The sequence below is a fragment of the Hyperoodon ampullatus genome, assembly GCF_949752795.1.
Source record: "Hyperoodon ampullatus genome assembly, chromosome: 7".
NCBI classification, from domain to species: Eukaryota; Metazoa; Chordata; class Mammalia; order Artiodactyla; family Ziphiidae; genus Hyperoodon; species Hyperoodon ampullatus.
In genome coordinates, this window is record NC_136920.1 from 111,059,474 (window position 1) to 111,347,831 (window position 288,358).

The 288,358-nt window shown below is 37.3% G+C and overlaps 3 protein-coding genes across 5 annotated transcripts; 1 reads left to right on the forward strand and 2 right to left on the reverse strand.

Annotated features, from left to right (window-relative positions):
* Positions 1-646: 646 nt before the first annotated feature.
* CFAP300 (cilia and flagella associated protein 300) lies at positions 647-27,132 on the reverse strand (the record flags this gene model as incomplete). Of its 3 annotated transcripts, XM_079709091.1 has the most annotated exons (7): positions 647-775; positions 1,677-1,743; positions 7,907-8,079; positions 10,865-11,031; positions 16,753-16,828; positions 26,732-26,813; positions 27,023-27,132. In XM_079709091.1, 7 exons carry the CDS (start codon positions 27,130-27,132, stop codon positions 647-649), a joined length of 804 nt encoding a protein of 267 aa, XP_079565217.1. The 3 variants fall into 3 exon arrangements, with proteins under 3 accessions (XP_079565217.1, XP_079565218.1, XP_079565219.1); XM_079709092.1 differs by lacking the exon at positions 1,677-1,743 and having other exon boundaries at positions 7,912-8,079; XM_079709093.1 differs by lacking the exons at positions 647-775; positions 1,677-1,743; positions 10,865-11,031 and having other exon boundaries at positions 8,048-8,079.
* A 62,542-nt stretch (positions 27,133-89,674) lies between these two features.
* Positions 89,675-190,901, reverse strand: CEP126 (centrosomal protein 126; the record flags this gene model as incomplete). The annotated part of the gene is given in 11 exon segments (XM_079707861.1): positions 89,675-89,760; positions 103,463-103,719; positions 103,721-103,777; positions 103,779-103,790; positions 103,792-103,832; positions 103,836-105,608; positions 109,236-109,434; positions 124,466-124,577; positions 131,902-132,047; positions 184,269-184,388; positions 190,774-190,901. Coding segments are annotated over 11 exon segments (2,931 nt in total).
* A 4,959-nt stretch (positions 190,902-195,860) lies between these two features.
* ANGPTL5 (angiopoietin like 5) lies at positions 195,861-210,997 on the forward strand (the record flags this gene model as incomplete). Its single annotated transcript, XM_079708235.1, has 8 exons — positions 195,861-195,956; positions 198,161-198,305; positions 199,940-200,043; positions 200,934-201,027; positions 203,242-203,342; positions 204,937-205,057; positions 207,234-207,419; positions 210,678-210,997. 8 exons carry the CDS (start codon positions 195,861-195,863, stop codon positions 210,995-210,997), a joined length of 1,167 nt encoding a protein of 388 aa, XP_079564361.1.
* Positions 210,998-288,358: the final 77,361 nt, after the last annotated feature.

The window sequence follows — 288,358 nt, forward strand, 5'->3', positions numbered from 1 at the left end:
GACAACCCTCTTTGTTTACATGCAGTTCTTGTATTAGCTGTGGGGGCAGCTCAGTTTTAATTTATTATGTGATAAAAGAGTTTACAATCATGTTCAGAACATTATTTTTTTATTGAGGATTTTAAGTGGGACAAATGAATTAAAGGAATTGTTATGTTTTCCACAGCTCCAGAGATGCAAATCTTTATGCAGTGAAGAAACGTAATGAAATGAAACTCGAATTTTAAAAGCTAACGATTCATATTAATGGTCAGTGGTTAGAGATGTTTAGTTTTCTGTCACAATTTCAATCCAGAATTAATTTGGTTCTAAAATAAAATAAATGGAAAATTGAGGACTCACTCGAATCTTAATGCAACAAATATGAACTAGATTTTTAGTTCTTTGTAACTTTCTGTAAAAATTCCATAACTGTATTGGTGTAGATTATTCTAGGGATGAAATTTGGTTCCCGTGTTAGTATTCCAGATAAATTTAAAGAAAGGCATCTTGGTAGTTGTTTTTTTTTTGCTCTAAGCAGGTTCTTTACATTTTACTTGAATTAACTTGCAAAGTAAATGTTTATCCATAAATCAGTATTAAAATTAAAAACTGGTAAATAAAAAATTGGTAATAAAAAATTATCTAAATATAACTTGAAAAAACATTAAGACATTTCCCCCACGCCATAACAGTGGTATAAAACATGAACATGACGCAGGATAGGATCCACAATAAAGTAAGAAAATGTTTGTTCGTGACTCTTTGTTGAAGGGTAGCACATACCAACAGAATCCTGAAAAAGAGAAACCTGAATTATTTAGTATACAACTACATTTAAATAATAATCAACATATTTAGCTATTATATATTTTGTGGTAAAATGTCATGAAACATATATCAAATCTTTGACCATAAGTTGGCAGTTAACTACTATTTTAAAATATTTGTGGGCAGCACAGTCTACTTACTATGCTAACAGTACATATGTACTATGCAAACATGCATAATTCTTGACCTTAAGGAATTCATAGTCCAAAGTAAATTCTATCTTTGAAAAAAGTCCTAATATTGCAAAAATTTATTTTGCATTTTTCCTCTATCTTTGCTTTTTTCAGAACATGGTCTATACATACCCTGCGGGCTGGGACTATGTTTCTTTTGTTTATCACTGGGCTCTAGTCCAGCACAGTAGCTGATACACAGTAGGTATTCAAAAAATAATTGTTAAATGATTGAATACAGATACTTAGAAACTGCTTCATATGTATTAACAATCTTTTGTGTGATACTAAAATTCAAGTATCAGATTCTGTGATATAAAGACATTTATGTCATTCTTACTTATTTGCCCAAAAATTATTGTTTGACAGTCTAAAGAACTGTGTTCTACCTCATCTGAGCCACAGATTTAGCTCTAAAATAAGAAAGAACTATTATTAGACATGGATAACAGAAAAGAAGCCAGGGAAAAAAGTTCATACTTTCTCCAAATAAAAGCATACCTTATCAACTTTTAATTTTAACAGAAAACGATTTAGTTTATGTTAACTATGTTCTGTATATACAGGTATATGTTCTGTTAGCTATTCCTCTCTGAGGCATAACATCGTCCTAGTTGTTATCTCCAGCTATTACAATCCTCTTAATAACAAATAATTAGATTGGTTGGTTGCACATTTCCCCTCAACACTTACATATGCTGTAACTTTAAAGATAGAAGAGGTAATTTGTATTTTCTTGGTTTGAGGATTCTTTCGAACACTAAAATAGGGAGGAAAAGGGAACATTTTAAAATATAACAAGCACTGGCATAATACATTTAAGATGTTGATCCCTTTTAGTATTCAGGTGTTCTTATCCATATATAACATGGAAATATAGAATATCCAATTAAGTAGTTTGAAAAGAATGGCATCTGTGGTTTCTTCAAAGGATGGGGCAACGTTAACTGAATTGAAATTGCAGAAAATTGAATTTTACAGTTAGAGGGTTTGAGGTCAGTTTGAGACTCAGATGATGAAAAGACTCCTAGGCCAGAGACAATTACTGGAAAAACAAGAATTGGTTAAAGTCAGCCTGAAGTGTAAACAGCCATAGGGGTAGATAAAAACATACTAAACTTAAAGAATTAAACAGGCTGAACATAAATGACAGCTCTGCCACTGATTTGTTATTTCACTTTAGGCAAGATTAACCTTTCTGAACCTCAACTTTCTCATATGCAGACTGGGTAGGATATGGTTCCCTTTAGGATTATATGAGAATTAGGTGGAGTAATGTATATGAAAACTATTTATTAAATTATTTATTACTAAATTATATTCTATTAAAATCACTTTCTCTCATAGCTCTCTTTCAGTTACTCTCCCCACAAAAGATAATCTGTAGCAATATATAGTGAGGAAGCAAACTGAGGATTGAGGAAATAAGCTACAGATATATATTTATATATTAATTCATATAGAAATATATACACATATTTATAATGCTTTACAATTTGCAAAATACCTTTATATACTTTACTTCATGTAAAGATCACACAACTCAGTGAGGTAGGCATGATTTTGCCAATTTTACAGACAATAGAAGTAGAGCAGTTAAATGATACATTTCAGACATTCCAACTAAAAGTGGTATTTGTGGGAATAGAATTTAGGTGATATAGAGTCCAGTTTTCTTTCCCTACACCTCAACTGTTTATCTTATACCTACTCTAAATTCATATACATCAAAGGTGTTGTCCACGTGTTACACGTGTAGGTTACATTTAAAGGAAGATATCCCTCTTCTTCACTTTATCAGGTGAAAGTACTTCTTTCCCTTCACTACATAGGTAAAGAAATGGGGAGAAAGAGAGAGGAGGAGGAAAAGGGGGACTCTGTGGGAGGGTGTGCATGTATGTGTGTTTGAGCTTGTGCACCTGTTAGAGATGACCAGACGCAAGCCATTTCAGGGTTCAGGGTTCAAGACTCTTAGGCAGTTTTCATCTTTAACACATTTCATTCAAATTTAAACCCAGGAATCATGCAATTAAATTGATTTCCATATATGTCTATAACATAAGTTGAGGTCATTTTCTTTTATTTCTCTAATGCGTAAGATACACTGCTTGAAACTTGGAGACTACATTTAAAATTTCATGCTTATCTAAGAGAAGACTATCACCACTACATATAAAACATTTGCATACACCTGTATGACCACCCAGGTCAAAATACAAAACATATCTATGGTTATATCTAATTTTAAATACTGATCTGGAGGTGGTCATATGGGTGTAAACATATATAAAAATTCACTGAACTTATGTACACTATGATTTGCTCAGTTTACTGTATGTAAATTACTCCTCAGTTTTTTAAAAAAAGAGCCCCTGTAAAAGTTTGTGCTTATCAAATAAACTTAGAGGAAATTTAGTATTTGATACTTCACATAGTAATCACTTAACACATACAAACACATACCATGGGTGTATTATTTTTAAAAAGAAACTACATTTGTACATTATTAGGAGTTGGTTCCTAATGGAAATAAATCATATTATTCCATTTTATTACTGTTGATCCTGTATTACTGTTACTTTAAAATATCTCTAAGAGGGCTTCCCAGGTGGCGCAGTGGTTGAGAGTCCGCCTGCCGATGCAGGGGACACAGGTTCGTGCCCCGGTCCGGGAAGATCCCACATGCCGCAGAGCGGCTGGGCCCATGAGCCATGGCCACTGAGCCTGCGCGTCCGAAGCCTGTGCTCTGCAACAGGAGAGGCCACAACAGCGAGAGGCCCACGTACCGCAAAAAAAACAACAACAACAACAACAACAACAAAAAAATATATATATATATCTAAGACAATTCGTCTAGTTTTTTATAGGTCAAGCAAAGTATATTATCACCTGTCCTATATCTCATAAGAAAAAAAGGAAATGTGAAGTGATATTCATTTGTGTCCTAGGGTGTTCTACTAATAATTGCATTATATCGGAATTTTGGCAGTCACTAATTCACTCTCCAGGTAACCATAGTTTTAAAGGATGCTGCAACATAATTTCCATGTAGTGCTTTTAAAAAGTATGCTTGTATTAATAGTTTAGAAATAGTGTAATGATTGGTTTCTTATCAATATCATTTGTGCTAACTTCTGAGGATCAGTGCCATATTGACTCCAAACGTTATGGTGTACAGACCATTCTAGCTAACTCTGCTCATTTTAAGACACAAGGACCCCACTGCTTATTTAGCATCTGAAGGTCATAATCTAAGCCTCTCAGTTCAAATCATAAAATCTGGGGCAGATATGTATTTTGGAGGACATCTCCTAAAACTTTGACAAGAGCACGTGTTTAGTGTCTAAAGTAGGAAAGACACAGGCACCATTAGTAACTATAGAATTATTTTTGAGATGCAATGAAACAATTGATCATTTGCTCTCCAAGAAAATGATTCTGAAGTATTGCTTATGCGATTTAAAGGGACCATAATCCTTGAAAATAAGGCATTTTCCAAAACATTTAAAAGATGTCTTTTATAGGACTTGTAATAATGGATGAGGGGGAAAATAACTTAAGAATGTTTTTACCTTTTTGTTTTGAGTCAGAGACCCCTAAAATCAGGCTCTGTAATGTGCCCTCAATATCTACAAACATAAGGGATGGACGTCTTTGCTAGAATGAATCAGGGACAATGTTTACCTGCAAGTGCAGGTTAGATAATGTAAGGCAGCTACTGCATGTTTAATTAGAAAGATAGCAAACGTTTTTCTAAAGCATGTAAAAACACCCAAAACTCAAGTAAAGGAACAGGAAAAAACATCCGTCTTGGTTAAGTTAGCTTGTACAAATGACTTGATTAGATACATGGCTCAGAATTCTGAGAAATTACTGATGATACTTCAAGTTCCACTTGTGCTTCCTCTACTTATACACCCTTTGATAAATGCTATGTTGAACCAACCTGTATCTTTACCTTAACCAACTGATACAGCATCTGACCCAAATCAGCACAACTAATATTAGAAAAGCCCCATGTAGTGCATATGATAAGCAAACCAACATAGCTCCTAAGGGATTTTGAGGTCATTTAACGCATTCAGTTGCTTTGTGTTGGCACCTAAGCCATCTCAAGCAAATATTTATTCTAATCATAATTTTCTATTGAAGTTGCTTTGGGAAGACAATTTCATATCCTCCCCTCATTCAGCAAAGAAATTCATAAGCATGCTTAACTTGGATCATTGAGAGAAATATTTAATGGGTCTCAGAGAAAAGTAATGCTGTAACTGGGCTGGTCTCCTTCCCAGTCTCCCCTAGAATGACAGACTTGTGATGCATCGCCCCTGAATTGGGAACAGACTGCCCCCCTCTTTGCTGGCCCTTGTGGACTTGGCTCCATCAAGACGTCCCTGATTGCTCACACCCACACTGACAATTTCTTCTTTTGAACTTCCGGGGGATTTATTACAGTATAAAGAGCTGTAAACATTTGCCTATAAATAACTGAACATTTGATTATATAAAAAACGTTTACTTATAAAAGATTTTAAACAATTACTTTACTATTATTTACTATGTTAACTTGTAATTTCCTTAAGGTCAGAGACTGCCTGATGCCTCCTCTTGCACTCTTTAGTGCTTGGTCGAGTTCAGTGCCCAATGTTAACACTTGCTGGTTGCCTGATTAAGTTATTCCATGGACACAATTCTTATCCTTTCTGTAAGATGTCATGAATTTTGGATACTCATTTTATGAGTGGTCATTACTCTTTGAGTCATACTTTTTCTTAGCACCCAAAAAGTACAGAAGAGTATTACAAGTGAGAATTCAGGGAAGGGAATGTTGGAAAAAATAGCAGTTTCTTCAATGTTTAGGTTCTAAAGTTATTTCTATTTCAAATATCACTAATAGAATCTCTTCCTCCACAGCACATGGTAGTGAGGAATTCCACAGGTTCATGTGGTTGATGAGGTACAACACACTGTGGTGGCTGTGGTGTGTGTGTTTGTGTGTATGTGTGTGTGTGTTTAGGGTACATCGAGGAGTATCTAGTGTGAGTGCTAGAAGCAGTCTTGTAAGTTTTCATGAGCTGCAAATGATAAGAACAGAATATGTTTGATGTAGGTATGTGCATGTTATTTCTGAAATTCTGTTTGGATAATTTCTCTTCCAACAATCTTTATGTATTGACACAATAACTTTTTCATAAAAATCAGAGACAGATTATAGAAATATTTTTCTGTTTTTTTTTTTTTTTTTTTTTTTTTTGCGGTATGTGGGCCTCTCACTGTTGTGGCCTCTCCCGTTGCGGAGCACAGGCTCCGGACGCGCAGGCTCAACGGCCATGGCTCACGGGCCCAGCCGCTCCGCGGCATGTGGGATCTTCCCAGACCGGGGCACGAACCCGTGTCCCCTGCATCGGCAGGCGGACTCTCAACCACTGCGCCACCAGGGAAGCCCTATTTTTCTGTTTTTAAAACTATATCAAAAATAAACTCAGTAGAATAACTGAATCATGCAGTTTGTTGTATAGCTGTATGACACATGTAATGGATATGAGAATTGAGGTGTTGAGGATAAGTAAAGTAACAATCAAGAGTTTGATGGGAATCTAATTCTGTTGTTTTCCTATTAAATTAAAATTGTGGGGCTTCCCTGATGGCACAGCAGTTAAGAATCCACCTGCCAATGCAGGGGACACAGGTTTAAGCCCTGGTCCAGGAAGATCCTACATGCCACAGAGCAACTAAGCCCGTGCGCCACAACTACTGAGCCTGCGCTCCAGAGCCCACGAGCCACGACTACTGAGCCTGCATGCCGCAACTACTGAAGCCCGCGCACCTAGAGCCCGTGCTCCGCAACAAGAGAAGCCATCACAATGAGAAGCCCGTGCACTGCAACAAAGAGTAGCCCCCACTTGCTGCAACTAGAGAAAGCCTGCACGCAGCAACGAAGACTCAACGCAGCCAAGAATAAAATAAATAAATAAATTTAGGGCTTCCCTGGTGGTGCAGTGGTTGGGAGTCCGCCTGCCAATGCAGGGGACGCGGGTTCGTGCCCCGGTCAGGGGGGATCCCACATGCCGTGGAGCGGCTGGGCCCGTGAGCCATGGCCGCTGAGCCTGCGCATCCGGAGCCTGTGCTCCGCAACAGGAGAGGCCACAGCAGTGAGAGGCCCGTGTACAGCAAAAAAATAAAAAATAAAAAATAAAAAAAAAAGTAAAAAAATTAAAAAAAAAGAGTAAAATTGCGTAATTAAACTCTGGGAACCTTTGCTTTTACTTGTTCCTATCCCCTTTGCCTATAAAGATGATCCAATATCTTCATCACTGAAAAACCCAACTAAAGAATGTTCACTCCAGTTAAAATAAAAGCATAAATAAAAGATTTGTAAAGTCTTTATCCTCAGTTGTCTTCAAAAAAAAAAAAAAAAAGCCCTAGTGGAATACCTAAAACAGATTTAGGATTAATTTTGAAAAGATAAAGATTAACACTTAGGTGAAAATTCTTCTACCTCTTTAGAACAAAGGTAATAATTTTTTTTTACTATTATATTCATCAGTATTAGTCAAGCAAGTTCAAACACCCTGAGGGAGCTCATGTCCCCTTGAGATTTAAAAGAAGGCCTAGGGACAAAAGGGAGACCTGGAAGAAGGCAGTTGCTAGTACGGGATGGAGTGGTGACAGGTCTGGATGAGAAAACAAGGACAAGAGGCAGCTGAGAGGACTGAGGATGAAAATAGGGTCAGGGAAATCTAGATATTTTGTAGCCTGGAAGAGAATAAGGAGGCTCTGACAAGGGGGTCAGGGTGGTGCTATTTTTACTCATTTTGGTTGTTAATAGATCCAAAAATAGTTGCTGGGTAATCCTACCAGAGTTAAACAAATAATTTGCTCTATTAACCAGAGATTTACATATTGTAATCTAGCAACATTACCTCACTAGATTCTTATAGATAAGCTTTGTTGTTTCCAGATATGGATTAAGCACATCTTCGTATTGACAAAGGGCTCCACCAAGGCAAAGATGTTTGAAAAGACAAAACAGGAACTCTTCTCTATCTGCTTGGCTGAATACTTCATATTTTTCTGAGTCTTCCACTAGCAAAACCTATGTAAGATGATAAAATTCATCTCAATGTAACATAATTTGAGGTTCTAATTTTTATGTTTTCAAACAGTTCCAGTTTATATGTTTAAAAGTAATTTTAGACCTATTTTAAGAACCAATCCTGAAGCAGTGGAGAAAATGATCTGTGAGACCTGTGCTTATTGTCCCTCCATTCTATCATTTTTTCAGGTACAGACAGTGAAAGGAATAAATCTAAACCTAAGCCTTCTCTTCTTCTGCTTTCTTTGTTCTAGTTTATATCTTTAGTAATCGTTTCAGTGCTACTGAAATTTTAGAGTTGAGTCACTGTGAATCTCATTTGGAAACAATGGGAGTATAAATAAATGGAGAAACTTCTCCATCCCATAAGGTCCATAGTCTTTGCTTCCATCAAGAGGCTAAACACAAATGGTCATTTTCTAAGCCCTTTCATAGTGTTTGGATTACTATTTTCCTTATGCCCACAGTTACACCATTTTGAACTATTCCGGTAGCTGGAGCCTCATAATCACCTCTTCTTCTGTTCTTCTCTAATAATATCACCTTACACATCACCAAGCTACATGGATGCTTGCTCTCTTGAGACCTTGCTACCTCTTTCAGAAAATAGTTTGACTAGGTCTGATGTGGGGGATTTTCTTACACCATTGGGCATTACAGACAATTGCTTAATTTGTTGACTGTAGTGGACATGAACAGGTGATGAATGTATACTACAAAATATATTCCTTTTATTGAATTGCTTATAGCTCATTTACTTGAAAAAAGAATGTGAAATAGCTAATAATAAAATATGGATACAGTAAGATAAAAATAATAAAAGACAAAAGAATGTAACCAAGATATAAAGTGGGAAGAGAAAATAAAAACACATAAGGAACTCTACATGGAGAAAAGCTTTAAAAATTGTGCATAACATTTAACACTACCATACACTTAACACAAACATAAATACACATAAGAAACTCTAGATGCAAAAAAGCTATAAAAATTGTGTATAACACTTAATGCTATCACATAGGTAAAGGAGGGATATATGAGTCATATAACAATCACTGTCTAGCAGTAAGAAGTACACTTTTTATTAGGAAAATTGATTAAACTTAACATTTTATTTACCTCAATCTCAAATGAAAATCATTACAAGGTCATTATATAAGAGGCATTAAAAAGCAATAAACTCTATGGTGTTGTCTATATGTAGTTTACTTATAATGACTTGATGAAAGCTGAAGTTATATGTAGTAAAAGGTAAGAGGAAGTGGTCCACAGTTTATTGCTCTCTGTGTGGCACATATAAGACCTGTAACATCTCCTCTCCCTTCCTCCCTCTCTCTCTATAAGGAAATAATGTGATATTAAAACCCAAGTTTGCAGCCACCTAAAGATCTGGCTTAATACAAGGGTGACAAAAGCCCTTAGGGATGAATAGTTTACACATTCCTTACACAAGGACTCATATATTTAATTGATTAGGCTGTGCAATTAAAAAATTATAATTAAAAACATTTTTGGAGTGAATGTTAAAACAATAACATTTTATGTCTGATCTCCCTTTCTATTCACATACAGATCTGTTTAGTTGTGTAGCCCTCAGAGAGGAGATAGGCAATGGTTAATGAGTCCAACTTCTGAGCCGCAGTCAGGAAGGAGGCTATTATCAGAACTTAATTACACAGTGTGCCAACAGAATCTGTGTTGCTACACAATGGGAGGGCCCTTTCTAGTTCAGGCTAAAGCTAAAAGTTATTTATATTTTTTTCAGCCAGAAAGCTGCCAAGTTAAAGCCCGCTCTGTTGCCACAGAGTGGCAAAGAACACAAGAGCAAAACATACAGGCAATCGGCAAAAAACACTGAGCCCCAGCACTTCCTGAATAGAGGTGCTACTCATGGCAATAAATAAGGAGGAGGCAGTTTTGCAGGGTATTCTGTTGAAGAGCAAACCATATATGAAGAAACTGAAGCTTAGAGAGGTTAAGTATGACAGTTATTAAAGTGACAGAGACTAGATTTGAACCTACGTCTATTTGATAGCCCTAATTTTTGACCTCTATGTAAATACTCTTTCTCATCAATTAAAATAATAATAATGATGATATTTCATTTTAACAGCATTTCATAAAATGCTTTCTCAACAATTTTAGGAAGAAGGTAGAATGGGCATTTTAATTTCCATATTGTACAGATAAGATCTTGAGGCTCAAGATATTGAATGACTTGCCTCAGGTTATTATCTTGTAAATAATAAATCAGGAATTAGGAAAATAATCCATGTCTTCTGATGCCAAGTTCAGTATCCCTCTCATTGAAACAAAAGTTAACTTAGTTAATCAAATGCCTTTTTGATCTCAGCAATGAGATTAAAATATTATTTCCCTCCAGGGATGTTTTTAAATATTCTTTTGATATGTTAAGAGAAAACATTGAAGAAAAATAATCATCAATTAAATAGGCCAGAGTTTCTTGACCTCAGCACTACTGACATTTTGGGCCAGATAACTTTGTTGTAGGGACTGTCCTGTGCATTGCATGATGCTTAGCAGCATCCCTGGCCTCTACCCATTAGATGTCAGTAGAAGCCCACTGAGAACTAATGAAATACACACATAATCAAGTTGATAAGAAAAGTGTCATCCAAGAAGAAGCCTACCCGGGTAATGATTATTACTGATCATTATTCATTGATAAGAGGTATTTTATGGGTTTTAGGCAGGCAAAAGTTTTTGACATTAAGCATTTCCTGAAATGAAATTCTATTGTGAAAATTTTAAATTCTGTACTTACTTTTCGTAATTCATCAGAAATAAGGAAGGGATCACAAAAAGAATCTAAACATTTAACAATATGTCCATTCTCTCGTACAATATCTTCATCATATAACGGATTAAAAAATGACATTGAAAGCTGTGTGCAAGGAACGTTTACAGCTTCAATTTTTTTCACTTCAGTTCCTGAATAAAGAGATATAAAAATTAATTTAGTACTCTCAATTATTGCCAAAACAAATATCACTCTGCAGAGATTCTAAGTAACCAAATACAACATATGGTTTGTTTGTTTGTTTGTTTTTTGTGATATGCGGGCCTCTCACTGTTGTGGCCTCTCCTGTTGCGGAGCACAGGCTCCGGACGCTCAGGCTCAGCGGCCATGGCTCACTGGCCTAGCCGCTCCGTGGCGTGTGGGATCTTTCCAGACCGGGGCACAAACCCGTGTCCCCTGCTTCGGCAGGCCGACTCTCAACCACTGCGCCACCAGGCCCACAACATATGTTTTGATATATTTAAAAGACACATTAGTTTAGGGATTTTATTAAATTCTTATTTTGCAGGTTATTTTTATTAATTATTAAAAGTTTATAACAAAATTTCACCATTTCAGGCCTAGATGAAGGATATGTAAATTAGAAAATACTTGAAAATGAAATATTTATTGTGTAGTAGGAGGTTCTTAGATCAGTTTTAATGTATATATCAGAATTGCCTATAAAACATAGAAACTGCTTCATATGATTTTGGATTTGTATTATGCTTAATGCTGTATAATTCATATCACAAAATTTTAATTAACATAAGTAAGGATGTTTCTAAAGTCACTGAGGGTATTTTGAAAATGTTTCTCTCCATTTAAAAATTTCTCCCTTGTGATCTCACTTATAGTGCTTATTACAAAAAAAAAGGTTTTCCAAATCAAGGTAAATTTCAAACGCGGCCCTAATCAAGTTATTGTGAGTGTTAGAGAAATTGGAAATCCTGGGGTTCTGTCTATTGTTCTCTTGTAGCTCTAGTTCTTGCCATTTCCACACCAACACTACCCCCCCCCCCATTTATTTCCTCAATGTGTCTTTCAGGAATGGATTTTCTGTTACTAGAGGTTCTATTAAATTGCAAAAAGACATAAAGATTAAGGTGAATACTTTTATTATTGCCTCAGCGAGTCACTCAATCGGTTTCTCTCTTTTATGCACCTACATACGCACACGCACTCACTCAGATATAAAGGGGTGGAGTTCTCCTTGTTCAAAGTTCTAGGATGATTGCAGACTTAGATATGGTGTGTCCTCTCCCCAATATATTTGCTGGATCTCTGACCTGAGAAGCAATTTGAGCTTGAGAAAGTAATGTTGGTGATTATTTGCACTTCCTCCCTCTGGCTGTCCACCCAGAGTCTTGCTAGGACCTGTTGCTCTCATTCTGATCCTGAGCTGGGCTAGTGTGGAGGCAAGAAGAATGCCTGGAGCCAAGAACTGTGCATGCCTCAGTTATTTCAAAAGATATGCTGCTAAGAAAAGCTCCTTTTGTTCTAGAAGCAAAATCCTTCGGGGGATTAAAGTAAAATGAAGACCCTAGAAAATGACAGAGTAGGTCTGAGTAATATTGGAAGACCAAAGAACAAGAGCAGTATAAAGCCAGACAATTTTCAAAGACGGGCTGGTGGCCATAGGATGAGGGACCGACATTGGGCAACATGCCATTTTAATAAATCTACCCTAGGTCTGATTTGGGGAGTGGCAGGAGGGTGTGGACGGTGAGAGAAGTTAATTGAATTTAAGCCACTTAATCTGAAACATAGAAACAGAACTTGCTATGGACTGAATTGTGTCCCTCCAAAATTCATATGTTAAAGCCCTAACCCCCAAAGTGATGGTATTTTGAGATGGAGCCTTTGGGGAAGTAATTAGGGTTAGATGAGGTCATGGGTGGGGTTAGGAGGACTTCAACATATGAATTTTGAAGGGACACAATCTAGTCCACAGCCTTCTGCCCCTGGACCCCCAAATTCATGTCCTTCTCACATGAAAAATACATTGATTCTATCCCAACAGCCCCAAAAGTCTTAACTCATTCCAGCATCAACCCTAAAGTCTAAAGTCCAAAGTCTCATCTAAATATCATCTAAATCAGATATGGGTGAGACTTGAGGTACAATTCATCCTGAGGCAAAATTCCTCTCCAGCTAAGAACCTGCAAAACAAGACAAGTTACATGCTTCCAAAATACAGTGGTGAGATAGGCATAGGATAGATGTTTAAATTCCAAAAGGGAGAAATAGGAAAGAAGATGGGGTGATGGTCCCAAGCAAGCCTAGAACTTGGCAAGGCGAATTCCATTAGACTTTAAGCCTCAAGAATAATCCTCTTTGGTTCAATGTTCTGCTTTCCATACCTACTGGGGCGGCTTTTCCTCCAAGGAAGTGTGCTGTTGAAACTGAGGGGGTGACCCTGACGATCTCTGAATTGCCTTCTCAGTCCTTCTTCTCTTTTCTTGAAGAATAGCACATGCTTACAGCTGAGTGGCTCCATGGTCTGGCCCTGTAGGATCTAAAAAGTCTGATAGCCTTCATTTTGTCTCATTTTTTTCTGTCCCCTTTAGTTCAAGCTGGCGGTATCTTTGCTGGTACAATCCCATCTCTATTTCTGGCTTTTGCTGAAATGGCTGATTAAGCCCATGAGTTGCACCCATGATCTCTTTATCAAATGGTTGCTCAAGGATACACTTAGTGTTCTCTTCAGAACAAGCTTTCTCATTTTCTGCAATATGGATATGCTGAGAATTTTCCAAATGTTCAAGTTCTGGTTCCGTTCTGCTTAACAATTCCTTCTTCAATTCATCTCTCTCCTTCCATATTTTACTATAACCATTCAGGAGGAAACAAGCCACTCTATCAATACTTTGCTTAGAAATCTCCTCAGCAAATATTAATTTTATCACTTACAAATTCTATTTTCCACAAAAACACTAGAACACAGTTCAGCCAGGTTCTCTGCCATTTTATAACAAGGATTGCTTTCCTTCCAGTTTTGAATGCCATGTTCCTCATTTCCATCTGAGACCTCACCAGAATCAACCTTAACATCCATATTCTAGCATGCACCTCAAGACTCTTACAGACTATAACCATTACACAATTTCAATGCTACTTCCACATTTTTAGGTATTTTTACAGAAGCACTCTGCTTGGTACCAAAATCTGTATTAGTCTGCTTGGGCTGCTATCACAAAATACTGTAGACTGGGTAGTTTAAACAACAGACATTTATTTTTCCACAGTTCTATAGGGTGGGAAGTCTAAAATCAAGATGTCAGCTGATTTAGTTCCTGGTGAGGACTCTCTTCCTGGCTTGCAAACGGCTGCCTTCTAGCTGCGTCCACATGTGACAGACTCTTATAAGAACACTAATCCCATCATGAGGGCCTCTCAAGACCTTATCTAGGGCTTCCCTGGTGGCGCAGTGGTTGGAAGTCCGCCTGCCGATGCAGGGGACACGGGTTCGTGCCCTGGTCCGGGAAGATCCCACATGCCGCGGAGTGGCTGGGCCCGTGAGCCATGGCCGCTGAGCCTGCACATCCAGAGCCTGTGCTCCGCAACGGGAGAGGCCACAGCAGTGAGAGGCCCGCGTACCACACATACACAAAAAAACCTTATCTAAACCTGAAATCTCCCAAAGACCTCATCTCCAAATACTGTCACATCAGGAGTTAAGGCAATATAAGACTTTGGGAGGGGACACAATCCAGTGCATAGCACACACTCTCTGTTATGTAGAAATTTGGTTAAATTATGTCTCCAGCATTTATAAGTTTTACAATGCATCACTAAGATCACACAGAAAGTTAAGAATGTATTGTTTTTTCCCCCTCAATACTACTATTACAATACACTGGATAGCTCCTTTTTATTTAGTGTCCAAGTCGGTGCTTTTCTGGAAACCCCATTCATGTGGAAGTGACAGAGGCAAGATGAGGTCTAGAGCCTGGATTTGAATCTCAACTCCACCTGGCCAGCTATGTAAAACTGCACAGGTTACTTAGCTCATGCCTCTGACCCCTCATTTTTGAAATAGGGATATACAATAATACCTCTCTCAGAGTTGTTTTGAGAATTAAGGGAGGTAAATGTGCATAATGCCCTTAGCTGAGCACATAGGAAGCACCCATTACACGTCAGCCAAAGAAGGGCAAAGTATGTCTAAAAGAAGGGGGCCGTGGCAGCTGGCTGAGAGGATAAATCAGCACCAACAATTGGCAATGTAGGTAGTGTAGCCAGTAGTGAAGGAGATTCCATCATCACTCTCTTTAAACCTGGTTCACTTGCTTGAAAAATGTCTTTTCTCTCATTAAACAAAAGCTATTTCTTATGCTTATAAAGGCCCCCAGAGTAAAATTAGAGAGAAGATGGCCAATATATGAGAAAAAGAAGAAGAAAAGCAAATAGGAGGAGATAAAAACAAGTTAATGTAAGAGTACAAGCAATCCACTAGAAACTTGTTTCTGAAATGGAGTGCTACCTCGTCTTCTATTTTTCAGAGTACTTCTAATTGATTCTGTCAAGTACATGTGGAATTTTAGAACCTTTCTTTTTGCAGTGCCTTTTACAATAATTAGAAAAAAGTCAGTGCTGTTTTGTGAAGTATGTACCAAAATGGGGGAAGGTAGAATGCCTATTTCAATGAACGTTATCTTTTGTAATTGAGTTTACTGAAGTTACTGTAAACATGGTTTGTAAACACTATGATACGTGACTCTGATTATTTCCTTTTGAAGATTTGGAAATGGTAAATATATTTGTTTAGGTACTCAGTTTAACTTTGTAAGTAGTCTGAAGATCACACTGTACTAACTTTTTGTTCTATAAATTTTGCAGTGGTCTTTAGCCAAAAGCAATAAAATTTGACCTACTAAGTCCAACTTCATGAACTGTTTGTAAACTTGTGCTTGACTAACACTTTATGAAAAGTTATTTTTGTGTAAGGCCACTAGAGTTCCATGAAAATACGTTGCAAGAATTTACCAAAACAACCCCATCTAATTTAAAATCAACTTACATTTTCTTCAGCACATATTCACATTACCAACCAGATTCTCCTTCTAATTGGAATGATAATTTATTCTATTGTTAAGAGAGCTCAACCTAAATTTTCAAATACAGTGTTCACGTTTCTGTTTTCAAAATGGTCTTCTGTTAACTCTCTAATTTATTCCTTGACCTGAGAGATATTTAAGAGATTTGAGTGTTCTTAAGTGTTTAAATGTTTGGGTAATTTTCTTTAAAGATTTCTAGCTGTGTTTCAACGTACTATGAAAATATTATCTATATGAAGTTCTCCTTTTGAGAATTTAAGACTCTCTCCTCCATGATTTAATATATTATTTTTAAAGACTGTTCCATGGTGGCTGCCAGAAATCCATTCCCCTGACCCAACTGAGATTTTGCCCACGCATCCGCACATCCGTGGAACCTTACCTGACCCTTTCCCACTGGGTAGAATTGACCACTCCCTTCCCTTTTCTCCCATTGTTATGTTAGCGCCTGTGATACATTATTGCACATATTTTAAAATATATCAGTGAGTTCCTTGAGTACACGTTTTCTCTTACTCACCTTTATGTTTCCTGCATCTGTCAGAGTCCAAGAAAGGTGCACAATAAATACTTTCCAAACAAATGTAAAGAGTGAAAAGTTGCTCTTAGGTGTTAAGCCAGGATAGCAGCAGTGGACTACCAGGAGAAAGATGCAGGGCAGGCCTGGCACAGTTGATAACATATGACTTTGATGTTGTCAAGCAAATGAGTCATTATTCACAATTTATATTTTAATAATGAAAATTCCTGAGGTAAAATTTTGTTATAATAGTAAAATAGTAATCTGAAGAGGTGAAAATAAATTTTGTTTACCTAATGTAATCCACTGTCCAGAAGAATCTGAAAGTAACTTCAAATTGGGAATAACATTTGGATCTTTAAAAAAAGCCTAAAATACAAATTTGAGGGGAACAAGTTAGATATATTATTGTAAACAGTAATAAGAATTAACTTCTTAAATAACTATAGTAAAATCTCATTTAATTTAAATTGGGGAAGGATAATTTTAAATTGCTAAAATGTCTTAAGCAATAAATGTTTCATAAAGAAATGAAGTTCTGTTACCTTCAAGTTGGAACAGTATGAACAATACTGTTATGTCCAAGTAGATACCTTTGGGACTAATTTAATAAATAGAAAGTAATAATTTACAGTGAAAAGTGAGAGGTTATATGTTTGAAAATTTTGTTTTCTTTCAACCTTGTTCTCCCAATTAACTGATGTAAGTAATCACTGCTTCCACTCTCCCCAACTAAATCTAAATCTAAATGTAATTGTCAATTTAATTCTATCCAAGGGGCACATAGAAAAGTGATAAATTTCACTTATTAAAAAATGAAAACTTTCTGTATGGCAGAAGAAAGAAAAGTAGCCAAGAGTTTTATTTCTAGGCACCAGCAGTCAGTTGACTCTGGCTGAAAAGATCTGAAGAGAAACTTATTAAAAGTATCTTAGGCAGTCTACATAATTATCAGGAGATGTAGAGAATCAGGCTAAGTGCTGGGCCCCCAGAATAACACAAAATCATATGTAGAACTGCCCTGATGAGGAAATAGTCATCCTTGCTATAGTCCCATCAAGCACTAAAAAGAGCTACCAAGATCCTTTCCTCACCAAGGCTACTGTTCCAGGACTGCCCTAACTGAAAGCTGGATGCCTTTGCCACCACCTTTGCCATAAAAATTCAGGATTCTGTGTGTACCTCTTTCCTTAAGGTTGCTCACTTTTCAAAAACTGGTTTTGCACTGATAAATCTGGTTGGTAGCCCTAGATCCCAGGTTTGTGCTCTGAGTGCAAAAGAGGCAAGTATCACACAGTGAAGGAAACGATCAACAAAATGAAAAGGCAACCTACTGAACAGGGAAAATATTTGCAAATCATATATCTGATAAGGGGTTAATATCCAAAGTACATAAGGAACTCATACAGCTCAATAACAACAACAACAAAACTCCTAAAAATCTGTTTAAAAAATGGGCAGAGAATCTGAATAGACATTTTTCCAAAGAAGACAAACAGATGGTGAACAGGCACATGAAAAGCTGCTCAACACTAATATCAGGGAAATGCAAATCAAAACCACAATGAGGTATCACTTCACACCTGTTAGAATAGCTATCAACAAAAAGACAAGAAATAACAAGTGTTGGCAAGGATGTGAAGAAAAGGGAACCCTCGTGCACTGTTGGTGGAAATGTGAATTTGTGCAGCTACTATGGAAAACAGTATGGAGGTTCCTCAAAAAATAAAAAAAATAGAACTACCATATTATCTAGCAACTCCACTTCTGAGTATTTATCCAAAGAAAACAAAAACTCTAATTCAAAAAGCTATATGGACTTCCCTGGCGGTCTAGTGGTTAAGACTTCACCTTCCAATGCAGGGGGTGTGGGTTCGATCCCTGGTCGGGGAACTAAGATACCACATGCTTCGGGGTCAAAAAACCACAACATAAAACAGAAGCAATATGGTAACAAATTCAATAAAGACTTTAAAAATGGTCCACATCAAAAAAGCTATATGCATCCCTATTTCATTGCAGCATTATTTACAATAGCCAAGATATGGAAACAACCTAAATGACCTAAATGTCCATAGATGAATGAATGGATAAAGAAGTTGTGGTGTACACACACACACACGCGCGCACACACACACACACACACACACACACACACTGGAATACTACTCAGTCATAAAAACGAATGAAATCTTGTCATTTGCAACAACATAGATGGACCTTGAGGGTATTATGTTAAATGAAATGTCAGACAGAGAAAGACAAATACTCCATCGTTTCACTTATATGTGGAAGCTAAAAAAACAGAACAAACCAAACCAAACAAATAGATACAGAAAGCACACTGGTTGTTGCCAGAGAGAAGGGCTGGGAGGTGAATGAAACGGGTAAAGGGGTTGAAGAGGTACAAACTTCCAGTTACAAAATAAATAAGTTATAGGTATGTAATGGACAGCATGGTGACTATAATTAATAATACTGTACTGCATATTTGAAAGTTGCTAAGAGAATAAAATTTAAAAGTTCTCATCACAAGAAATTTTGTAACTCTGTATGGTGACAGATGATAACTAGACTTACTGTGGTGATCATTTCGCAGTACATACTAATATCAAATCATTATGTTGTATAACTGAAACTAATATAATATCATGTCAATTATATCTAAAAACAGGCAAGTGTTTCGGATTCCACTTCAGACTTCCTAAAAAATGAAAGGTGGAAATCACTCCAAATCACATGTATGTTCAAGAAGTGTTGGGAAGTCAGAAAACATAATGATGTCCATGATGAGTAGTAAAGAAAAAAACCACAATAGACTGGGAGGAAATATTTGCAACAAATATGATTTAAAAGGTGGGGGAGGGGGCTTCCCTGGTGGCACAGTGGTTAAGAATCCGCCTGCCAATGCAGGGGACACGGGTTCAAACCCTGGTCTGGGAAGATCCCACATGCCGTGAAGCAACTCAGCCCGTGCGCCACAACTACTGAGCCTGTGCTCTAGAGCCCATGTGCCACAACTACTGAAGCCCGCGTGCCTAGAGCCCGTGCTCTGCAACAAGAGAAACCACCACAATGAGAAGCCAGCGCACCACAACAAAGAGTAGCCCCCGCTTGCCACAACTAGAGAAAGCCCCCGCAGCAACGAAGACCCAACACAGCCAAAAATAAATAAATTAATTTAAAAAAAAAGGTGGGGGAGGATGACATCAATGGCTTAAAAGAAGCCCAATATTTATAAGAAAAACTGACAGCCTGACTTAAACATAGCCAAAGGATACAAACAGTCATGTAAAAATTACAAATAGCCAATAAACTTATGAAAAGATGCTCAACTTCAAGAGCAGTGAGAGAAATGAAAATAAAAACCAGAAGATACCATTTTTACTCATTATATTGGTAAGATTTTAAAAGGCTAGTAACAGACTTCCCTGGTGGTCAAGTGGTTAAGACTCTGTGCTTCCACTGCAGGGGACACGGGTTTGATCCCTGGTTGGGGAACTAAGATCCCACATGCTGCACAGTTCGGCCAAAAAGATAAAAAAAATAAAAAGACTTTTGGTCAGAGTACCAGAAGATATGCACTCTTACATACTGCTGGTGGAAGTGTGAATTTTTACCACCTTTGGGGAAGTATTGGATACTACCTTGAACTTTAAAAACATGTATAGCTTATGAGCCAAGAAATTCCACTTTTAGGTATGTGTCATATAAAAATGAAACCACCAATAGATAAGATTTATGTGCGAGGAATTTTTTTTAGTAGTATTGTTTGTGGTGTCAAAACCTGGAAACTTCAGTGCCTATCAGTAGAATGATTGAATAAAATGGCTGAATAATAATAAAATAAAAGTGGTTGAACACAGTATATCTATACTAGATGGTATGCAGTTATTGAAAAGAAAGTATTAGAAGAGAATGTAAGCTCCATATACTTTTTTTCTTATTCACTGCTATATCCCCAGGGCCTGGCATTTAGCAGTTACTCAATAAACATTTACTGTATTGAATTTGAAGGAAAGCCATAAGTATTTTGAGTAAAAACAGTGGTTTAAAAGTAATATGTTTGAAAAAACACAACAAAATAAAACCTCTATTTATATGAACATAAACAAAAGTATGGAAGAATATATACCAAACATTAACAAGTCACCTAAGAAGTGGTGGTTGTGTAGGCTTGTGGGAAGAGAGGGGTTGAGAGGGCTGGATTTGATACAGAAAGATTGTTGACTCTTTGTTCTTTGTTGTTTAGATTGTTGCAGTAAATATTTATCTTATTCTGACACTCCCTTTAAGCTGTCACTCTCTTTTCCTAAATAGCTTCTTGAAAGAGGAGTCTATCTTGTTTCACTTCTCTGTCTACCAGTTACTCTTCTGTATCTGGCTCTTGCTCCCATCACTCAATTGAAAGTACACTTGACATCACAATTCCAAAAATCAAATGGACGCAGTCCCTGCTCTCATAGAGTTTACAGACTAAAAGGGAAGATATTAAGTAACACGCTATGAGTGTTATGAAGAAATGCAGGGTGCTATCATGCAAGTACGTAATAGGCAGATCTACTCTAATGGTTTTGGGAAGAAAGGTTAATGCAGAAAGAACATTTAGGTTTAGATCTAAAAGGTGGGTAGGGGTCAGCTGGGCAAAAGGTATACTGGTAAATTCTTAACAACTGATACCCCTGCCTCCCTGCCAAAAGCCCTGATTTGTAGCACGTGCTGATTTCCAGGGTGGATTTCAAGCTGCCAAAAGCTTAACAACCAGCAAAGCTTCCTGAAGATTTAGCAGTTAGGCTGTCCTGAGCTGGTTCCAGCATGACACTGGCAAGACTATTTTTCAAGATGGAGAAAATGTCAAGTCTGTAAGGGGAGAATGGAGAGGGGACTTCCCACTGAAGACAAGTAATGAGGTTCAGTGTGACCAGAGTTGATGGGCCGATGGTCTGATGAGGTTGGGGAGTTAAATAGGACCTTGTAGGTCAAGTCAAAAATTTTTATCTTAATCTAATATCGATCTAGATTGATCAGTATTTTGAGCTTAAGGGCAGTTGGAAGACCCTGAAGAGATGTAAACAGAGGAAAGATGCGATTAGAGTCATATTTTTAAAAGCTCATTCCTGCTGCAGTGTGGAGATGAACTGAGGGGCTGTAAAGAGACTGATTAGGAGGGATGGTACTACTGTAATCCAGAAAGGTCTGATGTTCACATGAGAACGCTACCATGTCAAAATGATAGAGAGTGGGAGGGAGAGAAGTGGATGGATTCAATGAATATTTAGAAGAAGGGACACAGGGAGAAGGAGGAATCAATGACTCTTAGAATTTTTGCATGAATAATAAGGCAGAATGAACGTCGTTTAATGAGAGGCAAAAGTGGAGAGGACCAGGTATGTGGGTGAAAATTCATTCAACAAGTATTTGTGAATGTCTACATTATGCCAAGCAAGACAAAGTCTCTGTTCTCATGTCTCCACATTCTAATGGTGGAGGTTAAAGGTAAACAATTTACAGGTATCATATATGCCCAATAACAAAAGTCTTCCCCAAAATTATTCTTCAGAAAGAAGGGAAGTTGCCTTATAACTTTAAAAAGTCAAATAAAGAGTGTTTGTGCAATTATTTTAATTTATATAATACACATCTTGAAAAGATACACATATGCTGGAATTAACCCCAATTAATACTCATTTTGAATGCTTTTTAGAGGGCTTCTGAAGAATCAGCAAAAGGGAGAATTTAATTCAGGTTTAGTAATTATCCCTGGGGGGTATCCACTTACAATTACATTTTAAATGTCATAATGAAAGGAAGTAGGTTAAGTGGCCTGCAGTGAATTGGCCTGGAGCCAATGGAAATAAGTCTTCATAAAGGATCCTCAAAGCAACAGTTGTTGTTATTGAAATAAAAATTATATACCTGAAGAATGAACTTTTTTAAAGAAAACAAAAAACCCTGCCCTAATGTGTACAAATGGTATTTTGGGTTATAGAATTTCTAGTGAGACATTAGAAGGGATTCTCTGAATCTCAGATAGCTTTAGGAAAGCTGATATCCTTTGGAAAAATATTTGATTCACAAACTAGTTCCAGTGATAACAAAGATACTGATGTCAAATGCATGTGAAGATTTGCATAAACTTGTTTCATAAAATGTGAGAGTAGAAACATATTTCTAAACTAATATTTTATATAATACAGTTTAAATGTATGTTTATTATATGTCACACATATGAAATATAAGTAGATGTTTGACTTTATCATCTATCTGGCAGACTGCTGATTTCTGATCCAATATCAAATCTCTCCTTCTTCCTTAAGGAATCCCAATTTTATTTGGGAAAGCAATGTGCTCAGCTAAACATTTGCAGTTCCTAGCAGTCTGTGGTATGCGGTGCTGAGATGTAAGCAGAGTCTGGTCATGAGATATAATGTGTTGTGCGGATCTTCAGAAAACTCTGTAAATTAAGGAGCTCCCTTGCAGGACATATGGAAGATTCCTGTCATTATCCCTAGTCCATGGTGAGGATGCCAACACTACATACTAAGCCCAGAGCTCTCTCTTGAGACTCAAAGTGAGATAATATATTGAACTATCTAGGATATTGCCACTTGTATGCACCTCAAATTTAGCATGCCTGAAACTGAATTTATTTTCATTATATATTCTTTTCCACTTTCTGTGTATTTAAATCTGCCACTCTAATCAACCAAATCAAAAACTTGGTCATCCTACATGTTGCCCTTTGCCTAACTCTCAATTATCTTATCAGTCCTTGAGTGCTATGTTTCTCATAAACGTCTCTCCAGGCCATCCCAGTGCCCCTGTCTTAATTCAGGGTATCACCATACACTGTCTGGAGGATAAGTTTCCAGTTTGTTCTCACTGCTTCCAGACTCAGTCCTAACAATCTACCTTCCATACTTCTGCCAGGTGATCTCAGTACTTTAAATTTTACTGTCTTACTGAAAACCTTTCAGCAACTCCTCAGCAGCTAGATAAAGCCTAAACTCCTTTGTATGGCACATAAAGTCTTATACAATATCGTCCCACACATCTGTCTAAAATAATCCCACTTTGTCTACCTGACAAACTCCTACTCATCTTTCAGGCCCTAGCTCAAGTGCCCTGTCTTTTGGAAACCCTCCTTTAACCACCTCAGTCAAAAATGACCACTTTCTTTTTTGTGCCACTACAGTACCTTGTGCATGTTATGTTTTATATCACTTCTCATTCTGCAATGCAATTTTTGGTCTGTTTCCTTCTCTTTAACTGTGTATTGTTCATCTGTACAGACTTAGGAACTAAAGAAATATTTGCTGGATGAATATTTCCTTCCTTCCTTCTATCCACTTACTACCTCACACATAAACTTTTGGAACATAATTTGTTTTTAAATTGAAAGGGAAAATTCATAATCTGGAATCCTAGTTTAAGCAGTACCCTTTGTTCAGTTATAGTTTTGGTAGTAGAAATGACATGGAAGTTGGAGTCAAAGGCCTGGGTTTTGCCATTTGCTGGGCAAGCTTGCACAAATTATTTAACCATTCTGAGCTTCAGTTTCCTCAGCTGTAAAACGGGGGTCAAAACACCAAATTTACCAGATTGTTGTAAAGATTAGTGATAAATGGATAAAAAGTGCTGAAAGCTAAATCTGGCACACAGGAGTCACTACTGCTTTGGGAAAACACTTTGTAAAGTAGTATACAAATGTTAATAACAATAACAGCACTTATTATGAGCCAGGCATTTTGCTAAATATTTTATATAATTCATTTAATCTTCATAATAATCCCATCAGATATTCAGCATTATTTTCATTTTCAAAAAGACACGCACTGTGACCATTTTGCAGAAAAGTAAACAGAGGCTGAAGAAGGTTAAGTAACTTGCCCAATGTCATAGAGCCAGTAAGTGGCAAGAGTTGGAATTTGAAAAGAGACAGCTAACTTGAGGCCAAATGAGCAGGGGATCCAGGTTTTGTAGGGCTCTAAGCATAAACGATTTTAGGGACTTTAAGAATACAAAACATCTACTTTTGAAAAACTCCAAAAACATGTGAACATACTGCTGGAGTATCTCTGAGTTCCTTGGAAGGGGATTCTCTAAGTGAGGGGCCCTGAAGATTCATTAGCTTCAAGGTAAATCTCCTTCTGGGCCATGCTCTTAGCCATAGTGCTTTATTTCCTTCAAATTAGTTACATGAGTAAAAATAATGATTGTATGAATACAGTTCTTTAAATTGAAATATGGGAATAATACTGTCTACCTCACAGGAAAAAATTAGGATAAATAAACATGAAGATATTGAAAATTAGTTTGAAAACAATTGCCTGCTATTATGGAAATTTGTTGTGCTTTATGGATGAATTTTGATTTTGTTGAAGAACTTTGTGTCTATTGAACAACCCAAATTAATTCTACACCCTTCTCTATGAAATTTTTCTGACACCAATGACCCTCCAATTGAGTGATCTTTTTTTTTCCTTGTGCCTAGGGCACCTTATATATCCTCCAGTATAGCAATTATTTTGTCTTGTAGAGAATTCTTTACATTTCTAGCTTCCAAAACTGTACACATCACTTACAAGCTGGGATCAGGTCTCTTCATCTTTTTAATACCTCCCAGCAGGGATACAGTAAGTAACCAACAAATATTTATTGAGTAAATGGCTTATATTAAAAATTGTACAGCACTCTAAAATTCAGCAAATTAAAATCCTGATCACCTCCTTCTAAAAAAATATTAATTTGGGAGCCAGTACTGGCATAAATGAAAAATATTAAAAACTATACAAATTTTACCATGAATATTTGAGAAATGTCATTAATGCCACCATCAGTGGCATATTATATTAACATTATAACACTAACTTAGGTAAAGGGAAATAGACATTTAACCAATTTACCCTCTGTTCAGGGTTGAAGAGTATTCCACCCTCAACCCTCTACCCAAAATTCATGTCCTTCTTGGAACCTCAGAAAGCGATCTTAGTTGGAAACAGGGTTGTTGCAGATAAAATTAGTTAAAATCAGGTTATACTGGAGTAGGGTGGGCTCTTAATTCGATATGACTGGTGTTGTTATAAAAAGACAAGAGACACAGTCATGGACACATGATGAGAGAGAGCTACGTGACTTTGACAGAGGTAGAGATTCAAGTTCTGCAGCTGCAAGCCAGAGTGCCAAGGACTGCTGGCAACCATGAGAAGCTAGGAAGAGGTTAAGAAGGATTTGTCCCTATAGATTTCAGAGAGAGCATAACCCTGCTGACACCCTGATTTTGGACTTCTAGCCTCCAAAACTGTAAGACAATACATTTCTGTTGTTTTAAGCCACCCAGTTTGTGGTACTTTGCTATAGCAGCCCTGGGAAACTAATTTCCCTCACAGTAAATATTTTGGTTTCTTAACTACGCTAATATTTTCTTCACTGCACTATCATTCTGTATGAGATGATCTGATTTTTTTATTTGTTGGCAGTCTTGCCACGAGTCTGTAAGATCCTTGAAAGCCAGGCTCCTGTCTGTCTTGTTCCTTCTAGCAACCCCACCACTTGACAGAATTCCTAGCACATGGTAGCTCTCGGGAAGTGTTTGTGAATGAGTAAATAAACTATGCCAACTATGCTACAGTCAATGCCTGAAGGGCATGAATGGCAAAAATAATATCACAAACCATAACAGTATTTTCCATTTAATTGAGGATTAAAAAACTTCAGGATTTTAAATAACGTGAATGAAATTTAACAAACACACCAGAAATTGCACCTTCAAATGAGTTTTTCCCTTTTCAAAGCAGCTACCTCTACAAGCTAACGACTTATTCCAATAACTCTGTCACTGTTTAAGACTTTTTCTGGAATTCTCCATTGGAACTGCTAATAGCGCCTGTACTCACAGGGTAGACTTGATTTCGAGAAACAACCAAAAGTAATTTGAAGCTAACAACCCTAGTAAATAAAGCTGCTGATAAGGCTGGATAATATTTAAAAATGAGGTGTACCTACTAAAAGAGAGACCCAATTTTCTAGCGAGAGACTGACTTTTCAAAATGGAAAAGTTCTATATGGCAGGATACTGAAGATGAGCTAATTTATGGTGATACGAAATGCAAAAGTTCCTCTTAAAACTGATCATTTGAACCTTTTTATTATTCTCAAACTCCAAGGAAACGACGTCACTAAGTAATGGCGTCTTCACAAGAATTTATGCCGAAGTGGGAAAAAACGTAAAATCAGCAGTGGTCCAACGAACTCTCCAACCCCCATACCAACCATAATGAAATCATCCTTCCGATAAACCTGAAACGTCTGGTCAAACCCGAACGCCTGCGCCTTGATTCTACCCAGCATGGACCTGGGGCAGAGAAGAGAAAGACAGTCAACTTGGGGTAGCATCCTCTGGGGAAGCACATTCAGCCCGTCCCACCCACGGAGTCCGCCCCTCGCCCCTGTTACTGCTGCCTCCCGGTTTCACTCAGGAAGGGGCCGCCTCGCCGCCCGACCCGCGTCTCCGCAGGCGCGAAGACCGAGGGGCTCTTCTCTTCCTGCCCCTCGTCCTCTCACCACTGGCGGAGCCGGCTGGTGGTCTCCGGCGTGCTCAGAGACTGGAAGGTTTTCTGAGGCAGGAATCTGAAGTAGTAGCCGCCAAAAGACCCCAGCTCCCCAGTCGCCATCTCTGTTTTGGTTGCGCGGAGCGAGGCCCGTTTCCATAGCAACGCGGCGGCCGTCGGGTGGGCCCGACTCTGCGGGGGCGGGGCCAGAGTGGGGCGGGGCCACGGGTCTACCTAGGCAGAGGAGATCCGCCTCCCCGCCCGGTGGCAGCCAGCGGAGGAAGAATCCCCCTTGGGCTTTCGGGGCGCAACTACCGCAGCTCCTCCCGCGCGTACCGTCACTTTCGCTCCTTCACGCCGTCTTAGCGGTACTGGAAACTAGGGGTCGGGGGCGGAGAAAAATTGCCAGTACAAACTTGTTGAAATTAACTCGATAATAATTACGCCGCGTGGGTTAATTTCTTAGTCTCAAACGCTGTAATCTTAGATTTATAGCTATCTAAGTTTAGTGACTCAAACATTTCTGAATAAAAAGTTATTCTGAATTAATTAGGTTAATTAATTAGGTTTATCTATTATGACTACTTGGGAAACTATTCTTTTACCATCTGGCTTTTTTTTTTTTTTTCTTCAAAAGTTACATCTGAAGGCTAAAAAAGTTTTCCATATACACTACAGTACAACGTGCTGTTTAATAGAAACACGTATTTCTTATTTCCTATTGAAAATGACCTTTCGTATCTATAGTTTTGTTGTCGTTTTGTTTTGTCTAATAGCTGTGTATCTGAGCTTCAGAAGGAGGAGACAGAGATGTCGTTCTTTTCCACCTCCTTGCTAACTCCCTTTCCTTTTCCCCTAGTCCTCCAAAAACTGATCTTGATTATTCCATATTCAGCCAACAGCAGTAGGAGAAAGAGGGAGGGAAACGCACACACACACAAAATATTCGTTTTCGTTGTTGATTTTATTTTTTCATCAAGCCTTTGTCTTCTAAGTAGATTAGTCCTTTTAGGTTATGGACATGGTTGGGTTTAAGCTTACCATCTTGTTTGTTGTTTTCTAATTCTGTTCTTTTTTCCTTTAATCCAAAAGTAGGCAAGAAAGAAGGAATAATAGAGTATTTTTATTATTCCACTTTTCTCCTTTTTAGCTTTTTAGTTATACATTTTAGTATAATTTTTAATGGTTACTCAAGGTAAAATATGACTCCTTGATTTATTACATAGCACCTTAACCCATCACCTACACTATGTTTCAAACAAGAACCTTACAACAGGTAAAATCTATTTATTCACTTTTCACCTTTTGGGTTTTTTTGGTCAATATTTTACTTTTACATAGGTCCAAAATATATTATTTTGTTGCTGTTATTTTAAACAGCCAGTAACATTTCATATTTGCTAGTATATTTACCCTTTACATTTTTCTTATTCCTTCCAGCAGTTCTGAATTTATAATCTGGGATTATTTTCATTGAGTTTGAAAATCGTCTGTTGGTATTTCCTATAATTCAGGTCTTCTGATGAGTAAGTTTCTCAGAGTTTGTTGTCTGAAAATGTCCTTATCATCATTTTTAAATGATATCTTACAACAGACTGTACAGAATTGTAAGTTGACAACTTTTTTCCAGCACTTTAAAAATGTATTCTGTTGTCTTCTGGATTCCAAATTTTTGTTGAAAGGTCAAACATTAGTTTTAGTCTTGCTCTGTTCAAAGTCATATGTCTTTTTTTTCTCTTCCTGCTTAAAATTCTTTTCTTTGCCTTTGGTTTCAGTAGTTTGGCTATCCTCCTCCATCTGTCATGTGTGTGTGTATGTGTGTGTATGTGTGCTTTTGTGTGTGTCTTCTGTTTTCATCCTGTTTGGGATTTGCTGAGTTTCTTGAATTCTTTCACTGATGCCTTTTAATCAGTTTTTAAAAACTCAGCTATTATCTCTTCAAATATTTCTTCCACTTTGTTCTTACTCTTCTCTTTTTCTTGGACTCAATTACATGTATATGAGAACTTTTAACTATTTCCCATATTTCTCTGTTATATCTTTTTCAATTCTTTGTTTCTTCTTGTGCTTCATCTTTTCCATTCTTTATTTTTTTTTTTTGCGGTACGCGGGCCTCTCACTGTTGCGGCCTCTCCCGTTGCGGAGCACAGGCTCCGGATGCGCAGGCTCAGCGGCCATGGCTCACGGGCCCAGCCGCTCCGCGGCATATGGGATCCTCCCAGACCGGGGCACGAACCCGTATCCCCTGCATCGGCAGGTGGACTCTCAACCACTGCGCCACCAGGGAGGCCCTCCATTCTTTATTGACCTGACTTTGAATTCACTAATCTTTTCTGCTTAACTCTTAATTTCAGATATTTTATTTTTTAGTTCTTGAATGTCCATCTTAATCTTGTTTAATATATTCTATTTAAATCTCCATTTTTTCATTCATTTAGTATACATTTTTCTTTATTTAACAGGTTAAAGTTATTTTTAAATCTTTGAGTGCTTCAATAGAATTATTTTTGGATCTGCTTCTTTTCCCTGTTTATTTCTTGATTATAAATCATGTTTCTCTGCCCTCTCACACATTTAACAACTTTTTGTTTTAGGTACAACATTGTGTGTTTGAAAGTGTAAGAGATTCAGAAGACATTATCTTCCACTGGAAAGTATTCACTATTTGAAGGTGAATAGCCGATAACTTTAATATAATCAGGGATTCAATGGGTCAAGGCTGAGTTTTAGTTTTAGTAGGACTGAACCACAGTCCATCTCTTTTCTCCTATACCTTGAGCAGGCCTGACTGAAAATCTAACAGCTCTCTATCTTCTTGGCCCCCAAAGATGAGAAAATTGAGGTTTTCCTTTCAGAGGTGTTGAGCTTGCTCTTTACCTTCCCACATCCTACAGCATTGAAATCTAGCAAATGTCTTAATTGGGAGACTGAATGTGTGTTTGAGGCAGGCCCCATCCTTCCAGTAGGACTTTGTTTTCTAAGCACCATGACATTATGGAAGATCTCACTCTGTGCTTTAGAAGCCTTTGCAGAACAACTCAGCATCCTACACATAGTACCCAAACTCAGCAAATTTTCTTTGGAAGTGTAGCCATGTTTGACCCTTCAGATTTCCTCGCATGACCACCAAAAGTCATTCAATCTTTACTTTGCGTATCAGCCAGTAAATGAGACTATTGAAAGAAAGGTCTTGTAAACATCAGCTCATCTTGGAAGGATTTTCTGAGGGAAGTATTAGAATGTAGATTCCTTGATTTCAGAGATTGAGATTGAGAGATTTCAGAGACCAGAGATTGTGATTCCACAGGTCTTGGATGGTGCCTAGGAACTTGTATTTTTAATATGCTCTTTGGATGAATTCGATGCAGGTTTTCTACACTATTCATTGAGAAAAACTTTCCCACACTTTCTTTACAATTTATCTTAAATCCCATCTCATGAAGAAATTTATTCCAATACTTCTGTCTGACTTCATATACATTTAGTTTTTGCTAGACAATCAAATATTTGGTCATATACTGTACTGTACTTTTATTTTTCTGATTTTTTGTGAACATCTTGCCAAATAGATTACATACTGTTCAACGTGGGGGAATTTGCTTGACATTTTATAAAAACATTTTCCACATGACCTAAGCACATAGTATTTGTTTAGTTAATTTTTTTCTAGGTTTTTCTGGTTTTATTGTGGCATAACCAACATACAATAAACCGCACATATTTAAAGTGTACAATGTCATGAGATATGCTATATGTGATCTTTGTGGTTTTTTTGGTTTTTTTCTTATTAGTCATAAATTTTATACACATCAGTGTATACATGTCAATCCCAGTTGCCCAATTCATCACACCACCAACCCCACCCCACGCCGCTTTCCCCCCTTGGTGTCCATACGTTTGTTCTCTACATCTGTGTCTCAATTCCTGCCTTGCAAACTGGTTCATCTGTACCATTTTTCTAGGTTCCACATATATGCGTTAATATACGATATTTGTTTTTCTCTTTCTGGCTTACTTCACTCTGTATGACAGACTCTAGGTCCATCCACATCTCTACAAATGACCCAATTTCATTCCTTTTTATGGCTGAGTAATATTCCATTGTATATATATATATATGTATATATATATATGTATATATATATATATATATATATATATACAACATCTTCTTTATCCATTCATCTGTCGATGGGCATTTAGGTTGCTTCCATGACCTGGCTATTGTAAATAGTGCTACAATGAACATTGGGTGCATGTGTCATTTTGAATTATGGTTTTCTCTGGGTATATGCCCAGTAGTGGGATTGCTGGGTCATATGGTAATTCTATTTTCAGTTTTTTAAGGAACCTCCATAATGTTCCTTAAATTAAAAAAAAATCCCCCATTAAAAATAAAGATATAATTATACTTATTTTGGACTTAGGATGCTAATTTAAATTAGGAATTTTTTGCTTATGCTTTGCATTACTCAAAAGTAATCATTTTTATTGTGTTGTTGATGAAATTCATCCTCTTTTTTCCGACCCTATAATCAGTGGTTATACTTTGACTATATAGTCTTAAGTTTAATATTTACTTGGAAATTGATCGTTTTCTAGTTGTTGTTTGTCACTTAAATATGCATGATTGGTATATGTTCTATACAACCTTTATTAATTCGGTCCTGACAATAGTTTTTTATTTTTATCTCCCAATTACCTTTAAGTTTTTCTTTTTTTAAAAAAATTGCATAAGTAACACGTTTAACACAGGAAAGAAACAAGTAAGCAAAAAGAATAAAAATACCCATAATCCCAAAACTATGATTTTTCAACTTCTTGGAGCAATGAAGAACATTTTCCATAGGGAGATTTTCCAGAAAAAAGATGTTTTCAGTCTAACTTTCATTGACTCACACTTTAAGGAGTCTTGGCCGGATAAGTATATGTGGAAAAAAACCCTCCCACATTTACAAAACAGTTCTCATATTGTTCAATTTTATGTAGTTTATGTTTTTTTTTTTTTTTTTTTTTTTTTTTTTGTGGTACGCGGGCCTCTCACTGCTGTGGCCTCTCCCATTGCGGAGCACAGGCTCCGGATGCGCAGGCTCAGCGGCTATGGCTCACGGGCCCAGCCGCTCCACGGCATGTGGGATCTTCCCAGACCGGGGCACGAACCCATGTCCCCTGCATCGGCAGGCGGATTCTCAACCACTAGCACCACCAGGGAAGCCCTATGTTTTTTTTAATCTTTAATTTTATGGTCAGTTTCAGTATTTTTACAGTACAGTATTGTTATTGATCAGGGTCCTTGGACTCTTTTATTAAATAATTAATTAATTAATTAATTTGTTTTTGGCTGTGTTGGGTCTTTGTTGCTGCCCGCGGACTTCCTCTAGTTGCAGCGAGCGGGAGCTACTCTTCCTTGCGGTGCGTGGGCTCCTCATTGCGGTGGCTTCTCTTGTTGCAGAGCACAGGCTCTAGGGCACGTGTGGGCTTCAGTAGTTGTGGTGCATGGGCTCTAGAGCGCAGGCTCAGTAGTTGTGGTGCACGGGCTTAGTTGCTCCGCGGCATGTGGGATCTTCCCGGAGTAGGGCTTGAACCCGTGCCCCCTGCATTGGCAGGCAGATTCTTAAACACTGCGCCACCAGGGAAGCCCCCTTGGACTCTTTAATCAAAAGAAATTGGTAAGAGGCCAGATGAGGAGTTCAGACAAGGCTTTACTGGGATTAGTGCTGCAGCAACGAGGGAGCAAAAACAAGTAACAGGTTCCCTTGCTCACCCCCTGAGGGGCTGCTAGCTGGTCCCTTAAAAAGGGTGAGGGTGGGGGTGGATTGGGCTGGAAGGGTGGCTTAGGTGGTCTGCATACCCTCTTGGTGGTGCTGTGTGCAGGATCACGTGCAGTAATCTGCTATTGCTCCCTGCACCTCAGAAGTGGCATGTGGTTTTTGGCCTCTTTGTATCTTGCTGTTCATAATTTGTCACAACAGCAAATGGGTGCAGTTACAGTTTCTTTGTATTCTATCGCTCTAGGAGATGCATGTCCACATGGAAGCACTGCAGCAAAGGGTCCCAGGCCCCAGGTCCCAGCCTGTCTCAGTACAGCTATGTTTAAGAGCATGGACAGTGAAGTCAGATCAGAAATCCAACTCTAGCTCTAGTGTCTAGGTTTCCTCATCTGTAAATAGAACATAAATTTTTTTTTTTACTTTATAGGGTTATCATAAAGATTAAATTAGTTAAGTTGTGTGAAGTGCTCATCACAGTGATTGACACTTAAAATTCTAATGTATGGTAGTTCTTAATATTAATGGCTATTTTCATGTGGGCTTCTAGGAACAGAATCTCAAAATATAGTTTGTGTATACAGGAAATAAGGTTTGATTTGACATATTTTAATTTATGGCTCTCTCCTAGAGACTTGCTGGGTTAGAAATTATTGTTTTCTCTCCTTTAGCTTCTTCTAGTTTTTCATCACCTAATTGCTATGAATCTCAATTTTACATCCTTCAAATATGGGCTTTGCCTCATTGGATTGTAAGTTGTTGCTACAAGATGAAGGTGTTAATTATTACTACTGGCTCCCATTCGCTTCATTTAACTGTAAAAGTTTACCAAGTGAAACATTACCGTTGTTCTAATATTTGGTCATTAACTGTTATTATTCTTTCAGGTTTTACATTCCTTTCATTTGGCTAGTTAGCACCCTGCATGTCGCTAGGCACTATGGGAATTCCAAAATGTATAAAATATCTATCCTTCCTTCAAAGCCCTTACAAATTATTTGGAAATTATTGAACAATACTTGTCATCTTGCTATTTCATGTATTTAAACTCTACTTGCTTCCTCTCATCCTTCTAAAATTCAATCTAATCTTATTGACCATTTACTTGCCCTCTAGTCACTGTTTAAAGTCACCAAACTACCAGTTTTTTATCTGATAATTTACAATACACATATATTTTACCTAAAGTAAGTCTGACTAAAAACATTCAATAAAGTGAGGAGGGAGCTAATTCTAATATTGACTTATATCAATGTGTCAAAATAGCACTTATTTTCTTTCTGTGGTTCTACTTGATGTAAATTTTCTATGATTCTAATGATTTGAAAAAGATCTACTGAACACAGTTAGAAGCCAAGAACAATATTAAGCTGATTCCAGTGGTTGTGTGTTCCTGATAGATAAGGATAGAATTTTTACTTTATGGAGGAATGAAATAGTAGCTGTGATCACAAGTAGTTGAAATTTGAAAAATGTTGTTCATCAATAAGTTATTTTGTTTAGATCAGTGGCTATTCAAAGTCAGTTCATAATAAAAATTTCATTTCATCTGTGGCCAAATGGACAAACTAAGGGTGGTGTACTTTTTCATAAAATTAAATCACTTCATATTAAAGAACTTTATTTTTAAATTATGCTCTCTTTTTTGTAATTAAAATCTCCTTTCCTTAGGAAATCATCATAATTAAATAAAAATTTTATAACCCTATGTTGGGTTGGTAGAGTAGAGCCTTGCTACTTGAAGTGTGGTCGATGGACAAACAGCATTGACATCATTTGAGAGCTTGTAGAAATGCAGTATCTCTGACCCCACCCCAGACCTACTGAATCAGATTCTGCAGGTGATTCATATACACATTAAATTAGAGATGCTGGTCTAGATGATACTCATCTACCAGCCCTACCCCCTTTTACTCTTATTTTCAAGTTATTCTATACCTCCATCTACCCAAGTGCTCAATTCAGAAACCTGGGACTTATCTTTGACCCCACCTTATCTCACCCCTCCCTTATCCTCTCCCATATAAAACTCATCATTAAATCTTATAATCTTCTAAATGTATATACTACAATCTGTTTACATCTCTTCAGGTTCCAGTGTTGACACTTTAGTCCAAGCCACCACCAATCTTTTTGCTTGGATGACTGTAAGCAAGACTTCCTACCTCATCTCCCTCTTTCACTTTTGCCCTCCTGACATCGATTTTGTACACAGCAGCCAGATTTGAGCTTTTAAAAATAATAAATCAGATTCTAAAACTATCCTGTTGAGAATCCTTTAATGGGTTTCTGTTGCACTTAGGGTAAAATCCAAATCCTGATGGTCTATATTCTTCATTTTCAGCCTCATTTCCTACCTCCTTCCTGGGATCCCTACTCAGGGAGCACTAGTCTGGAAAGAGCCAAGCTCTTTTCTTGCTCAGGGCCTTGGTAAAAGTATATCTTTTGCCTGGAACACCTTCCTTCCTTTTACTTTCAGCCTAACTACTTCCTATGCATCCTTCACATTTCAAATTATTAATTACTTCCCCAGAGGGACCTTTCTGACAGCCCAGTTAATACTGGTTTTCCTTGTTATTCTCTCATAACACGTAACTTGTCCCTCACAACGCTTATAACAATGTACAGTTATTTAAATATTTGTGTGCTTCCATAGTTAATGTTTGTCTCCCTCACTAGCCAGTAAAATTCAAGAGGTCAGAGACTGTTCAACACGTGTTCTTGGTCACTGGCGCACAGAAGGAAATTCCAAAAAATCTGTTGAGTAAATGAATCAATGATTCTGATTTTTCTGAGCTATATCATATTATATATGAAAAAGGCAAATAATTTGACTAAGTTGTATTTTTGTCCTAAGCATTAAATTTAGCCACAGGCAGACTTGCTGCCCGGCTATATTTATTTAATTTAAAACAATTTTGAGTACTTAAGGGTTAAGAAGTCTATTTGAAAATAATATTTTATAAATTTAATTTATATGTAGTGTAGTACTGCGGATAAAGCATAGATTTTTTAGATCAAGCAATCTGCTCTTTATTCTGCCAAGTACTAATCTCTAAGCCTCAGTTTCCTCATCTGGATTGCTGCAATAATATACACGCTTAACACTGTGCCTGTATGTGCTAACAGGACGTTACCGTTATTTGCGTATTGATTTTGACTACGTTTAGCACAGCTGCAGCCTGTAGTTCATCTAGTCATATGTCTCCGGGCAGTTAAAAGGCCCTGTGGTAAAGGAAAGGGTCAAACCTGACGCCTTCTGTTTCTGGAAGACCGCTGGGAGCGGGGAGGGCTGGAGTGGAGTTAGGGCCTCAGGAAGATATAAACAAGTAGGGGATAGAACTTGTCTCTCCGTTCTGTGACAGGGCTCCTGCCTTTGACATTAAAGCTTTTCAGGGCTGTCAGAAAAAGCAGTTCCTCTGCCTTTCTAATGGCTGTCAGTCTTGTTTGGTTTCTATAAAAATACTTTTTATTGCAAAATCCTGGTTTTGGTTTGCACTTGTTTAAACAAAATTTATGAAATGTTATAAAGTTAAGGTGTCTTGATTTCCTACTCAGATCAGTCCGCCACGCCTCCAGCACTGCGAGAGGGACAAGGGTCAGCGAGGGGCTGAAACTCTTGCCTGCAATGGAGGAAAACGCTAAAGAAATCAAGCAGGAGATCCAGTCTTCGGGAAATTGGCACACAGAAATAAAGCTCCAATCGGGGAGGGTGTGGCTCTTGATTATTATTTATACGTTCTTCTTTATGGGTAAATCTACAGATAAACCTACATAGATAAACCTACACTTAACCCAAGAACTCGGGATTGCTTGAAGGAAAGGACCGCTGAACTGTTTCACATTTGTTTTGTATGTGAATGGAATTCTGGTCAAAAATCCTCCTGTAAACCTATTAAACGTGACCACCCTTCACCACACAACTGTATCCTCCCACCTTAACTGCCTTTCCTCATCTTCTGAGATATCCTGGCTCGTTGTGTTGTTTCCTATTTGGAAATAGGAACATACTTGTGAGGCTCTGTTCCTGGGTACCTCTTCGTAAGGGTAATATTTATCTAGCTTTTCAGGCAGGCAGGTGCGGCCTCTTTTCCAAGGCTACAGGAGACGCTTTCATTCTGTGTGTCGCAATGTCAGGGAACTCCAGGGATGGAGGTGGGTGTGTAGGGGTCTCCCCATCAGGGTGGGTCTCTTTGCAGACCCCAGGAGACAATTTCTTGAGATTCAAAAAAAAAAATTTAAACTTTTTTACAAGAGGGATGGGCTACTGTTGATGCTTTAAGAGATTGTTATGATTTGTAAAACACGGCTCCTCAGAAAGCACAATAATTTTGTTAAACTAGTTTATCATGTTCTTTAGACACACATTTAAACAGTTATTAATACAGAGGATACGATGAGGGTCCTAGAGATGTGCCAGTGTGTACACCAGTCTTTCTTGGCCATAGGATCATGCTGTTTTCTTGTCCACGTATTCTTATCTTCGTAGTTCACTGTGAATGTTTTAAAATGATTTGGTTTGAATAAGATGCTAAGGCGTATGGAGCCATGCATGTGGCATTTTGACTTTTTTTTTTCCTCTGCCACTGCCTTCTCCCCTTACCTTGCACATATCTGTAGATTTTCAGGTGCATCCAGGTTCCAGTGTTGCAAAGGAATAAGCATACCTCCTCTCATTCATCCAGTCAACGGAGGTGGTGGATTGTGAGGATTAATGATTTAACACATGGTATGTGCTTAGACCAGTCTCGTGCACACAGAAAGCACTCAAGTGTTAGTTATGGTTATTGTTTGTTGGGTGCCCATTATTTACAAAGGGGCTTTATGTGCTTCTTAGAGAGCAGTCTTCTAAAAGCTTACAGTATAGTAGGAGAGAGAGAACATGTACATAGCAGCTAGAGTTATTGTTTTTTAAAAAATCTGACCATATCCTATAGTATAAAAATTTTCAAATTCTTATCAGGCTTCTAGTAGTCTGCCTCTACTTACCCATACAGTCACATCTTGCACCTCTTGTACCACTTTCTCCTTTGTTCTCTAAACTCTAGCTATATTGGATTATTTCATTTCCTAGAATGCAAAGTCCATGAGAGGAAGGAATTTTCTTCTGTCTTGTTTAGTGATGGAACTCCAGCACCTAAAATGATGTCTGGCACACAGGAAGATATATATATATATATATATATATATATATATATATATATATATATATTTGTTGAATAAATGTCAGTGTTAGCATTTGCGACTCTCTCTTACTTGAATACAACCCACTTCTTATCCCCATCACCTTCTTTCACTAAGCTACTCTTTACTTATGCTTTTGCCCTGTGTTTAATATCACTTCTTTAGAGAGTCGTTCCCTGACACCTTTGTTTGAATTAAGTTTTGTGCTACATGCTCTTTTACTACTGTGAACTTTAAAACTTCCAATTATTTGTTTAAAGTATGGAGAGAATCATATCTGTTTTATTCACGCTATATCCCCAGGTCCTAGTTTATGGCCTAGATCATTGACAGTTCTTAATTAATTGAAGTAAAAATTTGCTCTAATGGAAAGTAGACCAAGATAAATGCTATAGTGCCAGAAGAAGAATATAGATAAAGTACTTGAAATTTAGAGGAGAAAAATATTATTAACAATGACAAGAATCAGGGAATGTTCAATGGAGGCTATAGTATTAGAGCTAGGCTTAATGGACAGGTAGGATTTGGAGGTGGTGAGAAATGTCACCCTTGACAAAATAGCCTGAGCCAGTGCATGGAAATTGTGTAGATGTGTGTGCTGCCCAGAAACCCTTCCAGAACTGAGGCACTCATTCCCCCAACTGATGGAATTGTGGTCTGTGGGTGGCTAATATCTGAGTCTTTCTCCAGGAAAGGCCCACAACCCAAGAGAGCTCTTCACCCAAGTTTACTTCCTCAGGGCAGCCACAGTCCAACAGCTGGACAACACTGCCCCTTACCTCAATTTGGGACATCTCATTCAAGCTTCAGAGGTCCTTCTAGCTTTGTCTGGAATCTCTGTTGTAGCTGTTTCAGAGTTCTAACATCTCTTTCTATTTCATCCTACTTCCTTCACTCCTTTACAGGAGATCATTCCTTAATAAATCTCTTGTGCACAGATCTCTGCCTCAGAGTCTGTTTCCTGGGGATTTTGATCTATAAGAAGCAGATATTGTGAGGATCACACAGGAGGATCAGTTGGTCTAGAGAGTGGGTTTTTTTTTTTCCTTTGAACGCAGTTAAATATCTTCAATAAAATTCTTGTCTGGAAGCATCATCATGTAAATCTGGTGAAAGGGGAGTTTCTGTACTTGAAGTGGGAGTGAGCGATACTGTCTTTGCCTGTTTTGCCTCCCTTATTCTATGCCAAGATGGTTCTCAGAGGGCTTTACACACCCACTGGGTCTCATCTCTGTACAGTTCAAAAAGCAGTAGGAAAATCACAGAATCCATGAAACAGGGTAGGAAAGAAAACCGGGCCAGGCCATTGAGTGCTTTGGATGTCAGGACAGGAAATCTGAACATTATTCTGGAGGTGAGGGTAGGAGGGTATGGAGAGTATTGACAGTATCTAATTAAGGGGCTAACATGATCAGAAGTGCATTGAGGCAAATGGCTAAACATAAGGGGAAAAAAAGAAATCTCTACCTCACATTATATAACAATTCCCAGGTGGAATAAATACATATATGTAATGAAGTCATAAAATTCCTATAAAATGTATAAATATTTACACAATCTTGGGGTTTTCCTTAAAAACATGATACCACAGGAGTTACCTGGGGGCAGTCTTTTCTTTTTTTTTTTAACATTTAATCTTATTTATTTACTTTTTTGATACAGCAGGTTCTTATTAGTTATCTATTTTATACATATTAATGTATATATGTCAATCCCAATCTGCCAATTCATCCCACCCCCCTTTACCTCCCGTGGTGTCCATACCTTTGTTCTCTACATCTGTGTCTCAATTTCTGCCCTGCCAACCAGTTCATCTGTACCATTTTCTAGGTTCCACATATATGCGTTAATATACTATATTTGTTTTTATCCTTCTGACTTACTTCCCTCCGTATGACAGTCTTTAGGTCCATCCACATCTCTACAAATGACCCAATTTCATTCCTTTTTATGGCTGAGTAATATTCCACTGTATATATGTACCATATCTTCTTTATCCATTCATCTGTTGATGGGCATTTAGGTTGCTTCCGTGACCTGGCTATTGTAAATAGTGCTGCAATGAACATTGGGGTGCATGTGTCTTTTTGAATTATAGTTTTCTCTGGGTATATGCCCAGTAATGGGATTGCTGAGTCATATGGTAATTCTATTTTTAGTTTTTTAAGGAACCTCCATAATGTTCTCCATAGTGGCTGTATCAATTTACACTCCTACCAACAGTGCAAGAGGGTTCCCTTTTCTCCACACCCTCCCCAGCATTTGTTGTTTGTAGATTTTCTGATGATGTCCATTCTAACTGGTGTGACGTGATACCTCATTGTAGTTTTGATTTTCATTTCTCTAATAAATAGTGATGTTGAGCAGCTTTTCATGTGCTTCTTGGCCAGCTGTATGTCTTCTTTGGAGAAATGTGTATTTAGGTCTTCTGCCCATTTTTGGATTGGATTCTTTGTTTTTGTAATATTGAGCTGCATGCCCTGTTTATATATTTTGGAGATTAATCCTTTGTCCGTTGATTCATTTGCAAATATTTTCTCCTGTTCTGAGGGTTGTCCTTTCATCTTGTTTACAGTTTCCTTTGCTGTGCAAAATCTTTTAAGTTTCATTAGGTCCCATTTGTTTATTTTTGTTTTTATTTCCATTACTCTGGGAGGTGGGTTGAAAAAGATCTTGCTGTGATTTATGTCAAAGTGTGTTCTTCCTATGTTTTCCTCTAAGAGTTTTATAGTGTCTGGTCTTACGTTTAGGTCTCTAATCCATTTTGAGTTTATTTTTGTGTATGGTGTTAGGAAGTGTTCTAATTTCATTCTTTTACATGTAGCTGTCCAGTTGTCCCAGCAGCACTTATTGAAGAGAATGTCTTTTCTCCATTGTATATCCTTGTCTCCTTTGTCAAAGATTAGTTGACCAAAGGTGCCTGGGTTTATCTCTGAGCTTTCTGTCCTGTTCCATAGATCTATATTTCTGTTTTTGCAGCAGTACCATATTGTCTTGATTACTGTAGCTTTGTAGTATAGTCTGAAGTCAGGGAGTCTGATTCGTCCAGCCCTGTTTTTTTTTTTCCTCTCAAGGTTGCTTTGGTTATTCGGGATCTTTTGTGTCTCCATACAAATTTTAAGATTTTTTGTTCTAGTTCTGTAAAAAATACCACTGGTAATTTGATAGGGATTGCATTGAATCTGTAGATTGCTTTGGGTAGAAAAGACATTTTCTCAATATTGAATCTTCCAGTCCAAGAACATGATCTATCTCTCCATCTGTTTGTGTCATTTTTGATTTCTTTCATCAGTGTCTTATAGTTTTCTGAGTACAGGTCTTTTACGTCCTTAGGTAGGTTTATTCCCAGGTATTTTATTCTTTTTGTTGCAATGGTGAATGGGATTGTTTCCTTAATTTCTCTTTCTGATCTTTCATTGTTGGTGTATAGGACTTCAAGAGATTTCTATGCATTAATTTTGTATCCTGCAACTTTACCAAATTCATTGATTAGCCCTAGTACATTTCTGGTGGCATCTTTAGGATTTTCTATGTATAGTATCATGTCATCTGTGAACACTGAAATTTCACTTCTTCTTTTCAAACTTGTATACTTTTATTTCTTTTTCTTCTCTGATTGCCATGGCTAGGACTTCCAAAACTATGTTGAATAATAGTGGCGAGAGTGGACATCGTTGCCTTCTTCCTGATCTCAGGTGAAATGCTTGCAGTTTTTTCACCATTGAGAATGATGTTTGCTGTGGGTGTGTCATATATGGCCTTTATTATGTTGAGGTAGGATCCCTGTATGCTAACTTTCTGGAGAGGTTTTATCATAAGTGGGTGTTGAATTTTGTCAAAAGCTTTTTCTGCATCTATGGAGATGATCATATAGTTTTATCCTTCAGTTTGTTAATATGGAGTATCACATTGATTGATTTGTGTATATTGAAGAATCCTTGCATCCCTGGGATAAGTCCCATGTGATCACGGTGTATGATCCTTTTAATGTTTTGTTGGATTCTGTTTGCTAGTGTTTAGTTGAGGATTTTTGCATCTATATTCATCAGTGATTTTGGTCTGTAATTTTATTGTTTTTGTAGTATCTTTGTCTGGTTTTGGTATCAGAGTGATGGTGTCCTCATGGAATGAGTTTGGGAGTGTTCCTTCTGCAATTTTTTGGAAGAGTTTGAGAAGAATAGGTGTTAGCTCTTCACTAACTGTTTGATAGAATTCACCTGTGAAGCCATCTGGTCCTGGACTTTCGTTTGTTGGAAGATTTTTAATCACAGTTTCAATTTCATTACTTGTGATTGGTCTGTTCATATTTTCTATTTCTTCCTGGTTCAGTCTTGGAAGGTTATACCTTTCTAAGAATTTGTCCATTTGTTCCAGGTTGTCCATTTTATTGGCATAGAGTTGCTTGTAGTAGTCTCTTAGGATGCTTTGTATTTCTGTGGTGTCCATTGTAACTTCTTTTTAATTTCTAATTTTATTAATTTGAGTCTTCTCCCTCTTTTTCTTGATGAGTCTGGCTAAAGGTTTATCAAGCTTGTTTATCTTCTCAGAGAACCAGCTTTTAGTTTTATTGATCTTTGCTATTGTTTTTGTTGTTTCTATTTCATTTATTTCTGCTCTGATCTTTATGATTTCTTTCCTTCTACAAACTTTGGGTTTTGTTTGTTCTTCTTTCTCTATTTCCTTTAGGTGTAAGGTTAGATTGTTTATTTGAGATTTTTCTTGTTTCTTGAGGTAGGTTTGTATTGCTATAAACTTCCCTCTTAGAACTGCTTTTGCTGCCTCCCACAGGTTTTGGATTGTTGTGTTTTCATTGTCATTGTCTCTAGGTATATTTTGATATCCTCTTCGATTTCTTCAGTGATCTCTTGGTTATTTAGTAATGTATTGTTTAGCCTCCATGTGTTTGTGTTTTTTACATTTTTTTCCCTGTAATTTATTTTTAATCTCATAGTGTTCTAGTTGGAAAAGATGCTTGACATGATTTCAATTTTCTTAAATTTACCAAAGCTTGACTTGTGACCCAAGATGTGATCTATCCTGGAGAATGTTCCATGTGTACTTGAGAAGAAAGTGTAATCTGCTGTTTTTGGATAGAATGTCTTATAGATATCAATTAATTTCATCTGGTTTAATGTGTCATTTAAAGCTTGTGTTTCCTTATTAATTTTCTGTCTGGATGATCCGTCCTTTGGTGTAAGTGAGGTTTTAATGTCCCCCACTATTACTGTGTTAACATCAATTTCCTCTCTTATAGCTGTTAGCATTTGCCTTATGTATTGAGGTGCTCCTATGTTGGCTGCATATATATTTATAATTGTTCTGTCTTCTTCTTGGATTGATCCCTTCATCATTATGTAGTGTCCTTCCTTGTCTCTGGCAACAGTCTTTATTTTAAAGTTCATTTTATCTGATATGAGTATTGCTCCTCCAGCTTTCTTTTGATTTCCATTTGCACGGAATATCTTTTTCTGTCCCCTCACTTTCAGTCTGTATGTGTCCCTAGGTCTGAAGTGGGTCTCTTGTAGACAGTGTATATACGCGTCTTGTTTTTGTATCCTTTCAGAGAGCCTGTGACTTTTGGTTGGAGCATTTAATCCATTTACATTTAAGGTAATTATCGATATGTATGTTCCTATTACCATTTTCTTAATTGTTTTGTGTTTGTTTTTGTAGGTCCTTTTCTTCTCTTGTGTTTCCCACTTAGAGAAGTTCCTTTAGCACTTGTTGTAGAGCTGGTTTGGTGGTGCTGAATTCTCTTAGCTTTTGCTTGTCTGTAAAGCTTTTGATTTCTCCATCAAATCTGAATGAGACCTTTGCCTGGTAGAGTAATCTTGGTTGTCGGTTTTTCCCTTTCATCACTGTAAATATGTCATGCCACTCCCTTCTGGCTTGTAGAGTTTCTGCTGAGAAATCAGCTGTTAACCTTATGGGAGTTCCCTTGTATGTTATTTATCATTTTTCCCTTCTTGTGTTTAATAATTTTTCTTTGTCAATTTATTTACTACGTGTCTTGGTGTGTTTCTCCTTGGGTTCATCCTGCCTGGGACTCTCTGCACTTCCTGGACTTGGGTGGCTATTTCCTTTCCCATGTTAGGGAAATTTTTGACTACAATCTCTTCAAATATTTTCTCGGGTCCTTTCTCTCCCTGTTCTCTTTCTGCGACCCCTACAATGTGAATGTTGGTGCATTTAATGTTGTCCCAGAGGTCTCTTAGGCTGTCTTCATTTCTTTTCATTCTTTTTTCTTTATTCTGTTCCACAGCAGTGAATTCCACCATTCTGTCTTCCAGGTCACTTATCCATTCTTCTGCCTCAGTTATTCTGCTGTTGATTCCTTCTAGTGTATTTTTCATTTCAGTTATTTTATTGTTCATCTCTGTTTGTTCTTTAAATCTTCTAGGTGTTTGTTCTTTAATTCTTCTAGGTCTTTGTTAAACATTTCTTGCATCTTCTCCATCTTTGCCTCCATTCTTTTTCCAAGGTTCTGTATCATCTTCATTATCATTATTCTGAAATCTTTTTCTGGATGGTTGCCTATCTCCACTTCATTGAGTTGTTTTTCTTGGGTTTTATCTTGTTCCTTCATGTGGTACATGGTCCTCTGCCTTTTCATCTTGTCTATGTTTCTGTGAATGTGGTTTTCATTCCACAGGATACAGGATTGTAGTTTTTCTTGCTTCTGTTTTCTGCCTTCTGGTGCGTGAGGCTATCTAAGAGGCTTGTGCAAGCTTCCTGATGGGAGGGGCTGGTGGTGGGTAGAGCTGGGTGTTGATCTGGTGGGCAGAGCTCAGTAAAACTTTAATCCACTTGTCTGCTGATGGGTGGGGCTGACTTCCCTCCCTGTTGGTTGTTTGGCCTGAGGCAACGCAGCACTGGAGCCTACAGGCCCTTTGGTGAGGCTAATGGCTGACTCTGTGGGGGGCCCCACCAAGGAGTACTTCCTGGAACTTCTGCTGCCTGTGTCCTTGGCCCTGCAGTGGGCCACAGCTGCCCCCCACCTCTTTAGGAAACCCTCCAACACTAGCACGTAGGTCTGGTTCACTCTCCTATGGGGTCACTGCTCCTTCCCCTGGGTCCTGATGTGCACACTACTTTGTGTGTGCCCTTCAAGAGTGGAGTCTCTGTTTCCCCCTGACCTGTTAAAGTCGTGCAGTCAAATCCCAGTAGCCCTCAATGTCTGATTCTCTGGAAATTCCTCCTCCCCTTGCCAGACCCCCAGGTTGGGAAGCCTGATGTGGGGCTCAGAACCTTCACTCCAGTTGTTGGACTTCTGTGATATAATTGTTCTCTAGTTTGTGAGTCACCCACCCAGTGGCTATGGGATTTGATTTTATTGTGGAAGCTCCTCCCATCTCACTGTGGTTTCTCCTTTGTCTTTGGATATGGGGTATCTTTTTTGGTGATTTCCAGTGTCTTCCTGTCGATGATTGTTCAGCAGTTAGTTGTGATTCCGATCCTCACACAAGAGGGAGTGATCACACGTCCTTCTACTCTGCCATGTTGAACCAATGTGGGGGCATTCTGTTTAAGTATAATACTCAAGAAAGAAAGAAAAAGATTGACAGATTTATATGAAAAATTAGAAACATCTGTACATGTAAGAAAGAAAGCCAAATGATAATTGGAAAACATACTTTGAAATAAATAAAATAGATTATGGATTACTATCCTGAATACATAAAAGGCTCATGGGACTTCCCTGGTGGTCCAGTGGTTAAGACTTCACCTTCCAATGCAAGGGGTGCAGGTTCGATTCCTGGTCTGGGAGTTAAGATCCCATATGCCTTGTGGCCAAAAAACTGAAGCATAAAACAGAAGCAATATCATAAAAAATTTAATAAAGACTTTAAAAAAAATGGCCCACATAAAAAAAGTTTTAAAAAATACATAAAATGCTCATAAATATCAACTTAAATATAGAAAAATTGGGTAAATTATATTAACAACTAATTCACAAAAGAAAAAATATTAAATGACCAACTAAAAAAATTTCTAATAATCAAAAAATAAGTATAAATTAAAACAATGATGTCCTTTTTTTCACTTATCAACCTGGCAATGTATGGCAGATACTGTTGGTTGCTTACCCCAAAGTCACCACCCTGCCTTCTTACTTGCTAACAGAATCATAGCTATGTTTTCAAATTGGGTAGAGGTTTAACGTTTTCAATTAAGGCACTTCCAGTCCCTAGTTTAAGGGTAAATCTGAGGTCTATTTTGGCTGTTGAAATAGAAGGGTAAGTCAGCTAGAAGACTTCCAGGAAAAACTCCTCCCTGGACTTTCAACATTGCTGAGCATTCCTATGAAATTTCTCCAGTATGTTCACTTTCCCACTTTCTAAGACAATTATACCACACCTTCCCCGATAGCCCCTAAATTCTACATTTGCATTCCCACATGAGCTGGTGGCCTTGCGTTGTATCTGAATGAGAAAAAAAGAAGCAATCAGAGAGAATCTCTTCATTTTCACACCATCAACTCTGTCAACCGAATAGAGCACCATTGCCTTGTTTCCCATCAAACTTCAAACACTTCACTTGGGTTCTACCCCTTCAACTTCCTCAAGGACTTACCTCCTGCATTTGTTTCCTTCTCTCCTGCATTAGCTCTTTTAATCTACTTGATTCTCTACTTGATCATCCACACAAATGTACACCATTATCTCCCATCCTAAAAACAACACAAAAACAAACCCATACAAACTTCTTTGGACTCCATATGACCTTCTGGCTACCACCCCATTTCTTAGCTCCCCTTCACAGCAAAACATCTTGAAAACTTGTCTTAGTCACTGTTTTACTTCACATTTTCTCCTCCAGCTGCTCTAGTTAATCTTGGGTCTGCACTAATCCATTAAGACTGTCTTGTCAAGGTTATTAGTGACTGCCAGTGTTTCTAAATCTTACTGTTTCTTTTCTCTTCTTTACTTGATCTTTTAGTAGCTGTGTATTCCTGGTGTCTCTTCCTTTCCTTATAAGTACACCAGTCCTGTGGGTTAGAGTTCCACACTTATGACCTCATTTAACCTTAATTACTTCCTTAAAGGCTCTATCTCCAATTACAATCTCATTGTGGGTTAGGGCTTCAACCTATGAAATTTGGAGTGGGACACACAATTTTGTACATAAGAGTTATTTTAGTTTTAAATACCATCTAGAGCCCATTAAAAAAAAATTCCCTGACTCTGATCTCTCTCTGAAATTCCAGACTTTTATCTCCAAATGCCTCCTTAACATCTTGCATGGATATCGAAAAGCACCTACATTTAACGTAGCCAAAACAGGCCCCCTCCCTCTCCTGCTTCTTCCACCACTTTCTAGTTTTTTCCATCCTAGTCAAAAGCCTCTCCATCTTCTTTGTAGTTCAAGCCCCAAATATAAGAATTCCTCTCTTTCCCCCATCTTCCACAGCCAATGTACCAGCAGTTTCTATCAATTCTACTTCTAAAACTTTCCAAATCTGTCCATTTCTCTTCTTGTCTCCTATTCCCAGGTCAGTACAAGTCTCCATTTTTTCTCCCTTGGACAATAGCTTCCTAATTGATCTTTCTGATTCTACTTTTGCTTCATTATAATCCATTCTCATAGTAGCTAAATGATCTTGTAAAAAGATCTTGTCACCCCTCTGTTTTAAAATCCTCCAATGTTGTGACTAAGAAGTCTGCATGCCACAGCTAAAAGATCCCACATTCTGCAACGAAGATCCCGCATGCCACAACTAAGATCCAGCAAGCCAAATAAATAAATAAATAAATACTAAAAATAAATAAATAAATAAATAAATAAATAAATAAATAAAATCCTCCAATGGATCATAGAACTAAATGTAAAAGCAAAATAGACAAAAGGTTTGAATGGGCATTTCAACAAAGATGTTAAATGGATGGCAAAGAAATGCTCGACATCATTAGATATTAGGGAAATGCCAACTAAAACTACAATGAGATCTTGTCACTCCTCTGCTTAAAACCCTGTAGTGAGTATTGGACCTAAATGTAAAACAACAACAAAAACAAAATGGTAAATGGTTTAAATGGACACTCACTGAAGATGGTTAATAAATGGCAAATAAGCCCATGAAAAATGCTCAGTATCATTAGCCATTAGGGAAATGACAACCAAAACCAGAGTGAGATCTTGTCATTCCACTGCTCAAAACCAGTCCCAGCTTCCATCATTTCTCACTTGTACTATAAATAGTCTTCCAGCTGATCTCTCTGCTTCCACTTTTGCTTCCATTATACCTTGTTTTATTTTGCTTCATTTTATTGCACTTCACGGATAGTGCATTTTTTACAAATTGAAGGTTTGTGGTGGCTCTGCATCAAGTAAGTCTATCGGTGCCATTTTCCAACAGCATTTGCTCACTTCATGACTCTGTGTCTCATTTTGGTAATTCTTACAATATTTCAACCTTTTTCATTATTCTTGTATTTGTTGTGGTGATCTGTTATCAGTGATCTTTGATGTTACTATTGTAATTATTTTGGAGAACCATAAACCACACCCACATAAGACTTCAAACTTAACTGATAAATGTTGTGTGTGTTCTGACTGCTCCAGGGACCAGCCATTCCCCCATCTCTCTCCCTCTCCTTGGGCCTCCTTATTTCCTGAGACACAACAATATTGAAATTAGGCCAATTAATAACCCCACAACGACGTCCAAGAGTTCAAGTGATAGGAACTCTTACTTTAAATAAAAAGCTAGAAATGATTAAGCTTAGTGAGGAAGGCATGTCAAAAGCTGAGATAGGCCCAAAGCTAGGCCTCTAGCCAAGTTGTGAATACAAAGGAAAAGTTCCTGAAGGAAATTAAAAGTGTTACTCCAGTGAACACAGGAATGATAAGAAAGCCAAATAGCCTCATTGCTGATATGGAAAAAGTTTTAGTGGTCAAGATAAAAGATCAAACCAAACACAACATTCCTTTAAGGCGAAGCCTAATCCACACTAAGGTCCTAACTCTCTTCAATTCTCTGAAGGCTGAGAGAGGTGAAGACGCTACAGAAGAAAAGTTTGAAGCTAGCAGAGGTTGGTTCATGAGCTTTAAGGAAAGAAGCCATCTCTATAACCTAAAAGTGCGAGGTGAAGCAGCAAGTGCTGATAGAGAAGCTGCAGCAAGTTATCAAGAAGATCTAGCTAAGATAATTAATGAAGGTGGTTCCACTAAACAACAGATTTTCAATGTAGACATAATAGCCTTCTATTGGAAGAAGATGTCATCTTGGGCTTTCATAGCTAGAGAGGAGAAGGCAATGCCTGGCTTTAAAAGCTTTGAAGGACAGGCTGACTCTCTTGTTAGGGTCTAGTGAAGCTGGTGACTTAAAGTTGAAGCCAATCCCCATTTACCATTCTGAAAATCCTAGGGTCCTTAAGAATTATTCTAAATCTACTTTGCCTGTGCTCTAGAAATGGAACAACAAAGCCTGGGTGTCAGAACATCTGTTTACAACATGGTTTAATGGATATTTTAAGCCCACTGTTGAGATCTACAGCTCAAAAAAAAAAAAAAATCACTGCTCATTGACAATGTACTTGGCCACCCAAGAGCTTTGATGGATTTGTGGACTTGTACAATGAGATTAATGTTGTTTTCTTGCCTGCTAACAAAACATCCATTCTGCAGCTCATAGATCAAGAAGTAATTTTGAATTTCAAGTCTTGTTATTTAAGAAATGCATTTCATAAGGCTACAGCCACCACAGACAGTGATTTCTCTGATGGATCTGGGCAAGATAAACTGAAAACCTTCTGGAAAGGATTCACCATTCTAGATACCATTGAGAACACTCATGATTCATGGGAAGAGGTAAAAATGACAATATTAACAGGAGTTTGGAAGAAGTTGAGTCCAACCCTCATGGATTACTTTGAGGGACTTTGAGGACTTCAGTGGAGGAAGTAACTGCAGACGTGGTGGAAATAGCAAAAGAACTAGAATTAGAGGTGGAGACTGAAGATATAACTGAATTGCTGCAATCTCATGATAAAACTTAAGTGGGCGAGTAGTTGCTTCTTATGGATGAGCAAAGAAAGTGGTTTCTTAAGATGGAATCTACTCCTAGGGAAGATGCTATGACAATTGTTGAAATGACAACAAAGCACTGAGAATACTACATTCACCTAGTTGCTAAAGCAGTGACAGGGTTTGAGAGGATTGAATCCAATTTTGAAAGAAGTTTTACTGTGGGTAAAATGCTATCTAACAATATTGCATTTCATAGAGAAATTATTTTTGAAAGAAAGAATCAGTCTATGTGGCAAACTTTATTGTTGTCTTATTGTAAGAAATTGCTACAGCCACCTCAACCTTCAGCAAAATATATAGATAACTTACACAACTCAATATCAAAAAGCAAACAATCCTATTAAAAAATGGGCAATAGATCTGAATGGAGATTTTTCCAAAGAAGACATGCAGATATCTAACAGGTACATGAAAAGATGCAAATCAGAAAATCATCATCAAGAAAATGCAAATCAAAACAGCAATGAGATATCACCTTATACCTGTTAAAATGGTGAGTATAAAAAAGATACAAAAGAAGAAGTGTTGGCAAGGATGTGGAGAAAAGGAAATATTTGTGCACTGTTGGTGGGGGTGTAAACTGTTGCAGTCACTATGGAAAACAGTATAGATGTTTCTCAAAAAATGAAAAATGAAAATGCAAGGGCATTATGCTAAGTGAAATAAGTTAGACAGAGAAAGACAAATACTGTATGATCTCATATATGTGGAATCTTGAAAAACAACAACAACAACAAAAAAAACCCAAGCTCATAGGTGCAGAGAACAGTTGACAAGAGGTGGGGGATGAAGGGGGTGGGAGAAATGGGTGAACTGTTTTTGTTTTGTTTTGGTTTAAATAAATTGAAAGAAAAAAGCAAAAAAGGGAAAAAACAGCTAACCGAATTTAGGACTCCAAGGATATTTGCAAATTGTTAGTTCCTTTCTCATAGCTAGCCAATAAATCAATTAAATTTAAAAAAAAAGGATTTTCGGGCTTCCTTGGTGGCGCAGTGGTTGAGAGTCTGCCTGCCAATGCAGGGGACACGGGTTCGAGCCCTGGTCTGGGAGAATCCCACATGCCACGGAGCAACTAGGCCTGTGAGCCACAACTACTGAGCCTGCGCATCTGGAGCCTGTGCTCCGCAACAAGAGAGGCCGCGATAGTGAGAGGCCCGTGCACCGCAATGAAGAGTGGCTCCTGCTTGCCACAACTAGAGAAAGCCCTCACACAGAAATGAAGATGCAACACAGCAAAAATTAATTAATGAATTAAGAGTTAGGACTTCAACATATTCAAAAAAAAAAAAAAAGGATTTTGAATCATACTTTGCACCACCCACAAAATTAACTCAAAATGGAGCATAGACCTAAATTTAAAATCTAAAATTGTGAAACTTCTGAAAGAAGTTGGGTGAATATCTTTGTTATCTTGGGTTAGGTAAATATTTCTTAGACTGGTGATAGAAAGTATGAATCATAAAAGAAAAAGTTTCATAATTTGGACTTCATTAAAATTAAAAAATTCTCTTCAAAAGACTTCACATAAATACTTGTATTTAAATGTTTATAGCAGTTTAAACTGGAAACAGTACAAATGTTCTTTCATTGGTAGATAAATAAATTGTGGCATGCTCAAGCAATGGAATACTACTCAGCAACAGAAAGGGAAAAACCACAGGTCCATGCAACAACATGAATTAATCTCAGTGCTAAGTGAAAGGAGACAGACACCAAAAAATTACACAGTGAATGTAGGGCTGGCTTCAGGGGTGTTTTACCTATGTAGGCACATGGGCTCCATGCTCAGAAGGGCCCTGTGCTTGGTTTAATGCTCTGTTTTTGCTGCCTTGAAATTCTTAATAATTTTTTTATGAGGGCCCTGCAAATTATGTAATTGTCTTCACTGCATGATTCCTTTGATATGAGATTCTAGGGAAGTTAAAATTCTGGTGACAGCAGATCAGTGGTTGTTAGGAGAGAGGGGATTGACTGCAAAGAGACAGAAGAAACCTTTTGGAGTGATGAAAAGGTTTTATATCACATTGGGTTGACGAAAAATTTTTTTTTTGCGGTAGGCGGGCCTCTCACTGTTGTGGCCTCTCCCCTTGCGGAGCACAGGCTCCGGAGCACAGGCTCAGTGGCCATGGCTCACGGGCCCAGCCGCTCTGCGGCATGTGGGATCTTCCCAGACCGGGGCACGAACCCGTGTCCCCTGCATCGGCAGGCGGACTCTCAACCACTGCGCCACCAGGGAAGCCCTTGACGAAAAATTTAATTCGGGTTTTTCAGTAATATGTTACGGGAAAATCTGAACGAAATTTTGGCCAACCCAGTAGATTGTGGTATTGATTATACAACTGTATATGTTTATGAAAAGTAGTCAAGTTGTAGATTTAAAATTGGGAAATTCTACTGTACATAAATTATACCTCAGAAAAGCTGATACACACACACACATTTTGTATAAAATAATCTCCAATGGCTTCTCTTCACATTTGGAATAGAACTCCAAACCCCTCTCACTTCTGTCGGGAGATCTAGGCCTTCCTAACTGCTGTGACCTCGCCTCTCTTCCCACTACACTCAGTCACTGGCCTTGCTGTTATTGCTAGCCTCCCTGGTTTTTGTATTCTTGGCTTCTTACACTGGTTTAAGAATCTGTTTCTGGATCAGTTAATTTATACATCACTCTGTCTCCTTGAAGTTTAGTTTTCTGTTCTTTGATTTTGGCATTGCCTGTGTTCTTGTGATCAATCCATTCCTGTAGCCTGGGGAGGAAGGCAGGAATTCATACAACTGGAAAGTTAGCTGTGCAAGGAGTGAGTTCACCTTGGGGTTTAGGTTTAAGATGGAGTCTTGAATGCTTTGACTCCTTCAAGGTTCTGCTCCTACACTAGATCTCTCGTAAAAAGAATTTTGTGTAAAATATTCAGCGTTTTAAAATGTGTATTCCTGAACTGCTTGCAGCTTACACTCTCTTTGATTATGTTTGGTGACAATTTACAACTGTTTTCTACTTTGTTTCATAGGCATACCTTTTGTGACTTCAACCAAGTTATTGACGAAAAATGTTGAACAGAAATAGGACCAGATACAAAATCCTCTGGTATGACACTAAAGAAAGACCTTCCATTAGATGAGCAGATCTACTGTTAATACAACCATAGCTATCTTACAACTTACATTTATTTGTTTTGTCTATGAGAATATCATGATACTTTCTCCAGTGATTTCTGGAAAATAAAATCCATTGAGTCTGTGGCAATCTCATCTCCTTCACTGGTTTTTCAGAGCTGTATTCCTTGGAGCCCTGAAATTTTGGGAAAGTGCTTGGAGTTTATTTTGGGGGGTGGAGGAAGGAGAGTATGGTTTTTCCTTTCCTGCTTCAGTTAGAGCAGCCCTCCTTTTATCTGTTTTAGAAACTGAAGTGCTGGGTAAGATCTCATTTGCAAAGAGGATTCTTTGGCTTTAAAATGTTCAAAATCCTTTTTTTTTTCCCCAAGGTAATGACTATTGCTAAAAGTAGAGCTAAAACACCCCTTTTGCTATCAATTCGTTCTCCATCTGAATTGGTTCATCAGTCAGAGCAGTCCAGTTATGTATGTATAGTCTGTTGTCTAGATATGTTTCTAGGCTTTTATAGCCTAGCTTGTGAAGCTAATTACAGTTACAATATAGTTCCAAAGGAAAATTCCTTCTGAATTTCAAGAGATAGTATAGTAGCTAAGAGTGTAAGTTCTGGGGTCAGATTACGTGGTTTAGAATTCCAGCTTGTCTCACATCCTGTGTGGCTTTGGAAAAGTTTCTTAACTTCTCTGTGCTTCACTGTTCCATCTGTTAAAAGGGGTAAAAGTGTCCCAGCTACATTATAAGGTTTTGAGAGTATTAAATGAAATTATCATGTACTTTGTCTAGCAAAATGCCTGGCACATTGTAAGTGCGTGATAAATTGTCCTTAAATTATCATTGGCAATATCAATTGACATCAGTTGTAAATGTCAATAAATTATCATTACAGTAACTCATCCAAAAGCTGCCCATGACTGCACACCACTGTTTACGCCTGAAAAATTGTCTAGAGTACCTTAGTTTTATGAGGGCTTGACATAAAGTGGGTCCTCAATAAAAGCTGACTGAAAATTTAGTTGGAGCTTTCTTGCCTTTCCATTTATGGGGTATACGAATCTATTGTCGGGTCATATATGGTAAATCAACTGGCACTTGAATTATTTTTATTTGATTCCTTTAATCTTAAAAGAAGGCATATCAAAATATTTTAATAATAGAAAGTTTGAATTTTACCTTAAAATTAAATATATCCTGGAAATTGTGGGACATGAAAACAATCAGTATTTTTGAAAATGAGAAAGTCTCAAAATAGCATACCTGAATATAAATATTTTAAATTATTTTAAGATTTTAATAGTAGTGTGGTCATAATATATAGATTTTAATATTGCTATAGCATTTCTAATTCATAGGAATAAAAAACAGACTCATGATCTTGACAGATATATTAGCTAGGCTTATTCAGAAGGCTTACATACACTCCCGCCTTCCAAAGGCAGGAAATGCTGTGCTTGAATACCCTATTCCTTAAAATGATTCTTTTTTTGTTATATTTTCTTAAAAAAAATCCAAAGTGTTTGTGTTTTATTTGATGTTTATTTAGGTATCAAGATGAAAGATGAAGTTACATGAATTATTTAAGAATTGATTTGACTGGTAGAGAAGCTCTATGTGTCACTGAAGCTCCGTGTATGAGAAATACTCTAGCAGATGTTTCTGGGAGGAGATTACCTTTTGTTTATATCAAACTTATAAATATGCCTCAAACGATTAAAAAACTAACCTTGCCAATTAAATCCCATGTATTTCTACCTTGTTTGTCATGAAAATAAACTGGGAAGTGAGGAGATGGTTTTATGGAAGAAGCTTTCCCATTGAAAATGATGTTTTTGGTTTATGATTCATTTGGATGAATGAATTCTTGGCTTCCTGGTCAGGCACTCCTTCCAGGTCTTTTCTTGTAATGCTCTGATAGCATCTCTGGGTCTTTGATGATATTTTTGCCTTCCCAATTCATTTGGCAAAAAGCCATTTGAAAACCTTACCCACTTCAGGCAATATGCACACTTGGAAAGCAACCTAAGTAAACACAATGGAATATTTTGCATTGGGGTAGTTCAACTAGATTCTCCGAGAAATGCGGTATCTCCTTGCTAAACCTGTGGCTTTAACAGTTTATTTTAAAAATCCATTTATTCTTTGTTTTTCTTCTCAGGCCAAGAAGAAAACAGTCTTACTTCTCTTTGTTGATGAAATAGATTCTGTCATAGGTTTTTATTCTAATCCTTAGCCTGTCAAGATGTTTAAAAAAGTATCTTGAGCTATTTGAACATTTATTTGTGGTAATCAGTATGTAAAATAAAATATTTTGTATACAGAAATGGCACATCTGAAAGAATATTATTTATTGTGTCCAAATTTGAGACATAAATTTCCATGTGTGATTCCATGAGTGAGGATCTCTATAATTTATCACTCACTCATTTAACCATGAAACGTATTTGCTTGAACTGTGGCTTTCAGCTTTTCTTCTGTTTCTTTCTCTTTCAGTCTTACTATTTTCTGCCATACATTTCTCTTTGTTTTTTGGGGGGGAGGGGATTTTGTGATTTTAATTTTACAACAGCTTTATTGAGATATATTCTCATACCATAACATTTTCCCTTATAAAGTATACAATTCAATGGTTTTTAACAAAGTTGTGCAATCATGACCACTATCTAATTTTAGAATATTTTCGCAATCCCATAAAAACACTCCATACCCATTAGCAGAAAATCCTTATTTCCCCCTCCACCAGTCTCTGGCAACCACTAAACTATTTTCTGCTTCTGTGGATTTGCCTATTCTGGACATTTCATATAAATGGAATCATATGATATGTGACCTTTTTTGACTGGCTTCTTTCACTTAGCATAACCCGTGTTGTAGCTTGCATCAGTACTTCATTCTTTTTTTAATTGCAGAATAATAGTCTGTTATATGGATATATCACATTTGATTTATCCATCAGCTGATGGACATTTGGGTCCATCAACTTTTTTTTTTTTAGCTATTATGAATAAGGCTGATACAAATATTTGTGTACATGTTTTTATGTGGACATATGCTTTACATTCTCTTGCATATAAATCTAGAAGTCATTTCATAACCTTTGTTAAACTTTAATTAATTAAATTAATTCTGAAATAAAATGTTTTTACATTTAATTCACGTTTTCAGTTTTTTTATGAATCACTTGTTTATTCATATTGTGGTGCTTGCCTTTTGTTGATTTCTAATAACTCTTTATATATTCCACATATAATTGTCAAATTGTTGATTTTTAATAATTATTTTTAATTTAAACTTTACCAAAGCTACACATAGCTTAAAAATCTACAAGTGTTATTATGAAATAATTACCAGCACCCATCTCCATTCTTTCTTCCCGGTAATAATCACTTTTAATTCTTTTAGCTCTTTCTTTCAGAATTTACCTCAATATTTCTAAGCAACATGCCTATACTGTCATTCTTGATAGTTCAGTTTTATATGTGATATATTCACTTCCTATGGTAGTTCTTATAGCATTCTCTACCCTTCTCCCCATACCCCCTTTCCTTTCGGCCTATAAAGTACTCACCAATATATTATAATTTGTTATATTAATATTTAATAAATTACTATGTAAATATAATATTTTGCTGCTGTTATGTAGCATACTATGAACATATTTATTTCTTATTCAACTTTTTGTTTTGGTTGTTATTAAAATATCATGACATTCTGTTCAGTTTTTTATGTAATTTATTGATAATTCTAACTCTGCCAGAGTGAAGAGTAATAAATAACATCAAACATAGTAGATTTTCAGTTCTTTTTATGTTTTTGTAGCCATCTCTTAATGGTTGCTTTCTATGCTTGGTGCACAGCTGGAATCTTCCTTTACCATCATCCTAGGGTTTTCTTTTTTTTTAGACTTTTCCTGTATTAGCAATGGGTCTTCCAAGAACTAAATGCCAAGATGGGGTTAAATAAGCAATAATTTATTAATGAAATGCCTGTGAGCAAAAACAGAGAGGGAACTGGGAGAGGCTGAGGGAATCCATCAAAACAGAAGACAAGTCTGACTCTCAGGGAAGGATGGTTAGATGGCAGGAAGGTTAAACCAGCCTTCAAGTGGCCCATCAGAAGAGTCCTGTGTCTCCCAGGAATAAGCCTGCCTTAGTAATGGAGTCATTCACTGGGACCACCGCATGGAATGTGTGGGCTGAGCTGGATTTCCAAGCACAGCACCTAGGGCCCTTGGTCAATATCCTCCTATAGTTGGAGGGCTGTCAGGTGCATTCTCATGGCCACCATAGCCACCTGTTTCTTAGATTTAACACTTTTTTTTCTTTAGTTTACTCCTTTGTTTTAGTAGATCAGATAGTCTAGTAGCTTAAGATCATGGTACACTCATATTCTGTGCAATATTCCTTAATATTTGGTTTATTCCCCTTTTCTCAGTATATATTCACTGAAATGGTCCCTTTAGGCAAAGATCAAGGGAATCTTTACAGTATATTTGTTGGACGTATTGCAGGGTCCTTCTTCCTGGGGACCTGGCCATCTTTTCACTCAGTGGTTCCAGATCTGAAAATTGGGTCAGGTCTGGGAACTGAGCAAGACATTGTGACTTTTTATTGGGACCACTGTCCTCAGCCTCCTGCTCCTGCATTCTTACCTCTAATTGAAGATGTTAAGTTGTACCCTTGAAGGGTGCCTGTGTATTTTGTCCTTAGGAACTCCAAATTTCTATTAATTCTCTCTCTGCCAGTTAAGTTCTCTCAGCTGCCTCTTTAACCTTGATGGTTTTATGGTAACTGTGGTCCCCTGACTTCTGACAGTTAAGTGCTGCTACCTGGTTTCTCTTACTTTGGGGGCTCACCATGTCCATCACTATTAATGAGCCCTGCTCTGTGACATCCTCTTCTACATTTAGGCCTGGACTACAGAGGAGAACTGGTGCTGAAGTTCTTAGTGATAGCACCTGCCTCTGTAAGAGCTAGCACTTACCCCTTGTAAGACCCTACTGAGGCCTCTCCACCACAAAGCAATGAGTATGCCTCAGAGTTGTCCCCACTTCCTCTTCTGGCTGCCAGGCAGATAACTATTATGAAATCCCAGCACAATGTTGCTAGGGAAGTGCTGGGCCTGAAGGATCTGCCAGAAGAACCTGTCTGGTGAGAGAGGGACCAGCATCACTAAGGACTTCAGTGCTGGTTCCCCTCTGTAGTCTGGGGCTGATGGTAAGAGAATGGGCACAGAGCTGGGGGTCTGTTGAGCCTCAATATTGGGGGACATCCACCCAGATGTCCCCCATCCCACGTTTCACTAAATGCTCTGATACCTTAGGGTAACATAGCATTTAATCACCTCTGCAGCTCCCCATCCTACATATTAAGTCCTGTGATGGCTCCTTAGCTGTGTTCTCTTCCACTGCAGGAAGAGAAGGACCTCTCTGAAAGAAGTACCACAACAAGCACACGTTGGTTCTCACACTTAGCTTTTAACTGTTTGCCAGCTACCCTCAGTTCCTCATTAACCCTCTGAAGGGCTTCCATTCACTTAGTAAAAACTAGTTACTGTCCTTGCATGTATGGTCCCTCCTGTGTCTTATAAAGCCTGAATTATTGCACTGGTAAGCCTGTTTTTCTTCACTGAGTATGTTTCCCCAGGCCATTATCTGTGAACTATTCAGCAGTTAAGCCACCATCTTGTGCCAGGGAGGATCTGCAGCCAACATTCCACTCAAGTTGGGGTTTTCCTTGCCAGCCAGTGAGTGATCTGGCCTTCCCTCTATAGGCTCCTTTCTTGGACCATTTCCCAGTACCAACTATTCAGTTCAATTCCTCTGAGAAGCAGATACCATGATGGAATTGGAGACATACGAGACTTATTAGGAGGAAACACCTGTGAAGGTTAATGTGGGATAAGAGCAGGGGTTAGCTAGGAAAGTTTTGATATTATGATGTGGAAAGAAGGAAGGAAGAAGCAGCTTTACGAAAGTCTTGCCCAGGCTAATGAGTCACTTGTCAGCAAAGGCTGCCCACTGGACGAGTCCCCATTGGGCCAGAACAGTCCTCTTCTAGTCCACTCACTACTCAGTCACAGGGAAGAGCCTGGGGGAGTGAGGCATTAGTTTGAACACTGTGGGGATGCTGAAGGTACCCCAGGTAGAGGCTTCAGCCAATATCCTCCCTGGGTCAACTTAAAGAAAAATGAAGTTGTGAGCTAAATTTTATTCAGGGATCTTACTGAGAACTATAGCTCGGGAAACAGCCTCTCAGTAGGTCTGAGGGGACTGCTCCAAAGAGGTAGGGGAGGAGCCAGTTAGTATACGCAAGAATTTTTTGGCTGGAAAATACACATAGTCATGCATACATCTTGATAAAACATTACTGCTATTCACAAATACAGACATCTCAAGTTAATGATTTTAGTGCTTTTCTACTGTAGGAAGATGCAAGAATCTGGGGTCATTAAAATTCTCCCTTAGATATGCACCTTAACTATCTAGGGGTCCAAATATCCAAAGCACAGAACTTTCATCTTGATTTTCCCATCCTGAATTCCCCTCAGGGTGCACTGTTGCTGTGTTGCATCTTAACCCTTTGTATGGTCATGAGCGACAGTCTTTGTTCTTTTTACTTACAAAGGGAAATCTAAACAGTGCACACCCATGACTGTCACTTCTATCCTTCCCCCACTGATCTGTAATGCCTGCTTTGTCATAAATCAGGTCTCTTTGTTTGCATGGGTTTATTTTGGGGCTCTCTACCCTGTTACACTGATTTTATATGTATCCCTGTGCCAATATCATATTGTCTTAATTATAAGAACTTTCTATTAAGTCTTGTTATTTGTAAAGCAAGTATCTCCATGTTTTTCTACTTATACAGGTGTATCTGAGCTATTCTTTTTCCTTTCCTCATTCACATAAATTTTCCGATCAGCTTGTCAAGTTCCATAAACAGTCCTTTAGTGTTTTGACTGGAATTGCATTGAATATTTAAGATCATTGGGAAGTACTGACATCTGTATGGTAGTGTGTTTTCAAATCCAATGACATGGTATATCCTTCTTTTTATTTCTTTTTAAATGTCTTTCAATATTATATATATATATATTTTTTTCCAGAGAAGGCTTGCATATCTTTTAAAAGATTCATCATTGGTACTTTAAATTTTTGTCATTGTTGTAAATGGCATCTTTTCTTCAAAAAAGTTATATTTTCTGTTTCTTGCTGGAGTATAGTCATGCCTTTCAGAATTGTCCTTCTTTGAGGCAAAGAGGTCTGGCCTTTATATCCCACATCTACCAGTTACTGGCTAAGGGCTGCCCTCAGGGACTGGGTGTGACCCTATGTGAGGAGTCTCTTGGCCTGAGGCCACTGTCTGGAGAATGACTCAAATGAGAGCTGCCAGCTGTCGACATTCCCACCAGCTGGGAAATACTACTTAGGCCTGAAGGGGGAGTCTCAGCCTATCAGAGCAACTATTAAGTGTCCTTTAACAGATTGAAGAGTTCTCTTTTATTCTTAGTTTTGTTAAATGCTCCTGCTTTGGCAAAAGGAGAGGAGGTGCCTGCCTGTACGGTGTGGGGAATTGGATGTGGGGTCTGACTGCTTCTTAAACAGACTTTCAACTCATCCTGCATCGGCCTCACCTTTACCCCGGGTAACCCGAGCTTTTTCTGTGGTTCTGCAGGACAGACTGGCTTGCTCTTAGGCTTCTTCCACTGCAGCATAGGTTTTAGCTTTCTTTGGTCATCCAAGTCAGTTACCACTTGACTACCTGCTTTCTGACCTTCAAAGGTCTGATGCTGTCTTCTCCCCTGGTCTCTCTCTTTTTTATCCCTTAATTGTCATTTTAAGTTGGGTTCAGGAAGGAGCAAAGGTAAATTGTGTGTTCAATTGTTCTTGCCTGGAAGCTCTCTCAGTATCTGGATTTGGAGATTTATGAAACAAAGGTAAAGTGGGCGGAATTTGACCTAGGCTGTTTCTCATGGCCCGAATTACCCCTTCTTTCTTCTTCATCTTTGCTTGCCTAACCCAACCTTCCAGTCTCAAAGTAGTAGTCACATTCTCCAGGACGCCTGCCTTCACAGCCCAAGTCTGGGTTAGATACTTCTTCTATGTGATTGCAGTATAAACTTTGTTCCTCTTATTGTAACATTTATCACACTTTGTGCTAAATCCTTGTTTACCAGCCTTTAACATCTCATAGGCTACACAGTTATTGATGGGGATTGTATTTGATCTCTATTGGAGTCCCCAGTCCCAAGCACAGAGGTGATTTAAGAGGTATTCAACAGAGTTGTACTGAGTGAATATATATTGATACATAAATAAATGACACAGCTTTGAGTTGATTTCCAATAAATGCAGTAACTTACAAAGCTCTCACTTTTCTGTAGATAAATATTTTTTCTTTTCTTTATTTGCTGGACTCTAGAAACCAAAAAGTCAATACTAGTTTTATTTCGATGGTCATTAGACTCATAGATATTAATGTCTTAACCAATGCCATTTTAAAAGTACTTGAGTTTATCACTAATATGGGTTAGGAGTAGATGATGTGTAAAGTTCTCTTTCTCTCTCTTAAGTTCTTTAAATGTTTACTACTCAAACTTCTAATTTTAGTATCTAGGCATTACAAAAATCTCTAGAAGAAAGGCATTATGACAACTACTACATAAGCAATAAAGTACGAGGGTAAAATATTAAAAGTGGAGAAGAGATTTAAAAAATATTTTAAGTGTTTAATAAGTATTTTTTGGCTCATAACCCAACTTTTAGGAAATATAAGCCATAACAATCATTAAGGCAACCCTTCAATATTATATTTTTGCTTACATAGTTTACCACTCTGTAGTACAATACTAATAGTGCTTTACTTTGTTTTCAAAAGTGCCAACCACAGAACAAAAGTCATTCTAATGTAACCTTTTCAAGGAAGTCCTTGGAGAGTTTATTTCATTGATGTTCATATACAGGAAGAAATAAAGCAAGGCTATGATTAGTTACTCCTCGTCTGATTCTGAAGCTACAGGAGCCCCTTTAAGGAATATTTGTTTAAAGAATGCTCTGGAAGTTGCTTTTGTGACAAGCAAACTCAGTCTCCAATGTGGAAAAACTGTTGTAGGATCTATAATTCAGCTTCATTGGAACTCTGGAAAGGCAGACTTTAAGGGGCATTCTTTAGCCTTTCATGTGTACACTTTTATCAAAGAAGACATTCTCATTTGCTCTTAATTTTTTGGCTTATCTGATAAAAAAATAAATGTACAAAGTAGATAGTGTGAAAAATATAGTGTGAAAAATATACTACTGAGAAACCACCACTGCTAATATTCTGTTGCATAGATTTCCTCATTTTTCTTTCTCTATATAAAACAATATTAACATAAAACAAGTGTTGTCAGAAATCACTGATCTTCAAACTAGGTTGCAAGTTATCAGTGAGTGAAGATATTTTATTGGTTGTAACCAGCATTGATTTGTTTTTTTAATTTAGATATAATTGACATATAACATTGTATTAGTTTTAGGTGTACAAAATAATGTATATATTGCAAAATGATTACCACAATAAATTTAGTTAACTTCCCAGCAACTGTTAAATTCCTCAAGAAATAAAAAGTAGAACTACCAAACAATCCGGCAATTCTACTTCTTGGTATTTATGTGAAGGAAATGAAATCACTATCTCAAAAAAATATCTGCACTCGCATGTTCACTGCAGCATTATTTACAATAGCCAAGACGTGAAAACAACCAGCACCCGATTTTAAAGGGTAAAAGTTACTGGCATTCACTGTGATAGAAAGCCCATTGTCTCCTAACCACTAGAGGGCAGTATATTACATTAGTTTAACAAAAAAATCTCAGACAATACAACTTAATACAACTCGACCTAGTTTTACAACTGATTATGATAAACATAAAATTACAATTAATTTTATGTTGGATTGTTAGTTTAATGGTATGTGAGGACCTACCACATGGCATACACTGAGTTAGGGATATACTGATGAATAAGACATGTTCTATAATTTAGTAAGAAGACAAGGATGATAACTCAAGGCAGTTAGTTATTCACTTCGGTTTGGCTTGTGTCTGCCTTTCCAGCCTCATATCCTGCCACTCCCCAGCTTGCAAGCTGAGCTGCGGTCATGCTACTACTCCTAATTGTCTTGCACATGCTGGAATATTGTTTGTGCTTCTCTCTGCCTGGTGAACCCCAATTTACACCTCAAACTCCAAAATCCTGACTCTCCCAGGCAAAGTTAAGTGCAAGCATGTGCTTTCTCCATTCCACTCCTTTAGAACCAAGTTTAGTCCTCTTAGAGTTGATGACTTATGTCTCTTTTCCCTAGGAAACTGAGCTGCTGGAAGGCAAGGGATGTGTTGTTCATTTTTGTTTCTCTGGCTGTGGTTGTGCCTATCACATAGACAGTGCTTAAAATGCATATTTAGTATATGAGCAAATAAAACTGCTATGAATAGATGCTGTAATGAGATAATTTCCTCTATAGTCTCTCCATTGATCCTTCTACGCTCTCCTCTGTACATGCCACTAAAAAGCATCTATTCAGTCTCCATAGCAAACGAAAGACAGGCTGCTTTGACTTGCTGATGGTGCGGGAGAGTTAGGCTTTGCCAAATAAGAAAAGGAAAGGGAGATGAATTTTGGAGGATAATTTAGTTTTCCCTGATATTTCCGCGATGACACCTTGGGGAATGATCTTCACTTTAGCAACACACAGCTGAGACTAAATAATCTTTGTTCTTCTATCCCTATCTTACAGTAGCCAAGTAGGCAAAGTGGTTATGTTTGTCATCTGGCTAGCAGTTAACAACCCTGACACCTTTAGCATTAAGAAGACAGGGTGCCTAGTACATTCCATTGTGATCTACAAAAGCTAAAGGAATCAGTCAAGTTTCAACATGCCCCAAGTACTCATGTGGCAAATTAAACAATTCTCCATCCATGTGGTATATGTAGTTTTTTATAAAAGTTTTTCTTATATGTTCACTTTAGATATGCTTGCAAAAAGATTAAAAAATATTTTTAGCTTGTTTTAAATCTTATAGAAATGCCGATACTCATAATCATCTAGGAAATTCTGCTCTGTAAAGAGATGTGGTTGTACATTACAAGGGTTAAGTGAGGTCTAAAATCAAATAGACTTTGGTTTGAGTCCTGGGTATGTCTTTTTCTAGCTTTGTGACCTTGGGCACATTACTCAACCTCACTTCACTTCAGTTCCCTCATTTGAAATATGGACACAGGAACAGTACTTCCCTCACTGGGTTGCTAGGAGGATTCAATGAGGTCCTGCATGTAAAGAGCTTTGCACAAGATTTGGCATATTGTGAGCTTTCAAAAAATGTTAGCTACTATTACAAGATAAAGATCTTTACTGCAAGATAAAAGCATTTTTTTCTTGGCGTGTAGACTTTTCTTTTTCTTTCAAATAACCAGCACTTAATGGATTTTTTCCCCCCACTATGGCTGTAAGAAGTTTATTCTTGCCGTTTTGATAAGACATATGACATAAGCAAATGGGGGCTTGAGAGAATGAGGACTTTGGTGAAGGTAAAGTGAAGCCCCTGCTGTGGGATGCGATAGCCTGGGCTGGTGGGGATCAGACTCCACGGGCCTCAAAAAGTCTCTCACAGTATTTCCCATCCAAAGAGTTCTTACCTTTGCTGCCCCTGCAGATGCAGTGGGGAATACAGCCTTGTTATTAAGCACCTTGAGGGTCTTCTACTACTTTGGTAAGAGTGAGATTTTTCTTCTACAGCGTCACTGATGTTGGGCTTGTAATACGGCTTTAAAACAGATTATCTAAATGATCAGTTCCTATGGGTAGGAATGTTACTCTGTATAATCCATATCAAAATGGCATACAGGGGCTTCCCTGGCGCAGTGGTTGGGAGTCCGCCTGCCGATGCAGGGGACACGGGTTCATGCCCCGGTCTGGGAAGATCCCACATGCAGTGGAGCGGCTGGGCCTGTGAGCCATGACTGCTGAGCCTGCGCGTCCAGAGCCTGTGCTCCGCATCGGGAGAGGCCACAACAGTGAGAGGCCCGCATACCGCAAAAAAAAAAAAAAAAAAAAAGGCATACATACGTAAGTGATTAATATATTTTTAAGCAAACTATTAAACATATGTTTTAATGTTTTATATAATTATAGTGACATTTGTTCTGAACCAAAAATTGGGATGTATGGTACAACAAAAAATTTTAAATGTTTTAAGAGTTTAAAACATTTTAACTTTTAATTCTGAGATCATTTTAGACTTACAGAAAAGTGGTCACGACAGTACAGAGAGTTCCTACATACCCATTACTCAGCTTTCCCTAATGTTAACAACTCATATCACCATGGTAGAGTAGTTAAAACTTAGAAACAAACATTTGTACAATACTGTTAACTAAACCACAGATTTTATTAAGATTTCAACAGTTTTTCCCGTTAATGTCCTTATTCTGTTTCAGGGTCCAACCCAAGATAATAATGTTACATTTTATCTGTCCTTTAGTCTCTTCTAATCTGTCACAGTTCCTTTGTTTTTCCTTTCCTTTCACGACCTTGATAATTTTGTAAAGTACTGGTCAGGCATTTTGCAGAATGTCCTCAATTTGTCTGAGTTTGTGTGATGTGTTTCTCCAGATTATTGAGTTTATAGATTTTGGGGAAGGGTGCCACAGAAGTAATGTATCCTTCTCAGTGTGATATATTAGGGGGTACAGCATAATGACATATTCTCTTACTAGTAAGTTTAATCTTCATCACTTGGTTCAAGTGATAGCAGCCAGGGTCTCCTTTCCTATAAGATTACTTTTTTCCCTTTGAGATGAATAAATACTTTGGGTGAGATACTTTGAGGCTATGTAAATATTCTGCTTCTCCTTAAACTTTCCAGCTGATTTTAGCATTCATTTGTGGATCTTGCTTGTGACAATTTTCTAATGGTGATTTTTCTATTTTCCTCATTTCTTCTACATTTATTAATTGGAATTCTTTTGTAAAGAAGAGTTGTTTCTTCCCTCTCATTTATTTATTTAATCATTTGTTTCAGTATGGACTTATGGATATTTGTCTTATTCTTTGGGTTATAATACAATATTATCATTATTTTTTTGGTCAAATTGTTCCAGTTTTGGCTATTGGAAGCACTTTTAGGTTAGTTCCTGTGTCCTTTTATTATTTATTTATTTATTTATTTATTTATTTATTTACTTATTGTGGTAGGCGGGCCTCTCACTGTTGTGGTCTCTCCTGTTGTGGAGCACAGGCTCCTGATGCACAGGCTCAGTGGCCATGGCTCACTGGCCTAGCCGCTCCGCAGCATGTGGGATCTTCCCAGACCGGGGCAGGAACCTGTGTCCCCTGCATCGGCAGGCAGACTCTCAACCACTGCGCCACCAGGGAAGCCCCCCTGTGTCCTTTTAAAATATTTCCATTTTTATTTACTCCAGGCCTATCTTGTATTTTCCCTATACCAGTTCTAGAATCAATAACTTCCCCCAAAGCCCTGGTTCCACTATTAGAGAATAGTTTTTAGAAACGAAGATCTGAGTGTCAGGTTCTCTCAGCAGACAGAGCAAGGAAATATGCATATGTGTGCTGACCGATGTACGCATACATGTCTATACTTTTGTATCCATCTATCTGAATATATATTTTAAAACAACATGAATCCATGCTGACTCTGACTCCAATCCAGCACCAGAGGTTTTATTCTAGATTTAACCTTTTCTGGAAAAGGCAAAACCATAAGAACAAAAAATTGGTCAGTGGTTGCTCAAGGCTGCACAAGGGAAATTTTGGCTTGACAAATCTTCATGGTTCAGTGGTGGTAGATGCACAACTCTCTGCATTTGTCGACATTCATAGAATTGTATACCACAAAAAGTGAATTTTACTGCGTGCAAATTAGAAAAAACTTTAGCCAGAACATTGGAAGAACTCAACATGGAATGCAGATCGTGATGAATAAATCAAACTATTAAAATTAACGATATAACCACACTGAAGGGGATGGGGAAGAAAGGAGCTGACCTACAAAACTTTGGAAAACAGTATATTGAGTGAATCAGTAAGACTAAAGGCAAAAGGAATGGTATAAACACTGTACTTTAGTTGGTAAGTTTGTTTCTCATAGGTATATGAGCTAGCAGTTATGAAACTATTTTTCATTGTGTACCAGGGTTAAAAAAATTAATGCACTCATTGTGGATAATGAGAGCCAGGTTTCTTAATGCCAAAGAAAGAAGAAAGAAATAAACATTTTTGAATAAATAAAAGAATAAACATTTTTGGAATTTTTTATATAAAACATCTATAGAGATATAAAAACTGTCATATTTAGTTACACATTTAAAGAATTCTATTAATTGAGAAGGATAAAATTACATGAAATTGAGAAAATCTGGTACATGTTACAAGCTATTAAAATATATGCAAGTGTGTGTGTATTTATATATGTATACAATGTAGTTTTCTCTAAAAGCATCAACATTTGTAGGAACACAGGCATTGCCATTCTGACTCAAACTAATGAGGTTTTGTTATTAGAAACAAAAATTTACCTCAGTGTTTCTTGTTTTGAGTGGTGTTGGTGCATTTTATTGCCAATGTGATCTATTTATTTTCAAAATTTTTACTGGAGTATAGTTGATTTATAATGTTGTGATAGTTTCTGCTGTACAGCAAAGCGAATCAGTTATACATATACATATATCATTCTTTTTATTTTATTTTTATTTTTTATTTTTTGCTTATAACAAATTTAATCAGTTATACATATACATATGTTTCCATATCCCCTCCCTTTTGCGTCTCCCTCCCACCCTCCCTATCCCGCCCCTCCAGGCGGTCACAAAGCAACGAGCTGATCTCCCTGTGCTATGCGGCTGCTTCCCACTAGCTATCTACCTTACGTTTGGTAGTGTATACATGTCCATGCGGCTCTTTCACTTTGTCACAGCTTACCCTTACCCCTCCACATATCCTCAAGTCCATTCTCTAGTAGGTCTGTGTCTTTATTCCTGTCTTACCCCTAGGTTCTTCATGACATTTTTTTTTCTTAAATTCCATATATATGTGTCAGCATACAGTATTTGTCTTTCTCTTTCTGACTTACTTCACTCTGTATGACAGACTCTAGGTCCATCCACCTCATTACAAATAGCTCAATTTCATTTCTTTTTATGGCTGAGTAATATTCCATTGTATATATGTGCCACATCTTCTTTACCCATTCATCCGATGATGGACAATTAGGTTGTTTCCATCTCTGGGCTATTGTAAATAGGGCTGCTATGAACATTTTGGTACGTCTCTTTTTGAATTATGGTTTTCTCAGGGTATATGCCCAGTAGTGGGATTGCTGGGTCATATGGTAGTTCTATTTGTAGTTTTTTAAGGAACCTCCATACCGTTCTCCATAGTGGCTGTACCAATTCACATTCCCACCAGCAGTGCAAGAGTGTTCCCTTTTTTCCACACCCTCTCCAGCATTTATTGTTTCTAGATTTTTCGATGATGGCCATTCTGACTGGTGTGAGATGATATTTCATTGTAGTTTTGATTTGCATTTCTCTAATGAGTAAAGATGTTGAGCATCCTTTCATGTGTTTGTTGGCAGTCTGTATATCTTCCGTGGAGAAATGTCTATTTAGGTCTTCTGTCCATTTTTGGATTGGGTTGTTTGTTTTTTTGTTATTGAGCTGCATGAGCTGCTTATAAATTTTGGAGATTAATCCTTTGTCAGTTGCTGCATTTGCAAATATTTTCTCCCATTCTGAGGGTTGTCTTTTGGTCTTGTTTATGGTTTCCTTTGCTGTGCAAAAGCTTTTAAGTTTCATTAGGTCCCATGTGTTTATTTTTGTCTTTATTTCCATTTCTCTAGGAGGTGGGTCCAAAAGGATCTTGCTGTGATTTATGTCATAGAGTGTTCTGCCTATGTTTTCCTCTAAGAGTTTGATAGTGTCTGGCCTTATATTTAGGTTTTTAATCCATCTTGAGCTTATTTTTGTGTATGGCATTAGGGAGTGATCTAATCTCATACTTTTACATGTCCCTATCCGGTTTTCCCAGCACCACTTATTGAAGAGACTGTCCTTTCTCCACTGTACATTCCTGCCTCCTTTATCAAAGATAAGTTGACCATATGTGTGTGGGTTTATCTCTGGGCTTTCTATCCTGTTCCATTGATCTATCTTTCTGTTTTTGTGCCAGTACCATACTGTCTTGATTACTGTAGCTTTGTAGTGTAGTCTGAAGTCAGGGAGCCTGATTCCTCCAGCTCCATTTTTCGTTCTCAAGATTGCTTTGGCTATTCAGGGTCTTTTGTGTTTCCATACAAATTGTGAAATTTTTTGTTCTAGTTCTGTGAAAAATGCCAGTGGTAGTTTGATAGGGATTGCACTGAATCTGTAGATTGCTTTGGGTAGTAGAGTCATTTTCACAATGTTGATTCTTCCAATCCAAGAACATGGTACATCTCTCCATCTATTTGTATCATCTTTAATTTCTTTCATCAGTGTCTTATAATTTTCTGCATACAGGTCTTTTGTCTCCTTAGGTAGGTTTATTCCTAGATATTTTATTCTTTTTGTTGCAATGGTAAATGGGAGTGTTTCCTTGATTTCACTTTCAGATTTTTCATCATTAGTATATAGGAATGCCAGAGATTTCTGTGCATTAATTTTGTATCCTGCAACTTTACCAAATTCATTGATTAGCTCTAGTAGTTTTCTGGTAGCATCTTTAGGATTCTCTATGTATAGTATCATGTCATCTGCAAACAGTGACAGCTTTACTTCTTCTTTTCCTATTTGGATTCCTTTTATTTCCTGTTCTTCTCTGATTGCTGTGGATAAAACTTCCAAAACTATGTTGAATAAGAGTGGTGAGAGTGGGAAACCTTGTCTTGTTCCTGATCTTAGTGGAAATGGTTTCAGTTTTTCACCATTGAGGACGATGTTGGCTGTGGGTTTGTCATATATGGCCTTTATTATGTTGAGGAAAGTTCCCTCTATGCCTACTTTCTGCAGGGTTTTTATCATAAATGGGTGTTGAATTTTGTCGAAAGCTTTCTCTGCATCTATTGAGATGATCATATGGTTTTTCTCCTTCAATTTGTTAATATGGTGTATCACGTTGATTGATTTGCGTATATTGAAGAATCCTTGCATTCCTGGAATAAACCCCACTTGATCATGGTGTATGATCCTTTTAATGTGCTGTTGGATTCTGTTTGCTATTATTTTGTTGAGGATTTTTGCATCTATGTTCATCAGTGATATTGGACTGTAGTTTTCTTTCTTTGTGACATCCTTGTCTGGTTTTGGTATCAAGGTGATGGTGGCCTCGTAGAATGAGTTTGGGAGTGTTCCTCCCTCTGCTATATTTTGGAAGAGTTTGAGGATGATAGGTGTTAGGTCTTCTCTAAATGCTTGATAGAATTCGCATGTGAAGCCATCTTGTCCTGGGCTTTTGTTTGTTGGAAGATTTTTAATCACAGTTTCAATTTCAGTGCTTGTGATTGGTCAGTTCATATTTTCTATTTCTTCCTGATTCAGTCTTGGCAGGTTGTGCATTTCTAAGAATTTGTCCATTTCTTCCAGGTTGTCCATTTTATTGGCATAGAGTTGCTTATAGTAATCTCTCATGATCTTTTGTATTTCTGCAGTGTCAGTTGTTACTTCTCCTTTTTCATTTCTAATTCTATTGATTTGAGTCTTCTCTCTTTTTTTCTTGATGGGTCTGGCTAATGGTTTATCAATTTTGTTTACCTTGTCAAAGAACCAGATTTTAGTTTTATTGATCTTTGCTATCGTTTCATTTCTTTTTCATTTACTTCTGATCTGATTTTTATGATTTCTTTCCTTCTGCTAACTTTGGGATGTTTTTGTTCTTCTTTCTCTAATTGCTTTAGGTGTAAGGTTAGGTTGTTTAGTCGAGATGTTTCCTGTTTCTTAAGGTGGGATTGTATTGCTATAAACTTCCCTCTTACAACTGCTTTTGCTGCATCCCATAGGTTTTGGGTTGTCGTGTCTCCATTGTCATTTGTTTCTAGGTATTTTTTAATTTCCTCTTTGATTTCTTCAGTGATCACTTCGTTATTAAGTAGTGTATTGTTTAGCCTCCATGTGTTTGTATTTTTTACAGCTCTTTTCCTGTAATTGATATCTAGTCTCATAGCATTGTGTTCGGAAAAGATACTTGATACAATTTCAATTTTCTTAAATTTACCAAGGCTTGATTTGTGACCCAAGATATGATCTATCCTGGAGAATGTTCCATGAGCACTTGAGAAAAATGTGTATTCTGTTGTTTTTGGATGGAATGTCCTATAAATATCAATTAAGTCCATCTTGTTTAATGTATCATTTAAAGCTTGTGTTTCCCTATTTATTTTCATTTTGGATTATCTGCCCATTGGTGAAAGTGGGGTGTTAAAGTCCCCTACTATGAGTGTGTTACTGTCGATTTCTTCTTTTATGGCTGTTAGTATTTGCCTTATGTATTGAGGTGCTCCTATGTTTGGTGCTTAAATATTTACAATTGTTATATCTTCTTCTTGGATCGATCCCTTGATCATTATGTAGTGCCCTTCTTTGTCTCTTCTAGTAGTCTTTATTTTAAAGTCTATTTTGTCTGATATGAGAATTGCTACTCCAGCTTTCTTTTGGTTTCTATTTGCATGGAATATCTTTTTCCATCCCCTTACTTTCAGTCTGTATGTGTCTCTAGGTCTGAAGTGGGTCTCTTGTAGACAGCATATATATGGGTCTTGTTTTTGTATCCAGTCAGCCACTCTGTGTCTTTTGGTGGGAGCATTTAGTCCATTTACATTTAAGGTAATTATCGATTTGTATGTCCCTAGTCCCATTTTCTTAATTGTTTTGGGTTCGTTATTGTAGGTCTTTTCCTTCTGTTGTGTTTCTTGCCTAGAGAAGTTCCTTTAGCATTTGTTGTAAAGCTGGCTTGGTGGTGCTGAACTCTCTCATCTTTTGCTTGTCTGTAAACGTTTTAATTTCTCCATCAAATCTGAATGAGATCCTTGTTGGGTAGAGTAATCTTGGTTGCAGGTTTTTCTCCTTCATCACTTTAATTTTGTCCTGCCACTCCCTTCTGGCTTGTAGAGTTTCTACTGAGAGATCAGCTGTTAACCTGATGGGGATTACCTTGTGTGTTATTTGTTGTTTTTCCCTTGCTGCTTTTAATATGATTTCTTTGTGTTTAATTTTTGACAGTTTGATTAATATGTGTCTTGGCATATTTCTCCTTGGATTTATTCTGTATGGGACTCTCTGTGCCTCCTGGACTTGATTACCTATTTCCTTTCCCATATTTTCAACTATAATCTCTTCAAATATTTTCTCAGTCCCTTTCTTTTTCTCTCCTTCTTCTGGAACCCCTATAATTCGAATGTTGGTGCATTTAATCTTGTCCCAGAGGTCTCTGAGACTGTCCTCTGTTCTTTTCATTCTTTTTTCTTTATTTTGCTCTGCAGCAGTTATTTCCACTATTTTATCTTCCACCTCACTTATCCGTTCTTCTGCCTCAGTTATTCTGCTATTGATCCCATCTAGAGTATTTTTCATTCCATTTATTGTGTTTTTAATCGATGCTTTATTCATCTTTAGTTCTTCTAGGTCCTTGTTAACTGTTTCTTGCAGTTTGTCTATTCTATTTCCAAGATTTTGGATCTTGGAAATAGAATCTTGGATCATCTTTACCATCATTATTCAGAATACTTTTTCAGGTAGACTGCCTATTACCTCTTCATTTGTTAGGTCTGGTGGTTTTTATCTTGCTCCTTCTCCTGCTGTGTGTTTTTCTGTCTTCTCATTTTGCTTATGTTACTGTGTTTGGGGTCTCCTTTTTGCAGGCTGCAGGTGCGTAGTTCCCGTTGTTTTTGGTGTCTGTCCCCAGTGGCTAAGGTTGGTTTAGTGGGTTGTGTAGGATTCCTGGTGGAGGGGACTAGTGCCTGTGTTCTGGTGGATGAGGCTGGATCTTGTCTTTCTGGTGGGCAGGTCCATGTCTGCTGGTGTGTTTTGGGGTGTCTGCGGACTTTTTATGATTTTAGGCAGCCTCTCTGCTAATGGGTGGCGTTGTTTTCCTGTCTTGCTAGTTGTTTGGCATAGGGTGTCCAGCACTGTAGCTTGCTGGTCGTTGAGTGAAGCTGGGTGCTGGTGTTGAGATGGAGATCTCTGGAAGATTTTCGCCGTTTGATATTATGTGGAGCTGGGAGGTCTCTTGTGGACCAGTGTCCTGAAGTTGGCTCTCCCACCTCAGAGGCACAGCACTGACTCCTGGCTCCTCAATTTGGGATGATTTGTTGTCTATTCATGTATTCCACAGATGCAGGGTACATCAAGTTGATTGTGGAGCTTTAATCCGCTGCTTCTGAGGCTGCTGGGAGAGGTTTCCCTTTCTCTTCTTTGTTCTCACAGCTCCTGGGTCTCAGCTTTGGATTTGGCCCCGCCTCTGCGTGTAGGTCGGCGGAGGGCGTCTGTTCTTCGCTCAGACAGGACAGGGTTAAAGAGCAGCCTCTTCGGGGACTCTGGCTCACTCAGGCCGGGCGGGAGGGAGGGGCACGGAGTGCAGGGCGACCCTGCAGCGGCAGAGGTCGGCGTGACGTTGCACCAGCCCGAGGCGCGCCGTGCGTTCTCCCAGGGAAGCCGCCCCTGGATCCCGGGACCCCGGCAGTGGCGGGCTGCACAGGCTCCCGGAAGGGCGGTGTGGACAGTGACCTGCGCCCGCACACAGGCTTCTTGGCGGCGGCAGCAGCAGCCCCAGCGTCCCACGCCCGTCTCTGGGCTCCGCGCTTTCAGTCGCGACTCGCGCCCGTCTGTGGAGCCCCTTTAAACAGCACTCTTAATCCCCTCTCCTCGCGCACCAGGAAACCAAGAGGGAAGAAAAAGTCTCTTGCCTCTTCGGCAGCTCCAGAGTTCTCCCGGACTCCCTCCCGGCCAGCTGTGGCACATTAGCCCCCTTCAGGCTGAGTTCTCGCCGCCAGCCCCAGTCCTCTCCCTGCGCTCTGACCGAAGCCCGAGCCTCAGCTTCCAGCGCCGCCCGCCCCGGCGGGCGAGCAGACAAGCCTCTCGGGCCGGCGAGTGCCGCTCGGCACCGATCCTCTGTGCGGGAATCTCTCCGCTTTGCCCTACCCAGGTATGTGGGGAGTTTCTTGCCTTTTGGGAGGTCTGGGGTCTTCTGCCAGCGTTCAGTAGGTGTTCTGTAGGAGTTGTTCCACGTGTAGCTGTATTTCTGGTGTATCCGTGGGGAGGAAGGTGATCTCCGCGTCTTACTCTTCCGCCATCTTACCCGGAAGTCTATCATTCTTTTTTAGATTCTTTTCCCATATAGGTCATCACAGAGTATTGAGTAGAGTTCCCTGTGCTATACAGTAGGTCCTCATTAGTTATCTGTTTTATATATAGTAGTGTGTATATGTCTAACCCAATCTCCCAATTTATCCTCCCCCCTTTCTCCTCTGGTAACCACAAGATTGTTTCTACATCTGTGACTCTATTTCTGTTTTGTAAATAAGTTCATTTGTACCATTTTTTTTAGATTCCACGTATAAGTGATATCATATATTTGTCTTTCTCTGTCTGACTTAACTTTGCTCAGTATGACAATCTCTAGGTCCATCCATGTTGCTGTAAATAGCATTTTCATTCTTTTCTATGGCTGAGTAATATTCCATTGTGTGTGTGTGTGTGTGTGTGTGTGTGTGTGTATACCACATCTTCTTTATCTATTCTTCTGTTGATGGACATTTAGGTTGCTTTTATGTCCTGGCTATTGTAAGTAGTGTTGAAATGAACTTTGGGGTGCATGTATCTTTTTTTTTTTTAAACATCTTTATTGGAGTATAATTGCTTTACAATGGTGTGTTAGTTTCTGCTTTAAAACAAAGTGAATCAGCTATACATATACGTGTATCCTCATATCTCCTCCCTCTTGTATCTCTCTCCCACCTTCCCTACCCCACCCCTCTAGGTGGTCAAGCATGTATCTTTTGAATTATGATTTTCTCCAGGAATGGGATTGCTGGATCATTTGGTAGTTCTATTTTTAGTTTTTTAAGGAACCTCCATACTGTTCTCCATAATGGCTGTACCAATTTACATTCTCACCAATAGTGTAGGAGGTTTCCCTTTTCTCCAAACCCTCTCCAGCATTTATTGTTTGTAGAGTTTTTAATAATGGCCATTCTGACCAGTGTGAGGTGATACCTTATTGTAATTTTGATTTGCATTTCTCTAATAATTAGTGATGTTGAGCATCTCTTCATGTGCTTTGCCAACATGGACTTAAAATGAGGTTATGGTAATCCTCTTTGATGCCAATTTTATTTTAATATTACATATATATACTTCAGTATGATTTTATTTATATAAATGCTCAAAATGGCCTAATTAAACCTCTGGTGACAGAAGTCAGAATAGCAATTATTTTTTCGGGGTAATGTGTAATACTTCTGGGGTGCTAGTAATGTTCCATATCTTAATCTAGGTAGTGGTTACTTCATAAAATTTTATCAAGATATATATGATATATACATGATTTGTTCCCCCTTTATATATATGTTATATTTTAACTAAAACATTTGCTTAAAAAATTTCCAGACTCATGCTTGGACAGTTCAAATATCCAAATGTGTTTCCATGCTATTGTAAGCGAGTGATCCTCTCTGAAGGTGATTTTAAAGATAAACCTGTCTAAATTTCTCTTATCAGTTATTAGAAGCTCTGCCTCCTACAAGTGTGCCTAAATTTTCTTTTGGTTATTTTTTTCAAATCCCTTTATTTATTTAAATTTATTTATTTATTTGGTTGCATTGGGTCTTCTTTGCTGCATGCAGGCTTTCTCTAGTTGTGGCAAGTGGGGGCTACTCTTCGTTGTGGTGTGTAGGCTTCTCATTGCGGTGGTTTCTCTTGTTGTGGAGCATGGGCTGTAGGAGCGTGGGCTTCAGTAGTTGCAGAATGCAGGCTCAGTAGTTGTGGCGCACGGGCTTAGTTGCTCCATGGCATGTGGGATCTTCCTGGACCAGGGCTCGAACCCGTGTCCTCTGCATTGGCAGGCGGATTCTTAACCACTGAGCCACCAGGGAAACCCGGAAGTCCCTATTCTGATTTTTTTGATATCCTCTGCCTAAGAGATTACTATATCTTGTAGTGAGTTTTATAAATTTATTCATTGAGGAAAGTGATGCTTTCTTTGATTCTTCTAAATTTACTTTCTCAATTCGAAAGAGAATTCTTTTTCCCTAAAACTTAAAACTCAGTGTGATAAGGCATTTTTCTTTCTTACATTATTTAAAAATATATATACTATCATATTCTCACTTAGTCTTCACTTTTGTAGCATGCAAAATGCTATTCTCTTTCAGTTTAATTCAAAAGGAACCTCTACTCTTTGTCTCTACTTTCCTCAGTTTTAATGAACCCACTCTGGATCTAAAGTTCTAACATTTATTTTTGGGGGAGTTATGGCCAGTATTGCACAGTGATTCTAGTAGTGGACAATGTCATAATGTATTAGTAAAGTACAAATCTTATCTTGCTTTACCAGCTTACTATTGAGGCTGTTTTGGCCTAGCCTGACTTTGGATTTTAACTATTTTTAACTATCCTTGTTTGTAGAGGCATTCTTTGATGCACAAATGAAAGGAATTAAAGTTAGGGATTATTAACTGTGGAGCTGGTTTGGCACGTAGGATGCTGTTGAATACATCTGCAGTAGCATATAAATATAAATATAAACCTTTTTCTTTAAAAAACCCCACAAATTTTCATTTGAGATGTTTGGAATACTTCACAAACATCATGGCACATCCATTTGGCCTGCTTACCCCATTGGAATATCATTTATTTATTTATTTATTTGTTTGTTTGTTTGTTTGTTTGTTTATTTACTGTAGAATAGCCTTTATTGTTTGCAATGCAATGTGGAAGAGGAGGGGATACCACAACTCTGGCTCCTAGGGCAGCTCCACAGACCTGAAATCAAAGAAGGAGTGAGTACCCCAGGAAGGAGCCTGTTGAACCCTGGTTTTTTCCTGCTCCTTGGAGCCTGGTGTCTGGGCACTTGAGGTTAGAACCCACGGAATGGAAGCCTTCCATGCCGAAGATGTGACACTGGGAAGGCCAGAGCCCTTTCCCTCGACCTCCATACATTACCGGGACCGAGAGGAATGTCATTTAATAAATTACATCAAAATTCACAAAATGTTATTGATGGCATAAAAAAAGTCCCAAAATATTTACTAGTAGAGGCATACAACTTTCTATTTTTTAAAATCTAAGCTCTAAATTTACTCTTGCCTTCCTAAATTCTGCTCTTATACACCCCAAATAAGATGCTACAAAATGCTTCTTCTTTCAGTTGGTCATGACCTTGGGTGGGTTTAACTGTCTCTGGATTATGGTAACAGAATAATGGTTCACCAAAAATAGTCACATTCTAATCCCCATAACCCATGACTATGTTATGTAAAATGGTGTATTAGTTTCCTATTGTGATGTAGCAAAATACCACAAACTTAGTGTCTTAAGACAATATAAATTTGTTACTTAGTTATAAAGATCAGAAATCTAAAATGGGTTTCTGTGGGCTAGAATCAACGTGTTGATAGGACTGTTACTTCTGTAGGCTCTAGGGCAGAATTTGTTTCCTTACCTTTTCTTGCTTTTAGAGGCCACCTGTATTCCTAAGGGTGTGGTCCCCTCCTCCATCTTCAAAACCTGCAGTTTAGCATAATATGCATCTCTCTCTCTGACTTTAACACTGACCCTCCTGCCTTCCTGTTTTACTTATCTGGACCCTTATGATTACACTGAATCCACCCAGATAACCCAGGATAACATCCCCATCTTAATATCCTTAACTTAGTCATAACTGCAAAGTTCCTTTTACCATCTAAGGTCATATCTTCACATGTCCTGAAGAGGAGGATGTGGACATCTTGGGGGACCATAATTCTGCTAACCAATTCCATTTTGTCTAACTTTTAAGTTTATTCCTATAAAATTTCTGGTTAATACCTTATTATTACCTTTTTTTTTTTAAAACTCCCTCTTGAACCCATTCCCATTAGATTTTTGTTCCAAAACTCTGCTGAACCATTTTTGTCAAAACCACAAGTAACCTCCAGTTAGGCAAATCCAGCGGGAGTTTTTCAGTCTTAATTTAACCCAAACTTATTACCAGCTTTGACACAGTTGATTTTTCCCTCCTTCTTGAGACAATTTCTTTCTTCGCTGCTCAGATCTCTTCTCTAGCTACATTCTCTCTCCAGGTGATTTCAACTAATTTCATGGCTGTAAATATCATCTGCACACTGGCAATTCCCAAATTACATGTTCACTCAGGGCCACACACCCAAATTCCAGACTTGTGTATTTAACTGCGTATTTAGTATCACCACTTGGATAGAAGCATTTTAAACCTAAACATTGATTTTCAGCCAAACCCTGCTTCTCCTTCTGTATTCTTCATCTCAGGAAATGGTTCCATCATTCACACAGGTACTCAGGCCCGAAAACATTGCAATCATCCTTGATTGCTCTTTTTTTTCTTTATTTCACATCCATTTCATCATAAAATATTTCAAAATATATTCTTTATCTGACCATTTATTACTGCCACCATTATTAACCTGATCCAAGCCATAAACTTCTCTCACTTAGGCTATTGCAAAAGTTCTTTAATTGGTCCCCTCCTTAAATACTTGCTACCTTCTTCCCTCTCCTAAATATATGTTCCAGACACCGGGGTGATCCTTTAAAAGGATCATGTTCCTCCCTTACCCTAAACCCTTCAAAGGATTCATTCACATAAATCTAGACTGAAACCCCATGGCCTACAAGCCCTAGATGGTCCTGCCTGTGGCTACCTCTCTTACATTATCTCCCAGTAATTCTGCCTTGCTCACTGCTCAGTAGCCATGTTAGCCTTTCTATTCCTTAAACATGTTAAGCACACTCCCGTGGAAGGTCCCCTCTATGTAGAATTCTATTCTACTACCACCAAGGTTAGCTCTCCTACTCACTCATATATTTGCTCAAATGTCACCTTCTCTGAGCCCTTCTCTGAGCACTCTACCTCTGTCTCTAAAATAGTACTCCCATCATTCTCTGTCCCTTACCATGCTCTGCTTTTCATTTGATATACTGTATAACTACCTGATGTTATAGTTTTATGTTTTAAAATCTGTAATCCTCACTAAAATTTAAGTTCCATAATGGCAAATAATAAGTTTTGTCTTTTATTGTATCCCTAACACACAGAGCAGTACCTAGCACATAGTAGGGGCTCGATAAGTTGAACAATTGAATGCTTTTTCCTTTATTTGCTATTTTGATCTGCCACTATGTACCCTATTTTAATTCCTAAGGGCACAAACGAATGACAATCTTTAATTTCCAGGAGCTCTTGATTTAGAAGAAGAGACATTTATACACACAAATAATTACAGTTCAGGGTACAAAGTACATAATTTATATACAGGAGGCAGTAGAGATGATTATTAGGAAAAATTGGAGAAAATTCAACCTAAGCAGAATTTAAAAGAATGAATTAAATTTTATTAGGCAGATGTAAGTAGAGTGAAAAGGAAGGCATTCTAAGATAGTAGTATATGTACAAGCAGAGAGGCATGAAATAGCAGGTTGTATTTGGGAGTCTATAAAGAGTTCAGTATATTGGAATAAGTGATGTGGTGACAAAGGTGTTAAAGATGATGTGGGTAAGGAGGGAGGACTCATAATATGAAGAGCCTTGCATGCCACACTCAGGAGTGTAAATTTTCTCTAGTAGCCAGAGAGGAAGCTCTAAAAACATTTAAGATGGGATTGATATAATTTTCATTCTGGTCATTTCACTCACACTTTAGAAATGCCATTCTAGCAGCCTTATTGGTGCCAGAGGTAAGAAATTCAACTTGAGATAGTCCAGATCAGAGGTGATGACAGCATGAGGTAGAAATAGTTGATGGAAAATAAAAGGATGTATGAGACTGTCATAATTCTATGAAAAAATTTTTTATGATCATACAACTTTTGGCTTTGTTTCTATACTGAAAAAAGCAAACTTCTAATATATATCTGGTTTCTCCAGCAGACATTCTTATGGGGAAAAGAACATACTGATCAGGCAATTCAAGTAATCCAGTTGGGATTGCAGTTTATTTATTTATTTATTTATTTGCTCATTATTTATTTATTTATTTATTTATTTTTAAAGTTATTTTTTATTAGTCTCTGCTTTACAACAAAGTGAATCAGTCATACATATACATCTGTTCCCCCATCCCCTCCCTCCTGCATGTCCCTCCTTGCCACCCTCCCCATCCCACCCCTCCAGGCGGCCACAAAGCACCGAGCTGATCCCCCCGTGCTACGCGGCCACCCCCCACAATCCATCCACCCCACGCCCGGCAGTGTATACACGTCCATGCCTCTCTCTGGCCCCGTCACAGCCCCCCCCCCATATCCCCAAGCCCACCACCAGTAGGTCTGGGTCTCTATTCCTGTTTTACCCCTAAGTTCTTCATGACATTTTTTTTCTTAAATTCCATGTATATGTGTTAGCATACGGTATTTGTCTTTCTCTTTCTGACTTCACTCTGTATGACAGACTCTAGGTCTATCCACCTCATTACAAATAGCTCAGTTTCGTTTCTTTTTATGGCTGAGTAATATTCCATTGTATATATGTGCCACATCTTCTTTATCCATTCATCCGATGATGGACACTTAGGTTGTTTCCAGCTCTGGGCTATTGTGAATAGAGCTGCAATGGACATTTTGGTACATGTCTCTTTTTGAATTATGGTTTTCTCAGGGTATATGCCTAGTAGTGGGATTGCTGGGTCATATGGTAGTTCTATTTTTAGTTTTTTAAGGAACCTCCATACTGTTCTCCATAGCGGCTGTACCAATTCACATTTCCACCAGCAGTGCAAGAGTGTTCCCTTTTCTCCACACCCTCTCCAGCATTTATTGTTTCTAGATTTCTTTTTCTTAATTTAATTTAATTTTATTTTTTTATTAGTTTCTGCTTTATAACAAAGTGAATCAGTCATACATATACATCTGTTCCCACATCCCTTCCCTCATGCATCTCCCTCCCTCCCACCCTCCCCATCCCACCCCTCCAGGTGGTCACAAAGCACCGAGCTGATCTCCCCATGCTCTGCGGCTGCTTCCAACTATCTATCTACCTTACGTTTGGTAGTGTATATATGTCCATGCCTCTCTTTCGCTTTGTCACAGCTTACCCTTCCCCCTCCCCATATCCTCAAGTCCATTCTCAAGTAGGTCTGTGTCTTTATTCCCGTTTTACCCCTAGGTTCTTCATGAAATTTTTTTTTAATTCCATATATATGTGTTAGCATACGGTATTTGTCTTTCTCTTTCTGACTTACTTCACTCTGTATGACAGATTCTAGGACTATCCACCTCATTACAAATAGCTCAGTTTCGTTTCTTTTTATGGCTGAGTAATATTCCATTGTATATATGTGCCACATCTTCTTTATCCATTCATCCGATGAGGGACACTTAGGTTGTTTCCAGCTCCGGGCTATTGTGAATAGAGCTGCAATGAACATTTTGGTACCTGTCTCTTTTTGAATTATGGTTTTCTCAGGGTATATGCCTAGTAGTGGGATTGCTGGGTCATATGGTAGTTCTATTTTTAGTTTTTTAAGGAACCTCCATACTGTTCTCCATTGTGGCTGTACCAATTCACATTCCCACCAGCAGTGCAAGAGTGTTCCCTTTTCTCCACACCCTCTCCAGCATTTATTGTTTCTAGATTTCTTGATGATGGCCATTCTGACTGGTGTGAGATGATATCTCATTGTAGTTTTGATTTGCATTTCTCTAATGATTAATGATGTTGAGCATTCTTTCATGTGTTTGTTGGCAGTCTGTATATCTTCTGTGGAGAAATGCCTATTTAAGTCTTCTGCCCATTTTTGGATTGGGTTGTTTGTTTTTTTGCTATTGAGCTGCATGAGCTGTTTATAAATTTTGGAGATTAATCCTTTGTCAGTTGCTTCATTTGCAAATATTTTCTCCCATTCTGAGGGTTGTCTTTTGGTCTTGTTTATGGTTTCCTTTGCTGTGCAAAAGCTTTGAAGTTTCATTAGGTCCCATTTGTTTATCTTTGTTTTTATTTCCATTTCTCTAGGAGGTGGGTCCAAAAGGATCTTGCTGTGATTTATGTCATAGAGTGTTCTGCCTATGTTTTCCTCTAAGAGTTTGATAGTTTCTGGCCTTACATTTAGGGCTTTAATCCATTTTGAGCTTATTTTTGTGTATGGTGTTAGGGAATGATCTAATCTCATACTTTTACATGTCCCTATCCAGTTTTCCCAGCACCACTTATTGAAGAGGCTGTCCTTTCTCCACTGTACATTCCTGCCTCCTTTATCAAAGATAAGTTGACCATATGTGTGTGGGTTTATCTCTGGGCTTTCTATCCTGTTCCATTGATCTATCTTTCTGTTTTTGTGCCAGTACCACACTGTCTTGATTACTGTAGCTTTGTAGTATAGTCTGAAGTCAGGGAGCCTGATTCCTCCAGCTCCGTTTTTCGTTCTCAAGATTGCTTTGGCTATTTGGGGTCTTTTGTTTTTCCAAACAAATTTTGAAATTTTTTGTTCTAGTTCTGTGAAAAATGCCAGTGGTAATTTGATAGGGATTGCATTGAATCTGTAGATTGCTTTTGGTAGTACAGTCATTTTCACAATATTGATTCTTCCAATCCAGGAGCATGGTATATCTCTCCATCTATTTGTATCATCTTTAATTTCTTTCATCAGTGTCTTATAATTTTCTGCATACAGGTCTTTTGTCTCCTTAGGTAGGTTTATTCCTAGATCTTTTATTCTTTTTGTTGCAATGGTAAATGGGAGTGTTTTCTTGATTTCACTTTCAGATTTTTCATCATTAGTGTACAGGAATGCCAGAGATTTCTGTGCATTAATTTTGTATCCTGCTACTTTACCAAATTCATTGATTAGCTCTAGTAGTCTTCTGGTAGCATCTTTAAGATTCTCTATGTATAGTATCATGTCATCTGCAAACAGTGACATCTTTACTTCTTTTTTTCCAATTTGGATTCCTTTTATTTCCTTTTCTCCTCAGATTGCTGTGGATAAAACTTCCAAAACTAAGTTGAATAAGAGTGTTGAGAGTGGGTAGCCTTGTCTTGTTCCTGATCTTAGTGGAAAAGATTTCAGTTTTTCACCTTTGAGGACTATGTTGGCTGTGCGTTTGTCATATATGGCCTTTATTATGTTGAGGGAAGTTCCCTCTATGCCTACTTTCTGCAGGGTTTTTATCATAAATCCGTGTTGAATTTTGTCGAAAGCTTTCTCTGCATCTATTGAGATGATCATATGGTTTTTCTCCTTCAATTTGTTAATATGGTGTATCACATTGAATGATTTGCGTATATTGAAGAATCCTTGCATTCCTGGAATAAACCCCACTTGATCATGGTGTATGATCCTTTTAATGTGCTGTTGGATTCTGTTTGCTAGTATTTTGTTGAGGATTTTTGCATCTATGTTCATCAGTGATATTGGCCTGTAGTTTTCTTTCTTTGTGACATCCTTGTCTGGTTTTGGTATCAAGGTAATGGTGGCCTCGTAGAATGAGTTTGGGAGTGCTCCTTCCTCTGCTATATTTTGGAAGAGTTTGAGAAGGATAGGTGTTAGCTCTTCTCTAAATGTTTGATAGAATTCACCTGTGAAGCCATCTGGTCCTGAGCTTTTGTTTGTTGGAAGATTTTTTATCACAGTTTCAATTTCAGTGCTTGTGATTGGTCTCTTCATATTTTCTATTTCTTCCTGATTCAGTCTTGGCAGGTTTTGCATTTCTTAGAATTTGTCCATTTCTTCCAGGTTGTCCATTTTATTGGCATAGAGTTGCTTGTAGTAATCTCTCATGATCTTTTGTATTTCTGCAGTCTCAGTTGTTACTTCTCCTTTTTCATTTCTAATTCTATTGATTTGAGTCTTCTCCCTTTTTTTCTTGATGAGTCTGGCTAATGGTTTATCAATTTTGTTTACCTTGTCAAAGAACCAGCTTTTAGTTTTATTGATCTTTGCTATCATTTCCTTCATTTCTTTTTCATTTATTTCTGATCTGATCTTTATGATTTCTTTCCTTCTGCTAACTTTGGGGTTTTTTGTTCTTCTTTCTCTAATTGCTTTAGGTGCAGGGTCAGGTTGTTTACTCGAGATGTTTCCTGTTTCTTAAGGTGGGATTGTATTGCTATAAACTTCCCCCTTAGAATTGCCTTTGCTGCATCCCATAAGTTTTGGGTCGTCATGTCTCCATTGTCATTTGTTTCTAGGTATTTTTTAATTTCCTCTTTGATTTCTTCAGTGATCACTTTGTTATTGAGTAGTGTATTGTTTAGCCTCCATGTGTTTGTATTTTTTACAGATCTTTTCCTGTAATTGATGTCTAGTCTCATAGCATTGTGGTCGGAAAAGTTACTTGATACAATTTCAATTTTCTTAAATTTACCAAGGCTTGATTTGTGACCCAAGATATGATCTATCCTGGAGAATGTTCCATGAGCACTTGAGAAAAATGTGTATTCTGTTGCTTTTGGATGGAATGTCCTATAAATATCAATTAAGTCCATCTTGTTTAATGTATCATTTAAAGCTTGTGTTTCCTTATTTATTTTCATTTTGGATGATCTGTCCATTGGTGAAAGTGGGGTGTTAAAGTCCCATACTATGAGTGTGTTACTGTCGATTTCTCCTTTTATGGCTGTTAGTATTTGCCTTATGTATTGAGGTGCTCCTATGTTTGGTGCATAAATATTTACAATTGTTATATCTTCTTCTTGGATCGATCCCTTGATCATTATGTAGTGTCCTTCTTTGTCTCTTCTAATAGTCTTTATTTTAAAGTCTATTTTGTCTGATATGAGAATTGCTACTCCAGCATTCTTTTGATTTCCATTTGCATGGAATATCTTTTTCCATCCCCTTGCTTTCAATCTGTATGTGTCTATAGGTCTGAAGTGGGTCTCTTGTAGACAGCATATATATGGGTCTTGTTTTTGTATCCAGTCAGCCACTCTGTGTCTTTTGGTGGGAGCATTTAGTCCATTTACATTTAAGGTAATTATTGATATGTATGTTCCTATTCCCATTCCCTTAATTGTTTTGGGTTCGTTATTGTAGGTCTTTCCCTTCTGTTGTGTTTCTTGCCTAGAGAAGTTCCGTTAGCATTTGTTGTAAAGCTGGCTTGGTGGTGCTGAACTCTCTCATCTTTTGCTTGTCTGTAAACGTTTTAATTTCTCCATCAAATCTGAATGAGATCCTTGCTGGGTAGAGTAATCTTGGTTGCAAGTTTTTCTCCTTCATAACTTTAATTATGTCCTGCCACTCCCTTCTGGCTTGTAGAGCTTCTGCTGAGAGGTCAGCTGTTAACCTGATGGGGATTACCTTGTGTGTTATTTGTTGTTTTTGCCTTGCTGCTTTTAATATGATTTCTTTGTGTTTATTTTTTGACAGTTTGATTAATATGTGTCTTGGCGTATTTCTCTTTGGATTTATTCTGTATGGGACTCTCTGTGCCTCCTGGACTTGATTAACTATTTCCTTTCCTATATTAGGGAAGTTTTCAACTATAATCTCTTCAAATATTTTCTCAGTCCCTTTCTTTTTCTCTTCTTCTTCTGGAACCCCTATAATTCGAATGTTGGTGCGTTTAATCTTGTCCCAGAGGTCTCTGAGACTGTCCTCTGTTCTTTTCATTCTTTTTTCTTTATTTTGCTCTGCAGCAGTTATTTCCACTATTTTATCTTCCACCTCACTTATCCGTTCTTCTGCCTCAGTTATTCTGCTATTGATCCCATCTAGAGTATTTTTCATTCCATTTATTGTGTTTTTAATTGATGCTTGATTCATCTTTAGTTCCTCTAGGTCCTTGTTAACTGTTTCTTGCATTTTGTCTATTCTATTTCCAAGATTTTGGATCATGGATATAGAATCTTGGATCATCTTTACTATCATTATTCAGAATTCTTTTTCAGGTAGACTGCCTATTACCTCTTCATTTGTTAGGTCTGGTGGGTTTTTATCTTGCTCCTTCACCTGCTGTGTGTTTTTCTGTCTTCTCATTTTGCTTATCTTCCTGTGTTTGGGGTCTCCTTTTTGCAGGCTGCAGATTCGTAGTTCCCATTGTTTTTGGTGTCTGTCCCCAGTGGCTATGGTTGTTTCAGTAGGTTGTTTAGGCTTCCTGGTGGGGTGACTAGTGCCTGTGTTCTGGTGGATGAGGCTCGATCTTGTCTTTCTGGTGGGCAGGCCCACCTCTGGTGGTGTGTTTTGGGGTGCCTGTGGCCTTATTCTGTTTTTAGGCAGCCTCTCTGCTAATGGGTGGGGCTGTGTTCCTGTCTTGCTAGTTGCTTGCCATAGGGTGACCAGCACTGTAGCTTGCTGGTCGTTGAGTGAAGCTGGGTGCTGGTGTTGAGATGGAGATCTCTGGGAGATTTTCCTGCTTGATATTATGTGGAGCTGGGAGGTCTCTTGTGGACCCGTGTCCTGAAGTTGGCTCTCCCACTTCAGAGGCACAGCACTGACTGCTGGCTGCAGCACCAAGAGCCTTTCTTCTACCCTCTTCGGTAGCTCCAGACTTTTTCCCTGGACTCCCTCCGGGCTAGCCACGGTGCACCAACCCCTTCAGGCTCTCTTCCTGCCGCCAGCCCCAGTCCTCTTCCTGCGCTCCGACCCAAACCCGATCTGCGGTTTATTTTTTTATACGTACCATTTACCTTGTGAGTTTTGCTAGTAAAGTCAGTATTTTAGAGACCCATCAGCCCTGGATAAAGTGATAACTTTAATTTCTGAACCTGCAGAATTGAGAACAAGACCCGTTGGTAACATCTCCAAAGTACAGAGGTCCTTCAGAGTCTTAAATAAATAGCATTACTATTTATGAGAGGAATTATTAATCAAACTTTTTACACCGCTGTACAAAAATTTTGTAGAATTTATTAGGAATTTCAGAAAAACAAGCTTCAGTACTATAGCTATTACATAATTTGAATAATAAAATACCTTATTTTATTTTTAAATACAATGACTTTATTTCCAGTAGCATTCTCATTAAAAACAATGAAGTATTTTCATTTATTAAAAATGTATTTATCAATAAAAACATAATAAAGTATAATTTGTAACATTAATGTAAACTAGTCAATTTATCTCCATTACCCATGTTATGATTTACCTTTATTTTATGGTTATAGTGTTTTAATAATTAACAAATGTATAAATATATGATACATTTACAGGAGATTCTCAAAAATAATGATGTTACTATTATATTTCATCGGTGTTTTCTCTGTGATCTGGATCAAACATCAGGATGGATTGGTCCTTGGCTGGCTGTTCTGTAACATAATTTCAGAATATTCTTTACCTGTAGTATTCATAGACTTTAAGGTAAAATCTGTAAGATGGATCTCCTTACAGATTACAGACTTTAATAAAACTAAACTCACAATTCAATTTCTCAAATGCTACATATACATCAGTCTCAATATGGTGACTACCATTTTATATAAGGCATCATACTAATCATAATAGTCCATAATCTTTACTCTTTGGTAAGATGTGCTTAAGAGGTGCTTTTAAAAATCATAATCTGCTATGTAAATGGTCAAAATTTAATAATTTCATTTTCTACAGGAGACACTTGGAGCCCATATAATACCCTAGGAATAGTTTAACAACCTATTGGGCTGAGGAAGTTGCTTGGGAAGGTAACTGTTAAAAATTCATTAATTTATTTCATTTAAAAAAGTAAATACAATATTCCAAACTAAAAATTCTGCTTCTAAGATTCCTAGTTTTTACATTGAAAAATCATGGTAGGTGTCTAGAGGATGCCCTGCAGTAACTCTATTATCCTATACTGTTTGCATTTTGTCTCTATTATAATGCACACTACTTCAGGAAAGGAAAGTGTTTTCCTCTTTCTAGTCCTAGCCTGGCACATGGAGAACTCAGGTAATATCTGTTCAACAAATAAAAAGAGACAAATACAATAGTTTTTACACAAAAAAAAAAAAACCAGGCTGCTATGGTTTGCCAAAAAGAAGAAATTCTAAATTTTGGCTAAGACAAAGTTTGGGCTGAATAAGCCCATCTAAAGGGGCTGACACTGAAGTCAAGTCTTAAAGAATAGTAGGAGAGAGACATTTATGAGCAAGTCCTGTGAGGCAGTGGGAGCAGTGTGGGCCGTGGAAGCTGCAAGAAGTTCCAGGGAGACCTGCCTGTTATTCAAGAGTGTGTAAATTATGAGCTGTGGAGCAACTGGAGATGAGGGTGAAAAGGTCTTGAATGTAGTTCTTTGGAGATTTAATCTTTTAGGTGATGTGTAACTAATGAGGTTGGGTTTTAAGAGAGAGAGTGATATGTCCACATTTGTGCTTTAAAAAGATTACTCTGGTAGTGGTGGTGTGAAAGATGCAGTGGAGCAAGCAAACAAGGAGGCTGTTGAAATGGTCTAGATGAGACACGATGAATTCTTAAACTAAGATACTATCAATAGAAATGGAGAGGAGTGCATGGATTTGAGATGCACTTTATTATTAACAGGATTTATTGACTAGGGGTAAGGGAGAATGAGAAGCCTGGATGAGATACAAATTTCTCTCTGGGAAATTTCTATATGATGGTGTCATTAATTGAAATAAGAATTGTAAAAGGTAGAACAGATTTTGGGGGGAAAATGGGAAACTGTAAGCCCTAGTTCACCACTGAACAGTTCTGACACTTGAGAAAATTACTTGATGTCTTTAGCTGAGAAGATTAAACAGAAGAATATGTGTGACACAATTTGGCACAGTGCTTGTCAAGGATATGAACCCAGTAAGTGTGAGTTTCCTTCCTTCTAATTATATCTCAACAATGTTCAGTTGCCACAAATAGTATTAATTGATTAAATATTAACACTCAGTAAAGGGCTTTGGAAGAACTCTAGAAACAGTTGTGCTTTTATGGAGTATAAAAAGGTCAGAATATTAAAAAAAAGTTTCAGTTTCAAATAAATCTCTGCATTTTATTGCAGTCTGAAAAATGTGGATAATTTATATATTCAAAGCCCATGTATAAAAAATCATAAAATCTCAACCAATATTTTCAAGTATTTAGTATGTGCAAGTTTCTATGAAGTAGGCAGATAAGTGAAAAATAACCTCTCAGATTATAGTTCTAAAGAAGATTATTCACATATAAACACAACTAACAAAACTGCATACGGAGAGGGCAGAGTCAAGATGGCATACCAGGAGGATGCAGAATTTGCATCTGCTCAGAACTAGGGCACCTACCAGGCACAGATGGGGGACCATGGACACTTAAGGGGATGGGAGGAACCCCCAGTGACTGGTTGTTTCAATTATAGTTTTATTTCTCCTAATATATTTTTTATCTTTCTAATTTTATTTTGTTTTTTATTCTTTGATATTGTACTGTTCCTTTTTTTCTTTCTTTCTTTCTTTCTTTTTTTTTTTTTTACTGCTCAGTGAAGCTTGAGGGATCTTGGTTCCCAGGCCGGAGGTCGAGCTCGAACTCCTGTGGTGGGAACTCCAAGTCCAAACTGCTGGACTAACAGAGAACCTCAGACCCCAGGGAATATCAATCGGAGTGAGGCCTCCTGGAGGTCCTCAACTCAGCACCAAGACCTGGCTCTATCCAACTGCCTGCAAACTCCAGCACTAGATGTCACAGGCCAAACAACCAGTAAGACAGGAATACAGCTCCACCCATCAAAACAAAACAAAAGAAACAACAAAAAATATGTTACAGATGAAGGAGCAAGGTAAAAATCAACAATACCAAATAAATGAAGATGAAAGAAGCAACTTTCCTGAAAAAGAATTCGGAGTAATGATAGTAAAGATGATCCAAAATCTCAGAAAGAGAATGGCGAAAATAAAAGAAACATTTAACAAGGATCCAGGAGAACTAAAGAACAAACAAACAAACAGTGATGGACAACAAAATTACTGAAATTAAAAATACTCTAGAAGAAATCAATAGCAGAATAACAGAGGTAGAAGAACGGATAAGTGACCTGGAAGAAAAAATGGTAGAAATAACTGTCAGGGAGCAGAATAAAGAAAAAAGAATGAAAAGAATTGGGACACTCTCAGAGACTTCTGGGACAACATTAAACACACCAACATTCGAATTACAGGGGTCCCAGGAGAAGAGGAGAAAAAGAAAGGGTCTGAGAAAATATTTGAAGAGATTATAGTCAAAAACTTCCCTAACATGGGAAAGGAAATAATCAGTCAAGTCCAGGAAGTGCAGAGAGTCCTATACAGGATAAACCAAAAGAGAAACACGCCAAGACACATAGTAATCAAACTATCAAAAATTAAATACAAAGAAAAAATATTAAAAGCAGCAAGGGAAAAGCAACAAATGACATACAAGGGCATCCCCATAAGGTTAACAGGTGATTTTTCAGCAGAAACTCTGCAAGCCAGAAGGGAGTGGCAGGACATATTTAAAGTGATGAAGGGGGAAAACCTACAAGCAAGATTACTCTACCCAGCAAGGATCACATTCAGATTCAATGGAGAAATTGAAACCTTTACAGATAAACAAAAGTTAAGAGAATTAGGCACCACCAAACCAGCTTTACAACAAATGCTAAAGGAACTTCTCTAGGTAGGAAACACAAGAGAAGGAAAAGACCCACAACAACAACCCCAAACAACTAAGAAAATGGTAATAGGAACCTACACATCAATCATCACCTTAAATGTAAACGGATTACATGCTCCAACCAAAAGATATAGACTGGCTGAATGGATACAAAAACAAGACCGATACATATGCTGTCTACAAGAGACCCACTTCAGACCTAGGGACACATACAGACTGAAAGTGAGGGGATGGAAAAAGATATTCCATGCAAATGGAAATCAAAAGAAAACTGGAGTAGCAATTCTCATATCAGACAAAATAGACTTTAAAATAAAGACTATTAGAAGAGACAAAGAAGGACACTACATAATGATCAAGGGATCAATCCAAGAAGAAGATAAAACAATTGTAAATATTTATGCACCCAACATAGGAGCACCTCTATACATAAGGCAAATGCTAACAGCCATAAAAGGGGAAATCGACAGTAACACAATCATAGTAGGGGACTTTAACACCCCCTTTCACCAATGGAGAGATCAACCAACATGAAAATAAATAAGGAAACACAAACTTTAAATGACACATTAAACCAGATGGACTTAATTGATATTTATAGGACATTCCATCCAAAAAAACAGAATACACTTTCTTTTCAAGTGCTCATGGACATTCTCTGGGATAGACCATAACATGGGTCACAAATGAAGCCATGGTAAATTTAAGAAAATTGAAATCATATCAAGTAACTCTTCTTACCACATGTTATAAGACTAGATACCAATTAAAGGTAAAAATGTGTAAAAAATACAAACACATGGAGGCTAAACAATACACTACTTAATAACCAAGAGATCATTGAAGAAATCAAAGAGGAAATCAAAAAATACCTAGAAACAAATAACAGTGAAAACACGACAACCCAAAACCTATGGGATGCAGCAAAAGCAGTACTAAGAGGGAAATTTATAGCAATACAATCCTACCTCAAGAAACAAGAAACATCTCAAATAAACAACATAACCTTACACCTAAAGCAATTAGGGAAAGAAGAACAATAAAGAACCCAAAATTAGCAGAATGAAAGAAATCATAAATATCAGATCAGAAATAAATGAAAAAGAAATGAAGGAAAAAATTGCAAAGATGAATAAAACGAAAAGCTGGTTCTTTGAGGAGGTAAACAATATTGATAAACCATTAGCCAGACTCATCAAGAAAAAAACGGAAAGATTCAAATCAATAGAATTAGAAATGAAAAAGGAGAAGTTACAACTGACACTGGAGGAATGCAAAGGATCATGAGAGATTACTACAAACAACTCTATGCCAATAAAATGGACAACCTGGAAGAAATGTACAAATTCTTAGAAAAGCACAACCTTCTGAGACTGAACCAGGAAGAAAGAGAAAATGTAAACAGACCAACCACAAGCACTGAAATTGAGACTGTGATTAAAAATCTTCCAAGGGCTTCCCTGGTGGCGCAGTGGTTGAGAATCTGCCTGCTAATGCAGGGGACACGGGTTCAAGCCCTGGTCTGGGAAGATCCCACATGCCGCAGAGCAACTAGGCCCATGAGCCACAACTACTGAGCCTGCGCGTCTGGAGCCTGTGCTCCAAAATAAGAGGGGCCGCGATAGTGAGAGGCTCGCGCACCGTGATGAAGAGTGGCCCCCGCTTGCCACAACTAGAGAAAGCCCTAGTACAGAAACGAAGACCCAACACAGCAAAAATAAATAAATTAATTAAAAAGAAAAGGTATAAAAACAGTAAAATATAAATATTAAAAAAAAAATCTTCCAAAAAACAAAAGCCCAGGACCAGATGGCTTCCCAGGTGAATTCTATCAAACATTTAGAAAAGAGCTAACACCTATCCTTCTCAAATTCTTCCAAAATATAACGGAGGGAGGAACACTCTCAGACTCATTCTACGAGGCCACAATCACCCTGATACCAAAACCAGACAAAGATGTCACAAAGAAAGAAAACTACAGGCCAATATCACTGATGAACATAGATGCAAAAATCCTCAACAAAATACTAGCAAACAGAATCCAACGACACATTAAAAGGATCATACACCATGATCAAGTGGGGCTTAGCCCAGGAATGAAAGGATTCTTCAATATATGCAAATCAATCAATGTGATAAACCATATTATCAAAATGAAGGATGATATGATCATCTCAATAGATGCAGAAAAAGCTTTTGACAAAATTCAACACCCATGTATGATAAAAACCCTCCTGGAAGTAGGCATAGAGGGAACTTATGTCAACATAATAAAGGCCATATATGAGAGACACACAGCCAACATCATTCTCAATGGTGAAAAACTGAAACCATTTCCACTAAGATCAGGAACAAGACCACTATTATTCAACATAGTTTTTGGAAGTTTTAGCCACAGCAATCAGAGAAAAAAAAAGCAATACAAAGAATCCAAATCAGAAAAGAGGAAGTAAAGCTGTCACTGTTTGCAGATGACATGATATTATACATAGAGAATCCTAAAGATGTTAGCAGAAAACTACTAGAGCTAATCACTCAATTTGTTAAAGTAGCAGGATACAAAATTAATGCACAGAAATCTCTGGCATTTCTATGCACTAAGGATGAAAAATCTGGAAGAGAAATTAAGGAAACAATCTCATTTACCACTGCAACAAAAAGAATAAAATACCTAGGAATACCTAGGAATAAACCTACCTAAGGAGATAAAAGACCTGTATGCAGAAAACTATAAGGCACTGATGAAAGAAATTAAAGATGATACAAACAGATGGAGAGATATACCATGTTCTTGGATTGGAAGAATCAACATTGTGAAAATGACTGTACTACCCAAAGTAATCTAAAGATTCAATGCAATTCCTATCAAACTACAAATGGCATTTTTCACAGAACTAGAACAAAGATTTCTCAATTTGTATGGAAACACAAAAGACCCCGAATAGCCAAAGCAATCTTGAGAAAGAAAAACGGAGCCCGAGGAATCAGGCTCCCTGACTTCAGAATATACTACAAAGCTACAGTAATCACACTGTATGGTACTGGCACAAAAACAGAAATATAGATCAATGAAAGAGCATAGAAAGTCCAGAGATAAACCCACACACATATGGTCACCTCATCTTTGATAAAGGAGTCAAGAATATACAGTGGAGAAAAGACAGCCTCTTCAATAAGTGGTTCTGGGAAAACTGGACAGGTACATGTAAAAGAATGTAGTTAGAACACTCCCTAACACCATACACAAAAATAAGCTCAAAATGGATTAAAGACCTAAATGTAAGGGCAGACACTCTAAAACTCTTAGCAGAAAACGTAGGCAGAACACTCTATGACATTAATCACAGCAAGATCCTTTTTGACCCACCTCCTAGAGTAATGGAAATAAAAACAAAAATAAACAAATGGGACCTAATGAAACTTTAAAGCTTTTGCACAGCAAAGGAAACTATAAACAAGACCAAAAGCCAACCCTCCGAATGGGAGAAAATATTTGCAAATGAAGCAACTGACAGAGGATTAACCTCCAAAATTTACAAGCAGCTCATGCAACTCAGTATCAAAAAAACAAACAACCCAATCCAGAAATGGGCAGAAGACCTAAATAGACATTTCTCCAAAGAAGATATACAGATGGCCAACAAGCACATGAAGGAATGCTCAACATCATTAATCATTAGAGTAATGCAAATCAAAACTACAATGTAGTATCACCTCACACCCATCAGAATGGCTACCATCAAAAAATCTACAAACGATAAATTGTGGAGAGGGTGTGGAGAAAAGGGAAACCCCTTGCACTGTTGGTGGGAATGTAAATTGATACAGCACTATGGAGAACAGTATGGAAGTTCCTTAAGTAAGTAAAAATAGAAATACCATACGACCCAGCAATCTCACTACTGGGCATATACCCTGAGAAAACCATAATTCAAAAGGAGTCATGTACCACAATGTTCATTGCAGCTCTGTTTATGATAGCCAGGACAGGGAAGCAACCTAAGTGTCCATTGACAGATGAATGGATAAAGCTGTTGTACATATATACAATGGAATATTACTCAGCCATAAAAAGAAATGAAATTGAGTTTTTTATAGTGAGATTGATGGACCTAGAGTCTGTCATACAGAGTGACGTGAGTCAGAAAGAGAAAAACAAATACCATATGCTAACACATATATAATGGAATCTAAAAAAAAAAAAAAAAGGTTGTGATGAACCTAGGAGCCAGGACAGGAATAAAGACACAGATATAGAGAATGGACTTGAGGACACAGGGAGGGGGAAAGGTAAGTTGGGACAAAGTTAGAGAGTAACATTGACACATATACACTGTCACGTGTAAAATAGATAGCTAGTGGGAAGTAGCTGCATAGCACAGGGAGATCAGCTCTGTGCTTTGTGACCGAGTTTGTAAACTTATCCCACCTAGAGGGGTGGGATAGGGAAGGTGAGAGGGAGATGCTAGTGGGGGGAGATATGGGGATATATGTATACATATAGCTGATTCACTTTGTTATACAGCAGAAACTAACACAACATTGTAAAGCAATTATACTCCAATAAAGATGTTAAAAAAAGTGCATACGGAGTATATGCATAAAAACAGAAATACTACAGTAATAAGTTCAGAGGAGGGTGAGAGTATCAGCTGGATCAGTCACAGGAGACTTCATGGGAGAACTAACATTAAGTTGGAGGTTTGATGGTTGTACCTGAATAGCAGAGCAAATATATAGTGTAGATAGGAATTGGGCATGAACATAAGTGAAGTATGAGAAAAGCATGAAGGCAGAACAGAGTATTGCAAACTGCTTCCAGCTAAACACTCTAAATGTGTTTGGCTGGAATGGAAGATTGATACTGTAAGAGGAAAGGCAGGTGGGACTACAAATTGTTAGAATAATTCTTACTTTTTAGAAGGGAAAGTTACACTTTGCATGTAAATTTCATGTAAGTACTTTCTGGAATGTTACTTCTTTTTGAGACAATTTAAACTTATTAAGATAATCATTATGGTGGCAATAATAGTAATAATTCAGCTTAACATGTATTTAGCATATATTATGTTACAGGCTCTGTTTTAAGTGTTTTACATGGGTGATTATCTCACATAATCCTCACAGGTACCCCATGGGGATAGATACTATAATTATTAAGTTGATTATGAGTGTTCAGTGAAGGGATACAGGAAAGAGTGGGTTGAATACTTTTCTTCTGAAAATCTCAGAACTGCACTTGCTCTAAGAAATAGCAGCAGATTGCCTGTGCTATGAAAGATACTGAGAAGGCTTCCTGTTCAAAATTATTCCTCTCACTCAAGTGTTAAAGTGCCTGAAATCCCACTATTAGAAATTCATTATTGTTCTTTCCAGATAATGGTTTTAAATGATTGAAATGGTTTTAGATCTTTTAAAATGATTTTTTGAAATGGTAAAGTGTCTTTTAAAATTCATGCTAAACACCTTAACAAGAATGAATACATCAGTTTACTTCTATGCCTGAGATAAACCCAAATCAACACCATCAATCACTCGTGTGGGGGAGCAAACCCCAAAGGGCAATAGAAGAGGTAAATACACAAACAGCAACAACAACAAAACCACGCATGTGTGGGGTGGGGAGTAGTGGATTAATATATAAACTTCACCCAAGTTGTGAATTTTCAAGAGATAGTTACAATTTCTGGGAATTAAGCATCAATTCTCAAATCTTTTTTTTCTTTTAGTTTATTTACTTATTAATTTATTTTTATTTTTGGCTGCATTGGGTCTTCGTTGCTGCGTGCGGGTTTTCTCTAGTTGTGGTGAGCGGGGGCTACTCTTTGTTGTGGTGTGCAGTCTTCTCATTGAGGTGGCTTCTCTTGTTGCGAAGCATGGGCTCTAAGTGTACGGGCTTCAGTAGTTGTGGCAGGCGGGCTCAGTAGTTGTGGCTCACGGGCTCTAGAGCACAGGCTCAGTAGTTGTGGTGCACGGGCTGAGTTGCTTTGCGGCATGTGGGATCTTCTCGGAACAGGGCTCATACCCGTGTCCCCTGCATTGGCAGGCGGATTCTTAACCACTGTGCCACCAGGGAAGCCCAATTCTCAAATCTTAAACCAAGGACATTTGGGTTTTCAATATTGGGGCACCTGATATTATATAATTAATGTTGCTAGGTTGAGATATTCGGTTTCTGAATTAACTACATAATACTTGTACATTGTAAAGTTGTTATATAAGACAGTATAATTTAAAAACAAAATTCTTGTTAAATTCATATGGGTATGAAAACATTGGAACTGAAATGTAAAATAAAAAACATTGATAAAAAGCTTACCTGCAACATCTCCAAAATAACAAATACTCCTCAATAGATATTTTTGCCATTGTTTGAAGAGATGGAAATCTTTTTTAGAAAAATCTCTATTGACTAGAAATAGGCTACACCACAGCTGTCCTGGTAAATACAATACAGTTTTAATGGTCTCTTGTGTCATACATACAGAAAGTGTAAGAATATGGTTATATATTGCCTTTCTAGAACTTGCATATTAAATAATTTTATGTATATAAAATACAATGGAGATCCAGGAACAAATTTTGAAATCTTTTAAAAGACCAAAGTATATCTAAAGCCCATGCACTTTATTCCCAGGGGAGGCACTAAGTACCTATTTATTTGCTTTAATGTAACTCTAAAAGCTTGAATATCTGTTTCCTGGACTCTAAATAACAAGCAGTTAAATAGAAGACTTGAAGGCAATATATAGGTAGGAGTAAGTCCAGGTGATTAAAAGAAAACAAACAGGCTATAAAAACATAAACTTTGAAACTCTGCATTCACCATAAATATTAACCTGAATCTAATAATGAGAAAACAATCAGACAAATTCAGATTACAGGATATTCAACAGGATAGCTGGTCTGGATTCTTTGAAAGTGTCAATGTGCATGAAAGATTGAAAAACAGCAAAGAGAATTTTCTAGGTTAAAAGACATGACAACTAACTGCAATGTATAATCCTGGGTTTGATCCTGGATCAGAGAAATAAAATAGCCACAGAAGACTTTTTTATAGACAACTGAAGAACTCTGAATATGGAATGGGTATCAGATAATATCATATCTGATATTAAATTTCTTGGGTGTAAAGATAATATTATGGTTATGTAGGGGAATATCTGTTCTTAGGACAAGATGTATGCTGAAGTATTTAGAGGGGAAGTATCATCATGTCTGTTATTTAGTTTTAAGCAGTTCATTAAAATGTATGTTTGTGTGTGTGTAAGTATGTCTTATCCTATCCTAACCTATTCTATGTATTTTATTCTACTCTTTCATCCATCCATCCATCCCTCTATCAGATAAATCAAGTGTGGCAAAATGTCAACAATTGGTGAATCTAAGTAAAGAGTAAAGTAACATAAAATAAAAATAGCAGACAAAAGGGCAAACAAGAATAAAATATTCAAATTCCTGTGCAGAATATGGCAAATGAAGCAGTATTGATGGAGGAGGGGTATGAAGTAATTTTGATGCCAGTTACTTAAACAGGGAGTTAATAATTCTGTGAATTTATACCATTTTCCCTGAAAAAAAAGAAGGTTCCTGACCTATGTTAGTGATGTTAAAATACAGAAGAGTAACATGTTGGAGATAAAGAGACTAAGCTAAATGGTTACCACCTGACAAAAAGGATGAAAAAGATATGAGATAAAAATGATTTCAATCATACCTGACCCTAATCCACACCATTAACTTTTCAGTTAGTAGATACTCTAGCAACATGACACAGTGCACCAATGTGCACAAGACAGTAATTTGCTAAGTAGGTAACTTTCTCTTCCTGTTGAGTAGTATTTACAATTCATGCTCAGTCATTTGTGTTTAGTAAACTGTTTTCAAGTTAAGTTGAAGTGTATACAAGAGTGATCTCAGTCACTATAGGTATTATCTCACTTAAGTGAAGTAAGAATCATAAATATCATAAATGACAAAAAATTGTCACAATCAAAAATCAGACCCAGAAAAATTAACACTGCAAAAATAACTTAAATTGCTGAATTGGTGGAGATGAAAAATTGAGCAAAAAACACAACTAGGATGTAAAAAGTAACCATGAAAAAATACATCAGGAATCGAAGTGACCTTTGCCAAAAGTTCCATCTAAAAATCATAGCATTAAAAATGCCACACCGAGGGGCTTCCCTGGTGGCGCAGTGGTTGAGAGTCCGCCTGCCGATGCAGGGGATGCGGGTTCGTGCCCCGGTCTGGGAAGATCCCACATGCCGCGGAGTGGCTGGTCCCGTGAACCATGGCCACTGAGCCTGGGCGTCCGGAGCCTGTGCTCTGCAACGGGAGAGGCCGCAACAGTGAGAGGCCCGTGTACCGCAAAAAAAAAAAGACAAATATTTTCTCCCTGCTATGGGGTACCACCTTTGTCAAAAATCAAGCATTCAAATATGTGGGTCTGTTTTAGACTCCATTCTATTCCATTGGTGTAAATATCCTGGTACAGAAAGCATATTGTAGTCAGAGAGAAGGATGTAAATTAAATTACTGATTTTAGAAATAAGTTATTGATGTTGACCTGGTCCAGAGTATGACAAAGGGAATGGGTACTTGAGGCAGAATGGTAGAAAATTCGTTAGAGGTGAGAAAGGATTGAGAGAGATCAGGGTGTTGGATTGTTCATTCACATCAATGCTGAATCACCAGTATATTGGCAAAGACTTTTCCAATAAAGAAAGACTGTGAACCAGATGCCAAAGTCCTCTTTCAGGGGAAAAATTACTTGAGAGATCAGGAGTTGGCATAGTTGAATGACTTGGGTCTCTTGGTCTCATGGGAATAGAGTTTTACTGACAGTTTTGCTGGAGAGTTCTGGTTATGCTAATGGAGAGCAAGATGCCCTCCACAACTGTCAACTGTGGGTACACTGAGTGTGAGAATAAAAGTGACCTGTCAAATAGGAGAGTAGAAAAAAAAATGAACAAATGCTCACTGAACTATAATCCAGTATTAGCAAAGGGTTCATTTGAAATGTTTAATATTTAAATAATTTTGAAAAAAAAGCTTGAATGACTGAACATACAAAGATGTTCACTAATGTAATACTGAACAGATGTAATCCTGTTAGTATTAGATTTTCCAAGTATAATTACAGTATTAAGAAGTACAAACATATACAACAAAACAGAGTGGTACTGGCACAAAAACAGACACATAGAACAATGGAACAGAATAGAGAGCCCAAAAATAAACCCATGCACTTATGGTCTATTAACCTACTTCAAAGGAGGCAAGAATGTACAATGGAGAAAAGACAGTCTCTTCCATAAGTGGCGCTGGGAAAACTGGACTGCTACATGTGGAAGAATGAAATTAGAACATTCTCTAACACCGTATACAAAAATAAAATCAAAATGGATTAAAGACCTAAATGTAAGATTGAAAACCAAAATGGATTAAAGACCTAAATGTAAGACTGGAAACTCCTGGAAGAAAACATAGGCATAACACTCTTTGACAGAAATCATTGCAATATTTTTTTGGCTTTGTCTCCTAAAGCAAAGGAAATAAGAGCAAAAATAAACAAATGGAATCTAATTAAACTTAAAAGCTTTTGCACAGCAAAGGAAACCATCAACAAAATGAAAAGACAACCTCATGAATGGGAGAAAATACTTGTAAATGATATGACCAATAAGGGGTTAATATCTAAAATATATAAATAGCTCATACAACTAAACAGCAAAAAAACAAAAAACCCAATCAAAAAAATACAAATAAAAACAAGCAGAAGACCTGCACAAATATTTTTCCAAAGAAGACATATGGATAGCCAACAGGCATATGAAAAAATGCTCAACATCACTTTAGAATTAGTAGAGAAATGTACATCAAAACCACAATGAGGGCTTCCCTGGTGGCGTAGTGGTTGAGAGTCCACCTGCCGATGCAGAGGACAGGGGGTCGTGCCCCGGTCTGGGAAGATCCCACATGTTGTGGAGTGGCTGGGCCTGTGAGCCATGGCCGCTGAGCCTGCGCGTCCGGAGCCTGTGCTCCGCAACGAGAGAGGCCACAACAGTGAGAGGCCCGCATACCGCAAAAACAAAACAAAACAAAACAAAAACAAACAAACAAACAAAAAACCACAATGAAGTATCACCTCACACCTGTCAGAATGGCTATCACCAAAAAGTCTACAAATAACAAATGTTGGAGAGGATGTGGAGAAAAGGGAACCCTCATACACTGTTGATGGGAATGTAAATTGGTGCAGTCACTATGGAAAACAGCATGAAGGTTCCTCAAAAAACTAAAAATAGAACTACTTTCACTCCTCGATATATATCTGATGAAAACAAAGACATTAATTTGAAAGGCTACTTGCACCCCAATGTTCACAGCAGCATTATTTACAATAGCCAGGATATGGAAGCAATGCATAATGGAATATTACTCAGCCACAAAAAAGAATGAGATTCTGTCATTTGTAATAACATGGTTGGACCTAGAGAGTATTATACTTAGTGAAATAAGCCAGAGAGAGAAAGTCAAATACTCTATGTTATCATTTATATGCAGAATCTAAAAAATAAAACAAATGAATCTATATAACAAAACAGACTCACAGATGTAGAGAACAAACTAGTGGTTTGAGGGAAGAGGGAATGGGGGAGAGGCAAGACAGGGGTATGGAATTAAGAGATACAAACTACTATGTATAAAATAGATAAGCAACAAGGATATATTGTACAGCACAGGAAAATATAGCCATCATTTTCAATAACTTTAAATAAAGTATAATCTATAAAAATATTGAATCACTATGATGTACACCTGAAACTAATATATTGTAAATCAACTATACTTCAATAAAAGCAAAACAATGAACAAAAAAATAAGTATAGACATATATAACAATTTCAATATTTCTATCTCTTTAAAAACATGGCAAAAAATGTTAAAATTCATTACATTTTCCAGTGTTCCTCATACAAAGACCCCTAAGAACTACTACCTACTTTGGTTAAATGTTAGAAAAATATTGGTGTTTTAGATTTTATATATATATATATATATATATATATATATATATATTTTTTTTTCTTTTATCAGAGAAGGAGATCATAATTTTCATATGTTGCCCTTTTATGCTTGAGCTATTGGGAAACTATATTTCCTAATATTTTTCCTGATCAGCTCAGACTCTGATATATGTTTACTTAATAATTATATTTATTACATAGCTTTAGTAGAAAAACTATGGGACTTGGAGCCATAGATATTTGAATGAAAGTACCATTTTTGCTATTTCCTACCTCTTGACCTTGGGCAATTCTATTTCCTTCTTTGCAAAATAGGGTTTTAAAAAATACTTATTTGTCAGGGTTGCTGAGGGGTTTAAATGAGACAATAATTGTAAAGCACTTAGCACTATAACTGGCACAGAGTAGGAATTCAAAAAAGGCAACCATCATAATTTATTTACCATAATTTCCTTTAAAATATCAAATTTACATGATGCTTTCATTTTCTGGAAGGAGTGTGAAAATTGAAGTTACATTGTGAAGTGGCTGGATAAAAAGAAAATGAAACCTTTAGTGAGAGAAATAATAGTTAAAAATCTAGGTTTAGATTAAGGTCTTTGCATTTAGCTTCCCATCTGCTAATCGGGCTTGTGTCCATTCAATTCAAGAAAAGACTGGGTGCCTACTAAGTGCCAGGTACTGTTAAAACCTGGGGATAAGGTGAAGAATTACAAAAATACTCCCTTGTCCTTAAAATCTCATGGTCTAATTGAAGAAGGCTTTAAATAGTTTAAATTTAAACTAACTCCCTCATTATATCCTCTTTATATTTATTCATACCTTTGGGAGAAGAAAAGAGTTGCTTTTCTGATGTTTCCCAAGTCTTATCTATTTCTGAATAGGCAATTGATTTCTACTGGTAGGAAAATTTATGGGCCTATACTCCATTCCCTTAGAGGAAAGTAGCTTCATGAGGCGTCAACCAGCTACTAAGGGCAAAGGCATAATATAGAGAATTTATTTTAAAAAATGTTTAAAGGAATGCTATCATTTTTTCTCCATATGAAGCCCTATATAAATAACAGATAAAAGTAAAGTTGCCACTCTTTTGGAAAGAGAATGAGAGGGGTAGGCACACCTATTATTAGCTTATAACAATTAAATTTAACAAACATTTTAAAGAAGAATAAAGAAAAGTATTATAATCACATTTATTCACCTATTTAGAATAATTTAAACAACATTTTTTCACTGTGCTTTCTTTGACAGAAATTTTGACTGTAATATTGGGGTAATAACAGAATGATATGGGACAAGAATAAAACAGCATTCTTTGTCTTCCCTCTTAAACTAACAAGAAAAGTCATGGAAAAAATGGAGGTTGGCAAAAGTTTCTAGTTTTAGTTGAGCAAAGGTTGGGTCATTCGCTTAAAAGCAATAGCTACTAGATAGACAAGGGTACAATATTAAGGGTGATAAGTTATTTCTATAAAGCTGTTATTATTTAATATTAATATCTTATAAGGTGCATATTGCCATATCTCAATAAGAGAAAGTTCACATGAATTTAAAAAGTTGTACTTTTTACCTATAAAAATATATAAATTTATTCTTACCAGCGGCCTTTTCATTTTGACCCAGAATACTATGCTGTATTTTCCACAAGGGAACAAATTCTTCTTTAGTAGTTTTAAGAGTCACAGAAGAATGACTTTCTTCATATGTTGGACATCTTTGGGTGTAATATAATGTCCCATCTTGCTGGGCAACCATTTGATTGCCATTTGAATGATTTATTTTTGCTAAAGTTTGGCACTCAGAAGAACAATATGGTAGAGACGGCATCACAGTGACTAAGTCAGGACAAACATGAGAGTGGAAGACTACTTTCTTGATTCCACTGATTTAACTTGTGTTCTGTTGGAAGCACGTTTTGAATTAACAGTCACTTGTACTGATGTTTTGAGAATTTTCAGGCATTACAGATTAATACTGAGATACTTGTATATTTTTACCAATTCTAATATTTAATTGAGATTTAGGAGGAGGATGAGGTACAATTAATTTACCCTGAGCTTGTAAAAATGTGTTGGCTTTGCTCGCAGACTGTGGTCGAATAACAGCGCCTTTTCTGTTCGTATATATAAAGTCTGATTGGACTTTAGCAGATCTTGTTCTTCTAATTACTTTTGCTCCACTCTTTTGTGGATTAGTTTTCTGAATTTTAGAACCACCACTATTTACAGGGGATTTACTTTCCTTTTCTTTTGAGTCTGGCCAGGCTTGTTTAGCAATGTTATAACCTGAAGGTATAAAACAGTTCAAAGGCACATGGTCTATTCCAGATCCTCCTAAAGCAGTAACATTTTCAGAGATAAAATCATCCTTGGGCTTTTTCTTATCAGCAGAATTCACAGAAGAAGCAGGAATAATACTAGTTATGTTGCTGGCAGAAACACTTTTAGTTTGAATGTGGAATGGTTGAGACCACTGTTGAGTTATTCCTATTCTATTTTTCAGTGAATGATTATCTTCAACATTTTTTTCTGTATCTTCAGTTTCATCAAACCATTTCAGTTTTTTAATAGTCTTTGGAATTTCTGCACTTTTCCCTTTTTCTTTTGTTAATTCAATACTGTCTCTGATATCTGCTGCTTTTTGATTTCCTAACTTAAAGCCTTGGTTTGTAACTAGTGCCTTAAAATAATCATGTTTGTATTTAGATTCTTTCTTTAAAATACTTTTAAGAAATGTCACACCATTTGTCTCATGAAAATCGCATTTCATTTTCTTGTGCTGACCAACTAAGTCACAATTAGAAATTATACTATATAATGATGTTGTTGCTTCAGCTATAAAAACTTTTGAGTCAGAGTTGTAAGGTATACAGCCAGCTTGAAAATTATCTGAAAATAAAGACAACTCTTCCTCATTACAGTTAAAATATCTTATCTTTTCATCTTTAATGTCTTTCATTTCCCCTAACTTATCAGAACACTGCACTGGGTCGATTTCTTTTATATGTATACTGTTTTTTGGTAAAGGCCTAGCTGATTGTGTATTTGATGGCAAAACTAAAGGTGTTGCCACAGGTACAAATGAAGTGGGAACTGAAGTAGTTCTATTTTCTTGAGTCAATTCAGAATATTTCTCTTGGTCTGAAATTGTTGCCATTTCCTGGGTTGGAGAATCTGGAGTGGCCTGGGCTTTGCTGAATTTAAATGTTGGGCTCTCAGTAACTAATGGTCTCTCCCTTTTGAATGCTCCAGAAGTGGTGTCAGTTGTCCTCATAGAACTAGTTTCAGAGGTCTCTTTGCTTTTTTTATCTTTTACAAATATGGGTGGGCTATATACAAAGGCTACTAAATTGTTAGCAGTATTTGTGGCTCTTTCCACAGTTCTACTCAGAGCAGATGAATTTTGTTCTTCACCATTAAGACATTTAAGTGAAGGTAGAACATTAGATTTACTTAAAATATCTGAGAAATGTGTGACAGTCTGAGTGTTTGGATCATCTAAATTTATAAGCCAATTATTTATATATTGAGTTTTAGAGAATGACAGCTTATCTTCATCAAAGCAACTTAGATTAGTTGATTGCAGATTTGTGGATTTGAGGGAAATAGAATTCTGCTGCTGGATTGATGTGGAAGGCTCCTTATTAAGTGTTAAATATATTTCTTCACGTTCCCCAGCCTCAAGACTGTCTATACTTGAGACGGTTTCAGAATTTGTTATCTGATTAACTTCATCACAAAATTTCTGAAAGAAAAAAAAGAACATTGGTCTATAGCTTAGAAAATTTTAAGTGCCAAAATTAATGATTCAACACACCATTGTTACTGAGCCCAATTCTATTTGGCATATAAAATAGAGTAGTATGACTATAAACCCTATAGGTATATAAATAATCTATATCCCTGGAGCAGTCCTCAGAGTGAAAGAGAGGGAGCCAACAAAGACTTACAATAAAGTGTGTTTGCCTTAATTTCTTCACCTTAAAGTATTGATAATTACTTAATTATCCTAGCCATAGTTAAAGCTTAAAAAATAATTTTGCTATTGCTATTCCATTCAGAGAATAGAGTTTCTTGAAGATTTCATAACGGCATGCGAAATTCTGAAAAATACTTATTTACAAATGGTATTTTTTTCCTGAAACCTTCACTGGACTTGAACGAGGCTCCTAAAAGCCCTATGACTCTAATATGAGCTTCCTATTGTTAAGGCTACATCTTTTTATAAAAGTTAATCTCATGGTGTGTATAATAGAGTTCTCAACTCTGACTGCATATTAGAACCACATAAGAAGTTTTGTAAAAACATGCCAGGGCCTACTGATTGAATACTTGGATGGGGTCCAGGTACTGGTTGTATTATTATTATTTTTAAATTCCCCAGGTAACTAATGTGGATTTAGGATTGATTTTAATGACTCGCTTTTGGAGATTTAGCACAGTAATAATTTCTATGAATTCCTTACATGTTCTCATCACTACTTCAATGAAATTTCAGGGAAATTATCCGTTTTTAATAAAATTTCATGATCACTTCAAAGTATAGTCAATGTTTAAAACTATTTCTAATTTCTCACATTTATAACATATGTTTAGAATGCATTAATCTGTATCACATATGTAGAAATAAATTCAAGAAGATTTTAAATTGTTAATCTAGTCAAGAAGTTAAGTGGACTAAAAGAAAATCAGTTCCCTTAAAATTTTACACAAATTTTAGAAAATTTAAATATTTTGGTATTAAACAAAAATTTATTATTTTTCTAGCCTCCCAAATAAACTGAGAAACCAATGAAATCAGTTACAGATAAAATATTTTAGTTTGTATAGTTCATGCTTATTGATATACTATTGTGAAATGTTTTGAAAATGATTCATAAGAGTTTGTTATTACTAGCATTTACTTCCTGCCTGTCACATCATTCAGTACTGTGATATCTTTTTAAAGAGACGGTCACTCAACCTAACTAGAACAAATCAAAGCACAGCTTCTTCAGTGCCTGTTTTTGGAATTGAGTTATATTAATTGATAATGAGGTTCCTAAAAGCTCTATGACTCTAATATGAATACCTTTGAGATTGCATCTAATGAGATATAGAAATCTGGGTTAGAAGGTCCTTCTAGCTGTAACTGTGATGTTCACAGCTTTAAGATTTCTCTTCGCATAGGTCTGTGATGGCTTCATTTCCCAAAGCACCTCAGAAGAAGTTCAGCAACTACTGATTTCACTAAATTATACTATTTTTTTCCCTCAGAATTTTTCATACACTAAACAATGAAACATGATCAGCTTCAAGTTTTGCTTGTGTTACTGATATAAACTGTACTAGACTTAACATGCCTTGTGTTTTAGTTTTTAAATCAACTTTATTGAGATATACTTATCTACAATAAAATGCACTCATTTAAAATGTATAGTTCGATAGGTTTTGAAAAATTATTTACCCATAGCCATCATACTGAAATATTTTAGAACCTTCCCATCTGTTGCAATTTCCCTCATGCTTCTTTGTAGTCAATACTTACCCATTAACAACTACTAATCTGTTTTCTGTCACTATAGATCTGAGTTTTCATCTGTTATCATTTTCATTCTGCCTGAAAAATTTCTGGGAGTATTTCTTATAGTGCAGATACTGGTGTAATATAGTGGTGTGCAGCTGATGTTTGTTTGAAAATGCCTATTTTTGCCTTCATTTTAGAAGGACATTTTAGTTAGATATAGATTATAAGTTGGTCGTATTTTTTCTTTCTCAGAACTTTAAAAATATTGTTTCACTGTCTTCTGGCTTGAAATTAGTATGGTCCATCTTATCTTTGTTCACCTGCATGTAATACATCTTTCCCCCCCTCTAACTTAATCTAATTTTCATGTGCTTTTGTGAGGGGGTGTGTGCACATGTACATGGGTGCACACTTATCCTTCTTGAAGTTTGTTGAGCTTCTTTGATTTGTGGATTTATAGTTTCATCAAGTTTGAAACATTTTCAGCCACTGTTTTCTTTAAAGATTCCCTCACCCCTTTGTGAGATTTAAATTAAATGTATGCTAGATTTAGATATTGTCCCTCAGGTCACTAACATTTTGTTATATATTTTTTTCTGTCTTTTTTCTCCCAATGCTTCAGTTTGGATGATTTCAGTCCACTGATCTTTTTGTCTGTAATGCCTGCTCTGTTAAGTCCATCCAGTGTAATTTTAATCTCAGATAATATGTTTTCAGATCTAGAAGTTCTATTTGGTTCTTCCAAAAATTTCATTTTCATTATGTTCATTTGTCTTTAATTCCTTGAAAATATTTAAAAAGTTATTTTAAATTCTTGCCTGATAATTCTGTTATCTCTGTCATTTATGTGTCTGATTATATGGGCTAATATTTCTCCTGGTTATAGGCCATAAAGGTTTCTGCTTTTTCACATGTCTAGTAAGCTCTGATTGAGTGTTGGACGTTGTGAACATTATGCTATATGTTTAGATTTCAATCTTCTTTAAGAAAGGGTTGGGTTTTTTTTTTTTGAAAGGTAGTTGGAATACCAGTGGAATTTTTTTAGACTTGTCCAGAGGACATGTACAGGTAAAAAGCTTATGTGATGATAGGGCTTACCTCATTTGTTTCCCTTTCTTTTCGTGATCATATCTTATACTACCTGTTCTATACTGTCTAAAAATAATTGTTTCATATTAGTTATTCAGAATTATAGTTGTTTATGGCAGGAAAGCACTTCATCATAGCCAGAAGAAGTCTCCTGCTTCACTTTTCTAGTCTTGCCACAATTGCTTAGTTATTGGATAAATTAGGCCAAGGTTATGAATTTAATCTTGATATCAGCCTACTAAGAATCTCATAACTATGTAATTACTCATAAAAAATAAAGTGCATGAACATTTCAGGAAATTTAGTATGAACTCCATACTCATTTGTGGGAAAAACCAAAGTAAATATCATATTAGAGTCAGAATAGAGACACCATTTCTAGCTAATTGTGCCATATTTTCATTAAGGACCTAATGTCCATATGTATTATAATTTTCAAGTTGCTTTTTATAATCCAGTCTTTAATAATGTTACTTATATTACATTATACTTTCAAATAGCTTTCATGTTTTTCAGAAAATAGCATCCATAAAGCATATTTTTCTAAATATAAATGAGAGATGGAAAAATAAGAATAAAAGCAGAGAGAAAAATGGAGTAAAAGGTTAAAAAAATATTAAAAACTTATTTCACTAGTATCTGTGATGAATTTGTGCTGATTCATCCAAACATACCCTTGGCTAGTGGTATACATTTCTTTAGTGGAGAACACCGCAAAAATGGGAGAGAATTATTGCTAGATATTAAAATATTAATAATGTATTTAGAGTTCCATACTTGCAAACTGCTTAGATGCTGATCTTCTAGGAGTTTCTGAGTTTCCTCCAGTTTAAGCTGGAATGCATCTTTATTAGTAGTCAAGTTTGCCTTGCTGTTTTCCTTCATTTCTTTATCACAATTGATTTTGGATAGGAGATGTTTCTGATGCTTGTGATCATTTTTCGACAATGATGAAGGCAAGGAATTATCTATAACTCTGTGAACCATACATAAAAAAATGTTTAGTACATTTAAATAAAGTTAGCATACATATGACATAGTCATATGAGTGTGTGTGTGTGTGTGTGTGTGTGTGTGTCCAGATAATCACATATAAGGATATTGGAGAAATATATAGACATATTAGAATGGGAATTTCAAGGAGTCAACAGTAGAATAAAAATGGATGTGAGATTACAGTGCCAATAAAGCACTCCATCTTCATGTAGGAATATCCAATTATTCATGGCTTTGATTATTAAATCCTATTCCTCTATCTATTGCTTGGGATAGATATAGAAGTAATTCCTCTAGATGTATGGAGTTAGTCCTCAGTTCTTTAAGAGAATTCCTATCTGGATAATGATATGCTGCATACCCTTCAAGTTCTGAGTTGATGTCATGGATGGTAGGTATCCCTATAACCCTAATAGAGTTGGTTGAGATTCAAGCAGATAGAAAATAAAATTTCTTGTTAGGGTAGACAGGAATTTCCATCTAACTTTACTAGGTTTGGAAGCTTGGATTTTATTGCATGGAGGAGAGTGTACATATTTGTTTCCAGTTGTACCACAAATATAAGCATGGTTTTCATGCCACAGAGGGGGGTACCTTTATTTTTAGTGTGTTAAAGTGCCATCCGCAAATTATTAGTAGATGACATCATCTTTTAGAATTTCGCATCTTCTGGAAACTTATAGCATGTAACATTTCAATATATGTACAAAGGGAAAAGAAAAGAACAAAGGAAGAATCTTTTTTGGTGGGGGGTGAAGTATATCAAATAGCTGACTGCTGTTGCATTAGGGCCAGTAGTGTGAATCCCAAGGGTATTTTTTCCCAATTCATTGGAATTATTCCCAGTTCAATAAGGATTCAAATGTTTTGGAAGGTGACACATGGCCACATGTGACATATATCTATCTCCAATACTCATATATATCTTTATTTGGACAGACTGGAATAGTCAAAGTCAATGATTACTAGATTCCTGACTATCATTTTGTGACCACAGAGGGATCAACAAGAGCAAAAAGGTACCTAACACAAGTTCCTGAACACTGAGAATATGTTTCTCTCTCTTGCTTTTAGGTTTCCTACTCTTACATATTCCTTCCCCTTCAGTCACCCTTCCCAAATGAAATATTGCTAAATCTACAAAATATCTAATAAACTAAATTTATTTACCTTTAAAGTTGTTGTCTTTCAACTTTTTCTTCTCTATTTTTTTCTTCTCTACTCCACTTACTTCTCCTCTCTTCTCTGTTTTCAATTCTTGAGGAGGATTGAAGGAATGGATAGGAATAAAAGGAGATGGGGAGGTAGAAAGAGAAGAAGAGTGAAGCATGGGGGGAAAGGAAGAAGAAATCATAAAGGAAGAAGAAACAGGAGGAATTGGAGACGGGAAATCTAAATTTGCTGGAGGCAAATACAGAGAGGGAGATGAATGCAAAGGAGAGGAAAAAAGAGGGATAAATGAAAGAGGTAAGAATGGAGAGGTAGAAGAGGAAGGTGAAGGAGAGGAAAAAACAGATGAAGAGGAAGAAAACTGTATAGAGGATGAAGAAGAGGATACGGAAGTAGAAGGAGATGAAGACAAAGAAGAGGATGGAGAATGACAGGGAGGTGGATGGGAGAAAACTGATGTAGGTGGATGATCTACAAAGGCCTGGGGCAGATTTGACAATGTTATGGTTTGTGGGACAGATTGCTGGACTGACTGAAAATGATCTAAGCTAGCAGGATGTTCAGGCAATGGAGTGATAGAAGAAAGAGTGGGGATTGGTTGATGAGGGGGATGACTGACAAACAGGAAGGCTTCAAAACAGGGAAACCTTCCAAAGGGTTTGGGGAAACAATCAGTTGAGCTGGAAGGGAACGATGAACGAGGGCCGGCATTAGAGTGGTTGGGGTAAAGCGTTATGCTGGAAGGAAATGTTTGGGTCTGAAAGTTTTGTCAAATAACTTACTCTGTGAGGCAGAATCAGGAATGACTGGTGAACCTCGGGGTAGGTGGGGTAAATAGTCAGGTGGGCCAGAAGGAATTGGGGCTGGTAGCCGAGGGAAACTGCTAGAAAAGCTGGAAGTAACTGGGGCTGGAGGGCGAGGAAGATATTTGATTGGGTAGGACAGTAATGGGGCTGGTAAGAAGTTCTTTGGAAGAGTAGAGGGGACAAATGGACAGATAGGCAGGGTATGGGGCTGGTGGGTGGAGCTAGGAAGAATTTGGGAATGGTGGGACAGCAATGGGGCTCTTAAAGAAGACAGCTGATCAGGTAAGTGGGGATCAGGTATGGAGACAGCTGGACAGGCAGGAATGGATCTGCACAGGTGGAAAAGCATTTGAACAGGAAGTAGAGAGAGCCTTATTAAGATGGTTTTTTGATTTATTGGGCTGTCTTGAGGCTTTCAATTCATATTATGTTTTGTTCTGAGGGTCCATGCATGATGTTCTTCTGATCACCCACTGTCCTCTCATGAGCTGAGAAATGTACATAGCTTACTTATTCAGGTTCCCCTTTCGCATTCCTTGCTCTTAGAGTATTTTCACTTCTCAGAAGTCTGATAGTCATACAGATAATGAATATGGGCTAGAAAATCTGGTTTAAAGTACTGGTACAAAGGGCAAAAAGAGGTCAAATAGATTACTGCTCAGCTCTGGTCAGATTTCTCAGGGTAGCCTGTGGTTCAGGATCAACTGTCTCACCACAAATACATGGATATTGGAGATAGATATCTAATAATATCATTTTAAAGTATAAAAATATGGGGAAAATATAGCTTATTTTACCCTACATCTACCAGAAGAAAAGTCAAGTACATTATCTTTGTGATAAGGATTTGGTTGTGATGGAAGGCTTTTATTTTTATTAGTCATTTATTAATATTCTTATATCTCATTATTTCCTAAGTAGCTTTTATTTTCATATGGATATGTCTCTGATTTTTCTTGAGGCTTAAGCATTGAATGCCCTCCATTTATTTCATACAATTTTTTTCTCCTTTAGATTATCACATTACAACATCTTAAATTATTTTAATCTACCACTAATATTTTCTACATCAGAACAATCATTTGTGAGTACTGATATACCTCCCCTTCTTTGGAAGCTCCCTGTTTCTTGACATTACTTTATTCTCTAACACATTTTAGGCTTATATTGTACAGAAAATGTATTTTTAATGTGACAATAGCTTATAAGTATTTGTAGTTTAATTATGTTTTCAATAACAGTACATATAAATATTTCTATTAACCTAATACTTGATCTTTAATATTCCAAGCTGTCATGTTTATATATAGCAATTTATAGTTTACAAAGTATCTTCACACACATGATTTAATACTGTTAGCTATCTGTGAAGAGGAGTTCAACTTTTAAATAAGTAAACAATAGTGTTCTCTCTATAAATTGTATACATTTGTTTCCAAACACATAAAATTTGTGTGTGTACGTATAAGTAGATATAAATATCATGAAGTCATAGTCATAATAGTATATTACAATAATAACTGAAAACTATGTATTCTAATTTAGAATGGAGATAAGTTCTCATAAAATAAAGTTGATATAATGGTCCTAGCAAAATTTGCTATAATGATAACTATATGTTTGTTTGCTACAGGGAAATCAAAATTGTCTGACTCGTTATCTCTTCTAAGACTTTAAGGAAGTCTTAGAAGAGACATTGCTGAGCAAAAAAGTCTATCCTTTCATCCATAATGCAAAAGAGCTTTTTTGATTGAAAATATCTGATAACACAAAGGGTAATAATACACAGAAAAAGAAATCTAATAGTGAAGAAAACCTGTATACAAAAATGCACATTACTTCTATACTAAATGATTTGGAATTTTTTATCACTCTAAATTCCCCTTGACCCTAACCCCCCACCCCTACTAATTGTCTGTCATCTTCCTTTTCAGAAAAAAAACTTTCCACAGAGTACTCTAAAATTATACTGTGGTCACTGCCACAACTTCCATTTGTTCCTTAACTTACTGCTATTTGGCTTCTACCTCTACTGCTCCAATGTACTGCTTTTGCTAGCGACTAACTAATTGACCTAATTGCAGACCTAGACACTTCTTGACCACTATCTTTCCTGACTTTAATTCCCTTTATTTCCATATCATCATACATTTCTGGTTATTTTCTGACTTCTCTGGTTGTTTCTTCTCAGGGTCTTTTTTGAGCTCCTCTTTCTTTGCTTGGATATGCTGGAATTTTTGAGAGCTATGTCATCCTCTTCTTTGCTTATCTATCCATACTCTGTGTGTAATCTTATTTATACTGTCTGTGTGATCTTATCTGTATCTGTATGTGAGTGAAGGGTTAATAAAATCCATCCTCTGTGGGCCAATTCAACTTTGGGTTAATTTTCTAACTCTGTCCCCTGGATTACTAGCAGGACTTGAACTGTGTTTCAGGCACATTGACTATGTAAAAAATGACCCTTTATTGGTAAACTGTATCTGTACTGGGACAACTGTGAATAAATCATAGATACCTGATAGGAAGCTATAGCTTTAGGTTTCCCTGAGTGTGGTAATTCTTATAACTGGACATATGTCTTGCATGGAAGCTATTCATATAGAGCCATTACAAGAAATATGGGCTTCTGTTTGGAACATGGGATTTCTAACCCAGGTTGGCTGTCTGTGCATTGTGCTGTCATCATTTGTGGGAATAGGGGCACAGTAAAGATCAGCCCTTTGACTGTTTCGTGGCATGCCATGAGAAGTCCTCCTGTTGAAGAATGTTGCCTATCGACATGCAATGTTTTATGTCTTCTAATTGAGGCCAAACCTGGTCTATTGTAATCATGGGAGTTTGATTGTTTAGCTGAACCAAGACTCCCACTGGTGGGTATTGAACCATGGCTTTAACTTCATCCATTCATTGACAGCTATCATATCTATATTCATGGCCCAGACATCTTACAAATGAGAAATTGACTCCAGAATAGCCCATAAGTGTCTCAAACTCACAGTTTATCATCCTTCCAGTTACTCTCTCCCTTAAACCTCTTTGTACTGAATGGTCCTTATTTTGATAAATGGTTTCACTATCCATTAACTGACCAAACTCCATCTCCAGAGTCATCCTTAATTCCTCCCATTCACCTTTCAGTTCTTAAAAAGTTACCAAATCACACTGATTCTACCTCCTAAACAGGTGTTAAGAAGCCATTGTTTTCATTAAATAAAGTACCATTTTATCTGATTTTCCCACTTTTAGTCTTACCTTACTCTTTCTCATTCTGGCAATATTCCTAAAATGTAAATGTTATATGCTTTCTTCAAATATTTCAGCAATTGTTTTTAGGACAAACTCCTTAACAACGCTCTTCATGATTTAACTCATGGTTTCCTTTCTAAACAACCTAACTGACTACAATTTCTCACTGTACACACTAGTCAAAATGAATTACCTATGAATTTATGGTTACCAGAGGGAAGGGTGGGGTGGAGGCATAGACTTAAGATTGACAAGTATGCACTACTTTATTTAAAATAGATAACCAACAAGGACCTACTGTATAGAACAGGGAACACTGCTCAATATTCTGTAATAACCTAAATGGGAAAATAAATTGCAAAAGAATAGATACATGTATATGTATGACTGAATCACTTTGCTGTACACCTGAAACTAACACAACAATGTTAATCAACTATGCTCCAATATAAAATAAAATAAAATAAAATAAAATAAAACAAAATAAAAACAAAAAACCCCACAAAATGAACTACCTACTTTCAGCTCCCTTAATACAACATGTCCTTTCATACCTTCATTCCTTTTCACTATTTGTTCCCTCTTTCTGGAGTTCCCTCTTTCTGGAGTTCCCTCTCAATGTCTCTGATGAATATCTTTCTCATCTATTAAACTTCAGGTCAAGTTTATATCCTCTGAGAAGCTTACATTATGCCAGTGATGTATCTCTATTCAAAATATTTATTGAATATCTCCAACATGCATAGCACTGAGCTAAGCACCATAGGGAATATATGCATGTGTAAGATTTAGCCATTGTTCTCTACAATACTACAGTCTGGTTGGGGAGACATAAGTACACATAAAAATTGAGCAACATACACAATCAGGACTTTAAAATTTATTTCTATAGCCTTGACCTCTTGTTTCATCTTAGGTCAAACTGGTTTTATACATTTCTACTTGGATATTTACTCCCTAAACTCAGAAGGCTCAAATGAATTTTAATAATATATTGCCAAACCTGTACCTTTTCATTACATTCTTTTAAAGTCACCAAATTCCCTCAATTATCAAAGACTCAAAATTTCAGGTTCTTTTGATTTTTCTGTTTTTTTCGTTTTCATTATTCCACCATACACCAAAGTCATAATCTAGTCTTTCCATGAAATATCTTTTTCTTCTGTCTTTCTTTTCTATTTCACTACCATACCAGCCTTTTAACATAAGTCCTTTTAAACTTATGGCTGGATACCTCTTGATTTTCCTGCACTGTTCTGTCCATACTCCAGTTTTTTTTTTTTTTTTTTTTTTTTACTATCAAGGGACATTTTATTCTATATGAAACCTATCACATTACTCTTATTTTTTAAAAATTAATTTATTTTTTGTTGATCTATAATATTGTGTTAAATTCAGGTATATGGCACTTGATTCAGTATTTTTGCAGATTATGCTCCATTACAGGTTATTGTAAGATAATGGGCACAATTTCCTATGCTATACAGTATATTCTTGTTGTTTATCTATTTTATATATAGTAGTTTGTATCAGTTAATCTCATATCCCTAATTTGTCCTTCCCCACCTCCCCTCTGGCAACCGCAAGTTTGTTTCTCTATCTGTGTGTCTTTCTGTTTTGCATGTACATTCATATGTATTATTATTTAGATTCCACATATAAGTAATATCATACACTATTTGACTTTGTCTGCCTTATTTCATTAAGCATTGTATTCTCTAGGTCCATCCATGTTGCTGCAAATGGCAGAATTTCATTCTTTTTTATGGCTGAGTAATATTCCACCATATATATAAAACACATCTTCTTAATCCAGTCATCTGGGAACCTGGGATGCTTCCATGTCTTGGCTATTGTAAACTGTGGTGCTATGAATATTGGGGTGCATATATGTTTTTGAATTAGTGACTTCATTTTTTCCAGATATATACCCACGAGTGGAATTACTGGATCATACGGTAGTTCTATTTTTAGTTTTTTGAGGAATCTCCATACTGTTTCCCATAATGGCTGCACCAACTTACATTCCCACCAATAGTGTACTAGGGTTCCCTTTTCTCCACATCCTCTTCAATATTTATTATTTGTATACATTTTCATGATGGCCATTCTGACAGGTGTAAGGTGATACGTCATCGTGGTTTTGATTTGCATTTCTCTACTAAGTCGAAAGTGATGTTGAGCATCTTTTCATATGCCTGTTGGCCATCTGTATGTCTTCTTTGGAAAAACATCCATTCAGGTCTTCTGTCTGTTTTTTGATTGGGTTGCTTCTTTTTGCTGTATTGAGTTGAGTTGTATGAGCTGTTTATATATTTTGGCTATTAACCCCTTATCAGTCATATTATTTACAAATATTTTCTCCCATTCAGTAGGCTGTCTTTTTGCATTGTCTATGATTTCCTTTGTTGTGCAAAGGGTTTTATGTTTAATTAGATCCAATTTGTTTATTTTTGCTCTTATTTCCTTTGCTTTAGGAGACAGATCCAAAAAAATATTGCTATAATTTACGTCAAAGAGCGTTACCTTTACATTTTCTTCTAGGAGTTTTATGGTTCCCAGTCTAACATTTAGGTCTTTAATCCATTAATAGTTTATTTTTGCATACAGTGTTAGAGAATGTTTTAAGTTCATTCTTTTACATGTAGCTGTCCAGTTTTCCCTGGACTCTGTGTCTTTTCTCCATTGTATATTCTTCCCTCCTTTGTCATTGGTTAATTGACCATAAGTGTGTGGGTTTATTTCTGGGCTCTCTGTTCTGTTCCATTAATCTATGTGTCTGTTGTTGTGCCAATACCATGTTGTTTTGATTACTGTAGCTTTGTAGTATAGTCTGAAGTCTGGGAGGGTTATGCCTCTAGCTTTGTTCTTTTTACTCAGGATTGCTTTGGCAATTCAACATCTTTTGTGATTCTATATAAATTTTAGGATTATTTGTTCTAGTTCTATGAAAAATGTCATGGGTATTTTGATAGAGAGTGCATTAAATCTGTAGATTGCTTTGGGTAGTATGTCTATTTTAATATCACTCCCTCCAATCCAAGAGCATGGGATATCTTTCCATTTCTTTGGATCATCTTCAATTTCCTTTATCAGTGTTTTATAGTTTTCAGAGTACAGGTCTCTCACCTCCTTGGTTAAGTTTATTCCTAAATATTTTATTTTTTTATGTGATTATAAAACAGAATTATTTACTTTCTCTTTCTGATATTTCATTACTAGTGTATAGAAAGATAACAGATTTCTGTATATTATTCTTGTATCCTGCAACCTTTCTGAATTCATTATTTCTAATAGTTCTTGGGTGGAGACTTTAGTGTTCTCTATAGAGAGTGTCATGTCATCTGCAAATAGTGACAGTTTTACCTCTTTGTCTTCAAATCTGCATATCTTTTATTACTTTTTCTTGTCTGATTGCTGTGGTTAGGACTTCCAATACTATGTTAAACAGAAGCAGCAAAAGTGGACATTCTTGTCTTGTTCCTAATTTTAAAGGAAAACTTTCATTTTTCACAATTGAGTATGATTTGGCTGTGGGTTTGTCATAAATGACCTTTATTATGTTGAGATATGTTCCCTCTATACACATTTTGATGAGAGTTTTTATCATAAATATTGAATTTTGTTAAATACTTTTTCTGTATCTATTGAGACAATTGTAATTTTTATCTTTCCTTTTGTTAATGTGGTGGATCCTTGTGATTGATTTGTGTATGTGAACTACTCTTGTAACCCTGGAATAAATCCAACTTGATCATGATATATGATCTTTTCAATGTATTGTTGGATTCAGCTTGTGAATATTTTGTTGAAGATTTCTGCATCTATATTCATCAAAAATACTGGCCTGTAATTTAAATTTTTTGTAGTGTCTTTGCCTGGTTTTGGTATCACAGTAAGGGTGGCCTTGTAGAATAAATCTGGAGTGTTCCATCCTCTTAAAGTTTTTGGAATAGTTTGATTACAACAGGTATTAGTTCTTCTTTATACATTTGATAGAATTCCCTGTGAAGCTGTCCCGTCCTGGAATTTTGTTTGCTGGGAGTTTTTTTTTTTTTAATTGCAACTTTTATTTCACATCTAGTGACTGGTCTGTTCAAATTGTCTGTTTCTTCTTGACTCAGTTTTGCTAAGCTGTACGTTTCTAGAAATTTGTCCATTTCTTCTAGGTTGTCCAGTTTGTTGGCATAAAACTGATCATAGGATTCTCTTATGGTTTTTTTTTAACATCTTTATTGGAGTATAATTGCTTAACAATGGTGTGTTAGTTTCTGCTTTATAACAAAGTGAATCAGTTATACCTATACATATGTTCCCATATCTCTTCCCTCTTGCATCTCCCTCCCTCCCACCCTCCCTATCCCACCCCTTTATGTGGTCACAAAGCACCGAGCTGATCTCCCTGTGCTATGCGGCTGCTTCCCACTAACTATATATTTTACGTTTGGTAGTGTATATATGTCCATGCCACTCTCTTTGTCACAGCTTACCCTTCACCCTCCCCATATGCTCAAGTCCATTCTCTAGTAGGTCTGTGTCTTTATTCCCATCTGGCCCTTAGGTTCTTCATGGCCTTTTTTTTTCTTTCTTAGATTCCGTATATATGTTTTAGCATATGGTATTTGTTTTTCTCTTGCTGACTTACTTCACTCTGTATGACAGACTCTAAATCCATCCACCTCACTACAAATAACTCCATTTTGTTTCTTTTTATGCTGAGTAATATTCCATTGCATATATGTGCCACATCTTCTTTATCCATTCATAGGTTGATGGACACTTAGGTTGCTTCCATGTCCTGGCTATTGTAAATAGAGCTGCAATGAACATTTTGGTACATGACTCTTTTTGAATTATGGTTTTCTCAGGGTATATGCCCAGTAGTGGGATTGCTGGGTCGTATGGTAGTTCTATTTTTAGTTTTCTAAGGAACCTCCATACTGTTCTCCATAGTGGCTGTATCAATTTACATTCCCACCAACAATGCAAGAGGGTTCCCGTTTCTGCACACCAGCTCCAGTATTTATTGTTTGTAGATTTTTTGATGATGGCCATTCAGACCGGTGTGAGATGATATCTCATTGTAGTTTTGATTTGCATTTCTCTAATGATTAATGATGTTGAGCATTCTTTCATGTGTTTGTTGGCAATCTGTATATCTTCTTTGGTGAAATGTCTATTTCGGTCTTCTGCCCATCTTTGGATAGGGTTGTTTGTTTTTTTGATATTGAGCTGCATGAGCTGCTTGTAAATTTTGGAGATTAATCCTTTGTCTGTTGCTTCATTTGCAAATATTTTCTCCCATTCTGAGGGTTGTCTTTTCGTCTTGTTTATGGTTTCCTTTGCTGTGAAAAAGCTTTTAAGTTTCATTAAGTCCCATTTGTTTATTTTTGTTTTTATTTCCATTTCCCTAGGAGGTGGGTCAAAAAGGATCTTGCTGTGATTTATGTCATAGAGTGTTCTACTTATATTTTCCTCTAAGAGTTTGATAGTGTCTGGCCTTACATTTTGGTCTTTAATCCATTTTGAGTTTATTTTTGTGTATGGTGTTAGGGAGTGTTCTAATTTCATACTTTTACATGTACCTATACAGATTTCCCAGCACCACTTGTTGAAGAGGCTGTGTTTTCTCCACTGTACATTCTTGCCTCCTTTATCAAAGATAAGGTGACCATATGTGCGTGGGTTTATCTCTGGGCTTTCTATCCTGTTCCATTGATCTATATTTCCATTTTTGTGCCAGTACCATACTGTCTTGATTACTGTAGCTTTGTAGTATAGTCTGAAGTCAGGGAGCCTGATTCCTCCAGCTCCATTTTTCGTTCTCAAGATTGCTTTGGCCATTCGGGGTCTTTTGTGTTTCCATACAGAATGCAAAATGTTTTGTTCTAGTTCTGTGAAAAATGCCACTGGTAGCTTGATAGGGATTGCATTATATCTGTAGATTGCTTTGGGTAGTAGAGTCATTTTCACAATGTTGTTTCTTCCAATCCAAGAACATGGTATATCTCTCCATCTATTTGTATCATCTTTAATTTCTTTCATCAGTGTCTTATAATTTCCTGCATACAGGTCTTTTGTCTCCTTAGGTAGGTTTATTCCTGGATATTTTATTCTTTTTGTTGCAATGGTAAATAGGAGTGTTTTCTTAATTTCACTTTCAGATTTTTCATCATTAGTGTATAGGAGTGCAAGAGATTTCTGGGCATTAATTTTGTATCCTGCTACTTTACCAAATTCATTGATTAGCTCTAGTAGTTTTCTGTTAGCATCTTTAGGATTCTCTATGTATAATATCATGTCATCTGCAAACAGTGACAGCTTTACTTCTTCTTTTCCAGTTTGGATTCCTTTTATTTCTTTTTCTTCTGTGATTGCTGTGGCTAAAACTTCCAAAACTATGATGAATATTAGTGGTAAAAGTGGGCAACCTTGTCTTGTTCCTGATCTTAGTGGAAATGGTTTCAGTTTTTAACCATTGAGGACTATGTTGGCTGTGCGTTTGTCATATATGGCCTTTATTATGTTGAGGAAAGTTCCCTCTATCCCTACTTTCTACAGGGTTTTTATCATAAATGAATTTTGTCAAAAGCTTTCTCTGAATTGATTGAGAAATCATATGGCTTTTCTCCTTCAATTTGTTAATATGGTGTATCACGTTGACTGATTTGCGTATATTGAAGAATCCTTGCATTCCTGGAATAAACCCAACTTGATCATGGTGTATGATCATTTTAATGTGCTGTTGGATTCTGTTTGCTATTATTTTGTTGAGGATTTTTGCATCTATGTTCATCAGTGATATTGGCATGTAGTTTTCTTTCTTTGTGACATCATTGTCTGGCTTTGGTATCATGGTGATGGTGGCTTCATAGATGAGTTTGGGAGTGTTCCCTCTGCTATATTTTGGAAGAGTTTGTGAAGGATAGGTCTTAGCTGTTCTGTAAACGTTTGATAGAATTCACCTGTGAAGCCATCTGATTCTGGGCTTTTGTTTGTTGGAAGATTTTTAATCACAGTCTCAATTTCAGTGCTTGTCATTGGTGTCTTCATATTTTCTATTTCTTCCTGGTTCAGTGATGGAAGGTTGTGTATTTCTAAGAATTTGTCCATTTCTTCCAGGTTGTCCATTTTATTGGGATAGAGGTGCTTGTGGTAATCTCTCATGATCCTTTGTATTTCTACAGTGTCAGTTGTTACTTCTCCTTTTTTATTTCTAATTGCATTGATTTGAGTCTTCTCCCTTTTTTTTGATGAGTCTGGCTAATGGTTTATCAATTTTGTTTATCTTCTCAAAGAACCAGCTTTTATTTTTATTATTGATCTTTGGTATCGTTTCCTTCATTTCTTTTCCATTTATTTCTGATCTGATCTTTATGATTTCTTTCCTTCTGCTAACTTTGGGGTTTTTTTGTTCTTCTTTCTCTAATTGCTTAGGTTCAAGGTTAGGTTGTTTATTTGAGACGTTTCCTGTTTCTTAAGGTAGGATTGTATTGCTCTAAACTTCCGTCTTAGAACTGCTTTTGCTGCATACCATAGGTTTTGGGTCATCATGTCTCCATTGTCATTTGTTTCTAGGTATTTTTTGATTTCCTCTTTGATTTCTTCAGTGATCTCTTGGTTATTAAGTAGTGTATTGTTGAGCCTCCATATGTTTGTATTTTTTACAGATCTTTTCATGTAATTTATATCTAGTCTCATAGCGCTGTGGTCCGAAAATATATTTGATATGATTTCAATTTTCTTAAATTTACCAAGGCTTGATTTGTGACCCAAGATATGATCTATCCTGGAGAATGTTCCATGAGCACTTGAGGAGAATGTGTATTCTGTTGTTTTTGGATGGAATGTCCTATAAATATCAATTATGTCCACCTTGTTTAATGTATCATTTAAAGCTTGTTTCCTTATTTATTTTCATTTTGGATGATCTGTCCATTGGTGAAAGTGGGGTGTTAAAGTCCCCCAGTATGATTGTTTGACTGTCTATTTCCCCTTTTATGGCTGTTAGCATTTGCCTTAAGTATTGAGGTGCTCCTATGTTGGGTTCATAAATATTCACAATTGTTATATTTCCTTCTTGGATCAATCCCTTGATCATTATGTAGTGTCCTTCTTTGTCTCTTGTAATAGTCTTTATTTTAAAGTCTATTTTGTCTGATATGAGAATTGTTACTCCAGCTTTCTTTTGATTTCCATTTGCATGGAATATCTTTTTCCATCCCCTCACTTTCAGTCTTTATGTGACCCTAGGTCTGAAGTGGGTCTCTTGTAGACAGCATATATACAGGTTTTGTTTTTGTATCCATTCAGCGAGAATGTGTCTTTTGGTGGGAGCATTTAATCCATTTACATTTAAGGTAATTATTGATATGTATGTTCCCATTCCCATTTGCTTAATTGCTTTGGGTTTGTTATTGTAGATCTTTTCCTTCTCTTGTGTTTCCTGCCTAGAGAAGTTCCTTTAGCATTTGTTGTAAAGCTGGTTTCATGGTGCTGTACCCTCTCAGCTTATGCTTGTCTGTAAAGATTTTAATTTCTCCATCAAATCTGAATGAGATCCTTGCTGGGTAGAGTAATCTTGGTTGTAGGTTTTTGTCCTTCATCACTTTAATTATGTCCTGCCACTCCCTTCTGGCTTGCAGATTTTCTGCTGAAAGATCAGCTGTTAACCTTATGGGGATTCCCTTGTGTGTTATTTGTTGTGTTTCCCTTGCTGCTTTTAATATGTTTTTTTTTTTGTATTTAATTTTTGACAGTTTGATTAATATATGTGTTGGCGTGTTTCTCCTTGGATTTATCCTGTATGGGACACTCTATGCTTCCTGGACTTGATTAACTATTTCCTTTCCCATATTAGGGAAGTTTTCCACTATAATCTCTTTAAATATTTTCTCAGTCCCTTTCTTTTTCTCTTCTTCTTCTGGTACCCCTATAATTCGAATGTTGGTGCATTTAATGTTGTCCCAGAGGTCTCTGAGACTCTCCTCAGTTCTTTTCATTCTTTTTTCTTTTTTCTGCTCTTCAGTAGTTATTTCCACTGTTTTATCTTCCAGGTCACTTATCCATTCTTCTGCCTCAGTTATTCTGCTATGGATCCCTTCTAGAGAATTTTAAATTTAATTTATTGTGTTGTTCATCATTGTTTTCTCTTTAGTTCTTCTAGAAACTAGAAAGATCTAGGCTTAAGATATTTGAAGCCAAAACAATGGATGAGATCAGCTGTGGAGATTATATGCTATGACAACAGAACTAGGTTAGAACACTAAAGAACAGTAACATTTAAGGAAGTGAAAAAAAGAGAAGCCTACAGATAGGAACAGAATGGTTGATACAGGACTACGTAGTGAGAGAAGGTAGATCTAAGGAAGTACAGACTTTCACTGTAGCTTTTTAAAGATACCCAGGAAAGGTTCTCAGTGAGGAAAAATCCATTTCTACCATAAAGTTCCTCCTCTTATCTAAATTTATATCATTACAACTCAAAATTTTTTTTCTCTCAGTAAAACCAATATCAATATTTTTAAATGGTTTTTATGATAATTCTCATAGAAAATTACTAACATAGGCAGCATTGTAATACCAAAGACAACAAATTAAAATTCCTACTTACTCTTGAAGCAGCTTATATTGTACTCTACCTCAATTCAATGTGTGAAATTTAAATAGTAAACTCTAAAACAGAGGTAAGGAGTAACTGATGAAAAGGCCTACAGACTCAGGAACTAGAGAACTATTTAATTATTATATATTAGTAATTACACATGATAATCATAAATTACTTACCTCCAGTCTATTATTGGTCTGTGGGAAGAGGGAAGGTTTACCTCTGATTTTAAGTTGGATTTCTGAATTTGTTTGAGGGCCTCTTCTAATGGAGGAACTGGTTTTTGAAAAACTAAGGGGATAATAAAGGTCAAATAGTACAGAATCATTTTCTCTTCAACACTCTCTTTATATATAATTTAATTGGTCAATGATAAAATACTACCTTAAAATTTTTGTAAAAAATTTTTTAGAACAGTGTAAATATTTTAAATTTAGACACCCAATTCCCCAATAAGAAACAGTTACCTCAAAATTATCATCGCCAATTTTAAGAATATTTATTTGGAAAAATGAAACATTGAGAAATGTCCAGCCTTTTTAGTCTGGCATGCAAACTCCATGATATCTGATTTCATAGTTCCATAAACTTCTGTCAAAATTTACAAATATTCTTATGAAGAAAAGGGGAAGATATAAAAACACCATTTAACATTTATTGAGCATTTACTGTTAAAGACCTTATTTTTAAGCACTGTATAAGTATTAACTAATTTAATTCTTACTAAGGCCTTTGAGGCAGATGCTATTTGAATCTCCGTTTTGCATCTGAGGAAACTGAAGCATAGAGAAGCTAAGCAACTTGTTCAAGGTCATACATTATATGGACACTCACCCACACACCACTCTGCACAACCTCTGATCCAACCCTAGCTCCCATAAGTATCCACTTTCCCAAGAATTTCCATTGTGCACTTTGGTACACACCTTCTTGTTTCAGTTGAAACATAGCTTCTTTTTAAAGGATATTGCTTTTCCTTCAGCCCTCTTATGGGGAGGCACAAATAACTAAAAATAACTCAAGGTCTGAAGGTAGAGTAGGTGACTTTCTAGCTCTCCAGTTACACTACCGAACTGTTTCCTCCTTTCTCCTTTAAAAAACCCATGTCCTCAGACTTTTCCACTATTATAATGTTTGTTATTTACCTTAAAATGTTTAAGCAAAACCAGTATATTTTTATGAATGGGTTAGTTCAAACTTGAACTGTAGAGTCAAGGGGTGATTGCATAAAATACTAGTGAAAAATGCACAGTTACAAGATGGTTTGCTGGATATTCTAATCATAAAGGGCCAATCCTCTTGAGGCAGAAACTATCAAGCTTTAGATTTTGATTATTTTTCTAATTAGCATAATCAATGTCCCAAATGGTTGCTTATTGGTAAAACTAATGGCCAGTTGCACAGCCTGATGAATGTTAAAAATGGACTTTCTTTGTTGAAATTGGAGATATTTAAGACAAGTGGTCTTTCCTAAAATATTTTAATCACTCTCTACCCTTGCATGAACAGAGAATAAGCATCTAGGGAGGTCTATACCCTATACCTTTACAGATGGTATTGAGGTTTGATCTCTGATTAGTTTTGGCTCCAGCTGTTAAACAGGAAGATTTCTGATGGTCCAATACCAGAAGGCACATAAATTTTGTCTCTGGAACGTGACTGTGTAAGTCTGAGTGGACCTTTCACAGAAAGTGTAGTCATCAGAGCACATAAAAGGACAGAGAACTGGGACTTTATTGAGCTTAGCAAACAAGTAGTACCAATTGTTTTGTGTCTGCTTTGCTAAAAAATGTTTAGTTGTGCTAGACTATAGTCTGAGACTTCGCTTTTATTAACACTCACCACTTATTGTCTATCAAATAGAACTTAAAAACTACCTTTAAAACTAAGGTAGTTTTACAAACAGTTTACAAACACCCATTACTCTTTCTTGTTGCTGCTGTCTAATGACCTTCTAGTCACTACCTCATACTCACTGATGAAAATTTAAGCTTACATTTTTTGAGTATTTATGGTGTATTCGGGCTTTATTATTTCATTTAAACCACTAGGCTCCTCCTTCCAGTTCTTTTGCTCTAATATTCTAACTCCAACAATTCTCTGACTCCAACAATTTTCTGATCTCATTGGAACTCCCAATCCCTTTTTCGAAGCAAGGGGAAGCATCAGCTATCAGGTACATCGGGTGAACCTTTGGTTTAACTCTCATAATTTGGGAATAAACTAAACCAGTAGACAATTAAATAAACAGTTATTTATCATAGCTTTGTTGTTCTTCACTCATGGCATTACATTTTCTTAAAATTTTAATTTTGTACAGGTAATATATTCATGTTCAGAAATCAAAAAAATAAAATACACATTTGGAAGTCTTGCTCTTATTGGTCATTTGTGTATTCTATCACTGTTTATGTGAATACAAACATACATAAGTATATATTCTATTTTAAAAAGTTGAAGTATAGTTTACAATACTATATTAGTTTCAGGTGTACAACACAGATATTCAATATTTTTATAGACTATACTCCATTTAACATTATTAAAAAAGAATGGCTATATTTCCCTGTGCTGTACAGTATATCCTTGCTTCTTGTCTATTTTATACATAGTAGTTTGTGTCTTTTAACCCAGCAGTCCCCAACCTTTTTGGCACCAGGGACTGGTTTCGTGGAAGACAATTTTTCCACAGACAGGGGTGGGGGGTATGGTTCAGGCAGTAATGAGAGTGATGGGGAGCGATGGGGAGCGATGGGGAGCGGCAGATGAAGCTTCGCTCGCTTGCCCACTGCTCACCTCCTGCTGTGCGGCCCTGTTCCTAACAGGCTGCAGACCAGTAGTGGTCTACGGTCCGGGGGTTGGGGACCCCTGTTTTAACACATACCCCTATTTGTCCCACCTTTTTCACCCTCCACACTGGTAACCACTAGTTTGTTCTTTGTATCTGTAAGGTTATTTCTGTTTTTAAATATACATTCATTTTTTAGATTTTGCATATAAGTGATAACAGAGCTTGTCTTTCTCTGACTTATTTCAATAAGGATAATACTCTATAGGTCCATCCACATTGTTGCAAATAGCAGAATTTCATTCTTTTTTGTGGCTAATATTCCATTGTACATATTTCCCCTAATTCAGTTAGAATTCTTATTACTATTGCTTTGAATTCTTTATCTGGTAAATTATTTCTGTTTCATTATTTGTTTTTTTCTCTTGCTCTTTCAATGGAGACCAATTCTTCTGTCTTCTCATTTTGCTTAACAGTCTCTGTCTCTATGAAATTAGGTGAAATAGCTACCTATTGCTGTCTTGAAGGGGTGTCCTTATGTGGGAGCATCTCTATACAGCCTGTGTGTCCAGTGGTTTTGGTGGGAGGCCTGGATTTGACATGAACACAAGTCATGTCTTTCCTCAGGGTGTGCTGGCAGCTATCACTTTGGGAGGATGTGGGGCTGGAGAAGGAGGGGTTAGGGCCAGAGCCAGGAGTGAGCTGGGGCTTCCTCTCTGCTCAGGGACTGTCACCACCTTATTGGGACCAGGGTCAGGTCCCAAGTTGCTGGAGCAGAAGCCCTAAGGATTGAGTCTGAGCTAGCTCTGTTCCATTCAAGTGTGAGCTTCCCTCTCCCAGCACCAGCACTCTTGCCCCTGACGTGAGCAGTGCTGGAACAAGAGGGGCCAGTGTGAGCTCTTCGTGTGTGACCAGGTGCAGGCTGCAACAGTTTGGCCACATACAGAGTTTGGGCTGCTTCTGATGTGCTGCCTGTGCAAGAGTCCATAATGGCTGCCCTCCCCCAAAGGATACCACTTTGGTTCTGAATTGCCTCTGTGTCTCATGGCTGAGCTATTTCTTTGGTTGTGGCAGCCCTAGTTCCAGTGTGGACCTGTGACATGAAGTAAGCAGGGACTGAGCATTCACTTGGCTCAGGCTGCGGTGTGCTCCAGAGCAGTTTCAGGAAACCAGTCAGCCACCTGCGCAGTTTCAATCTGCCTCTCTGCCCTCTTTTGGGAGTAAGCAAGTGTGCGCGTACTCCTCCCAAGCTTGACTACAGGTTTCCCACAGCCCTCCTGTTAGTCCCACCAGTCCTCCAGCCAGCCTAGGGGCTCATCTTCCCTGTGTTGGAGCCCAGGACTGGGGCGCCCAATATGTGGCTGGAACAGAATCACTCACTCCCCAGGGAGGATTTCTGCCTGTGTAATCTCCCTTTTCCTCTGAGTACCCTTCCTGGGGCACAGGTCCCAACCTGATCGCTTCTCTTTCTTTCCTACCCTATTCCATGTGGATCTTTCTTTCAGCCTTGGTTGCACAGGAGTCTTTCTACCAGTTTCCAGTGAGAACTGTTTCACATGTAGATGTATTTTTGATGTGTTTGTTGGGGGAGGTGAATTCTATGTCCTCCTACTCCACCATCTTGTTCTCCTCCCTTAATATATATTCTAATTTCCCTCTTGTCTTACACAGAAGGTAGAATATTATGTATACTGATATGAATCTATACAATTTGGGGGGCTTCATTAAGAAAAAATACTGCAAAACTACTAATATAAAATTAGATGTCGAGGCCATGACAGTGAAACTTAAACCTTATTGGCTTTATGGTAAATCTATCTCTGCTGGAGATTGTTCTGTAAAAGTCCATAAAGAATTTCCCAGTTTTTTAATAGCTGCATTATATTCCATTGAGTGAATGTGTATGTCATTTGTTTTTACTAAAACTCCTCACTTTCTGTACATAGGCCCTTGGGTAGTCAGCACCCTCTCTGGGGCAAATGATACTCATGAGTGGTGAGTACTCTGAGGCATTTAATAAAACTGACCACATCCGCTTTCTTAAAACTACCTTTCCTTTGCCTCTTTGTTTGCTTTTGTTTCCCATCCTGCTTTCTTTTTTTTTTTTTTTTTTTTTTTTGCGGTACGTGGGCCTCTCACTGTTGTGGCCTCTCCCGTTGCGGAGCACAGGATCCGGATGTGCAGGCTCAGCAGCCATGGCTCACGGGCCCAGCCGCTCCGCGGCATGTGGGATCTTCCTGGACCGGGGCACGAACCCGTGTCCCCTGCATCGGCAGGCGGACTTCCAACCACTGCACCACCAGGGAAGCCCCCATCCTGCTTTCTTGATAACTACTTTTCAAAATCCATTTTTAGTTTTCATTTCTCTACTTATAATAAATGCTAGTGTGCACTAAGGTTCTATTTTAGGCCCTATCTTCAATCTGCATCTATATCCAATATTTACCTTACCTTTCCACATGGCTTCCTTTACCAACTATATATCTATTCATCAGTGACTCTTAAATATAATTTCTATTCCATATCTTTTTCTTAAGTTTCAGATACATATTTCTAGTTGTTGATTTGATTTCTCTATTTGCATGAGTCATGGGAAGCTCAAAATCAATGCATTTAAAACTTAATAAATAATCTTTCATATCTCTAACCTGATTCTTCTTCTTTACTTGCAACCTTGATTAATATCATCATTCACCAAAATAATTAATTCATTAACTAAGTCCTTATTGAGTGCTAAAAATTTGTGAGGTTCTGAGCTAGTTCCTAGGGGCACTGTTCTCCTAGTCTTTCTTCCAGCCATCTTGATAAATTAGTAACTGAATCTATTGGTTATATCTCTTGAATATATTACCTCCTGTATCTATATCCAGTGCAGTGCTTTAATTTAGCAGCTTAACACTTCTTGCCACAAATACTGAAATAGTCTACTACTAGTCTACCTACTTTAATATGTCTCTACTTCAATACACCTTCCATGTTGTATGGATAATTATCTTTCTAACAAATCTAATTTTAGCACAGACTCTTAGTTTCCTACCTAATATCCATTTTCCCTTTGTTCCTTGGTAACACACACTATATTTTAGGGGTGGCAATATAGCCACATTAAAAAAAGCTATATTTTCCAGTCTCCCTTGCAGATGGAGTTGCCAATTAGATATAAGCAGATAGATGGGGGCTTCTAGGAAAACAATTTAAAGGGATCTCAGAGGTATACCCTTCTGTCCTTTCCATTTCTTCCTTCTTCCCGTCTACAACACTGACATGATGTCTGGAGCTTCAGCCGCTACCATATGACCATGAAGGTAAAGCTATGTAAATCACATACTGAGGGTAGCTGAGCTGAGAGACAGAAGGAGTCTCTGTTCCCAGTGACTTTGCATAATCATCAAACCAGCTCCTTACTGCCGAACTGAGGACTTCACATTACACTAGAGAAAAATAAACCGTTATGGTGTTTAAGATATTATTATTTTTAGCAGTGTTACTAGTTGCCCTTACTTTCAGTAAGATCTCTTACTGACCCAGTTAACTGACTTCTTTCCAGTTAAAAAACTTTAAGTGGACTGCATATTGGATAAAGATAAAATTCGTAGCATGGCATACAAATTTCTTAGAGAATTGTTCCAACTCATTTTTCTAGCCTTATATCCATTTTTTCCCCATCTTATGCTTTGGATACACTTTGTATTTGCAATATATAATTCACTTGCAAAAGCTGTTCCTTATGTCTGGGATGTTTTTAAATTGTCTCTTTGCTTGGAAAAATGCTTATTCTTCAAGATTCAAATTTTTCCAGGGATGATATCCCTCATATCCCTGCATAAGTTTAGTGTTCCTTCCTCCGTGCTCTCATATACTTTATACATCCTGCTACCATAGCAATTATATTTATTGACATTAATTGTTTATATTACTCTCATCTCCAAAATAAACTGTGAGGTCTTTAATGGTAGAGTACAATTAGATTTCTCTGCATCTCAGCATCTCAGCTTAGCCCAGGGCTGTGTACAATGCAGCACAACATATGTTTGCTGAATACATAAAAGTTCTGCTTCTCCTTTATTTTTTTTTTGAAGATTTGACATTTTGTTTCTAATTCTGTGTTACTATTTAAGGCATAAAAAATGTAGATGTGATATTGAAGAATCAAACATAATCATTTAAAAATTCTGAATTGGTTTCAGTCTTAGATTGTTGGATTATGTCACTCTGTACTTTTGTTTTATTTTGCCAGTCTCTCAAATATGAATTTGAGCAAAAATGTGGACAAAATGCCAAAATGAATCTGTCATTAATTTACGAAACCTAACGACTTCCCTGCCAGTCCAGTGGTTAAGACTCCATGCTTCCACTGCAGGGGGCACGGGCTCAATCTCTGGTCAGAGAATGAAGATTCCACATGCCGTGTGGTGCAGCCAAAAAAAAAAAAAAGAAGGATATGTATGTATGTGTGTGTATATATATATATATATATATATATATATATAAATTTACTAAACCTAAATGCTAAATTTTCTTTTTATGTTAAACTATTTATTAAATCAGTTTTAAAAAGATAAAGCACTGTAAGCCAGTATTAAGTAGAATCAAACTTGTGTGCTTTCCAAATTTACAAATAGAGCCAACAAAATATTAATTCTCCAAATTAAACCTATATCAAATTGCAATTTTTCATTTGGTTAAAGTCCTATTATTCCAAAGGCATAGTAATCTTTTTAGTCTGAATTTCCACTTTGTTTCTTAATTTATTTTATTGTCTACTCAAGCTGAATGTGATTATAACTTTCATTTTTTGTTGCTATATTGTTCTAGAAATTAAGGCACCTGTTCTCTTCTGCTGTGAAAGAGGAATATGGGCATGCTGGAATTTTTCAGTAACTTCTTCAAACTTTTTTTTTCGTTGTTGAAGTATTTGTTCTCTGATTTTGTGTTCTCTTTCTTCTTGTTGTTTTCGTTTCTCTTCAAAAGCTCTGTATTTAAAACACGAGGTAGACAACAGAATTGACAATAAGTTTATAAAATCACAACACAGAAAATAGTTCCAAAACAATGCATTTATTATACAAGAGTGTTTTCATATTTCAAAAGTTTAATTACTTAGAAACAACAAGTTTTAAATAAAAAAAGGCCCTTTGCTAAGAATTTAAATACCTTTGCAAATAGTAATTTCAGAACCTTATTTAGGTCTTTTGCAACTAAGAGAAGGCCTTTAATGAAGCTCTTTCTAATTTTGGGCAGGCCTGCACACACGTCCCACTTCCACTTCCCAAGCCCTGCTGTGGAAAAAGTCTTTTCTAAAAAGCTACACTATTTTCTATAATGTGAAGAACTAACTCATTGGTAAAAGAATCAGTCTTGCAAATTATGGAGTAACCAGGAAAATATTGTATAGTTCTATTTTTCTTTTAGCCAAAAGTTCAAAATTGGCAGTCATGTTGAGTCTGAACTGTGCTAAAAATCCGGACAATTTACATAAAAATCTTGATTCTTGACTTCTCTTGAAAATATGAGAGATTTGGCAACCCTGGACTCTTATTCACACATGGTTGTAAATACCTGCCGATAATTCTTACCATCTCTATTTTTCTTAACTTTCCTGTTTCATTTATTTCTGATTGTCCCTAGGCATTTGAGTTTATATTCAAAGAATTAATTTCAAAGAATTAATTATGTTCATAAGAATGTGTGTGTTTGAGTGATTCAATAATTATCTTCTGGATAATGAGAAAAATGAAGAAGCAAGTCTACAACTCACTGGTAGAGAAACCTCCAAGTACCTCTTTGGAATACATGAGGTTGGGAGGTGGTTGGTAAGAACTCTTTAAATTTTTCAGTGCCATAGGTTACTATTAACCATCCTTCCAAAGACCTCCACTGGCTGGAGCATTATTCTAGTTTAATAACTCAGATTTTAAGAACTATAATTCTGGGCAGTAGGGCCGTAGATCTTCAAGTGGTTCAATCTCTGTGGTAGGTATGAGGTAGTGGTGTGGTGCCACAGGTGGGAGAGGATATTTTTACTTCTCAAAACAATCTCCTTCAAGAATTCCCCCAGAATCCATCAGTGGGTACTTGAACCGGCCCTGCTGTCCCAGGAGCGCACGGAAACCTTTCACTACTAGGGAATCTACCAGTGGCTTCCAGGACCAGCCAGCTGTCCTGGGAGTGTGTGGATAACCCCTCCCACTAGGAAATTTGATAGTGGGTGCCAGGACTTTCCCTGGTGTCCCAGGAGGGTTCAGATAGCTCCCTGCACTAGGAAATTCACCCAGAGGAGGGGCTGAAACCACAGCTGAGCCCCAGGGGCTATGTGACTAAGAAAGAAGAGCTGAAATCTCTCCTCGTGGCTGCACAAACTGTGGACTTACACCTCGGTTGACAGCTTCCTAAATTCAGTGTCTACAAAACATCTGAAAGGACAAGTGCTCTTGCATCTGGGACGGGTCTGGCTTTACCAGCTGTGGGCTCTGTGGGCATGTACATGTGGGAGTAGGGCCAGACCGGAGTTTGAGCTGCCTCCATAGTTCTCACAGTGGGTCCAGGTGCATGATTACTGCAGTACTGGGACCTAACCTCAGTAGACCTGCGGTGGTGACTGGTTGAAAAGAATGTCCGAGAGTTACCAGGGCCAATTGCCAGCATAACCACAGTTAAGGTGGGACTAAGAGCAGTGCCAACAACAGATACTTTGTGACCCCACACAATGGGTGAAAGGGACACAAGAGAGCACATACACAGGTGAACATCTCTAAACGAGGAAAACTCAGTGGCTTCTCTCCTAGTGGGAATGCTCCAATTCTGTCTACCTTGCACCACAGATCAGAATCACAGTGAAGAAACAGATCTGGGGGCCTCTACTCCAACGACTAGGGAGCAGACTCCACCCCTGACAGGGCAGTGACAACGACAGAGCAAAGGGGAGACCCTGCTCAATACCTAGGGCAGGCTCTGATCACCACAACACAAATCAAAGCCCCTATCAAAGGGATAACAGCACAAAGCCTCTGGACCAACCTCTCCCAAAGGGGGCAGACACCAGAAACAAGAGGAACTACAATACTGAAGCCTGCAGAAAGGAGACCATAAACACATAAGTTAGGCAAAATGAAATGACAGAAAAATAAGTTACAGATGAAGGAGCAAGGTAAAAATCCATAAGACCAAATAAATGAAGAGGAAATAAGTAATCTACCTGAAAAAGGATTCAGAGTAATGATAGTAAAGATGATCCAAGATCTCAGAAACAGAATGGAGGCATGGATAAAGAAGATACAAGAAGAGCTTAACAAAGAACTAGAAGAACTAAAGAACAAAAAAACAGAGATGAACAAGACGATAAATGATATAAAAAATACACTAGAAAGAATCAAGAGCAGAATAACTGAGGCAGAAGAATGGATTAGTGAGCTGGAAGACAAAATGGTGGAAATCTCTGCCATGGAACAGAATAAAGAAAAATTCTTTATTCTGTTCTCAGAGACCTCTGGAGCAATATTGAATGCTGTCTCAGAGACCTCTGGGACAATATTAAATGTACCAACTTTCCAATTATAGGGGTCCAGAAGAAGAAGAAAAAGAGAAAGGGCCTGAGAAAATATTTGAAGAGATCATGGTCAAAATCTTTCCTAACATGGGAAAGGAAAAAGTCACCCAAGTCCAGGAAGTGCAGAGAGTCCCATACAGGATAAACCCAAGGAGAAACATGCCGGGACACATATTAATCAAACTAACAAAAATTAAATACAAAGAAAAATATTAAACGCAACAAGGAAAAGTAAAAATAAAATACAAGGGACTCTCCATAAGGTTTTCAGCTGATTTTTCAGCAAAACCTCTGCAGGCCAGAAGGGAGTGGCAGGATATATTTAAAGTGATGAAAGGCAAAACCTAAATCCAAGAATACTCTAACCAGCAAGGCTGTCATTCAGATCTGACAGAGAAATCAAAAGCTTTACAGACAAGCAAAAGCTAAGCAAATTCAGCACCACCAAACCAGCTTGACAACAATTGCTAAAGGAACTTCTCTAGGCAAGAAACACAAGAGAAGAGAACAAAAGTGGAAGGGAAGAAAAAAGACCTACAAAACCAAACCCAAGTTTTAAGATGGCAGAGTAGAAGGGCATGCACTCACCTCCTCTTGCGAGAGCACCAAAATCACAACTAACTGATGAACTACCATTGACAAGAAGATGCTGGAACCCACGAAAAAAGATACCCCACATCCAAAGACAAAGGAGAGGCCACAATAAGATGGTAGGAGGGGTGCAATCATGATAAAATCAAATCCCATACCCGCCAGTTGGGTGACCCACAAACTGGAGAACAATTATACCACAGAAGTTCTCCCACTGGAGTGAAGGTTCTGATCTCCATGTCAGGCTCCCCAGCCTGGGGATCTGGCAATGGGACTAGGAATCTCCAGGGAATCTGACTTTGAAGGCCAGTGGGATTTGATTGCAGGACATCTACAGGACTGGGGGAAACAGAGACTCCATTCTTGGAGGGCACACACAAAGTCTTGGATGCACCAGGACACAGGGGAAAGGAGCAGGGACCCCATAGGAGACTGAACCAAACTTACCTGCTAGTGTTGGAGGGTCTCCTGCAGAGGCAGGGGCTGGCTGTGGCTCACTGTGGGGACAAGGGCAATGCCAGCAGCAGTTTGGGAAGTACCCATCCCATTGGAATGAGCCCTCCCGGAGGCCGCCATTAGCCCCAACATACAGCCTATAGGCTCTAGGCTTGGATTCCCTCAGGCCAAACAACAGGGAGGGAACACACCACCAGCAGACAAGTGGATTAAAGTTTTACTGAGCCCTAGCCCACCAGAGCAAGACCCAGTTCTACCCACCACCAGTCCCTCCCACCAGGAAGCTTTCACAAGCCTCTTAGATAGCCTCATCCACCAGAGGGCAGGAACAGAAGCAACAAGAATACAGTGCTGCAGCCTGCAGAATGAAAACCACAATCTCAGAAAATTAGACAAAAGGAAAAGGCAGAGGATTATGCCCCAGATGAAGGAACAAGATAAAACCCCAGAAAAACAACTAAATGAAGTGGAGATAGGCAACCTTCCAGAAAAAGAATTCAGAAAAAAGATACTGAAGATGATCCAGGATCTCAGAAAAAGAATGGAAGTAAAGATTGAGAAGATGCAAAAAGATGCAGAAAATGCAAAAAATGGTGGAAATCACTGCCATGGAACAGAATAAAGAAAAAAGAATGAAAAGAAATGAAGATAGCCTAAGAGACCTCTGGGACAACATTAAACACACAAACATTTGCATTATAGGAGTCCCAGAAGGAGAAGAGAGAGAGAAAGGATGCGAGAAAATATTTGAAAAGACAACAGCTGAAAACTTCCCTAACGTGGGATAGGAAACAGTCAACCAAGACCAGGAAGTGCAGAGACTCCCAGGCAGGATAAACCCAAGGAGGAACATGCTGAGACACATAGTAAGCAAATTGAAAAAAAAATTAAAGACAAAAAAAATATTAAAAGCAACAAGAGAAAAAGGACAAATAACATACAAGGGAACTCCCATAAAGTTATCAGATGATTTCTCAGCAGAAATTCTGCAAGCCAGAAGGGAGTTGCACAATAATTTAAAGTGATGAAAGGGAAGAACCTAAAACCAAGAACACTGTATCCATCAAAGCTCTCATTCAGATTTGATGGAGAAATCAAAAGCATTACAGACAAGCAAAAGCTAAGAGAATTCAGTCCCACCAGACCAGCTTTGCAACAAATGCTATAGGCACTCCTCTAGGTGGGAAGGAGACTAGCAGCTAAAAAAAAAAATTAAAAAAAACCCCTTGTACTTATATAGACTGTATATCAAAACCTCATGGAAACAGCAAACTGAAAAACTACAATAGATACACACACACAAAAGAAAAAGCAACCCAAACACAACACTAAAAATGGTCATCAAACCACAAGAGAAGATAACAAAGAGGAAGGGAAGAAAAGGTACATAAAAAAACAAACCCAAAACAATTAAGAAAATGGCAATAGAAATACACATATCAATAATTACCTTAAATGTAAATGGATTAAATGAGTCAACCAAAAGACAAAGACTGCCTGAGTGTATACAAAAACAAGACCCGTATATATGCTGTCTACAAGAGACCCACTTCAGACCTAGGAACACATACAGACTGAAAGTGAGAGGGTGGAAGATGGTATTCCATGCAAATGGAAATCAAAAGAAAGCTGGAGGAACAATACTCATATCAGACAAAATAGACTTTAAAATAAAGATTGTTATAAGAGACAAGGAAGGACACTACATAATGATTGAGGGATCAATCCAAGAAGAAGATATAACAATTGTAAATACATATGCATCCAACATAGGAGCACCTCAGTATGTAAGGCAAAAGCTAACAGCCATAAAAGGGGAAATTGACAGTAACACAGTAATAGTGGGGGACTTTAACACCCCACTTACACCAAAGGACAGGTCATCCAGACAGAAAATTAATAAGGAAACACAAGCCTTAAATGACACATTAGACCAGATAGACTTAATTGATATTTATATGACATTCCATCTGAAAGCAGCAGAGTACATTTTCTTCTCAAGTGCACATGGAACATCCTCCAGGATAGATCACATCTTGGGTCACAAATAAAGCCTTGGTACATTTAAGAAAACTGAAAATTTGTTTTTTAAACATCTTTTTTGGAGTATAATTGCTCACAGTGTTTTGTTAGCTTTTGCTGTATAACTGTGAATCAGGTATATGCATACGTATATCCCCATTTATCCACCCTCTTGTGTCTCCCTCCCACCCTCCTTATCCCACCCCTCTAGGTTGTTGCCAAGCACCAAGGTGATCTCCCTTTGCTATGCAGCTGCTTCCCACTAGCTATCTATCTCCTTATCCCACCCCTCTGTGTTGTCGCCAAGCACTGAAGCGATCTCCCTGTGCTATGCAGCTGCTTCCCACTAGCTATCAATTTTACATTTGGTAGTATATATGTGTCAATGTTACTCTCTCAGTTTGTCCAACTTACACTTCCCCCTCCCTGTGTCATATCAAACATCTTTTCTGAACACAATACTATGATATTAGAAATCAATTACAGAAAATAAACTGTACAAAACACAAACAAATGGAGGCTAAACAATGTGTTAATAAATAAACAATGGATCACTGGAGAAATCAAAGAGAATATAAAAAAATACCAAGAAACAAATGACAATGAAAACACAACAACCCAAAGAGTATGGGATGCAGCAAAAGCAGTTCCAAGAGGGAAGTTTCTTGCAATACAGCCTACCTCAAGAAACAAAAAAAATCTCAAATAAACAACCTAATCTTACACCTGAAGCAACTAGAGAAAGAGGAACAAACAAAACCCAAAGTTAGTAGAAGGAAAGAAATCTTAAAGATCAGACTATAAATAAATGAAATAGAAACAAAGAAAACAATAGCAAAGATCAATGAAACTAAAAGATGGTTCTTTGAGAAGGTAAACAAAACTGATAAACCTTTAGCCAGAAACATGAAGGAAAAAAGGGAGAGGACTCAAATCAATAAAATTAGAAAAGAAAAAGGAGAAGTTACAACTGATACCACAGAAATATAAAGGATCATAAGAGCAACTATATGCCAAAAAGAAAAAAAAAAAAAAAGGACAACCTGGAAGAAATGGAAAAATTCTTAACCTTCCAAGACTGAACCAGAAAGAAATAGAAAATATAAACAGACCAATCACAAGCACTGAAATTGAAACTGTGATTAAAAATCTTCCAACAAACAAAAGCCCAGGACCAGAGGGCTTCACAGGTGAATTCTATCAAGCATTTAGAGAAGAGCTAACAACTATCCTTCTCAAACTCTTCCAAAATATAGCAGAGGGAGGAACATTCCCAAACTCATTCTACAATGGCACCATCACCCTGACACCAAATCCAATCAAAGACATAACCAAAAAAAAAAAAAGAAAATTACAGGCAAATATCACTGATGAACATAGATGCAAAAATCCTCAACAAAATACTAGCAAACAGAATCCAACAACACATTCAAAGGATCATACACCATGATCAAGTGGGATTTATCTCAGGGATGCAAGGATTCTTCAATATACACAAATCAATCAGTGTGATAGAACATATTAACAGATTGAAGAATAAAATGATAAAATCATCTCAATAGATGCAGAAAAGCTTTTGACAAAATTCAATACCCATTTTTAATAAAAACTCTTCTGAAAATGGGGATAGAGGGAACCTACCCCAACATAATAAAGGCCATATATGACAAATCCATGGCAAACATCATTCTCAACTGTGAAAAACTGAAAGCATTTCCTCTAAGATCAGTAAGAAGGCAAGGATGGCCACTCTTGCCAATATTATTCAACACAGTTTTGGAAGTTTTAGCCATGGCAATCAAAGAAGGAAAAGAAATAAAAGGAATCCAAATTGGAAAAGAAGAAGTAAAACTGTCACTGTTTGCAGATGACATGATACTAGGCATAGAAAATCCTAAAGATGCTACTAGAAAACTAGTAGAGCTAATCAATGAATTTAAGCTGCAAGATACAAAGTTGCAGGATACAAAATTAATACACAGAAATCTCTTGCATTCCTATACACGAACAACGAAAGATCAGAAAGAGAAATTAAGGAAACAGTCTCATTTACCATCGCAACAAAGAATAAAATACTTAGGAATAAACCTACCTAAGGAGGCAAAAGACCTGTATGCAGAAAGCTATAAGATACTGATGAAAGAAATCATAGATGACATAAACAGATGGAGAGATATACCATGTTCTTGGATTGCAAGAATCAGTATTGTGAAAATGACTATATTACCCAAAGCAATCTACAGTTTCAGTGCAATCCCTATCAAATTATCAAGAGCATTTTTCACAGAATTAGAACAAAAAAATTTACAATTTCTATGGAAACACGAAAGACCATGAATAGGCAAAGCAATCTTGAGAAAGAAAAATGGAGCTGGAGGAATCAGACTCCCCAACTTCAGACTACACTATAAAGCTACAGTAATCAAGACAGTATGGTACTGGCAGAAAAACAGAAATATAGATCAATGGAACAGGATAGAAACCACAGAGACAAGCCTATGGTCACCTAATCTATGATAAAGGAGGCAAGAATATACAATGGAGAAAAGACAGTCTCTTCAATAAGTGGTGCTGGGAAAACTGGACAGCTACATGTAAAAGAATGAAATTAGAACACTCCCTAACACCATACACAAAAATAAACTCAAAATGGATTAAAGACCTAAATATAAGGCTGGACACTATAAAACTCTTAGATGAAAACATAGGCAGAACACACTTTGACATAAATTGCAGCAAGATCTTTTTTGATCCACCTCCTAGAGTTATGAAAATGAAAACAAAAATAAACAAATGGGATCTAATTAAAATAAAAATCTTTTGCATGGCAAAGGAAACCATAAACAAAATGAAAAGACAACCCTCAGAATGGGAGAAAGTATTTGCAAGGAAAGTAATTGACAAAGGAGTAATCTTCAAAATATACAAACAGCTCATGCCACACAATATCAAAAAAACCCAAATAACCCAATCAAAAAATTAGTGGAAGTTCTAAATAGACATTTCTCCTAAGAAAATATACAGATTGCCAACAAACACATGAAAAGATTCTCAACATCACTAATTATTAGAGAAATGCAAATCAAAAGTACAAAGAGGTATCACCTCACACTGGTCAGAATGACCATCATCAAAAAATCTACAAACAATAAATGCTGGAGAGGGTGTGGAGAAAAGGAAACCTCCTACACTGTTGGTGGGAATGTAAATTGATACAGCCACTATGCAGAACAGTATAGAGGTTCCTTAAAAATCTAAAAATAGAACTACCATACGACCCAGCAATCCCACTACTGGGCATATACCCTGAGAAAACCATAATTGAAAAAGATACATGTACCACAATTGTCATTTCAACACTACTTACAATAGCCAGGACATGGAAGCCACCTCATTGTCCATTGACAGATAGATGGATAAAGAAGATGTGGCACATATATACAATGGAATATTACTCTGCCATAAAAAGAAACGAAACTGAGTTATTTGTAGTGAGGTGGATGGATCTAGAGTATGTCATATAGAGTGAAGCAAGTCAGAAAGAGAAAAACAAATACTGTATACTAACACATATATACGGAATCTAAAAAAGTGGTACTGATGAACCTAGTGGTAGGGCAGGAATAAAGAGGCAGATGTAGAGAATGGAATTGAGGACATGGCAGGGAAGGGGAATTGGGACAAAGTGACAGAGTAGCATTGACATATATACACTACCAAATGTAAAATGGATGGCTAGTGGGAAGCTGCTGCATAGCACTGGGAGATCAGCTTGATGCTTTGTGATGACCTAGACGGGTGTGATAGGGAGGGTGGAGGGAGGCTCAAAAGGGAGAAGATGTGGGGATACATGTATACATGTAGCTGATTCACTTTATTGTACAGCAGAAACTAACCCAACATTGTAAAGCAATTATACTCCAATAAAGAAAAAAAAAACAATTCCCCTGGGACAAGTCAAGGAAAGCTGCATTAACAACTTTATTCAACATAGTACTGAGAGTCCTAGCCAGAGTAATTAGGCAAGAAAAAAAAGGCACCCAAATTGGAGAGGAAAAAGTAAACTTTTCTCTATTCACATATAACATGATATGTGTAGAAAACCCTAACAATTGCACAAAGACACTGTTAGAACAAATAAACAAATTCAGCAAAGTTGCAGGATACAAAATCAACACACAAAAATCATTTGTGTTTCTATACCTAATAATGAACAGTATGGAAAGGAAGTTAAGAAAAAAATTCCATTTACATTATTATCAAAAATAACTAAATATGTAGGAAAAAACTTAACCAAGGAGTGGAAATACTTGTACACTGTAACTATAAAACATCAATGAAAGAAATTTTAAAAGACAAATAAATGGAAAGATATACCATGTTCATGGATTGGAAGACTTAATATTGCTAAGATACCAATACTATCCAAAGTGACAATTCTTATCAAAACCTCAGTGGTGTTTTTTTGCAGAAATAGAAAAATCTATCCTAAAATTCATATGAAATCTCAAGGGACCCCAAATGGCTACAACAGTCTTGATAAAGAACAAAGGTAGAGGTCTCACACTTCCTGATTTAAAAACTTACTACAAATCTATGGTAATCAAAGCAGTGTAGTACTGGTATAAAGAGAGACACATAGATTAACGGAGTAGATTAGACAGCCCAGAAGTAAACCCTTGCCTGGTCAAATGATTTTTGACAAGGGTGCCACAACCTTGTGTCCTTGAGGAAAAGATAGTCTTTTCAGTAAATGGTATTGGGAAAACTGGATATCCATATGCAGAAGAATGAAGTTGGACCCTTATCTAACAGCATATATGAACATTAACCCAAAATAGATCAAAGACCTAAACATAAGAGCCAAAACTATAAAACTCTTAGAAGAAAACGTAAGGGAAAAGCTTCACTGGATTTGGCAACAATTTCTTGGACATGACACCAAAAGCATGGGCAACAAAAGAAAAAATAAATTGGACTTTACCAAAATTAAAAACTTTTATGCATCAAAGAACATTTTTAACAGTCAAAACGTAACCCACAGAATGGGAGAAAATATTTGCAAATCATATATCTGATAAGAGATTGATCTCATGAATATATAAAGAACTCCTACAATTCAACAATAAAAATAACCTGGTTAAACAATGGGCAAAGGACTTGAATAAACATTTCTCCAAAGAAGATATACAAATGCCACAAAGCACATGAAAAGATGCTCAACATCACTAATCATTAGGAAAATGCAAATCAAAACCACATTGAGATACCACTGTATACCCATCAGGATGACTATTATATTTATAAAAAACACAGAAAATTATAACTGTTGATGAGGATGTGGAGAAATTGGAATCTTTATTCATTGCTGGTGGGAATGTAAAACAAGCAGCTGCTGTAGAAAATGGTACTGTGATTCCTCAAAAAATTACATTGAATTACCATGATTACACTTCTGGGAATATAACCAAAAGAAGTGAAATCAGGGGCTTAAATATATGTTCATAGCAGTATTATTATTCACTATAGCCAAAAGATGGAAGCAACTCAAGCATCCATTGACTGATGAAAGGATAATCAAAATGTAACATCCACATACAATAGAATATTGTTCAGCCTTAAAAATAAGGAAATTCTGACACATTCTACAACATGGATGAACCTTGAAGGCATTCTGCTAAGTTAAATAAGCCAGTCACAAAAGGAAAAATCTTATATAATTCTACTTATATGAGGTACCTAGAGCAGTCAAATTTATATAGAGAGAAAATGCAGTAGTGGTTGCCAGGGGCCGGAGGAAGGGAGGGTATGGGGAGTTAGTGTTTAATAGGCACAGAGTTTCAGTTGGGGAAGAAGAAAAAGTTCTGGAGATGGATGATTGTGGTGGTTGCACAACAGTGTGAATGCACTTAATGTCACAACTATACACTTAAAAATGGTTCAACTGGTAAATTTTATGTTATGCATAATTTATCACAATAAAAAATATGCATCCCCCAGGTCTTTGATATTGAAGATGTTTTCTCAACCTTATACAATGTACAGTGCAAATGCACCTGTAAGCTCTTTTGTTCAACCAGATTGAAACCCTAAGCCTCTCCATATTGAGATATAATTTATCAGCACTGTCCACTAGAAATAAAATGTAAGCTGATTATATAATTTTACATTTTCTAGTAGCCACATTAAAAAGCAGGAGAATTTCAGTATTTTATTTAACTCAGTATATCCAAAATATTATTATTTCATCATGTATCAATGAAAAAATTATTGGAATATTTTATTTCTTTTTTTTTTGTACTAAGTTTTGTTTTACATTTCAGTTGAGGCTAGTCACATCTTAAGTGCTCAATGGACACATCAGACTAGCAGCTACCTTAATAGACTTTGCTGGTAGGCCGTGTGGTTTTCTGAAGAAGGAAGGGCTTTTGTAGCAGGCAAAGACTTAAGGACAAGGAAGTGAGGTTAAAAACTAGGAAGGCCTATAAACGGATTAATTTAACTTCTTAAATAATTTTCTCTTATACCTTAGGAAAACACACAGTTTTATTTAATTTTACAAAAATTTTGTTTTTAAACAGAGTTTCCTTTAATTATTCTAACCCAGTGATTCTCAACATTTCCTTCCCTCAGGGTACTCGGGAATTTGTGGAGGAGTTTTGATTGCCACAATAATTGGGGTGGGCTACCCGATTTTAGTTCCCTAGGACAAAGAATGCTAAATGTCATATAACGCATGAGACAGTTTCATACAAAAATGAATTATTCTACTCCCAAAACTTAAGGCCCACCCACTGGGAAATCCTTCTAGTGTGATATACCCTGAGAGCCTTGTGTGGTGGAATCCTGAGAATGGCAGACCTGCAAGATATTTACACTTCTGCTGTCACAAGTGCAGGCTGAACAGAATTATATCGAGGGGACTAGGTCCAAAACATTTTGGCAATAGCCAGCAGCAGGACCCAACAAAATTGGGAACGGGGAGGGTCAGTTGATATGGAGAAATATTACTAGCTTTCACTAGGTGAACAATGAGGGTGAGAGGTAAGATAAACACTGACTTCACTACTTCTATCCCTGATTTCCACTTGGTTAGAGGAAGGACACCTTTGAGGAAAGAGGAAGGCAGAGGTTCAAGTCGCACGTGAATCTTAAGGCACTTAAATTGAACAGAACTATAAAGAGAGAACTGGAAATTTAGAAAAGAAAAATAAAACATATGGCATGCCAGTTCATTTTTTATAATGCAGCCTTTGAAAAGAGATAAAGAAAACAGAGGTAATTAAATGGAGGCATTAAAGAGTATTCTACATTTGTTAGGAGGCTTTCTTGGCAGAAGCTGATAGAGTCAATTCAGAAAGTTCCAAAGATAGTCTCCAATGAACCATGATTATGTAGTCCTCTCTGCTTGAATCAGTCTGGCCCGGTGTCTCTCTTATAACCAACGGAATGTTATAGAAGCCATGCTGTGTGACATCCCGAGATTAGAAACTCTGTAGCTTCCCAGTTGTTCTTTTGGAATATTTGCTCTAGCAAAAGATAGACTCCATGTAAGAAGTTGAATGATCTTGAGATCACCATGTGGACAAGTCCAACCTAGCTAAAGGGAGAGAGAGCACATGGAGAGAGATTCCTGGCTAGCCTCCAGCTGTTCTAGTCATCCCAGTCCTAGCACAAAATATGTTACAAGAAGCCGTCTTGGATGTCTAGCTCAGTAGAACCTTCAGATAACTCCACCCACCACCAAAATCTGAGTGCAACAGCATGAGATTCCCAAGTGAGAAGTAACCACCTGAACCAGCCAAAAAACAGAAGTGTAATAAATTGTTTTAAGCCATTAAGTTTTAGGGTTGTTTGTTTTAATAGCAGGAAATGATCAGAATAACTTTAAACCAATATTTTTTTAAAAAACAGTTAACATTTATTTAGTGGGGATGGGAATAAATTTTTATTACTAAATATTCTTTACTTTCTTATTTATACTAATTATAAAGGATTTATTAGTCCATCTATTATACAAGCTTTTATGACTAGGAAAAGTTAAGAAGCATACTGGAAATTAGTGTTTTGCTAATAAAATATTCTCAGTAAACAGAATTATGTCATGAATTATTCAGTTTCAGAGTATCAGTAGTTTGCAACTGCCAACTAAGGCAGCTGTCATTTTTATGTCTCATGGCTGACAGTGTAGCATGTAATTGAACAAAACAACTTACATTTACTACTATTTTTAAAAAAAACAGAGATGTCTGTTTTAGGGATTTTTAAAATTTTGTATTTTTCTTCTAAAGCACTGTCTCTTTCACTGGTAATGAGAATGATTTATAACTATCTAGTCAGATAAGGAAGAAACCTTAGCTACAATATATTACTGATTTAGTGATGCTTCAGTGATCCTTATAGATATTTTTTTCCTGGGCAAATGCATTGATGATCTGTCCTTTAATCTGGCTAACACGAAGCTCATTCTAGACAAAACTGTACATCTGAGAGTTGGCTTGAGAAATCCATGGCTGTCTAGATGTTTAAGGGAATTTTTAAAATAAATAAATAAACTTCCTGTGATTCAAATATGTAAAGTGGCTCAATAATATCTCATATGAGAATCATCAAATAAGACATTGAATTTTTATTTGGTATATCAGACACAACAACAAGGAAACAAGTTATTTGTTGTTTAGCATCTCAAAACAGGAAAAATGAATCATAACCATTTTATTGTTATTGTAAAGATAGATAGATTCTGAAAAGATTCTAGTGAGCAAGGAATAATAACTGAGAATTTGTTACACATTATCCATTATTACTCTTATAAGAGAGAGAAAATATAATTGATGTTAACATTGGTTTTATATTAGTAGATACAGAATAGCAAATGTGTGAGAACCTTTTATATGTTAAACACTTAAAGGAAAATATAAACATAGTGAGGAGAGAAATGAAAGTTATTTAAAAATAAATAAATGGAAATTTTGGAGATGAAAGGTACAATATCTGAAATAAAAATTTTACTAGTAGGCTTGGTGGCAGATTATGGATATCAGAAGTCAGTAAACTTGAGGACAGATTAGTTAGAAATCATCTAGTCAGAAGAACAGAACGAATGAGATGGGAAAAGAATGAGTAACAAATTTAGTGACCTGCAGGTCACTAAATAGTAAGCAGTCATTATTATGTGTATGTGGTACAATACATGTGTAATCGGAGTCCCAGATACAGAAGAGAAAGAGAATGAGGCAGAAAACGTTTGAAGAACTATGACCTAAAATTTCCTAAATTTGGTGAAATATATTAAATTACAGATAAAAGCAGCTCAGTGAACTCCTATTAAGATAAATACCAAAAACACAGACATAGGTAATCTTAGTCAAACTACTGAAAAGCAAAGATAAAAATAAAATCTTGGTCTTGATTCCCCAGCCAGGGGTCAAGCCTGGTCCCTCATGGTGGGTGGGCTAAGGCCAGGCCACTGGACTGCCAAAGAATTCCCAGCCCCAGGGAATATTAAATGATGTGAGCTCTCCCAGAGGTCCCTGTCTTGGCACCAAGACCCAGCTCCATGGAACAGCTTGCAAGCTCCAGTGCTAGACTCCTCAGCCCAAACAACCATCAAGAGAGGAACACAGTCCCACCCATTAGCAGACAGGCTGCCTAAAGTTGTACTAAGCTAAAAAATACCCTAAAACAACCCCCCTGACATGGCCCTTCTCACCAGAGGCACTCAGTACCTCCCACCACAGCACAGGCACTAGTCACACCTCCCAGGAAGTCTACACAAGCCCCTGGACCAACATCACCTACCAGGGAGCAGACACCAGAAACAAGAGGAACCATGACCCTGCAGCCTGTGGAAAGGACACACAAACACGGTAAGTTAGACAAAATGAGATGACATAAAAATAGGTTACATGAAGGAGCAAGGTAAAAATCCACAAGACCAAATAAATGAAGAGGAAGTAGGTAATCTACCTGAAAAATAATTCAAAGTAATGATAGTAAAGATGATGCAAGATCTAGGATATAGAATACAAGCATAAATTGAGAAAATACAAGAAATGTTTAACAAGGACCTAGAAGAACTAAAGAACAAATAAACAGAGAAGAACAATACAATAACTTAAATGAAACATACACTAGAAGGAATCAATAGCAGAATAACTGAAGCAGAAGAATGGATACGTGTGCTGGAATATAGAATGGTGGAAATAACTGCCACAGAACAAAATAAAGAAAAAAGAATGAAAAGAAATGAGGGCAGTCTCAGAACTACTGGGGCAACATTAAACGTGCCAATATTTGAATTATAGGGGTCCCAGAAGAAGAAGAAAAAGAGAAAGGGTCTGAGAAAATTTCTGAAGAGATTATAGTCAAAAACTTTCTTAACATGGGAAAAGAAAGAGTCACCCAGGTCCAAGAAGCTCAGAGAGTCCCATACAGGTTAAATCCAAGGAGCAACACGCCAAGACACATATTAATCAAACTAACAAAAACTAAACACAAAGAAAAAATATTAAAAGCAGCAAGGGAAATGCAACAAATAACACACAGGGGAATCCCCATAAGGTTAACACCTGATCTTTCAGCAGAAACTCTGCAGGTCAGAAAGCAGTGGCAGGATATATTTAAAGTGATGAAAGGGAAAAACCTACAGCCAAGATTAGTCTACTTGGCAAGAATCTTATTCAGATTCTACAGAGACATCAAAAGCTTTACAGACAAGCAAAAGTTAAGAGAATTCAGCACGATCAAACCAGCTTTACAATAAATGCTAAAGGAACTTCTCTAGGCAGGAAACACAAGAGAAGGAAAAGACCTACAAAAACAAACCTAAAACAATTAAGAAAATGGGAATAGGAACATACATATTGTTAATTACCTTAAATGTAAATGGATTAAATACTCCAACCAAAAGACACAGACTGGCTGAATGGATACAAAAACTGGACCCATATATATGCTGTCTACAAGAGACCCATTTCAGACCTAGGGACACATACAGACTGAAAGTGAGGGGTTGGAAAAAGATATTATATGCAAATCGAAATCAAAAGAAAGCTGGAGTAGCAATACTCACATCAGACAACATAGACCTTAAAATAAAGACTGTTGCAAGAAACTAGGAAGGACCCTACATAATGATCAAGGGATCAATCCAAGAAAAAAACATAACAATTGTAATTATATATGCACAAAACATAGGTTCTCCACAATATATAAGGCAAATATTAATAGCCATAAAAGGGGAAATCGACAGTAACAGAATAATAGTGGGAGACTTCAACACCCCACTTACAGCAATGGACAGATCATCTAGACAGAAAATTAATAAGGAAACACAAGCCTAAAATGACACATTAGACCAGATAGACTTAATTGATATTTATAGGACATTCCATCCAAAAGCAACAGAATATATTTTCTTCTCAAGTGTACATAGAACTTCTCCAGGATGGATCATATTATCGGTCAAAAATAAAGCTTCAGAAAATTTAAGAAAACTGAAATCATACAAGTATCTTTTCCAACCACAATGCTATGAGACTAGAAATCAATTATAGAAAATACACTGTAAAAAATACAAACACATGGAGGCTAAACAATATGTTACTAACTAAACAATGGATCACTGAAGAAATCAAAGAGAAAATAAAAAAATTACCTGGAGACAAATGACAATGAAAATACGACAATCCAAAACCTATAGGACTCAGCAAAAGCAGTTCTAAGAGGGAAATTTATACCAATACAATCCCAGCTCAAGAAACAAGAAAAATCTCAAATAAAAACCTAACCTTACAACTAAATCAATTAGAGAAAGAACAAACAGAACCCAAAGTTAGCAGAAGGAAAGAAGTCATAAAGATCAGAGTAGAAATAAATGAAATAGAGGTGAAGAAAATAGCAAAGATCAATAAAACTAAAGCTGGTTCTTTGAAAAGATAAACAAAATTGATAAACCTTTAGCCAGACTCATCAAGAAAAAAAGGGAGAGTATTCAAATCAATAAAATTAGAAATGAAAAAGGAGAAGTTACAACTGACACCACAGAAATACTAAGGATCATAAGAGACTACTACAAGCAACTATATGCCAAAACATGGTCAACCTGGAACAAATGGACAACTTCTTAGAAAGGTACAACCTTCCAAGATTGAACCGGGAAGAAACAGAAAATATGAACAGACAAATCACAAGTAATGAAATTGAAACTGTGATCAAAAATCTTCCAACAATCAAAAGTCCAGGACCAGATAGCTTCACAGGTGAATTTGATCAAATGTTTAGAGAAGATCTAACACCTATCCTTCTCAAACTCTTCCAAAAATTTTCAGAGGAAGAAACACTCCCAAACTCATTCTACGAGGTCCCCATCACCCTGATACCAAAAGCAGACAGATTGGAAGAATCAATATTGTGAAAATGACTATAATACCCAAAACAATCTACAGATTCAATGCAATCTCTATAAAATTATCAATGGTATTTTTCACAGAATTAGAACAAAAAATTTTATAATTTGTGTGAAAACACAGAATACCCCTAATAGCCAAAGTAATCTTGAGAAAGAAAAACAGAGCTGGAGGAATCTGGCTCCCTGACTTCACACTATACTACAAAGTTACAGCCATCAAAACAGTATGATACTGGCTCAAAAACAGAAATATAGATCAGTGGAACAGTATAGAAACCCTAGAGGTAAACCCACACACTTATGGCCACCTAATCTATGATAAAGGAGGAAAGAATATACAACAGAGAAAAGACAGTCTCTTCAATAAGTGGTGATGGGAAAACTGGACAGCTACATGTAAAAGAATGAAATTAGAACACTCCCTAACACCATACACAAAAATAAACTCCAAATGGATTAAAGACCTAAATGTATGGCCAGATACCATAAAACTCTTAGAGGAAAACATAGGCAGAAAACTTTCTGACATAAATCACAGCAAGATATTTTGACCCACTTCCTAGAGTAATGAAAATAAAAACAAAAATAAACAAATGGAACCTAATTAAACTTAAAAGCTTTTGCATGACAAAGGAAACCACAAACAAAACGAAAAAACAATCCTCAGAATGGGAGAAAATATTTGCAAATGAAGCAACTGACAAGGGATTAATCTCCAAAATATACTAACAGCTCATGCAGCTCAATTAAAAAAAAATCAAAACATAGGCGGAAGATCTAACTAGACATTTCTCCAAAGAAGACATACAGATGGTTAATAAGCATGTGAAAAGATGCTCAACATAACTAATTATTAGAGAAATGCAAGTCAAAACTACAATGAGGTATCACCTCACACCGGTCAGAATGGTCATCATCAAAAAGTCTACAAATAACAAATGCTGGAGAGGGTGTGGAGAAAAGGGAACCCTCCTACATTGTTGGTGGGAATGTAAATTGGTACAGCTATTATGGAGAACAGTATGGAGGTTCCTTAAAAAACTAAAAATAGAGCTACCATACAATCCTGCAATCCCACTCCTGGGCATATGTACAGAGAAAACATAATTTGAAAAGGTATATGTACCCCAATGTTCATTGCAGCACTATTTACAATAGCCAAGACATTGAAGCAAGCTAAATGTTCATCAACAAAGGAATGGATAAAGAAGATGTGGTGCAAATATACAATGGAATATTACTCGGCCATAAAAAGAATGAAATAATGCCATTTGCAGCAGCATGGATGGACCTAGAGATTATCATACTAAGTGAAGTAAGCTAGACAGATAAGGACAAATATCATATATATCACTTATATGTGGAATCTTCAAAAATGGTACAAATGAACTTATTTACAAAACAGAAATAGACTCACAGACTTAGAAAACAAACTTATGTTTACCAAAGGGGAAAGGTGCAGGGAAGGGATAAATTAGGAGTTTGGATTTAACACAAACACTACTATATTTAAGATAGATAATCAACAAGGACCTACTGCATAGCACAGGGAACTCTATTCAACATTCTGTAATATCCTCTATGGGAAAAGAATCTGTAAAAGAATGGATATATGTTTATAATGGATTCACTTTGCTGTACACCTGAATCTAACACATCATTGTAGATAAACTATAATATAAAAGTTAAATTTAAAAAATTTCTATATTAAACATATATTACTTGCATGATTTTAAAAAATCTTACAGGTAGTTACAGAAAAATGACACATTACATATAGGGGAACAATAATATGAATGACAGCTAATTCTCAGTGAGAAACATGAAGGTCAGAAGGCAAGAGAGTGGCATTTTTATAGTGCTCAAAGGAAACAGCTCTCAACTCAGAATTGTGTATTCAGTGCAACTATCTCTCAAAAATGAAAGCAAAATAAAGTTATCTTCAGATAAACAAAAGCTGAGAGTGTTTGTTGCCAGATGTCCTTCACTAGAAGAAATGCCAAAGGAAGTTCTTCAGGCTAAAGGGAAATTACACCAGATGGAAATATGGATCTCCACAAAGGAATGAAGAACACTGGTAAAATAAATTTGTGGGTAAATGGAAAAGAGTATGTTAATTCTCTCTTCTTTAACTGTTAAAAAGACGACTGATGTAAAAGAAATGACAATAATAGCGCAAACGATGCCAGAGTTGGGGTGGGGTAGACAGAATTATAATGTTAAAAGATCCTCATCTTTTATGTGAAATGATCCAATATTAACTGTAAATAGTTAAGAATGAATATTGTAATTCCTAGGGGAGCCACTGAAAAAGGAAAATTGAAAAAAAAAATTTTTTTCTAAGCCAAAGTAAGACAGGGAAGGAGGAAAAGACAAACAGTAGAAAAAATACAGAATTAATAGAAAACGAAGTTAAATGGTAGGCATAAATCAAACCATTTCAATAATTATTAAATGGAGATGGATGAAACACTCCATTTAAAAAAGCAGAGTCTTGGTTGGGGAGATAATTCTCTATGAATATTTCATGTTTCCACACAGTCCAGGTCCTCTGTGTGAAGGCATTTACAGCCCAGTTAAAAATGTTTGTATAAGGAGACATTCCAGGATAGTAAAGCTTAGAGAGGTCTCTCTTCCTGGAGACAACCTAGGGTAGTAAAGATAGAGATCTCTCCTTGCTTACATTCCAGAGTAAAGATAGGATGCCTCTCTCTCCCTCTCTGGAGGGGAGGATGGGCAGCAGCCATGTATAAGATCAGTTTCCCAATTCTGTGGTTCCGACTCTGTAATGAACCCCGCTGCATGTATAACTGCTGTCTGGCCTTCAGTACACTGCCCTTTGGGGGCTGGAGGTTGGGGAATTGACACAAGATATTGCTTTGGCTACTGCTTTTCCTATGGAAACTCTTTGTCTTTGAATTAGGGGATTTATGTTTATGATATGAAGAAATTGTATCCAGAATACATAAAAAAATCTTACAAGAAGAAAATGACAACCCAATTAAAAAATGAACAAAATATTAGAACAGAGACTTCTCAAAAAACATACAGGAATGGCTAGTCAAGGAAGTGCAAAACAAAACCATTTAAAACCTATTATATGGCTAAAATGAAACAGATTGGGTTGGAAGGTTATAAAATCCACTGGGGCTCATGTACATTGCTGGTGGGTGTGTAAATGGTTAGCCCTTTTGTAAAACTGTTTCACAGCTTCATATATAAATAAACACACACATACCCTAAGACCCAGCAATACTTCTTTTAGGAATTTATTGGGAGAAATGAAACACATGTCCACAAAAAGTTTTCTTAATTATTGATTCTTTCATGTGAATTATCTTTCAGCCAGCAGCTTTATTAATAGTCCTAAATTGAAAAAAACATAATGTCCATCAATAGGAAAATGGATAAACAAATTACGGTATTTTCTTACAATGTAATACCACTCAGCAATAAAAAAGAATGAACTACTGATATATGTAATGACATGGATGACTCTCAACATTAAGAAAAAGAAGCCAGAAACAAAAGTGCCAAAACAGGCAAAAGGAATTCTGATGACAGAAATCAGAACAGTGGTTATTATAAAGGTAGAAATTAACTACAAGGGAGCTGAGGGTATATGCAAGGGAATGATAATGACAGATCATGGAGTAAGAGGCTCAGTTTGAATAAAAGTGCAGATTTGAGGCATGGAATGAACAGAGAAAGGGTGATAGGATAAGTGGACTGGGGTGTAGTCTTAGAATAGCTGAATTCAGAGTACTAGGAGGAAGTTATATGGAAAGATAGGAGGTATAGATTAGAGACTGAGATGCTTGAAATTTAGGTTTTGGAGGTGGAGGAGTAATTGGTAATAGCTGAGGTGAGGTGCCATTGACTGGGTGAAGTTCAAGAAAATAATAGGTCACCAGGTTGGATGGATGGTCTAGGCAAATATTAAAATTACAAAGAACAATCACTGGAACAGTGGTAGGGAGACAAAAAGAACCAGGTGCTAAAACTTTCAAGGGATGACATAGAGGATCTATAAGTGGCTACAATCAGAGAGGAAGTGGTGAGCAACATAGTTTGATAGGATTTGCTTCAGAAGAACTGGGGAATTTTAAAGAAAAGAGAGAGCAATTGTTAGAAGTGATAATGAGTAGCAATAATGATTCCTTATACCTCATCCTTTATATCTATCAAATATCTACTAGTTTCTTCATACTTTCTACAATATCACCTTCTACCTTCCTCTCACATACTTTATCATAGAGAAAAACAGAGGCTATAAGCAGAGAATTTGTTATACACCTAAAAATTTACTTTTATCCATATTAACCTAAATTTGAGGTTCTAGGAACAGTTTCTAATATAATCACATCTTCAACTGCTTTAAGTCTTAATTTCATTTTGGAGGGGGTAAACATCTTCCATGTTTACTTTCTTCTGAAAGGCACTACACATGTGGGTAAGTGTTTATATAATCCCCTGGACAGGGGATACGACCAGGATTCCAGAGACTGATTTAGAAAGTTTGGGAGAAGCCTGCTGGGAAAGAAAAGTTAATTACTACACATAAGGTGACCCCTGAAAATGGCATAATAAAACAGTCATTTATTACAAGCGTTACTATGGTCAGGCACTGTATATGATAGGTATTTTATGTGTATTCTCTTGTTTTATCTCACAACAGTTTTCTGAGTTGAATATTTTACAGATGAAAAAACTGAGCCTTAGAAAGGTTAAATACTTTTTTTCAAGGTCATATAATCACTAAGTGGAAGAACTGGTAGTCTAAACTAGCCAGTCTGATTTTGCCTGGTTTTTAACCACTATACTATAAACTATGTAACAGCCTTTTTGTAATTTTTCTCTTTTCTTCCAAAGCACTTCTGTCTCCAACATCCACACGTAACAAAACTTTGTCTTCCCAAGGAACTCTAAGCTTAAATTTATCATAGTATTTGCTCACTAAACTATAATTACTTATTTACTTTTCTGTATTACTTATTAGCCTCTAAGTATCATACGAAGAACAGTGTCTGTGTCAGCACATAACATAGTGCTTGGAATATTCATTGTTGAATTAAAGAATTAATTGCATATTAACTGTTTGTCTCTAAGCTCACTGAGAACAGGGACTGAAAATTTAATTTCTGGAATTCCTGGGCCTAACACAAAGCCTTGCACCTGGTAAATGCTTTAACAATTGAATGAATGCCTGACCATATGTTAACTTCAAATAGATTGGAGCACTTTTAAAAGCAGTTACCTATTATTTTAACTTAATAATTTATCTGCTGGGGATAAATAAAACAGATATGGTCTATGTAGTTATTTATAATCTACTGAGGCAAGCTAACAAAACCAAGTAAACAAAGAATTCCTAATTGTCATAAATGCTATGAAGTAAAGAAACTTTAGTCCATGATAGGGAACCAAGGAAACTCACTTTAAATAAGGTAAACAGGGGACATTTCTCTGGAGACATGACATTTAAGCAACAATTTTCAGAAAAAGGAGGCCAGTCATGAAAAGAATGGGAGGAGGGAAATACGCTAGGCAGAAGAAATAGCATGCAAAGGTCTTATGCTGAGAAAAATAAAAAAAAATTAACACTTTTTCAGAAATTGAGAAAATACCACCAGTTTAGCAAAGTTTGGTAATGAGGAATGATGGATTTCCAATGCAAAGAGTGATATTTTCCTTGTTATAATCAGAAAGTCATCTTGATAGCAAATTACCATCACTATATTTTTATATTGTTCCACAGTGGCCCTGTTCTCTGGGATAAAATGTATATAGATAGTAATAATAATTTCACACGGCCCTTTCTTGGACCATAGGAAATAAAGCCTGTGATAGACTGAATCAAATTAAACCGGAGATGGAATGTGATCAAAAAGCAGACGTTTCCACTCCTAAACTAATAGGCCCAATAATAAAAAGTTTTGATAAGCAGTTGTAGTGATGATTACTGTATTTCCTTCGTTATTCAGTTAATGACTAGTTACTGATTTTATTTTATGCTAATATGTGCCAGGCACTGTGGTAAGTGTTGTAGGAATAGAAGGATCTGGTGATAAAAATGAGAAACATAGCTTCTCTACCATTGTAGAATTCAGAGTTGGAAGAGTATGTTGCTGCATCCCATTAACCCTGGGATTAGCCTTTTTCAGAGAAGAAACATGGTCTGTCTTGGCAACATAAAAACATTTTTTTTGATAAATAAAAAGTATATATATTAAAGGTTTACAACATGAAGTTTTGATAGATATGCATACATTATGAAATGATTACAACAATCAAACTAATTAACATATCGATCACCTCTCATAGTTATTTCTTCTGTGTGTGCGGTGAGATCACTTGGGCTCTATTCTCTTAGCAAATTTCCAATATATAATACATTATTACTAACTACAGTCACTGTGAATTAGGTTTCCAGAACTTACTCATTTTATAATTGAAAGTCTTTAGCCTTTAATCAATCTCTATCCTTTTATCCCACACCCCCCCACCAGCCTCAGGAAACCACAATTCCACTCTGTTACTATGAAGTCAACTTTTTTTTTTTCAGAGTCTACATATAAGTGAAAGATCATGTAATACTTGTCTTTCTGTGTCTGGCTTATTTCACTTAGTATAATGTCCTCCAGTTTCATTCATGTTGTTGCAAATGACAGGATTTCCTTTTTTTTTTTTAAGGCAGAGTAATATTCTATGGTATATATATTCCACATTTTCTTTATCCATTCATCTATTAACAGACTTTTAGATTGTGTACTGTGAGTAATGTGCCTTAGCAACTTTAAAAGGGTCTATATAACATGTACAATTTGCCTCATGAAAGATGTAGACCACCTTGGCTCAAAGCGAGACACCTCATAAAATGATGGCCATATGCTAAACTGTTTGTTCTGGTTTCCTGGGAATTTACAACTATGGCATATAATTTTCTTCTGTTAGAAATATTCTTAAGAAGAGAACAAATAACCACCATTGCAATAACTTTCTTTAACAATAGAACCCAAGCAGTAGTAATTAAGAGTAACTGAGGGGGAGACCTTCAAGATGGTGAAAGAGTAAGACGTGGAGATGACCTTCCTCCCAAGAAATACATCAGAAATACATCTACATTTGGAACAACTCCTACAGAACACCTACTGAATGCTGGCAGAAGACCTCAGACTTCCCAAAAGGCAAGAAACTCCCCACATACCTGGGTAGGGCAAAAGAAAAAAGAAAAAAACAGAGACAAAAGAGTAGGGACAGGACCTGCACTTCTGGGAGGGAGCTGTGAAGGAAGAAAAGTTTCCACACACTAGGAAGACCCTTCACTGGTGGAGATGGAGTGTGGTCAGGGGGGAAGCTTCAGAGCCATGGAGGACAGCACAGCAACAGGGGTGCAGAGGGAAAAGCGGAGAGATTCCCACCCAGAGGATCAATGCTGACCAGCACTCACCAGCCCAAGAGGCTTGTCTGCTCACACACCGGGATGGGTGGGGCTGGGAGCTAAGGCTCTGGCTTCAGAGTTCAGATCCCAGGGATAGGACTGGGATTGGCTGTGTGAACACAGCCTGAAGGGGGATAGTGTGCCACAGCTAGTTGGAGGGAGTCCGGGAAAAAGTCTGGAACTGCCTAAGAGGCAAGAGACCATAGTTTCGGGGTGTGTGAGGAGGGTGGATTCAGAGCACCTCCTAAATGAGCTCCAGAGATGGGTGCGAGCAGCGGCTATCAGCACAGACACTAGAGACGGGCATGAAAAGCTAAGGCTGCTGTTGCAGCCACCAAGAAGCCTGTGTGCAAGCACAGATCAGTATCCACAACTCGCTTCCCAGGAGCCTGGCAAGCCCACCACTGCCAGGGTCCCATGAACCAAGGACAACTTTGCTGGGAGAACACACAGCACACCTCAGGCTGTTGCAACATCACGCCGGCCTCTGCCAGCACAGCCTTGCCCATTCCATACCCCTCCCTCTCCCTGGCCTGAGTGAGCCAGAGCCCCCTAATAAGCTGCTCCTTTAACCCCACCCTGTCTGAGGGAAGAACAGATGCCCCCAGGCGACCTACATGCAGTAGCGGGGCCAAATCCAAAGCTGAATCCAAAGCTGAACCCCAGGAGCTGTGCGAACAAAGAAGAGAAAGGAAAATTTCCCTCAGCAGCCTCAGGAGCAGCGGATTAACTGTCAACAATCAACTTGAGGGGGACTTCCGGGTAAGATGGCGGAAGAGTAAGACGCGGAGATCACCTTCCTCCCCACGGATACACCAGAAATACAGCTACACGTGGAACAACTCCTACAGAACACCTACTGAACGCTGGCAGAAGACCCCAGACCTCCCAAAAGGCAAGAAACTCCCCACATACCTGGGTAGGGCAAAGCGGAGAGATTCCCGCACACAGGATCGGTGCCGAGCGGCACTCACCAGCCCGAGAGGCTTGTCTGCTCGGCCGCCGGGGCGGGCGGCGCTGGAAGCTGAGGCTCGGGCTTCGGTCAGAGCGCAGGGAGAGGACTGGGGCTGGCGGCGAGAACTCAGCCTGAAGGGGGCTAATGTGCCACAGCTAGCCGGGAGGGAGTCGGGGAAAACTCTGGAGCTGCCGAAGAGGCAAGAGACTTTTTCTTCCCTCTTGGTTTGCTGGTGCGCGAGGAGAGGGGATTAAGAGCGCTGCTTAAAGGGGCTCCACAGACGGGCGCGAGTCGCGACTGAAAGCGCGGAGCCCAGTGACGGGCGTGGGACGCTGGGGCTGCTGCTGCCGCCGCCAAGAAGCCTGTGTGCGAGCGCAGGTCACTGTCCACACCGCCCTTCCGGGAGCCTGTGCAGCCCGCCACTGCCGGGGCCCCGGGATCCAGGGGCGGCTTCCCTGGGAGAACGCACGGCGCGCCTCGGGCTGGTGCAACGTCACGCTGACCTCTGCCGCTGCAGGCTCGCCCCGCACTCCGTGCCCCTCCCTCCCGCCCAGCCTGAGAGAGCCAGAGTCCCCGAAGAGGCTGCTCCTTTAACCCTGTCCTGTCTGAGCGAAGAACAGACGCCCTCCGGCGACCTACACGCAGAGGCGGGGCCAAATCCAAAGCTGAGACCCAGGAGCTGTGAGAACAAAGAAGAGAAAGGGAAACCTCTCCCAGCAGCCTCAGAAGCAGCGGATTAAAGCTCCACAATCAACTTGATGTACCCTGCATCTGTGGAATACATGAATAGACAACAAATCATCCCAAATTGAGGAGCCAGGAGTCAGTGCTGTGCCTCTGAGGTGGGAGAGCCAACTTCAGGACACTGGTCCACAAGACACCTCCCAGCTCCACATAATATCAAATGGCGAAAATCTTCCAGAGATCTCCATCTCAACACCAGCACCCAGCTTCACTCAACGACCAGCAAGCTACAGTGCTGGACACCCTATGCCAAACAACTAGCAAGACAGGAACACAACACGACCCATTAGCAGAGAGGTGGCCTAAAATCATAAAAAGTCCGCAGACACCCCAAAACACACCACCAGACGTGTACCTGCCCACCAGAAAGACAAGATCCAGCCTCATCCACCAGAACACAGGCACTAGTCCCCTCCACCAGGAAGCCTACACAACCCACTAAACCAACCTTAGCCACTGGGGACAGACACCAAAAACAACAGGAACTACGCACCTGCAGCCTGCAAAAAGGAGACCCCAAACACAGTAACATAAGCAAAATGAGAAGACAGAAAAACACACAGCAGGAGAAGGAGCAAGATAAAAACCCACCAGACCTAACAAATGAAGAGGTAATAGGCAGTCTACCTGAAAAAGAATTCAGAATAATGATGGTAAAGATGATCCAAGATTCTATTTCCCAGATCCAAAATCTTGGAAATAGAATAGACAAAATGCAAGAAACAGTTAACAAGGACCTAGAAGAACTAAAGATGAATAAAGCATCGATTAAAAACACAATAAAGGAAATGAAAAATACTCTAGATGGGATCAATAGCAGAATAACTGAGGCAGAAGAACGGATAAGTGAGGTGGAAGATAAAATAGTGGAAATAACTGATGCAGAGAAAAATAAAGAAAAAAGAATGAAAAGAACAGAGGACAGTCTCAGAGACCTCTGGGACAACATTAAACACACCAACATTCGAATTATAGGGGTTCCAGAAGAAGAAGAGAAAAAGAAAGGGACTGAGAAAATATTTGAAGAGATTATAGTTGAAAACTTCCCTAATATGGGAAAAGAAATAGTTAATCAAGTCCAGGAGGCACAGAGAGTCCCATACAGAATAAATCCAAGGAGAAATACGCCAAGACACATATTAATCAAACTGTCAAAAATTAAACACAAAGAAACCATATTAAAAGCAGCAAGGCAAAAACAACAAATAACACACAAGGGAATCCCCATCAGGATAACAGCTGATCTCTCAGCAGAAACTCTACAAGCCAGAAGGGAGTGGCAGGACATAATTAAAGTGATGAAGGAGAAAAATCTGCAACCAAGACTACTCTACCCAGCAAGGATCTCATTCAGATTTGATGGAGAAATTAAAACGTTTACAGACAAGCAAAAGCTGAGAGAGTTCAGCACCACCAAACCAGCTTTACAACAAATGCTAACGGAACTTCTCTAGGCAAGAAACACAACAGAAGGAAAAGACCTACAATAACAAACCCAAAACAATTAAGAAAATGGGAATAGGAACATACATATTGATAATTACCTTAAATGTAAATGGACTAAATGCTCCCACCAAAAGACACAGATTGGCTGAATCGATACAAAAACAAGACCCATATATATGCTGTCTACAAGAGACCCACTTCAGACCTAGAGACACATACAGACTGAAAGTAAGGGGATGGAAAAAGATATTCCATGCAAATGGAAACCAAAAGAAAGCTGGAGTAGCAATTCTCATATCAGACAAAATAGACTTTAAAATAAAGACTACTAGAAGAGACAAAGAAGGACACTACATAATGATCAAGGGATCGATCCAAGAAGAAGATATAACAATTGTAAATATTTATGCACCCAACATAGGAGCACCTCAATACATAAGGCAAATACTAACAGCCATAAAAGGAGAAATCGACAGTAACACAATCATAGTAGGGGACTTTAACACCCCACTTTCACCAATGGACAGATCATCCAAAATGGAAATAAATAAGGAAACACAAGCTTTAAATGATACATTAAACAAGATGGACTTAATTGATATTTATAGGACATTCCATCCAAAAACAACAGAATACACATTTTTCTCAAGTGCTCATGGAACATTCTCCAGGATAGATCATATCTTGGGTCACAAATCAAGCCTTGGTAAATTTAAGAAAATTGAAATTGTATCAAGTATCTTTTCCGACCACAATGCTATGAGACTAGATATCAATTACAGGAAAAGAGCTGTAAAAAATACAAACACATGGAGGCTAAACAATACATTACTTAATAACAAAGTGATCACTGAAGAAATCAAAGAGGAAATTAAAAATACCTAGAAACAAATGACAATGGAGACACGACGACCCAAAACCTATGGGATGCAGCAAAAGCAGTTCTAAGAGGGAAGTTTATAGCAATACAATCCCACCTTAAGAAACAGGAAACATCTCGACTAAACAACCTAACCTTACACCTAAAGCAATTAGAGAAAGAAGAACAAAAACATCCCAAAGTTAGCAGAAGGAAAGAAATCATAAAAATCAGATCAGAAATAAATGAAAAAGAAATGAAGGAAACAATAGCAAAGATCAATAAAACTAAAAGCTGGTTCTTTGAGAAGATAAACAAAATTGATAAACCATTAGCCAGACTCATCAAGAAAAAAAGGGAGAAGACTCAAATCAATAGAATTAGAAATGAAGAAGGAGAAGTAACAACTGACACTGCAGAAATACAAAAGATCATGAGAGATTACTGCAAGCAACTCTATGCCAATAAAATGGACAACCTGGAAGAAATGGACAAATTCTTAGAAATGCACAACCTGCCAAGATTGAATCAGGAAGAAATAGAACATATGAACAGACCAATCACAAGCCCTGAAATTGAAACTGTGATAAAAAATCTTCCAACAAACAAAAGCCCAGGACCAGATGGCTTCACAGGCGAATTCTATCAAGCATTTAGAGAAGAGCTAAGACCTATCCTTCTCAAACTCCTCCAAAATATAGCAGAGGGAGGAAAACTCCCAAACTCATTCTACGAGGCCACCATCACCTTGATACCAAAACCAGACAAGGACGTCACAAAGAAAGAAAACTACAGGCCAATATCACTGATGAACATAGATGCAAAAATCCTCAACAAAATACTAGCAAACAGAATCCAACAGCACATTAAAAGGATCATACACCATGATCAAGTGGGGTTTATTCCAGGAATGCAAGGATTCTTCAATATACGCAAATCAACCAACGTGATACACCATATTAACAAATTGATGGAGAAAAACCATATGATCATCTCAATAGATGCAGAGAAAGCTTTCGACAAAATTCAACACCCATTTATGATAAAAACCCTGCAGAAAGTAGGCACAGAGGGAACTTTCCTCAACATAATAAAGGCCATATATGACAAACCCACAGCCAGCATCGTCCTCAATGGTGAAAAACTGAAACCATTTCCACTAAGATCAGGAACAAGACAAGGTTTCCCACTCTCACCACTCTTATTCAACATAGTTTTGGAAGTTTTATCCACAGCAATCAGAGAAGAAAAGGAAATAAAAGGAATCCAAATCGGAAAAGTAGAAGTAAAGCTGTCACTGTTTGCAGATGACATGATACTATACATAGAGAATCCTAAAGATGCTACCAGAAAACTACTAGAGCTAATCAATGAATTTGGTAAAGTTGCAGGATACAAAATTAATGCACAGAAATCTGTGGCATTCCTATATACTAATGATGAAAAATCTGAAAGTGAAATCAAGGAAACACTCCCATTTACCATTGCAACAAAAAGAATAAAATATCTAGGAATAAACCTACCTAAGGAGACAAAAGACCTGTATGCAGAAAATTATAAGACACTGATGAAAGAAATTAAAGATGATACAAATAGACGGAGAGATGTACCATGTTCTTGGATTGGAAGAATCAACATTGTGAAAATGACTCTACTACCCAAAGCAATCTACAGATTCAATGCAATCCCTATCAAACTACCACTGGCATTGTTCACAGAACTAGAACAAAAAATTTCACAATTTGTATGGAAACACAAAAGACCCTGAATAGCCAAAGCAATCTTGAGAACGAAAAATGGAGCTGGAGGAATCAGGCTCCCTGACTTCAGACTATACTACAAAGCTACAGTAATCAAGACAGTATGGTACTGGCACAAAAACAGAAAGATAGATCAATGGAACAGGATAGAAAGCCCAGAGATAAACCCACGGACATATGGTCACCTTATCTTTGATAAAGGAGACAGGAATGTACAGTGGAGAAAGGACAGTCTCTTCAATAAGTGGTGTTGGGAAAACTGGACAGGGACATGTAAAAGTATGAGATTAGATCACTCCCTAACACCATACACAAAAATAAGCTCAAAATGGATTAAAGACCTAAATGTAAGGCCAGACACTATCAAACTCTTAGAGGAAAACATAGGCAGAACACTCTATGACATAAATCACAGCAAGATCCTTTTTGACCCACCTCCTAGAGAAATGGAAATAAAGCCAAAAATATACACATGGGACCTAATGAAACTTAAAAGCTTTTGCACAGCAAAGGAAACCATAAACAAGACGAAAAGACAACCCTCAGAATGGGAGAAAATATTTGCAAATGAAGCAACTGACAAAGGATTAATCTCCAAAATTTATAAGCAGCTCATGCAGCTCAATAACAAAAAAACAAACAGCCTAATGCAAAAATGGGCAGAAGACCTAAATAGACATTTCTCCACAGAAGATATACAGACTGCCAACAAACACACGAAAGGATGCTCAACATCTTTACTCATTAGAGAAATGCAAATCAAAACTACAATGAGGGCTTCCCTGGTGGTGCAGTGGTTGAGAGTCCGCCTGCCGATGCAGGGGACACGGGTTCGTGCCCCGGTCTGGGAAGATCCCACATGCTGCAGAGCAGCTGGGCCTGTGAGCCATGGCTGCTGAGCCTGCGTGTCCGGAGTCTGTGCTCCGCAACGGGAGAGGCCACAACAGTGAGAGGCCCGCGTACCGCAGAAAAAAAAAAAAAAAAAAAAAAAAAAAAAAAAAAAACTACAATGAGATATCATCTCACACCAGTCAGAATGGCCATCATCAAGAAATCTAGAAACAATAAATGCTGGAGAGGGTGTGGAAAAAAGGGAACACTCTTGCACTGCTGGTGGGAATGTGAATTGGTACAGCCACTATGGAGAACGGTATGGAGTTTCCTTAAAAAACTACAAATAGAACTACCATATGGCCCAGCAATCCCACTACTGGGCATATACCCTGAGAAACCCATAATTCAAAAAGAGACATGTACCAAAATGTTCATAGCAGCCCTATTTACAATAGCCCGGAGATGGAAACAACCTAAGTGTCCATCATCGGATGAATGGGTAAAGAAGATGTGGCACATATATACAATGGAATATTACTCAGCCATAAAAAGAAATGAAATTGAACTATTTGTAATGAGGTGGATGGACCTAGTGTCTGTCATACAGAGTGAAGTAAGTCAGAAAGAGAAAGACAAATACTGTATGCTGACACATATATATGGAATTTAAGAAAAAAAAATGTCATGAAGAACCTAGGGGTAAGACAGGAATAAAGACACAGACCTACTAGAGAATGGACTTGAGGATATGTGGAGGGGGAAGGGTAAGCTGTGACAAAGTGAAAGAGCGTCATGGACATATATACACTACCAAACCTAAGGTAGATAGCTAGTGGGAAGCAGCTGCATAGCACAGGGAGATCAGCTCAGTGCTTTGTGACCGCCTGGAGGTGTGGGAGGGAGACGCAAAAGGGAGGGGATATGGGAACATATGTATATGTATAACTGATTAAATTTGTTATAAAGCAAAAAAAAAAAAAATTAAAAAAAAAAAAAAACAATCAACTTGATGTACCCTGCATCTCCGGAATACCTGAATAGAAAACAAATCATCCGAAAATTGAGGAGTTGGATTTTGGGAGCAACTGTAGACTTGGGGTTTCCTTTCTGCATCAATTTGTTTTTGGTTTTATTTTATCTCAGTTTAGTATTTAGAGTTTATTATCAATGGTAGATTTGTTTATTGATTTGGTTGTTCTCTTCCTTTTTTTTTAAAAAATATACATATATATGTTTTCCTTTTTCTCTTTTTGTGAGTGTGTATGTGTATGCATCTTTGTGTGATTTTGTCTGTATAGCTTTCCCTTTACCATTTATCCCAAGGTTCTGTCTGTCTTTTTTTACATTACTTTTTAATATATTTTTAAAATTTTTAATAACTTTCTTTTCTTTCTTTCTTTTTTTTAATCCCATTTCTTCTGGGTCTTCTTGACAGGGTCTTGGTGGTCTGGCCGGGTGTCAGGCCTATGCCTCTGAGGTGGGAGAGCCAAGGTCAGGACATAGGTCCACCAGAGACCTCCCAGTTCCACATAATATCAAGTAGCAAAAGAAGCTCTCCCAGAGATCTCTGTCTCAAGGCTAAGACCCAGCTGCATGCAAAGACCAGCAAGCTACAGTGCTGGGCACCCTATGGCAAACAATTAGCCAGATAGGCACAAAACACGACCCATTAGCAGAGAGGTTGCCTAAAATCATAACAAGTTCACAGACACACCAAAACACACCACCAGACAGTGTACTGCCCAGCAGAAAGACAAGATCCAGCCTTATTCAAGAGACACAAGCACCAGTCCCCTCCACCAGGGAGCCTACACAACCCAATGAAACAACCTTACCCACTGGGGGCAGACACCAAAAACAACGGGAACTACAAACTTTCAGCCTGTGAAACGGAGACCCCAAACACAATAAGTTAAGCAAAATGAGAAGACAGAGAAACACACAGCAGATGAAGGAGCAAGGTAGAAACCCACCAGACCAAACAAATGAAGAGGAAATAGGCGGTCTACCTGAAAAAGAATTCAGAGTAATGATAGTAAAGATGATCCAAAATCTTGGAAATCGAATGGAGAAAATACAAGAAATGTTTAACAAGGATCTAGAAAAACTAAAGAGTAAACAAACAATGCTTAACAACAAAATAAATGAAATTAAAAATTCTCTACAAGGAACCAATAACAATAACTGAGGGAGAAGAAAGGATAAGTGACCAGGAAGTTAAAAGAGTGGAAATAACTACTGCAGAGCAGGATAAAAATAAAAGAATGAAAAGACTTGAGGACAGTCTCAGAGACCTCTGGGACAACATTAAATGCACCAACATTTGAATTATAGGGCTCCCAGAAGAAGAAGAGAAAAATAAAGGGACTGAGGGGCTTCCCTGGTGGTGCAGTGGTTGAGAGTCCGCCTGCTGGTGCAGGGGACATGGGTTTGTGCCCGGGTCTGGGAGGATCCCACATGCCGTGGAGCGGCTGGGCCCGTGATCCATGGCCACTGAGCCTGCGTGTCCGGAGCCTGTGCTCCACAACGGGACATACCACAACAGTGAGAGGCCTGTGTACCGCAAAATAAATAAATAAATAAATAAATAAATAAATAAATAAATAAATAATAAAAAAAATAAAGGGACTGAGAAATATTTGGAAAGATCATATTTGAAAACTCCACTAATATGGGAAGAGAAATAGTCAATCAAATCCAGGAAGTGCAGAGAGTCTCATACAGGATAAATCCAAGCAGAGGCATGTCAAGACAAATATTAATCAAAATATCAAAAATTACATACATAGAAAAAATATTAAAAGCAGCAAGGGACAAACAACAAATAACATACAAGGGAATCCCCATCAGGGTAACAGCTGATATTTCAGCAGAAATTCTGCAAGCCAGAAAGGCGTGGTAGGACATATTTACAGGGATGAAAAGGAAAAACCTACAATCAAGATTAGTCTACCTGGCAAGGATGTCATTTGGATTTGATGGAGAAATCAAAACCTATACAGACAAACAAGCTAAGAGAATTCAGCACCACAAAACCAGCTTTACAACAAATTCTGAAGGAACTTCTCTAGGCAGGAAACACAGGAGAAGGAAAACACCTACAATAACAAAACCCCCATAAATTAAGAAAATAGTAATAGGAACATACATATCAATAATTACCTTAAATGTAAATGGATTAAATACTCTAACAAAAAGACATAGACTGGCTGAATGGATACAAAGACAAGACCCTTATATATGCTGTCTACAAGAGTCCCATTTCAGAACTAGGGACACATACTGACTGAAAGTGAGAGGATGGAAAAAGATATTCCATGGAAATGGAAATCAAAAGAAAGCTGGAGTAGCAATTCTGATATCAGACAAAAATAGACTTTAAAATAAAGACTATTACAAGAGACAAAGAAGGACACTACATAATGATTAAGGGATCAATCAAAGAAGAAGATATAACAACTGTAAATATTTATGCACACAACATAAGAGCACCTCAATACATAAGGCAAATGCTAACACCCATAAAAGGGGAAATTGACAGTAACACAATCATAGTAGGGGACTTTAACACTGCACTTTCACCAATGGAGAGATCATCCAAAATCAAAATAAATAAGGAAACACAAGCTTTAAATGATACATTAAACAAGATGGACATAACTGATATTTATAGGACATTCCATCCAAAAACAACAGAAAACACTTTCTTCTCAAGTGCTCATGGAACATTCTCCAGGTCAGATCATATCCTGGGTCACAAATCAAGCCTTGGTAAATTTAAGAAAATTGAAATCATATCAAGTATCTTTTCTGACCACAACGCTATGAGACTAGATATCAATTGCAGGAAAAAATCTGTAAAAAATACAAACACATGGAGGGTAAATGATACACAATTAAATAACCAAGAGATCACTGAAGAAATCAAAGAGGTGATCAAAAAATACCTAGAAACAAATGACAATGAAAACACAATGACCAAAAACCCATGGGATCCAGCAAAAGCAGTTCTAAGAGTGAAGTTTAGAGCAATACAATCCTACCGGAAGAAACCAGAAACATCTCAAATAAACAACCTAATCTTGCACCTAAAGCAATTAGAGAAAGAAGGATTAAAAAACCCCAAAGTTAGCAGAAGAAAAGAAATAATAAAGATCAGATCAGAAATAAATGAAAAAGAAAAGAAGGAAACAAGAGCAAAGATCAATAAAACTAAAAGCTGGTTCTTTGAGAAGATAAACAAAATTGATAAGCCATTCGCCAGACTCATCAAGAAAAAAAGAGAGCAGACTCAAATCAACAGAATTAGAAATGAAAAAGGAGAAGTAACAACTGACACTGCAGAAATACAGAGGATCATGAGAGATTACTACAAGCAACTATATGCCAATAAAATGGACAACGTGGAAGAAATGGACAAATTCTTAGAAAAGCACAACCTTCTGAGACTGAACCAGGAAGAAATAGAAACTATAAACAGACCAGTCACAAGCACTGAAGTTGAAACTGTGATTAAAATTCTTCCAACAAACAAAACCGCAGGACCAGAAGGCTTCAGGGGCGAATTCTATCAAACATTTAGAGAAGAGTTAACACCCATCCTTCTTAAACTTTTCCAAAATATAGCAGAGGGAGGAACACTCTCAAACTCATTCTATGAGGTCACCATCACCCTGATACCAAAACCAGACAAAGATATCACAAAGAAAAAAAAAAACTACAGGCCAATATCCCTGATGAACATAGATGCAAAAATCTTCAATAACATACTAGCAAACAGAATCCAACAGCACATTAAAAGGATCATACACCATGATCAAGTGGGGTTTATCCCAGGAATGCAAGGATTCTTCAATATAGTCAAATCAATCAGTGTGATAAAACATATTAACAAACCGAAGGAGAAAAATCATATGGTCATCTGAATAGATGCAGAAAAAGCTTTCAACAATATTCAACACCCATTTATGATAGAAACCCACAGAAATTAGGAATAGAGGGAAGTTACCTCAACATAATAAAGGCCATATATGACAAACCCACAGCCAATATAGTTCTTAATGGTGAAAAACTGAAACCATTTCCACTAAGATCCAGAAGAAGACCAAGTGTTCCACTCTCACCACTATTATTAAACAAAGTTTTGGAAGTTTTAGCCACAGCAATCATAGAAGAAAAAGAAATAAAAGGAATCCAAATCAGAACAGAAGAAGTAAAGCTGTCACTGTTTGCAGATGACATGATACTATATATAGAGAATCCTAAAGATGCTACCAGAAAACTACTAGAGCTAATCAATGAATTTGGTAAAGTAGCAAGATACGAAATTAATGCACAGAAATCTCTTGCATTCCTATACACTAATGATGAAAAATCTGAAAGTGAAATTAAGGAAACACTCCCATTTACCATTGCAACAAAAAGAATAAAAAAACTAGCAATAAACCTACCTAAGGAGGTGAAACACCTGTATGCAGAAAATTATAAGACACTCATGAAAGAAATTAAACATGACAAACAGATGGGGAGATATACGATGTCTTTGGATTGGAAGAATCAATATTGTGAAAATGACTATACTATCAAAAGCAATCTACATATTCAATGCAATCCTTATCAAATTACCAATGGCATTTTTTACAGAACTAGGAAAAAACATTTCACAACTTGTATGGAAACACGAAAGACCCTGAATAGCCAAAACAATCTTGAGAAAGATAAACGGAGCTGGAGGAATCAGGCTCCCTGACTTCAGACTATACTACAAAGCTACAGTAATCAAGACAGTATGGTACTGGCACAAAAACAGAAATATATCAGTGGAACAGGTTAGATAGCCAAAAGATAAGCTGATGCACATATGGTCGCCTTATTTTTGATAAAGGAGGCAAGAATATACAATGGAAAAAAGACAGCCTCTTTAATAAGTGGGGCTGGGAAAACTGGACAGCTACATGTAAAAGAATGAAATTAGCATACTCCCTAACACCATACACAAAAATAAACTCAAAATGGATTAAAGACCTAAATGTAAGGCCACACAGTATAAAACTCTTCGAGGAAAACATAGGCAGAACACTCTATGACATACATCACAGCAAGATCCTTTTTGAACAACCTCCTAGAGAAATGGAAATAAAAACAAAAATAAACAAATGGGACCTAATGAAACTTAAAATCTTTTGCACAGCAAAGGAAACTATAAACAAGACCAAAAGACAACCCTCAAAATGGGAGAAAATATTTGCAAATGGAGCAACTGACAAAGGATTAATCTCCAAAATTTTCAAGCAGTTCATGCAGCTCAATATCAAAAAAACAAGCAACCCAATCCAAAAATGGGTGGAAGACCTAAACAGCTATTTCTCCAAAGAAGCCATACAGATGGCCAATAAACACATGAAAAGATGCTAAACATCACTAATTATGAGAGAAATGCAAATGAAAAGTACAGTGAGGTATCACTTCTCACCAGTCAGAATGGCTATCATCAAAAAAGCTACAAACAGGGGCTTCCCTGGTGGCGCAGTGGTTGGGAGTCCGCCTGCCAATGCAGGGGACGTGGGTTCGTGCCCCAGTCTGGGAGGATCCCGCATGCTGTGGAGTGGCTGGGCCCATGAGCCATGGCCGCTGGGCTGCACGTCCAGAGCCCATGCTCCGCAGCAGGAGAGGCCTCAGCGGTGAGAGGCTCACGTACCGCAAAAAAAAAAAAAAAACAAAAAAAAACCACTACAAACAATAAATGCTGGAGAGAGTGTGGAGAAAAGGGAACCCTCCTGCACTGTTGGTGGGAATGTAAATTGATACAGCCACTATGGAGAACAGTATGGAGGTTCCTTAGAAAACTAAAAATAGAACTACCATATGACCCAGCAATCCCACTATTGGGCATATAGCCAGCGAAACCCATAATTCAAAAAGAGTCATGTACCATAATGTTCATTGTAGTTCTATTTACAATAGCTAGGACATGGAAGCAACCTATGTGTCCATGAACAGATGAATGGATAAAGAAGAGGTGGCACATATATACAATAGAATATTACTCAGCCATTAAAATAAACGAAATTGAGTTATTTGTAGTGAGGTGGATGGACTTAGAGTCTGTCATACAGAGTGAAATAAGTCAGAAACAGAAAAACAAATACTGTATGCTAACACATGTATATGGAATTAAAAAAAAATGTTCTCAAGAAGCTAGGGACAGGACAGGAATAAAGACACAGACGTAGAGAATGGACCTGTGGACATGAGTAGGGGGAAGGGTAAACTGGGATGAAGTGAGAGAGTGGCATGGACATATATACACTACCAAATGTAAAATAGATAGCTAGTGGGAAGCAGCTGCATAGCACAGGAGGATCAGCTCAGTGCTTTGTGACCACCTAGAAGGGTGGGATATGGAGGGAGAGAGGGAGATGCAAGAGGGAGGGGATATGGGGATATATGTATATGCATAGCTGATTCACTTTGTTACAAAGCAGAAACTAATGCACAATTGTAAAGCAATTATACTCCAATAAAGATGTTTAAAAAAAAAAGAGTAACTGAGGTTACAAGGGACACCGCTAGAACTGGACACCGGCCATATGTGACATATTTCTTTTTCCTGTTTGGAACCATAATTCAGATTTATGTAAATATAACTTTCTAGAGATATGATCACATTTAAGTTTAAAACTCAGCACTATTTTGAGATAGATAGAAATTAAAGACATTTAAAATAGGATAAAATATTATACTTTTAAATTAAAAAATGCAGTTGGAGAAATATAGTTTTCAAAAATAAATAACATTTTAAACAAACAATAATGTCAACATCCTATAAGAAATAAAACAACTGAAGAATATACTGTCAGTTTTCACTGCTTGGCAAGGAAACACATATGTCCTAGAGGTTATTAATCCTGTACTTGCCAAGACTTAAACTTATTTGAAATCCCCCAATCTATGTTGAATATCCTATTTCCAACTTATTGTCTGTCACTTTGCTGGAAAATAAAACAAATAAAAAATTAAAAATGACCCTTAACAGACTATTGGAATGGAAAATACCCAAACAACAAAGACCCATATTCTGATTTAACACAGAGAATTAGTAATGTACATACTACAAAGGCAAAATATAATAGCACCTCCTTTCTCTAAAGGCTGAGGTGTCAGCCAAAATAAACATGTCAATATCAATTAACTGAAGCTCATAAATTTTAATCAGAAGTGTCTCTTAGGTCCTTATTCACATGAATTCTTATTAGATTCAGTTCCAACAAAATCCTTTGTTTACTTAGGTAATAATGTATTAGAAATATAAAAGAAGAAAGGTGAGGGAACTTCTAGAAAGAGAAAGACTAACATCAAAAGGAATAAATTTGGGAGGGGAGGAGTCAGATGGCAGAATAGGAGGACTCGGAATTTGCCTCTCCTCACAAGTACATTAAGAATACATCTACAAATGGATCAATTTTCACAAAGCATCTGCTGAACACTAGTGGAAGCCCCCAGACACCTAAAAGGACAAGATAAATTCCCATACAACCAGAACGGATAAAAGAAAGAAAAAAACAAAAAAGGAAACAGGAAGGAACCATCACCCCTGGCAGGGAACTGAAGGTGAGGAGAGGTTCCCGCACTCACAAAAGCCCATTCATGGCAGGGAAATCAGCTGGGGCAGAAAGGGACCTTCGGGGGATTGAAGGGAAATGCAGCAACTGGTCTGTGGAAGGTAGGACAAAGTAAGAACTGTGTGCATGGCCCATGCTGCTGCTCTGCACACCCCAGCCTGAATTGTGTGTCTCCAGGTGTGGAGGGAGGCTGGGTGCTGGAAAGTGGGGTTTGGAGAGTGGACCCAGGGAGGGGACAGCTGCTGGCTGTGAAGAGACAGCCTGAAGGGACAGGAGTAAGGAGCCTCACAGCCTGGAACGTTTTCTGAAGAATCCTGGAGCCCTATAGAAACAAGGTGCCATTGGTGGCATGCAAGGGGCGGGGCCGCCAGTGCAACTGCCTTCCCATCCCGCCAGCCCCCTGCCTCCGTGGGCACTGGGAGGGGCACCCGTCTGAGCAGGCCCACCCGCACCTCAAGCCAAGGTCTCCTCGGTGCACAGGCTCCAGAATCCTGAGCTCCACCACTGCCAAAGCCTCCTTTGACTGCACATGGGGCCTGTGCATGATGCCCATGCCAAAGCCTCATCCAGAATCAGCCCTGGGCACCCCAGCCTGAGACAGGAAGCCGCCAATGCTGGTGGAAGCTGAGTGCTAACATGTGGTGTTAGAAGAGTGGATCCGGGGAGAGGACTGCTGTTGGCAGAGACAACTTGAGGAGACAGGAGTGAGGGTCTCCTTGGCTGGGAATGCTTCTAGAGGAAGCATGGTCTGCCTTGGAAATGAGGTGTCATTGTTGAGTGGTGAGCAAGGGGCAGGGTCACCATTGCAAACCCTTCCCCACCTGTTGGCCTCTGCTTCCATGGGCACAGGGAGGGACTCCCACCAGACACATCCCAGTCTGTTGCATCTTCCTGCTGGTCTCTGCCACAAGCACTTTGCATGTGCCACAGTTATGGCCTCCTTTTCCCTCCCTGGCCTGAGCGAATAAGTGCCCCAATCAGACTGAGGGACCCAATTGTCGACTGCTTTTGCCTCTCTCTCACCTGGATGGTGAACAGAAACCTGAGGGTGGCCCACATGCAGAGGTGGGGCCAAAACCAAAGCTGAGCCCCAGGGGCTGCCTGACTAAGGAAGAGGAATGGAAATCTCTGTGCAGCTGCACAAGCTGCAGATTAAATCCCAGTGATCTGCTTGGTAAACCCTGCACCTGTGGAATATCTGAATGGACACTGAGTGCTCCCACAACTTAGACTGGTCTAACTTTGGCAGCTGTGGACTTTGGGGGCAAGTGCCTGTGGGAGTTGGGCCAGGTCAGAGTCTGAGCTGCCCCCACAGTGCCCATGGTAGGTCCAGAGACCTAACTAGAGGTACAGGAGGGCCTCCTGGGGAGGTGGGGGTTGACTGTGGCTTGCTGTCAGTGGGGGGAAAGGACACTGACAGTGAAGGACTCAGGAAAATATTATTACTAGTATTATTTTTTTCTCTCTTTTTCCTTTTGGTTTTTGTTTCATTTTGTTCTGTTGTTGTTTTCTGTTTTTTAATTATATTTTATTTTTTACTTACTTTTTCTTTACTTTTTTCTTTTTTTGCTTTAATTTAAAATTTTTCTAAATATATATTTAAAAATTTTTACTTTTTGTTTTGTGATTTTTCTTGTTTTTGTTTTGTTTTTGAACATTTTTGTGTTTAATGTTTTCATTTTTTCAGCTTGCTTTCTGTTTTTGCTCTGTTCATTGTTTTCGTTAGTTTTGTTTTTATTGTTAGTTTTGTTTTTATTGTTTGTTTTTGTTTTTGGGTTCTTTTGTTTGTTAGGTTGTTTGGATTTTTGTTTTCTTCTTTTGTTTTCTTTCTTTCTTTCTTTCTTTCTTTCTTTCTTTCTTTCTTTCTTTCATTTTGATTTTATCATTTGTCTTGGGTTTTGTTGGTCTTCTTTCCTTTTCTTTTTTCTGGCTGTGCCACACAGCTTGCAGGGTCATGGGTCCCTAACGAGGGTTAAGGCCTGAGACTCACGGGTAAGAGCGCTGAGTCCAAGATGCTGGAATGCCAGAGGATTTCTGGTCCCAGGGAATATTAAACAATGTGAGCTTTCCTGGAGGTCTCCATCTCGACAGCAAGACCTGGCTCCACCCAACTGCCTGTAGGCACCAGTGCTGGATGCCCCACACCAAACAACAAGCAAGACAGTAACACAGCCCCATCCATTAGCAGACAGGCTGCCTAAAGTTGTACTAAACTCACAGACACCACAAAACACACTACCTGATGAGGGCCTGCCGATCAGAGGGACACGACTCAGCTCCAGCCACCAGTTCAAGCACCAGTCCCTCGCAACAGGAAAACTACAAAAGCTCCTAGACCAACTTCACCCACCAGTGGGCAGACACCAGAAACAAGAGGAACTACAACACTGCAGCCTGCAGAAAGGAGACTAGAAACACAGTAAATTAGATAAAATGAGATGACAGAGAAATAGGTTATGGATGAAGGAGCAAGGTAAAAATCCACAAGACCAAATAAATGAAGAGGAAATAGGCAATTTACCTGTAAAGGATTCAGAGTAATGATAGGTGAGATGACTCAAGATCTCAGAAATAGAATGCAGGCATGGATCGAGAAGATACAAGAAATGTTTAACAAGGCCCTAGAAGAACTAAAGAACAAACAGACAGTGATGAACAACACAATAACTTAAATGAAAAATACACAAGAAGAAATCAATAGCAGAATAACTGAGGCAGAACAGATAAGTGAACTGGAATATAGAATGGTGGAAATAAATGCCACAGAACAGAATAAAGAAAAAAAGGATGAAAAGAAATGAGATCAGTCTCAGAGACCTCTGGGACAACATTAACCCCACCAATATTCAAATTACAGGGGTCCCAGAAGAAGAAGAGAAAGAGGAAGGGTCTGAGAAAATATTAGAAGAGATTAAAGTGGAAAACTTCCCAAACATGGGAAAGGAAATAGTCACCCAAGTCCAAGAAGCCCAGAGAGTCCCATACAGGATAAACCCTAGGAGGAACACACCGAGACACATATTAATCGAACTAACAAAAATTAAATACAAAGAAAAAAAAATAAAAGCAGCAAAGGAAAAGCAAAAATAACGTGCAAGGGAATCCCCATAAGGTTATCAGCTGATTTTTTCAGCAGAAACTCTACAGGCCAGAAGGGAGTGGCAGGATATATTTAAAGTGATGAAAGGGAAAACGCTACAACCAAGAACACTGTACCCAGCAAGTTTCTCATTCAGATTCTACAGAGACATCAAAAGCTTTATAGACAAGCAAAAGCTAAGAGAATTCAGCACCACCAAACAGCTTTACAACATATGCTAAAGAAACTTCTCTAGGCAGGAAACATAGGAGAAGAAAAACACCTACAAAAACAAAACCAAAACAATAAAGAAAATGGTAATAGGAACATATATATCGATAGTTACCTTAAATGTAAATGGATTAAATGCTCCAACCAAAAGACACAGACTGGCTGAATAAATATAAAAACAACACCCATATATATGCTGTCTATAAAAGATGCACTTCAGACCTGGGAAACATACAGACTGAAAGTGAGGGGATGGAAAAAGATATTCTATGCAAATGGAAATCAAAAGAAAGCTGGAGTAGCAATACTCACATCAGACAAAATAGACTTCAAAATAAAGACTGTTATAAGAGACAACGAAGGAGACTACATAAGGATAAAGGGATCAATCCAAGAAGAAGATATAACAATTGTAAATATTTATACACTCACATAGGAGCACTTCAATACATAAGGCAAATGCTAACAGCCATAAAAGAAACTGATAGTAATACAATAATAGTGGGAGACGTTAACACTCCACTCACACCAATGGAGAGATCATCCAAGCAGAAAATTAATAAGGAAACACAAGCCTTAAATGACACATTAGACCAGATAGACTTAATTGATATCTATAGGACATTGCATCTGAAAGCAGCAGAATACACTTTCTTCTCAAGTGCACATGGAACATCCTCCAGGATAGGTCACATCTTGGGTCACAAATCAAGCCTTGGTAAATGGAAAAAAATCGAAATCATATAAAGCATCTTTTCTGACCACAACACAATGAGATTAGAAATCAATTACAGAAAATAAACTATAAAAACCACAAACACATGGGGGCTAAACAATATGCTACTAAATAACCAATGGATCACTGAAGAAATCAAAGTGAAAATCAAAAAATACCTAAAAACAAATAACAAGAAAAAGATGATGACCCAAATGCCATTGGGCTCAGCAAAAGCAGTTCTGAGAGGGAAGCTTGTAGCAATACAATCCGACCTCAAGCAACAAGAAAAATCTCAAATAAACAACCTAACCTTACACTTGAAACAACTAGAGAAAGAAGAACAAACAAAACCCAAAGTTAGTAGAAGGAAATAAATCATAAAGATCAGAGTAGAAATAAATGAAATAGAAACAAAGAAAACAATAGCAAAGACCAATGAAACTAAAAGCTGGTTCTTTGAGATGATAAACAAAATTGATAAACTTTAGCCAAACTCATCAAGAAAAAAAGGGAGCAGACTCAAATCAACAGAATTAGAAATGAAAAAGGAGAAGTAACAACTGACAGTGCAGAAATACAGAGGATCATGAGAGATTACTACAAGCAACTATATGCCAATAAAATGGACAACGTGGAAGAAATGGATAAATTCTTAGAAAAGCACCACTTTCTGAGAACCAGGAAGAAATAGAAACCATAAACAGACCAATCACAAGTAATGAAATTGAAACTGTGATTAAAACCTTCCAACAGACAAAAGTCCAGGACCAGATGGCTGCACAGGCAAATTCTATCAAACATTTAGAGAAGACAACTATCCTTCTCAAACTCTTCCAAAAAATTGCAGATGGAGGACCACTCCCAACCTCATTCTATGAGGCCACCATCACCCTGATACCAAAAGCTGACAAAGATATCACAAAAAAAGGAAATTACAAGCCAATATCACTGATAAAAATAGAAGCAAAAATCCTCAATAAAATACTAGCAAACAGAATCCAACAATACATTAAAAGGATCATACACCCTGATCAAGTGGGATTTATGGCTGGGATGCAAGGATCCTTCAATATATGCAAATCAATCAATGTGATACACCATATTAACAAATAGAGGAATAAAAACCATATGATCATCTCAATAGATGCAGAGAAAGCTTTTGACAAAATTCAACACCCATTTATGATAAAAACTCTCCAGAAAATGGGCATAGAGGGAACCTACCTCAACAGAATAAAAGCCATATATGACAAACCCACAGCAAACATCATTCTCAATGGTGAAAAACTGAAACCATTTCCCCTAAGTTCAGGAACAAGGCAAGGATGACCACTCTCACCACTTTTATTCAACATTGGTTTGGAAGTCCTAGCCACAACAACCGGAGAAGTAAAAGAAATGAAAGGATTCCAAATTGGAAAGGAGTAAAACTGTCACTGTTTGCAGATGACATGATACTATGCATAGAAAATCCTAAAGATGCCGCCTGAAAACTACTAGAGCTAATCAATGAATTCGGCAAAGTTGCAGGATACAAAATTAATACACAGAAATCTCTTTCATTCCTATACACTAATAACAAAAAATCAGAAATAGAAATTAAGAAAACTATCCTATTTACCGTTGCAACAAAAAGAGTAAAATACCTAGGAATAAACCTACCTAGGAGGCAAAAGACCTGCAATCAGGAAGCTATGAGATACTGATGAAAGAAATCAAAGATGACACAAACAGATGGAGAGATATACCATGTTCCTGGACTGGAAGAATCAATATTGTGAAAATGATTATACTATCCAAAGCAATCTACAGATTCAATGCAATCCCTATCAAATTACCAATGGCATTTTACAAATAATTAGAATAAAAACTTTTACAATTTGTATGGAAATACAAAAGACCCCAAATAGCCCAAAGGATCTTGAGAAAGAAAAACAGAGCTGGAGGAACCAGGCTCCCGGACTTCAGACTATACTACTAAGTCATTAAAGCAGTATGGTACTGGCACAAAAACAGAAATATAGATCAAGGGAACAGGATTGAAAGCCCAGAGATAAACTCAGGCACCTATGGTCACCTAATCTCTGATAAAGGAGGCAAGAATATACATTGGAGAAAAGATGCTCTCTTCTATAAGTGGTGCTGGGAAAACTGGACAACTACATGTAAAAGAATGAAATTAGAACACTCCCTAACACCATACACAAAAATAGACTCAAAATGGGCTAAAGACCTAAATGTAAGGCTGGACACTATAAAACTCTTAGAGGAAAACATAGGCAAAACACTTTTTGACATAAATTGCAGCAAGATCTTTTTTGACCCACTTCCTAGAGTAATGAAAATAAAAACAAAAATAAACAAATGGGATCTAATTAAACTTATTAGCTTTTGCACGGCAAAGGAAACCATAAACAAGACGAAAAGACAACCCTCAGAATGGGAGAAAATATTTGCAAACGATGCAGCTGACAAGGTATTAATCTCCAATAAACACAAACAGCTCATGCAGCTCAATGTAAAAAAAAAAAAAAAACCAAAAACCAAAAAAAAAAAAAAAACCCAATCAAAAAATGGGCAGAAGACCTATACAGACATTTCTCCAAAGAAGACATACTGATGGCCAACAAACACATGAAAAGATGCTCAACATCACTAATTATGAGAGAAATGCAAATCACAAGTACAGTGAGGTATCACTTCTCATCAGTCAGGATAGCCATGATCAAAAAATCTACAAATAATAAATGCTGAAGAGGGTTAGAGAAAAGGGAATCCTGTTACACTGTTGTTGGGAATGTAGATTGGTACAGCCACTATGGAGAACAGTATGGAGGTTCCTTAAAAAACTAAAAACAGAGCTACAATATGACCCAGCGAGCCCACTACTGGACATATACCCAGAGAAAAACATAATTAAAAAAGACACATGTGCCCCAATGTTCATTGCTGTACTATTTACAATAGCCAGATATGGAAGCAAGTTAAGTATCCATCAACAGAGGACTGGTTAAAGAAGATCTGGTACATATATACAATGGTATATTACTCAGCCATAAAAAAGAATGAAATTGGGTTGGTTGTAGAGTCGTGGATGGACCTAGAGACTGTCATACAGTGAAGTAAGTCAGAAAGAGAAAAACAGGTATTGTATATTAACGCATATATGTGGAATCTAGAAAACTAGTATAGATGATCTTATCTGAAAAGCAGAAATAGAGACACAGATGTAGAGAACAAACGTATGGATACCAAGGGGGAAAGCGGGGGGGGGGGGATGAATTGGGAGATTGGGATTGATTATATACAGTATTGATACTACATATAAAATAGATAACTAATGAGAACCTACTGTATAGCACAGATAACTCTACTAAATGCTCTATGGTGACCTAAATGGGAAGGAAATCCAAAAAAGAGGAGATATATATATATATATATATATATATATATACCTGTAGCTGATTCACTTTGCTGTACAGTAGAAACTAATACAACATTGTAAAACAGCTATACTTCAATACAAATTAAATTTAAAAAAATTCACCAAGGTTACCAGTTGAGGCTAGTACTGTAAACTAAATAAACCTTAATAGCTCAAGGACAATACAGTAATATAACAGAGTAGAATATTTGATGCCCATAATAATGATTCTAAGGCATAAAGAATAGATCAAACTGCATTTATCATAATTTGTATAAAAGATTACAGAATTATGCATTGCAATTCAGAAAGATTTATGTTAATAATGTCAATAACGTTTGCATACTTGATAAGTATTCCATTTCTGACAATGCTCTTCATGCACCACACATAACTGACCTTTGACTCCTATTGACCTTACCTACTCAATCCTGACTCTACCTTCATACTCTACCTTCATACCTTCTCTGGCTTAGATCACTATAACAGCTTTCTACCTGTCTTCTTTGCCTCCAGCCTGTGCTTTCAATTCATCCTCTACCCCTCTGCTACAATGAGATAAAATATAACATGATCATGATACTTCTCTGATTTCACTCTTTCAACAACATCTCAGAGTCCTAAGGATAGGGTTTAATTTCTTCAGATTGACACAAAAGTTATTTTATGAAATGACTCCTATCAACTCTATAGCTTCCTTTCCTGATACCCTTCCACATTTTCCTGTGCCTAAATCACATAAAACTTCTGTCTTTTATTTCATAACATTAAGCTTTTTCATATATTGTCCTCCTTTATCTCTCAAGTACCCTAACTCCTGGTTATCTAATAAGACTTTACTCTTCCAGGAAGGAGTTCTTCCTTGTCCTACAGTATATGAGATGTACTTCTATAGCACCTTGTAGGTGACTCAATCATAGTATTTATTGCATAGCATTGCCATCCTTTATTACTTCACTATTAGTAAATTGAGGGCAAGAATCATGCATTTTATTTTTATCCTCTAGTATATGAAACCCAGTAAATGTTAGTTGAGTGAATAAATGCTGTCCTGTATGACATTTTAAGTGGTCAGAGATAACTTCTAAATATACTAAATTCCTTTAATTTTCCTTTAATATATTATGAATATATTATGGATAATATACCCATGGATATTTAAACCTACTGATATCTGGATTTATTTGAATCTGTTTATATTTTTTAGCTTATACCAAACTTCTATATATGCAGGTTTGATTAATATGACTTATTGCTTAAAGTATAATTCCTTCTTATTTATTCTAAGGTACATTCTTCCTGCTTCATGGGGAACTCCAAACTCCATCATTCTCACAAATAGATAATGCAGCTACCGCATAATTCGTGTTCACCAAGTAATTCATTCCGTGATTCTCTAGGTAATCTTTTTTCTGCCTATAGGATATGTAAGGAATCCTTTTTAATTATAGATTTTAGTGATTCTTCCTAAGTGCTTGTCTCTCACCACTTGGTAGTGTTTCCTCTTCTCTTTATTTGGGCAGTTTTCCCCATTCTGTCCTTCCTTTCTTATTCTGCCAGTTAGTTATATAGTTCCATAGGAGTTTTGTCTGATCATCTGAACTTTTAGGCCTACATGCTTATATTATATTGTTTTAAAATATCTGAAGCTTCCTTTTGAGTTCTTTACTTCCTAAAATTTATTTCAATTTATTTTCCTCATGAAGTCACGTTAAATCAGATTATTGACATTTCTAATGTTTAGTGATAAAATAGATTAACCAAAATTATTTTTTTCTCCCAATATGATGTTTAATAATTCATACTCAATTACCTATGCTTGCTGATGAATAAATGCCTATTCATTAATTTATCAAAAGATAGTTCTAAAGTTGAAAATTAAAAACAATGTAGGAAGTAAGTTAATTTTCTTTATGTGTGTATATATTAAAATTACTTGGTCCACAAAGCAGCCTACTAGAAAGTTACCTGAGGATGTGATCTAGCAAACTAATGTTATATTAAAAAAAAGGGATGCTATGAGGCAAGAAACTGTGGCTCCAATTCCTGAGACCAATAAAGGGAAGTCTCAGATGCCCGTTGTGCATTAGATCTAAAAGGTAACCGGTATCTGTTGTAGCAGTACCTAGTGATGAAGGGAGGAGGACTTGGAGGGAAACAAAGGGGACTCCACTGTATGGACACTGAGTGACAGAATGGAAAACTTAAGAATGTGATAAAAACATACAAGAAAAATACTGGCAATAGAAATGTAAAAAATAATAAATAACAAGAAAATTAAAATGTGTGTGATTTTAAGCGATTAATGCAAGTAAACAAAGAGCACTTGGTGCTATGAACATCTTTTGAGTACTATTGGGGAAACAGTACTGACAATGTAAAAGTATAAATTTGTCTCTTTTTGTAGAAAAAAAAACAGTGTTAGGAGAATATTTCTACTTGTAGGAAAAATATTTTTTTCTAAACTCTATGACTATAATATGAATAGACACCATAAACTTAGATGAGGTTAAGCATAGATAGATAGGTCAAAAAATCCATAATGATAGACATAGTCTGAAATTCAGAAGTGCACAATTTGGTCCCCTTTTAAAAGGTGAAATATAGAAACAAAAGATTAGTGTTTTAAAATAAATTTTTATGTGGCTTTACAAAAACAAATTTTTTTTTTACCCCTCTGTAGGGTGACAGAAAAATAAAACATAATGAAATTGTATTGGAAAATGTTCTGCTTCCTAGAATTTTAAACCAAAAATTTTCTTCTATATTTTCTACATCAGAATTCTTATGGGTGTTTGATGAGAGAAGACAGGTAGGAACTTTATGAATCAAATTCCAATATAAAGCCTGCTATCATACAGCAAGACAATTATTAGAAAATATACAATTGACAAATATTAATTTAATAATCAATAAAATAAGCTTAATGAAGAGCACTATGTGACAAATACTTGTACATGCATTCTCAACTATTCATCTCTAATATTACCTTTTTTGCTCTATGTAACAATTCCTTGAAAAAGATTGTATTAATTCCAATCATAAATAAGAAACTGAAGCTCAAAGAGATTAAATAACTTGCTCTAACTCATGGAGCTAGGATTTAAACCTAGATCTCTGATTCCAAAGCCCATGACCCTTTCAACATATGATTATTCATTTTTCTTGAACTCCTATCATGTGCCTTTTATAAGCTTCAGGAGCTGAAAGGTAGGAGAAAAACAGAAAAACACAAATACACAACAAAAACAAAAACATGCTTCATTAAATACTTTCAACTATGCCAGGCAATATAGAGTTAATCTAAAGAGAATTCAGTGCCAGAAAAAATTACAGATAAACAATTTTGTATTCCCAAAATGGGATTTGCAACATATGCCCAATGATGTAGTAACAAATGATGTAGTAATAAATTCTAGGGCTTTTCTACTATTCACCTATTGTAGAACTATGAACAAGGTAGCAAAAACAACAATAAAAATGGCATAACCACTCTGTATTAAAAAATCTAATAATTCAAACACATCTTGAAAAATAGGATGGTTTACATTTTTACTTTATTTAGTTTCCAGTTTATACTAGAAAGCATTTTTTAATGGCAATCATTTATAAAAATTTTTTATCATATTTCCACAATTATTCATATTTTCCCCATTTTTCTGACTGGATGAATGAGGATAACACATATAGAAAAATTATATATAAGTGAATAATGAATTAAAATCAAATATGTTCTATTAGAGCCTAAATGCTAATTGGTAACCTTTTATCATAAAATGTTACAAAAAATGAAGAATACTTTTTATAGTCATTTTAAGAAGTGAATATGACACTAATAAGTTCTATGACAAGAAAAGACTGCTACAGTCATGGTCAGTAAACTAGATGATACATCATTATCTTTGTGCTGTGACAGAAAAACAATAAAATTTAAAAGCCACAAAAATCTTGATCATGACTGTCATGACTTAGGTTCATAAAATGCTACAAAGTACAGAAATGATTAATTTATGACTTTGAATTTCTATGCTTCTAAATAAAATACAGTTACTTACTTTTTTCTCTGGTTTGACTCCACAAAATATTTACGTGCTTGATTTCGACATATTTTTTGTTGCTGCAGTAATATTTGGCGTTCTTCTTCTAAATTTTTCTCAAAATGGATTTTCATATCTCTAATGGCAGCATAAAGTTAAGGACAGTGGTTTATGTCTTTACTGGATGAGTATCAGTGCTATCTGATAAATACAATTACAGCCTCATACTAATGATGTAGTGATTTTTTGTGGAACAATTAGAATGTGTACACATCAGTGTTAGTGTATGACTGGCACATGTTTTATGTAAAAACTCTTGGCTTGGTATTAGAACTGAAGATACATTTTACTTTCTTTGGGGAAAAAATTAATTACTTTTAGACATAATGAGCCCAGATAAGGAGACTACATATCTTTTCATTCATTATACAGATATTTGAGTACTTATTAACAAGTTACTATCTTAGGCATGTATATAGAAAAATGAAAGAAGGTTATATCTCATTAATAGAAAGCAGATGAATTAAACGTCTCAGTAGATCCTTTAATCCATAGCATGAAAGTCATATTCAAATATTAAAAATCAAATAGCAATATAACTGGAAAGTTTGGGAATATAGTTTACTTAGCGATTTACTCATAAGTTAACAAACAAACCATTAGGGAAACCATACACAGTAATGTTTACTCAGAATTTTGCCAGATACGGAGTACTTTAGTTATCCTAATTATCCATTCATTTGAAATTTACTGTATAAAATTAAACTTTCTTTAAATAAGTTGAATTGATGTGGTTAATTGATGTCTGAGCTTATTTAGTTACATTTCAACTGGCATTATTGAATGCCTTTATCAAATTTATCACAGTATTTTTCTGTTTTTAATGATTTTGAAGTTTTAAAAAGTGGTCATTCAATTACCATTTTCAGTACCTCATCATTAGATGTAGATGCATACAAGATTGTACTGAAGTTATTTATTGCAGGGCATGCCTATTTGTCTTTTTAGAATAAACAGTGTGTTTAACTTTTCCCCCCTCAAAATAAAGGTATGAAATTCTCTTTAAGAGTTCTATTTAATCAAGATTTTTTATATGCCATAAATATTAATGGTAAAACAGAATATAAGAAATACATTAAATAATAAATTATGCTATACATAAGTTGTTAATTCAAAATGTGTTAATTTTAGGATCCTGCAGGGCTTCAGCATCAAAATAGTAAAAAAAAACATATATTTCAAAACAAGCACGTTTATTTGAACTTTTTGGTCATTTGAAACTTTGCTAATGGGAGCTTTCAATTATGTTGCTATTTAACCATTTTTATGCCATTGCTCATAATTAATTTACCTGTATTAGAAAATTTTGCACTACCTCACCATAAACAAATACACGCACTCACACACAATATTTTTACTTAAAGTTTCTTTTGAAGGATTTATAAAAATGAAACAGAAAGGGAAGCAACCTTTTTTTTTTTTGTTAGCACAGAAACAGCTAAAGATTTAGCTTGTTCTTTTCTAATAGAGTACTTTATTAGAAGGAGTCAGACTTTAACAAGATGGCTAACTACGATGTCACAACATGGCAGTGGAGGAAAGTGCAACTTCCTTTCAGGGTACCCAAGAGAAACATTGTGGGGGGAGAAAAGGGAGAAGTTGCTTTGGCTCAGGTGAGAAATATGCAGGACTATGATGCATGTGGAGATAATTCTCTTCTCTGTTTAACATGCTTGAAGTCTACCACAGGAACATAAAGAAAATCACAAATGTAATGTTTGTAATAATGTTCTGACAACTATATATTGTTAGATTTAATTAAATGTCTCTTTCTCTATATAATATACACATGTATTATATATAATACATATATAATATTGCCTGCCAAGTTGTAAAAAATACTGCTGCCTTTGCATCTCTTAAAAGTATGGTATCCAAATTTAAAAAATATTAGGTGGCTGGTTAAACATTTATTTTTCATACAAGCTGTATTGTTAAGGTAAGATATTTCCATAAAATCACTGTTAAATACTTCTTCAAAGGAAGGTAATTTTTATATATTTAACAGTAAAAAAAACCAACCAACAACAAACCCAAGAATACTACGGGCACGTAATACATAATGATTATAATTTAAAAGCACAGCCTAATCTACCCCACCTCATCCTCATCTCTTCCTCTCCCAATTTAGTCTTTTTCTAATTGTAGCTCATTTAGGTTGTTTTAAATACGTTACCATCACTAATAACTATGAATCATATAACCCATACTCTTGTCAAGTTTATTAGAGCCATCCAGATTCTTTTTCTTCTTCTTTGTACCTCTCCACAGACTTGGCTCAGATGCTCTAAATCCCTTGCCTGGACTACTTCAGTAGTCTTCTAACTCATCTTATTACAGTACTCCTAAACTTGCCATCCTCCATTTGAACCTCCACAAAACCAGTTAAACACAAATCTTATTGGGTTTCTCATTCTTTGCTGTTCTCTAAAATCTCCCTATCACCTTCATGATGCATTACAAATTTCTTGGAATATACAGAATTTTATAATCTGGTCTGTTTCTTCAACTTCATTTTTCAACATTTCCCTGCATGATTCTGATGCCCAGCCACACTAAGATACTTATTAACAGAACAAGCCATGATGTAGTATGCCATTATCTTTTGGCACTTGCTGGCTAATTCTACTCATCCTTTCAGGGACACCTCAAGCAGTCCCTCCCCTATGAAGTTTTTCTAACCCTCACTGGATGACTTGACACCCTCATGGGTAGGTCATATATTTCTCCTCTATATTTCTGTAAATCCAATGCCTGGCATGGTGCTTAGAATATGGTAATGACTTAATAAAAGCTTGCTGAATGATTTCCTTGGAGAAAATTCTTACTAGATAAACTAGGACAAAAGGCATACACATTTTTATAGCTTTTAGTGCCTCACAGACAAATTGGTTTCTAAAAGGGTTCTATAAATCTACATGTCATTAGAAATATATGAACATGAGTTTCTACACCTCATGAGCATAAGGTAATACTTTGTTTTTAGAGAGACCGAATGGAAAGTCATGTTTTATTATGTATGTATTAGAAAAATAGAATAATGTCATGTTGGGCAACTAATTTTTATTTTCCTCTTTGGTGAATTGTTAGCTCAGAGTCACTGGACATTTATCTATTGAGAACGTCATTTAAAAAATCAATTTCAGTGAATTCAATAGAGATAGAATAGTGTAAATATTAACCCTCTATCATAGTTACTACAAGTATTTTCCCCAGATAATTTTTTTATTTAATTATACAGTTCCCCCTTACGCTGAAGTTTTAAATTAATGAGTTATCTTTGAGATATTTTTCACTTGAAATTGATTCTTTTCAAAAGGTAAAGTTATTATACCTTCAAATTCTGAAAAGGTTGAAGTTCTATTTTCTGTCAGTTTTCCTTTATGATTTTGTATTTATTTTTATATTTACCCTTTTTATCAGTTCAAGCATACTTTGGAATGTAGTGTAAAATATGACTCAAGATAGAGATGGTGAATTTAGACTACGCTTTTTTAGAGGTTTGACTAAGGAGACAGGAGATATTAGAACACAGTTAAAAGGGTTTGATAGTTAGTTTTAAGGACAGTTAAGACCAGAGCATGTTTACAGGCTGTAGGGAAATAAGGCTATTTGACAAAAGTTGGAAGTAAATTGTAAGAGAGAGTTAGGATAATTTACAATACAGGGTTACTGAGAAGAGAGTTGATGAAAATAGGGCACAAGTGAATGGATTCACCTTCTACAGTAAAAGTGATATCCCATTAGTGAGCCTGGGATAAAAAGCAGGGTAGGGGATTGAGGGTGGTGATGGGAGTAAGAAGGTTTGTGTTGTTTGTTGGGAGGGACCTGAGGGAGTTTATGGCATCCACTCTCCTATGAAGTATTGTAGTAAGACAGTCTACTGCGAGTGACGGGAGGTGATCAAGATCTGGCACAGAAACTAATTAAGAGGAACAAAAGAGAACCCTGTTCTTGTTCTGGTGAAGCTGGAAACCATCAAGCTGTATCGGTTTTGTGATTTTTTTCTCTGACAGCATTTTTATTGTTGAGTGAAGGAGTAGAGAAATAGGGTTGTAGTAGTTACTGGGTTGTTGAGAAAGAATAGGAGTGCAAAGAACCAAGGATGTTGGTGAGAGAATATGTGTAGATAATTAAGAATAGGGTGTAAACTGGGTAGGGAATAAAGAGAGGCAAGGTGGGGGCTAGGATAAAATGGAAGGGGAAAAGACTGGAGATATTTATGAGAAAACAAGAGGCATAGTGTGAAGGGGACATGAAAGAACTTCACTTCTTTATTCTATTCCTATTTGAATTATTTCAAGAAATTGAAATTATAGAACTTCAGCTAATTTTAATTAGATGAACTTCATAAGGTTTTGTTCCTTGCCTTTAGAGTCAGGGAATTCTGACTTGAGTGAGAGTACTTCAACAGAAAGCTGGATGGCCTCTGAGTATTGAATTCATATTTGGAAGTCACATGTAGAAATTTTACAAGCCACTTGCTTATTTTAAGTCTGCAGTTCATTTTTTTTTAATTTAGTCATTAATTCAATAAATTTGCATACCTACTTTGTACCAGGTATCCAATATGAAACATTACAGATACTAAGAACATCCAAAATAATACAAAAGGTGCTTAAGTGTTTCTCTAACTAGTAACATAATGATATTCTTGATTTAGTATCATAGTCTTGTTTACATTCAAAAGAATTCCTCTATCCCAATTTAAATATATATACTAATTTTATATATACTAGCAAATATATATATATATATATATATATATATATATATATATATATAAACTAGCAAAAAGTACATTATATACACTTATATATACATACAGATGCATATATACACACACATACTAGCAAAAGTTGTTGGATTTTAGCAAAGCTCTGGGCATCTATTGAAATGATCATCTACAACTTTCTTAATTTTAACTATATATTTATAATTCAAGTATATTTTTAGTAATACATTTCTTTATAGGAAACCAACATAATTCTGGAATTATGTCTATTTGGTTTTGTTCATTTGAGGTACTGCTGAATTTATTTACAAATATTTCCTTTGTTGTATCAATATTCATACCTCATAAATTTAAAAATATTAAGTTTATGACCATTTCACTAATGAAAATGATGGAAAGATACACTTTATCAATGAGCCACTTACAGTGCCTCCCTATTTTCTGATTTAGCTATAAATCAGGGTCAGTATAATAGGAGTTCGGAGTCCAAGAGAATACAATGTCAAGGGGACAGAATCAAATCCATACAGAAAGCAATACAGTTTATTTCAGATTACTTCTTGAGCGAGGACAGTTTTGAGGAGTAGTTAGGGCAAAAGCCAAAGTGAATGGAGTTAATAATGAATAGATGAAAAGAATTAGAAGCTGCTATTGCAGGTTAGGGTTTCTGAGAAGTTGACTGAAGAAAGAAAAGACAGAAGGGTTAAAAGCTTGAGGAAAGCATGATCAGAGGGGGGATATTTTACCATCAGTTAAGCTTTGTACATATCTGTCTTCCTCACTAGAGTTGTATCCCAAGCACCTAGTCAAAGAGCGGGCACTAAATGAAAATTGGTTGTTGACTTGCTTTTAAAAGTTCAACATCCCAGAAGTGGAAGACAATAAGGATAAGAAAATGGGGTTTAACTTGAAAAGTGAAGACACTCCATTCTTTGACAAGAATGAAGATGATTATACAGCACCATTACTACCAACCAAGTCCTTTGATAATACAAAGGTTACACTCTAATTATCATAACATTCTCTGAACGAATAAACATGGTTTACATATTTTGAAAACAAAACTCTTTCACTCTTTCAATTTTCTACAATGCAACCAACAGCAATCTCAAAGGTGGGCTAGACCAATTTTTAGGGACAGGTCAAGAGATAATCCAGTGCAAAGCCTCCGGGTCCTTTGCTTCTCATTTTCTGTCTGTTGTCTCTCTGACAACAGCCTGGGCAGAGGATGGAAAACAAAACAAATTAACCAACTGTGTTAGGCTTTAGCAGCTCTGGTAAATAAATTAGGGAAGTGCTAGGTTAACTGTTAAAACGGACTGTTTCAAGAAGGCAAAACATTTTACCTATTTGTGGAATTCTTTTCTCCAAGCAGCATGATTAATCAGGGGGTGGATAATATGAAGTAAAGAGCATAACGGCATAACTCTAGAAGACAAAACAATCCCCATAGAACACACGGTTGATCTATTTGAAAACTCACAAAAAATTTACACCAAAGTTGAATGGGGGTGAGATAACAAGGTGGCCGGGAAAGCGGTCCTAGAATAGGATAAAATGGTATTTCAGGTTTAAGGGGAGCAACGACAGTTACTGAAACAAATATCCGCACTAAGATGACTAGCTAGTTTCTATCACCTTGCATCTGTGATAATGGGAGTCTAATGGGAAAAAAGATGGGCCCCGCTTCCAACACCGCTACGCCGGCAGCCACGGCTGGAAGGATACAGGTAAGCGCCAGGTCGGTGACGCCCGCCGCTCAACCGAGGGCTGAGGGGGGCTCTGACGCGGGTGTCCGAGGATTCAGTGCCCAGTCTTGCGACCGCGCTCCGGGCTCCGGGCCTCTCGGTCATCATCCTTCATTCACCTCAGCGCCGCCTCTCGGCTCGCCCCCAGAGCCTCCCTCACGGCAGCTCCGGCTTCCTCCTCCTCCGCCCCTCCCTGCACTCCGTGTCAGGCCCCGCGTCACTGCGGCGGGATGGTTGGCCGCGGCAGCTCGGGTTCCCGCACACTGGCGCTCTTGGCTGTGGTGGCGACGGCAGCTGCAGCAGCGGCGACCTTGCCTGGCGATGGCAGAGGTGGCAGCCGCGACCCCAACGCCTCCGCCATGTTGACAACCAACCGACACCGCGTCCTTCGCGACGGCTACCAGGGTGTGGGGGCGGGGCGCCAGAGGCAGCCAATAGGAGGCGCGGACTCCCGCCTACTCCCCCCCACCCCTCCGAGCTGACTGCGGGCGGTGGCCTGGGACCCTAGCATCCTCAGGGACGCGAGCCTTCGCAGGAATGGGGAGCTGACTTGTGCCTCGGAGCCTGACTCCGTTCTACCTCCTTTTTTATGATTATGTTTTCGTGAGGGTATTGAGAGTGATGAAAGACACTGAGACGCAAAATCTTCAGATACAGGCAAACGCCACTGTGGGGATTCTGAAATGATTGCCTCGGGGATAATTCAGGGTAGGATTTGTTGTTTAACTACCTAGTCCTGCTGTGGGGTTTGAGTTGTGTCTTTCTGGAACATCACTATCCCCAAACACCATCTCTTTTAAAAGGCTTTGTGGAGTGGAAATTTCCTTTCTCTACATTCTCTCACCCATTCCCTGACGCTTCTGCCATTCCGTCTGCAAGTCGTCTTCCTTGCCATTTCCCTACTTATAACGTCGCATTTCAAAGGCTTTTAATGGTGCCAGCCTTGCTGCCAGATTCTGGAAATAGACCATCGGCGGCCAGGAAAGTAGTGCAGATTTAATTTAGTAATCTCCTGGGAAGATATGCCAAAAGAGATCATCATATTGAAATTGCTTCCAGCTCTTATGGAAAATTGGATTTTTTAGCCACCAGGTTTAATGGTTTTGCAAGTAAAAATTTGAAAAAAGGCTGAAACTCTTTGTTGGAGCTCATTTTAAAAGTACATATAAATTCTGGCTGTATTTCAGCCAGTTTTTTCTTTCTTTCTTTCTTTCTTTCTTTTTGTGTGGAAAAAACTCCCAGATTGGAAGCAGAATGTACAAACAGAATAAAAACCACTCGCCCACCATTCAAATGCCCCTGTCTTTGTGACTCAATTTGTTCATTTTTAGAGTTCAAATAATAAACTTTTCCAGTTGAAGCTATTTAAAGCAGAGTTTTTGCAAAGTTGGATACAATGACTCAAATTGGAATGTGTTCTGGTGACTGAGATTCAAAAGTGCCACAAAAAATCCAGTTTTGAGTTAAAACACAAAACACATAAGCCCCCTTCAGGACCATGCCAAGAGGGTAGAATAGATAATCTTGACAAAGAAAGGCTAAATGTGTATACTGGGATGATTAGCTATCTTTGCAAATTTTTAACTGGCTTAGTCACAGGAATTTAAGTTGATTCTATTCCCACTGCTATCATCACAAGTCGGTTTCTCCAGGGCCAATTTGAGAGAGAGTAAGCAAAGTAGGGCAGTGTAAAGTGCAAATAAAAGTGAGAAGGTTGTGCTTACTGTTTGAAGTATTTGGGCATGGTTAGCCTTCCTGAAAGTCTAGTTTTTTCTATATTATTAGTTTGATATCTCATCACTCATAGGCACCTTATTGCTTTGTCACATGGTGTATTAACATTAAGAAGCATAACTTGGTTTCTTAGTTGCCTACAGATGTTTACTCATATAATCATTCCTCATTCAAATGTTGCTTTACAATGATACCCAAGAAGAAAATTTAAACACAATGTTACCAACTTTTTAAAAAATTACAGATCTATTTTTTCACCTTTAAATTATTTATTCCTTTCTTCAAAATGTTAAGCAGGTTTTTCATGTTTTATTTAAGTTGTACAGTCCTTTATTAAGTTGTATTGATTCTAAAAAAAAGGCTTTAAGATTAGATATTTGGAAAATAGAAAGAGAATTTGAAACATAAGTTTTATCTCTTGGCAGGAAAGATAAGTATGATTTAAGAAATAAAAAAGAGTATTACATTAAAGTCTCTCTATTTTGTTAAAAGAGACATATGAATTAAATATAACGTTTAACTTTTCACACTTCAAAAACCATAAAATAATTCATTCTTTTATGAAGGAAATAAATATTGAGCACCTACTATGTGCCAAGCACTTTCTAGGTGCTGGGATACAGTAGTGAGCAAAACCTCAAAGTCCCTATGCTCATTAAGCTTGCATTTATTTTTCTTGCCTACTAGAATATATGAGGTATTGAAAAGTGCTATGAGGAAAAATGGAGTAGTATAGAGGGATAGAGACTGATGTCAGTTCTATTTTAGATATGGTGCTCAGGGAAGGCCTCCAAGGAAGGGAAATTATGGCAGAGGTCTGAATGAAGAAAGAAGGTTGCCACTCAAATATTTGGATGAAGAATATTATCTAGAAGCAGTGGGTACTTTAAATACAAAAGGCTCTGAGGGCAGAATTTTATTTGATATGTTCAAGGAACAGCGAGAAGACCACTATATCTAGAAAAGAGTGGGGTAGGGGAAGTGTGCTAGGACTTGAAATTGGAGCAGTGCATGGGGGATGTCCTTCTAGTGCAGTGGGGACTTATGTAGTATACAAGGATTAATATAAAATCCAGCTTCCAGTGGAGGGAAAGCCATTGGAGACTTTGGAGTAGGAGAGTAAGATCTAATTTAATCTTTCAAAAGGATCACTCTAGTGGCTATGGAGAAACTAGGCTACAGTCGATAAGGCTAGAAACAATGAGACTAGATTGAATGTTGTTATGGTAGGCTGGGTGAGAGATTATGGCGGCTTGGACTAGGATGGTAGTAATAGAGGCGGCAATAAGTCTTCCAGATTTTAAACTTGAGCCAGTAAGATGTGTTGATGCATGGTTGTGGGAAGTGAGTGGAATTTTTAAAAAAAGAGTCAAATGTGACTCTCAGATTTGGAGCTGGAACCAACTGCATAAAGGGTATTGCCATTTCCTAAAATGGGGAGCAGTAGGTTGAGGGTGGGAGAAGGAATAAGATTTAGATTTCAGATATGTTAAATGTGAGATGCCTATTAGACACCCAACTTCATTAACATGGTTTCAGAAATTGTTAATGATGTTCTATTTACAAAAGAAAATATAATAACCAATTTATGGTTACAAAACCTGTTCACGTAATTTATCTAATTTGGATACTGTTATAAATAACATAGTGAATTATGTGAGGCAGCGTGTGATGGATAATTTCTTGAGCTTTCACTTTCATCTTGGCTGAGGGTATTTTTTCTGCTGCTGAAGTATTTTCTTGCTGAGGCTATTACTTTTTCTGCTGAAGTATTTTCTTGCTCAAGTAAGAATTTCCTGAATTTGTCTCCGGGCAAGCTGTGAAAGAACAAAGTATATTTCCATCTGGCTGATTTAAAATTGCTAAAGTTCTGCCATCTTCTTTTCAATTTTATGAGACATCAACTAGAAATTTAAGATTAAAGATACATACTCATCTAGTTCTAATATAGATTTTAAAGGTCATCAATATTGCTGGCAATGTTAGAACTGTATTATAGAACAAGTCAAATAATAATGATGATAATAAAAAAAAATTATACCACCTAACACTTGAGTACTTGTCATGTCTCTTGCACTGTGCTAAGTGCTTACATATATTAAATGACTGAATCCACACAACAATCCTCATTCTACAAAGAAAGTAAGCTATAGTGATATTAGGTAATTTTGCCCAAGTTTCCAGAGCTAGGGAGTGGTGAGTCAAGATTCACCCAGGCATTCTGGTACCAGAGCCAGCACTCCCAACCCCCCCATGCTGTCTCACTGGAGAAACTGAGAAATTTTCAGTGGAATAAGAGATAAGAGTGTTTGCATTTAAATAGTGCGTGTTGAGGATGTAAAGTCAGAAAATAGATAATTTGTTTAAGATATTACTTCATTAATTGATATCCTAGTGCCTATACCATGCCGATCACTATGCAAGTACCATAAAAACTATGACCTCTGCCCTGTTGTTCTTGGGGTAGGAAAGGAGATGGAGAAAATAATACCTTGAATAGGAAGCAAGACTCAGGAAAATCTTAATTTTAGGATAGTGAAGACTTAGGCATGTTTAAGTGGTGAAAAACAGGAGCCACTATCATGGAGAATTTGAAAATTCATCACAGACATTGATCTATCAACTTTCAGAGAGTGGTAATTTTCAATAACAATAGTCCCCTTAATAGTCACAATTTTTGAAGTTTTAACACTATTGATGTAAAACATATAAATCAATTAGAGTCCTAGACATTTGGCATTATGTGGTTAATGTGACCATCACTGATAGCTAAATTCAGTTGCAAACATATTTTAAGTCTGAACTATCTGCTCTGGGTGTCCCCACTGATTAAATTTCTACTAAGTATTTTGTAGAAATAGTTCCAATATAATATTCTTCCCTCTACATCACTCATTTCTATTTTCTTACTATTTTTATGCAAACTGGTTCGCAATTATAGAGTTACACCTTATCAAAGGCATTTTTTCTAAGGGCAGAAAAAAAATCTGACATAAAAACTAGATGATGCTATAAATTCTTGCTTGCTTACTTGATTTAGCTACATAGCTGGCTGGCTACTGCCTGTATTCCCAAAGCGTGGATTTACAATGCAGGCATGTAGTGATAAAAAAGGATTTGTATAACTTAAAATGACTGGATCTCTAGAGGCTACCTTGTTTCTCATATGAAGGGTGTTTCAAACGAGGGCATGGAAACTAGTAAGTACTGGCTTCTGTTTTTGTTGTACACCTTCCAGAAATTTTTGACTGAAGACTCTGTGTACTAGAGTTCTTTCCACACAGAGCTGACTGATATTTGAAGAAAATTTTCATTTCTCCAACCAAGAAAAATATGATTTATCTTTTCCAAGCTTCACTCTTGTTATTAAATCTATGTATTTTTACTTGTGGAGAAGTTATACAAGGTAACTGTGTGCATCATTCTACGGTAAGAATTTCAGCAATATTATTTCAGCTAGGAAAGCATGATTATATAGTTTTCAAGATATATATTAGATGTTTGAAAAGATTAATTACAGTACTCAATATAATTTATGGGAAAATTAAAGTGTTTATTTAGAAATGCTGAGACTTATGCTTAAATAATATTACTTTTAAACTTAGGAAACCATAAACTGAAGATTGACTCTTAATACATTTCTTGTGAAAAATTGTTAAAGAAATTGCAGGCCTTGGTTAAAAACTAGCCAACAACTTTCCAGTTAACTTTAATAATGAAATGTCTGGTAGGTAGTAAAAAAATTCACTTTGCTTAAAATAAACTATTCTATAAACTTTCATACTTCAAATATAGTCTTGTGACCAGTTACCTAGGAAATGTTAAAATTTAAAATTAGAAAATTTTATTCAAAACAATGTTAGAGTGATTGATAGCTAAGATAGTGTATGCAATACTATGAGTAGATTGTGATTTGAATCTCTATACATTTAAATGTTGGCTTACAATTTTTAAATGTTATAAAATGTATTTACCACTGTGTCAATACTAAATTCTAAAGTTGAAGCAAGAATAAATTCTTAAAAAGCTACAGAAATATTAATAACAATTCTCTATACTAAAAATTTAAGAATCTTATTTAGATCTAAAAAATATAGTTGTAACCTAAGTTTTTGAAAACATCTACTATGTCAATTATTATAGGAGTTTAGGGGAAAGAGCAAAAAGTTAAAAGTAGATCTGTGTAACAAAATGTAAGCATCTTTTTGGGCAAATATCTTTTATATTGTGATTAGCTCTTTACCTTTCTCTCAATATCCAGGTCAAAGAGGACAAAGCTTGTTATTATTTTCTTTAAATTACAGAGTTATTTTAAATCACATAAATTCTACCAAAGGATGTTTTAACATTAAAAAAACCAGTAGTGTGCCAACAAGAATAGATACCTTTGGAATGACATCTGTAATTGGCTTTCTTTCTTTTTTCTTTTTGAATAGTAGTTAGTACTTTTTAAGCTCCTACCCCATCTTGCACCTTTCTCCTTCTTTCTCCCCACTTGTAATCACAGGTTTGTAGTTGGTTGTTGGCTTTTTATTTTAAGTTAAATTTAATTTTTTTAAAATTTATTTTATTGAAGTGTAGTTGATTTACAATGTTGTGTTAATTTCTGCTGTATAGCAAAGTGATTCAGTTATACATATGTAACTGAATATATATATATATCTTTTTTCATATTCTTTTCCATTATGGTTTATTACAGGATATTGAATATAGTTCCCTGTGCTACATAGTAGGACCTTGTTGTTTATCCATTCTATATATAAGGTTGCTGGTTTTTTAAAATGATATCTGTTGTTGATTTTGCAAAGCAAAATTCCATGCTTTTTTTCTGTTATCACTGCTACCTTTTTTTTATCTTTTAATATTTTTAACTTTTTATTTTATATTGGAGTATAGCCAACTAACAATGTTGTGATAGTTTCAGTTGCACAGCAAAGTGACTCAGCCATACATATACATGTATCCATTCTCTCTCAGACTTCCCTCTCATCCAGGCTGTCACATAACATTGAACAGAGTTCTCTGTGCTATACACTAGGTCCTTGTTGGTTATCCTTTTTAAATATTCAGTGGTACCTTTTAAATCTATGCACACTTTACCTTTCAAAACTGTAAATACTTTAGCTTATACAAAAGCGACAATTTTCCTGCACATTTCCCCCAAACCACGATTCCTAATAACTAGTGGCAGAAAGTGTTTTTGGCATAGAAATGTTGTAGGCATCTCAGGGAACCTTCTTAGTACCCATTCAAAGAACTTCAAATTGCACAATTTCTGGAAGAGGGATGGTCAGAACTATATCACACATGGAAATGTGTAAAAGTTAAAGGTCAAGGCCATAGAGCCACCACACTAGAATGTAAACCCTAAATGATTCCTTTGTAATTGGAGAAGAAAAAAGGAGAGCAAAAATAATGAATTAACATATATTTATTGTTCATACCTAGAATTTACCCATAAAGTTTATTTGTGGAAGTTTGAACTAACCAGTTAATTATGTTTTTTTCTAATGATCATCCTTGTATATGTCCTGAAATCTCATCTTTTTTTTACACTCTTCTTATTTATGACATATTAGGTAATATAACATATTTCATATATTTTTTCTTATTTCTATTTTTTTAATATAAAGGATTCTCCAGTAGTTAACATTGTAGAAGATGAATCTAATGCAAAAGGTGAAAGTAAAAGTAATGCTACTGTTTATAAAGAAGATTGTGAGGAATCATGTGATGTTAAAACTAAAATTACACGAGAAGAAAAACATTTCATGTGTAGTAAGTATTAAAAATAACCACAATTATACAGGTATATGATTTATTATTTCTAGGGTAGAGATGGAAAAATATACCTTAGCATTTTTGTGGGTCATTTTATATATATCCTGATCATCCGAGGCCAGGAGTTTTATGTGTTTGGCACATAGTAGGTGCTTCGTAAGTGTTTGGTAAATGAACAAATCCTTCTTCTATATAATATGGCCCAGTGACACCAACTAGCCACAGAGGGAAGGGGCAAGCCAGAACGCACTGATAGTATCAATTCGCCTAGCACTATTTTCTTACTTCCGTCTGAACAAATGGCAAATTTCACCTGAGTTTTGAGAAGAAATTCACTAATATTGAGTAAATGCTACAATAGATATAATACAAATTCACAGCGAATTTATGTAGCAAAGCATACAAAATAAAACGTTTTAAAATCTCCATTTTTGTTTAAAACTAGTAACAGTGCAGTAATTTTCATGATCTATTTATATGTACATAGGCGGTGAAATGAGACGGGGAATCAGAAAGGGAGGAGGTTCTGATCCAGTTCTTATAGGACTGTAACTCCTAGGTCAGAAAGTATAAAAAGCTCACATTATTGTGTTTAATTCTATGTGTAACACAGGTATCTCAGGCTTCTCAAACCTATGAGTGTGGCTTTAGATCCATTAAGACAGATGTCTAAATCCAGGGAGTATCTAATAGAAAGTGAGAGACTGAAAGTAAAAATGAGAGATGAAGCTGGGTGAGGTAGATTTTAAAATATCACGAATTATTAATGTGATTCTACTGCTAGAGGAAAAGTTAGGAAAATAGAAATAAATAATTTTTAAAAGAATAAGGTATGCCATAATGTGTGACTCCTTTTGTTGTAAAGGACATCATCAGTATAACTGAATAAACTTGGATAAAATCTGAGAAGTACATGGTAGTCAATGTTTATTTCCTTATTTTTATGACTGTGTTGGGGAGAATGTCTTTGGTGTAAGAAAAACACACTGAAGTATCCAGGGGCATCATGGTGGCATGCTCAAAAGAATTAAGAAAAAGTTCTTCATACTATTCTTGAAACTATTCTATAAGTAAGATTGTTTTAAAATAAAACCAAAATACATAGTAAAAGTTTAACCAGAAACCAACCAGCTAAAACTTTTGACTAAGATTTATTATGGGTATATATGTATGTGTGTTTGTAATTTGTTTATATAAAAATATAGCATTAATAGAAAAAATTTAAAGAAAGATTTACTTTTAAAATTAACTTACATGATATGGAATTATTGCCTTTTACTTTCTTATGTAGTAAGAACTGATGAGTCTTGGACCTCCTGCTTCTGTACCTCTCACCTTATAAAGTGAGAATTGATATTCAGAATGTTGTCTCTCATTTATATCAGATTAAATTATTTGGGGGTAATCTAAATTATTAGGAAGCATACTTTCCTTGCGAGGTATTGAAATAATTGTTTTCTTGGATAATCCTGAGTTAAACAAAAAAGCACTAACTAGATTATGCAATTCTATGTATTAGATTGAGCTTTATTGTTACATATTTATCCAACATCATTTTGTAATTATTTTTCACTGTAATTGTTTTCTATAACAAAATAATATTTAGCAAACACATTTTGTTATGATTTAAGGAAATTTGCAAAATTCTATTGTTTCTTATACACGAAGTACCAAAAAACTACTAAGAAATATGATGGATGAGCAGCAAGCTTCCTTGGATTATTTATCTAATCAGGTATGGATTTTTTAGAATTGTGTTGTTATTGTATGTGTACATTGATATACTTAGCTAGAGGTATAATTGTTTAATTTTTTAATGCATTAAAGTCCATACATCGATTTAGTGCCTACTATGTTAGAGGCACCATAGTAAGCCTCAGGCAAACAGAAAGCAATAACAACAAAAAAAGATCTTCACTTAAAGCTTATACAGTCTAAGAGAGCAGAAAAATGTATTGAAAATGTTGTGACTGCTGTCAGAAAGATGCACCAAAGAAATTCAATATCTGAGCTATGAGAAGTGTTCCCAGATGACAGAGATTATGAACTGAATCATGAAAGATGGATAAATGCTTCAAAGGTCACAAATGTGGGGTAAGAAGAGAAGGACCTTCCATTCTGGGGAACTGCTTGAAGTGGTGCAGGGGTGGAGTGGCTGGTGAGGTTGAGGTGTATAAGGAAAACTGACTTAAAGAAATAGGAGCTAACTCATGCCACACCAAGGAGTCATCGAAGTGTCTGGGCAGGGAAATGTGATGATTAGATTGACAGCTAGTGAGGAGGATGACTTGAGGAAGAGCAGAGGAAGGAGACAGGGAGATCAGATAAGAAACTACAGCAAAGGAGTAGGCAAGATACAAAGAACAGATCTGCAAGAGCAGTCAAATGCAGAACTGGGCAGATGAAAGCAATGTGTAGGAGGAAAACAGTACTCAATTTAATGATTGCTATTTAGTAATGCCTTTCTTTACTGCTTAGAGCAGTAAGGAATTCAAAAGAAAAATGGGCATTATATATATTTCAAAGCTGGATTTATAAGAGGCTTAGAGATATCACTTATAAAATTCAGCCAAAGAGAGTTTTGTTCAAATATAAATTTGCTTAAATGTATGCATGTGTGTTTAGGTTAATGAGCTCATGAATCGAGTTCTCCTTTTGACTACAGAAGTTTTTAGAAAACAGCTGGATACTTTTCCTCACAGACCAGTTCAGTCACATGGTGAGAACTTTGGTATTTCACCCTTTTCATACTTGTCTTTTATTGCTTAAAAATTTCCTGGACAGGTTGGTGCATTTAGAACTTTTGTTTAAAAAATACAGCTCATTATCATCTAACAGACTGGAGGAGTAATACCTGCCAAATTTCAACCCAGACAGTGTATACTTTCCTGAATTGGGAAGCTTTTCTGACCATTTGAAAGCTATGGCTGTATACAGATATTCTGAATCTGTTGAAAATAGCATAGTTTTATGTAACTGAATTCAGGCTCTCCTTTTACATTTTAATATTAATAATCAATCTTCAGTTAGAAGAAAAAAACGTCTCAGAATTCCTCCCACCTGTAAAAAGTATTTTTAACATGTCTGAGATGTTTCAAATTGGGACATAAAATTTGAAAAGAAAAAGAAACTTAAGACAAAAGAAACTGGAATTTAGCATGGTTTATACTAAAACACTGTATAGTAATTCCTAAAGTCATGGGTTTCTTAGAAAAGTGCCCTATATATCTTACAGTTGTGAATTAATAACAAAAAGTTCCAAGCAAGTAAATATTTATTGACAGCCTAGTGAATGATCTTTCTTTTTTCCTTACAAAGAGAAGGAAATAAACTGTTAATGAGAATCACCTATGTGTCAGGTACTATGACAGGCACTTTCACATGTTGTTTTTTGTTATTCTATTATATCTCATTTATTTCCCATAAGTGTAGGTAGTGTAACATGGTGGTTATGAGCAAGGACCCTGGTGTCAGATCACTTGTCTTCAAATCCCTCATCCACTGTTTCCTTGATATCAGTTTCCTCATCAGTAAACTGATAGTACCTACATCATATGGTTCTTATGAGGATTAAATGAATAAATACACCAAAAGCTCCTAAAATATTGCTTGATGCATAGTAAGACAGTATAAGTGTTCACTATGATGATCATCAGATAAGGAATATGGAGCCCAGAAACATCTGAATAACCTGTTCATATTTATTTGGATGGTGATGGCAAAGCAGATATTCCAACTCAGATTAGTCCTACATTGTAAACTTCTATTATCATATCTCTTAACATAAATTTATTATGAAAATGTCTCTTAGCAATTCAGAAGAAAGGCAACAAATCTATATCTTCTAGAAGTGAAGGGGAAAGCAAACAATTTTTATAGCTAACTTTTTGTAGATGACATTTTCTGCATATTTACTGTGCGCTAGGCACTGTGCTAAGTGCTTTATATTGATATAATGTCTTACTATGTAAATCGTCAGAATAACACTATGAAGTAGATAGTATTATTATTATAACAATATTGCACATGAAGAAAATTAGTTAAGTAACTTAGTTCTGGCTAGTAAATAGTAGAACTAGGAATCTAACCCAAGCTTCTGGCTCTGAAGTATCAGGCTTTCATGTGTTTGTTCTCTTGGTAACTGATGCTGTAAGGGTTGAATTTGTTTTATCACATTTATAAAAGATAACACAAAGTAAAGTAAACTATAATATCACATCTACATACATATCTACATAAGATATAACACAAAGAGTAAACTATAATATCATATCTACATAATACATTTACAATCCCCTAGAAAGGGTAGTGCTTAAGAGAAGGTGATTATAGACTGCTACAGTTCTAGCTATTGTCAACAGAGCAGGCTCTAGCCTCAGCATCATTTTTTCTGGTGAAGAAAGTGATTTCCCCCTCCTCTCCCTTTGCCTGTTTGTAATAGTGGGCCCCAAAACACTAGAATTTTTGAAATTTCAAATAGTGGAGAAAGGATGTGTCAATAGTAATTAATCTACTTATTCCTTTGGATTTTCTCCTCCTCATTCACACAGATTTCTGTTACATATTATGTTCCCAAAATAAGCCTAGAATTCTGAAAGGGCATTATTTATTGGACAAGAGAATGCATAATCATAAAATATATTAAATAAATGTTGATACCAAATGGAATACTAATCAATGACAGTGAGTTAGTTATTAGTGAAGGTTTATTGCAGCATAACTTATTCAATCCCGGTTCCTCCACCTATCTATCTAGTTTCTTCTTATTTCTAAAGTTGAGATAATTTTTCATTTTCAAAAAGTTAAAATCATCATCATTACTGAACATTTTAATAATAATAATTTCAGATGGCACTGTCAATTCTCTGTTATAAAATGATTGTCTTAAATGTATATGTGGAAATATCCAAAATAACTAATTTTACTTTTCTAGGTTTAGATTGTACTGATATTAAGGATACCATTGGTTCTGTCACTAAAACACCAAGTGGTTTGTATATAATCCACCCAGAAGGATCTAGTTACCCATTTGAGGTAAAGTTTTCCCTTATTATATGGAATAGGATAGGCATCTAATTTATTTAAATATTAGAATTTTAATTGTTTTAATATATTATTTTTTCTTAAAAAATTTAAAATAAATCAGTATAAGTTCCAGTTTCAAAATTTTCATTTTCTGGAATTCTTTGCCCAAACCACAAACCAATAAAAGAACTAGAGGGTCTTTCACTTTTCTATTTGAGTGTTCATAGTTACACTCTTTAAAGTAAATCCATTTGGTGTAAGATCTTATATTGCAAAATAAATCTTACTTGCTTGAATTAGCTTATGGATATTAAAAAATAATTGTGTGCTTTGCCTTGGGGCTTGCTAAAAATACTTTAGTTTCTCTTCCTATACTTGGTTATACTTTCTTTGGATGATAAGTGATTTTTTGTGATTGTATAAGAAATTAATAATTAAAAAAACCTTTCACTGAATTGTGAGACAGATTGAGAAGCTGATCCATTTCTCAAATCAAATAAAATAAATTACTCATATTTATCCTTAGTAGTCTATACCATGATTTCTAGAAGAAATTTCTACTAGAAATTATGTTATTAAAATTATGTATTTTAATATTACTATATTACATATAGTATATATAATATATAAAAATATATATATATAATTTTCTGGTTACTTTTTTGTGCGTAAGAAATTTATAATACCAATATCATTCCTTATTGATAGTCTTTATTAAAATATTTTTTTTCTAAACCAGTTTCTCGTCTCAGAGTTACTGACATTATTTTTTGACATCTATTGTCAAAAATTGGGAATTAAGTGAGAAATAATTTTAAATTACCTAAATTACTTCACCTACAGATTCAAAAATGGACCTGAACAGATGTGGAAAGGGAAGGCTTCTAATATTGTGAAGAGTGGGATGCATAATTTCCTCTTTTGTGGGAAAGTGTTGGTTCCCTAACTTCCTCCACACTGCCTTTTTCTGTCTGTGTGTGGGAAGTTTCTGATGGGGAGGATTGCTCTGATTTTCTTGCTGTGTCACTTCTATGGGTCCCCTATGCTTGTCCTCTTAGAGGCATTTAACAGAGCACCACAGATGCACCTATGAGTGCCTGCTGAGATGGGGCACAAATCATGCCTTTCTGTCTGAAAATCCCAGTCTGAACACAGGCCTTCCAGGCTTTTGGAGGAAAAAAGCAATCAAAGACAGGCACACAGGCACATTTAACACTGTTTTTAAAAAATCAGTGTTTTAATTAAAAGGAAAATTTAATTTATAAAGAAATACATCACTCTGCCATATCAGATTGGCACAGTTATTACTCAACTAAAAAATATTTATGGAGATGAGGAATAAGAGGTTAACCTTAAAATGCTCCAGATACATATGTTAAAAAAATGACTGATACAGGGACCACAATTAGGTTTGTTTTATCATAAACAGTAGTGTTTCTAGAGATTTGAAAAAAATCTGAATACATTAATGACATACAGTTGCATTGAAACTTTCAGTGGAAGTATCTTCTCTTTCTCTAGGCTTTAAGGGTTAAGTATGAGTTTTATATCAAAGAATGAAAATAATATTATGTTATTTTTGTCTTTTCTGGGTTTATTTTAGGTAATGTGTGACATGGATTACAGAGGAGGTGGATGGACTGTGATACAGAAAAGGATCGATGGGATAATTGACTTCCAAAGGTTATGGTGCGACTATCTGGATGGATTTGGTGACCTTTTAGGTTAAATTTTATTTATTTCTCCTCTTTTTTCTTCTTTTTGATAATATGCCTATGGACTCTGTCTCTATTGGTCAAATAGTTAGTAAAAATAGCAAATCCTTGTGAATATAAAAATATGACAAATTACCCTCTGCTTATATGCCAAATTACTTAAAATAAATAGGTCTTCAGTTGGGATATGAAAATCTTTATTTTTAGTTGAAATGTGATTTGAGTGAAAATTCTAAATTGTGTTATTTATTAAGTATTGACTATACTCCCAGCAGAATTCTGGCAGATACTCAATAACTATTTGTAGAATGAAAACCTGAATGAGCAAGGACCTTGAAATTCTTGAGATTTGTGCTGTGTCTACACAAGCAAATGAAATAGAGAATTTGAGGTCCATGGTTGTAGGAATTCAAATTATGTAAATGTCAGTAAAAATCACTATGCTCAAAACTTGGAAAATGTAAACCCCAGATGAACTGTAAAATCTGTTCACGTTATTACCAAATGGCAGCATCAACTTTTGCTGGTGAATAGAAGCACCAGTATTTCTGAACCCTGCAGAATTTTACATTAATTGGAACATTTGCAGGTGACTTTGATCATTTTCATGCTATTATTTTGTTACTGTTGTTATAATTTAGAGTCTTTAAGATCCCATAATAATGTCATCCAAGGATTTAATAAGTGGTGGTGTTTGTCCTACTGCTAAAAACCCTACAGCATGCCAATGATGTTAGAAGGGACATGAAATGTAATAAAATGTCATAAGTAAGGCCAAATAACTGCCATGCTATGGAATGCAGTTCAAATACTTGTGTTTTCTCAACATTACCTCCAATTTTCCAGTAAGAGCTGCCTTCTGAATTGAGCTGTCATACATCTGCAGGCTCTAAGTTGTTATCTTTCTTACTTAATGCTTATTTCCATGGGAAAATTATCTGAGTTTTGACCAAAAAATGTCTTCAGGAAGGTATACTTCACATAAGCAGACCGCTTTGTACTTGGCCTATTTAAAAAAATAAACTTGGGATTAAGGAAAATGTATTGTTCAGTTAAATCTGAGGTTGGGGTAGAGGGGAAAGATGGCAAGGACACTTAAATTGTAGTGTCAGCCTGTGAGAAACTAAGCAGGCCCACCTTCCTTCTTGTACTTCTTTTTTACTTCCTATGCTCCCTTTCTTCCAGTATTTCTTCAGAATACTTTTCAGTTCTAAGTGGATATGTAGCTAAAATGCCCCTGTAAGGCCTGGAGAGTGACTTAGTATCTTAGCTATAGTTTTAAGATTTGAATGCTGTCACATTGTCTCCCAACTCGTGAAGTTTGTTTTGACTAGATCCTTACTTCCTTCAGTAATTTCATGATTCAAGCAGAGGGATATACTTCAGAGCAGGAGTGTCCACATTTAGGTTATGCCACAGTGGGTAGAGGGAGGTAGAAAGCCATTGGCTAGAACATGCAAGAAGAATGCAGTCTGAATTAGGGAGTTCAATAATCCATCTTGGATCTATAATCATCGCGGAAATATTGACCCTTAACCTGGGTATGCTCAAGTGTTGCTACCTTATGTCTTCATTCATAGGTAACTGATGAGCTTCATTTTAACAAAGAAATATTTGTTCACAAAACATTATTCTCAAAGACAGAAAAAATAATTTCTACTGAGCATTTTCAGAAAATATTTCTTTAGGTGTTGCTGATTTGGAGGTTAAACCTCTTATATTTACTGGTACACATCATTTTGTTACCTGCCATAATATTTGAACTCATTTTTTGTTGACAGGCCTAAGGTAAAACTTGACTTTTTACATGATCTTTAAATGAATTTTTGAATTTAATTTGGGGAGATAAAAAAATGAAACAGAGACTAGTTATCCCAAGTCTAGTAAAGTAGAAGTGGGAAGATACACACACACACACACACACACACACACACACACACACACACATATATATATATATATATATATATATATATATATATATATATATATATATATATATATATAATGTTTTGGTAAATTAGGCAAACACTGATAATTTGAACCAGGACAATCTAGTCTCTCAAATAATTTATGTGTGCCATCTTGGAGTTATTGAAACACTAAGCAAAACCAAACACTTAATAACAAAAAGTTATTCTAACTTGTATTAAAGTATATTTAAAAAAGCATTTTTTTTAAACAGGTGAATTTTGGCTAGGGCTGAAAAAGATTTTTTACATAGTGAATCAGAAGAATACCAGTTTTATGCTGTATGTGGCACTGGAATCTGAAGATGACACATTCGCTTATGCATCATATGATAATTTTTGGCTAGAGGATGAAACAAGATTTTTTAAAATGCACTTAGGACGATATTCAGGAAATGCTGGTAAGTTTTTTATTCCTAAAATTATCCAAAAGATTTACATATAGCTGATTCAATATTAGATGAAGATAAAAGTAATGCATTTCTTTTGGTATATGACACATAACTGATAACAGAATAGGTTAGGAATGAGAAAACTGGCTAAGTCTTGAGTTTTTAAACTCTGCTATGATGGTTGCATCACCCCGTGATTTTGAAGTGCTTTATACACTTTAAAACAATTTTGCCATATGTAATCAGAATTGATTCTTTAGAAAGCGAATCTGTGGGGCAGGCTGGGAAGGCATTATTTACATTTTCATGTACTGAGAGGCTGGTGTTTAGAAGTCATAGAATGTTAGAGCTGATCTTCACTCTTCTCACTCTGCAGGTGAAGAAACCTGAAAGATTAAGTGACTTGTCCAAGAGTCCCAGCTCATCACAGTTGAGCAAGGGCAAGGACCCAGGTTGATAGAACAACTAGTTTAGTGAGGTCTTTTCTTTTTCTTTTCTTTTTTTTTTTTTTTTTGGCTATATCTCGGTACATCTACTCATTTCTAAATAAGTTAAATTTATAGAACTTCAAAATACTTGATATTAAATTCATATTTTGATGCTGATATTTTAAACTTGAGTTAATACTAAATTCAGCTCTCCCGTTCATTGCTCATCATGGTACTTGTTCATTAGGTATGTTTAGTGTTAGAAATCCAAAAATGAATGAGTTATGTTCCCAGTTCTTTAACTGTCACAATATGGAGGGGGAGATTAAATAAAACTGAAAACACAGAATACTGATAGAGCTCTGGGGGCTAAAGAGAAAGAGAGAATGATTCCAATGGATGACATCCAGAGAAGGGTAGTTTTCAACAAAGAATTAATGTTAGAGTCAACCTGGGATGCTTTTTGAAAGTACATACTCATGCAGAATCTGATTCAGTAAGTTTGGGCCCAGGTATTTGTATTCACTAGATGGATATGTTGGCATTCTTATAGTTGAGAATCACTGATCTGTACTTGGAGGAATGGATAGGCTTTTGGCAAATGAATGTTGGCAAACAGAGCAGCTTGAGTCTAGGCACACAAGGAGGAAAATTACTGGGCATGAGAAGTTGTCTGGTGTGGATGGAATCTCTGATATCTGAGGGGGTTTAGACTTAGGATATTAAGTAAAAGTCTGAAATTTAAATATTGACATATAGGGACAATTTTAAGGAGTTATATAATTTTTGAGGCTTCATCTCTAAAAGAGTAAAGAACTATCTAAATATGGAACATACAACATTAGGAAAAGTTTATGTGGGATTTCTCTAGAAGATAACTAGGATCTCATTAGAGGATACAATTTATAATGGCAAGATTTTTTTCATTTTGGAATCCTCAAATTTTGTAATGCCTTATTCTGCCTTTTCCCAATAAAGTTGTTAAGTAACTTTCAAATGTTGATCACATAATATAATCAAAATAAAGAAAAAAATGTCAAAAGAATGTAAAGATAGCAGTATAGTTAAGTATGATCAGGTATTTGGTAGAAGTGAGCCAGACATTTGACTTTGAGCTCAGAGCAAAAATAGAAATATGAAATTTGAACATTTGAGGAGCACAGTTGTTCCATGAGGACACATTGTCCTGGTTCTAAAACTTGAGAGACATTTCTCTGGGTCCTTAGCGAAAACAAAGTGAAATGTTTTCTAATTATACTCGGGCAGAAAACATAACAGTGAGTTTTAATGGGCCATTTCTTTAAAAATAGACCTATGCATTATATTTTTAGAGTAAATTATTAAATATAATCCAGTGAGGAGCTCATATAATGTATGATCCTTCTGATGGTTGGACTTAACCAGGGAGAGTATCTGTGGAGGGATCATATAATTTAGGCAATGCTCCATAAGTGTTGTCTTTCTCATTTGAACTTCTGAAAGGTTTTGCACCATGAGGTATTGAAAATGATATTCTCCCTGCAAATATGTGCAATTTTGGCATTTTGTTCCTATGAAGTACATGGACAGAGACAGGGCTGGGGTACAGGATAGGTCACTACCATTAGTGAAGTTCTCCAGGTTCCTCAAAGACATCTCAAAAGATGCCAAACATTTGGAACATAATGAAACAAACTTGGGCTTTGAATTCTTCAAAGATTTTACATAGCTTCACTTTTACTTAGTGTTTCAAACATATTAGCAAATTTTATCTATAAGTGAAATCTAAGTACAATGGGACTAATTAGAACTTTTATTTATATGGTTTAAAAGAAACAAACAAACATGACTTCTACCCCTGCTATTTAGTTAGCCAGGTTGCCTTGGTCAAGATATTTAATCTTTGAAGATTACTGTGACTATCAGGGATACCATACATAGAATGTCCAATGTAAGTCTTTAAAATATGGTGGTGTTTTAACTACTATCCAATTAGTATGCATATCATGTGGAGAGCCATGAAGAAAAGGCATACCTCACTGGTATAGTTGATTTTTTTCTTGAGGGCATTGGGCATTTAATATAAACTTGGTGGCCACTAAATAAAATCAAACAACTTTTGCAGTTATAAATTTGTTCCCTAAAGGTAGAGGTTTCACCTTCTTCCATACCTCTCTATCTAAAGTGATGTAAAATGGTACTGGTATAAAAATTTATGTGTAAATTATTTTCTTTGCCTAAATTACCAATTACCATATTATTCTTCCCCAAAGTATGACAGGTTTATACACCATATTTTTGACCTAAATTATCTGGTTCTGTCTACACAGCCAAGTTTCCATTTTGTGATTTGCGATTTTATATCGAATGTCCACTTATTCATGTTTACATATTCTGAGCCTATTTATATGAAATAATTGGAATCACAAAATTGTAGGAATGGAGAGCACATTACCCCTGGTTACCAGGGGTAAGGGATGGGATTTAGTTTTTAAAGCATATGAAGGAAACTATCATTCAAATTATACTGCCACTGTTTGGTCCTTTCATACAATTATGCAACGATTTAATAGTTTTCAATTTATTAACTGATAATATGCAAAGTTTTCCTAGGCCATCACAGACCACCATAATTTGATCCAACAAATGTCTACTTAAACATGACTATCATATTGAGGAATTTATTACCAGATTTGACATATTGCACCCGGAGGAGAGATTTTAATATAATACCTAGTAAAATATAGTTTAAACCTTAGTTCTGGGATGTAATGCTTTTGCATAATGAGTTGGTAAATGTTGATTAAAATTACAAAAAATGCCTTTAAATTTTGTCATTAAAAAAATCTATTTTACCTAGGTGATGCATTCCGGGGTTTCAGAAAAGAAGATAATCAAAATGCAATGCCTTTTAGCACATCAGATGTTGATAATGATGGATGTCGCCCTGTATGCTTTATCAATGGTCAGTCTGTGAAGAGCTGCAGCCACCTCGGTAACAATACCGGCTGGTGGTTCAACCAGTGTGGTCTCGCAAATCTGAATGGCATTCATTACTTCCCTGGAAAATTGCTTGCAACTGGAATTCGATGGGGCACATGGACCAAAAACAACTCACCTGTCAAGATTAAATCTGTTTCAATGAAAATTAGAAGAATTTACAATCCATATTTTAAGTAATCTCATTTTAAATTGTAATGAGTGTTCCACAGATATTTTTTAATATATAAACAATTTTACATAGTTTCTCTTTTTACAGAGTGTTTCAAGCCTATTAGCCAAAATTTAACCATAGGTGACATCTAGGTATTATGAGTCTAAATAGAAATCTTTAACTTTGTAGAGTTTTATAGAGGAAAACATGGTTCAATGTATGCTTTTACTACTAATTATATTAACAATATATAATAAAATTTGTTTTGAGTGTATTGCAACCTGTCTACATGGAGTCTGTTGTCCTTTTAAAGAATTTTCCCTTTTCTTTAAAACATATAAACCATAGTGCATTATTAGGAAAATTAAAGAAATTGTTATATTTATTTCTATATTTATTTGAAATGGCTAAATATATAATCTACAGATAATTTATATTGAAGGCCATTACAAGGAATAATTTTGTACAGATTAATATATAAACTTCACATAGTTTAAAAACCTTACTATTTCCAGGTGATTCCATAATATTTTACAGGTAATAAGAGTTTGCTGCAAAAATAAAGTCCTTCTTGTTTTCCTATTTTATTGTGGTAATAAATTTATTCTTATTTGTAATGAACTTACTATATACATTTGCATACTGATCAGTTGCATTCTAAAACACATTTATATCCTAACTCTTTTTAAGGCAGTAGGAAAGGTATGAGCTTTAAGTGAAGGAGAAAGAACAATGAATCAGTTGTCTAGAGGTGGCTCTAGGAGCAAGTTTTTTAGGAAGTTGGAAGGAGTTGGAGTGGTAGGCTTCCATGGGAAAACACAGCAAGGAATGTGCTAGACCATGTTCCGTTAATTAAGAAAATTAGGGTTGAACAGAAAAGTACTTTGTCCAGAGTTAGGGTTATACAATGGGTAGAAGTAGCTGAAAAGTGAGGTGGGAGGAGGTCTGAATTAAAAATACATATGAGGGTATAGAGATCACGGTGAGTTATCTGAGTACAGCAGAGGGTTTAGTTTGATCAGAACATAGAACCTGATTTGAGTTCAGGGATGAGCAAAAATGACATGGTCACCTCTCAAGATTGCTTTCACTTTGATCTCCTCACCAAGCCATGAATAAACCGTGTACAGAATATAGACGGGATAGAGCTGCAAATGGTTGAGCATGGTTCCCCATGGCTTCCCATCCATCTCACAGAGGTGCAGTTGAGTTTCTGTGTCTTGACAGTGGGGTAAGATGCCTACTAGGTTGCAGGAGCAGAGAAGTGTAGGTTCACTGCCTGCAGTGATATGAGTACCAGAAACAAATTTATATACAATTAAGGAAATAATTTTGCTACTCAGCAAGCTACATCTAATGTGTGGATTCTGGACCTTGAAATTCTTTGTCCTATACAGGGGAATCTCCTTTATTGTACTGCAAGGTCTAAGGGCTTCACATTTTTACCCTACCATAAAGGTTATGGAGATACTGAGGGTAAAAGCAGAATGAGAATAAATGTTGGGATGTTAAGGGAATGACAGACCCAGACAAAAGCAAGAAATTTTAATTTCTCTGGGTTTGGGAATAAGAAGATGTATTTGACTTTGAATGGGTAAGAGACAACGGCCCCCAGGATGCCTTATGAGAAGGTGTAAAAGTACTAAGAGGCCTCAACCCCCACTGCAAAGGAGAAGCTGTACTCTGGTTAATAATCCTGAGCTTCAGACTTCCAGAAATGAAGTGACCTTAACCTTGGGAGAAGTTATGGTATCAAGACAACGGTTCCTTTTTTGCTCTCTATTATCCCAACACCATGCCCACCTCTCTTAAAAATAAGCATAAAAGATTGGAGTATCATACCCAAGGTCTGCATGACATCATTGTAGATTCATTTTTTCAGAATCTGAGGACCTCTCTGGATAAATGGTCGCATTTAAAAATACAAATAATTTACTATTTTGTCAAGTTAATTATCAGTAAAATTGAAACTGTGTCCAGTTAAAAATCAAAAGGAAACTATACAGATCCAAAAGCTTCTCTCTATACCAGCATATATTATTTATAAATAAAAAGGTTAATAATATTCATAATAGCTTTGAGAGCTATAGAAGCAGGCTAATAATCTATTTAAAAATAATTATAAAACATTACCAAAAAACATAAATGACTCTAAATAGCAGCACAATCATGGTCTTTGAATAGAGGACTTGGTGCAAATATCCCCAGATGTATGAATGGAGTAGTGGGTTTGAGAACCAAGAGCAGTTTGGAGTTGCAAGAACAATATGTGAGGAGGACTTAGGTCATGCCAAGGAGATCACTGACACACTGCTTCACTGGCATATATGAAATAGGGTTTATTGGGAAAAAATGTACAGGCTGGAAGGTAGGAGAGCCTACTTATGCTAATGAATAGTGCATTCTGGGAGGGCATTTTTGTAACAGTACAGTTTCATGGTTGAGAAAGTGGCTTTGTTTGAAAGGGAGAGCTCACTCACTCAGCAGCTGGTACCAGCTTGTTCTTCCCATTGAGCCACTGCAGATCCTCTGAGCCTGTTCCTTCATACCAAAGGGAGGGAGACTATTTGGATCTGTCACCAAAGTAATCCATAAATTTAACATAAGGACACCATGAATTGTCAGTATGATTTTTTTTACTTGAGAAAATTTGAAGCGCATCTGGAAGTGTAATGAATGAGAACAGATAATGTTTGAAAAAGAATTGATATTGTAAATATATTAGTTTTTAAAAATTACTATGGGACAACTTACCACAAACTTAGTGACTGTAAATTAAATGACACTCATTTACCAGCTCACTGTTCTGCTCAGGGTATTATGATGCTCAAATCAAGATGTCATCCAGGCTGAGCTCTCCTACGGGTTCAGGAACCTCTTCCAAACTCATTGGTTGTTGGTAGAATTTATTTCCCTGTGGTTGTAGGATTGAGGCCCCAATTGTCCATCTAGTTGTGAGCTGGGACCACTCTGAGCTCATAGAGGCTGCTTGTGGTTCTTTGCCATGTGGTCCGATGTGCAGTTTATAGGGTGGATACTTGTTTTCTTCCAAGGCAGCCAGAACAGCTCTCTAACTTCCTACTCTGCAGCCAGCTAGACCATCCACAGAAAGCTCACTGCTTTAAAAAGAGCTCATGTGATTAGGTCAGACACACCTGAATAATCTTATCTTCAGATTAACTGACTTGAGACCTTAATTATGTCTGCAAAATCTTTTTGAAGCCGTACATAAATTAGTGTTTAATTGAATAACTAGGAGAAGGTATATGTAAAAAAGAGTCTGGGAATCTTGGGGCCATCTTAGATCTTTGCCTACTGCAATAAAGTGACAAAATAATTATTAGGAGGAAAGCAGAAAAGTCAGTAGAGTACAAATTCTACAATTATTAAAAAATATATAATGTAGTATACAGGAAAAGTAGAGTTTTATATTAGTGGGGGAGGAGACAGATTGAAAAATAACAAAGAGGGAAAATTACTAAGAATTTGAAAATAAAAAGGAACATCTAATTGTACAAAAATTGATTACAGATTCATTAGACACATTAAAAAGCCCAAATTATTGGATAAATATTAGGCAAACGTAACAGTAAATCTTTTATTTCAAAGGCATAAATAGTTTTTTTTTAAAAAAATATCTTTATTGGAGTATAATTGCTTTACAATGTTGTGTCAGTTTCTGCTTTATAACAAAGTGAATACAGTATACATATACATATAGCCCCACATGCCCTCCCTCTTGTGTCTCCCTCCCACCCACCCTATCCCACCACTCTGGGTGGTCACTAAGCACCGAGCTGATCTCCCTGGGCAATGTGGCTGATTCCCACTAGCTATCTATTTTATATTTGGTAGTATATACAAGTCCATGTCACTCTCTCACTTCATCCCAGCTTACCCTTCCCCCTCCCTGTGTCCTCAAGTCCATTCTCTACAACTACGTCTTTATTCCTGCCCTGCCCCGCCCCTAGGTCCTACAGAACTTTTTTTTTTTTTTTAGATACCATATATATGTGTTAGCATAAGGAATTTGTTTTTCTCTTTCTGACTTACTTCGCTCTGTATGAGACTCTAGGTCCATCCACCTCACTACAAATAACTCAATTTTGTTTCTTTTCATGACTGAATAATATTCCATTGTATATATGTGGCACATCTTCTTTATCCATTCATCTGTCAATGGACATTTAGGTTGCTTCCATGTCCTGGCTACTGTAAGTAGAGCTGCAGTGAACATTGTGGTACATGACTCCTCTTTTTGAATTATGATTTTCTCAGCCCAGTAGTGGGATTGCTGGGTCATATTGTAGTTCTATTTTTAGTTTTTTAAGGAACCTCCATACTGTTCTCCATAGTGGCTGTATTAATTTACATTCCCACCAACAGTGCAATAGGATTCCCTTTTCTCCACACCCCCTCCAGCATTTATTGTTTGTAGATTTTTTGATGATGGCCATTCTGACCGGTGTGAGGTGATACCTCATTGTAGTTTTGATTTGCATTTCTCTAATGATTAGTGATATTAAGCATCCTTTCAAGTGTTTGTTGGCAATCTGTATATCTTCTTTGGAGAAATGTCTGTTTAGGTCTTCTGCCAATTTTGGGATTGGGTTGCTTGTGTTTTTGATATGGAGCTGCATGAGTTGCTTGTAAATTTTGGAGATTAATCCTTTGTCAGTTGCTTCAACTGCAAATATTTTCTCCCAATCTGAGGGTTGTCTTTTCATCTTGTTTATGGTTTTCTTTGCTGTGTAAAAGCTTTTAAGTTTCATTAGGTGCTATTTGTTTATTTTTGTTTTTATTTCCATTTCTCTAGGAGGTGGATCAAAAAGGATCTTGCTGTGATCTATGTCATAGAGTGTTCCGTCTAAATTTTCCTCTAAGAGTTTTATAGTGTCTAGCCTTACATTTAGGTCTTTTATCCATTGTGAGTGTACTTTTGTGTATGGTGTTAGGGAGTGTTCTAATTTCATTCTTTCAAATGTAGTTGTCCAATTTTCCCAGCACCACTTATTGAAGAGGCTGTCTTTTCTCCACTGTATATTCTTGTCTCCTTTATCAAAGATAAGGTGACCATATGTGCGTGGGTTTATCTCTAGGCTTTCTATCCTCTTCCATTGATCTATATTTCTGTTTTTGTGCCAGTACCATGCTATCTTGATTACTGTAGCTTTATAGTATAGTCTGAAGTCCAGGAGCCTGATTCCTCCAGCTCCATTTTTCTTTCTCAATATTGCTTTGGCTATTTGGGGTCTTTTGTGTTTCCATACAAATTGTGAAATGTTTTGTTCTAGTTCTGTGACAAATGCCATTGGTAGTTTGATAGGGATTGCATTGAATCTGTAGATTGCTTTGGGTAATATAGTCATTTTCACAATGTTGATTCTTCCAATCCAAGAACATGGCATATCTTTCCATCTGTTTGTATCATTTTTAATTTCTTTCATCAGTGTATTATAGTTTTCTGCATACAGGTCTTTTGTCTGCTTAGGTAGGTTTATTTCTAGGTATTTTATTCTTTTTGTTGCAGTGGTAAATGGGAGTGTTTCCTTAATTTCTCTTTCAGATTTTTCATCATTAGTGTACAGGAGTGCCAGAGATTTCTGTGCATTAATTTTGTATCCTGTTCTATAACAAACTCATTGATTAACTCTAGTAGTTTTCTGGTAGCATCTTTAGGATTCTCTATGTATAGTTTCATGTCACCTGTAAACAATGATAGTTTTACTTCTTCTTTTCCAAGTTGGATTCTTTTATTTCTTTTTCTTCTCTGATTGCTGTGGTTAAAACTTCCAAAACTATGTTGAATAATAGTGGTGAGAGTGGACAACCTTGTCTTGTTCCTGATCTTACAGGAAATTGTTTCAATTTTTCACCATTGAGGACAAAGTTGGCTGTGAGTTTGTCATATATGGCCTTATTATGTTGAGAAAAGTTCCGTCTATGCCTACTTTCTGGAAGGTTTTTAAGACAAATGGGTGTTGAATTTTGTCGAAAGATTTTTCTGCATCTATTGAGATGATCATATGGTTTTTCTCCTTCAACTTGTTAATACGGTATATCACGTTGTTTGATTTGTATATAGTGAAGAATCCTTGCATTCCTGGGATAAACCCCACTTGAACATGGTGTAGGATCCTTTTAATGTGCTGTTGGATTCTGTTTGCTAGTGTTTTGTTGAGGATTTTTGCATCTATGTTCATCAGTGATATTAGCCAGTAGTGTTCTTTCTTTGTGACATCTTTGTCTGGTTTTGGTATCAGGGTGATGGTGGCCTCATAGAATGAGTTTGGGAGTGTTCCTCCCTCTGTAATATTTTGGAAGAGTTTGAGAAGGGTAGGTGTTAACTCTTCTTTAAATGTTTGATAGAATTTGCCTGTGAAGTCATCTGGTCCTGGATGTTGGTTTGCTGGAAGATTTTTAATCACAGTTTCAATTTCAGTGTTTGTGATTGGTCTGTTTTTATTTTCTATTTCTTCCTGGTTCAGTCTCAGAAGGTTGTGCTTTTCTAAGAATGTGTCCATTTCTTCCAGGCTGTCTACTTTATTGACATGTAGTTGCTTGTAGTAATCTCTCATGATCCTTTGTATTTCTGCAGTGTCAGTTGTTACTTCCTCTTTTTCATTCCTAATTCTATTGATTTGAGTCTTCTCCCTTTTTTTCTGGATGAGTCTGGCGAATGGCTTATCAATTTTGTTTATCTTCTCAAAGAACCAGCTTTTAGTTTTATTGATCTTTGCTATCATTTCCTTCATTTCTTTTTCATTTATTTCTGATCAGGTCTTTTTGATTTCTTTCCTTCTGCTAACTTTGGGTTTTTTTTCTTCTCCTTTCTCTAATTGCTTTAGTAGTAACGTTAGCTCATTCTTTGGTGATGTTTCTTGTTTCTGAAGCTGAGATTGTATTGGTATAAACTTCCCTCTTAAAACTGCTTTTGCTGCATCCCATAGGTTTTGGTTGGTCGTGTTTTCATTGTCACTTGTTTCTAGGTATTTTTTCATTTCTTCTTTGATTTCTTCAGTAATCTCTTCGTTATTAAGTAGTGTATACTTTAGCCTCCATGTGTTGCATATTTTATTGATTTTTGCTGTAATTGATATCTAGTCTTATAGCATTGAGGTTCGAAAAGATACTAGATAAAATTTCAATTTTCTTAAATTAAGAAGGCTTGATTTGTGACCCAAGATATGATCTAGACTGGAGAATGTTCAATGTACACTTGAGAAGAAAGTGTAATCTGCTGTTTTTGGATGAAATGCCCTATAGATATCAATTAAATCTATCTGGTCTATTGTGTCATTTAACACTTATATTTCCTTATTAACTTTCTGTCTGGATGATCTGTCCATTGGTGTAAGTGGGGTGTTAAAATCCCCCACTATTATTGTGTTACTGTCGATTTCCTCTTTTATAACTGTTAGCAGTTGCCTTATGTATTGAAGTGCTCCTATGTTGGGTGCATATATATTTATAATTGTTATAACTTCTTCTTCAATTGATCCCTTGGTCATTATGTAGTGTCCTTTCCTGTCTCTTGTAATATTCTTTATTTTAATGTTTATTTTATCTGATATGAGTATTGTTACTCCAGCTTTCTTTTGACTTCCATTTGCATGGAATATTTTTTCATCCCCTCACTTTCAGTCTGTATGTGTTCCTAAGTCTGAGGTTGGTCTCTTGTGGACAGCATATGTACGGGTCTTTTTTTTTTTTTTTAATCTATTCAGCCAGTCTATGCCTTTTGCTTGGAGTATTTAATCCATTTACATTTAAGGTAATTATTGATATGTATATTCCTATTCCCATTTTCTTAATTGTTTTGGGTTTGTTATTGTAGGTCTTTTCCTTCTCTTGTGTTTCCTGCTTAGAGAAGTTCCTTTAAAATTTGTTGTAAAGCTGCTTTGGTGGTGCAGAATTCTCTTAGCTTTTGCTTGTCTGTAAAGGTTTTAATTTCTCTTTCAAATCTGAATGAGATCCTTGCTGGGTAGAGTAATCTTGGTTGTAGGTTTTTCCCTTTCATCACTTTAACTATGTCCTGCCACTCCCTTCTGGCTTGCAGAGTTTCTGCTGAAGGATCAGCTGTTAACCTTATGGGGATTCCCTTGTATGTTATTTGTTGTTTTTCCCTTGCTGCTTTTAATATTTTTTCTTTGTATTTAATTTTTGATAGTTTGATTAATGTTTGTCTTGGCATGTTTCTCCTTGGATTTATCCTGTATTGGACTCTCTGTGCTTCCTGGCTTTTGATTGACTATTTCCTTTCCCATATTAGGGAAGTTTTCAACTATAATCTCTTCAAATATTTTCTCAGTCCCTTTCTTTTCCTCTTGTTCTTCTGGGACCCCTATAATTCGAATGTTGGTACATTTAATGTTGCAGAGGTCTCTAAGTCAGTTCTCAATTCTTTTCATTCTTTTTTCTTTACTCTGCTCTGCAGTAGTTATTTCCAGTATTTTATCTTACAGGTCACATATCCATTCTTCTGCCTCAGTTATTCTGCTATTGATACTTTCTAGAGAATTTTTAATTACATTTATTGTGTTGTTCATCATTTTTGCTTGCTCTTTAGTTCTTCTAGGTTCTTGTTAATCATTTCTTGTATTTTCTCCATTCTTTTTCCAAGATTTTGGATCATATTTACTATCATTACTCTGAGTTCTTTTTCAGGTAGACTGCCTATTTCCTCCTCATTTGTTTGGTCGGTGGGTTTTTACCTTGCTCCTTCATCTGCTGTGTGTTTCTCTGTCTTCTCATTTTGCTTAACTTACTGTGTTTGGAGTCTCCTTTGCACAGGCTGCAGATTCATAGTTCTCCTTGTTTTTGTGTCTGCCCCTAGTGGGTAATGTTGGTTCAGTGGTTTGTGTAGGTTTCCTGGTGGTGGGGACTGGTGCCTGTGTTCTGTTGGATTAAGCTGGATATTGTCTTTCTGGTGGGCAGGACCATGTCTGGTGGTGTGTTTTGGGGTTTCCTTGACCTTGTTATGATTTTAGGAAGCCTCTCTGCTAATGGTTGGGGTTGTGTTCATATCTTGCTAGTTTGGCATAGGGTGTCCAGAACTGTAGCTTGCTGGTCTTTGAATGGAGCTGGGTTTTAGCATTCAGATGGAGATCTCTGTGAGAGCTTTTGCCTTTGATATTATTTGGAGCCAGGAGGTCGCTGATTGTCCAATCTCCTGAACTAGGCTCACCCACCTCCGAGGCACAGGACTGACACCCGGCCATAGCACCAGGACCCTGTCAGCCACACGGCTCAGAAGGGAGAAAAAAATAAAAAAATAAAATAAAGTTATTAAAATAAAAAACAATTAAAAATAAAAAAGTAAAAAATTAATTTAAAAAAAGGACAGAGACAACCTTGGGACAAATGGTAAAAGCAAAGTTATACAGACAAAATCACACAAAGATGCATACACATACACACTCACAAAAAGAAAAATGAAAAAGATATATCTATATATATATAAAAAGAAAGAGAGCAACCAAATCAGTAAACAAATCTACTGATAATAATAAACTCTAAATATTAAACTAAGGTAAACATAAAACCAGAAATAAATTAAATTTCAGAAAGCAAACCCCAAGTCTACAGTTGTTCCCAAAGTCTACTGCTTCAATTTGGGGATGATTCGTTTTCTATTCAGGTATTCCTGAGATGCAGGGGACATCAAGTTGATTGTGCAGATTTAATCTGCTGCTCCTGAGTTTGCTGGGGGAAATTTCCCTTTCTCTTTTTTGTTTGCACAGCTCCTGGGGTTCAGCTTTGGATTTGGCCCCACCTCTGCATGTTGGTTGCCTGAGGGTATCTGTTCCCACCTAGAAAAAAAGGGTTAAAGGAACAGCTGATTAGGGGGTTCTGGCTCACTCAGACACAGGGGAGAGTGGGGTGTGGAATGTGGGGCGAGGCTGCAGCAGCCGAGGCCAGCATGACGTTGCAACAGTCTGAGGTGCGCCATGTGTTCTCCTGGGGAAGTTGTCCCTGGATCATTGGACCCTGGCAGTGGTGCTCTGCACAAGCTCCCGGGAGGGGAGTTGTGGATCGTGACCTGTGTTTGCACACAGGCTTCTTGGTAGCTGCAGCAGCAACCTTAGCATTTCATGCCGGTCTCTGATGTCTGCGCTGATAGCTGATAGCCGCGGCTCACGCCTGTCTTTGGAGCTTGTTTAGGCGGTGCTCTGAATCCCCTCTCCTCGCACACCCCAAAACAATGGTCTCTTGCCTATTAGGCAGTTCCAGACTTTTTTCTGGACTCTCTTCTGGCTAGCTGTGTTGCACTAGCCCCCTCCAGGCTGTGTTCATGCAGCCAACCCCAGTCCTTTCCCTGGGGTCTGACCTCTGAATCCTAAGTCTCAGCTTGCAGCCCCCACCCATCCCTGTGGGTGAGCAGCCAAGCCTCTCAGGCTGGTGAGTGCTGGTCAGCACCGATCCTCTGTGCAGGAATCTCTCTGCTTTTCCCTCTGCATCCTTGTTGCTGTGCTCTCCTCCATGGCTTCAAAGCTTCCCCTCCCACCTCAACTCCGCCAGTGAAAGGGCTTCCTATTGTGTGGAAACTTTTCCTCCTTCACAGCTCCCTCCCAGAGGTTCCAACCCTATTCTTTTGTCTCTGTTTTTTCTTTTTTCTTTTCCCCTACCCAGGTACGTGTGGAGTTCCTTGACTTTTGGGAAGTCTGAGGTATTCTGCCAGCGTTCAGTTGGTGTTCTGTAGGAGTTGTTCCACATGTAGATGTATTTCTGATATATTTATGGGGAGGAAGGTGATCTTCACGTCTTACTCTTCTGCCATCTTGAAGGTCTCTCTATAGGCTTGGCATAAATATTTCATATGATTACTTGAACGTTGCATATACCCCCAACACTAGAAGCAAAATTAGAGACAAGTGAAAAACTAGAAAAAGTATTTTAGCAAAAGAAAAATTCTATTTCTTATGTATGATGCATTCTAAAATAACAGAAATCTTTATAGAATAGGCAAATGACATGAACAGCAATTCACAGAATATAAATGGTCAATAAACATGGAATTATGTCCTGAATCATCATGAAAATTAAGACCTAATATTGGACCTGTCAGCATTTATGAGGTAGCACTACTCAGTGTTTGTACGGAAGTTGGGAAATGGGCTTAACCATATGTTTTGTTTCAGTGTAAATTGACATAAATGTGTTGGAGCATACCTTTGATAATTCTCATCTAGAGCTGAGGAATAGTCAGAAGGATCCATTTTTTCCCAATTCCATAACATATCCACATACACAGTTATGAATAGTCAGTCATAGCTAACATTTAGTATTAACTCATTGTTCAGTATTTACTTATCCTGTGAGTTACTGATGAAGAAATTTAAATCCAGTATATAGCTCCCATAATTATACCACTTATGTGTAGGTGAACTGGAATTTGAATTCAGGTATTTTTTTGGGTGGGGAGCTTCCTTTTTTTTCTTCCAGTTTTATTGAGATATAATTGACCTACAGCACTGTATAGGCTTAAGGTATACAGCATAATGATTTGACTTACATACATCATGAAATGATTATTACAATAAGATTAGTGGACATTCATCATCTCATATAGGTACAAAATTGAAGAAATAGAAAAAAAATTGTCCTTGTGATGAGAACTCTTAAGATTTACTCTAACAACTTTCATATATAACATACAGCAATGTTAATTATCTTTATCATGTTGTACATTACATCTCTACTACTTATTTGTCTTATAAGTGGTAATTTGTACCTTTTGACTGCCTTCATCCAATTCGCTTTTCCTCCAACCTCCTCCTCTGATAACCATAAATCTTATCTCTTTTTCTCTGAGTTTGTTTGCTTGTTTCTGAAGTATAATTTTTGCTTGTGTTTGAAGTATAATTGATCAACACTATGTTAGTTCCTGTTACACAACACAGTGATTCAATATTTCTATACCATGATTGTCTATTTATGGCACCATACAAAGATATTACATGGTTATTGACTATATTCCCCACACTCTACATTTCTTACCTGTGACTCATTTATTTTGTAACTGTAAGTTTGTACCTTTTAATCTCCCTCACCTATTTCTTTCCTTCCCTCACCTCCCTCCCCTCTGGCAATCACCTCTTTGTTCTCTCTATCTATAACTGTGTTTCTGTATTGTTATGTTTGTTCATTTGTTTGTTTTTTAGATTCCACATATAAGTGAAATTACACAGTATATGTCTTTCTCTGTCTGATGTTTCACTTAGCATAATGCCCTCTAGGTCCACTCATGTTGTCCCATATGGCAAGATTTCATTTTTTTATGGTTGAGTATAAATTTCATTACATATATATCTTTATCCATTCACCTATTGATGGGCACTTAGGTTGCTTCCATACCTTGGCTACTGTAAATAATACTGCAATGAACATTGGGGTGCATATATCTTTTCCAGTTAGTGTTTTTGTTTTTCTCAGATAAATACCCAGAAGTGACACTGCTAGATCATATGGTAGTTCTATTTTCAATTTTTTGAGAAATCTTCATACTGTTTTCCATAGTGGCTGCACCAATTTACATTCCCACCAACAGTGAATGAGGGTTTCCTTTTCTCCACATCCTTGTCAACACTTCTTATTTGTTGTCTTTCTGATAACAGCCATTCTGAGAGGTAGGAGGTGATATCTCATTGTGGTTTTGATTTGCATTTCCCTGATGATTAGTGATGTTGAGCATCTTTTCGTGCTTGTTGGCCATCTGTATGTCTTCTTTAGAAAAATGTCTGTTCAGATCCTCTGCCCAGTTTTTTATTATGTTGTTTGTGTTTTGATGTTGAGGTGTATGAGTTCTTTGTGTATTTTGGGTATTAACTCCTTATCAGACATATCATTTGCAAATATTTTCTCCCATTCATTAGGTGGCCTTTTCGTTTTGTTGATAGTTTCCCTTGCTGTGCAACAGCTTTTTCATTTGATGTAGTCCCATTTGTTTATTTTTGCTTTTGTTTCCCTTGCCTGAGGAACAATATCCAAAAAATATTAACAAGACCAATGTCAAAAAGCTATTGTCTATGTTTTCTTCTAGAAGTCTTATGGTTTCAGGTCTTACATTTAAGTCTTTAAACCATTTTAAATTTATTTTTGTGCATGGTGTGAGAGAGTAGTCCAGTTTGATTGTTTTGCATGTAGCTGTCCAGTTTTCAATACCATTTATTGAACAAGCTCTGTTTTTCCCATTGTTTATTCTTGCCTTGTTTGTCATAGATTAATTGCCCATGTAAGTGTGGGTTAATTTCTGAGCTTTCTATTCTGTTCTATTGATCTATGTGTCTGATTTTGTGCCAGTACCATACTATTTTGATTACTGTAGTTTTGTAGTATAGTTTGAAAACAGGGAGTATGATACCGTCAGCTTTTTCTTCTTTATCAAGATTATTTTGGTTATTTGGGGTCTTTTGTATTTCCATACTTATTTTAGAATTATTTATTCGAGTTCTGTGAAAAATATCATGGGTATTTTCATAGGGATTGCATTGAATCTGTAGATTGCTTTGGGTAGTATGGTCATTTTAACAATATTTATTCTTCCAATCAATGAACAAGGTATATTTTTCCATCCATTTGTGTCTTCTTCAATTCATTTCATCGATGTCTTATAGTTTTCCAAGTACAGGTCTTTTACCTCAGTTAGATTTATTCCTAGGTATTTCTTTCTTTTTGATGTGATTGTAAATGGGATTGTTTTCTTAATTTATTTTTCTGATTGCTAGTGTATAGGAATTCAACAAATTTCTGTATATTAATTTTGTGTCCTGCAACTTTAACGAATTCACTGATGAATTCTAATAGTTTTTTGGTGGCGTCTTCAGGATTTTCTATGTATAGTATGTTATCTACAAACAGTGACAGTTTTACTTCTTCCTTTCCAATTTGGATTCTTTTAATTCTTTTTATTGCCTGATTGCTATGGCTAGGACTATACTATGTTGACTAAATTGGTGAGAAAGACCATTCTTGTCTTGTTCCTAATCTTAGAGGAAATGTTTTCAGCTGATATGATGTTAGCTGTGAGCTTGTCATATATGATCTTGATTATGTTGAGGTATGTTACTTCTATATCCATTTAGTTGAGAGTTTTTTTTTTATCATAAATGAGTATTAAATTTAATCAAAAGCTTTTTTAAACATTTATTGAGAAGGTCATATAATTTTTATTCTTCAATTTACTAATGTGGTGTATCACATTGATTGACATGTGGATATTGAACCATCCTTGTTTCTCTGGGATAAATCCCTCTTCCTCATGGTGTATGATTCTTCTAATGTGTTCTTGAATTTGGTTTGCAAATATTTTGTTGAGGATTTTTTCATCCATACTCATCATATTCATCAATGATATTGGCATGCAATTTTCTTTTTTTGTGATATCTTTTTTTTTTTTTGTATCAAGGTGATGCTGGCCTGGCAGAATGAATGTGTAAGTATTACTTCATCTGCCATTTTTTGGGAATTGTTTGAAAAGGATAGGTGTTAACTCTTTTTTTTTGAATTTTATTTTATTTATTTTTTATACAGCAGGTTCTTATTAGTTATTTATTTTATACATATTAGTGTATATATGTCAATCCCAGTCTCCCAATTCATCCCACCACCACCCCCTCCACTTTCGCCCCTTGGTGTCCATATGTTTGTTCTCTATAACTGTGTTTCTATTTCTGCCCTTCAAACTGGTTCATCTGTACCATATTCCTAGGTTCCATATATATACATTAATATACGATATTTGTTTTACTCTTTCTGACTTACTTCACTCTGTCTAGATCAATACGTCTCTACAAATGACCCAATTTCATTCTTTTATATGGCTGAAAATATTCCACTGTATATATGTACCACATCTTCTTTATCCATTCATCTGTCAATGGGCATTTAGGTTGCTTCCATGACCTGGCTATTGTAAATAGTGCTGCAGTGAACATTGGGGTGCAAGACTCTTATAAAATTATGGTTTTCCTAGGGTATATGACCAGTAGTGAGATTGCTGGGTCATATGGCAATTCTAATTTTAGTTTTTTAAGGCACCTCCATACTGTCAACATAGTGGCTGTACCAATTTACATTCCGACCTAACAGTGCAAGAGGGTTCCCTTTTCTACACACCTTCTTCAGCATTTGTTGTTTGTAGATTTTCTGGTGATGCCCATTGTAACTAGTGTGAGGTGATACCTCATTGTAGTTTTGATTTCATTCCTCTAATAGTTAGTGATATTGAGCAGCTTTTCATGTGCTTCTTGGCCATCTGTATGTCTTCTTTGGAGAAATGTTTATTTAGGTCTTCTTCCCATTTTTTGATTGGGTTGTTTGTTTTTTTTTAATTTGAGCTGCATGAGCTGTTAGTATATTTTGGAGATTAATCCTTTGTCCATTGATTTGTTGGCAAATATTTTCTCCCATTCTGAGGGTTGTCTCTTCATCTTGATTGTAGTTTTCTTTGCTTTGCAAAGCTTTTACGTTTCATTAGGTCCCATTTGTTTATTTTTGTTTTTATTTCCATTACTCTGGGAGGTGGATTGAAAATGATCTTGCTGTGATTTATGTCATAGAGTGTTCTGCCTATATTTTCCTCTAAGAGTTTTATAGTGTCTGGTCTTACATTTAGGTCTTTAATCCATTTTGAGTTTATTTTTGTGTATGGTGTTAGGGAGCATTATAATTTCATTCTTTTACATGTAGCTGTCCAGTTTTCCCAGCACCACTTATTGAAGATACTGTCTTTGCTCCATTGTATATCCTTGCCTCCTTTGTCATAGATTAGTTGACCACAGCTGCATGGGTGTATCTCTGGGCTTTCTATCCTGTTCCATTGATCTATATTTCCTTTTTTTGCACCAGTACCATATTGTCTTGATTACTGTAGCTTTGTAGTATAGTCTGAAGGCAGGGAGTCTGATTCCTTCACTCCGTTTTTTCCCCTCAAGACTGCTTTGGTTATTCGGGGTCTTTTGTGTCTCCATGTAAATTTTAAGATTTTTTGTTCTAGTACTGTAAAACATGCCATTGGAAATTTGATAGGGATTGCATTGAATCTGTAGACTACTTTGGGCAGTGTAGTCATTTTCACAATATTGATTCTTCCCATTCAAGAACATGGTATACCTCTCCATCTGTTTGTGTCATCTTTGATTTCTTTCATCACTCTCTTATAGTTCTTTTTCTGAGTATAGTTCTTTTACCTCCTTAGGTAGGTTTATTCCTAGGTATTTTATTCTTTTTGTTGCAGTGGTGAATGGGATTGTTTCCTTAATTTCTCTTTCTGATCTTTCATTTTTAGTGAATAGGAATGCAAGAGATTTGTGTGCATTAGTTTTGTAACCTGCAACTTTACCAGATTCATTGATCAGCTCTAGTAGTTTTCTGGTGGCATCTTTAGGATTCTCTATGTACAGTATCGTGTCATATGCAAACAGTGATAATTTTACTTCTATTTTCCAATTTGGATTACTTTTATTTCTTTTTCTTCTCTGATTGCCATGGCTAGGACTTCCAGAACTATGTTGAATAACAGTGGTGAGAGTGGACATCCTTGTCATGTTCCTGATCTTAGAGCAAATGTTTTCAGTTTTTCACCATTGAGAATGATGTTTGCTGTGGGTTTTTCATATATGGCCTTTATTATGTTTAGGTAGGTTCGCTCTTTGCCCACTTTCTGGAGAGTTTATTTTTTATCATAAATGGATGTTGAATTTTGGAAAAGCTTTTTCTGCATCTATTGAGATGAGCATACGGTCTTTATTCTTCAATATGTTAATATGGTGTATCACATTGATTGATTTGCATATATTGAAGAATCCTTGCATACCTGGGATAAATCTCACTTGATCATGGTGTATGATTCTTTTAATGTGTTGTTGGATTCTGTTTGGTAGAATTTTGTTGAGGATTTTTGCATCTATATTTATCAGTGATATTGGTCTGTAATTTTCTTTTTTTGAAGTGTCTTCATCTGGTTTTGGTATCAGGGTGATGGTGACCTCATAGAATGAGTTTGGGAGTGCTCCTTCCTCTGCAATTTTTTGGAAAAGTTTGAGAAGGATGGGTATTAGCTCTTCTCTAAATGTTTGACAGGATTCACCTGTGAAGCCATCTGGTCCTGGACTTTTGTTTCTTGGAAGATTTTAAATCACAGTTTCAATTTCATTACATGTGATTGGTCTGTTCATATTTTCTATTTCTTCCTGGTTCAGTTTTGGAAGGTTATACCTTTCCAAGAATTTGTCCATTTCTTCCAGGTTGTCCATTTTATTGATATAGAGTTGAGTGTTAACTCTTCTCTACTAGTTTAGTAGAATTCACCTGTCAAGCCATCTGGTCCTGGACTTTTGTTTGTTGGGAGTTTTTTTTTTTTTAATTACTGTTTCAATTTCACTACTGGTAATTGGTCTGTTCATATTTTTTATTTCTTCCTGGTTGTCTTGGGAGTTTGTACATATCTAGGATTTTGTCCATTTCTTCTAGGTTATCCATTTTATGAGTATATAATTTTTCATAATCATATTATATGATTCTTTTTATTTCTGGGCTATTGGTTGTTATTTCTCTATTTTTTTTTCTTTAGCTTACAAAGTTGTCTTTATTGGTTTCTTACTGTCTCACAGGGTGTCAGTGTCTATCCCTCCCAGGAATATGGCATTTGAGGAGATAAATACTTATTTTGCTCCCTACTCATCAGTAGGGGGAGGTTTAATAAAAATAGTAATATAATAACAATAATAATGACCGTGATCAATAATAAAATGCCCCTATGATCCCCTAATATGCAGTTGGTTGAAGCTTTGAGAAAAAAAACAACCCCCCCCCCTTGGCTTTTCTGCGAAGGGCCAGAGTGTGCCTGGAAGCCCATAGGGTGCCCATCATCCACCAAGTAGCCCTTATAAATACCCCCCATCCCATCCTTGGCTCGGAATTATCTTCCTCCTGGACAGATTAGATGACAATGTCAGTTGGCTCATGGAGCCCCTCCCTCTTCCTACCCACAATGGCTCCCCCCAGATAGAAAGCACCTGTGTGTGTGCTCTCCCAGCTCCCTCTCCCTCCACCCCTCTCCTCTGGCCTCTCTCTTCTCCATCGCTCCTCCTTTTTCCTTCTCTCCTTCTCCTCTGGATGGCTTTCACCTCCTTCCAATCACTATCCCCTCCTCTTGCACTTCCTTTCCTTCCCCTTGCCTCTCTCACCTCCTTCACCAACATCCCCTCCCTCCATCTCTACTTCTTCTTCTGGATTAGAGCCTGTCTTTCCTGCCCTGACCCTGAGCAGAGACTGGGATATGCCCCAACTCAACCTCCTTGGGGGTTAGACAGTCCACAGCCAAGACCCCAGACTGCTCCCAGGAACCTGGCCCCTCTCTGTCCCTCTTCTGGACTCTTGCTCACAGGACTCCTGGGGCTTGGCCCTGGAAGTGAGAGCTATGGCAAAATCACCCCTGGACACTGGTGCAGTGGTTCCCCAGTGCAGAAGGGGGCCAACCTATTCACCATAGCTAGCACAAGCTGGGGCTGGGAGCAGAACAAAGGGTGGGATGAGAGCTGGGATTCAGACCCCACCCCAGGCCCTGTCCTAGCAACCCAGGCCATGGGTGCCCAGCCCAGGCCCCCCCTGAGTCTGAATTTCCACACGTCCTGGACCAGCTGGAATATGACGTTCCTCAAACTCTTTGCTCTCTCACACCTCTCAGTCCTGGGATTGGGGATTAGGCCCTGCTGGCAGGTGTCAAAGGGAGCTCTCAGATTCAGGGGCCGGGAGGAGGCTCTGGGGCTGTTCTGAGACTGTGGTCCGCATCTCCAGCGAGGCCATCACTGTCCATGGAAGCTGGGCGCCGCAAGGCCTCAGAGAAGCTGTGGGGCTGCTGTGGGCACCTTGGCTTTTCTCTTCCGAGGCCTGTTGGGGGCAGTGTGGAGGGCTGGAACCAGGTCAGATGAACTGCATGTGGTCTGGATGCCCTGAGCTCCTGGGTCTCAGGTAAGCAGAGGCTGGTGATTGGCTCAGCCTCACCAGGGAGGCTTGGGATTGGCTCCAGAGGATTCACACTCACCGGGGACAGGTGTCTGGCTCTGGGCCTTCCATCTGCAGGGCCCATGTGCACCAGGTGGTTTAAGTTGATAGGCATTGAGATGAGCTTGGAGCACACAAAAGGGTCCTTCAGCATCTCCCTACAGGGGAGACGGGGAGGCTCGTCTACTTCTCCCTTTTCATTTCTGATTTTATTTACTTGGGCTCTCTTTTTTGTTCTTGATGATTCTAGCTAATTTTTTTATCAATTATTTTTTCAAAGAACCAGAATCTGAGTTTCATTGATCTTTTCTATTGTTTTCTTAGTCTCTTTTTAATTTATTTCTGCTCTGATCTTCATGATTTCTTTCCTTCTACTAACTTTGGCTTTTGCTTGTTCTTATTTTCTAGTTGCTTTAGGTGTAAGGTTAGGTTGTTTATTTGAGATTTTTCTTGTTTCCTGTGGTGGACTTGTATCACTATAAACTACCTTCTTAGAACTATTTTGTTGTGTCTTATAGATTTTGGAGCATTGTGTTTCTGTTTTCTCTTATCTCGAGGAATGTTAAAATTTTCTCTTGATTTCTTCAGTGACCCATTAGTTGTTCAGTAGCATATTGTTTAGCCACCATGCTTTTGTGTTTTTTGAAATTTTAATATTGTAGTTGATTTCTTGTCTTATACCATGTTTTTTGGAATAGTTCCTTGACATGATTTCAATATTCTTAAATTTACTGAGACTTATTTTGTGGTCTGGCATGTGATCTATCTTGGAGGATGTTCCATGAACACCTGAAGAGAATGTGTATGCTGCGTTTGATGGGGTGTTCTATATATATTTCTATTAAACTCATTTGAACTAATGTGTTGTTTAATGTCAGTGTTTCCTTATTGGTTTTCCATCTGGATGATCTGTCCATTGAAGTAATGAGGTGTTAAAGTCTCCTAGTATTATCATTTTACTGTCAATTTCTCCCTTTATGTCTGTTAATATTTGCTTTATGTATTTAGGTGTTTTTATGATAGTTACATATATTTACTACTGTATCTTCTTCTTGTATTGATCGCTTGATCATTATGTAATGTCCTTCGTTGTCCCTTGTTATAGTCTTTGTTTTAAAATCTATTTTGTTTGATATAAGTATTGCTACCCTGGCTTGCTTTTCATTTGCATTTGCATTGTATACATTTTTCCATCTCCTCACTTTCAATCAGACTTTGTCTCATATATGTGAAGTGAGTCTCTTGTAAGCAGCATTTATATGGGTCTTGTTTTTGTTTCCATTCAGCTAGTCTATGTCTTATGACTGGAACATTTCATCCATTTACATTTAAAATAATTATTGATAGGTGTGTACTTATTGCCATTTTATTAATTTGGGGGGATTGCTTTAGTAGTTCTTTTTTGTTCTTTTCTTTTTTTGCTTTTATCCATTGTGATTTGATGACTATCTTAAGTTTTGTGTTTGGATTTCTTTCTCTTTTGTGTGTGTATATCTGTTATAGAGTTTTGTTTGGTGGTTACCATGAGGCTTATGTATCAATATCATATCTGTATCTATAGATATAGACATATTATATATGATTATTTTAAGTTGTTGATTTCTTTAGTTTGAATGCATTTTAACAACCTAGCATTTTTACTCCTCCCACCCCATTTACTATTTGTGACATCATATTCTACAACCTTTTGTTTTGTGTATCCCTTACCTATTTATTGTGGATATACACTTTTTTTTTTACTACTTTTGTCTTTTAACCTTCATACTAGCTTTATATGTGGTTGATTTACTAACTTTAATTTATATTTGCTTTTATTAATGAGATTGGTTTCCTTTTGTAATTTTTTAATTTATAATTGTGGCCTTTTCTTTTTTGCTTAGACAAGTCCCTTTAACATATCTTGTAAAGCTAGTTTGGTGGTGCCAAACTCCTGTTGCTTTTGCTTATCTATAAAACCTTTGATTTCTCTTTCAAATTTGAATGAAAGCCTTGTCAGGTAGAGTATCCTTGGTTGTAGGTTTTCCCTTTTATCACTTTAAATATATGTGCCACTCCTTTCTGACCTGCAGAGTTTATGCTGAAAAGTCAGTTGATAGCCTTATGGGAATTCCCTGGTATGCAACTCTCTTGTCTTTCATTCTTTGCCATTTTAATTACAGCATGTCTTGGGGTGGTCTTTTTTGGGTTAATCCTGTTTTGTACTCTCTGTACTTCCTTGACCTAGATGTTTGTTTCTTTTTCCAGGTTAGGGAAGTTTTCAGCTATTATGTCTTCAAATATGTTCTCTGCTCCATTTTCTCTCTCTTCTCTTTCTTGGACCTCTATAATGTGACTTAGTATGCTTGATGTTGTCCCAGAAGTCTCTTAAACTGTCCTCACTTCTTTTCATTCTTTTTTCTATTCAGCTTCAATTATTTCCATAACTCTGTCTTCCAGCACACTGATCTGTTCCTCTGTATTATTTAATCTACTCTTTATTTCCTTTAGTGTATTTTCTTTTTATTTCAGTGATTACATTCTTCATTCCTTATTGTTTCTTCTTTATATATTCTAACTGTTAGCAAACTCTAAGTTCTCGCTGTGTTCATTCATTCATTCTTCTCCTGAGATCTTTGAGTGTCTTTATCATCATTACCTTAAACTCTTTATTGCATAGATTGCTATCTTTACTTCACTTAGTCCTTCTTCTTGGGTTTTATCTTGTTCCTTTGTTTGGAACATATTCCTCTGCAATTTTACATAATTTGCTGTTTTTACTCTAATGTATTTGGTAGGTTGGTTAGGTTTCTTGACCTTGGAGAAGTGATCATTTGTAGGAGACATCCTACAAATGTGTCCCAGCAGCATACTTTCCTTTAGTCACCAGAGCTAGATGCTCCAGAGGTGCCCCTTATGTGGGCTGTGTGTTTTCTTCTGTTGTGGTGTGCTTATTTCTTACTGTGTGTGGTCTGGTAGGCATGGCTGGCCCCCAGTCTGGTTCGTTGCCAGGGCTTGCCTTGTGTGGAGGCTGCCAGCCACTGATATGTCAAGCTGGGTCATGAGGCAGCTGGCTGCAGAGCCCTGGAGAGGGTGTCCCAGGGTTAGAGCCAGCCAACTGGTTGGAGGAGCCTGTTTCTGGGGTGAATATTGTGAGACCAGGGGTCTTGGACCTAGTGTTGGCCTGCTGGTGGGTGGGGCCAGTTTCTGACATGGCTGGTTATAGTGTCTGGGGTTTTCCAAAGCTTATGTTGGCCCACTGGTGAGTGGAGCTGGATTTTGCGGCAGCAGGCTGAGGGGCCAAGGCAGCTGGGAGCCATTGTTGGCCTGTTTGTGGGTGGGGTCAGAGCAAATTGGGGTTCCAGGTCTAGTAGCCACCCATTGGTGGGCATAGCCAGGTCCTGGGATCTCTGGCTATAGGGGCCTCGTGGTCCCAGAGTTGGTGTGTCAGCTCACTCATGCATGGGGCTGGATTCCTGTGCTTCTGTCTGAGGGGCCTATGATGTCCCAGAACTGGTGTTGGCTTGTTAGTGGGTGGGCTGCATCCTAACATTGCAGTCTGTGGGGCTGCAGTGATCCTGGGGCTGATGTCTGCCCACTGTTGGACAGGGCTGATGCTCAAGGAATCTCAGGGCTGCGGCTGCCCACTGATGAGTGAAGCTGGGGTCTGAGTATAGTGCTGGTCTACTTGTGGGCAGAGCCATGTCCCAAGGTCTCTGGCTGTGGGGACTTGGGTGTCCCATAGTTGGTATGTCAGCATGCTGGTGGGTGGGGCTGGGGTCCAGTGTGTCTTGGGGCAGGTGTATGCCCACTGGTAAATAAAGCTTTTCTCAGAGGTAGTGCTGGCCCACTGGTGAGTGGATCTGTGTCCCGGAGTCTCTGGCCGCAGGGCCCTGGAGGTCCTGGGGCTAGTGCTGATGCACTGGTGTGCAAGGCTGGGTCCTGGGGCTGCTGTGGCCTTAGGGGGTCTTAAGGAAGCTGGCCTGCTGGTGGATGGGGTTCTCTTGTGGCTAGCTGCTTGGCCTGAGGTATCCCAGTACTGATGCTGATAAGCTCATTGGTAGGGCCGGGTTCTGGTGCTAATAAGCTAGAGGGAGGATTCCAAAATGGCACTTGTCAGTGCCAGTTTCCTTGTGGTAGAACAAGCTCCCCCAGATGGCTGTCTCCAGTGTTTATGTCCCCAGGGTGATCTCCAGTTTTTTCTTACCTATCCTGAAGAGTCTCCAAGATCAGCAGATGGGTTTGACCCAGGCTCCTTTCAAATTACTGCTTCTGCTCTGGATCCCAAAGCATGTGAGATTTTTGTGTGCACATTTTAAGAGTGGCATCTCTATTTCACACAGCACTCAGGTTCTCCCTAAAGTAAGCCCTGCTGACCTTCAAATCCAAATGGTCTGGGGGCTTGTCTTCCCAATGCAGGAGGTCTGGGTTACAGAGACCAATGTGGGGCTCAGACCTCTCACTCTTTGGGGAAAGCCTCTGTAATTGTAATTATCTTTCAGTTTGTGGGTTCCCCACCTGGGGTTATAGGCCTTGGCTATTCTGTGTCTTTACCCCTCCTACCCATCTAGTTGTTGTTCCTTCTTTATATCTTTATGTATAGAAGATCTTTTCTGCTAGTCTTCCAGGTTTTCTCATCAATAGTTGCTTTTAAATAGTTGTAATTTTTTTTTTTTTTTTTTTTTTTTTTTTTTTTTTTTTGCGGTACGCGGGCCTCTCACTCCCGTGGCCTCTCCCGCTGCGGAGCACAGGCTCCGGACGCGCAGGCTCAGTGGCCATGGCTCACGGGCTCAGCCGCCTCGCGGCATGTGGGATCTTCCCGGACTGGGGCACGAACCCGTGTCCCCTGCATCGGCAGGCGGACTCCCAACCACTGCGCCACCAGGGAAGCCCAAATAGTTGTAATTTTGATGTGTCTGTAGGAGGAAGTGAGCTCAGGGTCTTTCTACTCTACCATCTTGGCCACTCCCCCCTGAACACAGGTCTTCTGAACCCCTTCCACCATGATGAAACAGCTGGATGTAGTGACATATGGAGGCTTACATACGTCTGGCCCTGCCCCCAATATATTTCTTGTCCACATTGTACTACTGTGCAGTGAATGTTCTTATAACTAAGGACAAGTCAATCCCTTTGCTAGTCTGAAATAAATTTTCAGTGATTTATAAAGAAAAACTTGGAATGTCATTTGTTGTTGTAATAGGAGATATGAAGGTAGATAAGAGAAAACAAAAACAGAACTATATTTTCTATTGAAATCAGCCACAACCAGGCTTGCCATCAGTCTCATAGTGGTTGCTTACAATCCAAGAAATTATGTAAGAGCTTCACAGGACCTGTGCTTTCAATTCAAATAAACAAGCATAACTAGAAATGTTGAGAAATAGAAATGAGAAAAATTGGTAATATTGAATCATATAAAAGGCTATTTTCATTTTATGGTTCCTAGTATTATAATTAATATAGTCATGCTTTTTGTTTTCTATAAAAGCAGAGTTTAAGAAACCAAATACTTGTTACTTGGCATTTAAGAATCTAATGCATTAAACAGCCTGGAATAAGACAAAGTATTTCATTTTCCACTAATGCCCAAGGCATTTTGTATTTCAGGAAGGCTAGTCATTTGAAACTGAAACAAATGGTTTAAGAAGAACTTTGATTTCTTATAAGTTATACAGATTTCTTAGAAACACGTTTGAAAACACAATTAATTTATATCTTAACAATACTATAATTTCACACTTGGAGTATTTTGATTCAAAAATACATTTTTTGGGGGTTGTAAAACTTCATAAATATCTTAAATAAGACACCTAAAATCTTGCCAGATATGCAAGAAGTAAACAGACTTAGTATCCTAAATTAAAAATGTCAAAACAGCTGATAATCTGACAAGTCTATCATCTGGACAGCAGTGCTTAAATTTAACTATTAATTCTAAATGAGTATGAATATAAACAGTTATAAATTTCTTTATACTGCAACTGTTGTATATGTGAACCATTGTCTTGTCTCAGGTCAAACGTTTCCAATTCAGTGAGTTCCCTGTTAGGTGTCTGTGTCCCATGGGTGTTTATAAGTGTTCTGGACACTGAGGGCAGACACTTATAAGAGCAGCCAGATGACACCTCATGGCTTAGGCTGCACATTGTTCTTCTTAGGTGCTCAGCTGGTGATGCACTGGCCTAACAGAGCCAACATTGAGCTTAAAATGGAAACAGTTTAGACAGAATAATGATTTATGTTTGCCTTAAGCAAATGTGTGAGGAACAATAAAGTCAGCAGTTTTTAGTGTGTGTGTGTGTGTGTTTAAAAAAAGTCCTTCACTGTTTTTCAATTTGCCTTGGGAGGTAGAGTCATTCTCCTTGGAACTAGGACTAAGACCAGAGCCTTCTCTTGGGAGAGTCTTTAGAGAATTGTTCCTCAGTGTTCACTCTCTCCCCTAGGAAATAGGTGGTCCTGAAGGAAAGGTTAACTGGCTTCCTTCACACCCCAAAATTAACAAACAGAAACAACCCATTTCCTGCCTTGCTGTCAGCTTTCAAAGAAATACTCAAAGGTATCTCAAAGAGGACAAGTGAATCCATGGCTCAGAGGGGTTCACTGGTCTTGATTATTCCCTGGAAGGAATTCCTGAATTAGGGCTCTTGCAGGCCATGGGAGTCATTTTTATCACCTAAGTAAGTGGGAAGAACTGGCTTCTGGGGCCAGAGTCTGTCTGAATGCATGGATCTTAGAGCCATATGGTTCCAGATGGTGAGGTCTAGGGTATGACCATGAGAGTGAGTGACAAATGCAGGCCAGTATCTTGAGAACCAGCATATTGTTGAAATCCGCTGGGTTGGCAGCAAGTCAGACTGTCCACTCGTTACACTTTGGGTGAAAAGGATGACAGGTCATCATGATAATGAATGAGAGTGGTTAAATAGCAACCAAAAGGGTGTGGGTCTGGTAATTAGAATCAGTGAGTCAGGCCTTTCCCTGGGTAGTTTCTTGACAGTGTGAACTCAGGAAAAGCAGAGGGAAGCATCTAAAGCTTACTCCAAAGCTGTGAGGATAAGAAACCATGCACCTCTGATCCTTTATCAATGGTGGAATTTGGAGAAATTTGAACACCTGTGCCAGAGGGATAGGATTGTATGTGAGGAAGGCTCTTCCTTCCTCACATAGGTGGGTCTAGAGGACTTGACAGTGAATTGTGTGGGGGATTTTGGGGGATCTTGTCCTCCTGAACTGGATGTTTGTGTTCCAGGATTGTTCTGGTAAATTTTAACCCCAACCCTTTTCCAACCTAGACATGATCAGAGGATGTTTGTAATAAGTTTGCTGAAGTACTCTGGAAGGTTATGAGAGTCTTTGACTTAGACCATGTTCTAGATGATAGATGATATGAGGTGGGTTGGTACTTAAACATAGATTCTTAGATTCAGGGGTTGGTTGCCTGACCCTTAGTTCTTTGACTCACTTAGAAAGTTCTTCAGAAGCATAAGCTCCTCTTTCACAAATATAACTCCTATACCTGTGTCTGTCAAATGCACCAATTTTGGTGGTTTGAATTCGGCAACCAGGTTTGAGTTTTGAGGTACGGAAGGAGCTACAGTCTCTTTGGCATTTCTTTTCATGAACAACTGCTGGATATGTTGGCACTGCCCCAAGAATGGGACTACACTCTGCTTATATTGGTTCACACTGTAAGGGCTTCACTGGAATAGAATTTCTGAAGCTTGCCCTCCTTTACCTTTTATAAAAAAGATTTGCCTTATGGAATGCATTATTAGTACAGAGTATATTAGGTTCGATAATTGAAAGACTTACAAGGCCTCACAGATCATGATCAATAAAGGCAAAAGATATAGAACAGCAGGAGAACGAGAGTGCAAGCAAGAATCTGGAGCCCAAGAAACATCCCAGTATAGCTCCCCAGTGTTCTCATTTGCACAAGGATGCATTTTGTCTCCAGATTGAATTACCAAGAATTGTGTGATGGGGCTTCCCTGGTGGCGCAGTGGTTGGGAGTCCGCCTGCCGATGCAGGGGACGCGGGTTCGTGCCCTGGTCCGGGAGGATCCCACATGCTGCGGAGCAGTTGGGCCCGTGAGCCATGGCCGCTGAGCCCGTGTGTCCGGAGCCTGTGCTCCGCAACGGGAGAGGCCACAACAGTGAGAGGTCCGTGTACTGGAAAAAAAAAAAAAAAAAAAAGAATTGTGTGATGATAGATTTTTGTTTTGGGAGAGGAATTTAAGTTTCCATCTTGGTCTTTTATGAGTCTCTTGGTCACATAGCCAAACCAGGCTGTCCAACTGGTTACACTGGGTACAAGCAATCAATAAAAAAGCTGCTCCTGGCTGACACCAGGAGAGTTCAAACTTTAAACAGCACATCATAAATCATTAGCTCACTGCCCTTATCTTGGCTAAGAGTCAGTGCCAGAATCCCAGACATTCCCAGAGATAAGCAGTGTTGTTCTGGTCCAGGTGTGACATAAGTATCCTATATAATCTACACTCTGGCTACTGGTCATGCCTTTTAAGTTGTATATTGCGTATTATTCTCTTCCCTGAAACTTGGGCTATTTACAGAACATTAAAAAAAGGACATTTTCCAAAATAATAACTGTTTCCCAATGAATATTGTTTTAAATAGGCATTGCTTGAATGCATTTTTAAACCAAGTTTGCCAAATTTCCAGCATTATCATGTACAAACTTAACAATAATTTTATCTCCTTCCACCACTGAAATATTTGGAGGAGAGGGAGCTGCTTTTTTAAGAATTGAGACGTAATTTAGAAACCATAAATGTCACTCCTTAGAAGTATATAGTTCAACGATTTTTAGTATATTCACGATTGTGTAACCATTTCCTCTATGTAATTGAAGAACATTTTCAACATTCCCAAAAGAAATCCTGTATGCATTAGCAATAATTCCTCATTTGCCTTCTCCCCAAACCCCTGCAAAACCACAAATCTACTTTCTCTCTCTATGGAACTGCTTATTATGAACATTTCATATAAATGTGACAATACGTGACTTTTTGTAACTGGCTTCTTTCACTTAGCGTAATATTTTCAAGTTTCATCTACGTTGTAACATGTATCAGTACCTCATTTCCTTCTTTTTAAAAACAGCTTTATTGAGACTATAATTCACATACTACCCAAATTCACACATTTAATGAGTACAATTCAATGGCATTTAGTATGTCCAGAGTTGTAGAACCCTCACCACAGTCAATGGTAGAACATTTTTATCTGATCTTTGAGTGTATCTTATTTAGAGTTTCTTAAGATCCTTGAATATGTAGATTAATTATTTTCATCAAATTTAGGAAGTTTTTGGTCATTATTTCTTCAGATTTGTTAATGCTTCTTTCTTTCTCTCCTCTCCTTTTTGGATTCACACTATTCAATATGTTGGTACAGTTGATAGTGTCCCACAGGACTCTGAGGCTCTATTCATTTTTCTTTATTCCCTTTTCTTTCTATCCTCAGACTAGGTAATCTCAATTGACCTATATTCAAGTTCTCTAGTTCTATCTTCTGCCTGCTCAAATCTGCTGTTGTGTTCCTCAAATGAGTTTTTTACTCCAGTTATTATATTCTTTAGCTCCAGAATTTATATTTGGTTCTTTTAAATAATTTCTATTTTTAAATTGATAATCTCTATTTGATGAGACATCATTCTTATACTATGAGTCTTTAGATATGGTTATATTAAACAGTGAATTTAAAGTCTTTGTTTACTAAGTCCAATATCTGGGCTTCCTCAGGGCCAGTTTCTATTGATTGGTTTTTTTTATTTGTTGGTTTTATTCAGTTTTTGTCCTGTGTGTTGGCCATACTTTTTTGTTTCTTTGCATGTCTTATAATATTTTTTTGAAAACTGGATATTTAAAATAATATAATGTGGAAGCTCTGGAATTCAGATTCTTCTCCATTCTTCAGGGCTTTTTGTTTTTGATGCTTTTATTGTTATTTGTATTTTTGTTTAGTGAGTTTTCAGAACTAATTTTGTAAAGTCCTTATTCTTTTTCATGTGTGGCCACTGAAGTGTCTACTTGGTTAGCTTAGTGGTCAGTTAATGATTGGACACAGATTTCTTAATTGCCTGGAATCAATAAGGCTTCCAGTCTCTACTAAGTGCCTCTGTATGTGTGTTGGGGACATGCCTTCAACACTCAGTCAGGCATTTGACAACACTGGCTTAGCCTTCACTTTCTCCTTGTGCAGAAACTTAAGGTCAGCCAGAGGCAAGAGTTTAGGGCCTTCTTAGGTCTTTCCTGAGCATGCACATAGTCCTGTGAGCTCACACAGCTCTACACATGCAAATGGCCTTCTTGATTCTCAGGAATCTAGAAAAATCCCAGGAAGATTCCTATGCTTTATACTAAAAGATATGCAACTTTTTAAAGCCTCTATTGACATTTTATTTGCCAGCTTTTTCTTTTAAGTTTTCTGATTAATCTATTGTTTTTCCCAATTCTTATCTATTATTTTAGACAGCTGCAATATTAAACAATTGCTTCTAATTGTTTTCAACAAATGCCCCTCTTTCTTCTTCCACCTGGAGGAACATGCTTACTCGTCCATCTTGGGTCAGTGTGAGCCTTAGCATTCTATCTATCTCTTGAGCCTCCTATTTGCTTCTGAAAAGCTGTACTACCTGTCCAGGCTCCTTTCACTCTTTCCATTCCTCCTGAAATAACATCTCTGCTAAGCATAAAACATGGGCCAATAAGTTTTTTCCTCAGTATGGTTCTCTTCTTTAAAGATAAATTTGGCTTGTTCTAGGACTCCTAGACCATTTTCACTCAGGGCTCTTATACGGTGTTTTGACCAATGTTGGTTTAGTCACCCAAAGTGTTGCTACCATAGAGTACTTATTTCTTGGGTAGTTTTGACTGTATAGTTTGGACTCCAAAATGTTCAGTTCCACAGAATAATACCACATGGGTAGCAGTGGGCCAAAATATAATATGATTATGCCAAGAGCTTCTCATAGATGTTTTTGGCAGACAATGGGCTGTTGGAAGTAGGTATATAAGCCCACCAAGTCACCTCAACTGACATTGGTTTGTTTGCCTATCATTCTTTACCTTGATTATTGTCCTTCATCCACAAAAACATGGTCTACAGGCATTAGGGTACACGATACAATGATAAATTGGGCATGTAGCCAAGCCATTATATCTGGACACTTTTCTATATAATTCATCAAATAAGGTAATACTTACACAGTGACCTCTGGTTCTGTTATTGAACAAAGTCTTTCTTTGGCATTTTAGGGGCAGTAGTTCCCCCTTATCAACTCTGAAAGGGTCTTCTGTAATAAATTAATTGGGGGCAATACTTGTGAAAGGTAAAGGGAATGGGAGCAGAACAGCAATAAAAATGGAATAAGAGGGCTTCCCTGGTGGTGTAGTGGTTGAGAGTCCACCTGCCGATGCAGGGGACAGGGGTTCATGCCCCGGTCTGGGAGGATCCCACATGCCGTGGAGTGGCTGGGTCCGTGAGCCATGGCCGCTGAGCCTGAGCGTCTGGAGCCTGTGCTCCACAACGGGAGAGGCCACAACAGTGAGAGGTCCATGTACCTCAAAAAAAAAAAAAAAAAAAGGAATAAGAATGTGATATATGTCTGACACCCATGAAAGGAAAAGAAGGAAGGTTAGATAAGAAGAACCTCAGGTTGTGTTTCAGATTTCTTAGGTTTGAGAAAGATTTGGCTAGCTCATCAGGGAACTCTAGAGCAAAGATTCTCTATTAGGAGTGTCCAATATTGGGCAGAAATTACCAGGCCTTATTATTCGCCACATGGTCAATCACTGGCAGGAGCTGCCCAGGAAGACTGTGGCTTCAAGTCAAACACTGAGGGATCCTGAAAGAATTGTCATTGAAGCCTTTTGGTTTCCTGACTGTGCTCCCTGCAGCAGGCTCTCTGTCTCTTCACAACTGCTAGTCTGCTCTCCACATCTTTAATTACGTTATTTAAAGAATCTTGTATAAATGAAACAATACAGTGTATTCTTTTGAAATTTTGAGGTTGGCTTTTTTCACTCATCATAATTTCCTTGAGTTTCATCCAAATTGTTGTGTATATCAATCATTTCTTACTCTTTCTTGCTAAGTGGTACTCCATGGTTGGATCTACCACCATTTCTTTTACCATCTTAAAATTGATTTTCGTATTGATCTTGCTTCCTGTAAGTTTGATAAACTCACTTATCAGTTCTAGTAATTTTTAAATATATTTGATTAGATTTCCTACATCAATGATCACACTGTTTATGAATTAAGATAATTTTATTTCTTCCCAATTTGGAGTCTTAGGCAGTAATCTTAGGGAAAGCCTTCAATCTTTCACCATTAAGTATGATGTTTGCTGTAAGTTTTTGTGGATTCCCTTTATAAGGTTGAAAAAATTCCCTTCTATTTCTATTTTGCTGAGGTAATTTATGAACTAGATTATTAGGCAGATAAAGGCTTATGTCCTTTGATAAATTAATACTCTATTATAAAAAAAGGACCCTCTTTATTTCTGAAAATACTCTTTTCTCTGAAGGGTACTGTGTTTGTTATTAAGATAGCCACTCCAGCTTTTGCTTGATTAGTATTGGAATGGAAAAAGATATACCATGCTTAAAATATGTATTTGTATCTTTATATTTAAAATGTGTTTATTGTAGGTAGTGTATAGTTCAGTTTTGCTTTCTTATCAAGTCTTAAAATCTCCACTTTTAAATTGAGGATTTTCAACCATATACACTTAATGTAATTATTGATATGATTAGTTAGTTATCTTGCTCTTTGTTTGTATTTGTCTCATGTGTTCTTTGTTTTTTCTACCTCTCCATTTTTGGATTAATTGACTCCTTTTTATAATTCAGTTTTATATCCATTTTTTTGGCTTATTACTCCATCATTTTGCTGATGTCACTCTTGCCTTAGATTATTTTTTTCTCCAGTTTTTGAGAAAAAATTGAAATATAATGTGCAAACTTAAGGTGTACAACATAATTATGTGACACATATATGCATTGCAAAATGATTACCACCATGAAGTTAGTTAGCACATCCTTTTCCTCATGTAATTATCTTTTTTTCCTGGTTATTGTGAGAAACTTAAGATCTAATCTTTTAGCAACTTTCAAGTATAAAATACACTATTGTTAACTATAGTCATGATGCTATGCATTAGATTCCCAGAACTTATTCATATTCTAACTGGAAGTTTGTACCTTTGACCAACATGTCCTCATTTCCCCTAGTCCCCATCCCCTGTCAATCGCTATTCTACTTTATGTTTCCATGAGCTTGGCTTCTTTTGTTTGTTTAGTTGATTTATTTTAGGTTCCACAGTGAGATCATACAGTATTTGGTTTTCTCTGACTTATTTCACTTAGTGTAATGCCCTCAAGGTTCATCTATGTTGTTGCAAGTGGCAGTTTTTCCTTCTTTTCTTTTATGGATGAATATTATTCCATTATGTACATTTTTTTTCTTTCTCTTTATCCATTCATCTGTCAATGGACATTTAGGTTGCTGTAGTGAACATAGGGTGCAGATATCTCTTTGAAATAGTGATTTCATTTCCTTTTGATATATACCCAGAAGTGGGATTGCTGGACCATATGATCTATTTTTAATTTTTTTGAGGAACCTCCATACTGTTTTCCATAGTGGCTCTACCAATTTACATTCTCACCAATAGAGCAAAAGAGTTCCATTTTGTCTACATCCTCATCAGCATTTATTATTTGTAGAGTTTTTAATGATGGTCATTCCTAGCCATTGATTTTTGATTACAAAACCATTCCTGGGGGCTTCCCTGGTGGCACAGTGTTTAGGAGTCCACCTGCCGATGCGGGGGGCACGGGTTCGTGCCCTGGTCCGGGAGGATCCCACGTGCCACGGAGCGGCTGGGCCCATGAGCTATGGCCGCTGGACCTGCAGGTCCGGAGCCTATGCTCTGCAACGGGAGAGACCACAACAGTGAGAGGCTCGTGTACCGAAAAAAAAAAAAAAACCCCAACGATTCCTGGGACTTCTAAGTCTTATTTACTTGAAGATAGACTCCCTTCTCCTCCCTGATGAATGGCACATGTCTCATTCCCTCAATCAAATATTCTTACAGAACAGGGAATCAAACAGTAATGAACTCTGGAACAGATGCCTCATTGTATTGAAGCAATATTCTGCTACTGTAGTGAGGGAAAGAGCTCTGATCCCCAGTTATTGCTAGGACTCTACTTTTCTGTTCTTTATTATTCTTCCTGAGTTTCCATTATGATGGGTCTATGTAAGCACTCTTTTCCTGGAGGGCAAGGTACCTTGGGCTCAGTTCCCTTCAGGATGGACCCTGTGCCACATCTGCCTCTGACAGTCTAAATTTTCCCCAGAGCCTGTTTAGTAGTTCCTGTCCATATTGGCCTAGAATTGCATCACAGGCTGGAGAATGCTTATTTTCTTTTCTCTTGCAGACTCCAGCTAACCTTGTGTCCTTCCTCGTCCCCATGTTTTCCCTAGGAAATTGTTCAGGTAATAGAAATGAATCCTGAATTTGGAGCTTTAGAGAAAAAGGTTGAGGTTAATGAGAAGTTCTCCTTGTGCTCAAAGGGTTGTTTCTAATACTTGTCTAGGCTTTATATGTCTTCACTCCTTGTAAGAGGGCTGCTTTATCAGTTGGGGTGGAGTTGTGATGACATAGTACAAACATTAAAGTACAATCTTGTGATGGAGAGTCCATTTTAATATGTCATTAAGGGCCAGGGACAGATTTGTATCTCTTTGTAATGAACCCATCCTCTTTGATAGGACTGCACTACTGGAGTCTGACCTGATTCAGGAGCATGTGTATGTAAAGACCATAGGCTTTCAGTTTTCCTCTTGAAGATGGGCAGCAGAAATTTCAATTATCACAAGATTCTTGATCTCCCTTCAGAGCTCATAGAAACTATCATTAAAATAAATGCCCCATTTAGCTTAGATGAGTTTGAGTTTTTATTACTTTTAAATAAGAATTCAAGTTTTACCCCTCATGTTGGTGTCCTCTAAGCCTATTACTATAGTTGGACAAGGTTATTTAACACTCCCCCAATATCACTGTACCATGCTCCTGCATCCTGGTGGAGCAGAGAGCAAGCATTTAATTTGCTCAGATAGTAGACGCTGATGAAATGCAGTCGCCGTTATTAACATCCCATTAAAGCTAATCCATGTTGCAGCTTAATTTTTGCTTCCTCTATTAGTTGCTCAGGGTCTATATACATTATGTCCATCTCCCTGCCCTATAAGGAAGTGGATATAAGGGCTTTCCTAGACTTTCAGATTACTTTCAATATCAGAGCCTCTAGTTTCCCCAAGCTGGCTAATGAAATGTGGGCCTGATATGGAGTAACTAGTGTCATAAGATGTCTGGGTTTGAACAGAGGAGAAGCAGATGTGATTAAGGGGAAGAGACAGAAAGGGTCACATAGTACTTTGGTAGAAGTCAACCTTTGGGGTGTGTCAGCATTTTTGTCCAGGAAGGGAAGCTGACAGAAAGAATAGTCCTGTAAGAACCTGAGATCAGCTGGGAACAAGGTTCAGGTACTGTGGACCCCAAGGACCATGGTAGCAGTGATAAGTTCTGGGAGGATTGGAAGCTGAAAACTATCCTGAGACTACAAATTGGGAATGAGGGTTCACAAACTGAGGATATCTTTCTATGCTTTTTTCCTTGATGTCAGTATTTTTGGATTTCTGTCATAGACTGATTTTGTAAATGAAATCTTGAGGGTTTTCCTGAGTGTTCTCCCTCTAAATAAAGTTTCCTTTAATTATAAAGGAACTAACTTACAATCCATTGTTCCTGACATAGATTTCTCTTATACTGGGTTCCCTGAGAAGAAAACCCTGAGACCAGGACTTGCACATAAATGGTTATTTACGAGATAATCTCAGAAAACACCAATAAAGGAGTAGAGATGTGAATGATACAGGAAAAGAATGGAAGCCAAATGGGTTGTGTTTTTAAGCAGGTTACTTCTGTGATCAACTGAGTCTTATTCCTTCTGAGAAACTCTGGGAAGCAGTGAAGAAATCCTCTAAGACTTAACCCAACCAAGGGCTCCCATAAGTCATTGATTGGTGGCTACTTCCTGGTACTTCTGGTCTGTTCTGTACTCAGTCAAGAAAGACCTTAGACAAAGAGTTGCAGACACTTGCAGTTCAATCAGATTTTCATGCACAGGAATGGTAAAAGGAGTCTCAACCTGATTAAGCTTAAAATATTTCTCCCTCATTTTCTAAGAATTATTTACTTTCAGCAGTGGCCAAACTAGGAAACCAAGTAAGGATATGGTATAAATCCTCACTCTGAATTTCTTCAAGATTTTAGAGGTGCTAATATGGATGAAGCATTGTTTTTGATTTATTCTTGATAGAGTTGGAGAGCTAAATGGGGCTTCTATTTGGCTTTTCCTACTAATTTATTGTGCAGATTCTGCTAGTTGCTGAGGATATCTATTCAATAAAACATTAGGGAACTGGGGAAATAACCATATGGTGCCTTTGGGTCCCAGTGGGCTTATAATAGAGCAGTCTTGGGTCAAATATCCACTTATATTTTTATCCCTATAGGTCTCCATTATGGAAAGAAGACCATAGTATCATTTTGATTTCCCAGGAAGTAATCATCAGGGCCAATGTCCAATAATTCCTCAAAGGTTTGGGTATTTTCCTTCCTCCAATGCAATTTAGTCTTGAAAATTTCATCAGTTTCCATTGGAGAGAGCTAGGAGGATGCAGTATCATATCTGTTTATGATGTTGAGATAGAATTTGCCATCAGGCATATCTCTCTTTCAGTACTGACTTTGGATAGGTTGGAAAACAGCACTTGGTCCTCAAGATACCTTATTGCCTTGCGCTGCAAAATCATTATAACTGTGAATGGTATCCTCTTAAGTTGTGCAATGCACAATTTGTCTGACTGTATGTGGTGGTTCCTGCTGGCCTGCCTTGTATTCGAAAGGTTCTTGGTCTGTGAACTAACAGTTCTAGGAATTTGGTGAAGGCCCATGGCTCTCTACATTGAAGGCTTAAATTAGACCCTTGTACTCAAGACATAGAATTTTTGTTAAAAGAATTTTTGTTATACAAATAAAGTTGAACATTACTAGGCTGCCCATATATTTTGATCCTAGTGATCTCATGTTTAAATAACAATTAGCAGAGTCAAAAGTAGCATAATTTTTATAAAAGAAAGCTGAGTTTTCTGATACAGAATGGTTTGGACTATAGGACTCTCTGGTGAAGTGTTTTTATCTGATTTTGTCACTTCAGAATGACTTTTTTAACATTGAAATTAGGGAGGTCATTTAATTTACAGCATTTTCCATCAGCATATCTGATCTACAGAGAACCACCACTCTAGAATTCTAAAGATGCTGGCATGCTCCTTTCCTAAATCTTGATGGAGAGGGTATGCCTTCTGCATCCTTTAACAGGATATAATTGAATAGACAGTGATTCTCGAATTCATATATTATAAACCACACAGGATTTCTATCTTGTGAAGTCCTTAACTGAGATAAATTTTTTGTTTACAATATAGAAGCCAGAACCTAGCTAGGCCCACCTTTGAGTTCAAATTTCTATGCGTTAGTTCAGAGGCAAGAGAGCAACTCCTGGCTACTTCAGCTTTTATAGTTAAATCCATAATCTGGTAATTATATCCATAGCACTAAATAAACCCCAAGGTAAAATTTAGAACTTGCTTGGCCTAGCAGCTTCACATTTTCCAAACCAGTCTGTTATGTGTTCCCCATATTTAGCCAACTTTAGGCAGCAACATTCTGCAATTGCTTTGGCAGATAAGCGTTCCTTTCATAATCTCAGCCCAGTTCTTCCTCTACTGCCACCATGTGGTAGACGTAGAGATGTGCTGTCCAGATCACTTAATGTAGGGGTTTCCAGCCCCAGTGTGGGGAGTTCAGGACACAGACAGCTTCTAGCTGCCAGATACTTCAGGGTCTGCCTCAGTTGTCACCTTTCTCACTCAATGTCACTCCCTTTTGGGGGAAACTCATGTCCAGTGACTGAATCGGGCAGGGTAAAAAGGCTGGGCATTGTAGCTTGAAGCAGGACAACTCTGGTAAGCAGTACTCACTCTTGAGCTTCCCCCCTGTTTTGTTAGAAGACTTGCTGGGCTTGCACCGTATATTCAGTCTCAGATTTCGCTTCTGGAAAATCTAACCTGCAACAATTGGTACCAGAAGTGGTATGGACTGAAAAATAGGTGATAAGATGGGGTTTTGGATCTGGGTTACTCACTGCCCCACAAGTAGTGAGGGCGCCATCACTGTTGGTAGGAGGAACACATGGAAACTTTCACTGGTGGTGTATGGTGATGGTCTACCACGTGGAAGTATAGCACTAGTGGGTGCAATGTGTCAGGTGTTTGAGACATGGAGGAAATAGAAGCTATAAGAATGAATGAATTGGATGGTTATTGCTAAACATCTTCAGGCTTCAGAAAGATAATGAATGGGCAATTGAAATGAGGGGTGAAAGCTAGATGGCTTATTTAATTGTATATGAAGAAATGCCTATTTCCTACATCAAGAAGGCAGAAAAAGATGACCCAAAACAGGATCCAATTGCCTGAGTGATAGAATGTGAAAGATGGTTAAATAGCCCAATCAAAGTAGATCTGTTATATCAAGTTGAGGGCCCTGGTTGAGAGAATCTGGACCCTAACACTTGAGATGGGGCTATCTGGGTAGATGTGCCCTAAATTTTGGCTTCCCAGAATTTTCTGAATCTGCAGAAATGGCCCATGTCTTCTTATTATGAGCTAGTGGTTTCTTGCATTGAAAGACAATACGTAGGCATTTCTGATGCAAAGTAACAGCCCCTCAGAACCTGCTCCCAAACCCTTGTCCTGGCCAATAGGCCTATCATTATTATATCAGAAAATAATCAAGTTTGAGAGGTGCTGGACTGGAAAAGGTGCTTCTTTCAGGCTGGCTGGAGAATCTCTCCAGTTTGCTGATTCTGAGCCTTATATAATTTAAGGTAGTCAAGAGAGTGACTTCCCAACACCTTTACCATATTCTATTGGTATAAGAGTGAGTCATGAGATAGTCTCATCCACCAGAAGGCAGACAGCAGAAGAAAGAAGAAATACAGTCCTGCAGATTGTGGAATGAAAACCACATTCACAGAAAGATAGACAAAATGAAAAGGCGACGACTATGTACCAGATGAAGGAACAAGATAAAACCCTAGAAAAACCATTAAATGAAGTGGAGATAAGCAACCTTACAGAAAAAGAATTCAGAATAATGATAGTGAAGATGATCCAGGACCTCGGAAAAAGAATGGAGGCAAAGATCGAGAAGATGCAAGAAATGTTTAACAAAGACCTAGAAGATTTAAAGAATAAACAAACAGAGATGAACAATACAATAACTTAAATGAAAACTACTCTAGAAGGAATCAATAGCAGAATAACTGAGGCAGAAGAACAGTAAGTGATCTGGAAGATAGTATGGTGGAATTCACTGCTGTGGAACAGAATAAAGAAAAAAGAATGAAAAGAAATGAAGACAGCCTAAGAGACTTTGGGGACAACATTAAATGCACCACCATTTGCATTATAGGGTTCCGAGAAGGAGAAGAGAAAGAGAAAGGACCAGATAAATGATTTGAAGAGATTAGAGTCGAAAACTTCACTAACATGGGAAAGGAAAGAGCTACCCAAGTCCAAGAAGTGCAGAGAGTACCAGGCAGGATAAACCCAAGGAGAAACATGCCAAGACACACAGTAATCAAACTGACAAAAATTAGAGACAAAGGAAAATTATTGAAAGCATCAAGGGAAAAATGACACAAAGGAACTCCCATAAGGTTAACAGATGATTTCTCAGCAGAAACTCTACAAGCCAGAAGGGAGTGGTATGATATATTTAAAGTGATGAAAAGGAAGAAACTAAAACCAAGATTACTCTACCTGGCAAGGATCTCATTCAGATTCAGTGGAGAAATCAAAAGCTTTACAGACAAGCAAAAGATAAGAGAATTCAGCACCACCAAACCAGCTCTACAACAAATGCTAAAGGAACTTCTCTAAGTGGGAAACACAAGAGAAGAAAAGGACCTACAAAAACAAACCCAAAACAATTAGGAAAATGGCAATAGGAACATACATATCAGTAATTACCTTAAATGTAAATGGATTAAATGCTCCAACCAAAAGATACAGGCTCGCTGAATGGATACAAAAACAAGATTCATATATATGCTGTCTACAAGAGACCCACTTCAGACCTCGGGACACATACAGACTGAAAGTGAGGGGATGGAAAAAGATATTCCATGCAAATGGAAATCAAAAGAAAGCTGGAGGAGCAATACTCATATTAGATAAAATAGACTTTTGAAAAAGAATGTTACAAGAGACAAGGAAGGACACTACATAATGATCAAGGGATCAATCCAAGAAGAAGATATAACAATAATAAATCTATATGCACCCAACATAGGAGTACCACAATACATAAGGAACTGCTAACAGCTATAAAAGAGGAAATTGACAGTAACACAAAAATAATTGGGGACTTTAACGCCTCACTTACAACAATGGACAGATCATCCAGACAGAAAATTAATTAGGAGACACAAGCTTTAATGACACAATAGACCAGATAGATTTAATTGATATTTATAGGACATTCCATCTGGAAGCAGCAGATTACACTTTTTTCTCAAATGCACATAGAACATTCTTCAGGACAGCTCACATCTTGGGTCACAAATCAAGCCTTGGTAAAGTTAAGAGAGTTGAAATCATATCAAGCACCTTTTCAGACCACAATGCTATGAGATTAGAAATTAATTACAGGGAAAGAAATGTAAAAAAAAAACCTAACACATGGGGGCTAAACAATACATTACTAAATAACCAAGAGATCACTGAAGAAATGAAAGAGGAGATCAAAAAATACCTAGAGACAAATGACAATGACAACGTAGCAATCCAAAACCTATGGGATGCAGCAAAAGCAGTTCTAAGAAGGAAGTTTATAGCAATACAATCCCAGCTCAAGAGACAAGAAAAATCTCAAATAAGCAATCTAACCTTACACCTAAAGGAACTAGAGAGAGAAGAACAAACAAAACTCAAAGTTAGAAGAAGGAAAGAAATAATAAAGATCAGATCAGAAATAAATGAAAAAGAAAAGAAGGAAACAAGAGCAAAGATCAATAAAACTAAAAGCTGGTTCTTTGAGAAGACAAACAAAATTGATAAACATTTAGCCAGACTCATCAAGAAAAAGAGGGAGAAGACTCAAATCAATACAATTAGAAATGAAAAGGAGAAGCTACAATGGACACCACAGAAATACAAAGGATCATAAGAGACTACTACAAGCAACTCTGTGCCAATAAAATGGACTACCTGAACTTCCAAGACTGAACCAGGAAGAAATACAAAATATGAACAGACCAGTCACAAGTAATGAAATTGAAACTGTGATTAAAAATCTTCCAACAAACAAAAGCCCAGGTCCACCTGGCTTCCCAGGTGAATTCTATCAAATATTTAGAGAAGAGCTAACAGCTATCCTTCTCAAACTCTTCCAAAAAATTGCAGAGGAAGGAACACTCACAAACTCATTCTATGAGGCCACCATCACCCTGATACCAAAACTAGACAGGCTAATATCACTGATGAACATAGAAGCAAAATTCCTCAACAAAATACTAGCAAACAGAATCAAACAACACATTAAAAAGATCATACACCATGATCAAGTGGGATTTATCCCAGGGATGCAAGGATTCTTCAATATACGCAAATCAATCAATGTGATACACCATGTTAGCAAATCGAAGAATAAAAACCATATGATCTTCTCAACAGATGCAGAAAAAGCTTTTGACAAAATTCAATACCCATTTTTGATAAAAACTCTCCAGAAAGTGGGTATCGAGGGAACCTACCTCAACATAATAAAGGCCATACATTACAACCCCACAGCCAACATCATTCTCAATGGTGAAAAACTGAAAACATTTCTTCTAAGATCAGAACAAGACAAGGGTGTCAGTCTCACCACTATTTTTCAACATAGTTTTGGAAGTTCTAGCCAAGGCGATCAGAGAAGAAAAAGAAATAAAGGAATACAAATTGGAAAAGAAGAAGTAAAACTGTCACTGTTTGTAGATGACATGATCACATACATAGAAAAGCCTAAAGATGCCACCAGAAAACTACTAGAACTAATCAATGAATTTGGTAAAGTTGCAGGATAGAAAATTAATGCATAGAAACCCCTTGTATTCCTATACACTAACAACAAATGATCAGAAAGAGAAATTAAGGAAACTATAAACAAGACGAAAAGACAAGCCTCAGAATGGGAGAAAATATTTACAAATGAATCAACAGACAAAGGATTGATCTCCAAAATATACAAACAGCTCATGCAGCACAATATTAAAAAAACAAACAACCCAATCAAAAAATGGGCAGAAGACCTAAATAGACATTTCTCCAAAGAAGACATACAGATGGCCAAGAAGCACATGAAAAGCTGCTCAACATCACTAATTATTAGAGAAATGCAAATCAAAACTACAATGAGGTATCACCTCACATCAATTAGAAGGGGCATCATCAGAAGATCTACAAACAACAAATGCTGGAGAGGGTGTGGTGAAAATGAAACCCTCTTGCACTGTTGGTGGGAATGTAAATTGATACAGCCACTATAGAGAACAGTATGGAGGTTCTTTAAAAAACTAAAGAGAATTACCATATGACCCAGCAATCCTACTACTGGGCATATACCCAGAGAAAACCATAATTCAAAAAGACACATGCACCCCAATGTTCATTGCAGCACCATTTGCAGTAGCCAGGCCATGGAAGCAACCTAAATGTCCATTGACAGACAAATGGATAAAGAAGACATGGTACATATAGACAGTGGAATATTAGCCATAAAAAGGAACGAAACTGGGTCATTTGTAGAGACGTGGATGGACCTAGAAACCATCATATAGAGTGAACTAAGTCAGAAAGAGAAAAACAAATATCATATATTAAGGCATATATGTGGAATCTAGAAAAATGTTACAGATGTACCAGTTTGCAAGGCAGAAATAGAGACACAGATGTAGAGAACAAATGTATGGACACCAAAGGGGGAAAGTGGGGGCAGTGGTGGTGGTGAGATGTGTTGGGAGTTTGGGATTGACATATGTACACTAATATGTTTAAAATAGATAACTAATAAGAATCTGCTGTATAAAAAAATAAAATTAAATTTAAAAAAATGTGTGAGTCACGCCTACTCTCAGCTGGTGAAGACTATAGCAGGGCTACAAGAACATGACTTTTAGGGTGACTTTTAGGGTTCTTGGCCACAACCTCCCAGATGCTGATCAACTAACAAAAAAAGGGCAAATGTGTACTATATAGCAGAATAACTTAAGAATAATATCAAGTGCCAAGAATATTTTATTCTTCAAAGCCATCAATCTACCTTTCTGATGACTAATTTGGCTTGTCATTTCCCCTTGATGGGGAAATAGTATTAGGGAATAATATGTCTCATTTTAACCTATAAACGAACATTCTTTATAACTTAAGCTAAAATAAATCCATTACCATGTGTATTACTCAGGGTTCCCCAGAGAAACAGAGCCATTAGGAGACCTCCCTTGCTTTCTATTAAGGTCTTCAACTGATTGGATGAGACCCACCCACGTTATGGAGGGTAATGAGCTTTACCCAAAATGTTTGAATGATTTAAATGTTAATATCATCTAAAAAATACCTTCACACAAATATCTAGGGTAAAGTTTGACCAAATATCTGGGTACTGTGGCCTAGACAAGTTGACACATAAAATTAACCATCACACCATGAAACCTAGTTGCCTTTCTTAGTCTGGTCAACTCCTTAATTTCATAGAGAGAAAACAGAGATGAAATGACTTGCATCAGACTATACTGCATACTATTGGTATAAAAACTGGTCATAAACACTAGCAGCTGCCCATGCTTTGTTTCTAAAGATAATTCGTTATTCATAATGTTACACTGGTGCCATTTGGTATGCAATATAGTCTGTGTAGGTGTCTCTGTACCACTAGCAATGCTGGAAGTGCCTTGTCTAAGAGATAAGCGGAGGTCTAAAAGAGTGGTCCTATTTTTAGGAAGCTGAGACACATGTTGGTCCCTCTTTGGGTTCTGCATACAATTTTTTTTTTTTTTTGGTCAGGAAGGAAGAGGCAGGTAAAAGAGAAGGCGTAGATTGTACAGCGCTTTCTCGATGCAGTGTGGAGAGGGAGAGAGAGGCAGCAGTGTCCCCTTTGCAGGCAACCATCTTCTGGTGCAGAAGGGCCATCACCCAACTGGAGCCCAGCACCCCTGCCCTGAGCCTAAAGCCTTGGCTAAGGTTCTCTCTCCCCTGTGGGTTAGAGCAGAAACTGGAGAAGCACCCAAGGTCTCTGCAGGGAGAAAACGCAGGGCACACTCCCAAAGCCATTCTCATTTCAAGCATTAGGTTGCTCTTCACCAGAGCCACAATGGACTGGAAGGGATTCCATATACTTATTTCTTTAGGAGCAGAAGTCCAACCACATCCAGAGGGGTAGAATGACCTATATTTTTCTCTACACGTCTTAACATTCCTCTTAATATAGGTGTATCATATGTGTAATCACATGCCTTTTCTCTCTGCCTTCTTTCTGTTTTGCCACCGGTTGTAGTTATGTGCGCATTGCACTTTCAAGATTCCCAAGAATTCTGGATGTGTCTGCTTTATCTGATTTTAATGCCTTTGCCAAATAACATATCTCTATTCCTGGTTGTTGATAACCTAACCTTGGCTTTAGTGACATGCTTAAGTATCCTGAAGTCTTTTCTTTTCATTTCTTTTTTTTTCCCCAAGTTTCAGAGCGAGTTTTAATGCTGTGTGCATTCACAAACCAAAGCTATTGTCAAAAACCTCGAAAGTCTAAGTCGCGCTGTGGGTTTCATCAAGGTCCATCCTGAGAGGTTGGGCTGTTCCAGAGGCAGATGGAAGGAGGCAGCACCACCAGATACCAGAAGGGCTTCAGGAGGGTTGATTTAATTAATCATCCGTAAACTTGCCGTTGATGTAGAACACCCAGTCCAGGATCAGCTGCCAGGCTGTGGCCCACACCACCCCATGGTGCCCAGGGGCTCCATGTGCCCACCATGGGAATTCAGTTTCTGACCAGCTCACGGTAGCGTGGGCCCAGGAACCTGTTCAGGTCGACCCTGGCCCCACGGCCCAGGCGCACTCTATCCTGCAGTCTTAGAACCAAGGATGACAATGGACAAAACCCTGCAGGTAAATCAATACTCCTCACAAATCCTCAGTTTGTGAATTTTCCCAAAGCGTATTTTGTAATATGCCTTAATTATGTTCCGGTTTATATGATGGTTCAAAGATTTTCTCTTATGAAGTTTTAAATTTTAATGTGAAACATACATTCACTGAAAACAATAGCAAAAGTCAAGTTTACTTTAAAACATCATTATAAGATAAGCTTAAATTATTCACCAGCAGATGGCAATATAATCATAAATATTACTGGTCATAGGTGATTAAATAATTTATAAAAGACAGAAATAGCATATTAAACCCATAGATTAAATTCAATTTCACCCATATAATTTTCTTGCACCAAGACTTTTTATGTCTATTTCAGAGCTATAAAAAGTCATTAATTTTATGACATTTATTTTAGTTTTTAAATAAATTTTAAAATTTTATTTAAATACATTAAAAACCCTAAACTGTTAGAAACCATAATGATAGACTCAATATTGTAATGATAAGTTTTATGACTTTTAAAGTATATGGTATCATTAGAATGAGTCTTTAATTGTAAAATCAAACTAAATTATATGTGCTAGTTCTAATTTTATGACAATTTAGACACGGTCTATATGCAAGTATTATTGACTTCTAAGGTTCAAAATACCCTCTTTTAAATGTCAGAACCTTATTAGTTAGGGGAGTCCTTCTATTTTTTTCCCCCAATGTCCCCAACTAATTAAGCAACAGAAACCTTTGCAACGAGTTGCTGAATTTTGGACCTGAACACTTCTATAACTTGAAGAGCTTCCATCTATGATACATGGTTGTATTCTATTGCTTCCTTCTATAACATATAAACTAAGCATGTGTATGTATTCATAAAATGAGGTTAGTGAAAAGATTAATTTATTCTAATATTTTATAATTTAACTAAAATTTCTTCAGTTAGATTTCCTTTGGTTTTATGGGGCTAATTATAAAAATTATCAAGGAGCCCATGTTAGTTTAATATACTTACAAAGAATCAGGAACACCTCGAAATTGCTTAGATCAGGGATTTGCAAATTTTATGGCTTATTAGGATCATCTAGGAATTGTGAATTTGTTAATACATAAATTTTCATTCAGTAGGTCTGAAGTGGGTTCTCATTTCCTGCATTTATAACCAGGCTCCAGGTGACGCTGCTGCTGAACATAGATCACACTTTGAAAAGAATTGGCTTAGCTTTTTAAAGACAGTAGTTCTCAATATTCTGCGTGTATCAGAATTACCTGGGAAAATTGGTAAAAACAGGCTCAGACCTTAGTATACTTCAATGAACCCAGGTGATGCTGACTCACACCAAAGTTTGAGGATGGCTGTTTTAAGACAATCAGAATTCTTGTAGCTGAGTAATCCTAAAGATTATCACTTGAACAATCTGTTTCTCTGACAGTAATTTTAAACTTGGCTGGCAAGGTGATTGGCCTGGCTTGATGCTCTTCCCACTGGTTGAAAAGTCCTTCCACCTCCTCTAGTTGTAGAAATTCTACCCACATTTAAGACCCTGCCCTAATGACAATTTGTCTAGAAGGTCTGTCTGATAATCACCTCTACTGGACTTGAACTCTCCTCCAGCTGTGCATAGCTCTATTGGCTCCTGTATCACCTTTTCTCTCCTGCTAGTATTAAAACTTAAACCAGAGGCTAAATTTAACATTTCAATTTTTGTCTTCCTTTCTTCTGAGTTCTCCCTCAGTCAGATTTGATCCCTTTCCTCATCTTTGACTGTATGAGGGTATGTCCTATTTGATACTTGAAGGCATGAATATTTATGCCTCCTTGAATGGGATAAAAAATGTGGTGGATAAATATTCTGTTCAGGAAAGAGTTAATACTTGATAGTGACTGTTAAATATGCTCTGTGAATATGGGTGAATGTGGGTCTTGCTTCCCACCACATCCACTATACCTAGCATATAGTGAACGTTCAAATGTTGTCTTTGGCTCAAAGAATGATAGGAGTGGAAAAAATGAGAGTCAAACCATAAAGACATTTTATGATAACCTAAGGATTTGAGAGTTGATCTTACAAACAAAGTGACATAAGTTTTCAATAGGGATATGGTGTGATTGGTTTTTTTAAATATAGAAGTTTTGGCAAAGACAGAGAGGATGAGGATGAAGAGGAAAAAGACTGAAGACAGGGTCCCATTAGGAGGGTATCATATAATAGAGGCTGGATTAGACATTAAGGTAGGAAACAACGTTAACCACCATTTTATTGAGCAGCTACTTTGTACTACTTATAATGCTGAGTACTTATATACATAATCTTTTATCTTTATAAATATGCCATATAGGAGATATTCTCATTTTATAGATGATGAAATCAGGCTAAGTACCTTCTCAAAGAGGTTAAGTAACTTGTCAAAAGTCAGACATGAGAGCTAGAACTTGAACCCCAAACTGTCCACCTCCAAAGTCTTACACTGCAGTAATAGTAATGATGGGGATGGAGCAAAGAGGGCAAGTTCTGGAGATATTTTTATTTAGAGGAGAACTAACTCACTGCGGTGACTGATTCAGGTTTCTGAAAACCAGGTGAGGCAGGAAGAAATAATATTGTGTAGCATTACCATGATTATATGTATTTTGGTGTCAGCTGTGATAATGAATTCCGTTATGTGGTGAAGGCTGATGTGATCGGGTCTGGCTGAGAGATCTTGGTTACAAACTCCCAGGAAGAATGACCCAGGAGAAATATAGAGAATCCAGTGGTTATATATGATTCTGGTGCAGGTCCCCTCATTGTTTTTCTGATTCTCTTAGAGTAATTTTCTGGTAGCTCGGACACATTATAAAATAAAGATGGGTGGCTGGAGAAAAAGAGCTTCTGCTGATATTTGGTGGATGAGTCTTGTGACTCCTCCATTTTTCTGAAACAATTAAATACAGTGTATTAAGAAGAATACAGTCAATACTTGTGCCTGCCAGTACATTTTCAAATCATGAATTTAGAGCTGCAATTTAAAAAAGAATCAATAATGGAGAATCTGTTCATATTGCATAAAACTGAAAAAGCTCTACCTACTTTTTACTTGCATAGTCCAATTTAGTCCTGTTAAAGTGGGAGAAGGCATGATGTAATTTCAGATAAGAATGAAAACTGATTGAATTTTCTGAGAATTATAGCCTGGCTCTAATTTTAAAAATACTACTTCAGTTTGGTGGGCTTTTAATTTTTTAACTCCTATACAACAGTGCCACAAATGGTCTCCTAGGTTTTTTTATTTTTTGGACATCTGTTGTATTTATGCCCATCAAACTGCTTCAGTCTGTATAGTACCTGAAACTCAGCATAGTCATGGAAACTGACAATGGAAAGAAATGTTTCATGCTGCTCAAGGATATTCTGTATCCTTTCCAATGCTCTTAATTTTGTCATCACCTTTATTGTTTAAAAGTTATTTTTCTTATCACCATAGTGATAAGAATGTCTTTTTGTAAGCTAATGAGATGACTGGTGACTGGGGGCCCCTAGTTAGTGTCAGAAAAAGGGCTGGTCACTGGCAAGACCAAGGTGTGAACTTTCAGTCTTACCCCTACCCTCAGGGGAGGGGAGAGGGGCTGGAGAGTGAGTTAGTAAACTATCATGCCTACATGTGACAAAGCCTCTGTAAAAATTTCTAAACTATAGAGCTTCTGGGTTGGTGAATACACCCATATGCTGCGAGGTTGGTGCACCCTAACTCCATAGGAACAGAAGCTTCTGTGCTCAGGACCCTTTTAGACCTCACCCTATGTGCCTTTTCATCTAGCTGATCATTTGTATCTTTTATAATATCCTTTATAATAAACTGGTAAACTTAAGTGTTAAAAAATTATTTTTCTTATTCTGAAAAAAGACCTTATAAAATATGTAAAAGCATAAAGGAAAAAAAGTTGCCCATAATCTGATCGCTCAGTGCCAAACTTTGGTAACATACTCTAAGTAACTTTGAAGTGCAAATATATGTACCTGTTTACCCAGTTTTATAATAAAATACATAATATCCATTTTTGTAATTGACTATATGTAGGAAAGCATTAAAAGATGCAGGAAAAGGGACATGCTCAAATGGATATGTCATGTGAGGCCAGAAGATCTGACAGAGAATAATTTTTGAATAATTTTATTTCACTGAAGGGCCCAAGGGATGCATTCACAATCAGGAAGCTACTGATGAGAGGAAATCAGCATCATGTAAAAGTGTTGCGGCGATTTCTCTGCAGGCCAGGGTTGACAGTAGGAAAAGTGGTCATAGAGCTGGACTACTAATTGCAGTGGAAATGACGGGGCCACAAAGCAATAGAGGTTGGTGCTGCTTAGCTTCCAGAAGCTGAGTGGTCACAATTACCATAAGGGTCAGTAAGGTTGAAGAGAAGTCATCAAATGGCTTGACCTTGAGGGAATTGTGGAGATGATTAAAGAACATGGTGTCACCAAGGGCAAAACAGGTTTTGCAAAACCTGTTTTGCCCTACATGCTAAAAGCAGAAGCAGGCAAGAATACATGAGCAGGAGACTGAAGTCAGTCACCCCCTGCTCCAACATTATTCCCACTACTAAGGATCATAAGGATGCAGGGGTGGTGGTTCCCATCATCTCTGTCTTTAATTCACCTGTTTCTTTCCTGCAGCAGCTGGATGGATCCTCAAAAGAGATTATAGGTTGCTACAAGCTCAACTAAGTCTTAGTCCCTATTGTGGCTGCTGTGCTGGGTGTGGAATCATTGCTAGAGTATGTTAATAAGGCCTCTCGTGTATGGTATGTGGACACTGATTTGGCAAATGTGTTCTTTTCTATCCCAGTCAGGAAAAAGTATCAGAAACTATTTGCATTCACATGAAATGGGCAAAAATTTACATGAGTTTTGCCATAGGGCTCTCTGTCATAATATAGTCAAAAGAGATCTGTACCATCTGAACATCCTACAGAATATCTTGCATCCTCTACCACAAAGAAAGAAGCACAGTATCAGTTGAGTCTCTTCGGGTTTTGAGGGCAACACATTCCATACTTAGTAGTTGTATTCTAGACCATGCACTGAGTGACTCAGAAGGCTGCCAGATTTGAGTAGGGCCTGGGCAGGAATTGTTTCTGCATTAGGACCAGGCTCTGGTGTAATTAGCTCTGCTGCCTAAGCCATATGATTTGGCTGACCCTATGATATTGGAGATGTCAGTTGTGGGAAAAGATGCAGTATGGAGTTTATGGCAAACACAGTAGGATAATTATAATGCAAGCCCCTGGGTTTCTGGAGCAGGACCATGTCTTCTGCAGCAGACATTTTTACGCCTTTCAAGAAACATCTCCTGGTGTATTACTAGACCCTGGTAAAGTACAAACACTTTATTGTTTTCATCAAATGACCATACTTCCATAACTGGCCATTGTAAGATTGTAATGGATCTACTATTATAATGGATTCTCTTGGATCTACCAGGTCTTAAATTGAGTGGGCCCAGCAGCAGTTTATCTTAAAATGGAAATGGCACATCCAGAATTGATCCTAAGCTGGAGAGCACATGAGTCAGTTGCAGGTAGCATTTGGAGAAGGTTACCAAAAAGACATGACCACTGGTTGACCTGTGGGCTGGATCTGGGAAATCAGAGGTTCCTTACCCTTTCCCCTGTCCTTAGAGTGTATGTTCCTCCTACTATTCATATGGTAGCAGCTCTTTCAAGGACATAGTCCTGAGAGAGTTAGGTGTTGTTGAGATTATCTGGACAGAATACATGACTGAATCCAGTTAAGGTCTCTATATAAACTTTTAAGATTCTGGCAGGCAGATGTGGAGATATACTCATCTTGAGGCTGCCCAAAACAAGCCTCATATATTAGTTCCTTTGCTGATTAAAACTGCCACGTATCAGAACTTCACTGGCGGTCTAGTAGTTAAGGCTCTGTGCTTCCAATGCAGGAGACATGGGTTTGATCCCTGGTTGGGGAACTAATATCCCACATGCCTCGAGGCACAGCCAAAAATTTTTAAAAAACTGAGCTCGTGTGCCTCAAATAGAGAGCCTGCATGCCACAAACTACAAAGCCCACACACTCTGGAACACGCGTGCCACAACTAGAGAAGAGAAAACCTGCACACCACAACTAGAGAGAAGCCTGTGCACAACAACAAAAGATCCTGCATGCCTCAACGAAGATCCTGTGCGCTACAACTAAGACACGATGCAGCCAAAAATAAATAAAATAAAGAAGAAATAAATCTTAAAAAAAAAAAAACAGTCCTGCCACCTATCAATCTGGAGTTGCTTGCCTCTTTCTTTGGTCTCTCTTTGCCCTTCATGTATGGGAGCCAGTTTGTGAATCAACAGTAGCCCAGACCCCATGTCACTTTCAAGGTTGGTGTTAGCATCATTTGTTAGCTTGCACTTGTGGCCATGTTGGGAGTCATGTACAACTAGTTAAAGGAGCCCAAGCTTGGTTTATGGATTGGTTGGTGTGGTATGTGGATACAATACAAAAATGGATGCCTGGTACACTATAGCCACACTGAAGGGTGTACTTGAAAGACAGTGGTAGGGAAAATCTGGACAGTGGTGAATGACCTGGCTGGTTGGTCAAAAGCCCAAAGGGAAAAGAACTGAAAGATTGTATACAAGGAACTTTGAGATAGAATTGTGAATGGATATATGGGAGTGGGCATAAAGTATGAAGATTTTATATCATAGATAATGCCCACCAGGAAGCAAGTACCCATCATGGGTGAGGCAATGAATACTAGAGTAGATAAAATGTTTTGACGTTAGCCAGCCTTGCCACTGGTCACCCTGAACTAAAATAGAGTGGTCGTGGGCAGGGATGTAGCTGCAGATGGGATCAATAGCATAAAAACCATTTACCAATTGCTCCATGAGTGGAATAGAGAGTGGTGGCCATGGAGTTCCACTGCTTAGATATTCCTTTAAGAAAAAAATGTGCTGATCAGTTGTGAAGAGCGTAGTTAGCTGACAGTTTCCAACTGTAGCACCTTCTGAATCTATCACAGCATTTGAACTGCAGCCAATCCGTCTTCCTAGGCAGCCCCAGGTGATGGCTGAACTCAGTGGGGGTAACATGGCTTGACCCTTTCTGCTCAACACGGGACTCTTCTACCAGCAATCTCTGCTCTAGAGCTCTTAGTGGGCAAAGAGAGACTTTCACAGAGCCACACCTCAGTCTGAGGCTTTTCCTACTCACTGCTCAGTCCTTCTCCATCTCTTCACAACTTTCAGAACTGCATCACAGTCTGAAGACTTTTCTTATCTACTTCTGCTTCCTTTCCCCTTTATTTTCATGGACACTATCTCCAGTAAGCCTTTAGATTGTCTACCTTCGCCTGGTCATCTGCTTCCTAGAGGACCCAATAGATGGCAGAGGTTTTTCAGTTTTTCATTATTGTAATAATGACTCTGATTTTCAAAGTACACGTTTGAATAGTTCTGTTCCTTGTTGTTTGCCTCTTTGCATTGAGTATTTTATTACATAGTACTTTTTCTCACCCTATATCCGAAATGTACTTGAGTACTCACACAAATCATTCACAAAAATATGTTTGAGTGTGTCAAGAATAATGACTTAGTATCACAAGTCCACAAGAAATTAATTATGATATAAATTCTTACTAGGTAAATGTACCTTCAGTCTATGATGTGTATAGGTAGTATGGATGTGTCAAGTGGTAAAAATATCCAGTAATTACAGAATACCTTATGGAAAATTTAAATGCAGCCTCTATGTAGTTTGAATATAAATATAAATTTTTGGCTATATGTATGCCTGGCACAATAGGTATTCAATAAATATTTGTTGAATGAATGAATTAAATAATTGGCATAAAACTGCTGGCCAAGTAATTATTTAGGAGTGTTAATGTAGAATTAAATTTAGAAATTATTTTCATTATTTTACTGAAATTATGTAATAATTATAAATTGTTATTAACAAAATGTGGTAATTCCCAGCAAAATTATCTCAGTAGCCTTTCTCACACAAATCTATTTGTCTCTGGTTCCAATTACCATGCCTCTTTTCCACAATTTCAGGCCCAGGGTTTTTTTTTTATGACATCCTCAAGGTAGGCTCAAGGTACTGAATTATCCCTCACTGATTTCCCTACAGCCTGCCCAACCTTTACAAATTAACTTTTTTTCCTTCTTTTTCCCAATTACCCAGTTTGAGTGTGCCATGTATTTCCTGCTATCTTGACTTGACTGAATAGAAGCAGAGCAGCCAGAAAAGATTCAAATGTGCCATCAGAAAAGATAAATTGTTATGCATCAGTTTTTAGGAAGTCCCTCTTGAAGGACTGTTCACATTCTGCTAAGGGAAGCTAGGTGGAATGTACCCAAAGTAAGGATTTTGAGGCATGTGGCCAAGAAACTTCCTGGAGAAACTCCACAGGAATGCAATGCCAAGGTGTCATGAGTTTTCACAAGTTGGGTTCTCTGGAAGTAGATAAGCAGATGGAGTCTAGGGTGTAAGATAGGTATCAGAGATCAACACCTGCAAAAGGAAGGGTGAAGAGGCAGGATTGGGTGGAGGGAGAAGTAAAGCCTGCATCACAGTTAGCAAAGCAGTGGCCAACACAGTCAAGGGAGGGGTTCCATGGGTGGGCGGGGCATGAGGGGGTGGGATGAGGCTCAGGTCAGGCCAAAATGATTGGGCCTTTATAGTTTGACCTCTGTCAGGGGATGCAGGCTGCCTCAGAAAGGACAGTACTTTGGGCAAGTTAGATCCTTCAGGCATTGGCTGGTTGCCGAGGGCTGGGATACTGTCTGAAGGTGTACTCTCCACAGCTAGGTAGCAATTTCTTTTTCCAAGGGGAATCTGGGTGGCTTATCTCTTTGTGTACAAAACATACATGTGAAATGATGGTAGTCTTAAAGCTGCCAGTTTTTTTTTTTGAGTTAAAATTTGTTCATTTTATTGTATATAAATTATAAGCCTGCAGTTCAATATGTTCTGATAAATGTAAGCACCCATGTAACAAAACCACTCCAATTAAGATGACACTTTCATCACCTCTATAAAATTTCCTTTCCTCTTTCTAGTCAATCCTTTCTCTTTTGTATATGGTTTCTTAATTTCAGTATGATGTTTTTGAGATTTATACACTTGTGTGTTTTGGTAGTTTGTTCATTTTTGCTGTTGAGTAGTTTTCCATTGAAAGAATGCACCAAAATCTGTCCATTCTAGAGTTGGTAGAATATGTGGGTTGTTTCTGTTTTTCTTTTCAACTCGTATCAATAAAGTTGTTATGAATAGACTTGTCTAAGTGTTTTGTGCACATGTGTTTTCATTTCTTTTGGGTAAACATCTGAGAGCAGAATTACTGTATCATGTTGTAAATGCAAATTTAACCTCATAAAGAAACTGCTAAACTGTTTTCAAGTGATTGTATCAGTTTATATTTTCACCAGCAATGTATAAGAGTTCCAGTTGCTTTAAATTCTTTCCAATATTATTAGGCTTTTAATTTTACCCATGAGTTTGAAATTATATTTCATGGTGGTTTTAAACTTGTATTTCCTGATGTTGATATCTTTTCATATATTTGTTGATTATGCATACATCTTCTTTTTCAAAGATTCTGTTGTCCACATTTTCCATTAAAAAAATTGTTTTGTAGGATAAAAATTTGATACAAGTACTTTGCCATATATATACATGTGTATGTATAGTTTGGCTTTTTGCTTTCTTAATGATTTCTTTAAAAAGCAGAAGTATTTTTAAAAACTTTGTTAGACCTTAATTTATCACTATTTTTTCTTTTACAGTTAGTGATTTTTGTGTCCTATAAAATATTTGCTTTTCTCAAGATTGCAAAGATATTCTCCTTTGTTTTCTTCTAGAAGGTTTGTGGGTCTTTTTAATTTAGATTTATGATTTTCTCAAATTCATTTTGTATGGTGTGAGATAGGGACTGAGGTTCACTATTTTTTTCATATAGGTAACCAATTGTTTCAGCACCATTTGTTAAAAAAAAGTTCAAAAGCCAATGAATCATATATGGAGAAGTATACATTGTCCATATATACATTTGGATAATATAGGGATATATTTCTAGACTCTCTATCCTATTATATTGATTTATATGCCCGTCTTTGTGACTATACCACACTATCTTGGTTACTGTAGTTTTATAATATGTCTTGAAATCAGGTTGTGTCTTTAAGCTTTGTTCTTCTAAAAGATTATTTTGGCTATTCCAGCCTCTTTACTTTTCTCTATAATATTTTGTAATCAACCTGCTTATTTCTACAAAAAATGCCTCTGGGATTTTGATTTGGCTTGTGCATGTATAGATCAACTTTGGGAGAATTAATATCTTAGTTCATGAGTTTTCAATTCATGAACATGGTGTATCTCTCATTTATTAAATTTCTTTTAAATTTCTCCCTGCAATGTTTTCTAGTTTTTAGAATAGAGATTTTGCACATTTTTGGATTAAGTTTATTCCTACATATTTTATGTTTTTGGAAGTTTTGCAAGTTGTATTGTTTTACATTTATATTCCAGTTGCTTGCTGCCAACATATAGAAATGCAATTGAGGAGAGCTTCAAGATGGCAGAGGAGTAAGACATGGAGAACACCTTCCTCTGAACAAATACATCAAAAATACAACTAAATGTGGAACAACTCTTACAGAACACCTACTGAACGCTGGCAGAAGACCTAAGACTTCCCAAAATCCAAGAAATTCTCCACGTAACTGGGTAGGGTAAAAGAAAAAAGAAAAAAAATAAAGAGAAAAAGGAATCGGAATGGGATCTGAGCCTCTGGGTGGGAGCTGTGAAGGAGGAAGTGTCTGCATTCTAGGCAGTTCCCTCACTGGTGGGTAGGGAGCTTTGGAGCCTCAGAGGAGAGGGCAGCAACAGGGGTGTGGAGGGTAAAGTGGAGAGAATCCTACACAGAGGATCAGGGACAACCAGCACTCACCAGCCTGAGACGCTTGTTGGCTCACCCACCAGGGTGGGTGGGGGCTGGATACTGAGGCTTGGGTTTGGAGGTCAGACCCCAGGGAGTGGACTGGGGATGGCTGCATTAAGACAGCCTGAGGAGGCTAGTATGCCACAGCTAGGAGGGAGTCCAGGAAAAAGCCTGGGCCTGCCAGAGAGATAAGAGACCACTGTTGCAGGGTGTGCAAGGAGAAGGGCAGGCCCATCATAGGAGCTTCTAGCTCTGTGCACTCATGGACTGCAGAGCACCATCTATGTGAGCTCCAGAGGTGGGCACAAGCTGCCGCTGTTATCTTGGAACCCAGAGGTGGACAATGGCTGCCACCACTGCCCCCAGGGGTCCTGTGTGCAAGGGCAGGTCACTGCCCACACCTTCCTGGGAGCATGCACAGCCCACCACGGTTAAGTGTCTCGCAATCTGGGGAAATTCCACAAAAGAATGCCCAGTGCCCCTCAGACTGTAACAACATCCTGCCGGCCTCTACTGCTACAGGCACTCCCTGCACATACCAATTTTGGCTGCCGTATCCCTCCCTCTCCCCAGCCTGAGTGAGCGAGACCTAATCAGCCGCTGCTTTCACCCCATCTTGCCTGCGCTGGAGACGGATGGCTGAGTGTGGCTGACAGGCAGGAGCAGGGCCAAAACCAAAGCTGAACTCCAGGGGTGGTGCAACCAAAGAAGACGGAGGGAAGTGTCTCCATGCAGCCACAGGAGCAGTGGATTAAACCCCTGTAATCGGCTTGGTAAACCCTGCACCTGTGAAATATATGAATAGACAATGAGTGTTCCCACAATCGAAGCTGTGGACTTTGGGGACAACTGTGGAATTTGGAGGCAAGTACACGTGGGAGTAAGGCCAGATCACAGTCTGAGCTGGCCCCACATTGCCCACAGCAGGTCCAGAGACCTACCTGGAAGTATTGGAGGACTTCCTGGGTAGGCAGGGAATATCAGTGGCTCACTGTGAGGACAAGGGCACTAACAGCTGAGGCCGCAGGAAAATATTACTATCATTACTATTATATATATTTTTTTCTTTATTTGCCATTTTGTTCTATTGTTGTTCTTTTTTCGTTATTCTTTTAATTTTTATTTCTTTATTTACTTTTGATTTTCTTTTATTTTTAATACATTTTAAACTTATTTTTCCTATTTCTACTGTAGTTTTTCATTATATTGTGTTTTTTCCCTTGTTTTTTTCCTTCGCTTTGCTGTGTTTTTATCTTATTTTTAACTATATTTTCTATTTTTACTTTACTTCTTTGTTGTTTTGTATTTTTCTCCTTTTGTTTTTATCTTTTTGTTTTTACTTTTTTTGGATCATTTTTGTGTGTTTGTTTTTATGCTTTGCATTTTTTTAGTTTGCTTTCTGCATTTGATTTGATTTTGTTACTTTAGTTTTTAGGGTTTGTTTTCATTTGGGGGTTCGTTTATTGGTTTGGTTGCTCTAGTCTTTTTGTTTACACCTTTTTTTTTCTTTTTGTGAGTGTGTGTGTGTTTCCTTGTGTGTTTTGTCTGTTTAGTTTTGTTTTTACCATTCTTCTCTTTTTTTGTTTTGTCTGTTTGTTTTCTTTTTTCCCTTTTCTTCTGTGCTGTACGGCTTGTGGGGTCTTGCTCCTCAGGCCAGGAGTTGGGCCCGAGTTTCTGAGGTGGAAGAGCCAAGTTGAGGTTACTCGACAACAAGAGAACTCCTGGCCCCATGGAATATTAATCAGTGAGATTTCTCCCCCAGGTCTCCATCTCAACACTAAGACCCGGCTCCACTCAGTTTCTTATATAGAAAATCCTAAGGAGTCAACAGAAAAATTGCTAGAATTTGTGGGCGAATTTAATAATGTTTTAGAATGTAAGGTCAATAGGCAAAAAATCAATTGCATTTCTTTTTTTCTAAAGCAGATGATGAATCTTTTTATTTTAATCTTTCCATGTATCCAGTTTTATTTTTAATTAAAAAATTTTTTTTAATTGGGGTATAGTTGTTTTACAATGTTGTGTTAGTTTCTACTGTACAGTGAAGTGGAGGTCCCTGTGGTATACAGCAGGTTTTCATTAGTTATCTATATTATATGTATTAGTGTATATATGTTAATCCCAATTCATCCCACCTCCCTTCTCCCCTTGTCCATACGTTTGATCTCTATGTCTCAGTCTGTATTCCTGCCCTGCAAAATGGTTCGTCTCTACCATTTTTCTAGGTTCCATAAATATGTTTTAATATACGATATTTGTTTTTTTCTTTGTGACTTACTTCACTCTGTATGACAGTCTCTATGTCCATCTACATATCTACAAATGACCCAATTTCCTTCCTTTTTATTGCTGAGTAATATTCAATTGTATATATCTACCACATCTTCTTTACCCATTCTCTGTTGATGGACATTTAGGTTGTTTTCATGACCTGGCTATTGTAAATAGTGTTGCAATGAATATTGGGGTGCACATGTCTTTTTGAATTATGGTTTTCACTGGGTATATGCCCAGTAGTGAGATTGCTAGGTCATATGGTAATTCTATTTTTAGTTTTTTAAGGAACCTCCATATTGTTCTCTATAGTGGCTGTATCAATTTACATTCCCACCAACAGTGCAAGAGGGTTCCCTTTTCTAATTACTCTCTCCAGCATTTATTGTTTGTAGATTTTTTGATGATGGCCATTCTGACCAGTATGAGGTGACACCTCATTGGAGTTTTGATTTGCATTTCTCTAATAATTAGTGATGTTGAACATCTTTTCACGTGCCTCTTGGCCATCTGTATGTCTTCTTCAGAGAAATGTTTATTTAGGTCTTCTGCCCATTTTTTGATTGGGTTGTTTGTTTTCTTGATATTGAGCTGCATGAGCTCTTTGCATATTTTGGAGATTAATCCTTTACCTGTTGCTTCATTTGCAAATAATTTCCCCCATTCTGATGGTTGACTTTTCATCTTGTTTATGGTTTTCTTTGCTGTGCAAAAGCTATTTTCATTAGGTCCCATTTGTTTATTTTTGTTTCTATTTCCATTAATCTAGGAGGTGTGTCAAATAAGATCTTGCTGCAATTTATGTCAAAGATTGTTCTTCCTGGGCTTCCCTGGTGGCACAGTGGTTGAGAGTCTGCCTGCCAATACAGGGAACATGGGTTCATGCCCCGGTCCGGGAGGTCCCACATGCCGTGGAGTGGCTGGGCCCATGGGCCATGGCCACTGGGCCTGCACGTCCGGAGCCTGTGCTCAGCAACGGGAGAGGCCACAGCGGTGAGAGGCCCACGTACTGCAAAAGAAAAAAAAAAAAATGTTTTTCCTATGTTTTCCTTTAAGCGTTTTAGAGTGTCTGGCCTTATATTTAGGTCTTTAATCCATTTTAAAGTTATTTTTGTGTATGGTGTTAGGGAGTGTTCTAATTTCATTATTTTACATATAGCTGTCCAGTTTTCCCAGCACCACTTATTGAAGAGGCTGTCTTTTCTCCATTGTATATCCTTGCCTCCTTTATCAAAGATAAGGTGACCATAGGTGAGTGGGTTTATCTCTGGGCTTTCTGTCCTGTTCCATTCATCTTTATTTCTATTTTTGTGCCAGTATCATACTTTCTTGATAACTGTAGATTTGTAGTATAGTCTGACGTCAGGGAGTCTGATTCCTCCAGCTCCATATTTTCCCCTCAAGTCTGCTTTGGTTATTCGGGGTCTTTTTTTTCTCCATACAAATTTTAAGATTTTTTGTTCTAGTTTTGTAAAAAATGCCACTGGTAATTTGATAGAGATTGCATTGAATCTGTAGATTACTTTAGGCAGTATAGTCATTTTCAGAATATTGATTCTTCCAATCCAGTAACATGGTATATCTCTCCATCTGTTTGTATCATCTTTTATATCTTTCATCAGTGTCTTATAGTTTTCTTCATACAGGTCTTTTGTCTCCTTAGGTTTATTCCTAGGTATTTTATTCTTTTTGTTGCAATGGTAAATGGGAGTGTTTCCTTAAATTCTCTTTCAGATTTTTCATCATTAGTGTATAGGAATGCAAGACATTTCTTGGCATTAATTTTGTATCCTTCTACTTTACCAAATTAAGTGATTAGTTCTAGGAGTTTTCTGGTGGCATCTTTAGGATTCTCTATGTACAGTATCATGTCATCTGCAAACAGTTACAGTTTTACTTCTTTTCCAGTATGGATTCCTTTTATTTCTTTTTCTTCTCTGATTGCTGTGGGAAGGACTTCCAAGCCTATGTTGAATAATAGTGGTGACAGTGGGCACCCTTGTCTGGTTCCTGATTTTGAAGGAAATGTTTTCAGTTTTTCACCATTGATAATGATGTTTGCTGTGGGTTTGTCATATACAGCCTTTATCATGTTGAGGTAGGTTCCCTCCTCTCTGTGCCCACTTTTGGAGAGTTTTTATCATAAATGGGTGTTGAATTTTGTCAAAAGTTTTTCCTGCATCTATTGAGATGATCATATGGTTTTCATGCTTCAATTTGTTAATATGGTGTGTCACATTGATTGATTTGCATATTTTGAAGAATCCTTGCATCCCTGGGATAAATCCCACTTGATCAGGGTGTATGACCCTTTTAATGTGTTGTTGGATTCTGTTTACTAGTATTTTGTTGAGGGTTTTTGCATCTATATTTATCAGTGATATTGGTCTGTAATTTTCTTTTTTTTGGTGAGATATCTTTGCCTGGTTTTGGTATCAGGGTGATGGTGGCCTCATAGAATGAGTTTGGGAATGTTCCTTCCTCTGCAATTTCTTGGAAGATTTTGAGGAAGATGGGTATTAGCTCTTCTCTAAATGTTTGATAGAATTCATCTGTGAAGCCATTTGGTCCTGGACTTTTGTTTGCTGGAAGATTTTTAACCACAGCTTCAATTTCATTACTTGTAACTGGTCTGTTAATATTTTCTTTTTCTTCCTGGTTCAGTCTTGGAAGATTGTGTTTTTCTAAGAATTTGTCCATTTCTTCCAGGTTGTCCATTTTATTGGCATAGGGTTGCTTGCAGTGGTCTCTTATGATGCTTTTATTTCTGTGGTGTCCATTGTAGCTTCTCTTTTTTCATTTCTACTTTTAATGATTTGAGTTCTCTCCCTCTTTTTCTTGATGAGTTTGGCTAATGGTTTATCAATTTTTTTTAATCTCCTCAAACAACCAGCTTTTAGTTTTATTGATCTTTGCTATCATTTCCTTCATTTCTTTTTCATTTTTTTCTGATCTTATCTTTATGATTTCTTTCCTTCTACTAACTTTGTGTTTTGTTTGTTCTTCTTTCTCTAGTTCATTTAGGTGTAATGTTAGATTGTTTATTTGAGATTTTTCTTGTTTCTTGAGCTGGGATTGTATTGTTATAAACTTCCCTCTTAGAAGTGATTTTGCTGCATCCCATAGGTTTTTGGTCACTGTGTTTTCATTGTCACTTGTTTCTAGGTATTTTTTTTTATTTCCTCTTTGATTTCTTCAGTGATGTCTTGGTTATTTATTAGCATGTTGTTTAGCCTCCATGTGTTTGTGCTTTTTACAGTTTTTTTTTCCTGTAATTGATTTCTAATCTCATAGCATTGGGGTTGGAATAGATCCTTGATATGATTTCAATTTTCTTAAATTTACCAGAGCTTGATTTGTGACCCAAGATGTGGTCTATCCTGGAGAATGTTCCCTGTGAACTTGAAAAGAATGTGTATTCTCCTTTTTTTGAATGGAATGTCATATAAATATCAATTAAATCTATCTGGTGTAATGTGTCATTTAAAGCTTGTGTTTCCTTATTAATTTTCTGTCTGAATGATCTGTCCATTCGTGTAAGTGAGGTGTAAAGTCCCCCACTATTATTGTGTTCCTTTCGATTTCCCCTTTTGTGGCTGTTAGGCTTTGCCTTATGTACTGAGGTGTTCCTATGTGGGGTGCATATATATGTATAATTGTTATATCTTCTTCTTGGATTGATCCTTGATCATTATGTAGTGTCCTTTCTTTTCTGTTGCAACAGTCTTTATTTTAAAGTTTATTTTATGTGATATGTGTATTGTTACTCGAGCTTTATTTTGATTTCCATTTGCATGGAATATCTTTTTCCATCCACTCACTCAGTCTGTATGTGTCCCTAAGTCTGAAGTGGGTATCTTGTAGACAGCATATATATGGGTCTTGTTTTTGTATCCATTCAGCTAGTCTGTATGTTTTGGCTGGGACTTCTAATCCATTCACATGTAACGTAATTTTCAATATGTATGTTCCTATTACCATTTTCTTAATTGTTTTGGCTTTGTTTTTGTAGTTTTTTTTTTTTTTCTTCTCCTGTGTTTCCACTCAGAGAAGTTCCTTTCTCATTGGTTGTAGAGCTGGTTTGGTGGTGCTGAATTCTCTTAGCTGTTGTTTGTCTGTAAGGCTTTTGATTCTTCCATCAAATCTGAATGAGAGCCTTGCTGGATAGAGTAATCTTGGTTGTAGGTTTTTCCCTTTCATCACTTTACTTATATCCTGCCACTCCCTTCTGGTCTGCAGAGTTTCTGTTGAAAAACCAGCTGATAATCTTATGGTGACTCTCTGTATGTTATTTTTTGCTTTTCCCTTGCTGCTTTTAATATTTTTTCTTTGTATTTAATTTGTGATAGTTTGATAAATGTTTCTCAGCATGTTTCTCCTTGGTTTATCCCGTATGGGACTCTCTGTGCTTCTGGACTTGATTGACCATTTCCTTTTCCATGTTAGGGAAGTTTTCGACTATGATCTCTTCAAATATTTTCTCAGACCCTTTCTCTCATCTTCTTCTTCTGGGGCCCCTATAATTTGAATGCTGTTTTGTTTAATTATTTCCCAGAGGTCTCTGAGACAGTCCTGAATTATTTTTATTTTATTTTTTTTCTTTACTCTACTCCTTGGTAGCTATTTCCACCATTTTATCTTCCAGCTCACTTATCTGTTCTGCTTCAGTTCTCCTGCTATTGATTCCTTCTAGAGTATTTTCAGTTTCAGTTACTGTGTTGTTCATCACTGTTTTTTTTTTAGTGCTTCTAGGCCCTTGTTAAACGTTTCTTGTATTTTATCCATTCTATTTCTGAGAGTTTGGATCATCTTTACTATCATTACTCTGAATTGTTTTTCAGGTAGACTGCCTATTTCCTCTTCATTTATTTGGTCTTCTGGGTTTTTATCTTGCTCCTTTGTCTGCAAGATATTTCTCTGTCTTCTCATTTTATTTAACTTAGTGTGTTTCAGGTCTCCTTTCCTCAGGCTCCAGTGTCTTTGTTCCTCTTGCTTCTGGTGTCTGACCCCAGTGGGTGAGGTTAGTCCAGTGGCTTGTGTAGGTTTCCTAGTGGGGGGAACTGGTGCCTGCATTCTGTGGGTGGAGATGGATCTTGTCCTGCTGATGGGCAGGGCAGTGGCTGGTGGTGTGTTTTGGTGTGTCTGTGAGCTTAGTATTATTTTAGGCAGCCTGTCTCTTAATGAGTAGCCTTGTGATCCTGTCTTCCTAGTTTTTGGCATGAGGCGTCCAGCACTGTGGCTTGCTGGCTGTTGGGTGTAGCTTGGCATTAGTGTTGAAATGGAGACCTCTGGGTGAATTCTCACCAATTAATATTCCCTGGGGCCAGGAGTTCTCTGGTGGTCCAACATTCTGGACTCAGCTCTCCCACCTCAGAGGCTTAGGCCTGACCCCTGCCCAGAGCACCAAGACCCCACAAGCTGCACGACATGGAAGAAAAGAAAAGAAAAGAAAAGAAAAGAAAAGGAACTGACAGCAATACTCCAAGACAAGTGGTAAAAGCAAAACTGGACAAAAACACACAAAGAAACACACACACACAGAGACAAGGAAAAACAAAAAAGAAGAGAGCAACCAAATAAATAAACGAAGCCAAAAATGAAAACAACACTAAAAATTAAAGTAACAAAAACAAAAAAACAAAACAAATCAAAAGCAGAAAGCAAGCTAGAAAAAGGCAAAGAAACCATAAAACAAACACAGCAAAAAAAAGAAAGAAAAAAGGTAAGAACAAAAGAAAGAAGAAAACAGAAGGAAAAAACACAAAACAGAAAAAAGGTAGAGTAAAAATAGAAAAATATAAAATACAATTAAAAAAGATAAAAACAAAGCAAAACAAAGGAAAGAATCAAAACAGGGAAAAAACACAATATAACGAAAAAGTACAATAGAAATAAAAAATAAGATAAAAAATATATTAAAAATAAAAGAAAATCAAAAGTAAATAAAGAAATAAAAATTAAAAGAATAACGAAAAAAGAACAACAATAGAACAAAATGGCAAATAAAGAAAAAATATATATAATAGTAATGATAGTAATATTTTCCTGCGGCCTCAGCTGTTAGTGCCCTTGTCCTCACAGTGAGCCACTGATATTCCCTGCCTACCCAGGAAGTCCTCCAATACTTCCAGGTAGGTCTCTGGACCTGCTGTGGGCAATGTGGGGCCAGCTCAGACTGTGATCTGGCCTTACTCCCACGTGTACTTGCCTCCAAATTCCACAGTTGTCCCCAAAGTCCACAGCTTCGATTGTGGGAACACTCATTGTCTATTCATATATTTCACAGGTGCAGGGTTTACCAAGCCGATTACAGGGGTTTAATCCACTGCTCCTGTGGCTGCATGGAGACACTTCCCTCCGTCTTCTTTGGTTGCACCACCCCTGGAGTTCAGCTTTGGTTTTGGCCCTGCTCCTGCCTGTCAGCCACACTCAGCCATCCGTCTCCAGCGCAGGCAAGATGGGGTGAAAGCAGCGGCTGATTAAGTCTCACTTGCTCACTCAGGCTGGGGAGAGGGAGGGATATGGCAGCCACAATTGGTATGTGCAGGGAGTGCCTGTAGCAGCAGAGGCCAGCAGGATGTTGTTACAGTCTGAGGAGCACTGTGCATTCTTCTGGCGAATTTCCCCAAATCATGGGACCCTTGGCTGTGGTGGGCTGTGCAGGATCCCAGGAAGATGTGAGCAGTGACCTGCACTTGCACACAGGATCTTTGCTTGTAGCAGTGGCAGCCATCACCCACCTCTGGGTTCTGAGATAACAGTGGTGTCTTATGTCCACCTCTGGAGCTTGCATATGTGGTGCTCTGCTGTCTGTGAATACACAGAGCTAGAAGCTCCTATGATGGGCCCACCCCTATCCTTGCACACCCCACAAGAGCAGTCCCTTGCCTCTTTGGCTGGCCAAGGCTACTTCCTGGACTCCCTCAGCTCTGCCACACTAGCCCCCTCAGGCTGTCTTCCTGCAGCCAACCCCAGTCTTCTCCCTGGGGTTTGACCTCCAAGTCTCAAGCCTCAGCATCCAGCCCCAACCTGCCCCAGTGGGCAGACTAGCTTCTCAGGCTGGTGATTGCTGGTCAGCACCAATCATCTCTGTGGGATTCTCTCTGCTTTGCCCTGTTGCTTCTTTGAGGCTCCAAAGCCCTCCCCGCCCCATCCCTGCCAGTGAGGGATCTTCCTAGTGAGCAGAAACTTTTCCTCTTTCACAGCTCTCTCCCAGGTGCACAGGTCTGGTCCCGATTCCTTTTTCTCTCCTTTTTTTTATTCTTTGTGGTTCGCGAGCCTCTCACTGCTGTGACCTCTCTCATCGCGGAGCACAGGCTCCGGACGCGCAGGCTCAGTGGCCATGGCTCACAGGCCTAGCTGCTCCGCGGCATGTGGGATCTTCCCAGACCGGGGCGTGAACCCATGTACCCTGCATCGGCAGTCAGACTCTTAACCACTGCGCCACCAGGGAAGCCTTGTCTCTTTAAAAAAAAATTTTTTTTTTGCCCTACCCAGTTTCCTGGAGATTTTCTTGCCTTTTTGGAATTCTGAGGTTTTCTTCCAGCATTCAAGTTGTGTTCTGTAGGAGTCACTCTACATGTATTTTTGATGTATCTGTGGGGAGTAGGTGATCTCCACATCTTACTCCTCTGCCATCTTGAGGTTCTCCTCCTAGAAATTTTAAAATTTCTTCTAAGTTATATCCAATTTTTTGGCATATAATTGATAAATTTCTACTAGTTTATCCAATTTCTTGGCATATAATTGATTATAGTTGTCTTTTATGATCCTCTATATTTCTGTAATATCAGTTGTGATGACTCATTCATTTAAAAACTTTATTTACTTAAGTCTTTTCTCTTTTTTCTTCACTCATCTAGCTAAAGGTTTGTCAATTTTATCTTTTCAAAAAAATAGCTGTTAATTTTTTTGACCTTTCCTATTATTTTTTCTGGTCCCTATTTTATTAATTTCTTCCCGATCTTTGTTACTTCCCTCCTTCTTCTTACTTAGGGCTTAGTTTCTTCTTTTTCTAGTTCCTTGAGGTATAAATAGGGTTGTTTATTTAAGATCTTTCTATTTTCTTACTATGCATTTTTCACTATAAACTTCCCTCAAAGAACTGCTTTTGCAACTTCCCACAAGTTTTGGTGTGCTGTTTTTCCATTTTCATTTGTTTTGAGTGTTTTTTTAAATTTCCCTTTTTTATTTCTTCCCTGACCCATTACTTGTTCAGGAGTGTGCTTTTTAGTTTCCACATGTTTGTAAAATTTATAGCTTTCCTCTTGCTGTTGATTTCTAGTTTCATGATATTTGGTATACTTTAAATCTTTAAAAATCTGCTGAGACTTGCTTCTGGCCTATAATATGATCTATCCTAGAGATAGATCCATGTGTACTTGAGAAGAATGTGTATTCTTCTACTGTTGGATGGAATTTTCTATAGGCGTCTTCTTAGTCAGCTCGGTGAAATATATGATTCAGGTTCAATGTTTCCCTGATTTACGTTCTGTCTGGATATCTATCCTTTGTTAAAAGTGGGGTATTGAATCCTCTATTACTGTATTGTTGTCTCTTTCTTCCTTCAGATCTGTTTGTATTTGTTTAATACATTTGGGTGCTCTGATGTAGAGTGTGTATATATTTACAATTGTTTTGCCTTCTTAATGAATTGACCCCCTTTATCATTATATAATGACCATCTTTGTCTGGTTATTTTTTTTGGCTTAACGTTTACTTTATCAGATATAAGTATAGCTACCTCATCTTTCTTTTGGTTTTCACTTGCATGGAGTATCTTTCTTTTTTAATTGTTCTCCTCTGACTTGGTATTTCAAAGTTCCTATCCTATATATCACTGATTCTGTCTTCTGTTTGGTCTATTCTGCTGTAGATGGTCTATATTGCATTCTTCATTTCATTCATTGAATTCTTCAGCTCTAGAATTCCTATTTAGTTCCTTTTTATGATTCCTATCTCTGTTGATTTCTCATGCTGTTCATGTATTGTTTTCCTGATTTTGTTGAATGGCTTTCTGTTTTCTTGTAGTATGTTGAGTTTCCTCAAAACAGCTGTTTTGATTTATTTTATCAGTTATATTGCAAAATTTTTTGTCTTTAAATTCAGTTACTAGAGGACTATCATTGCTTTTGGTGATAACATGTTTCCTTCATTCTTCATGTTCCCTGGAGTTTTGCATTGCTGTTTTTGCACTAGATGTATCAGTCACCTCAAATCTTTACCAGTTATCCTCTTTTTTTTTTTGCGGTACACAGGCCTCTCACCATTGTGGCCTCTCCCGTTGTGGAGCACAGTCTCCAGATGCACAGGCTCAGCAGCCATGGCTCATGGGTCCAGCCGCTCCACAGAATGTGGGATCCTCCCGGACAAGGGCATGAACCCACGTCCCCTGCATTGGCAGGCAGACTCTCAACCACTGCACCACCAGGGAAGCCCCAGGAGATACTTTTTATTGGCCTGGTTTTATCTGGGACTTTCTCCAACCTTGTATGGATACACCTGCTCCATACTTCTTGCTCACTCTGTGGCAGAGGTCTTATGTCTTACCTGGTTCTTACAGCTCACCAGGCCAGCTGCAGGAAACCTCTCTGTTGTTTTGCAAAATGTGGTGCTACAGCTCATGTTTGTGGTTTCTCCCTTGCTGATACCTTGGCCTAGTTTTCTGAGGGTACTGTGTCTAACAGAGCTTGGCCACCAAACTCAGGTATGTGTACAGGATCCAGCCCCAGAGTTGGGGGAAATATAGGCATATCACTCAAGGGATTGGGGATGTGAGGTAGGGAAATCTTAAAGTGTTCTCCCAGCAGCTTTTGGGTAGGCTTCTTGCTGGAGTCTTGAAAGCAGACAGCAGGAATGGCAACCCTTTAATGCCCCTTGATATTCTTATCTGACTCTTTCCTGACCTCCCCCTCCATCCACATCAGGGAGTCTCAACGCAGTACTCTGGGTGCTGCAGGAGAGAAATATGTTTCTCTAGCAGTGTCCCACACAACTGGAGTAGCTGCTCTCCCCTCTGAAAGAGAGGTCCCCATGCTGTGCTGCCTTGGGAGAGGAGTGGTGCTTGTGAAGTTCCTCTTACCTTCTCCAATATGTCCAAACTTGGGTCCCACTCCCCCTTTTTCTTTTTGCTCCAGTGGAGTGTTGGAATCTCTATTTGGGAAGGCTGGACTTTTCTACAAAGTTTCTCTCATCCATGGGTGTCTGCCTAAAGCAGCACTCTCTAGGTTTTCTCCAACCAAGCCTGAAAGGGACTGGACCCATTTACCAGATCTTGCTTGTTTCACAACTTGTAGAGAGATCTGTCTGCCAATTCATAGGTGGAAGAGACTCCTCCTGGGTCCCTTGGCATATGCTGCTGGATCCCACAACTCCCACAGAGGTACTTTTTTTTCATGGATGGATACCAAAATTTAGTTGTTAAAAATGGGGCACAAATAGGAAGGACATATTATGTTGCCATGAAACAGATATCACTCTGCATATTCCCCCCAAAATTTTATTTACAAAAATCGTTGCTGGTCCACTAATTATAGTTGCTGACCCCTGCTATAAATAACATAGATTTGGTTAAAAATTTAAATATTCATCTTTAACATCTAAGTTATCATATGTTGGTTTTCTTTTTCCTCTTTGAACAATTTTAGATGATATGCAAAATAGAAAAATGTAAACATTCACATACAAGAGGTTTCCTTTATTACCTTCCCTCTCAGTTCTTAATTTACTTGATCACTGGGGAGCAGTGTGCTTCATCCTTTTACCTCCTATAGTGAATATAAAAATTTCTTCAAATTCTGATGTGAGAGAAACAAAATGAATAATTTTACTGTATCTATACCTAAATGCCTCTTTTTTTGCTATTTTTTTCTAAACAGCTGTGATTCTTGAAATCATTTGTTTTTGGAAGACATTTTTAAACTTCCCCTTTTTGAATACAGGAAAAAATAGTTTTTTTGTGATTTGAGAATTTGTAGCACTGTGAATAATATACTGCATTCTGAAAGGCTGACTCAGGAAGAATTAGAAAGCCCTCTTATTCATGCTTCTCCATTTTCCTTCTATCTTCTGTTAACTAGGTACAAACAATTTGAGGGAAGCCATATATAAGGGATGAGTAAAGTTTTGGCAGATGAAGAAAAAATGGAGGAGATTTGATTCCTCACTTCCTTATTTTTATAACAGAGGAAATTGAGACCTGGACATGGTTAAACAATTTGCTCAAAGAAGATAAAGGTACCTCTTGATTTGTGTCTTATTACTATATTAAATTTATTCAATTTTGGTTTTAATTGATTATATTTTTGTTTTTTAAAATGAGACCGATCTAATACAAAGTAGAGGAAGAATGTTTCTATAAATAATTATTCACAGCTTGGTATGTCCATTGCTGGAAAGCAGTGTGTTGCTCTGCTGAAGAGATGATGTGGCCTTCCTGGATTTAAGCACTTTTATAGTTTGTGCTTCATTGCCCTCCATTGTAATATAAAGTTCATTCATTCTCTGAGTTCCAAAATGCAGTGACCCTAAGCCAGAAAGGATGAAAATATTTATTTTAGTGTTCTTTTAAAAATAGAAGTTTATCTCATTCTATTTCTGAAGTTTAATATAGTATGTATTACATTCCAATTCATGCTAATTATGAAATATTTGACCACAAAAATCTAGCAGTTTACAATTAACAGATTTAATGATAGTGTCATAAAATTTTAGCATGAAAGGGACTTAATAGATGATTTATATCAATGGTTCTTACCTTTTATTAGGATTGTGGATCACTCTGTGTATTAAAATTCTGGACTCTATTCCCCCAGAGGTGTGTATATGTATGTATATATATATATATATATATATATATAATCTCACATATTTACAATGTATGTATTTTTAAGTTTTAGCCACCTTACAGATAGATAGCCAAACTTTATTCATAGATCTCACTCTTTGACTTCTAAGAATATCTGATGCAGTTTTGATTTTGGAAAATAGTACTTGAAAGAGTTTTAAGAAGCAATTCGTTAACATACAGGCAGACCTGTACTTAAACCATTCAAATAACTCTCACCTTTCTTTACTAATATGATATTAGAGAAAGAATACAAGATTAAAAGTCAAGAATCAATTGATCCCGTAAATAACTAGCTGTTTGTTTTTGATCTTATCACTTAACCCCTCTGGGCCTTGGTTTCTTGTCACTAAATTAAAAGGCTTATGGAGCTAGAAGAAATCTTGGAAATCAATTTCAAGTGCTTAAAACTAGAGATGTTATTATATAGGAACACCTTCCAAACTTCAAATCTTAATTTACATATGGATTTTCAATAGCATTTAACAATATTCATCATCTACTCAAGAATTTTGTCAGACACAAAATCTATCATTTAGTTAAATGGACAAAGCTAACATAATGAAGCAATGTGAAGAGTACTGATTAATTAAACTGTGTATATATGAGTTCCCTCATAAAGGCAGATTGAGTCTTTACTTGCCTAAGCTCATGTAACTCATAAGTGGCAGATCTGGATGTGAACACAGGCAGCTGTGTCTTCAACATAGCACAACCTTGGCTAGTAAAGACAAAATCAGTGCGAGCAGGGGTGGCTGGAGAAGTTCTTTGTTGGTGCTGATACTTGAGCTGCTCATTAATGGAAAAGACCTAGTGGGGAAAGTAGACATGTGACTCGAAGAGCATGGGCAGATTTCACAAGGAACTTAACAGTGCTTACATTAATGTAGGCAGTATAATAACAGATACATAGAGTCTTCTTGGAATGCAGTTTTCTCTCATAGGAATCACACTTGTTCTAGCCATCAAACATTACCTAGATCTGTGCTCTTTCTAAAATTCCTTTCCAACAATGTGCTGATACCTCCTGCTCTAGCACTGCAGCTTACTGTGTCTCAGATTGAACTCTGTGCTCTTTCTGCTCACATAGGTCCAGCGGAGGAGGACCTCCACTGGACCTATGTGAGCAGAAAGAGCACAGAGCATTTTTCAGCAGAAATTCTGCAGACCAGAAGGGATGGTGTCATTAAGGCTCTTTCCAGCTTGAAAACACTACAAGAATATAGGATTGGAAATAGTAATGGCCACACATGTCTTCTTTTCTCTATGATGTTCCTTATCCAAATAAATAATGATAGTGTAATTTTAAAAATTATTTGTGACAAAACTTACATTCTTGTATCCTACTCCTATCACAGTTTGTGAAAAATTGCATCACTAGAGGTTTCCTCTCTGGGTAAATTTTGTGCAAGTATGTTATTTAAAAATATCAATTCTATTTCTTTTTCTGGTCCCATATAAAACATTTACATTATATAAAGTCCACTTATGGAAAACATGAAAAGTCATTGTTTTGTCTAACTAAAATTCAAAATGGGAATATTGGTGCTTTTGTGAGGAATGTTAGACATTACTTCAAATGTCAAATTCTAAAATGACAAATGACTGGCAAAGGTATGTTAGAAATATTAATAAATGTTTCTAGTTTTTTTTTCTCTTTTAGGCCCTAAGCTGTTTGTTCACATTCTATAATATCATTTTTTTCAAATTATGTTACTTTTCTCACAGTCTTCTCCTCTGGATTGTGAGCCTTCAGGAGGCAGGGAGTGTCATTGTTATCTCAGCCCTTGATATGATCACTGCCTATAATAGGGAAGGAGGGAAGGATGGGGAAATGAGTAAAGGACATGAAAAGTGAAGAAAAATCAATCTGCTTAACAAAATTAACTTTTAGAGAATCTTATTTTATTAATATATATGCAAATATGCTTTGCATATTGTAATTTTTCACATTGAGTAAATCACTATTTCAATAAGTGATTTAAGCCTCCTTAGTTTGCAAGGCACATAAGTGTACTTGAATTACTTGAATTAACTTAAAGATGTTTATTTTCAGGATAGTAAGTGGAACACTTCCAAATATCGAAAAGGGGAAGTTATAATACCTTTTAACTTGAAATTGAGAAATGCCTCAATAAGTGAAGAGTCATCAACTGTAGATGTTTTTACATATTTAAAAGATTATTTCCCCAAACCCACACTTATTTATTATTCAGTCTTATATAACTTTTAAAAATTCTTGAGTATTTGTTTTCTCATCTAGAGAATAATTATCTATTCTAGTCATTTGGAGATTTAAATTAGAATTTTGTTTAAAAAGTTAAAGTTCAGGACTTCCGGGTAAGATGGCGGAAGAGTAAGACGCGGAGATCACCTTCCTCCTCACGGATACACCAGAAATACAGCTACACGTGGAACAAATCCTACAGAACACCTACTGAACGCTGGCAGAAGACCCCAGACCTCCCAAAAGGCAAGAAACTCCCCACATACCTGGGTAGGGCAAAGCGGAGAGATTCCCGCACAGAGGATCGGTGCCGAGCGGCACTCACCAGCCCGAGAGGCTTGTCTGCTCGCCCGCCGGGGCGGGCGGCGCTGGAAGCTGAGGCTCGGGCTTCGGTCAGAGCGCAGGGAGAGGACTGGGGCTGGCGGCGAGAACTCAGCCTGAAGGGGGCTAATGTGCCACAGCTGGCCGGGAGGGAGTCCGGGAGAACTCTGGAGCTGCCGAAGAGGCAAGAGACTTTTTCTTCCCTCTTGGTTTCCTGGTGCGCGAGGAGAGGGCATTAAGAGCGCTGCTTAAAGGGGCTCCACAGACGGGCGCGAGTCGCGACTGAAAGCGCGGAGCCCAGTGACGGGCGTGGGACGCTGGGGCTGCTGCTGCCGCCGCCAAGAAGCCCGTGTGCGAGCGCAGGTCACTGTCCACACCGCCCTTCCGGGAGCCTGAGCAGCCCGCCACTGCCGGGGTCCCGGGATCCAGGGGCGGCTTCCCTGGGAGAACGCACGGCGCGCCTCGGGCTGGTGCAACGTCACGCCGACCTCTGCCGCTGCAGGCTCGCCCCGCACTCCGTGCCCCTCGCTCCCGCCCGGCCTGAGTGAGCCAGAGTCCCCGAAGAGGCTGCTCCTTTAACCCTGTCCTGTCTGAGCGAAGAACAGACGCCCTGCGGCGACCTACACGCAGAGGCGGGGCCAAATCCAAAGCTGAGACCCGGGAGCTGTGAGAACAAAGAAGAGAAAGGGAAACCTCTCCCAGCAGCCTCAGAAGCAGCGGATTAAAGCTCCACAATCAACTTGATGTACCCTGCATCTGTGGAATACATGAATAGACAACAAATCATCCCAAATTGAGGAGCCAGGAGTCAGTACTGTGCCTCTGAGGTGGGAGAGCCAACTTCAGGACACTGGTCCACAAGAGACCTCCCAGCTCCACATAATATCAAACGGCGAAAATCTTCCAGAGATCTCCATCTCAACACCAGCACCCAGCTTCACTCAACGACCAGCAAGCTACAGTGCTGGACACCCTATGCCAAACAACTAGCAAGACAGGAACACAACGCCACCCATTAGCAGAGAGGTGGCCTAAAATCATAAAAAGTCTGCAGACACCCCAAAACACACCACCAGACGTGGACCTGCCCACCAGAAAGACAAGATCCAGCCTCATCCACCAGAACACAGGCACTAGTCCCCTCGACCAGGAAACCTACACAACCCACTAAACCAACCTTAGCCACTGGGGACAGACACCAAAAACAACAGGAACTACGAACCTGCAGCCGGCAAAAAGGAGACCCCAAACACAGTAACATAAGCAAAATGAGAAGACAGAAAAACACACAGCAGGAGAAGGAGCAAGATAAAAACCCACCAGACCTAACAAATGAAGAGGTAATAGGCAGTCTATCTGAAAAAGAATTCAGAATAATGATAGTAAAGATGATCCAAAATCTTGGAAATAGAATAGACAAAATGCAAGAAACAGTTAACAAGGACCTAGTAGAACTAAAGATGAATCAAGCATCGATTAAAAACACAATAAATGAAATGAAAAATACTCTAGATGGGATCAATAGCAGAATAACTGAGGCAGAAGAACGGATAAGTGAGGTGGAAGATAAAATAGTGGAAATAACTAATGCAGAGCAAAATAAAGAGAAAAGAATGAAAAGAACAGAGGACAATATCAGAGACCTCTGGGACAACATTAAACGCACCAACATTCGAATTATAGGGGTTCCAGAAGAAGAAGAGAAAAAGAAAGGGACTGAGAAAATATTTGAAGAGATTATAGTTGAAAACTTCCCTAATATGGGAAAGGAAATAGTTAATCAAGTCCAAGAAGCACAGAGAGTCCCATACAGAATAAATCCAAGGAGAAATACGCCAAGACACATATTAATCAAACTGTCAAAAATTAAACACAAAGAAATCATATTAAAAGCAGCAAGGCAACAACAACAAATAACACACAAGGGAATCCCCATCAGGATAACAGCTGATCTCTCAGCAGAAACTCTACAAGCCAGAAGGGAGTGGCAGGACATAATTAAAGTGATGAAGGAGAGAAACCTGCAACCAAGATTACTCTACCCAGCAAGGATCTCATTCAGATTTGATGGAGAAATTAAAACCTTTACAGACAAGCAAAAGCTGAGAGAGTTCAGCACCACCAAACCAGCTTTACAACAAATGCTAAAGGAACTTCTCTAGGCAAGAAACACAACAGAAGGAAAAGACCTACAATAACGAACCCAAAACAATTAAGAAAATGGGAATAGGAACATACATATCGATAATTACCTTAAATGTAAATGGACTAAACGCTCCCACCAAAAGACACAGATTGGCTGAATGGATACAAAAACAAGACCCATATATATGCTGTCTACAAGAGACCCACTTCAGACCTAGAGACACATACAGACTGAAAGTAAGGGGATGGAAAAAGATATTCCATGCAAATGGAAACCAAAAGAAAGCTGGAGTAGCAATTCTCATATCAGACAAAATAGACTTTAAAATAAAGACTACTAGAAGAGACAAAGAAGGACACTACATAATGATCAAGGGATCGATCCAAGAAGAAGATATAACAATTGTAAATATTTATGCACCCAACATAGGAGCACCTCAATACATAAGGCAAACACTAACAGCCATAAAAGGAGAAATCGACAGTAACACAATCATAGTAGGGGACTTTAACACCCCACTTTCACCAATGGACAGATCATCCAAAATGAAAATAAATAAGGAAACACAAGCTTTAAATGATACATTAAACAAGATGGACTTAATTGATATTTATAGGACATTCTATCCAAAAACAACAGAATACACATTTTTCTCAAGTGCTCATGGAACATTCTCCAGGATAGATCATATCTTGGGTCACAAATCAAGCCTTGGTAAATTTAAGAAAATTGAAATTGTATCAAGTATCTTTTCCGACCACAATGCTATGAGACTAGATATCAATTACAGGAAAAGAGCTATAAAAAATACAAACACATGGAGGCTAAACAATACATTACTTAATAACGAAGTGATCACTGAAGAAATCAAAGAGGAAATAAAAAAATACCTAGAAACAAATGACAATGGAGACACGACGACCCAAAACCTATGGGATGCAGCAAAAGCAGTTCTAAGAGGGAAGTTTATAGCAATACAATCCCACCTTAAGAAACAGGAAATATCTCGACTAAACAACCTAACCTTGCACCTAAAGCAATTAGAGAAAGAAGAACAAAAACATCCCAAAGTTAGCAGAAGGAAAGAAATCATAAAAATCAGATCAGAAATAAATGAAAAAGAAATGAAGGAAACAATAGCAAAGATCAATAAAAGTAAAAGCTGGTTCTTTGAGAAGATAAACAAAATTGATAAACCATTAGCCAGACTCATCAAGAAAAAAAGGGAGAAGACTCAAATCAATAGAATTAGAAATGAAAAAGGAGAAGTAACAACTGACACTGCAGAAATACAAAAGATCGTGAGAGATTACTATAAGCAACTCTATGCCAATAAAATGGACAACCTGGAAGAAATGGACAAATTCTTAGAAATGCACAACCTGCCAAGACTGAATCAGGAAGAAATAGAACATATGAACAGACCAATCACAAGCACTGAAATTGAAACTGTGATAAAAAATCTTCCAACAAACAAAAGCCCAGGACCAGATGGCTTCACAGGCGAATTCTATCAAGCATTTAGAGAAGAGCTAACGCCTATCCTTCTCAAACTCTTCCAAAATATAGCAGAGGGAGGAACACTCCCAAACTCATTCTACGAGGCCACCATCACCTTGATACCAAAACCAGACAAGGATGTCACAAAGAAAGAAAACTACAGGCCAATATCACTGATGAACATAGATGCAAAAATCCTCAACAAAATACTAGCAAACAGAATCCAACAGCACATTAAAAGGATCATACACCATGATCAAGTGGGGTTTATCCCAGGAATGCAAGGATTCTTCAATATACGCAAATCAATCAACGTGATACACCATATTAACAAATTGAAGGAGAAAAACCATATGATCATCTCAATAGATGCAGAGAAAGCTTTCGACAAAATTCAACACCCATTCATGATAAAAACCCTGCAGAAAGTAGGCATAGAGGGAACTTTCCTCAACATAATAAAGGCCATATATGACAAACCCACAGCCAGCATCGTCCTCAATGGTGAAAAACTGAAACCATTTCCACTAAGATCAGGAACAAGACAAGGTTGCCCACTCTCACCACTCTTATTCAACATAGTTTTGGAAGTTTTAGCCACAGCAATCAGAGAAGAAAAGCAAATAAAAGGAATCCAAATTGGAAAAGAAGAAGTAAAGCTGTCACTGTTTGCAGATGACATGATACTATACATAGAGAATCCTAAAGATGCTACCAGAAAACTACTAGAGCTAATCAATGAATTTGGTAAAGTTGCAGGATACAAAATTAATGCACAGAAATCTCTGGCATTCCTATATACTAATGATGAAAAATCTGAAAGTGAAATCAAGGAAACACTCCCATTTACCATTGCAACAAAAAGAATAAAATATCTAGGAATAAACCTACCTAAGGAGACAAAAGACCTGTATGCAGAAAATTATAAGACACTGATGAAAGAAATTAAAGATGATACAAATAGATGGAGAGATGTACCATGTTCTTGGATTGGAAGAATCAACATTGTGAAAATGACTCTACTACCCAAAGCAATCTACAGATTCAATGCAATCCCTATCAAAATACCACTGGCATTTTTCACAGAACTAGAACAAAAAATTTCACAATTTGTATGGAAACACAAAAGACCCCGAATAGCCAAAGCAATCTTGAGAACGAAAAATGGAGCTGGAGGAATCAGGCTCCCTGACTTCAGACTATACTACAAAGCTGCAGTAATCAAGACAGTATGGTACTGGCACAGAAACAGAAAGATAGATCAATGGAACAGGATAGAAAGCCCAGAGATAAACCCACGGACATATGGTCACCTTATCTTTGATAAAGGAGGCAGGAATGTACAGTGGAGAAAGGACAGTCTCTTCAATAAGTGGTGTTGGGAAAACTGGACAGGGACATGTAAAAGTATGAGATTCGATCACTCCCTAACACCATACACAAAAATAAGCTCAAAATGGATTAAAGACCTAAATGTAAGGCCAGACACTATCAAACTCTTAGAGGACAACATAGGCAGAACACTCTATGACATAAATCACAGCAAGATCCTTTTTGACCCACCTCCTAGAGAAATGGAAATAAAGACAAAAATAAACACATGGGACCTAATGAAACTTAAAAGCTTTTGCACAGCAAAGGAAACCATAAACAAGACCAAAAGACAACCCTCAGAATGGGAGAAAATATTTGCAAATGAAGCAACTGACAAAGGATTAATCTCCAAAATTTATAAGCAGCTCATGCAGCTCAATAACAAAAAAACAAACAACCCAATCCAAAAATGGGCAGAAGACC